At 41.8% G+C, this 288,358-nt stretch overlaps 3 protein-coding genes across 5 annotated transcripts; 2 read left to right on the forward strand and 1 right to left on the reverse strand.

Moving 5' to 3' along the window:
• The first annotated feature begins 7,404 nt into the window (after positions 1-7,404).
• On the forward strand, positions 7,405-17,656 carry NIPSNAP3A (nipsnap homolog 3A). 2 transcript variants are annotated; one of them, XM_065879388.1, is made up of 6 exons: positions 7,405-7,565; positions 10,142-10,352; positions 12,447-12,605; positions 14,123-14,272; positions 16,635-16,721; positions 16,811-17,656. In XM_065879388.1, the coding sequence occupies exons 1-6, from the start codon at positions 7,506-7,508 to the stop codon at positions 16,885-16,887; spliced, it is 744 nt and encodes a 247-aa protein (XP_065735460.1). In that variant the 5' UTR covers positions 7,405-7,505; the 3' UTR covers positions 16,888-17,656. The 2 variants fall into 2 exon arrangements, with proteins under 2 accessions (XP_065735460.1, XP_065735461.1); XM_065879389.1 differs by lacking the exon at positions 14,123-14,272 and having other exon boundaries at positions 7,506-7,565; positions 16,811-16,887.
• Positions 17,657-25,605: 7,949 nt separating this feature from the next.
• On the forward strand, positions 25,606-35,910 carry LOC136124732 (protein NipSnap homolog 3A-like). 2 transcript variants are annotated; one of them, XM_065879521.1, is made up of 6 exons: positions 25,606-25,665; positions 28,415-28,625; positions 30,460-30,618; positions 32,071-32,220; positions 35,657-35,743; positions 35,834-35,910. In XM_065879521.1, exons 1-6 carry the CDS (start codon positions 25,606-25,608, stop codon positions 35,908-35,910), a joined length of 744 nt encoding a protein of 247 aa, XP_065735593.1. The 2 variants fall into 2 exon arrangements, with proteins under 2 accessions (XP_065735593.1, XP_065735594.1); XM_065879522.1 differs by lacking the exon at positions 32,071-32,220.
• A 20,147-nt stretch (positions 35,911-56,057) lies between these two features.
• On the reverse strand, positions 56,058-172,045 carry ABCA1 (ATP binding cassette subfamily A member 1). The gene is made up of 50 exons (XM_065878535.1): positions 171,488-172,045; positions 168,703-168,865; positions 158,292-158,385; positions 154,250-154,391; positions 152,798-152,916; positions 136,408-136,529; positions 127,445-127,621; positions 112,942-113,034; positions 107,366-107,606; positions 105,453-105,592; positions 104,979-105,095; positions 101,132-101,329; positions 100,184-100,389; positions 99,416-99,592; positions 97,646-97,868; positions 95,760-95,981; positions 94,549-94,753; positions 93,320-93,433; positions 92,166-92,337; positions 90,988-91,119; positions 89,969-90,111; positions 89,595-89,732; positions 88,536-88,756; positions 87,235-87,307; positions 86,084-86,286; positions 84,936-84,984; positions 84,630-84,743; positions 83,413-83,561; positions 81,613-81,737; positions 80,232-80,330; positions 77,550-77,739; positions 76,438-76,532; positions 75,179-75,211; positions 73,694-73,799; positions 72,699-72,773; positions 71,677-71,846; positions 70,281-70,458; positions 68,098-68,213; positions 67,863-68,007; positions 66,107-66,230; positions 64,589-64,718; positions 64,200-64,320; positions 63,347-63,409; positions 62,622-62,728; positions 60,246-60,387; positions 59,712-59,846; positions 58,592-58,695; positions 57,889-57,981; positions 56,987-57,230; positions 56,058-56,361 (listed from the first exon to the last, which is right to left on the reverse strand). The coding sequence occupies exons 2-50, from the start codon at positions 168,766-168,768 to the stop codon at positions 56,221-56,223; spliced, it is 6,786 nt and encodes a 2,261-aa protein (XP_065734607.1). The 5' UTR covers positions 168,769-168,865; positions 171,488-172,045; the 3' UTR covers positions 56,058-56,220.
• Positions 172,046-288,358: the final 116,313 nt, after the last annotated feature.

Here is a 288,358-nt window from a genome sequence, read left to right on the forward strand (position 1 = left end):
AAGTATAAAGTGCTCACAAATAAATCTATAAAATCTGTGTAAGGAATTTTTGAAGAAAAGTATAACTCTTCTTTAAAACACATAGAAGAAAACCCCCCACAAATTGTGGAGCTTTATTTTGTTCATGTTAAGAAATTCAAGAATAACTATATCAATTCATCCCAAATTTCTCTATAAAGTTAGTGTAATTTCAATCAAAATGAAATTAGGATTTTTTTTAAAATTTCTTAAGTTTACCCCAAAATTCAACTTGAATAGTAAAGACCAAGAATAGCCAAGAAAATGTAAGAATAAGAGCTACAAATTTACTGTACTAAATGTCAAGATGGATGATAAAACTACAATAATTCAGATAGCATAGCATTGGTACGAGTAAACATAAACTATGTCAAAGAAATAGAGTATTCAGAAATAGCCTGGGCATATGTGGAAGTTTATATCCTAAATAAATGATACTTAATATGGCATCGCAAATCAGTAGGGAATGGATGAAATATTTAATAAATTGTGCTTTGGTAATGGACTACTAATATTAAAGGGAAAAATAAAGATCAAATTAAACCTCCACCTCACACTGTGACCAAAATAAATTTGAGACAAATCAAATGCCAAAAGCAAAACTGTAAAATATCTACAGGAAAATGTCTTCATACACAGGGATAGGAAAAGCGTTATCTCAAATGAGCCCATAAAACATACAAAACTACTAATTCAAATTTAGAAACATCTATATGGCAAAAGTGCATCATTAGGAAGGTTTAAATATTAACACAAATGAAAGATTACATCAGTAACAAATACAACAAAAGAGGATTAGTATCTAGATTTTTTTTTTTAAGCTATCAGATTACTAAGATAAACAACATAACAGAAAATTGGGCAAAGGATATAAACAGGACCTCAAAGAAAAGGAAAACAGCATGGACTATAAAATTATGAAAAGAGGCTCAATTTACATGAAATCAGAGAAATGTATATTAAATCAATGAGATATTTCTCAGCCAAGAGATACGAAAATACTAAACCGTTACAAGAACTGTCAAGAATATGGAGAAAGAGGAAATCTCATTCACTGACAGTAGGAATATAAATCAATTTAAAAATCTACCAAAAAGTATGAAGTTGACTCATTAATTCCACTTACAGGTATATGACCAAGGAGATCCACACAGAGTTATTCACTGAAGCATTATTTATAAAATAAACATATGGGAACACTTAAATATCAATAACTAAGTTATGGTATCCTGTAACACTGGATTATAGGAGAGTAATTAAAATGAGTGAACCAGCTCTAAACTACTCATTTTGTTACCCTTTGTCAGTCACTTAGCTTCTTTGAGCTTCTTATTTGCTGTTTTTGTTTTAATTTATGAAATGGAAAATCAACCTCACAAGGTGAAATGAAAGACAATAAGAAAGAGATAAGTAAATGACATAATATATATAACAGCTCCTATGAAATATCAGGTACATTAGAATCTGATGTTCTCTTGTCTGTGAAATAGGTATCACCAACATTCTCTGAAAGAGAGGTGGACAGGAATAGGATATATGATTTGAGAATAATCAATATTTATTAAAACCCATTTAAAAATGAGAAAGGCAGCTAGATAGGAAAGAGGAAAGAATTAACCAACCAAATGAGGGCCTAGCTCTCATTGAGGTAATCACAAATGAGACTCTAGTCACATAAATCTACCAACAGGCTCCATTCCAAAACACTTACAGGCTCAGGACCATTATTCAATGAAAAACACTATGAAACAGGAATTATACTGAAGTAGCCTGTAAAGTTATGACTTTTCACTAAATAGTTTTAGTTTTATTTTGTGCTGAGTGAGAACTTCTGATGACACCAAGGTAGTAGGAAAACTGGGAACCATATTTCTTAATATTCAGTGTCTATATAAGAAGAAAATCACCTTGAATATGAAGCCCACTTCTAGTAATGGAACTAGTAACCCCACTTCTAGTAAACCCACTTCTACCTTACACTATTAAGCTATCTTGAGCAGTCAACTTACATTTTTCAGAAGAAATTTTAATCTGAATAATGCTGATTTCCCATAAGCTATGTGTCTGTCAACCTTCATAAGAGATAGAGGGACATCTGAGCTTCAATCATAAAGTATATTTGGGGAAATCCTAAACTATATCCTGAAGGACCTAACAAGGGACAGAAGAGCCAATAGGCCCCCTGGGTTTGGATACATCCTACAAGCCCCTTACATTAATGCTCTGGCCCGCAATACAATATGGAGAATAAATTTTAAAATAACAAATTATAAAGATGCTGCAAAAGCAACTAAAGATGGTCAGGTAAAGCTAACACAGATTAAAAAGTGAGTTGATTACTCAGCTAGTAGGTGTCTATGACAACTTGCAGAGAGGAAGAGAATTCCATTGGAGAGCATCAGATAATGTGTGTTCATTTGAAAGAGGAACTTCATGGAAAAACATGTCACAGACTAAGCGCACTAGTGCCTAAAGGTAAAAGGTGTTTAAACTTACACCTAGGAAAGAAATCAGCCATATTTCATAATAAAAATCCAAAACAATTAGCAAAAGGTCCAGAAATACCTCCCCCAAACGTTTTCCCCCAACTCCAATTGTGAGGCACAAGGATTATTCAAAGGAATAGACTTGCCAAGTCTATTTCAGGAAATAATTGCTTTTATTATTGACAGGTTTTTAAATGTCATTGGCACTAGAATTCACTTTCAAATGCAAAACATAAAGCCAATTAACAGAGGATATCTAAAAAGGTATATAATGGATATATATTAAACTCATATGTTTATGTGTTTTAGTAATAAAAAACAATTTATTTTATTAATAGAAACAGCGTTAAATAAATTCATATTATATGTAATACCGGGCTGCTCACAAGTCTTTCCTACTAATTCTAAGAAGGCTAGCAGCAAAGAGGCTGATACAGAAATATCAAGACATTGACAATCTCAAGAAGAGGTATCCAGTCTTTTTCCTTCCCCACAGCATTTAATTCAATACTCAACACACAACAGGTGCTTAATACATATTCACTGATACGAGTAGGATACTTGCTAAGAAACACTGAATGAAAATTTGTTACTTTATTACCATTTATTTATATTAATAATAAAGCAACTCATAAAAGTTTTGAAAGTAATTCATCTTTACTGAAATTTTTCTCTTTAATACATAATACCATGTAACAAAAAAAGAAGAACTGTAAGACAGCTCCACTCTAAATACCTACAGGTTAACTTACAGGAACTTAAAAATAACAAAAATAGCACACACTACTGGAGGCCTAATGAAGGAAACTAGTTTATACCACCACCTAGTGGCCATACAATGATGCAGCACAAAGAAAGTACTTACCAGGGCTGTCACCAAAGTACAAGTATCTGGAGTTTACACGTAGAGCTACTGCCCTCCTATGCAGCTGGGCCAGCGTTGGATCCATCTCTCCCACTTCCTTCTGCAGATTTGATGAGGCTGACCTTTGGACAAAACCAAGCAGAGACATCATCAAGTGGATCGTTGCCTTTCCCCACCTCATATAATTTCCTCCACCCTTTAACTGATACCTATTTGTTACGTACAGTGTAAAATGCACTTTCACACTCATTGGACCAGATGGCAATAATTAAAAAGTAGTCCTGGCTGGGCCACATAGCAGCAGTGAACCTGAGGAAATTAATCTCTCAAAATCTCACCTTTTTCACTTATAAAATGGAGATAAAATGTAACTTACAGCATTTTGAGGATAATTAAAACCTGTGAGAAAATAAATAGGAGATTGCCTTAGGCACCTAACAATACTTAACAATGGTTACCTAATTCTAAGTTGTAGCCATAAATTTTACTCCTATCTTGTAAGCATTCTCCTTTTGGAAACATTCTTGGAAGTTTCCTCTGTCTTTCTCTTGGTTGGATGCAGGCTCTAGGGGGTGGCCAAGCCACAGTGTGGAAGAAGTCTGCTCCTTATCATGTATAGAAGAGCTGCCTGCCAAGTAGGTAAATGCACTCTGGTTTCTCATAAAAAATAAAATTCATTAGTGTTTGAGTCATAATACGCTTTTGGTGTCAATCTGTAACAGCAAATTAGCCTAAACGATATATATATATATACATATATATATATATATGTATGTATATATGTATATATATATATATGTATGTGTATATATATATATATGTATGTATGTATATATATATTATATATATTCTTGAAAGATACTACCAAATATTGAGATCTCTGGCATCCTTCTCTCTTTGGCCTCAAGAACCTGGCAACAAAGATTAGACCTCACAGGCAGGACACCAATAGTTTACTTGCCGAGAAAACTGACTAGACAAGAGAAATAACTTATAGATAATAACAGTGGGGTGATGGGCATCTACTGAAGGAAACTGCCCAGTCAGATCACCCTACACTAAAGCCCATTACTTGGCAAGACCCACCCATACTCACAGAGCTTTTTTATAGTCCAACTTCAAAATATGAGCTGAGAGACAAATACAAAAACATTTCAGGAAAAACTCCAGTACCAGAGACAGAAAAAATAAATAGATAGAAAACAAAATAAAACTCAAATGAAGACTTAAAACAATAATATTTAAAAAGAAAACACCTATAATCAATGTCCCCAGAGAGACAGAAATATTGAATCCACCTAACAAAAAGAGGATAATATTTCTGAAGAGAGTGGGGAAAAAAAACATTCTGGAAAAAGGGGTAAAAAGGAGCTCTTGGACAGAAACAATGGAAATTAGAACATTAAAATTTTACTACATGAGTTAGAAAATAAAATTGGAACATTTCATGACCCCCTCCAAAAAAAAGCAAAAAAGAAAGATTAAAAAATTAGGAGGAAAAAGAAAATTAGAGGATCAAATGGAGGCATAACATTTGAACAAAAGAAGTTCCAGAGAGTGAGGAGGAAGGAAAAAAATCCAAGAAACATAACAAATTTTTCATAATTTAAGAGTTTCCAGATTGAGGGGGGTCAACTGAGTGAGACACAATGTATAAAAAAAAATCTATCCCAAGGAACATTATTGTGAAATTTCAGAAAATTAGGGAAAGCAAGAAAACCATAAAAGCTTCCAGAGAGAAATAAGTCACATACAAAGGATCAGGAATCAGAACGGGATGAATGTCTCATTAGAAACTATAATGCAATGGAGCAGTGCCTTTAAAAATATGAGGAAAAATTATTTCCAATGTAGAATTTTACATCCACCCAAACTATAAATTAAGGAGGTTGATAAAGACATTTTTAGAGATGCAAGTCTCAAAAGTTTAAGTCCCATGTGCTGTCTCCTAAAATTAGGAGGAAAAAACAAGATGCAAGATCCTGGAAAAATGAGGTCCAACACAAGGCAAACGAGATTCCCCAGGAGATCAGTGAAAGGAGATCCAAGAATTACTACAGGGCCACCTTAGAGAACGCTTAGTCCACACTGGACCAAGAGAAAAGACTCCTGAAAGATATCTCTAGAAGATGAAACTGATAAACTGATTAACAGGTTTAATCATTTTGAGTTTTGGCAAAGAATTTGGTGATTAATAAGTGTAAGGAAAAGAAGAGAAACAAATGAAAAAGAGAAATAAAAAAATAGTCACCTTCCTATGATTAAGATCATAGACGTAAGCCACATAGCAGTGGCTTAAACTAGAAGATGAATTCTCTTGTAGAAGAAGTCCAGAGACAGGCAGTCCAAGGCTCCTAGTATGGTGTTCCTTGGTGTCAGAACCTAGGCTGCTTCTCTCTTGTTGTTCTGCCATCCCCAGCATGTGGCTTCTACCTCAAAGACCAAGAACTCAAACCATTACATCCACATTCTAGCAGGCAGAAATAAGAAAAAGGCAAAGAGGAAAACAACCCCTCCTACACAACTTTAAGATCACTTACAGTAGGTCATAAATGCGCTAAAACATCCCACTGGCCAGGACTTAAGTCACGTGGATGCACCAAGCTGCCTGGGTTCTATTAGTATTTTTTTAAGAGGGGTTGGGACAAGAATGTCATTGGGAAAGAGCTAGCAGTCTCTGCTACCTCCCTCCAGCACTTTCTATTCTCCATATCCTACTTTGTCTTTCCTCGACGTATTTATTAAGCCCTGATATATTTTTCCTTCATTTGTCTATCTGTTTCCCCTAACCTGGAACTTCCAAGGGGACACAGACTTTGTCTTTTGTTCACCTCTGCACCCCAGTTTCTGGAAAAGTGACTGAAGCATAGAAGAAATTTAATATGGGTTGAATGAGGGAATAAATTGTTAATTCCGGGGTTGAGGGGGGGGAGTCTAAGAAAATAAATTTAAACATAAAGATCCAGTCTGGGCACAGATGATGCTTTGTTTTGTCTTCATTAGTTAGAAATGGATGCCCATCATATGGAAAAAATGACTCGCCCTTCTGGAATTACTAATTTTAAAAAGCCTCCTTTCCTCTGAACAGATGATTCAAGTCATTGTACAAGGTACAACTAACCCCCTAGTCCTAATAATATAAGCAATATTGCATTAATGTTTGCAATAATGTAACTATTAGCAAGAATAACATAAACATTAACATGATGTAAATAATGTAAATTAATGATGTAATCAATTAACTGATTATTTTTCATGTAAATATTATTAGCCGCAGGAAGGGAAATTATTTGGGGGGAGTGTTATACTAGACATATAAATCCTCTTCTTCCATAGAAGGAGTCAATAGATACTATCTAGACCGAAAAACAAACAAAAAAAAAAACACAAGAAATAGCAAAATATGCCTATTATTTAAAAATACAGAAAGAGGCGTCAGAAGAAATAGCTCGAAATGTTGAAAGGTGATTATTCTGGTGAGCAATAATCAGGGATAGGGGAGACTAGACCAGAGGTTTTGCTTTTAAGGATCACAGAATTTTAACAACGTATGTTTATATTTGAATTTTTCATATCTAGCTCGGTGCCCCCATTCCTCTGAGCTCCCGGAAAATAAGTTATTAGGAGTGTAAGTTATTAGGAGCCTTGCAACTTCGCGCTGTGGGCAGTGATGGGGACGGAGAATGCACTTAGAACAGAAAAGTGAAGGCTCCTTGGTCGTACATGCTCGCATCCTACACACGAACTTTTAGGAACTGTACGCACGTGCGCAAGGAGATGAGGCGACGGGCCCAGACAGGTGGTACAGGAGCGACATCAGCACTCAGCTAATTCTAATGTCATTTCTGACGCTGGGGGTAAGAACGTTCGAGGGAACCAACGTGGAAGGAAGGGTCAGAGCTAACACCAAACGCGTCTGGGGCTCAGGCTGCGGAGGACGCCTGGCAGACTGGGCGGTCCGGCCGCCCCCCAACCCGCCCCCGCCCCGGCCCCAACGCAGGAGGAGGAGCCGACCCGCCCCGAGCCTGCGTCCGGGAGTTGTGCAGGCGCCGCTCTCTGCTAGTCGGGAAGCCACAGGAGGAGGAATTTAAGGAAGAATACCGGCCGCTGCCCTTCTCAGCGATCGAAGCCGTGCCATGCTTGCCCTCCGAAGGAGCCTGACTAAGGCTCTGGCCGCTCGGACGCAGGCGCCTCAGGTACTGGCCGTCCGAAACGCGCCCAAATCGTTCCCTGGAGGAGGGGCGGGGAGGGGCGTCTGCGGGGAGAGCGCGGGCCGCGCATGCGCCTACGGGCCCAGACCTGCCAACGTGGTTCTGCTGCCGCAGAGCTGACTTCTAGTACAAGTCTCGGAATCCCGTGGCGGCGGACCCCGCGCTGCGCGGCAAGAGGAAGGGTTCCATTAGAGGAAGACCCAATGCCAGGGTCGCCTCCGGCCGGCTCGCAAACAGTCGTGGACAGGGGCCGTTTCTAGCCTAGGTACCCGGAAGCCCTGAGGTCACCCCTGAAGCGCCAGCTGCTGCGTTTTTGCGGCTCTGCGAGGTTGCTGTCGCCGCATTGGGGCCTGTGCTAGACACTGGTCCGGCCTCTCTTACTGATTTGTGTTTTGACAAGCCCCTCCAGACTGAAGGGGCAATAGGACAGGCCTCCCCCTATTAAGCGAAATACACAACCGTCCAGCATTTTGCAGGCAGAGAACCTTTAAGAGGGGGCCCAGGGTGCAGGTGGTGAAGCATCCTGCCCAGATGCCACTGTCTCCTGAGGTTGGTGCCCTAGTCAGGCAGTGTCAGGAACCTCGTTGCAAATATGATGATGACAACTTATTTAATCTGGATAAAAAATGTACAAAATAGATTATTGTGATTCAGCCTTAACTGTCAGGAATTGGCCTATTCTGTGAATCTAACCTAGAGGTTTTTTCGTTTTGGTGTTTAGGCTTTTACTTCTCTCTCAAAGAGCAGTAAGAAGGGGATTATAATCCACTCTAGAGACTGACTTTCTGGTGAAGACTAAATGGCCCCTTCACCCAAGATTAGCAATACAGTCTTTATTCTGAGTCTCTCTATTGGGGCAGGACCAAGAATTATTCCTTAGAATTTTACTCTGAACTTTGATGTTATTAAATGTCAACCAAAAAAATGAAAACAAAAATGGTTCTGACAAACCTAGGGGAAGGACAGGAATAAAGACGCAGACGTAGAGAATGGACTTGAGGATACAGGGAGGACACGTTCTTCTGCCAACGATAATAAAATGTATGCCTTTGATCACATATTTTGATCTCCAAATACAAATTCCCTGAAAAGCAACTTAAAAAGCAGTTGTTACAAGTACTCTATTGGCCCATTTTCTGATATCTGATATATTTTATTTATAATATTTTTAAACTATAAATACTAGGCAGTTTTTATTTGCTTAACATTCTGTTAGTAAAGTTTAGTAAGATGGCACAAAAAGAATATCTGTCAAATACAGGGGCAGCTGCAATTGTTTTTGATGGCAAGCTTAAGTCAGTTGGGCAATAAGAGTATAACTCATCATAGACATGGAATGACCTCAAGAGAGATTATTATAATTAAGCTTTATACACAATTAAGTAAAATATATGCATTACTGTGTTTTTTAAACAAAATATATGTCAGAGGAAGAAGCCTACTGCTTTCCTTTGACATATCAGGTAGTCAGTATAAGCCCAAAATTCATCAATAGCCTTATAAGTACCAAAACTACTTTAATAGATAATTCTGGTATAATCAGCTTCAGGAAATGTAAACATGCTAACCTAACTTATGTACGATGGATATGTAAACTAGAATGCTATATGAATGTATATGCATGTGTGTATATACATATATTTGTATATACATATATATATATATATACACAAACACATATACATACACAAAGCATCTACTGAAAGTTAAGTTTACTCAGAGAACCCAATTAGAAATTTACATTGTGAGCATATGACTATTACAAAAGTAATGAATGGTTCTTAAGGGATATTTCCATCAACCTGCTATAATTGGGTGGATTAAATGCCCTTCTTCAGGTTGCATATGTAATTAAACCCTAATAATTATTCAGACAATTCTGACTTACTGATGTTTCCTTTTTCTAGCATTTACACAGGCTATCACCATAGTACAATGCAACTGGCTAAGTCATAGTTTCCTATTACACTAGTTACACTCCTGTTCTATTTTTGACTAGTGGTCCACTTCACTGGATTTAGAAAATACTTCTATCTGACCAGCAATTTCCATTGTTTTAAGAACCTAAAAAAAAAATTAGTTTTCTGCCAGTAAACACACTGTCATTGTGCCAGCCAAAATACCTGTATATGTTAAAAAATTGTTTTAAATGCTTAACTCTAATACATATGCTATTCAATATAGATGGAATATTAGCTAAATAAGGGATAATAAACTATTTGTAAAATTTATTAGGATCCTAACTATTTGTAAAATTTATCAGGATCCTAATTGTCCTTTGGTAAAGAGGCTGACCCAGTGCCTTCTTAGGAGTGTCTCATGGAAAAGTGACTAACGGTGGAGCCCCTGCTAGGAAACAGTAGCTATATATTTAGAATGTTTAAAGCAGGCATCTTTATTGACATATCTCTAAACAAATTCAGTGGAGAGAGGACAACAGAAGTCAAAACAGATTATGAGTTTAATGAGTGTCCCTTGTTTCCAGACTCAGATTTGTTTGTAACATAATATTATAAACCCTACCTTCCCCAAATATTTCAAGTTGCCTTATCTTTCTTCAGGTGTGCTCATCTTTTGCTACAGGCCCCAGACAATACGATGGAACATTCTATGAATTTCGTACCTGTTATGTTAAGCCCTCAAAGATGAATGAGTTCCTGGAAAATATTAAGAAAAACATTCATCTTCGGACAGCTCACTCTGAATTGGTTGGATTCTGGACTGTAGAATTTGGAGGCAGAATGAATAAAGTGTTTCATGTTTGGAAGTATGGTATGAGTCATCAGCTTAAGTATTCAGTACAGATTTTCATTCAGTTAGATATTACATGAGACTTAGTTCTTGGATCTATGTTACTATAAATACATACAGGTTAAGTAAAACTAAAACAGCAATACCAAAAAAATTAATTCAGTGATTATTCTTCCCAACAGTATACCTCTTAACAGCCCATTGCTGGAAACCTTTATATTATCATATGGGAAGCAATATTGGGAAAATGTGGCATCTCCAATTTCAAGTCATAAAATTCTAAGCTAGACTTTAATTCTAGAAAAAAAAGTTTAGAATGGCTTATTGTACAGATTTTTTATGAAAAATTTAAAGCAGTTAATGCAAGAACCAGAGTGAGTTAGGATCATAAAAGAAAGTAGAATTATTTTTTCTTTATATTGAAGCTATAGCTGGATATCAGTGTTTTAGCAGAAATCATTCGAACATCTAGGGACTTCAGGGAAATAGAAGTTGATAGAGGATGATAGTTAACCTTGAAGCCCTCACCCATCCTTAAGATTTAATAATTTTGTTATATTTCAGGACCACTTTGGGTTTTTTCCTGCCCCCAGAGTTTCAAGGAATTCACTGTCATTATACTAGGCTAGGGAGGTAAAGGAAAGGAAGTAAGTGAGTTCTTTCAGTATTGAAGTTGACCAACCCCTGGTTTACAAGAAGAACGGTTACAGGAATCCCTAGAATGTTTAATTCCAATATTAAATTTTTGTGAAGTCACATCAGGAATTGATGATATCTAAAGAACTTTTAATAATTTCATTTAGTGTTTGGTCATCAGTGTCCAAAGTTAATAGTCATAATAGTACTTTAATATGAAAAGTACTCATTCTGTATTTAACGTGGCCATAGTTTAGGGGTTCTCCCTGTTGTAATAAAACAAACCCCATTAAAACACAATTTACGGGACTTCCCTGGTGGTGCAGTGGTTAAGAATCTGCCTGCCAATGCAGGGGACACAGGTTCAAGCCCTGGTCTGGGAAGATCCCACATGCAGCGGAGCACATAAGCCCATGTACCACAACTACTGAGCCTGCGCTGTAGAGCCCGCGAACCACAACTACTGAAGCCCACACGTCTAGAGCCCATGCACCGCAACAAGAGAAGCCACCGCAATGAGAGGCCCAAGCTCCACAACGAAGAGTAGCCCCCGCTCGCCACAACTAGAGAAAGCCCTCACGCAGCAACGAAGACCCAACGCAACCAAAAATAAATAAATTTATTTAAAAAAACACAATTTATGCTTTAATGCACCACCAGCTGAATCATGTCCCATTAAGAAATTACTCGTAAGGTCCTGATATAACTTACTAATGCTCTAAGAAGGCTGTTATTCCTTATCTGCGACGTAAACCATAGAAAACTCTTTGACCATTAGTCTCATAAGGCCCTATTAGTAAATATTAGTACTAGGCCCATATGTTAGTAACATATGGGTAACAAACAGAAGAGAAATAGTACTGGGTAAAAAGAATGGATGACAGTAAGTAAGAGAATGAGCACTATTTCTTTGGAAGCTGTTAGTTCAAAGAAGAGGCTGAAAAAGCAAATCTTAATTTCATTGATGTTCAATTTAATTCAGTTATACCTTGACCTGACCACTCATCACCATCACCACTGACAAAGAAAAATAGTCTTTTTCTAAACTGGCGCCATAATTTAAATGCCTCAATAAAATTAATAAGCATAGTTAACAGATATTGAGTACTCACTAGGTGCCAAACACTGTTCTGAGCTCCTTTCATGTGCTAATTTATTTAATCCTCACTTCAGCACTGGAGTTAAACAGACACAAAGATTCAATAACTTACCTAAGCCTCACAACTACCTACTAAGTGGTAGAGCATATAAAGCCCATTACTATATGATATTATCAGTTGTTTACGTTCCTACTCCCCTTTTAGACCATGAACAACTTGGGGACAGGTGTCACATTTACTTATGTTGGTATCTCCAGTGATATAACACAGTCCTTATGTGGCCTCGATGAACATTTACTAAACTGAATGAAACCCAGAAAAAGTACAGGTGGTTTTAAATCAAACATTTTTATTTTTCTTACTCCTTTTCATCCCATAGACAATTTTGCTCATCGAACTGAAGTTCAGAAAGCCTTGACCAAAGATAAGGAATGGCAAGAACAATTTCTCATTCCAAATTTGGCTCTTATTGATAAACAAGAGAGTGAAATTACTTATCTGGTGCCATGGTGCAAATTAGAAAAACCTCCAAAAGAAGGTAAGTCCTTCCATCTTAGTCAATGAATTTTGATGGAGAAAATATTAAAGATTTTAAGCTATAAAAACTAAAGTTCTACTGGAAAAAAAATGAAGTTAATCTTTTGCATAATATAGGAACATATGTTGATTGTTGAGATAAAAATAATTTGGAGCTCTTAGCTTATTCTTAAAAATTGAGCATTAAATAATGGAGTTGTTTTCCAAACTGGCATCATACTGATACTTAAAGTTTAGCTATATTATAGAAAAAGTTGACATGGTCACTAAAGGTTGAGAAGTTGGGCCTTGGGAGCAGGGAGCACATGTGGGTAGATGAGGGATAGTGTATGATATTTTGTCATAATTTTTAAATATTACAAACTTTTAGATATAAAAGTATTTTTCCATAAATTACTAATAATCTCAAATCATGAAATACAAATTTACTTATAAAATTTGACTGTTTGGGGGGAATGAATTAACTGGAACTGCCAAGCTGTATTACTGTAGTCTAACTTTTATGTCTTCCTCTTTCTTATTTCTCAGTTTGAAAATAATTCCTAAAGATTTGTCTTCTTCCTGATTTCACTTCTTGCTGACTTAAAGAAATTATTACCTCAATCCAGTTTTAAACAAAGGTCAGGTTAGAAAAAGCATAAACTAATTTAAATTTTATTTTATTTCCCCCATTATTCCCAACTCTGTAGTGCATTTTGGATTACAAGAGATTTGAAAAGTCTTATTTAGATCCTTATCCACCTAGATCCCCTCAGTTTTAGGCACCACCTAAATGAACTAGTGGGCTTCAAAGAGAATGTCAAATCTTGGTTCTCTTCCTCTATGTTATTCATGATTCTTCAGTAACTTTTGCCTGTTTTTCCTTTACTTCTCAAATCTACTGGTCCCCTAGTTTCTTTCTGTCCACCCACCCTATACTTCCACCCAGAAGGTAAAATACTTTTCAAGTATTTACCTGGATATTATATACCTGGAATAATAAAACCACCTCCTTTAGGGTTTGTTTTGCCTCAAAAACTCTGAGACAGTCCCTTCAGGTCCATTGTTTGCTTGCTGTTCCTGGTAGAAATGGAAACCTATAGGGGGAAATTATATAAAGCAAAAAAGTAGTAGAAGTTGGAAAGAAGAACAGAACTGTAAGAGATTGGAAAATACTTTATTCATTTCTATTATAAAAGTGTAAATGCAGGCAGCTAAAAAGTCCTATTCCATTATTTTCTATTTTATTGATAAATTTTATAAATTAAAAATATTTTAGATAATAACTTACCTATATCTTCCAGTCCCTTTTTTCTTTGTTCTCTATAAGCTTAACAACTCATCCTTAAAGTAGGTCAAGGACTTTCTACACATAAAAGCACAGTGCAAATTATTAATAAATATGTCTACATAAACATGTATATGTATATCATCCTCCAAATCTATATATAGATTAGCTTTCCACTGGAACCAAACTAGACAGGATTACAAATTGCTTGAATGTGTTCAGTAAAATACTTATTTTTCTCCCTATTCCAGGAGTCTATGAACTGGCTACTTTTCAGATGAAACCTGGTGGGCCAGCTCTGTGGGGTGACCCATTTAAAAGGGCAGTTCATACTCATGTCAATCAAGGCTACACAAAATTAGTTGGAGTGTTCCATGCAGAATATGGAATACTCAACAGAGGTACAGTTGTCCATCTCTTCTATGACATTGCAAAGTATATTGGTGATTTACTGTTAAGTTCCTTGGGTCAGTTTGTCTCTCTTCTCATTATTGAGTGTATTTTACCTTTTATTGCCAAATTTTTAGTTTTTTGTGATTTTAAGGGTTGAGTAAACCTGTTTTAAATCTTATTTATTTAGAATATTAATACCTTATGAAGACTTTTGCAAATATTGAACTGCTTTTTTCTCTGATACATCAAAATGATAAAATTTTTAAAACTGGAAAGGACCTCAAGAAATCACCTATTCCTTTCATAATCTTTTTTTCATAATCTACATAATCTCTCAATGGAGTTTTATTGATTTTTTTTCCACTTTTATTGTAATATAATTGACATATAACATTGTGTAAGTTTAAAGTGTACAACATAATGATCTATGTATATATTGTGTGAAATGATTACCACAGTAACTTTAGTTAACATGCATTACCTCACATAGTTACAATTTTTTTTTCCTTGTGATGGGAACTTTTAAGCTTCTCAGCAACTTATTTATTTTATATGTGAAAGTTTGTACTGTTGTACCATTTGTGATTTTTTTAATAATATTACTTGGGTTGTTTGGGGGTGAAAATATATAGTTATTGTAAATATTAAATGGACATGGACAAGCCCAAAGAAAAAAATTACCCATTTCTCACTACTTATATACACATAGTATGTATACCACATTGATTTATTTAATAAAACACCTATTTGGGATATTAAAGTTTATCTGAGAGGATAGCTAAGACTTTTAATATTTGAAAACTCGTAATACCCAGTTGCCTCCTCATATTTCCACTTCATGTCTAATGGACATCTCAAACCTAACATATCCAGAGTTGAGCTGATCGTTGCCCAGAAATTCAACTTTTAATAATATATTGTAAAAAAAAAAGTTGGACTGTGCAAAAATAGATGTTTGTTTAAGTTGGAAAGTACATGAAGAGGAGAAAAATTATGACAATTATTAGATGCCTTTCTCACACCATACACTAAAATAAAATCAAGATGGATTATAAATATCAATTAAAAAACTGAATTCATAGAATTACTGAAACAAAATATAGATAAAATTATTTAATAATATGTGAGAACAACATTTCTAAGCCAAAAGCAAATAAAGAAACTATGAAGGAGAGAAAAGAACTGATGATTTTATTGTACAAAGGCTCAAATTTCTGTGCATACCAAAAACAAATGAAATCCAAAAGCAAAAAGAAAAATAAAAGCTTATGCAAAGACGACACAGATGACTAATATATATTAAAGAAGTTGCAAATTAAAACAATAATTGGATGTCATTTTTTACCTAATAAAAACATATTATATAGATATAGTATTGGAGGGGTTGGGGACAAACAAGTACTGTTGTACTATGTAGGGTTGTATTGGCTTAATCTTGCCCCCCTTAATAATTTGGCAATAAAATAAAAAGCTTAATTTTTTCAACAGTTTTTGCCAACATTCTAGGAAATATGAATGTTTTTAGTTATACAAGAAGGAAATTTGAAAGGATATAAAATATATAATCACATTTGAATGATGACATTAAAGGTTTTTTAAATCTCTAATTTACTATAATAGACGTGTAGAATTTTTATTTAAAAAAACTACTGAAATGTGTGTACACACACTTTTTAATCTTAAATTCATTCTCAGTGTACTAGGAATATGATAATATGCTGAGTATAAATCAGTACTTCACTTCTGGAGGATAGTGTATAATATATACACTGTACATTTGTAAGTGTATATATGTAAGATACTCTTTGGTTCTCTCAATTTAAATTTTAGGAGTTTATGTTAAGAAAATAATCAGATCCAGACTGCCTGGGTTTGAATCCCAGCTCCACCACTTAAAACTCTGTCACCTTGGGTGAGTTACTTAACCTTACTGTGCCTTAGTTTCCTCATCCATAAAATGATGATAATAATAAGCTACCACTGAAGGTTATTATGAAAACTAAATGAGTTAATACACACAAAATGTAAAACCAGTCTCAGCACATAGTAGGCACCCAATAAATGTTAGTAGAAGTTGTCATCAACATTGCTCTTATTATGTACATGTACTGCTGCTCTAATGAAATTTATGTCAGCATTATTTATAGTAAGGAAACTTTGGGAACAATGTTTATAAATTTCTCTCCCAAATCGCTCACCCCTCTGAAATCTTATCACTAATATACTTAGTGTATCAATACTTACCCTGTTGATAATCACTATTTTTATTTAAAGAATAGGAGTTACAGTTTCTGATTAATGTTTCTGTCTTTCTTATTTGAGTAATGCCACAGTCTTTAGAATCTATTTCTGGTTTATTTATTTCTGCAGTTCATGTTCTTTGGTGGAACGAGAGTGCGGATAGCCGAGCAGCTGGAAGACACCAGTCTCATGAGGATCCCAGAGTTGTGGCAGCTGGTAAGCTATTTCACTAAGCACAGGTTATTCTTAGAACAAATCTGATTTAGTCAATAACTTTATATACCTTCTTATGAATTTTTTTCCAGTTCGGGAAAGTGTTAACTTCCTTGGGTCTCAGCAGAATATGCTTCTGATTCCTATGTCATTTTCACCATTGAAATAGTCTTCCACTGATAAATGAAGCATTTCATTAACTGCCATAAGATGTGTCTACTAAAGGTGCTTAAATTCTCCCAAGAGATTCTCACTTTTATTTGATGGAGGTGGTAAGTTAATTTGCTATGTCCTTTGCATATTTAAAAGCTACCTCTGTCCACTATCACCACCACGTCAGTAAACAGTCTGTTCCTTTTTGCCTAGGCATTTCAGTATCTGTCATACATTAAAAATAGTTGCTATTACTATAGGATCTTGACTTTTCATGTTTCCAAATATCTCTTTTTCTCTATTTTGACAACCCTCTGCTTTTATAGCATTTTCTTACATTCCAATGATTCTTTCATTTCCATACCTGTGATAATATCTTTAAAACATTTGTATACATTATTAACCTTTTCATCATGTCTTTTTCTGAGATTTTAAAAGTTTTTGTCCATTAAAGTTTATTTTATACTACCAGATAGGATTCATAAAAATATTAAACATATTTCTTTACTATGGAAGAGTTCAATGTTACCTGTGTCATCTGTATTAATTATGGTTTTCACATTAATAATTACTTACATGGAAAATAATGTTATTAGGTCCTGGTATTAAAAGTTATTGATGACTCATTGGTTTATATGCTACAGTATCTTCATTTACAGTTAACTTTACTAATTTTTACTTCATTTTAAATCACTGTTTAACAAAGGTACTTGGTCATCTGTTTGTTTTAATGAGATATTTATGGTTATGGAAATGTTTGCCCTAATAAAAGCCTACATATACAATCTGATCCTTTTTATTGTGTTTTATATTTTTAATCCTCAGCTCTGGAGCTACTGTTGTGTTGCCATAAGGTAATGAGACAGTAATAATGTACTGTCTTTATTGTAAATATTGTCACCTCAAGTAAATAGCCTGCTAGTAACCTTACAAGGATTTCTTCAGTACCATCACAGACATACTAGGATTTTCTTACTAACAAATTTAGTTTTTATTTCAGTTGAGTGCCTCAGCCTTCTTAAACTAGATTTGGCACTTCTAAGCTCTCCTGGTAGCTTGTACTTACAGCTATGTTATTTTATGTTTCTAACATACTGCAAAAACAATAAATTACGAATCAGCTATCTATGGGAAAACTGAAAAACAGGAAGCACGGTCACCTCTCACTTACCTGGTCGTCAGGAATCTGAAGGACAGATGAGTTCCTAGTAAGGCAAAGAACACCCTGACTCTGAAGGCTAAAATCTATCAGACATGTTAGAGGCATTTGCTTTAAGTTTTGACTAAGAGTCTTCCACCTCAGTTTTTTGAAAAGCTGTCACTTAGGGAATGAGGTGGTGGTGGTATGAATTGCAGTCTGTGTGGACGGATTTCCTCTGGCGTGAGATCAGCCGTGTGCTTAAGGCCATGTTTGGTCACATGAAAGTGTACAACTGGGTCTGCCTTTTCCTCTTTCATTCATCTTTGGACTAGCTAGAACATTTCCTGGTGATGGCCAGGGGCCCTTTCATCCATCCAATCCAGAGCCCTATTGGAGGTTTATAAAGCAGCGGCAGACCAGCATTCTTACCATGTCCTAGACAGAATTGGAGAGCCAGTAGAATGATGGGCTTCACTCCAGTGATGAATTACAGGTGCTTCTATTTGCTGACACACCCCTGGATCAGGAACATGACAAAGCTGGCCGGGACAGAGGACATCACAGATATGACACAGACGGACGTAATTATGTCCACTAACATGTTCTTCTTGCAAAGAGAAAGTCAGTGAGAATCTGAGAGTTCATTGATGCAACTGAGGACTCAATCAAGGCGGACACACACATGAACACACGCAATATCTGAAGTATAGCCCAGGGAAAAACACCGGCTCAATAAATAAAATAAAATGATTTTATTCAGAGTTAAACCATCATTTTCAGGTCAATAACCTGACACTTCAAATGCGGAACTGATTTCTCTGAGTTCATGAAAGAGTCCAGTACCAAAATGAAACTATTAAAAGAGGTCGGAGAGGGAATTTCCTGGTAGTCCAGTGGTTAGGACTCTATGCTTCCACTTCTGGGGGCCTGGGTTCAATCCCTGGTCAGGGAAGGTCTGGCCCAAAATTAAATAAATAAATGGAATTTAATTCAATTTAATTTAATTTTAAAAAGGTCTGAGAGTAGCCTAACAGGGTTCACTTTGGTTCAGTTTTTGACATTATTAGAGCAGCAGCTTGTAAATTCTCACACACACAAAGGACTGCTTTGGTTTGAAAACTTAATAAATGCAGAAATATTAGTGTGAAATTACTCAAATAAGTTAAATTCTTCTGGCTCTAAATAAATTGGAAAAAAACAATGTATAGCATATTAATCTAACAGAAACAAAAATTCTAACAGAGTCTTGTTGTAAGAACGGTCTTATACACCCTTTATACAGGGGTCATATAAAATTTCCATTGACCTATATAATTATTCTGTAGGAGATAAGCAGAAACAATAATTGCCATGCTCCACGTATAGGATCTACACTTTCAAGTCTTAACTGGAGCTCGGTCTTGAGTGGCATAAGATCACTAGATGCCAGTGATGGCTTTGTATTTTAAAAAGTCTTAAACAATAAACTGTTAGGTGACCATGTTTACCTGCCGTCTACTCCCATGTACCAACTACTCTGGGCCCCTTTTTCTGACATGTTTTGGGATGAATACTGTTACTTGCCAAGCTTCAAGTGTTCCTTCGCTTGCTTGATGGCATCCTTAACTTTGACTTGGAGGACATGATTGAGAAGTACTGGCACCCAGAGAAACCTACCATACCTAAAAGTACAGCCTGACATTAGAACACTGAGAATATGAACACAGTATCGCTTTGTAGCAGATAACAGCATGAGTCTGTACATGCTTCATTTAGATGAATTCCCTCTTTAAAGGAAATCTAAAGTTAGATTTGGTGAAAGTTACAGCTCAGTCTCCTCTGTTGGATTCTGGCAACCTCTTAACTCCTATTATTTCTGCCCAGGGCGCTAACAGAAGCTAAATGGGGAAGGGGAGGAGGCTGGGCTTGATTATAGACAAAGTTAGACATCTGAGATGTTGAAGAAAGAATACTCATTCATCTCACAGATGCTCCTCCAACTATGGTGGCTCAGGCCTGAACCTGGATCGTAGGGTAAACGAATGGGGAATCAGTACGAGCAGTGAGGGACACTGACCAGAAAGACCTGAAGGACTTACACACAGGCCTTGGCTCTCTCCCAGCATGAGAGCCACTGTAGATGTCCCAGACTATGCTGCTCAGAGAGCTATGTTGTGAGGCAGCCATGTAAGTTATCTCATTTTCCTGAAGGTATGAAGATTTCAACGATTCTTCCTTCTTTTCTTCTGAGTACCACCTATTCCTTCAAAACTCAGAGGGACAAATGAGTTGAAAAGCAGTGAAAGTAAATGCTTTTAATACCACTTCTTCCATCCAACTCCTTCGTGGGTCCATGTAAAAAGCCTGAGAAACTGTCCTTAAATCCGTAGCACCCTTTATGAATCTGATTTGGGAGAAAAGTGTAACTAAGATATGAGACTCACACTTTGGATTAAACTAATTAAAAAACAACCTTATTTACTGAGATATGACTGAGCTAGAAGCTTTTTAAATTCAAAGTAAACTGAGCACATGTGTCTTTATGGGGCAGAATTGGAATAGAAAACAAATCAAGGACAACAATGACACATGTCCCTCAAACATGTACCACAGTGTGACCAGACTCTGCCCACAGGGCCCAGGCTCTGCCATCAGCCAGCCACCAAGGTCTGGTCCACTCTGCTCTCAGCAGGGCCATTATGGCAAGCCAAGGAGAGCCCCAGCAAATTATTCTGAACAACTATGAAGTATCAGAATAAACCGTGAAGTATCATTCTTTATGGTTACAAAAGGTTTTCAGGGAGCAGCACCGTTGACTATGCCTAGCGAATTCTTTTGTTCATTGGAGTTATACTGATGAAGAGAAGAGCTCTTATGTTAAAGAAACGCAATCAGGAAGGACTGCTGTAAGTTTTCAACACCATTTGAAATTCTTTCTCCTCACCCTGCAACCTGGATGCTGATAAGCCAGCAGAGAGACATCAAAAGCAAGCCTCTTCCTGAACTCATTCTCAGAAAAAATGGCTCAGAACTGTTTCCCACACTCAGAGTTTCAGAGGATGTCAGAGTTGTAAGACCCACAGAAGTTTTATGGGCGAGCCTCCCTAATTCAGCGGTGAGGAAACAGGCCCAGGGACTCAGCGTGACCTGTCCAAGGTCACCAGCTCATCTGTGGCAGAGGCAGAGATGAAGCTGGGCTTGTCACAGCCTGTCCCGTGACACCACCACTGGGGGAGAGTCCACAGTGTGCCTTCCACAGCTCACTGATCCAGAGTGTTGTATTCTGGTTGGACCTCGAACCAGTAAGGAAACTGGCTGACTTCAAAAGAGAGAAGCAGGCTAAGTTCCCTCAGATACAGGAACAATGTGCTCCAAGGCCCCTCCTCTCAAAACTCACATGCTTTTCCCTATGACAAGAATCAAGACTGAAAGAGACCCTCCTGACACGGCAGATCACCGATTCCTTCTCCCCAAGCCCACCCTGCACCCCACCTGAACGGTCACACCCTGAAAGTGACTCACTTGTGGAGGAGGCAGCCCCCCAGCCCCCAGGGGACACACAGGCAGCATCTTCTTGATTTTGTCGCTGCTACACAGGCAGGCGGGGGAGGGGTTCTCCATCGTCTGGTTCCTGTTTCGGAAGAGCTCCGCGATGGTCTGGGGGACGGGGGTGGTGGTCCACTCCTCCTCCCCCACTGAGCAGGGCACGTCTCTGCAAAGGGACGTCAAAGGTAGGATCACCCAAGAGGGCCTGGCCTCTCCTATTGCCTCAGAGCACAGGACCAACCAATAACAACTGCAAACGTGCATCTATACCCTCACCTTTTGGTTATTTTATGCCCCCCTCCCCGCTGCCATCGGTTTGTAAGCTGCAGACTCATTTTACGGTTGGGGTGATGGAACACAAAGAGGGCTTAAATACTCGTACACTGAACTCAAGTCAATCCAATCTACCGCCCATGTCTTCACTCAGCAAACATTCACTGAGCAGCTACTACATGCCAGACACTGTTCTGCATGTTTGAGAGTCTGGGTGAATAAGAAAAAGTCCCTACCTTCAAGGAGTTTGCAATCCTATAGAGAAATTGGACAGTAAACAAATAATTACATCACTTAGCCAAAAATAAAGCAGTGCATGAGGAGAAGAGTGACTACGCTCCCTGAGAAGGTGATAACTTCTTCCAAGGCATAAACGATTAGGAAAAACAAGCCAGGAAAAGATTTGGGGAGAAAGAACACTATGAGCAAAGGCAATAGAAAGTGTAGGTACAAAGTCCCACAAAAGAAATGAGCTTTTACGTTTAAGGAACAACAGGAAGGCAGTGGGGCTGGAATGTGATGACCTGCGAGGGAGAGTGATGGGAGCTGAGGAGTAGAGGGAGGCGGAGCCACAGGACACAGGCCTGCGAAGAGTCTGCATTTTATACTCAACGTGCTGAAACCTGGTGGAGAGTGTCAGGATGCACCTTATGTTTCAAAACGAGTAGAGAATTGGGAGGGGCACAGTTCGTAGGGGTCAGAGTTGTTGGTACATGAAGAGCTAGGTTGTTTGCAAGCACCCCAGGTGACCAACGACAAGGCCTTTATGTCTGACTTGAGTTCTAAATTACTGTGTAACCATCAACAAGTCACTTGCCTTCTTGGAGCTTATTTTCACCACTAGCAAAATAAAAGTGTAAAATTACTTCTTTCAACAAAGTATTTCTAGTGTCCCTTTCAGTTTCAAAATTATACAATTTAATGCATTTATTTCTGAGAAATTTATCCTTAAAAAAGTGAAAGATTCCAATGATGCCCCTGGTTCTAATATTCTGGGGGTTCAGTGCAGAAATTAATCTGAGTGATTAATTCTATGGGAGAGTACTATAATGAGATTCTCTCATTTAATTATTCTTACAACCCTAGGTAGTAGTTTAATTATCCCCAATAACAAACAAGGTAACAGAGGCTCAGAGAAACTGAGTAACTTACCCAAGGTTACACAGCCAATAACTACCAGAACCGGAATTCAAATCCAGGTGTGTATGCTCCAAACTCATATTCTTTATATCACTCACACAGTCTGTTGAGAAGAATCTATGCAGACTCCTTCCCTTGATTTTATAGAGAGACAAGTCACATACAAAGAAGCAGGAATCAGCATGCCATGAATTTCTTACTAAAAGCTATACTACAATGGAGAATTGCCTTTGAAATTATAAGGAAACATTATTTCCAATGTAGAATTTTATGCCCAACCAACATATGAATCAAGAGATTTGGTAGAATAAAACATTTTTAGAAATTCAAGTCTCGAATAAAAAAGCTACCAAATCCTGGCAACAGGAGGTCCAACACAAGGCAAACGAGATCCCCCAGGATATCAGTGAGAGGAGATCCCAGAATCACTACCATTCTATCTTAAAAAACAATTAGCCCACACTGGAGCAAGAGAACAAAGGACCCCCGGAAGATAATGCCAGAAGATGAAACTAACAAGCTGATTAATGGGTTTAAGCATATTGAGAGGAAATTTATTTAGGCAAAGAATTTGGTGATTAATAAGTGATGGGTATAATGAAAATAATAGAACAAATGAAAAAGAAATAGTCACTCTCCTATTGATTAAGATCATAGGTTTAAGCCACAAAGCAGTGGCTTACACTAGAAAAATGTTCTCTTGTAAAAAAGAAGTCCAGAGATAGGCAGTTCAGGGCTCCTAGTATGGTGCTCCATGGTGTCAGAACCTAGACTGCTTCTCTCTTGCTCTGCCATCTTCAGCACGTGGTTTCTACCTCATAGTCCAAGAACTCAAGCCATTACTCCAAATTCCAGCAAGCAGAAATAAGAAAGAAACAAAGAGGGCAAGAACCGCTCCTGCACTGCTTTAAGACCACTTACAGTAGGTCATAAATGCATTAACACATCTCACTGGCCAGGACTTAGTCACAAGGCTGCACCAAGCTGCAAGGGTTCTATTGCTAATTTTCAAAAAAGGTGGGGTGGGAGAAGAATGGTTATTGGGAAATAGCTAGCAGTCTCTGCTACCTCCCTCCAGCACTTTCTATTCTCCATATCCTACTTGTTTTTACTCATCATATTTATTAAGCCTTGACATATTTTTCCTTCATTTGTTTTTGTTTCCACTAACCTAGAAGCTCCAAGAGAACCCGAACTTTGACTTTTGTTCACCTCTGCACCCCAGTTTTTGGAAAAGTGCCTGAAGCATAAAAGAGTTTAATTAATATGGGTTGAATGACGGAATGAATTGTTAATTCTAGGGGGGAAAAGCCTCAGAAAATAAATTTAAACATAAGGATCCAGTCCAGGCACAGATGATGCTTTTTTGTCTTGCTTCGTTAGAAATGGACGCTCATCCACTAGAAAAACTGACTCATCACCCTCTGGAATTACTAACTTGAAAAAGCCTCCCTTCCTGTCAACAGATGATTCAAAAGTCTTTGCAAAGGCACAACCAATACAACCACAGACAATAGCCTTGTAATAATTCCCTAGTCTTAACAGTATAAGCAATATTACTTCAATGTGTGCATGAATGTAACGATTGTGTAATTGGATTTAGTGTATTTATGTTTAGAAGGTAATGTAATTAGTAATTATGTAAACATCAATATAATCAAATTAATAACGTTACAATTATCTATTCTTAATGTAAGCATTATCAGATGCAGGAAAGAAAGTGTATTTTGGGGTAGTGGTATGTAACAGACCTAAATCCTCATTTTCCAAGCAACAGACACTATCTACAACTGAAAATATCAAGAAACACCAGAAAAGGCATATAATGACGTTTACATAATAATAAACAAGCTCTACAAGAAACAGCTGAAAATGTTGAAAGTTAACTACTCTGGGGACCAATTTCAGGAATAAGGACAAGATCAGAGGTCTGCTGTTTTGCTTTTAAGGTTTAAAAACTATTTGATTCAAACTATATATATTTAAATTTGAATTTTCGAATCTAGTTCGGGCCCCCATTCCTCTGAGCTCCTGAGAAATACAATCTATATCATTATTAGGAGACTTACAAGGTCATACTGGGGGTGGCAATAGGGAGAAGATGCACTTAATGAACAAAAGGGAAGAATCACTAGTCTTTAGCTACACGTGAATCACCCGACTAAAACTGACCGCTGCAAACACGTCCGCGATTTAAAATGCAAAGCATGACGCACACACGCATCCATACTGCCTTCCCAATGATCATACACACTCTCATTCTACACACGAACTTTTACTGATTGTATGCAAGAGCTCTTGGAGATGAGGCGATGTGTCCAGACAGGTGGTACAGGAACGACCTCAGCATTCAGCTAATTCTAATATCACTCTTGACGATGGGGGCGAGAACTTTTGGGGAAACAAAGGAGCCAGGAAGGGCGAAAGGTGACACCAAAAGGCGTCGGAGCCGGCCCCAGGCGGACGCCTTACGCACTGGGTTCTCCGGCCGCGCCCCAACCCCGGGCGTGAGGCGGAGCTGACCCGCGGATCCCCGCCCCGAGCCTGCGTCCGGCCGTTGTGCAGGTGTCGCTCCCTGCTAGTCGGGAAGCCAGAGGAGGAGGAGTTTAAGGAAGAATCCCGGCCGCGGCCCTTCTCGGCGTTCGAAGCCGCGCCATGCTTGCCCTCGGAAAGAGCCTGACTAAGGCTCTGGCCGCTCGGACCCTGGCGCCTCAGGTACCCGCCCCGGGGACGCGCCCAAAATGATCCCGGGAGAGGGGAGGGGAGGGGAGGGGAGCGCCCGGGAGGCGCACCACCCGGCTCGCGCTCCCTGACCTGGGAGACTTGTGCTGCTGCCTACTTGTAGAGCAAGTCCCAGCACCTGGAAGCGAGGACCCCGGAGCGCGCAGGAGAAAGGGTGCCCTTAGGGGAAGACCGGCTGCCTGTGTCGCCTACGGCCGGCTCGGGAACAACCATGGATGGGGTTGTTTTCTAGCCTGGGTGCCCGGCGGCCCTGAGCCCACCCCTGAAGCGCCAGCTGCTGCGTTCTTGCCGCCCCGCGCCTTTGGGCTCGCCGCGCTGGTCCCTGTGCCAGGCACTGGTCCAGCCTCTTCTACTGACTTTTGGCAAGCCACAAGCCCCTCTAGACTGAAGGGTGAAGGAGAAAAAGGTCAGCCTGACGCTAGCAGGAGAACGGGCCTCCCCACTATACATGAAATAAAACTTCTGAGCATTTTGCAGAGAACCTCAGAGAGGGGCCTAGGGTACGTACGGGTGGTGCAGCATCTGCCCAGCTGCCACTGTCTCCTGCAGTCTGTGCCCAAGTCACGCAGGGTCGGGAACTTCCTAGAAAATATGATGATGACAACCTCATTAAAGTTAAGTGAGAAATGATGAATTGGGAGATTGGCATTGACATATAAAAAATAATAAGAAATAAATTTTAAAAGTTAAATGAGAAATGTACAAAATAGATTTTTGTGATTCGGCCTTAACTTTCGTGGATTGTCCTGTTTTGTGAGTCTAAGCTAGAGATGTTTTGTTGTTGTCTTTTGATGTTTAGGTTTGTACTCCTTTCTCAAGCAATAGGACAAGAAGGGGATTTACATAGAGACTGACTTTCTGTAAAGACTAAAGAGGAGCCATAATGGCCCCATCACTCAAGATTAGCAATACAGCCTTTATACTGAGTCTCTCTACCGGGGCAGGGCCAAAATTATTCCTTACAACTTTATCCTGAACTTTGACTTTACTAAATGTCGATCAAATGCTCTCTTATAGGTGACTTGGAAGTTATTGCTGCTGAAAATGAGCCCTGACATGAATATAAGGGAGCTTGAAGCACTCATGATTCTTCTCCCAGCACAGTTCTAGTTTCTGCCCTGCAACAAAAATCACCTCCCCCGAGCACACACATTCTTATCTGAACTGCTGTTTAAGCTTTCCCTGGGCTTCCTTTGTTACTTCTTTCTCTTGTGAAAGATAACAAAATTATGTGCCTTGACCACATACTTGTTTCCAAGTATCAATACAAATTCCTGAAAAATCAACTAAAAAAGCAACTGTTACAAATACCCACTGGCTCATTTTCTGATATATATTATTTACAATACTTATTAAACTATTATACCAGGCAGTTGTTTATTTGTGTAATATTGTCTTATTAGAATTTGGTTAAAATGACACAAAAAAACATGTCCACCAAAAGTAGGCGTAGCTACAGTTGTTTTTGGTGGGAATACCTGCTTTCATTGTAAGCTTAGACACTTGGGCAATCGGAATATAACTCATAGGGGACATGAGTGGAATGAACTCAAGTAGCTAATTATAAATATGACATGCACAATTAAATCACATACATAGGCAATTTTGTGTTATAACCAAAAATATGTCAGAGAAAGGAGCCTACTGGTTTCATTTGACATACCAGCTGGTCAACATAAGCCCGAGCCCAAAATTTGTCCATAGCTTTGTTTGTACCAACATTTGTATTAGATAATTCTGATTAACCAGCTTCAGGAATTGGCACATGATATCCAAAACTACAATAACATGAAATCGTAAACACAAATGCCATATGAGTGTGTGTATACACGTGTGCATGTACATATTTACATACACACACATTTACATTCACGGGATAATTTCTGGCAGGTAATTTCCTACCTAAAGTTAAGTTCACTAAGACTCAGAAGATTAAACACAGCAAAAATTTATATAGTGACCATACCTCTAATACAAAAAGAACTAATGGTTCTTAAAGGATATTTCCATCAACCTAGTGTAACTGGATGGATTAAATGCCCTTCACACTGCATCTATAATTAAACCCAATAATGATTCACAGTTCTGACCTGTTGATTTTTCCTTTATAGAATTAATACAGTCTACCAGCATGTGTAATTTAATAGATTATGGATTCCCTTTAACATTAGTTACATTCCAGTTCTTTTACCAGTGATGTACGTCACTGAATTTGGAAAATACTTTGACCTGAATTGAAACTTACATTTTAAAAAAAAAAACCTAAAGATCTTTCTGCAAGTAAACGTATTTCCATCATTACTGCCAGAACACCTGTATATTTTATAAAGTTCATTTAAATATATAACTGTAACACATATAGTATTGACTAAAGATAGAATATTGGATAAATAAGGTAAACCATTTGTAATTAATTAGAACTAGTTGTAGTTCTTGGATAAAGGACTCTCATTAAGACCCTAGTGCCTTCTTATGATTAACTTCATGAAAAGGTGGCTAAGGGACCCCAGCTAGGAAGCATTAGCTGTATATTCAGCACACTTAAGAGTACTTATCTTTATTAACATCTCTCAGCAAATTCTAAGGAGAGATGACAACAGAGGTACAAACATGGAGTATGAGTCTAATGAGTGTCCCTTCTTTGCAGATTGAAATTTGGTTGTAACATGATATTATAAGCCTTAAGGTCCCCAAATACTTAAATTTGCCTTTGTTTCTTCAGGTGTGTTCATCTTTTGCTACAGGCCCCAGACAATACGATGGAACATTCTATGAGTTTCGTACTTATTGCGTTAAACCTTCAAAGATGAATGAGTTTCTGGAAAATGTTAAGAAAAACATACATCTTCAGACAGCTCACTCTGAATTGGTTGGATTCTGGACTGTAGAACTTGGAGGCAGGATCGATAAAGTGTTTCATATTTGGAAGTATGGTATGATTTTTCCAGCTTAAGTATTCAGTATAGATTTTCACTCTTTTAAAATGTTACAGGACACTTACCTCTTGGGTCTATGTTACTATAAATACACGCAGGTTAAATTCAACTTTTAAAGAAAGGAACAACAAATACAACAACAACAAAAAATGAATTCAGTGATTACTCCTCCCACTGGTACCTCTAACAACTTTTGCCCAAATTCCTATGTATCATCATTGGGAAAGTGTGACATCTCATATTTCAAATCATGAAATTGTGAACTAGCCTTTAATGCTCAGAAAGAACGTAGAATGGTTTACTGTATAGAGCATTTATGAAAATTTTAAGCATTGACTGCAAGAGCCCAAGTGGGTAGAGATCATAAAAGGGAGAGTTATTTTTTCTTATTGTTGAATCTGCAACTGGATATCAGGATTTTAGTAGAAACAATTCAATGTTTCTAATTTAGGTTAGTTGAGGTTCATGGGGATAATAGTTAACTTCCAGGCCTCACCCAACTCAGAATGAATAATTTGTTAAATTTAGGGAACCACTTTTGTTTGTATACCCCAAGGTTTCAGGGAATTCACTATCATTATGCTGCTCTAGGGAAGTAAAGGCAAAGGAATTAGAATTCTCCCCATATTGAAGTTGACTTACTGCTGGTTTAGTAGACAACGAAGAACAGGTTACAGGAATCCCCAGATTGTTACACCAGTGTCTAATCTTTCCGAAGTCCACACAGGACTTGATGATATCCAGAGAACTTTTAATAATTTCATTTGGTGTCTGGTCATCAAGTTAAGAGTCATAATAGTGTCCAGAGTTAATATTCATCACATACTTTATTGTGAAAAGTGCTCATTCTATATTTAACATGGCCATAGTTTAGAGGATTTCCCTGTTGTAATAGGACAAACCCCATTAAAACACAATTTACGCTTTAATGTGCAACAAGAATTATGTCCCATTAAGAAAATTACTAGTAAGATCGTGATATAACTTACTTAAGCTCTAAGATAGATGTTATTCCTTATCTCTAGCATAAACCATAGAAAACTCTTTTACCATTAACCTTAGGCCCTAATAATAAATATAGTACTAGGCTTATATGTTATTAAATGTATGTACCTGTTTGGGTAACAAACAGGAGAAACAGTACTGGGTAAAAAGAATGGGTGTCAATAAGTAAGAATTAGCACTGTTTCTTTGGAAGCTGTTTGTTCAAAGAGGCTGAAAAAGCAAATCTTAATTTCATTTATGTTAAATTTAATTCAGTTGTACCTTGACCTGACTACCCACCACCAGCACTACTGAAGAAACAAGTCTTTCTCTAACACTATAACTTAAATGCCTCAAGTAATAAGAATAAATAATATATATGGAGTACTCATTTGGTGTCAAACATTGTTCTAAGCTCCTTTCATGTACCAATTCTTTTAATCCTCACAACAGCCCTGGAGGTAGATCCTGTATCATTATCCCTATTTCACAGAATAAGAGACAGGCAAAGAATGATTCAATAACTTACCTAAGTCTCACAACTACCTACTAAATGGTAGCACCTATGAAGCCCATTACTATATGACATCATTGGTTGTTTACATTGCCACTCCCCTTTTAGACCATGAGCAACTAACTACTTATGTTGGTATCTCTAGTGATATAACATATTGTCCTTATGTGGCCTCAATAAACATTTGCTAAATTGAATGAAACCCAGAAATAGTACAGGTGATTTTATTTTTTTATTGATGTATAGTTGATATACAATATTATATATATTAAAGGTGTACAGGTGATTTTAAATCAAAAAGTTTTATTTTTCTTACTCCTGTTATTCCCATAGACAATTTTGCTCATCAAACTGAAGTTCGGAAAGCCTTGGCCAATGATAAGGAATGGCGAGAACAATTACTCATTCCAATTATGGGTCTTACTGATAAACAAGAGAGTGAAATTACTTATCTGGTGCCATGGTGCAAATTAGAAAAACCACCCAAAGAAGGTAAGTTCGCCTCTCCAAATTACACTGAATTTAATGAAGAACATACTGAAGATTTTAAGCTATAAAAACTAAAGTTCCGTAGGAAAAAGTAATCCTTTGTTTTTATATCGGAATATATTGTGATTATAGAGACAAAAATGAATTTGAGCTCTTTGCTTACAATTAAAACAATGAGCATTAAATAATGAATTTTTTTCCAATTTGGAAAAACTGTTAAAGTTTAGGTATGAATATGAAAAGTTTACGTGGGAAGAAAGGTTGAGAAGTTGGGGATCTAGAACACAGAACACATGTATAGGTAGGTAAAGGGAAATGTAAGATATTTTCTCATAACTTAGTATTTTTTTTACACAAATTACAGTTAATCTAAAAACAAGTGTATCTTTGCTTGTAAAACTGGGGGGGATGGATTAATTTAAACTGTTAAGCTGAATTACTGTGGTTTAACTTGTTTTCCTCTTATTCCTCAGTTTGAAAATAATTATTAAAGATTTATCTTCTTGCTGATTTCACTTTCTTACTGACTTAAGGGAAATATTTACCTCAACCTAATTTTAAACAAAAGGCAAACTTTTTAAAAGCATAAACTAATTTTTCTTTCCCCCATAATCCCAACTTCATAGTGTATCTTAGCTGACAAGAGATTTGAAATGTCTTATTTGGATCCTATCTACCTGGACCTCCCCTCAGCCTTCAGCACTGGCTACATGAACTTAGTGGCTCCTAGAACAGTGTCACATCTTGGTTATCTGCCTCTATGTTGTTTATAATTCTTTAGTTCCTTTGTACTTTTTTACCTTTTACTTCTGAAATCTACTTGTTCCCTAGTTTCTTTTTTTCTACCTGCTCCATACTTCTGACCAGAAGGTAAACTGATTTTCAAGTGTTTACCTGGATATTTAGGAACAATAAAACCACCTTCTTCATCTTTTTTCCCGTCAAAATCTCACATATCACTTTGGGTCCTTTGTTTGCTGGCTGTTCCTGTTAGAAATGGAAACCTGTGTGGGGAAATTATACAAACAAAAAAGTGTTTCCTCTCAGAATTGGAAAGAAGGAAATATATGAGATCAGAAAATACTTTCCTTATTCATTTCTTACCTAGAATTGGACTCAGGCAGCTCAAAAATCCTAATCCTATCATAAATTGTCAATATTTGTTTAAATGACTAATTTTATAGATTAAAAATCGTTCTGATAATAGCTTAATATAGCTTTTTCTTTGTTCTCTATGATAAGCTTAATAACTCACCCTTAAACATGGAGACTTTCTAAATATGAAAGCTAGGAAAAATGCAAGAAATGCAAAGAAATCATAAGTATGTGTACATAAACATTTTTATGTTTGACCCTCCAAATCTGTATATGTAGACTAGCCTTCCACTGGAACCATGCTAACCTGATGAGAAATTTCTTGAATATCTTTTTTAATTTATTTTCTCCCTATTCCAGGAGTCTACGAGCTGGTAACTTTTCAGATGAAACCTGGTGGGCCAGCTCTGTGGGGTGACGCATTTAAAAGAGCAGTTAATGCCCATGTCGATCTAGGCTACTCAAAACTAATTGGAGTTTTCCATACAGAATATGGAGCACTCAACAGAGGTACAGTGGTCCATTTCTTCTATGAAATTTAAAGTGTACTGGTGACCTACTAATTTCCTCCAGTATTTTGTCACTGTTTTTGATTATGCCATGTATTTCATTTTTATTGCCAAATATTTAGGGCTTTTTGTCATTTTAAGGGTTGAAAATACCTGTTTTACGTAATATTTATTTAGGATGTTAACCACTTATGAAGGCTTTTCCAAATGTTGAACTGCTGTTTTCCATGATACATCAAAATGATAAAATTTAAAAACTGCAAGGAGCCTAAGAAAAATCTGTTCATCTTTTTTTTCCTCTAAATATATTTTTATTGATTTTTAAAAATAACATTACTTGGGATAGAGTGTTTGTCTCTGAATGAAAAAGTAATACATATTTTTACAGAGACTAAATATCATGGCCATGACCAAAGGTGGAAAAAAACCATTTTCCACTACTTAGAGATAATACTGTTAACATTTTGGTCTTTCTATTCCTGTGTCATTCATATATATGTAGGTGAATGTATATATGTGTATACATATATATTCATATTCATACATATGCTAGAAATAATGCATACGCATGATTAATGACTTCCTAACACTCCACTGAGACTAACATATGGCAGACAGATAGATAGTGCATATCTTTACTTAATAAACACCTATTTGAGGCTTTTAACGTTAAATTTTAAAGTTACTGCAATCTGAATTTCACAGAGTTTTTTGTGGCAAACTCTAGAAAATGCATGTATAGTTCATCTGGAAGGATGAATGACCAAGAATAGCTAATTCATTATTTCCATCTGCCTCCTCAACTTCCTTACTTGAATGTCCAGTGGACATCTCAAACCTAACATATTCAAAACTGAGCGTCTGATCTTTACCCAGAAATTTAACTTCTAGTAATACATCCTAAGAAAAGAATCCAAATATACAGAAAAAAATATTTTCAAGCCAGAAAATATACGAAGAGGAGAAAAATTATGAAAATTATTAGATGTCTGTCTCATACCACATGCTAAAATAAAATTCAAATGGATTATAGATTTTAATGTAGAAGAAAAGAAGTCATAAAATTACTAAAATAAAATATAGATGCTTTTTTTTTTTTTGGCTGTATCAGGTCTTAGTTGCGACACACGGGCTCTTCATTGCAGTGCGCGGGCTTAGTTGCCCCAAGGCATGTGGGATCTTAATTCCCCGACTAGGGATCGAATCTGCGTCCCCTGCATTGGAAGGTGAATTCTTTATCACTGGACCACAAGGGAGGTCCCCCTAGATGCTTTTTTAAAATAATATGGATGAGAACTATATTTCTAAACCAAAAAACAAATGAAAACAATGAAGGCAAAAACATCAAGTGATGAATTTTTTATAAAAAGGCTCAGGGCTTCCCTGGTGGCGCAGTGGTTGAGAGTCCGCCTGCCGATGCAGGAGACACGGGTTCGTGCCCCGGTCCGGGAAGATCCCACATGCCGCGGAGCGGCTGGGCCCGTGAGCCATGGCTGCTCAGCCTGCGCGTCTGGAGCCTGTGCTCCGCAACGGGAGAGGCCACAACAGTGACAGGCCCGCGTACCGCAATCTTTCTGCATGCCGCAAGACACCAGAAATGAAATTCAAAAGCAAAAAGAAATGTAAAAACATATGCAAAGGTAGATGTACAGATGACTACTAAATATATATTTAGGAAGATGTAGATTAAGACTATGAGGAGATGCCATTTTCACCAAATAAAGACATACTTATATGGATATAGTACCAGAGAAGCTGGGAAAAAATAAGTACCCCTACTGTGTAGCATATACTGGCTTAATAATTCCCCACCACAAAATTCAGCAATATAAATGAAAAGCCTTAATTTTAAAATTATTTTTGCCAGTATTCTAGGAAATATGCATAGCTGTATAGGCGTGTTCAGTTACACAGGAAGGAAATTTGAAAGAATATAAAATATATAGTGGTCACTTGAATGATGAAAATAATTTTTAAGTGGTATTTTAATTTTTATAATGAACATAACTTCTATAAGAAAAAACTGAAAATGAGTAGGCACACTTTTTAATCTTAAATTCATTCTCGGTGGAGAAAAGGGAATAGTAATATGCCGAGTATAAATCAGTGCATCGTTTCTGGACAACATATAGTATGTACACTGTACCTATGTAAGAGATTCCCTTTGGTTCTCTCAATTTTCATTTTAGGAGTTTACACTGAGGAAATAATGAGATCCAGACTGCCTGGGTTTGAATCCCAGCTCCACCGCTTACTAACTTTGTGACTTGGAGTGAGTTACTTAACCTTTCTGTGCCTTACATTGCTCATAGATAAAATAATGATAATCATAACCTACCGCCTAGGATTCTTGTGAAGACTAAATGAGTTAATACATGCAAAACGCTTAGAGCCAGGCCTAGCACATAGGACGCACCCAATAAATGTAAGTAGTGATTTGTCTTTGACATTGTTATCTTTATAAATATACATGATAGGTGCTGCTCTAAGGAGGTTTTTGTCAGCATTGTTTATGATAAGGAAACTTTAGAAACAATGTAGTATGACCCTATGTATATAATATACTTGTAATACACAGACACACATATACATCATATACATCATGTGTCTCATATAAGCATAAACATATATGCTGTGTCTTTAAATACATGAAAATGTAAAAATACATACATATATACATAAATATGGAAAAGATAAACCAAAATAGCAAAGTGGTGAATTCTGGGTGGTAGGATTAGAAACTATTCCTGCTTTCTCTTTTTATTTATTTGCATTTTCCAAAATCTATACAGCCAACACGTATTACATTGTCATTATTTTTAAATTTTTAAATAATTTAAGAACATTTATTTCAGTATTTTGTAGAATACCACACTATTTTGAATGATATAAATAATCAACAATAAGGGGCTGGTATAAAAAGTTGTTACATCTATGGGGCAGAATTCACATGTTAAAGATTAACAGCATTGTCATAGAAACTTCTCATTGTTGACTTTTTAAAATCATTTACAAAGTATAATATACAGTAAGACCCTAATTTTATATTTCTCACCTTTTAAAAGAAATACAACAAATATTAATAAAGGTTTTCTCTGGGTGGTTAAGTTTCAGCTACTTTCAATGTTCTTCTTTGCATCAGCCAAATATTCAGTAGTGAGCATAACTTTTTTATAATCTTGCTTTTTCAAAATAAAGTAAAATCCTTCTGTTTCTTCTTCTATTAAACCAGTTTGACTAATTAATTTATGAGTTTCTCTCCCAAATCTTTGACTCCTCTGAAATCTTATCACTAACATACTTAGTGCTACCTTTTTGATAATCACTATTTTGATTTAAAGTATAGGACTTTTAGCTTCTGATTAATGTTTCTGTCTTTCTTATTTGAGCAATGCCACAGTCTTTACAATCTATTTCTGGTTTATTTATTTCTGCAGTTCACGTTCTTTGGTGGAACGAGAGTGCGGATAGCCGAGCAGCTGGGAGACACCAGTCTCATGAGGATCCCAGAGTTGTGGCAGCTGGTAAGCTATTTCACTAGGTACGAGTTATTCTTAGAACAAATTTCATTTAGTCAACAACTTTATATACCTTCTTATGAATTTTTTTTTCAGTTCGGGAAAGTGTCAATTACCTAGTGTCTCAGCAAAATATGCTTCTGATTCCTACGTCATATTCACCATTGAAATAGTTTTCCATGGAAATACAAAGCATTGCATGAACTGCCATAAGATGTGTCTGTTAATGGTGCTTAAATTCTTCCAAGAGATTCTCACTTTGATTTGAAGGAGGTGGTAAGCTAATTTGCTATATCCCTTGCATTTTTTAAAAGCTACTCTGTATCCACTGTCACCACCACTTCAGGAAACAGTCTGTTCATTTTCCCCTTGGTATTTCAGTATCTGTCACACATTAAACATAGTTGCCATTACTACAGTATCTTGATTTTTCGTTTGTTTCAGAATATCTCTTGTTCTCTATTTTGACAACCCTCTGCTTTTATACCATTTTCTGACATACAAATGATTGTTACATTTCCATACCTGTGATAGTATAGTTAAATTATATGCATAAATTATCAACCTTTTCATCATGTCTTTTTCTGAGATTATAAAAGTTTTTGTTCAGTAAGGTTTTCTATATAATACCAATTGGGATCCATAAAAAAATACATTAAATATTTCTTTACTACAGAAAAGTACAGTATCATCTGTGTCATCTATGTTAATAATGGTTTTTACAACAATAATTACTTGGAAAATAATGTTATTAGATCCTGGTATTAAAGCACATTGATAACTCGTTGGTTTATGTGCTTGCAGTGTCTTCATTTACAGTTAATTTTACTAATTTTTACTTCATTTTGGATCACTTTAATAAAGATACTTGGTCATCTAATTGGTTTTATTTTAATTGAAGTATAGTTGATTTTCAGTGTTGTGTTAGGTCATCTGTTTGTTTTAATGAGATTTATAATTATGGAAATGTCTGCCCTAATAAAAGCCTATATATACAATCTGATTCTTTCTATTGTGTTTTATATTTTTAATCCTCATCTCTGGAGCTACTGTTGTGTTGCCATAAGGTAATGAGACAGTAATAATGTACTGTCTTTATTGTAAATATTGTCACCTCAAGTAAAGAGCCTGCTAGTAACCTTACAAGGATTTCTTCAGTACCATCACAGACATACTAGGATTTTCTTACTAACAAATTTAGTTTTTATTTCAGTTGAGTGCCTCAGCCTTCTTAAACTAGATTTGGCACTTCTAAGCTCTCCTGGTAGCTTGTACTTACAGCTATGTTATTTTATGTTTCTAACATACTGCAAAAACAATAAATTACGAATCAGCTATCTATGGGAAAACTGAAAAACAGGAAGCACGGTCACCTCTCACTTACCTGGTCGTCAGGAATCTGAAGGACAGATGAGTTCCTAGTAAGGCAAAGAACACCCTGACTCTGAAGGCTAAAATCTATCAGACATGTTAGAGGCATTTGCTTTAAGTTTTGACTAAGAGTCTTCCACCTCAGTTTTTTGAAAAGCTGTCACTTAGGGAATGAGGTGGTGGTGGTATGAATTGCAGTCTGTGTGGACGGATTTCCTCTGGCGTGAGATCAGCCGTGTGCTTAAGGCCATGTTTGGTCACATGAAAGTGTACAACTGGGTCTGCCTTTTCCTCTTTCATTCATCTTTGGACTAGCTAGAACATTTCCTGGTGATGGCCAGGGGCCCTTTCATCCATCCAATCCAGAGCCCTATTGGAGGTTTATAAAGCAGCGGCAGACCAGCATTCTTACCATGTCCTAGACAGAATTGGAGAGCCAGTAGAATGATGGGCTTCACTCCACTGATGAACTACAGGTGCTTCTATTTGCTGACACACCCCTGGATCAGGAACACGACAAAGCTGGCCGGGACAGAGGACATCGCAGAGATGACACAGGTGGACATAATTACGTACACTAACGTGTTCTTCTTGCAAAGAGAAAGTCAGTGAGAATCTGAGAGTTCACTGATGCAACTGAGGACTCAATCAAGGCGGACACACACATGCACACACGCAATATCTGAAGAATTGCCCAGGGGAAAAAACCTGTTCAATAAATAAAATTATTTTATTCAGAGTTAAAACATTATTGAGGTAAAAAAAAATGACAGTGCAAATGAAAAACTGATTTCTCTGAGTTCATGAAAAAGTCTGGTACCACAATGAAACTATTGAAAGAGGTCTGAGAAGGAATCTCCTGGCAGTTCAGTAGTTAGGACTCTGCACTTCCACTGCAGGGGGCCTCGGTTCAAACCCTGGTCGGGGAAGGCCCAGCCCAGAAATAAATAAATAAATAAATAAATGGAATTTAATTTAATTTAATTCAATTTAATTTAATTTAAAAAAGGTCTGAGAGTAGCCTAACAGGGTTCACTTTGGTTCAGTTTTTGACATTATAAGAGCAGCAGCTTGTAAATTCTCACGTACACAAAGGACTGCTTTGGTTTGAAAACTTAAATAAATGCAGAAATATTAGTGTGAAATTACTCAAATACGTTAAATTCTTCTCGCTGTAAGTAAACTGGAAAACAACAATGTACAGCATATTAATCTAACAGAAACAAAAATTCTAACAGTCTTGTTATAAGAACGGTCTTATACACCCATTATACCCATATAGAATTCCTAGTGACCTACACTGATACGCTGTAGGAGATAAGAGAAACAATAATTGACATGCTCCACATATAGGATCTACATTTTCAAGTATTAACTGGAGCTCGGTCTTGACTAATGTAAGCTCACCAAGTGCCAGTGATGGCTTTGTATTTAAAAGTCTTAAACAATAAACTGTTAGGTGACCATGTTTACCTGCCAGCTACTCCCATGTACCACTCACTGAAACATTATTTATAAAATAAACATATGGAAACACTTAAAAATCAATAGGGAAGAAATAACAAAGTTATAGTACAAATGTCCCTTGGTATTTCAGGGGATTGGTTCCAAGACCCCAGCAGATACCAAAATCTGCCATGATCAAGCCCCTTACAGAGAACAGTGTAGTATTTGCATATAATCTATGCACATCCTCCTTATACTTCATCATCTCTAGAATACTTATAATACCTACCACAATGCAAATGCTATGGAAATAGCTGTACATAGAATGTAAATGCCATGTAAATAGTAGCCTGTGGGCAGCAAATTCAAGTTTTTTCTTCTTTGAACTGTCTGGCATTTTTTTTTAATGTTTTTGATCCGCAGGTGCAGAACCCGCTAAAGCAGAACCCGCAGATACAGGCCAACAGTATACTCAAACACTGGATTATTGGGGAGTATTAAAATGAATGAACCATATCTGAACAACTTACTTTGTTACCTTTGTCTCTTAGTCTCTCCGAGCTTCTAGGTTGCTGTTTTTGTTTTAATCTGTAAAATGGAAATATGACCCTCACAAAGTGAAATGAAAGAGAATAGAAAGAAAATATTAAGTAAAAGACATTAATATACACGACAGCTCCTACATGATATCAGGCACATTAGAATCTGATATTCTCTTGTCTGCAAAATAGGTATCACTGATGTTCTCTGAAAGAGACAGGAATAGGATATATGATTTGAGAATAATCAATGTTTATTAGAACCTCTTAAGAAGGAGAAGGTCAGCGAAACAGGAAAGAGGAAAGAATTAACCAACCAAATGAGGGCCTAGCTCTCATTGAAGAGGTAATCACAAACGAGACTCTAGTCACATGAATCTACCAAGAGGTCTCATTCCAGAACACTCACAGGCTCAGGACCCTTATTCAATGAAATATACTTTGAAATAGAATTTATACTAAGGCAGCCTGTAAAATTATGACTTTTCTCTAACTATTTTCAATGTTTATTTTGTGCTGAGTGCGAACTTCCAATGACTCCAAGAGAGTGGGAAAATTGGGAACTGTATTTTTTAATATCCAGTGTCTATATAAGAAGAAAATCATCTTGAATATGAAGACTACTTCAACTAATGTTAAGCTATCTTGCAAAGACAACACAGAATGATTTTCTGAAGGAATTTTAATCTGTGTAGTGTTGATTTGCTATAAACCATGTGTCTGTCAACCTTCATAGATAGAGGGACATGTGAGGTTCAATCATAAAGTGTGTATGGGAAAATCCTAGGCAATATCCTGAAGGACCTAACAAGGGGCAAAAGAGACAACAGGCCCCATGGGTTTGGACACAGCCTATCAGCCCCTTGCATTAATGCTCTGGCCCTCAATACAATGTTGAGAATAAATAAAGCATTAAAAAGTTATAAAGACGCTGTAAAAGCAATCCATGATGGTCAAGTAAAGCTAAAAGAGATTAAAAAGTGAATTGATTTCTCAATTGATTTAAAATAAATGGTAAACTGAACTGGTTTTAAAATCTGGCTTTAAACCCTGGATGTGCCACTGAGCAGCAGTGAACCTGAGAAAATTACTTCTCTCTCAGAAATTCACCTTTCTCACTTGGAGATAAAGCTTAACTCACAGCATTTGGCAGATAATTAAAACCTGTGAGAAAGTGAGTAGGAAGTTGTCTCAGCACTTAGCAACGTGTTCTCTCTCTAAGTTACAGTCATGCATTTTACTCTTCACTATCTGATAAGTACTTTCCCCTTGTAAATTCTCTCTCCCTTTCTGCTGACTAGATGCAGTTGATGATGGGGCTCTAAGGATGGCAGAGCCACAGGGTCGAGAAGCCTGGGTCCTTAATTCACCACATACAGAAGAGCTGCTTGCCAATTAGGAAAACCCATTTTAGATCTTAAAGAACAAGAAATAAAATCCTATTGTGTTTGAGACATACATTTTGGTGTCTATTTGTTACAGCACTTTAGCCTTTCCTATTTAATACATTCTTGAAAGGCTGAACCACATTCAGGAATACCAGATACAGAGGAAAGTGTCAAAACTAGTCTTAAACAAATTATGTGAATGACTACAACCAAACACTGAGATATTCAGTATTCTACCCTCCTCAGTCATAGGAAACTGGCAGTAAGGCTTATAACTCACAGATGGAACCCTGGAAGTTTCCTCAGAGGGGTAACTAAGAGAAATGACTTACACATGGTAGCAAATGGGGCAATTTCCCCAGTGATGAAACAGCCCAGTCAGAAAACCCTACAGTGAAGCCCACTGTTTGACAGCCGCCCCTCCAGGTACTCAAAGAGCTCTCAATTTTTTTTTTTTTGTCTCTCTCCAAAATATGAACTGATAGTCAAGGATCACAAACATCAAAATATTATAGGGAAAACCCTAGTAACAAGAGAGAAAAGGAATCAAACGAGAGAAAATATAATAAAACTTGAAAGAAAAAGAAATAATGCAGGAAAAAGACCTAAAGCAATGCCTAAAATAAATACCTGTAATTAATGTCCACAGATATAGAAATACTTAACCCATGAAAAAGAAGAGAATATTATTTTTAAAAATAAAAATATTCTGGGGAAGGGATAAAAAAAGAGCTCTTGTAAATAAATACTGTGAAAGTAGGAGTTTAAAATTCAGTAGATAAGTTAGAAGATAAAACTGTGGTACTTAACCCCAAAAAAACCTATACCAAAAAAGTAGAGATGTAAAATAGTAGAAAAAAAGTGAGAAGATCAAGTGGAGGCAGAATGTTTGAACAACAGAAGTTCCAGAGATTGACAAGAGAAGGAAAAAACTCCAAGAAACACAAACATTTTTCAGGATTGAAGAGTGTCCAGATTAAGAGGGGTCACTGAGTGAGGAACAATGGATGAAAAAAATGTCTACTCCAAGGCATGTAATTGTGAAATTCCAGAGCCCCAGGGAAAATGAAAAAAACATAAAAGATTCCAAAAAGAGAAAAACAAGTCACATACAAAGAATCAGGTATCAGAATGCTATGAATTTCTTACTAGAAGCTATAATACACTGGAGAATTGCCTTTGAAAATATAAGGAAAAATTATTTCCAATGTAGAATTTGGGTTATATACCCAACCAACATATGAATCAAGAGGGTTGACAAAACATTTTTAGAGATGCAAGTCTCAAAAGTTTAACTCCCATGCACCCTCTCCAAAATGTAGGAGTAAAAAAAACAAAACAAAAAGCTATAAAATCCTGGCAACAGGAGGTCCAACACAAGGTAAATAAGACCCCCAGGATATCAGTGAGAGGAGATCCCAGAATTACTACCATGCTATCTTAGAGAACAATTAGTCCACACTGGAGCAAGAAAACAAAAGACACCCAAAAGACAATGCCAGAAGATGAAACTGACAAGCTGATTAATGGGTTTAATCATACTGAGAGGAAATTTATTCTTTTGGCAAAGAATTTGGTGATGAATAAGTGATAGGTATAATGAAAATAATAGAAACAAATGAAAAAGAGAAATAAAATAGTTACTCTCCTTTTCATTAAGATCATAGGTTTAAGCCACTAGAAAATGATTTCTCAAGTAAAAAAGGAGTCATACAGGGCTCTTAGTATGGTGCTCCATGGTGTCAGAACCCTGGCTGCTTCTCTCTTGCTCTGCCATCTTCAGCACGTGGTTTCTACCTCACAGTCCAAGAACTCAAGCCATTACATCCACAACCCAGCAGGCAGAAATAAGAAAGAAACAAAGAGGGCAACAACCTGAACTGCTTTAAGACCACTCAGAGTAGGTCATAAATGCATTAACACATCCCACTGGCCAGGACTTAGTCACAAGGCTGCACTAAGCTGCAAGGGTTCTATTGCTAATTTTCAAAAAAGGTGGGGTGGGAGAAGAATGGCTATTGGGAAATAGCTAGCAGTCTCTGCTACCTCCCTCCAGCACTTTCTATTCTCCATGTCCTACTTGTTTTTCCTCATTGTATTTATTAATCCCTAACATATTTTTCCTTCATTTGTTTACCTGTTTCCCCTAACCTGGAAGTTCCAAGAGGACACATACTTTGTCTTTTGTTCACCTCTGCACCCCAGTTTTTGTAAAACTGCCTGAAGCATAAAGGAGTTTAATTAATACGGGTTGAATGAGGGTATGAATTGTGAATTCTAGGGAGAAAAAGTCTAAGAAAATAAACATAAAGATCCAGTCCGGGCACAGATGATGTTTTTTGTCTTGCTTGGTTAGATATGGATGCCCATCAACTTGAAAAACTGACTCACTACCTCTGGAATTACTAACTTTAAAAAGCCTCCCTTCCTCTGAACAGATGATTCAAAAGTCTTTGCAAGGCACAACCAATACAACCACAGATGAGAGCCCTCTACTAATTCCCTAGCCTTAATAGTATAAGCAATATCACTTCAGTGTGTGCATGAATGTAACTACTGTGTAACTGGGTTTAGTTATGTGTTGTGTGTGTAGTTATGTGTGTAAGAAGGTAATGTAATTAGTGATACAGGCATAAAGATCAATACAGTGTAAATTTTAACTATTTTAATGTGATTTATCAGATGAGGGAAAGGAAGTGTATTTTGGGTGAATGGTATGTTAACAGACCTATATCCTCAATTTCCAAGCAATAGATACTATCTGTAACTGAAAATATCAAGAAGCACCAGAAAGTGTATATAATTCAGAAAAAGGGAAACAAGCATTAGAAGAAACAGCTGAAAATGTTGAAAGCGGTTACTCTGAGACCAATATCAAGAAGCCAAGATCAGAAGTCTGCTGATTTGTTCGTTTAAATTTGAATTTCCATTATCTAGTTCAGTGCCCCCATTCCTCTGAGCAACTAAGAAATACTCTAACAAGGCCATGCTAGAGGTGAGAGAATGCACTTAATAAAGAAGAGTGACAGGGAAGAGAGAATGCACTTAATAAAGAAGAGTGAAGGCTCACTGGTCTTTAGCTACATGTAAATCACCCGAGTAAAAATTAACCCCGGTAAAAATTAATAAAGAAGAGAGACAGGGAGAGAGAATGCACTTAATAAAGAAGAGTGAAGGCTCACTGGTCTTTAGCTACATGTAAATCACCCGAGTAAAAATTAACCCCGGCAAACACGTCCACGAGTTAAATGCAAAGCATGACAGGCACGCATCCATACTGCCTTCCCGATGGTCACACAAACTCGCATTCTACACACGAACTTTTACGAAGTGTACGCAGGTGTGCATGGAGATAAGGTGAAATTAACTAATGTCACAGCTGACACTGGGGGTAACATCTCTTGAGAGAACAAAAGTGCACCGAAGGGTCAGGGCCATGGCATGGGCTGGTGGCGGACGCCTCGCTGACTGGGCTGTCCGCCCCCTCTCCCCCCCTCCCCCCCGCCCCGCCGCAGTAGGAGGAGCTGAGCCGCCCCGAGCCTGCATCCACCCTTGCGCAGGAGCTGCTCCCTACCAGTAGAGAAGCCACAGAAGGAATTTAAGGAAGAATACCGGCCGCTGCCCTTCGCAGCGCTCGAAGCCGCGCCACGCTTGCCATCCGAAGGAGCCTGACTAGGCTCTGGCCGCTCGTACACTGGCTCTTCGGGTACCTGCTGCCGGGACGTGCCCAAAATGTCTCCTGGGAGAGGGGAGGGAAGGGGAGGGGAGGGGACTGCTGGGAGCGCGCTGGCCGCGCATGCGCCTACAGGCCGAAGAGCCCAGGTCTGAGAGCTCGCTGCAGCCGCCTGAGTTCTAGTGCAAGTCCTAGAACCCGCAGGGCAAGGACGCAGGGACAAGCTGGGGGAGGAAGGGTGCCGTTAGGGGAAGACCCACTGCCAGGGTTGCCTCCGGCCGGCTCGCGAACAGCCATGGACGGGAGGGCTTTTGCAGCCTAGGTGCCAGGTAGCCGTGAGGACACCCCCGAAGCGCCAGCTGCTGCGTTCTTGCCGCCCCGCGCTATCGCTGTCTCAGCATTGGGGCCTATGGCATGCGGTGGTCCAGTTTCTCTTTGATTTGTCCTTTGACAGACCCTTTCAGGCTGAAGGGGGAGGGAGTAAAAGGTCAACCAGCAGCTAGCAACAGAACTGGCCTCCCCCTTTTTAACGAAATACGCAACCTCCCAGCATTTTGCAGACAGAGAACCTTAAAGAGGGGCCAAGGGTGCCGGTGGTGAAGCATCCTCCCAGCTGCCACTGTCTCCTGAGGTCAGTGCCCAAGTCAGGCAGGTAGGGTAAGGAACCTCACAGTACATAGGATGACAACCTCATTTAAACTTAATGAGGGATGTACAAAATAGCTTTAACTGACGGGAATTGGTCTAATACGCGCATCTAACCAAAGATTTTTCTCCTTTTGTTGTTTAGGTTTGTACTCCTTTCTCAAGCAATAGGACAAGAAGGGGATTTACATAGAGACTGACTTTCTGTAAAGACTAAAGAGGAGCCATAATGGCCCCATCACTCAAGATTAGCAATACAGCCTTTATACTGAGTCTCTCTACCGGGGCAGGGCCAAAATTGTTCCTTACAACTTTATCCTGAACTTTGACTTTACTAAATGTCGATCAAATGCTCTCTTATAGGTGACTTGGAAGTTATTGCTGCTGAAAATGAGCCCTGACATGAATATAAGGGAGCTTGAAGCACTCATGATTCTTCTCCCAGCACAGTTCTAGTTTCTGCCCAGCAACAAAAATCACTTCCCCCAGCACACACATTCTTATCTGAACTGCTGTTTAAGCTTTCCCTGGGCTTCCTTTGTTACTTGTTTCTTTCTCTTGTGAAAGATAACAAAATTATGTGCCTTGACCACATACTTGTTTCCAAGTATCAATACAAATTCCTGAAAAATCAACTAAGAAAGCAACTGTTACAAATACCCACTGGCTCATTTTCTGATATATATTATTTACAATACTTATTAAACTATTATACCAGGCAGTTGTTTATTTGTGTAATATTGTCTTATTAGAATTTGGTTTAAATGACACAAAAAAACATGTCCACCAAAAGTAGGCGTAGCTACAGTTGTTTTTGGTGGGAATACCTGCTTTCATTGTAAGCTTAGACACTTGGGCAATCGGAATATAACTCATAGGGGACATGAGTGGAATGAACTCAAGTAGCTAATTATAAATATGACATGCACAATTAAATCACATATATAGGCAATTGTGTGTTATAACCAAAAATATGTCAGAGAAAGGAGCCTACTGGTTTCATTTGACATACCAGCTGGTCAACATGAGCCCAAAATTTGTCCATAGTTTTGTTTGTACCAACATTTGTATTAGATAATTCTGATTAATCAGCTTCAGGAATTAGCACATGATATCCAAAACTACAATAACATGAAATCGTAAACACAAATGCCATGAGTGTGTGTATACACGTGTGCATGTACATATTTACATACACACACATTTGCATTCACAGGGCATAATTTCTGGCAGGTAATTTCCTACCTAAAGTTAAGTTCACTAAGACTCAGAAGATTAAACACAGCAAAAATTTATATAGTGACCATACCTCTAATACAAAAAGAACTAATGGTTCTTAAAGGATATTTCCGTCAACCTTGCATTTGTGTGTGTGTGTGTGTGTGTGTGTGTATGAATGACATGAGAAAAAGACCAAAATGTCATATATTTATGTATATGTATGTACATGTACATATATGTGTGTATATGTATATTAGAAATAATGCATGTGCATGATTAACAATTACTTCCTAACACTCTAGTCAAGTATACACAGCAAACAGATAATTATACATACCTTAACTTATTTAATAAACACTTATTTGGGCCATTTAACTTTTAAAGTTGAAAATGATTGCAGTCAGAATTTCAGAGCATTTTTTGTGGCAAACTAAAAAAATGTATGTAAAGTTTACCTGGAAGGATAAGTGACTAAGAATAGCTAATAAAATAGTTAAAAGACACATTATATCCATCTGCCTCCTCAACTTCCTTACTTGAATGTCCAGTGGACATCTCACACCTAACATATTCAAAGCTTAGCTTCTGATCTTTACCAAGAAATTTAACTTCGAATAATACATCCTAAGAAAATTATCAGAATATACAGAAAAATTTATTTTCAAATTGGAAAATACATGAATAGGAGAAAAATTATGAAAATTATTAGATGTCCATCTCATACTGTATGCTAAAAAATAAAATTCAAATGGGTTATAGATTTCAATGTAGAAAAAAGTTATAGAATTACTAAAATAAAATATAGATAAATTTATTTAATAATATGAATGACAAGTATATGTCTTAAGCCAAAATAACAAATGAAGAAACAATGAAGGAAAAACAATGAGTTGATGATTTTATTATAAAAATGCTCAATCTTTCTGCCTGCCCCAAAACACCATAAATGAAATTCAAAAGCAAAGATAAACATAAAAACTTATGCAAAGGTAGATGTACAGATGACTACTGAATATATATTAAAGAAGATGCAGATTAAGACAATAATGAGAGCCATTTTCACCTAATAAAGACACACTTTTATAAATATAGTACTAAATAGGCTGGGAAAAAATAAGTACCCCTACTGTGTAGGGTACACTGGCTTAACCTTTCCCCTCCACAAAATTTGGCGATATAAATTAAAAGACTTAATTTTTAAATTATTTTTGCCAGTATTCTAGGAAATATGCATAGTTGTATAGATGTGTTCAGTTACACAGGAAGGAAATTTGAAAGGATGTAAAACATACAGTGGTCATTTGAATGATGAAATTAATATTAAGTAGTATTTTAATTTTTATAATTGACATATAACTTTTATAAGAAAAAACTGAAAATGAGTAGGCACATTTTTTAATTTTAAGAGAAAAGGAAGAGTAATATGTGGAGTATAAATCAGTGCATCGTTTCTGGATGACAATTTATAATATGTATACTGTACATATGTAAGTATATATAAGATATTCCCTTTGGTTCTCTCAATTTTAATTTTAGGAGTTTACACTGAGGAAATAATGAGATCCAGACTGCCTGGGTTTGAATCCCAGCTCCACCGCTTACTAACTTTGTGACTTGGAGTGAGTTATTTAACCTTTCTGTGCCTTACATTGCTCATTGATAAAATAATGATAATCATAACCTACCGCCTAGGATTCTTGTGAAGACTAAATGAGTTAATACATGCAAAACGCTTAGAGCCAGGCCTAGCACATAGGACGCACCCAATAAATGTAAGTAGTGATTTGTCTTTGACATTGTTATCTTTATAAATATACATGATAGGTGCTGCTCTAAGGAGGTTTTTGTCAGCATTGTTTACGATAAGGAAACTTTAGAGACAATGTGATATGACCCTATGTATATAATATACTTGTAATACACAAATAGACACACATAAATCATATACATCATGTATGTTATATAAGCATAAACATATATTCTGTGTGTATATAAATATTTAAACATATAAAAATAAATACATATATACATAAATATGGAAAAGATACACCAAAATTGAAAAGTAGTTATTTCAGGTTGGTAGGATTAGAAATGATTATTGTTTTCTGTTTTTGTTTATCTGCATTTTCCAAAATCTATACAGCTAACACATATTACTTATAATTATTTTTTAAAAATTTAAATAAGTACAAGTACACTTATTTGAGTATTTTGTAGAATACCACACTATTTTGAATATAACAACAATATGTATTTTGAATATAACAACAATAAGGTGTTGGGACAAAAAGTTGCTATATCTATAAGGAGGAATTCACAGAGCCATTAAAAATTAATATCACTGCCAAAGAAAATACTCATTGTTGATTTTTAAAAATCTATTTCTAAGCATAATATACAGCAAGACCCTAATTTTATTTTACTCATAGTTTTTGAAGGAAATATACTAAATATTAATATTAAAAGAGGTTTTCTCTAGGTGGTTAAGATTATGGCACTTTTTATATTCTTTGTATCAGCCAAATTTTCAGTAGTAAACACAATTTTTTTATAGTTTTGCTTTTTAAAATAAAAGCCTTCTGTTTCTTCATCTATAAAACCAGTTTGGCTAATTATCTTATAACTTTCTCTCCCAAATCTCTGATCCCTCTGAAATCTTATCACTAACATACTTAGTGTTACCTTGTACTCACTATTTTGAGTTAAAGAATAGGACTTTCAGTTTCTGATTAATGTTTCTGTCTTTCTTATTTGTAGTAATGCCACAGTTTTTAGAATCTATTTCTGGTTTATTTCTGTAGTTCATGTTCTTTGGTGGAACGAGAGTGCACATGGCCGAGCAGCTGGGAGACATCAGTCTCATGAGCATCCCAGAGTTGTGGCAGCTGGTAAGCTATTTCACTAAGCACAAGTTATTCTTAGAACAAATCTGATTTAGTCAATAACTTTATATACCTTCTTATGAATTTTTTCAGTTCGAGAAAGTGTAAATTACCTAGTGTCTCAGAAGAATATGCTTCTGATTCCTATGTCATTTTCACCATTGAAATAGTTTTCCACTGAAATATGAAGCATTTCATGAACTGCCATAAGATGTGTCTGCTAATGGTTAGCAGTTTAAAAGCCAGCTCTGTCCATTGTCACTACCGTCTCAGGAGAGTTCTGTTCATTTTCCCCTTGGCATTTCAGTATCTATTATACTTTAGAAATATGTAGTCGCCACTACTTCTTAATCTTGACTTTTCATTTGTTTCAGAATATCTCTTCTTCTCTATTTTAACAATATTTTGCTCTATAGCATTTCTTATATTCATATAATGATTTTACATTTCTGTGACTGACAATATCTTTAAATTATTTATACACAGTGTATATCTTTTAATCATGTCTGTGTTATCTGAGATTTTTAAAGCATTTTTGCCCAGTAAAGTTTATTTTGTTATATCAAATGGAATTCAGGAGAATATTATATCAAATATATTTCTTTACCTTGGGAAAGTACAGTATAACCTGTGTCACCTGTTTTAATTATGGTTTTCACATTAATTACTTGTAACTTTCACTTGGAAAATAATTTTAAAAAAACTTCAGAAGACTTGTTTTATATGCTGAAACGTGTTTACAGTTTTATTAATTTTTGTTCATTTTGGATCACTATTTAACGAAGATCCTTGGGACATCTATTTGTTTTAAGGAGATCTTTATATTTATGGAAATGCTTGCCCTAATAAAGGCCTACATAGCCATTTTGGTTTTTTCTTAATTTGCATTTTATATTTATATTATCGTATCTGGAGCTTTTACTGTGTTACTATAGGATGGTGACACAGTAATAATTTACCAACTTTATTGTAAACGTTATGTTATATCAAGAAAATAGGATGATAGTAATCCCAGAAGGAAGGTTTCTTCAGTACCACCACAGATACGCTAGGGTTTTCCTTGAAACACCTTTAATTTCCATTTTAGTTGTATACCTCTGCTTTCTAAAACTAGGTTTGGTATTTCCAAGCTCTTTTGATAGTCTATATTTTACGTTTCTAAGACATATTATAAATTTATAGCTGTATTATTTTACGTTTCTAAAACATACTGTAGTCTATATTTATAGTTATATTATTTCACATTTCTAGAACATATAGTAAATTATGAATTAGTTGTCTAAAGGGAATTTGGAAAACAAGGTACAGTGTGTTAGGCTCCTAATAGAAGAAGTGTCTAAAGGATTAAAAAACAAACAAGCAAAAAGTCAGAAGGGAAAGGTGAGATGGTGCTCAGGTGCAGCCTATACTATCAACAGGCAAGAAAAGAATCCAAATAGAAGTTTTGTAATCCAGCTATTGTGGTGTTTTCTGTTTCCCTTCAAAGCAAAACTCTCTGTAGAGTTGTGTATACTCACCATCTTCCCTTCCTTACCTCTTATTCTTCCCTGAAATCAATCCAGAAAGGCCTGCAGCTTTGCCAGTCTGCTGAAATGATTCTTCTGAAGGTCACCAAGGATCTTTGTTACCAAAATCAATGGTCTTCTGCCGCCTCTACCTTGCTCATCTTTTCAGCCATGTTGGACACAATCGACCACTTCTTACCTTCCCAAATACACTTGATTCTGAGCTTTAATATATGGCATCTTACTCTTAGACTTCCCTCCTCCCAACTGGCCAGTCTCTTTTTTTTCTTTGCTGGTGTGTCTTCTAAATGTGGGTAGCGTCTCAAGCCTCAAGAATATTCTCTCTCTTCCCTCTCTCTAGGTAAGCTCATTCAGTCCAAAGGCTTAAGTACCATATATATGCCGATGATTCACCCATTTTTATCTTTTTTCCCATCCTTGCCTCTGAGCTGCAGACTGAAATACTAACTGCCTTTTGAACACAACCATCTACCTAGTTTGGGTCAGAAATTAGAAGTCACCTTGGTATCTCCTTTCCCTCATCCCCTTTGCAGCCCATCAGCAAGTCCTGTTGGCTGTATCTCTAAAATAGATCCTCAGCGTTACAATTCCTTCCTATGTCTGTTGCTACCATCCTGGCCCAATCTACCGTCCTCTCCTACTTAGCCTCCCTACTGTCCTTTCTCCCCGTATAACCAGCAAAGTTCTTTCTGAAACATACATCAAGCCACTTCCTTGTTTAAAACTCTCCAGCAGCTCCTTATTGCACTAACAATAAAATCCAGGTACCTTACGCTGGACTACAAGGCTCCACAAGTTCTGGTTCCTGCCATCTCTGATTCCATTGCCTACAACTCCAGAGGCACTGGAATTCTCTCCTTGCTCCCCAACTTGCCAAGATTTTCCCACTTGGGGCTTTTGCACCGAGTGTTCTTTCTTCCAGGAACATTCTTCCTACCCACCTTCAAATGTTGGCTCCTGTTCATTTTATTCACATCTGAGCTCATATGTCACTCCGCAGAGGCCTGACACCTCTCCGTGGTTATTGGTACTGTGTTGTATTTTCTTCTTAGCACTTAGTGCTGTCTGAATTTATTGTATTTCTTTACCCACACATCTGTTGTGACTATGAATATAACTTCTCCATTGAAATTCAAGTTCATTAGAGCAGGAATTCGGCCTTCTTCAACACTGTATCCCCAGAACCTAGAAGAGTATCTGGTGCATGAGAGAGTTCAAGAAGTATTTGTTACATTATTGCATAATGATGCCAAATTGATTTTATAAGGACAACTTTAACTGATACCCAACTTCACCGAAAGAACCCTCTGCCAGTTACTAGCTGTGTCTCTTTGAACAGTTCCTTATTCTCTGAGTCAGTTTACTCATATGTCAAATGGTACTACTTACCTCATATGGCAGGTTCTGAGGATTAAATAAAATACCTGACAACACAGTTAAACCCTTGAAAAAGGTAGCTAATCTTCTCAAGCTTTTTCTTATTCAATGTATGCATTAGCATTCCAAAGTTTCCAGAGTTTTTTTGAACCTGTAAATGTTTATACAGGCTTTTTTCCTAGAGAGAAGAATGTTTTGGTCAAGACTCATGAGTAACATATTATCTTAACTAACTGCCTTTTATTTTTCAGTATTTTTTTTTCTCTCCCTCAATTGTCGTTTTTCACAAACACAATTTTCTGTCATTTCCTTAAAGTGGCTCTAATGTGAACTTCAAGGGGGAGAGACGTAATTGTGATGCTGATGCTGGGCAGTCAACCAGGCTCAGTCGCAAAGCCACAATCCTCCCGCCCCGCAAAGTTCAGATCCACACCTTAGCAAAGGACTGCTCTCTACACGTCACGGCCATCAAGTGGTCACAAGCAGAGCCACGACTCCACTGTGCTGCCTAAGAGGGCCTGTTTGACAGGGGTTCTTCAAGGACCGAGATTAGCAGTCAGTCTCAGAAACGATGCTTGTGAGCTACGACAAATGCACCCACATATCATAGCACTACATAATCTTGGGCGCAGACTGCACAGCACTTCTTACAGAAGAAAGGGAAGGCCCCTCCAACATTAGTATCGTCTCTCCTCCCACGTTTGCCTATTTTTCCTGCATGCTCACCCTTGCCAGCACCTTGCGGGTACACCTGCCACACTGTGTCCTTGTATTTTGGTTGAATAAAAAAAAGAGCACCGAAGGCTGCCTTTGAGCTTCCTCAGTGCCAGATGAAGTAATGAGGTTTTTATTAAATGGCTCCAGCAGTAGGTGGTGCTATGAATGCACGAAAATAAATAAGTACAGACACAACAGAACCGTCACAGGTTTATTTCGTGACTTATTACAACATAGAAATATGCCTTTTTAATACTTCATATAAAGTTATTGACAATACAAAATTTTTTTCTTTTTTTTCTTTTAATGAAAATGATTTAACTTAGAAATCTATTGTGAAACTTTTGTCTAGTTTTGCAATTCTCAGATATTCCAGTGCAAAAATAGATCCCATTACAGACAGCATAAAGTGCTTGGAATGAAGGGCCAATGATAAAGAAAAAGCACAGAAACATAGCTTCATCGTAGGGTATAAGACGGGAGAACAGAATACTTAAACCTCATGGAAGGTTAAACATTCTATAAAAAGGGATGCAACAATTCTGAAGAGAATAAGAACAATATGACTATAGCACTATATTATTACTAGTAAATAGTAACAAGGGTAGAAATTAAGATCTCAGCGTCAAAGTGGTTCAAGATAATATGACACATGGCTCTTTGGAAAAAATGTTTACCTGATATATACAACCACGAGAAGAAAACAGACACATCCCTTTAGTCAATGATTAGTATACAGTGAATGCTGTGCAACATTTAATAGTCACAATGCGTATGCCTTCAGTACAGATATTGAAATACAGTAGTTTGAGGTTTGGTTATTTGTTTTTTAACAATGACCTATGCTGGGCGTTTACCTATAGAGGGCTTTGTTATTGTTTTCTTTTGTATTTTTCATATTCACAGTTAATAAGGTTTAAGGTGTCCAAAAGAAGCAAAAGCCGAAATCTTTAAACACTTGTGAAAATTTCTGAAACTCACATGGTTACATTTCCACAGGGATTATATAGAAATTTTACCTGACTGAGCAGAGAGTTGTAAAAATTTCTACTATAATTAGGCTTACACAGAAAAATTTAAAAGACTGCTGTTTGGATAGTCTAAAAGGTAACAATACTAATGGAAGTAGATGGGTAGCTGTAGACTTTTTCTAGCTTAAGAGAACCTTTAAATCTATATTGAAATGTTGCATTTTTTAAAAAGTAGTTCACAGTGTCTTTTGATATTTTAAAACATGGCCTTGAAGTAATCAAATAAAGGAGCTACTCATGGTTTTAATATAATACAGAATTAGAACATGATTCTAGTGAAATGGGAAAACAGAAGCTTGCTTTTGAAAAGTATTGAACAAGGAGAAACAATTATTCTATACATTTTATATCATTAAAGATAGCATAAAATATGAGCTCGTGCCAATAGTTACTGGAAAAATGCCTCCATTGCTTGCTTAGCATTTTAGAAAATATCGGCATTCATTTCTTTTTTTTTTTTTTTTAAACTTTTTGATGTGGGCCATTTTTAAAGTCTTTATTGAATTTGTTACAATATTGCTTCTGTTTTATGTTTTGGTTTTTTGGCCGTGAGGCATGTGGGATCTTGGCTCCCCAACCAGGGATCGAACCTGCACCCCCTGCATTAGAAGGTAAAGTCTTAACCACTGGACCACCAGGGAAGTCCCCTGAAGGTCATTTTCTTTTTCCAAGCAACAAGTTGCATGATAACATAGAGTAAATTTTAAAAGAGAAAATACAGATTTGGATAGATCTGAAATCTTGCACCTTTAGAGTTAATATCTAAATTTTTTTTTAAAGAAGACATTAGTAATGATATTGAAAGATGACTTTACCAAACAGTATTTCTCTCATAATTTTGTTGCCTCAAGACAGATGACATTAAACATTAGTGCAATATTATTTTTAACAAGTATTTACTGACTAAAAAAATTAAACTGGGTTAGAAAAGTCTGAGATAATCTTCACGTGGGGGCATTTGCTGTTTTTTGTGTTTTTGGTTTTTTCATGATAGGTTAGTGATTGAAGAGATGACACATTTGAGATTGTCAGAATGGGGTATCTGAGATTTTCAAAGTCAATTATTCGAAGGTACTAAATGCCATAAGCACAGTTTTATGTTATTCAAGAAGCTTTGAAGCCAGCCGTCTTCTCTGTGAAAGTATTCGTTATATAGTCTTGTGATCCTTATGACATTTAAACTTTCTTGGCTTTTGCATTGTTGCTATTTTCAAAAAGTGGGCTGCCCAATATTCTTTCAGTGGGTTCCCACAACCACAACAAAACCTGTATTTGTAAACCAGTTAGCTGACAAACATGGCACAGGAAATCTACTGAGACTTAATATCTCCTCACCGCGTCCATCCATACTCAGTTATAACATACACTCAAAAAATACTTGATTAATGCACTGATACTAAAAGTATTCTAAACGATCTTAAAGAAACTTAAATACAATGTTGTCATGAGATCTTGGCCATCACACTGTTTTCTAGTCACTAGGCATTAGATGATCCATTCGCAAACTTACATGAAAAAATAAAGCTAGTGCGGCAGTGTGGCCATACTCCTCTGTGCCACAGGGTTCTACAAAGAGGCCATTCTAAGGTTTCAGAAGTCACTGACAGAACTTACAATTCCAAGTAACATTAAAAGTACAAAGATTTTTCTCAAAATACAACTCCATCTTTTCATATTCTAGATTAATCCAAAAAGCCAGAAATAATACTATGCTTGTATCAAGCAACAAGATCTTGAGATGCACTGTACCGTGTTAGCAGACGATCAGGACAAATGGACACAGGCCTCCCTTGGTTTGAACGCATCATCCTCCTCATCCCGTGCCCTGGCTTCCACAGCCTGAGGCCCCAACAATGCGGTTGCTGATTCTTTGCTTCTTAACCAGGATCTAAGTATACTTAAAGAGTCCCAGAAAGATAGCCTCGGAGACTCATGGTTCCAGGCAAGGACGACAACGAAACCAAGTCTCACTCTTGCATGTTACCATGCAATTTGCATGTTGCAATTTGCACGTCACCACCATCAGAGCAGCTCATCAAAGAGGGAATCAAAGCAGGACTTTCCCCACACATGGAACCATTTTGTCACCCGATATTTGATGATGTCAACAGACTCTGAGCAGAGCAGCTTTCACAAAAGTGTGCGTGACACACCATGGTGCTTCGGGCTTTCTGAGCAACTTGGCATTAGTAATTCCGGCGCACTCACTGCCGACACTGGCTGTGTCACCGGGAAACCAGTCTCCTGGCTTGGCACGGCTTAATGAATGAGGATGCCTTTTGATTTTGATAAACAACCACTGGCCATGATTACTTGATGAATTATTGTTGCAACCCCAGTTAGAATACAAAGGAACAAAAAAGTATGTCAAACCCATATGTCCACTGGGTTCCATACTAGAGTTTCACATAAGTATAAGGTAATAAACTAAATTCAAGTCTTTCTCACTCGAGAGCCATACAAGACATAGGCTACAAAGGCACTGCCCTTGTAATGGAATTTTGTTTTCATTGCATTGAATTGCATTGCATTGAATAGTATCAGTACAGTATCCAGTTTACCTCTTCCCACAAAATCTTCCAGCTCTTCCCTCTGGAACACTTCACATAGTGCAAAGGAAGGTCTAGTTCCTCCTTTCTTCTAGCCACCCTGTATGAACAGGATTCTTCATACATAACTTTCTTTCACTTTCTCGTCCTGCAGAAAAGATGTGAGAAGTGCAACATCCACTACTGTCTGGTTTTTGTGTAATGACAGGTCCTTTAAGTGGTCATCATCACTTTGGTCCTTGGCAAAGTTTACAAATACCTGTCAAAATAAAGGTGGACTTTATAAATAGCTCTAACTTGCTCTCTTGATTCTAGTTGCATTTTTCCCCACGTGAAAATTAGAGAATACGAGATTGAATAAATAGATTAACTAGAAAATTTTGTGTGAGAGGGAGAGGGGAATACTTGACAAAGCATTAACCTAAAAAACTCACCTTCTATTATTGCCCCCCAAATCACCAACTGCTCAATCATCTATTTACTTTGACTCATACAGGCCTGATTAAAGGGAAGAGGGTTGAAAACTAACATTTACTGAACACCTACTAAGTGCCAGGATCTATTTGGTACCTGATGTTACCTAATTTAAATGGGATAAGGCACCTGGCATAATACCTGCCCATGGCAGATACTCAATAAAAAACTGCAGTTTTTATGATTATTATGACAATTTATTCTCACATGAGCCCTATGAAGTTGGTAGTATCATCTCCCTTTGCAGATTCAGGGAGGTTAGGTAAAAAGCATAACTAGTAGTAGTAGATCAGGAGTTCATGCTCAGCTCATCTATACTGTGCTATAGGGCCCACAATGGGCAGTGGGTGGAGAAGCGGCAGGAAGCCTCACTCTGAAAAGGAAACCTGTTTTTGACACTCTAAGCTTACTTGGTCAAGTGTTGTCTGAGAGACAGAGTAGTCTTCTATGTGGAGTCGCTTTTTGCTCTGGGAAAGGATGCTGAAAATCCTGGCCAGGGAAGACAGTGAAGAGGGGAGCTGGTACTGCAGCATGTTCCGGTGCTTCTCCTTCAGCACGCTTCCCGGGAAGGCGAGTTCAAAGAACTCCTGGACAGGCTTCAGGTCAGGGTTGGACCCTGCTATTCGTACGACTATTGTATAACCATCTCCAAACCTGAAAGCAGGAAAAAGAAAGTCCAAATGGAAGACCCTCGGGAAACTTCTCCAAAGAATATTTAACTCTGAGAACCCCACTTGGGCCATGAAAGAGAGAGGTCCCTGCCAGACCCAGAAATAAGTTTCAGAGAGCAGGAACCAGTGGTCACGTACTGAATACCTATTCTATGTGAGCTGCCTCGCCGAGGGCTTTAGACGTGACTTCATTTAATCCTCACCTAGACCTGTGAGGTCTGTCAGATATTACAGAGAAATCGAAACTGAGAGTGTTAGTCACTTGCTCATGGTACGCAGCTCAGAAATGGTAGGGCCAGGGTGTGGACCCAACTTGTGCTTGACTCTGAAGCCTATGCGCTAACCTTACTGGCACATATAAATCTTCCCATTACATCTCTATAACAAAGCTAGAAAGTAGGTATTCCTAGAACACTGCCTCTCAGAGAGGTTAAATAACTTGCTGAAGTGCATACAACCCATAAAAGGTAAAGACAGAATTTGCATGCAGCTCTGTTTGACTTCAAAGCCCTCATTCTTTCCACTATACCATCTCGTTCAGTTTATTTCCCTTTATTTTAGAGCTACCATGTGTACACTCACAAAAGCATAAATACACGATTTCTCAGTATGTGGGATCCCAAAGAAACTATCTTTGTTACCTATTTTTCAGATGTTGGACACTGCCAAGACACCTGAACCGCCCATTGACCATAATTGCCATCCTAGTGCAAAGAGCTTCGCATTCTTCCATGCTGTGGGAAAACAGAATGAGGCTTAGTTTTAGAGAGATGCTCCTATAACCATCAGAACATCACCATGTCATTTGGCATTTCAAAGAAACAGATCCCCAGCTTCCTAGGGCGTAATTGCATCCTGTTACAAATACATGAAGATGGAGGGAAAACGCTGTTCACTGCCATGCCGTTTGTAATCGTGAAGAAAGTTGGAAATGATCCAAATGTCTACACAAAAGAGGAATGGTTAAATAAATTAGGGTATATCCTAATGGAATACTATTCACTAATAGCTATAAGAAATGATGACACATCTAAATTAACTGACTTGGAAAAATGTTCTCAGTATTGTTAAGGGAAAAAGAACTTAGTATATATGCTAAAGCTTGCATTTTTGTTTGTAAAAAACATATACACTGTGTATAGATTTGCATAGGGAAACTCTGCAAAGATATATGGCCTGATGACAGTAATAGCTGTCTCCTAGTGATGCAATGTCAGGTGATCATAATTTCTTTTTCTATTTGCCTTTCTGTGTTTTCTATTTTTTATACAATGATCATATACAGTACTTGGAAAACTTAAAAGTTACGCAACAAAAAAGCCAAGCTAAGTCTTCACTACAGACCTATGAGATGTAAGCACTACTGATCTCCCTTCCTTGATGATACTTAAGGCACAATTCCACAAGAATCGCCGGGCTTTGGGGTCCATGCCTGTGGTCGGTTCATCCTGTAATTAGAATAAAATAAACCCTATTATGTGCTGGGAAAAAAAAAAATCAAAGATAGGTTTGGTTTTAAATTCAGAAGCATCTCTGAAATAGCCTAAGTTTTAACTTACCATTCTATTTATTTCCTGATGGACTAAAGAACCAGACCTTACATACAAGAATATTTCATACTGTTTGCAACCAGTTCACTTTTACATGCATCACTGAAGTAGAAAACTCTAATTTTTTTTTTCTAATTTTTTATGAAATGAAATTTCTCCAAATAAACAGAAAGGGAAGGGGAAAAGTCTTTTAGTTTCAACCATCTTTTCATGACTGACAAGTATATACTAAAAATTATTTTTGTCTGATACTGAAGTCAGTTTAAGGTTTGGGTAAAATTCCTTTTCTTGTTTTTAAATTCTAGTTCACTCTGGCTTAGCCTGTTATACTGTACTTGCTAGTTTTAGAGAAACAAATTCCAAATCCAAATAGTCTGGATAACTTTAAAGCCTCAGCCCAAGGCTTCTTCCTGTAATAACTTCAGTGCTCTTCTCCTCTACAGAAGAAAAAGGGTCAAGGGCCACTGTCAGTCTGACCTTCTGTTTTCCATTTATCTGTATGTAAGGAACTATGACCCAGGTGCTACCTTGGGGATCCTCAAGCTGTATCCACACTCTCAGTCTTCAGGGGATGAACACATAGATGGCATATAGTATGGTCCAGAGAAAGGTCAAATCACACACCAGCCTCAGCTGTACCTGTTGGGGTTCTCCATGCTAGAGAAACAAGGTCCCTGGAGTATCTCCTCCTTTGGAGCATCTGAGGGCATGTCAGAGCCACCCCAATGTGTGTCAAGGAGAGGGGAGAGGGAGCTTCCCTCTGGTTCTCTGAGGCTGCCCTGCTGTTCCTCATCGGGGGAGGGGGGCTTGCCATTGCCAAGCCAGCCATGCACGGCCTGGACATCGAGGACTTTAGAAAAGAGGTGTCTTCCATTCAGGCCAGGACAAAGTTTCCCATTCACAGTCACACTCACCAGAAACACCACAGGAGGCCCGCCAATCAATGCCATGGCCGTCGAGAGCTTGCGCTTGTTGCCTCCGCTATAGTCCCCAGCATACTTTTCTCCATACTTCACGAGGCCGAGTTTCCGAATTGCCCACTCACCAACCTAAGGGTGATAAAAAGCGTCTTGACCTTTGTTGGGTTTGGGAATTTTATCATGCTTTCTTACACTTGCGTATGAAAACTCTTTCACTGAGTAGGACCAGGTTCTATACAATCACGACCTGGCAAGTGTGGAGGAACCAGCAGCAGGGGGGCAGGGACTCGCGTGGGTGGGAGCAGCACTCCCTCTCTGTCCGCCGGTGTGAGGCAGTTCACCTATCCCTGTCCCACCGCCACCACGGCTTCCCACCCTGAAAGGAGCTGCGAAGAGCCAACACTTCACATTGCTGCATCCACAAGGAAGAACAGCCTGAAGCCGATGGTCATGTGTGAAGGTCACAGCCGTAAGGTACACTGTTAGGACGCCAAGGGAGACAGGCTGGCTTTCCGGTGCCCACGGTACCTTGCCGACTTCTCTCTCTGGGACGCCTCTCAAGAGCGCAAAGAACTCCACGTGCTCTCTTCCAGTCAGCAGCTCTGTGATGGCATCGAACTGAGGGCAATAGCCCATGTTCTGATGTACTTCGTGGATGTTTGATAAGATACTGCAAAGGAAAACAAAACTGGTCAGGTTTTTAAGCATTTAGATACTCTGATCAGATCAGCTTGCCTAATATTCCTAAGAAGAGCGCTTGCGCATGACCAACACACCAGCGAGCACACCTGCTATAGCTTGAAGGAAAAGCCTTTCTGCCCCCAGGATGCCAGCCCCTCCTGGAAGTCAGGGTTCTGGCCTACACCCTGCCCAGTCCTTACACCTGGCTCCCCCAGCACCTCAGTCTGCAGGCTCAGTCCCATTTCAGAATTCCCAAGTCCATCCCAGCTGTGGCACCATCTTTATCAACAGCCTGAGTCACACTATCCCGGGACTTTAACACTAAGTGTCCATCCCTGACTCGATTCTGTGGCCCAGTCATATGCACCACGGGCTCTGTTGCTCCATTCACATCAGAGGAGGCTCAGCAACTCGCTGTGACTTCCTCTGCTTTTTGCTGCCCATACATTGACTCGCACATAACATGATCCAGACCCCTTGGTCCCACTAAATACTCAACCCAGGAATCCTCCTGGTTTTGAAGGTTTTTTTGATCGCAGACCCTCTGAGAATCTGATGACAACAAAAAATATACCTACAGACACAATTTGACATATATTGGTGGGGGCAGTTTTTAGGCCCTATGAAGCCATTCTCGGGTTAGGGATCCCTAATGTAGGAGAAAGCTCAGTGTCACATCCAGGCTGATAGCTGCACTTTAGCCACCTCTGGACAACCACGAGTTTGGCCCATCAGCAGTATTCATTCCTCTCTGCATATAAATTGGTACTCCCAGATCCAGCCTTTTCCAGAACTATGATTGAGGCGCTCACAGACCCTGTGCCTGGACCTCACAGCTACACTGCCCACACCACCTCTCAGAACCAGGCACTGTGACGAACCTTAGTTTGGGCCAGTTATTGCTGCCATTGCTGTGTGCCCCAGGAGCCTGGTACTAGGAACAAGATGGGGAAAGCAGGTGTGTAGCCTTAGGCCAACTATTCTAGAAATTCTGTTCTCTTAAACCTCCTTTACACTGCTACTGAAAAAACGTGTAAGATGCAGACAGCCATGAGTACATTAAGTTCCTTGCTCTTTTCAATTTTATTGGCTAGCAGCCCCTTGTCCAAATTGTGAATCACCACCCATTAGTACGTTGTGAAATAAATTTAGCGGGTCACAGCCAGTATTTTTTAAATGGTGTGGTAGATAGTAGAATAAGAAATATCAGAGTGCGCTGCAAGCAGGAAGAGTAGGTAATGTTTTACAAAACTTTTATTTAAGCTATATGCCTGTTTATGTGTTTTTGTGTATTCACTCGGTTGAGAGGTAAAATGTATTGATTTTGGTATTGTGGGTCATGATCAAAGAGTTTGAAAGCCACTGCCTTGTACCGTCTCTCCAATATAAAAAGCCCAGAGAAGTCCCACATATTTCGAGTGCTCGAGTGTAACATTGCCTAACAGGACTCTAAAGTGTACTGTACCCCTTATGATCAGACTGCTTAGTGATCTGTGCACTCTCGGATAATAGCCCACGGTGACACCAACAGTTGGCACACCCTTTAGCGAGGGCAACTTGGCAAGTATATAGATAACCTTTTATCTTGTAGGAATTTTCCCTGAGGAAACAATCAAGATGAATACAAGGACACATTTAATGAAAAACAGAAACAAGTGTCTAACAATAAGGAATTGGTGAAATAAACTATAGGTACGTGTACATAGATGCATTTTATACAGCAAAATTTTTACATCTTAGAATACGTAACCAGTATATATTGTATCGTATACAATAATACAGTCATTAACAACAAAAGAACTAATTTAAAAATCTAGATGTAGTATGATGTCAATTTTATAATATATTTATATGTGTATATAAAGTAGAGAGATTTGGGGTGATGGGAATGTTCTAAAATTGTATTGTGATAATGGTTGCACAATTCTGTAAATTGCCTAAAAGTCATTTGTTGTACTCTTAAAACAAGTAAATTGTACGGCATGTAAATCATCCCTGAATAAAGCTGCTAAAAAAAAAGAGTGAGACTAAAATGAAATGTAAATAGTAGTTATCTCTAGGTACTGGGATTATGGATGACTTGTATTTTCTTCTTTACAGTTTTACTATATTTCAACATTTTTAGAAACTACAGAGTACTGCTATAATCAGAAAAATAACAACATATTCATTTAAATAAAGTTTTAAAAAAGTCCGTGGCAAAACACAGACTTCTTTTCTCACCTGTTTTTGTTAAGAAAAGCATCTCCTCTGGTAACACTGGTATCTCCCGTTAACATCTTGAAAGTTGATGATTTCCCAGCCCCATTGACACCTAGAAGTCCAAAGCACTGAAAAAGATTGGGTAAGTTGTATAAGTAAACTACTAAAAATCTGAATATAAATGACCCTTATAAAATAGTCACCTCAGCTTCATTTTCATGTAACATGATCCTAAAACATCATTCTTAATGAAGAGTCAACTATTTTCTTGGTTTTAAGAAGTCATATAGATATTTAAACATATGTTTTATAATGAAAGTGTGGGTGTATTTGTAAATATCATTTGAGTCGTCAGGTTAAGACCAAAGTTAATGTGTGAAAAACAGTAATGAAAGCCAACAAGTCAAATTTCACCATCTAATCTGGCTAAAGGGCATACAAGAATACACACATAAACGAGAAAGGAGAAAATCTATCTTTTAAAATCTATTTGAATTTCATTATCACCTGGAATGGATCACAAAATCACATTTTGGATGTGCATACTTTTCTTACATTGTCTGAGATTATCCAAAATTGCTGATATATGGGGCCTCCATCCTTTCAATGACTGATTGCTCCACACAGATATAAATGGAGAAGCCTTTTAAAACCACTTTTAACCCCTTACAGACATTATTGTTTGATTGCAGTAGAGACAGTCTGAATTAATAGGGGCAAACACAAAGTAGACAAAGTGTCTTTACCTCACCAGGAGGAATGCCAATGCAAATCCTGTCAACGGCAGGTTTCCTCTTCCTTCTATATACCTGCAACAAACAAAATGCAAAAATTCATGAGCTGCAGTGACTCACAGCTGTCCCAGGCAACTGTGGAAGAGAGAATTATGACCTAAACACACCACAAAATAAGACTCGTCGATAAGACTAAGTCGCACATGTGATGTGCTAAAGCCTTGGTCTGTCTCTGTGGCAACTGGCTTCTGAATGACCCTGAAGCTCAAAATACAAGTGAATTTCTTTTTATTTTTTAATCTAACGTCAGACTTTTAAAAAATATATTGGTCATTAATATTTATATAATTTTCATTTAATATGTAAAGACATTGTAGATATTTTAAAAACTAAATTTTACAGGGTAATAATTCGTTATCAAAACATTGCAAATATTGAACAGATTACAGAAAAGTGAATTTGTTGGGATTCTGGCACCTAGAAAGGGCTGAAACAGACCCTCTTCTTAAGCAATGGAAATTTACCAGCTTTTTGGACCGTGAAACTCAAAATCAATCATTATTCTATCAACTTCAGCTTTGCCTCGATACACAACATTAGATGTTTTAATAACTAATGCATAAATGTGTGAAAAACAAATATACTCAAGAATGAGAATTCAAAGTATAATTATTTTCAGTAGGATTTCTTTAATTAAGAAGTCCCCATGGTGTATTTTAAATAAAATTAAATTGACAGAAACTTGGTACAGATGCACATTTTAGGAAGCATGCTCTTTTTATGGAGTCAGCAAAATGCTAGTTTCCAACATATAAAGCTGAAAAAATTGAAGACAAGTTGTTATAGCCTGTCCTCATTGCCTCACCTTAGTCAGCTCCTTGACTTCCAAGATGTCATTCTGTCCTCCACCATCAAGAATTCTCTGTCTCTCCCTCCTCACATCTTCATCCTCATCATTCAGAGGAAGAAGCTTTGCCTTTACAGGTCTTAGGGGGAAAAAATTAAGAAAAAAACCAAATCAACTTTTCAAGTTATTTTCTAAGTCAAAGACCCAGTTTCTAAAGCAGTCCTGTAAAATCCATACTCCAGAGTTGTCGGCAGTGTTGGGGGCCGGGAGATGCCCACATTAGGAAAATCAGTTTGATTATCTGTTTTGAGTTCAAGTCAATCCAACCACCACTGGCGAGTGTTTCCCTGTGTTCCTCCTCCGTGACCATCAACCAGGTGCTCTGTGAGTTCTGAGAGAAAGCTCACCTGGGCCTGATGAAGAATCGGTACTGGATCAACACAGTGATGAGGAAGAACACCACCCCTTCCACAGCCATGGCGAAGAGGTTTCGTCCCACCAAGTCCCAAGACAGCGGCGAGACAAAGCGATTCTCCCCTGGTAGACACAATGCAGAGATCCAGTCAGAATGGAGGCACCAGAGACCATGGCCCTTCCTCAAATTCAGGCCTACATTCCTAGAAATACCAATGTTTATGGCCTGTGGCCAGGAGGAAAAAATAAGGGAGTCACCACTTTCCAAATCTGATTTAGGGTAAGGTTTTGGGGAAACATACTGTGAAACAGTATCAATCAGAATTTCAGAGATAACATGTATTTGAACTGTAACTTCATCTAAGAAATCTAATGTTTCCATTTTTTTTTTAAGATTTATTTATTATTATTATTTTTGGCTGCGTTGGGTCTTCATTGCTGTGCACAGGCTATCTCTAGTTGCGGCGAGCGGGGGCTACTCTTTGTTGCAGTGCACGGGCTTCTCATTGCGGTGGCTTCTCGTTGCGGAGCATGTGCTCTAGGCGCGTGGACTTCAGTAGTTGCAGCACGCAGGCTCAGTAGTTGTGGCTCATGGGCTCTGGAGCGCAGGCTCAGTAGTTGTGGTGCCCAGGCTTAGTTGCCCCACAGCATGTGGGATCTTCCTGGACCAGGGATCGAACCTGTGTCCCCTGCACTGGCAGGCAGATTCTTAACCACTGCACCACCAGGGAAGTCCCTAATGTTTCCATTTTAATGAGACATGCCAAAAATCCTTTGTAAAAAGGCAAACAATCCAGGGTAATTTTTAGGGTCAGTATTTTAACAAATTATAAGCTTCACTAAGAAAGATTAGAAAGCACGTTTAAAAGATGCCCCTTTCAATAGCATATAATGTAACCTGGTGACTCAACTCATCTGGTTTTATGTAAATATCCCTTAAAATCCTTATATATCTCCTTGTACCTCCAAGTTTAAAACAAGTCCCTCTTCTATGCCCATTAAATAACATGGCCCATCTAACTATATGAGCCAGTCAATAAAGAATAGGCCACAGGAGAAATAAATTTAAAGACTCTAAATGTAGAAAGAGCTGCAGTAAATTACCTTTTTATAGACTGTGTAAAAGGTAATATATGACCCCATCTGCAGGTCCATGATTTTCCCAACAGAGCCAAAGTTTGCATCTTTCCTTCTCATTCTCTGGCCTGTATCTAATTCTCAAAGCTGTGGTCTGACTTTTCCAATGACTCTGGCAAACCCCACCAGTGGTATCAGGCACTGGGTCCAAGCTTAAGCCAATATTTTCCTCACCTCCAAAATTACTGTCTCATCTTTCAGACAAATGGTTGTGTCACATGACCCATGCCACAACCAGCTGTACTGACATGAGCCCTATCAGTGAAGTCCTGTGCCCAGTCACCACCCTCTTTCCAAAACAAAGGCCAAAGTACCAAGGCCCATGCAGACTGCCATCTCTATTAAAACATCCTACAGCCACTACTGTCACTCACCAAACCTTTCCAAGGCATCAGCCATTGCCTGGTTTTTCACCATGTCAATGAGCCCCCGTCCCAGGCAAAAATGTGGGAAGATCAAGAACACCGACTTCAGGATATCATTGATGTTATTCAGCTTCTAAAAAAATAAGACAGAGAGAGACTGTCTTTCGTGATTCAGGCTAAAAATTTACCAAAGTCTAAAATATGGAAGTGAAAAAGAAATTTGATTCCCTGAGGTCAAACTGAATCTTTGAATTCAGATACCAATAAATAGCAGTAGCCATAGAGGATGATATATAATGTAATAAAATTTTGCTCTTTAGAAAATCTGAAATAATGCTATGAGTATGGGAGAAATATAAGCAAAGTTTAGAAACATGATTATATTTAATCAGAAGCTAATCCATCATAAAATATTTGCTTAGCATTTTGAAAGCAAATTGCTCATGTCTGGGTCAATACTTCAGTTTCAGGGTTTTGTTGGAGTTTAAAAAATTCTTCTCGAATACATCAATCCAGCAGTGGCCAAATACCCAACAACTGAGTAAGTTGCTATGTGCTGGATGCACTGTGGCAGGGCACAGGAGACGCAGAGATTAATAAGAAACAGTCTAGTCTCTACTCCAAGGAAAAGAAACATGGAAACAGGAAATTACTACATACTTGGATGTGTTGTACTAGAGGCATGAACTGTGTGGGCTTTGGGAGCACAAGGAAGAGAGAGCACCTCCCATAAGGTAGGTAAGGAAAGCTTCACATTCAAACTCAGTCATGAAGGGTTAGTGAGATACTACCCGATTCTGTGACAGAGGAGTCACAGAATCGGGTAGTATCTCACATTGTTGGTGAAGAGCTCCAGCGCCAAAGTGCCACACTGCCATGGACGCCCATGAAGAGGTTCACGCGAATAAAGACCATGTCGGCTGTGCTGGGGATCTTGAACCAGGCCTACAGGAGTATGGAGGATTGAAGGGACCACTCAGCCAAAGCTTACCATGTCTTGGGAGAGAGTGTGGTGGGAACTGTCAAGGAAGTGTACACCTCTGAAAGGCTTTGTGGGCTAAGTTAAGATGTCTGGATGAAGGCAATGACAACAAGAATGGACAAGGAACCTTGTTTAAGAGATCTGTAATGGGAGGAACTGGCAAGGTAACCAACTGAATGTGGGAAATAAGCAAAAGCAAAGCATATAAAATGGCTCTAATATTGCCCCAGCTGGGGTGACTGGGTGGATGGTAATGCCATCCAGCATGACAGGAATGGCAAGAGTAATACTGGGTTCTGAGGGGAAGATGATTTAGGACATGGCCAGTCTGGGGTGTCCTTCAGTTAATCTAAATGGAGCCATCCACTGGGCAAGAGAGAACATGAGAATAGAGTTCAAAAGGAGAGTTGGGGCTAAAGGTACGCATGGATGTGAGAGAGAACAACACGAGGCACTGAGAGGTGGTGGTGAAATCTTCCAGCATGAATGCCATCACCCAGAGAGGGCATCTGAAGTGGGAAACAAGATGCCAGAGAACTGAATACTGGGGAAAGCAACATTTAAACAGAAAGGAGTATACAAGAACTTGTCAAAGGAAACAGAAAAATGTGATCAGAGGCATATAAGGAAAAGGGTAAGCAAGAGATGGTATGCAAACCCTGGAAAGACAGACAGACTCTGCAAAAGGACAGAGTGGTCCATGGTGCCAACACCGCAGGCAGGCAGAATAAGATCATGACTAAACACTATGCTCATCCCAGCATCTCTTTCTGCAGAACTCACATTGTTGGTGAAGAGCTCCAGCACAAAAGTGGCCACGCTGCCATTGATGCCGATGAAGAGGTTCACGCTGGTGAGGACCACGTAGGCTGTGCTGGGGATCTTGAACACGAAGGAGGCTGGGTACATGAGAGGTGTGATGGACCACCTGGTGAGGCACAAAAACACATGTCCACTGGGTGTCCCCTGCCTTCTCCCTGACATCTGATACCATATGCCCCATCCAGAGGTGCCTTACCCATACAGCAACAGTAGAAGGGCTAGCACAGGCAGGTTGGTGGAGGACACATAGGACTTCTGCTGGAAGCAGATGAAGATGATGATGACCAGCGTGGCAGGGACCACATAGTTGCACTAAAAGTGAAACGAGGAAATCAAGGTCACCCCTAAGTCAAAGATACAACACGTCTCAAGTCTTCATCATCATCAGACAAGAAAGGGCAGATAAACGTATTGAAGAAGAACTTTGAATTAATGAAGCCACAAGAACTATTAATCAAAATACTGGACGATACGTGTTGACAAACATTTTACCCCCGGCTGATTTTATAAACTACACGTCCTTTCCGTCTTTCCAACAGATAAGCCAAGGTGCCACGCTCAGTAAACTTACTGAACGATGGGTTCCCAGTCAGAGTAATTTCAATTTCACAGGTAGCAAGTAAGCTGCCGTTATTCTTCCCAAAGACGACTGTGTCTGTTTCATCATTAATGCTGTATTATAGTCTGCCCAAGTTCAAGCTCACTTGTGATCTATTTATGAGGTAAGCACTCATAACATGAATGTCAGAACTGTTTCATCACACTGAGACTAATTTTAAAGTCTGTCCTGACAGTGTCTCAAGCATTAAAATGCAGAAATAAAGACTTGACCACAGGAGAGTTACGGGAATTCATAGCTGGCAGAGCAGAGCAGAGGCAGGGAGGTGGTAGTGGGCTTGTCAGCTGTTAGAAGTATTTGTAGCTTCAGACCACAGGGCTCTCCATCTCAGTCCCATCCTACACAAATGTGCTTTTCAAACAACCTAGATGAAGACATGCTTATAGCAAATTTCAGAGGTTCTAAAGCAGTGAGGAACAGATAATACACAGGAAGATAAGGGGTATTCCTGAGTCAGGGACTTGATCTTTTCATCTCTGAATCTGCAATGCCTGGCAGAGTCAGACACGTAGTGAGCAGTCAGTATGTATGTGCTCACTCAATAAAGCAATTACTGGATCAAGATAAAACGAAGACAAATGGACACTACATAAAATTCAGTTTAACAGGGATTAATATAAAATTTTATATATGTTTTTAACAACCTTTATATTTATATACAAAGCTATATATAAAGTTTGATATATATATATATCAAGTTTTAGATTCATATATAAATATAAAGGTTCAAAAAAGTCAATTGCATTAGTATACAGTGAAAGAGGCCCCATAAAAAATACCTGTGAAACAGTTCACTGCCAAGTTGCCAACAAGACAGTGTTGCTTCCAAGATGAAATACCCTTGGGCTGAGTAATAGGAATATGGGATAAAGATCAGCTCCCTCTAGACTCATAAACATTCAGACCACAGCCTGAATATAATGTTAATTCTGGGCTTTGCTTTTCAAATGGCTCATTAACAATATGGAGCGTGGCCACAAAGAGGCAATCAGGTCAGAACAATGACAAGTCTGAGAGGCTTGCTATAATCAACACAGACATCATCATCATTACTTACATCTGTACAGGGATTTAGAGATTACAAAGTATGTTCTCATATATCATCTTATCTGGAGAAGACTTAGGATAAATGACAGGTGTCTTCAAATATCTGAGGGGCTGTCCAGTGGGAGAAGAATTAAGTTTCATCTGTGTGGCCTACAAATTAATGGACCTCACCGGGAGATACATTTCAACTCTACTTTATAAAAATTAGAACTTCAGAGTTCTTTGAAGTCCTCCATATTGGTCCAAATAGAAGCAATATATTACAGCTGGCATGAAAACAGATTTGCAATGGATGGATAAGCTTCCAGTAAAACATGTAAAGTTTTCAAATGACAGACTGAGTTCCTAGTAAGACAAAGCACACCCTGACTCTGGAGGTTAAAGCTCTATCAGACAAGTTAGAGGCACTGGCTTTGAGTTTTGACTAAGCCTTCCACCTCAGTTTCTTTGAAAAGTTGTCACTTAGGGAATGAGGTGGTGGTGGTGGTATGAATTGCAGTCCATGTGGACAGATTTCCTCTGGTGTGAGATCAGCCCTGGGCTTAAGGCTGTGTTTGGTCACATGAAAGTGTACAACTGTGCCTGCCTTTTCCTCTTTTGTTCATCTTTGGACTAGCTAGAACATCTCCTGCTGATGGCCAGGAGCTCTTTCATCCATCCAATCCAGAGCCCTCATGGAGGTTTATATAGCAGCAGCAGACCGGCATTCTTACCATGTCCCAGACAAAATTGGAGAGCCAGTAGATGACAGGCTTCACTCCACTGATGAACTGCAGGTGCTTCGCTTTGCTGACCCGCTCCTGGATCAGGAACACGACAAAGCTGGCTGGGACGAAGGACATCGCAAAGATGACACAGATGGACACAAGGACGTCCACTGATGTGGTCATCCTGAAAAAACAGACAGTGCAGCTGAGGACTCAATCAGGGACACATACACACACAAATATTTGAGGCATAGCCCGGGGAAAAATCTCTTCACCACATATATTTTATTCAGGGTTAAAGATGATTATTTTCAAGAAAAAAAAAACAAAACTCGATAATTCAGATGCAAAACTGATTCTACTGAGGTCAAAAGGGTCTACTGCCAAAATGAAAGTATTAAAGGAAGTCTAAGAGTGGCCTAACGGCATTCACTTTGTTCCACTATTCTTGACCTTCTATGAGCAACAAGTTGTAAATTTTCACACATGAGGGAGTAGTGTAGCTTGAAAACTTAATAAAGGAGAAATATTAGTGTGCAACTATTCAAACAACAATTTCTGGCTGTAAATAAGTTTGACAAAAAAAGCTTGTGGCATATCAACCTAACACGTACAAAAATTCCATCAGATCCTTATTATAAGAATAGTCGTATAAGTCCATTAAATGGGGTATAATACCAACTATTTCTCTGCATAAATGTTATATAAGCTTGGTATAAAGATCGTAGTGACATATATTGATATTCTATATGAGTGAAGCAGAAGTCATAACTGTGCCACGCTCCACATACAGAAAAGGAACCTAACGTGTGTTGAATATCAACCATGTGTTGAAGGCCGGACTTGGCAATTTACATGAATTGCCTCACTTAATACCATACCTCTGGAAAGTTTAGAAACCAGATTCAAACCCAGATCTCTATGATTTCAAAGGCTATACACTCTGAACTAGATTATACTGGTTTTAACTTCACACTCACACACACACACACACACACACACACTTAAGGAATTAAACACAAGCCGACAAAAGCATGTTTCGCCAAGTTTAAAAATAGTGATTTCAAAACAAACGAAACTGATTTTTTTATTAAACACTGTGTTAAGGGTGAGTTAAAATATTTTAGGATTATATTAACAATTTAACTTACTTTATGTGAATTCACTAAATGTAACAATGGCTTTAATATCTCAGAGTCGTGTGTCTTCGGCAATTTAATCCCTGCCCAGCCAATTCACAAACTGATTGTTTTCTGTTCAGATCCTGGACCAACCCAAACACACCATAATGAACCTGTTTCCCCAGCTGTTACTCTACAACCAGTTTCGTACTTCCTTCCCCTGCTCCATGATTCCCCCAAACACCCTCTCCCTCTCCCGATTCAGACACAGTGATACTTACAGAGCCACTTCCGAGAGCTGCTGCTTGGTGAGGTTCAGGGGGTGATTGAAGGCAGTAATCCCATACTTGCTAGGGTTCTCTCCCTTCTGCAGGTTGGCCCGGAGAATAGCATTGTTGATGACATTCAAGAAAGAGCTGATGGCGTGCCAGCCCTTGTTGTTGAACCACACCTGAAATAAAACACACCAGGTGCAGGGGCTTCCCTGGTGGCGCAGCGGTTGGGAGTCCGCCTGCCGATGCAGGGGACACGGGTTCGTGCCCCGGTCTGGGAGGATCCCACGTGCCGCGGAGCGGCTGGGCCCGTGAGCCGTGGCCGCTGGGCCTGCGCGTCCGGAGCCTGTCCTCCGCAACGGGGGGGGCCGCAGCGGTGAGAGGCCCGCGTAACGCATAAAAAAAAAAAAAAAAAAAAAAAAAAAAAAAAAACACACCAGGTGCAAGGTACTGCTCCCAAACCCTGCTCCCGGAGGTAGGTGCACACACACAAAACATGCATGTGCACTCCAGAAATTCCAGTCATACCACGAGACAAAACATGATCAAGAACACGGCGAAGAGGTAACAGCAGCCAGGGTGTGCTCAGCACTGACCGTGTGGCCAGGCACTGTGCTATCTTTAACTCATTTAACCCTCACCATAGCTTTGAGGTAGCCACGATTACTGCCTGCATTTTATAGATTAGGAAACTGAGGCTTAAATAGGTTAAGTAACTCGGTCAGGTTCATAATGGTTCCCCTGGTGTGAATGGTGGCAAAGCAAGTTCTCTTCATCATCATATTGTAAAATTAAGAGATATTTCTGTCATGAATCGATGTTATCATGAACTGAAAGTACTTCGGGGGAACATAGGGATTATTGTTGATCAAAAAGCTATTGGAGGGAATTCCCTGGTCCGGTGGTTAGGACTCGGTGCTATCACTGCCCTGGGACCGGGGTCAATCCCTGGCTGGGTAACTAAGATCCCTCAAGCACCAATGAGCGGCCAAAAAAATACAAAAAAAAAGCTATTGGAACAAAGGCTTTACCTTGACGTTATTTTTCGTGTCCAGTCCTGTCATGAACCTTCCCAAGCTGCTGAGAAATCGATCTGCAGAACTGTCCTGTGAATGACAGAAAGCTGCCTCAGTGGGATGGTTCACAGGGGAGGGCAACAGGAAGTATGGGGTCTGTGCACAACGGGACAACCTTGGGAAGGGCAACACTGCCACTGCGTTGTTCATTGAAATGAACCTTGAAGCCACTGAGTAACTGGCTCCTGAGAAACAAGGGACCAGATTTCTAAAGCAGCGCTGTTGCCATGAGCCACAGGTCTTAAAGGAACCAGAGGGAAACCCTGTGACTCAAAGTCCCAAGATGTAGATGCCTGGCTGAGGATTCTTCACCACGCTCCCCTGACATCCTCCTAAGACCCAGAACTACACTCAATATGCAGATGTATCAGACATGGGGTCTGTGCCTCAAGGGCAGAGATTCAGACTCTAAGACAATCCCTGCCGTCTGTGACCCTAGAGGCCATATCACCTGACCCCCCCACCCCACCCCCGCCAATTCAAACTTAGAAATGGGGAACTTGAGATACAGATAAATGAAGTGAATGCTTATTAGGTGCTAAAGAAAATGATTCATTTCCTGTCTAACCAGAGATTGTTTCAGAAAAGTATGTTTGATGCCCAGTTTATTTATCCACTGGCTATGCTTAAGTTATTGAGCGATTTAAAATCTCTGCATTTGTTTTTGCTCTGCACTTTCAGGTAGTAAATAACATACTGAGTAGCTCAGTCTTGGCTGGCCCAAGATCACTAAATGGAAAGTTTAGAAACCAGATTCAAACCCAGATCTCTATAATTTCAAAGGCTATACACTCTGAACTAGATTATACTGGTTTTAACTTCACACTCACACACACACACACACACACACACACACACAATAAGCTGCAAGGTGATCATCTACCTGCCAACTACTCCCATGTACTAGCAACTCATTTTCTCTCTGACATGTCTTGGGATGGATACTGTACCTTGGCCACCTTCAAGTGTTTCTTCATTTGCTTGATGGCATCATTAACTGCTTCACTCGGAGGAAGTGTGTGAGAATTACTGGCACCCAGGGAAAATCCACCGTACCTAAAAGAACAGCCTGATATTAAAACACAGGCGGTGTGGGGTCCAATAACATTCAGCAGCAGACGCCACCGAAGTATGTGATGCTTCGTTTAGATGAACTGCCTGTTCAAAGTAGGACCCAAGTAAGACTCAGAGAAAGTTCCACCTTGGCCTCCTCTAATGGACTCTGGTAATCTCTTAACTCTTCTGTCTCCTGCCCAAGCGGGAGGGACCTGGGTCTGATTATACATAGCGTGAGACATCTGAGATGCTGAGGAAAGAATGCTCATTCATCTCACAGATGCTCCTCCTACCCTGGTGGCTCAGGCCTGAACTTGGGTCTCCAGGCAAGCAGATGGGAAGTCAGGATGAGCAGTGAAGACACTGACCAGAGAGGCCTGAAAGGGTTTAGAGACAGGCCATGGCTCTTCCATAGCAGGACCACAAAAGGTCCTGATACCGCCTTGCTCAGTTACTCAGTAAGTCCTGGCTCTTGGAGAAAAGGCAAAGAAGGAAGATGAGAGGCAGGGACAAAGCCAAGTTTTGAGGCAGCCATGTAAGGTGTCTCATTTCTCATGAGAACTGATGGACTTCAAGGATCCTTCCTTCTTTTCTTCCCCAGTCCCATCTGCTCCTCCAAAACTTAGAGGGATATGGGCAGGGGTGGAGGTGGAGGTGGAGGGTGGGTCGGAGACAGCCTGACTGCAGCAGAGGAGAGAATGATTCTTGCTATCCTGATGGGACTCTGGTTTTATTTTCTAATAGAAACATTGTTATTTAAAAAAAAACTCAGAAGGGGCTTCCCTGGTGGCGCAGCGGTTGAGAGTCCGCCTGCCGATGCAGGGGACGCGGGTTCGTGCCCCCGTCCGGGAAGATCCCACATGCCGTGGAGCGGCTAAGCCCGTGAGCCTGCGCGTCTGGAGCCCGTGCTCCGCAACGGGAGTGGCCACAACAGTGAGAGGCCCGCGTACCGCAAAAAAAAAACTCAGAGGGATAAATGAGTTGAAATACAATGAATATAGACGGTTTTGATGCCTCTTATTTCATCTAAGACCTCCCTGGTTATTCCAGTGACCTGAAAAATTGTCCTTGAGTCACTAGGACGCCTAGGAATTTGATTTGGTAAGTTTAACTAGCATAGGTTTTCCCTCAAAACACTGTGCTTCCTGTCCAGTCCCTAGAGACCCACAAGGAACTTCTAAAATCTCCTCAAGGACATCAGTGTGCCAAATATTCCAAAGGCCTCTGAAGTGGCAGCTGGGCACTGAGCAGAAATGCTAACGGAAAAACAATCCCTAAACTAACATCTTCCCGGGATCCAAGAAAACTGCATCAAATTCATCCTCCTGAACTTTAGGAGTCAAGGAAAATGAAAAGAAGGCACAGCGAGGTCAACTTACCTAAACTCATTCACCCAAATCTTGTTCTTTAAGCTGCAGAAGGCCAAAGACAAAGAAACCAGAAATCAGTCCAAAGAAACATATTCCTGATGATGCGAAAGGAGTAAATATCTACTTGAGGATACAACAAAGGGACAGAAATAACCCTGCGGTCGGGCTGCTGCTGTAGGGTCTTGCCAATGGAAAGAAGTCCTAATCAGCATCTTTTCTTCTCCCCATATTAAAACCTTATGATTTATATGAAGGTCATGCCTTATATTTAAAACAACTTAAAAACCAACAGAGGTGATCAAACTAGAAACTTTTTAAAATTCAAAATAATAGGTCAATTATGGATGACAGATGGAGAGGTTAGGCCTCTTTCTTGAAAACTCACAGTAACTGTCATTCAAGAATACCCTTGTCATTAAAAGTCACTAGAACTCCTAACTTAGGGGCCCAACTAACCAAGCTGATAGGAAGGAAGCTAGAACAAACATTTTCTGAGCATCCGCTAAATACAGCAGTCCCCCTTTATCTGGAGGGGGTACAGTCCAAGACCCCCAGCGGATGCCTGAAACCATGGATAATACCAACCCCTACACATACTATGTTTTTTCCTATGTCTCCTGTTAATTTCTCGGAAGGTCAATAGGGCCACTATTATGTAAAATAAGGGTTACATGAACACAAGTACTGTAATACAGTGACAGTCAATCTGATAACCAAGAGGGCGTGTGCAGGTAGCATTTGTGGCACGGATATGTTGGACAAAGGGACGATTCCCATCCCAGGCCCCAGGAAGCTATATGGCTCTTGCAAGGCTCCACAGCCAAGACAGGCCGTTAAGTTGGGCCAGGGCTCTCCTTATAATGCCGTGTATTATCCTTCATTCCATCCATGAGAGGTACTTCACATGTATCGTTTCATTGAATCCTCATGACAAACTAATAAGAGCAACATTATTATCACATTTTATACAACCTAAGGCTTTAATAGGATAACTGGCTGCCCGTGGTCAAAAGTGCTAATAAGCAGCAGTTAGAATTTGAATCCAGATTTATTTTCATCCTGGAACCATGCAACCTCAGTCTTGAAGCTGAATGTTCATAATACTTCCCATCATCTTTTCTAGTTTGAAAGAATATCCTAAACTTCCAAAAGACAACATCAGGTCAAAACGGGATGTTCCCCCCACTACTCAATCTACTATTTTTTTTGGCTTTTACTTCCTCTGATCAGTAATGATTAAGCAGGCGCCAAGTTTAGTAAATAATGACCTTTTGGCTATGATCTGCACATATGTCTTCACCAGATAATCCGAAATGTTTCTTCCCGTCAGGTTCTGAAGGATGTCCGCAGTGTTCTGTTTTCTCTGTTATCACAGAAAAACCAAGTGCATGTGTCTTTATGGACCAGAATTGGAATAGAAAACAAATCAAGGACAACAATGACACATGTCCCTCAAACATGTACCACAGTGTGACCAGACTCTGCCCACAGGGCCCAGGCTCTGCCATCAGCCAGCCACCAAGGTCTGGTCCACTCTGCTCTCAGCAGGGCCATTATGGCAAGCCAAGGAGAGTCCCAGCAAATTATTCTGAACAACTATGAAGTATCAGAATAAACCGTGAAGTATCATTCTTTATGGTTACAAAAGGTTTTCAGGGAGCAGTACCGTTGACTATGCCTAGCGAATTCTTTTGTTCATTGGAGTTTATACTGATGAAGAGAAGAGCTCTTATTTTAAAGAAACGCAATCAGGAAGGACTGCTTTAAGTTTTCAACACCATCTGAAATTCCTTCTCCTCACCCTGCAACCTGGATGCTGATAAGCCAGCAGAGAGACATCAAAAGCAAGCCTCTTCCTGAACTCATTCTCAGAAAAAATGGCTCAGAACTGTTTCCCACACTCAGAGTTTCAGAGGATGTCAGAGTTGTAAGACCCACAGAAGTTTTATGGGCGAGCCTCCCTAATTCAGCGGTGAGGAAACAGGCCCAGGGACTCAGCGTGACCTGTCCAAGGTCACCAGCTCATCTGTGGCAGAGGCAGAGATGAAGCTGGGCTTGTCACAGTCTGTCCCGTGACACCACCACTGGGGGAGAGTCCACAGTGTGCCTTCCACAGCTCACTGATCCAGAGTGTTGTATTCTGGTTGGACCTCGAACCAGTAAGGAAACTAGGCTGACTTCAAAAGAGAGAAGCAGGCTAAGCTCCCTCAGATACAGGAACAATGTGCTCCAAGGCCCCTCCTCTCAAAACTCACATGCTTTTCCCTATGACAAGAATCAAGACTGAAAGAGACCCTCCTGACACGGCAGGTCACCCATTCCTTCTCCCCAAGCCCACCCTGCACCCCACCTGAACGGTCACACCCTGAAAGTGACTCACTTGTGGAGGAGGCAGCCCCCCAGCCCCCAGGGGACACACGGGCAGCATCTTCTTGATTCTGTCGCTGCTACACTGGCAGGCAGGGGAGGGGTTCTCCATCGTCCAGTTCCCGTTTCGGAAGAGCTCCGTGATGGTCTGGGGGACGGGGGTGGTGGTCCATTCCTCCTCCCCCACCGAGCAGGGCATGTCTCTGCAAAGGGACGTCAAAGGTAGGATCACCCAAGAGGGCCTGGCCTCTCCTGTTGCCTCAGAGCACAGGACCAATCAATGACAACTGCAAACATGCATGTATCCCCTCACCTTTTGGTTATTTGATGCCCCCCTCCCTGCTGCCATAGGACTGTAAGCTGCAGACTCATTTACAGTGTAGGATGATGGAACACAAAGAGGGCCTAAATGCTCATATACTGAACTCAAGTCAATCCAATCACCAGCATTCAATCACTCACCCATGTGTTCACTCAACAGACATTCACTGAGCATCTCTTATGTGCCAGACACTGTCCTGCCTATTTGAGAATTTGGGGTGAGAAGACAAAGACAAATACAACCTTCATGGAGGTTGTATTCCCAGGAAAGAGTTCGAGAACAAACAATTAAACCATATGATCTTAGATAGCCAGAAGTGAAGCAAAATAGAGGCAGAGTAACTGGTGAGAAAGGACCATGTGAAGAGGTCATATACTTCAGCCAAAACCTAAATGTTGGGAGCGAACAAGCTAGGCAGGGAGTCAGGGGAAAAATATTACAAGCAGAAGCAACAGAGCACAGGCGAAAAGGTCCTGAGTGTTCTACGTTTAAGGAACAACAGGAAGGCAGTGGGGCTGGAATGTGATGACCTGCGAGGGAGAGTGATGGGAGCTGAGGAGGAGAGGGAGGCGGAGCCACAGGACACAGACCTGCAAGGAGTCTGCATTTTATGCTCAACGTGCTGAAACCTGGTGGAGAGTGTCAGGACGCACTTTATGTTTCAAAACGAGTAGAGAACTGGGAGGGGCACAGTTCGTAGGGGTCAGAGTTGTTGGTACATGAAGAGCTAGGCTGTTTGCAAGCATCCCAGGTAACTAAAGACAGGCCTTTACGTCTGACTTGAGCTCTGAATTACTGTGATACCATCAGTAAGTCACTTGCCTATTTTCTCCACTAGTGAAACAAAAGTATGAAATGACTTGTCTCAATAAGTCACATTTCAACAAGGCATTTCTAACATCCCTTCCATTTCAACAAGGCATTTCTAACATCCCTTCCGTTTCAAAACTCTACAGTTTGAAGCAGAGCCACAGTCTTTAGATGATTCTTCTATCAAATGAACAGTTTTGTGGATTGCCCTCTAGTTCTCTCTTTAAAGCACCTGGACTAAATGGAAAAGTCAGACTAAGATGGTGCCGTCCTGAAGCTCACGCTCTAAAACCTTCACAAGATCACTGGCTGAGATCAGTTCCACTACTTTCTGAAAAACCTAGAAGTCTCCCCTTACATCAGACGGACCCCAGTACACGTCAGTGGGTGCTCTGCCCCCAGGCTGCGAGCCTGTGAGGTCAGGCCTGCACCTCTCAATGCAGGCCTGGCTCCTACAGATCCTTCCTTGGCTGGCGTCCATCTATGAGTCCACACTGTTGAGCTGGCATATGATGAGTCCACCTACCTGTGTTATTACCGCATCTCACTCTCCTCTCTCGCCTACAGAGAACTTCCAAGTGGAATCTCATCAAGAGTCCTGTGAAATCTCTGACCGTCTCCACCTTGGTCACCTTGTTTTTTAGGAACTGATACTGTTAGGATTGATCACTTAGCAAGTATTAAGTACTAACAAATGTTCAGTAAGTACTCAATTGATAAGAGCTGACAAGTACATAATGGCTATCCATTTAGCAATCTGTTCTGAAACCTTGCACACACAGGTGGTGTGCTCACTGGTCTGTCTCCTACAGGCTCACTATCTTCCCTTCAAAACCTGGAATTCAAGTTAGGCCTTCTCCAATCTTTCCACACCTTCCCACACTCTCCATAATTCCTCAGTCTGTGGTTAACAACCTACCTGAGCCTGGAAACTTGAACCTGCCTCTACCATCCCTGGGTTCTCTCAGAAGCACCTCACCTCTCTTCACTGTCTTTACTCACAAAGATCTCTGGCCATGCCTTCCTCCCATATACACTTAGAGTCGTATGGGTATTTCACTGAATTTATTTATACACTGCCTACTTTTTTTAAAGGACTTTGAAGGAGAATATGATAAAAATACACAACTCTGAAAGAAGAAAATGTCCATTTTTATAAAAACGATGCCATCTTTTCAGGCTTTTAGAGTGAAGAAGCTGATAAACAAAACTGCAAATTATACATAATGGGAGCCTGTCTCTGCACTTAGGTATAGGAGCTGGAGAAAAGGGATCAGTATAAAGTACTATTTAAATTAAATACTCATTTCTAAAGCAGTAAACAAATGTCTATAGTCATTTGCCTGGCAAGATGCTAGAAGACTCTCCTAGCTTGTTATGTTTGTTCCTAGGTGGTCTCATTAAATCTCTATATTAACTTTTTTAAAATAAAAAATGTTTCAAAGGGCAGATGATGGTAGTCACCATGTGGCATACAAATGATAAAAGCAGTGTAGAGATCAAAGCAGGTGACAATCACAAGAAGCCAGCCGTGGTGGGGCTCGCAGCTCAAGTGGCACTCACGGGATTGGGTTTCCTTCCATACATCGGGTCCCGAAGCCAGGCTCTCCGGTGAGAGCGCTCAGGAGTTCCTGCGTGCTCACATCCTCAGGGGCATCATTACTGTAGGTACATGAGAGGCGGCCAGCTCAGCATTCATTAAAACCGTGAATCGGGAGGAGGAATGCAATTGTTTTTTAATTAAACACTGTATTAAGTACTTCCTGTGTGCCAAACTCTTGAAACAGAAATGAATAAAACACAGAACCCACCCACAAGGAACTCAGCCTCTGGCCATATATTTGGTATCAAGGTAACATACAGCACACCAAAGTGGAGCTTGTGTAAGTAAGTTATATGTATAGAGATGTGCACACGCATGTGTACACACCCACCCACATATATACACACATTTACGTATATATTTTAATGTGAAGTACATGAATTCATTAAAGATCAGTATTTCAAAAGTATTTTCACAATTATCCATTAGGCATAGACCACAGGGATTTTCTAGGAAAGGGCAGGCTGATTTTATGGGCTGAATGTTAGCACGGACAACTGGAAAACACAAACAATGATGAGTACAGGTTACAAACACAAAACAAGCCCATGTGTTCCACAGCCCCGGGCAATACAAGGTCAGCAGCTTGGAAAGGAAAGAAGAAAGTAAACCTTCACTAAATAGGAAGGAAGCATGGGATTAGACAAAAAGAGACTGAGTCACATGTTATATTATATATATATATATATATATATATTTTTTTTTCTTCTTTAAAGCTTCCCTTTGACATCACTGACACACTTCCCCAATCAAAAGATCTACAAATACTATGGGACTGAGGAAAACTCCTGTATAACGTGATGCAGAAATTCCTTTGTCCTTTTGTTTGAAGCGTTGGATTGTTACAGAGTAGCTGGCATTTTGGTCTAAAAAACAAACACTAGCTAGCTATTATCTATAAGCTAAAAGACTAAATAATAAATACACGAATTGCATCATGCAGAAAACAAGAACCTGGAGGTGCGATGCTCTGAGTGTATGGAAGCCATGTGTTCAACTACAGAATAAAGACATAGCTATGAAAATCCAAATATATTATAGCTCAATCATAGATTTTTTTGCAAGGGGAGATTACTTACATAAAACACATATGTTCCTCACAACAGCATATAAAGAGGAATGGAGTTTAAATGCGGTAACAGGACTGGCCTGTTAGTTCAGGTTTTGTTTACCTCTGTCTGTTGCATCTAACATGAGTTTGTGTGAGGGCTCTAGCCACAGCTGATAAATCCATGCCCCTGTGTAACTCTTGAGTCCCCCTCCCCTTGGCCCTCAGCACAGTAAACACCCTGGTCGGCCTGAGGTCTCCTCCCACCTTGGGCGCAGAAGGCAAACGCATACCTGACAAATGTGTACTGTTCGTTGTACATCCAGGGCTGAAGTTCCAGGCTGGGGTACTTGCCAAAGGGTGGCACGATCAAGCTGAACACCAGGGCGATGCAGACAAACACAGCCGGCAGGACAATCTACAACCAGGGGGTAGGAGGGAAGAGAAATCGCAGGAGAAGGACAAGGGTTAGAAAGAAGGCCACAGGGCAAGGCCCCGTGAGTCCAGCCAGCCTCTCCGACCAGCCATCACTTGAGTGTGCACAGGGCGCAGCTCCACCAAGGCATTCTTGGCAGGTTGGAAGAAATGGAGACTGAAATATAAACCTCTTCCCTCCGGGGCATTTCTGGAAGCTGGCAACACAAGGCCAGAGGCTGTGGCCCCCTGACAGGGGCACCAAGCTGAGAACTTCACAGAGTAAACAGTGGTCACATGTCAGAGTGACTTAGAACACCAGGTCCCTCTCCTCCCTGAAAACCTGAGAAAGACCACACTGGCCATGAGCTCAGCTCAGACAAAAGCTGAGAGCTGAAGCCTGGACCAGAAGCCAGAAGACCTGCAGTTTTGTTCTCTCTCTACTATAAGCGTATCCATGTAAAGTCACATCCTCTATGGCCTCAGTCTTCTCATTCGTAATCTGCAGACAGACTAGGTGATCCATTCAGATCCCATACTTTGATAAAACCACTCTACAGCACTGTCTCCATGGAAAGGGAACAGCAGCTATTTCTTCCCCCGATGTCCTCAAAAAGCATGATTAATCTAAATCCTTACTAAACCACTTTAAACTTTACACCTGTACCTTCTCTGAAAACAATGACTTGTACATACTTTATAAGCAAACTCTAAGCTCCTTCCATTTATTCCTGAGAAATTTATCCGTTAAAAAAAAAAAAAGATCCAAATGATGCCCCTGGTTCTAATGTTCTCGTATTTCAATGCAGAAAATTAATCACTAGGTGATTAATTCCATGGGAAAAAACTGTATGAGCATTATCTCATTTAATTATCATTACAACCCTAAGTAGTAATATCATTATCACCAATCAACAAACAAGGTAACTGGGGCTCAGGGAGACTAAGTAACTTGCCCAAGGCCAAAGAGACAATAAGTAGCAGAACCAGAATTCAAACCTAAGTCTATGCGCTCCAAACTCATATTCTGTGCGTTACTCACATAGTCTGTAGAGAAGAATCTCTGTAACTTCTTTATACTTCTTGATTTTATAGAGTAGAATAATTTCATCCCTCCTAACCCAGCAAGTTAGCGTGCAAACACTGACATGCAGGCAAGAGTGTAATGAGTCTTCTCTGTTTATCTTTTTTTTTTTGTCTGACCTCTGGTTATCTTTTCTATCAGTTTTCAGATAAACATCAACTTAGAGAAAAATAAAGTTTCCAATAAGTTCATATGTTGAGTGCATCTGGGCATATCATCTCTGAAGTTATGAAAGTTTAATTTGCCCAGCCAGTTTTTCCAAACTTTGTCCTTGTTATACTCTCCTTTACGATAAAACTAACACACGGTAATTACTAATGTGAGGTCCATTCTAATCACTTACTCATTTTAATCTTCATAACAATTATGTCATAGATACTATTATTATCCCCATTTTACAGATAAGGACACTGAGGCTCAGAAAAGTAACCTGCAACAGATACATGAGTGCAAGAAGCAGAACTGGGATTGAAATACAGATCATCTGGCTCCAGTGTCCATCTTATAACAATGATGCTACCCTGTCTTCACTGGTCAGGGAGCCTGCAGCCCATCAAGGAAGGCTGAATCCTTGGCCTGGAACAGCACTTCTCACCTGAGCAAAGAATCCCTTCCGACTCCGTTTGGCAATCAGCAGCCTCTTCCACAAAAGGGCCCCAAACTGCTGCTGTGTGAGTTTCCAGCCCTTCACCTGGTAGGAGCCTTTGCCGTCCATCCCGCTGAGCAGGTCTGTTTCTCTGGATTCTGCAGAAAGCCAACACTAAAGGTCACCTATTATATCAGGCATTTTTGACATCCCCACGCTCCTCCCTCCAGCATCTTCAGCAACCACCTTGGAGGCTTGCATTTGAAGGTAAAAGTAAAGGAGTAAAGGGTCTTGGTGACAAATTCACATCCAAGGAAAAGGGATGACCCCAAACGTATGACAGCAGCAGTCCCTGGGTTCTTATCTGATGAGCACAGAAAAATGAAGGTGCTTTGAGACACCTGAAGAGAGATGTTCACACATAATGGTGCTACATCAAGCCATTCAGATGAATCAAGTCATCCTCAATTTCTTACAGAATATTCTACAAAACAGGCCATGTAAGTAGGCTGACATACTTGAGGACACACAATAGCAATCTGTCTCCCGTTTATTATATTTTTGGTAAAAGGTGGACACATTCCAGTGATCTAAGCGCTAACGATGTATGAAGTTAGGGAGAACATGAGAGTCACACACTCACGTGGCACAGGCATGGGAGAGTCAGGAAGGTTTCTGTTCCGAAAAATTTTTATAGAAATCCTTGTCTTAAACAAACCATTTCTAACTGCGATGGCTTGACCTCTTACAAATAGTTGCTTCATTTCCTGCCTCCCGCTTCTCCATCCCAGTCAAATATGCAGGGACACACTCATCCAAAACAGCTAAGTCTAAGGGTCCACTTAACTCTAAAAGCAAATGCACCTCGCTCTTTCAAAATCTTCCGTCCTTTCAGAGAACATTTATTCAACAATTAAACACCTAATGAACGCGAGAAAAGATAAGAAATGGATTCAGAGGATTGAGGGGCCATCTTTTGATGTGTGTGTATCTCGAAAGAGCGGTCTCAGTGCAGTGAAGGAAGTAGTGAGGACAGGCTCTTTCAGGTTTGACTGTATACACAACCCTGAAAAGGGGAAAGTGGCTTTTCTCATTCTCTCTCTTCCCTTTGGACCCTGCAGGCATCTGTCATCCTGGTTCAAGGACCTCGAAAGATAACACCGGAGAAGAACATAAGAGAGAAATTCACTTTCTAGCAACGGAATGAAGATCTTGCCCAAACGGACCTGGATCTATGTCGGAATCATTTGGATCAACAGCATCATCCTCAGTAAATGGGCGAAGACAGCTCTGCTTGTCCCCGAAGACCCGTCTGTTCCGTCTTGCCGGTAGGGTGCCATCTGAAGGCAGAAGGAAGGAACCCCATGTTTCACTTTATTTGTAGCAAAACAAACTCTGAATCTGTAACAAATCTATACACTCAAAGTAAGAATGTCATAAAACAATTTGAAGGGAAAGGCACAAGCCTAGTGAGCTAAGACAGCCTACAGGGGGCACAGCCCAGAGAATGTGCAGCCCCCCTGGAGCGTTACCTGAGGTCTCAGCATCCACCCCACTCTCTTCAGCCACTTTGAGAAATATCTGAAAAATAAGAGTGAGTGAGAGTGTCATAAGCACCACATTGTGAGAGCAACTGCCATGATTATTACATGACTGAATGGTATGCTAGCCCCTAAAGACAAAACGTAGAAGACTCATTTATTGATAACACTTTGTCAGAGTCACTTGGGAGAGAAGCCGTTTTTACCAGAGAACGTTTCCCCAATGGTGAGAGCTATCAATCCAGACAATCATTTTCAAATTAAAGCTATGACATGAGGACACTGCGGAAGGAGGAATTTGTTCTGAACCTACAGGGAATGAGCCAAGTGGCTTCTTCCAAGTCTATGGCCCCAAATCTTTGAGTAGGCTAGCACCGTGATAGGTTATCCGAGACAGGATATCAAGAGGGGAGGGGTTCCCATCACTAGAAATGTTATGGCAGGGATTCCAACATCAGAAAACAATCTGAACTAGATCAATGATTCCCAAACTCCGATCTGCCCAGACGCTGCCCAGGAAGCATGCAATAAAAGCACAGACATTAAGGCCTTACCTCCAGAAATTCTGATTCAAAGACCCTGGAGCTGAGCCTTGGAATTTTTATTGTCAATAATATTCTCATATGATTCTGCTGCCCAGTCAAACCTGGAGACTACTGGGCCAGACAATCTTATACCCCTTCCAGCCCTTGAGGTCTCTCTAAAGAGAGGCACTGCTTACACAGTAATAGAGTATGAGCTTTGAAGCCCAAAACCCCTGATTCTGAATCCTTGCTTGGCGTCCCTGAATGTCAACTTTCTCATCTTGTTATGAGGATTAAATGAAGTTACAATGATTGAAAAAAACAAAACACATCAAGGTTAGCACATGGCACAAGTAGATTTTCCATAAATGTTGGCCATTTCCGATGCATGGTCATGACACAGTCATACCAGGGAGCAATCCTAATACTTCTTTCCTGTATCTCCCACTACAACCTTAAAGGGTTAACTGGAACCAACACAACCCAGATGCCAACGACCTAAGCACTCAATGCCTAGGTCCATGGTGATCCTATTCCCAGTGGGCACGCAGGCTGCCTGTCTGGCGCCAGGATCGTTGGCCCTGCTTTATTCTGACAGCCAGCCACTGAACTTACTTCTTCCAGGGTAGTCTCTGAGATTCCATAACTGGAGATGCCCAGGTCTGAGAGCCGGTCATCAATCTCATGGAAGAGTTCCACAAAGGCTCCCTCTTTGGCGGCTTCATAGGGCAGCACGTAGGTCAGCTCATGGCCAATGTCTTCCACCAGCCGGGCCTCGGCCACATGCTTCCTGATGAGGTTGGAGATCGCGGAGACATCTGTAGGGACCAAAGAACAGACGTGGCTCAGCCAACTCCGAGGCCCCCCATTAGGGGCCGGCCGCTCTCCACCTTCTCCCTTGCTTACTCCTTAGGAGCCCGCTTGCCCACACAGCACACATGGTCCAGACACTGAAGTCATTCCACGTGTTCATCTCTGGCCTGAGAGTTCCTGGGGGTGGGGGCTGGGTCTTATTCACCTTTGTATCACCAAAGCCAGGCACAGTGTAGGTCCTCAGTGCATGGTGGGTGGCTGGCTGGCTGGCCGGCCTTCTGAGGTGGAAAGCCTGGTGGCTATTGCCTAAGTGCTAGGATTCTTCAATGGAAACCTTGACTAAAGGAACTGTAAAAGAGTCTTCACCTTTCTCTAACCTTTTAAAGGAGGCTCCTTCTATGTCCCTCAATAGAGGGTTAATCAAACAGGGCATGGAAGGAGAGCCAGAGCGTTCCTGAGAGCAGCCAGCTGTTAGGATGGGGAAGACATGGCCAGGGTAAAGGCTTCTGTTCCATATGTGTTATTGGTGACACTGGCCTCCTATACACACCTCCTGAGGGAAATCCAGCGGGCTGCTCCTCTCCTGGGCACTCACCCTCCCTAGGCACTGAACCCCAATCCCTCCACTATCAGCTTGGCTACTCAGCTCCACATCCCTGGTCTCCAGTGTCCAGTGTGCAGCCAGACCCACTCCCCTAAGGGATCCCCCACGCCCAATCATCTCAGCGCTCTGGGACACTGCCCTGCCAGCTCCCAGACCAAGCCCCAGGCTCCCCGGCAAGCGTTAGGCCGATCGGCACCAAGCTGCACCCTCCCGCAGCCGCCCAGCCCCAGCCCAGCAGCAAACCTTGAGTCAGCGCCACCAGCCTCTGCACCTCTCCTCCTCTGCCTCCACTCTGCCCAGCTGGGGGAAGCTCAGGCACCACCTGAATAAGAAACCCCAGAGTCCTTACCGATGGTCAGCGTGTCACTTTCATGGTCACTGCCCAGGCCAGCATCAGAACTGCTCTGAGAAACACTGTCCTCCTGATGGCAAAGAAGGAGGTAAGAATGGGTCAGGGACCGAGCAAGGTGCAGCCCCACCACCTTCACCTGGGGGCTTCCGAGAAGCTCTATCGTGTGAGAAACGGAGCAAAGGGCTTCTCCTGGGAGGCATGCAACTGGGCTGCCTTGGCTTCTGAGGCCACTGTCTGATCTGACACATGGGCTGTGTGCACAGGAAGCAGCGCTCTCAAAAGAACTGTGGCCTGCCAGTGAGTGCCCTAACCAGGCCCTCATCGACCGTCTTGGGCGTGGGATTTACCTGCCTGGTTATCTAGCTCAGTGCTTCTCAAGCTTTAATTTGTGTTTCCTCACCAGAGGACCTTGTTAAAATGCAGATTCTAATTTAGTAAGCCTGAGTTGGGCCCAAGTTTCCGCATTTCTAATGAGCTCCCAAGTGATCCTGATGCTGCTTGTCTCAGACTGCACTTTGACTCACAAGACATTAGTTAAAAGATAAATAAGTGGACGGGAGGTCAAGGTTGGGATGTAAGTGTTTTGGGTGCCAGTGTTTGCACACACAAATAAATCTCAGGCAGGTACTGCAGTACAGGGGAAAATATACCTGGTTATTGGGCTCTGGTCCCACCTCTGTTATTCACTTGCTGGGCGACCTTGAATAAACTAAATCCCTACAAGCCTCACTTCTCTCATCTGGGATAATAATTGCAATACCTTCTTCCCAGGGTTGCTCTGTACTTTGAGATGACAGATTAAAAAAAAAAAAAGTTTGCAAATGATAACAATGCTGCAACTATTATCATCATTTTCCTTTATGGCCAGAGTCTGCCAGACTGAGCGTCTGGCGTGAAATCGGTGCTCAATATATATTTGCCGTTTTGTAGTTTAAAAGTTAAGGTCAGTAAGATTTAAAGGTAATGAGCAGGCACAGCAGGGCATTCTTCAGCTAAGGCTCTTAACTCTTGGTAAGTCTTTCTTCTTCAACAAAATTAAGTCCTCTAAGGGCCTTCTCCATCACTCATTGTGTCTCCATAGGAAAAAGGAAATGGGATTCAACAGAGCTAGCATGACGGGAACAGAAGTCTCCAGAGATTTCCATGCAGGAGGTACGACATGACTCCAAAGGGACACAGAGCAGGGAGATGGTGGTGTCAAGGTGGCAGAATGGGGCAGATGTGGACAAGCCACTCACAGCCAATGAGTCCCGACTCCCCGGACCCGGCACCAGCCCAGCACTGAGGCTGCAACTCACCTTTTTCAGGTACGACACAGTGCTACTGCTATTTCTGCACGAGCTGAGGGAGGACTCCACATCCTTCTTGACCAGGGTCAGGTAGTAACCTGTCCCCAGCTGGTTCTTCAGGAACAGGGAGGAGCCCACGCAGCACAGCTTCCCATGGGAAATGATGGCAATCCTGTCCCCCAGGATGTCCGCTTCATCCATGTGGTGTGTGGAGAGAATAATGGTGCGGCCTGCCGGGAACAAACACAAGGACGAGGCACAGGTGAGGCCTGCTGTCCTCACTCATCGCAGTGGCCAGAACTACAGAAATACGAGCAGGGGAAAGCCTGGGAGAAAGACCCCGAGGCCTGTGTGCTCATGACTGCCAGGATGGCAGTGCTCTGAGGACGGCTGCTGCACCCTCACAGAATGAAGGACGGGAATGTTTATTTGGGAACTTGCTACATGCCAGCAGTGTGCTACGTGGTCTAGGTGCATTCTCATTTAACTTAATCCTCTGTAAGGTGGGCACTCCCACCATTATAGATAAAGAAGCTTAGGCAAGTTAAATGACTTTTCCAAGGTCTCGGGCCAGCTTAAGCTGACTCCAAAGCCGTGCCCCTCATACTGTACCACCTTGTGTACCTTCTACCCCTCTAAGCTGACTGCACCTCTCCCATCCATTCATCCACTCTGTCAGCACACAAGTTTAGTGCCCCACGTGGGGACAGAGATGAAGGACAACACAGCCTCGGCTCTTGGGAATCTCAGTCTATAGGAGACCATAATTATACTGTACATGTGAAAGTTCTAGGCTGGAGGGAGCCCTGGGGGCCCACAGAGGATGCCCTTTATCCCCATTTCTCTTCTCCTTGCAGGCCCCTAGGGAATGAAGTGTAAACTTGAAGGGTCTTGGAAACCAGGCCTCCCACTTGCACACCAGGGCTGAGCTCAGAGCTCAGCTCCACATTTTCCTTGAAAGCAATTCTGTTGCTCTAGCAGGAACAGCCATGAGTTACTCTTCCAGAGGCCCGCCCCCCCTCCCTCCGCCTCCCAGCCCAGAAGGCAGAGTAAATACACATCAGTTACCGTGTCGATATTTCAGCAGCAGTTCCCATATTCCCCTGCGGGAGTAAGGGTCCACGCCGGCTGTGGGCTCATCCAGAATGACAACCTTGGATCCCCCAACAAAGGCCAAGGCCACAGACAGCTTTCGCTGCATTCCACCTATGGGACAGAGGAGACAGGATCCAGGGCCAGCCCCAGTGAGTGACAGCAGAGGTGGCGAAAGAGGGATGGAGGTGCCCACCTGGGGACAAGCCCGGAACACGTTTCTGACCGACCCACCCTCCCACTCCCCGGGGAAGCCGGGGACACGACGGCAGCTGTATTTCCTGCGTGTGTGTAGTCGGGGGCGGGGGGGGGGGGGTGTGCTGGATGAGGAAGGCAGCTCTGGGCCTCACCTGACAGCTGACTTGTTTTGCTTTTCAGTTTGCTTGGCGGCAAACCAACATCCAGGGCCATCTGCTCCATCTCTGCTTTCACGTGCTTCTCCGAGAGCCCTTTCAGGCGGGCGTAAAACCAGATGTGCTCTTCAACAGTCAGCCTGGGGACAGAGGGGCAGGTCGGCTCCGGGCCCCCAGGACGCACAGAACACAGTGCCTCCTCCCCCAGAACACGACAGGCACATTTTTCTTTCCCCACTTTTTTTTTTTTAACTTTATCAATTTCTGAAAAATAATCTCCAGGAAGGATTCAAGGTAGAACAGCAGTGAGCAGTCACATGAGCTACTTGAGAAGCCAAAGCAGCAGGGTGACAGGTCACGTCCACCCGATTCCCCGCTGGCCTGGCCCCCGCGCATCCGGCAGTGGCAGGTCCTCAAAGGGCCCTCCCCAAGGCCCCACCAACCAAGCAGCTGCCTCAGCCTTAGCCTGGAGCAGCCCTCCTGAACCTCGAAGGACTTCAGCCCTGAGAGAAGGGGGGCCCCTGCGGAGGACACAAGCCCGGGCTGCTCACTGTAGATGTGAGGAAACCAGGGCCCAGAAGGGGGAATGCCCTCGCCCAAGGTCACAGAGCTCAGGTCTCTCTCTGCTCACCATGGCGGCTCCCTGCTTGGTGATGGGCAGGCTGAACGGGGGCAAAAGTTCTGAGCAGGAAACACGGGACCCACGTATCAAGGGCCCTGAGCTACTGTCAGGTGAGAGCGGTGGTGGTCTCAGGGAGGGTGTGCGGGGAGAGAGGATGTCCTTACTCCAGAAGGACAGGAACGGAGAGCACCGTTTCCTAGGCCTACATCCACCAGCTGGACTGATATAACATACCCCATCCCACAATTCTGTTACTTTCCAACGTCAAAGGACGACCTGCCCTCAACACATCCAGGGAGGTGAGGCCTGCTACCCCCAAAGGTGGTAAAATACTTAAGTCTCACTCTACCCGTGACTCACGACACACCTCCAAAGAGGCTGTGCTGGTACTCACATGTCAAACAGCACGTTATGCTGGGGACAGACCCCCAGGTTCTGACGGATGGTGCTCATCTCGGAGCGAATGTCTTTCCCCAGGATGTAGGCAGTGCCCGAGGTGGGAGGGAACAACCCGGTCAGGATTGACCTAAGGACAAAAACGTTAAAGTACAGGAGTCAGCATTGGCCCTCCTGCCCTGAAGCTCCACTCCAGGCGGCAGCGTCCGGGCAGACGGCAGAGGCAGCAACCCTCCAGCCCCGTTCCTTCCTAATGGACTCCAACAGACCCCGACACAGCGAAGGAGTCTCTGCTTCAGTGAACAGCTAGGAGTGGGCCTATGTGTTGGAAATGGCAGTTTCAGCACAAGCATTTTTTAAATGAAGATTCCAATTTACAGTGGGAAGTACACTTTAAAGCATATATTCTTTTTATGCTTAAAATCATGTCCAAGTAAAAGGGACAAAGCAGAACAAATGATTCAAAGATAAAAGTAATTTTTGTGTTTGGCAGTTAGGATTTTTGCACACCTTTTAAAGAGTTTCTGCAATGTTCATAATATATTGATTTTGCGTGCTAAAAATATATAAAAGAAAAACAGGAGGAAGAGATTACCTCTTCCCCCACCAAAATGCCCTCTGCAATGGCTGATGGACTACATTGAAAGCCACTGAGGTAACTCTGGTGTGTTTATAGCCTGTGCTCCCTTCTGAAGCTGTCCATTTTAAGGTCCTTATAGGTTCCAGAGAAGGCACTCATACAGCCAGCCAGCTGCCCAGCTGTTTTTCACATCTGCTTAGAGACAGAGTTCCTGGAAATTACTTCCCCCCACCAGTACAGCCAATCTCTCTTTCCACATTCTTGCCTCACAGTTCTGACCAAACCAACTCCAAAGGAGACCCTTTCTCAGACTTGTCACAGTCTCAGGTTCCAAAAATACTGCAGAATTCTGAGAACCGAAGGGGAAAGGTCATCTAAAGGCCTCCAGCCTATTTTAACCTAAAAAAATAATATCTAGAGAAAAACCAGCATTTGGAAAGCACTCTTGTGATTAGATAATATTTTTACATTCATCAATTCCTCATATGCTCTGCCCTCAGCCCGGTAACCAAGGCAATGTTCTTAGGTATGAATTTCTAACTGTAGGACAGAAGGTTCCTGTGGCTGATTCTGAGAAAGCCACACCCTCTTCTTACATGGTGGTGGTCTTCCCAGCTCCATTGTGGCCCAGGAAGGAGGTGATCTGGCCCTCATAGAAATTCAAGGCCAGGCCGTCAACCGCCACCTTCATGCCATCTCGGTAAACCTTCATCAGGTTCTGAATGGACACGCCCAGCTTCAGGTGGGTGGGTTCCTCCTCCATGCAGACTGTGAGAAGACAGGATGGAAATGAGCCCACAGAAGACACTGACAAGTGGAGCGTCAAGACGCAGGGGGCTGTGCTTGCACTTTTACAAGTGTCCTGTCTCCACAGCTAGTTCTGGTTTCTCAGGCAGACGGTCAACAAATATTTATCTAGGGCCTATCTGGGCACTAGTGTTGGTGATGGGAATACAGTGATAAAGGCGCAGAGAGGAGGCTGGGGAAGAAGAGAAGGAAGAGCAGGTGAAGCAGCTGGCATGGCGGGCAATGGCGGGTGGTAAGGAAACTCGTGAGCCATGCTAAGGAACACCATACTTCACCACTGGCGACTGGGGGAAGGGCACGGAAGAGATCAGCAGGGGAGCGACTTATGAACGACTGAGGAAGCTATACCGAACCCAAAGAGCTCCCCTCCAAGAACCTGAGCAAAAAAGCCCAGAAGGCAGCGCCTTTGCTGAACTGTGGGCATCACCACCTACAGTCAGAAGCCAGGAGGGGACGTGCGCTCTGGGTGATGCAGGCTGAGAACATTACGAAGCACAGAACGAACTCTGTGGCAGCCACCTGGCCTCAGCCTGCACAGGCTCATGCGTCTGTCATCAGGACAAGGCAGGCAGAGAGGTTGTGGCTCCATAACCACGGCTGTCTTTACCTCTTCTTTCTAGTTGTCAGGATAGTATGAAAAGTATGTGTATATGTGTTTGGGGGGATGGGGTGGGCGGAGGTGAAGGCAGAGATCAAGAGTCACTTTATTTAGAAGCCAAGAGAACAAAGGAAATGTCCCTTAGAAGCCCAGATAGTGACTCCCCGATAAGTCAACAGCACTGGACACAAATGCATGGGAGGATGTGGAAAGGGTCACTTCAGGGGATTTCTCCGCCCCTAAGGTGGTTTTAGGCTCTTCAGGCCGAGAGCCACCCCTTGCCCCCCACAGCCAGTAGGGGCAGCTGCACTGCAGTTAAGGGGAGGGCGGGTCAGCAGAACTTACTTTCTGATGTTCCCTTCTGGCTGAAACCAGGCTGGCTCTTCTCATTGCCTTCCTCACCAAACCAGTAGGACTTAGTACAAGGGAAATACCAGGGCCTGGGGATTCCATATTGGCCTGAAAGCAAAGCACAGGTGTGAGCAAAGCTCAGCAACGCCCCGGCATCCCCGAGGTGTCCCAGCCAGACACAGCCTCCTTGACTCTCTCCTTGACACAGCCTTTGGAGACAGGACAAAATGGACTGGAGGTGGGGGAGGAGAGGCAATAACATTTGCTGAGATCTCCTGTGTATGACAAACATCTTGCACTTCTCTGAATCTTTCCAGCAACCCCATGAGGCAGGTATCATCCCCACTTTAGAGATGAGGAAACTGAGGGTTAAGTAACCTACTCAAGATCACTCAGCCAGTAAAGTGGAGGACTCAGAATTTGAATCCAGATCTGTAAGATACAAAGTTGCATATCCAGTGTGGGAAGTTCAGGTAGGGTACGTAAAAAACACTTCACATACACTCCCTTAGAGAAAAATCAGTAGGTGAAACCAGAAAGAGTTAAACCTCCCTCTCTCAGAATTTGATCTTCTATGAAAATGTATCCAAGGCAGGTCTTGGTCAAGGAGATTTATTAAGGGAAGTATAAAAATGAATTTTTATGAATACTAATTTGATTAAAGCACAGGCAAGGGCTGAGAGACAATGTATCTTATTATTCACAAGCTGTACTCAGGAAACAGAACATTTGCTGGTGGTAATTCAGGGGATACAGAATTAGAGACCTGGGTCAGCATTGGGAGGACTCTCCTGGGCCAGCCGACCCAGTGTGACCCACCTGGGTTCACCTCCAAGCACCCGCTCTTACCAGCTTTGTGGCCACAGGCAAGTTATTTAACTTCTTCGGGCCATAGTTCTCTCATTTGCAAAAACTGGCTAGAACGGTAACTCCCTCAGAGTAGTCTTATGAGGATTAAATGAACCAAAGTATGTAAAACACTTTGCACAGTGCCTGGCACACAGTGCTCAAGAAACAAGAGCTATGTCAGTACTAAGAGCTGTACTTTTAGCATCAGCTGCTTCTCCTTGGAGACTATTTGTTTGCCATAGGTCCAAAGCCCTAACCACTTTCCAAGGAGACCCAGGCCCTGCAGAAATTCCAGCACAAAGGAAGGAAAGCATTACAGCTAGAAATTTCATTTCCCTGGCTGATGTCTAAAGCAGTGTGGAAGCTCAGTGTACCTGGAAACACAGCCTCGGTGTACCACGTCATCACCCCGTAGAGGAAGGCGTCAAACAGCATCATGGAGACCGAGGTGGTGAGGTTGAAGCCATCTTCCTCCACGGGGCTCTCAAAAAGGTTGTCCCATTGCACCCCAATGCCCTGCTCCTCAAAAAGGGCAAAGTACTCACAGCCAAACCCAAAAGCCACAGGAGACAGCAGGCTCTGTGAGAAAGATGCAGAAGTCACTCATCCATCTCCTTGTTTCTCATTCTCCTAACACTGCTAATGCAAATGTTACCTGGAGAAAGGTGAATTTGCCAAATGGATCAATTGCAAGATATGGAAATATTTATCTACAGAGTCCCTTTAGGGGAGTGGGCTCCCTGGCAGCATACAAAATGATTCTATTTATAAGCACTCATTATGCTCACACATTTCAGAAATGCATGTATGATGGAATGTAAAACTTTTAGAATTCTATGCTTCCGAAGGTGCCTCAAGGGCTCAGCAATCCTGTCCCTTACACACACACACGGTCCTCTCAAGCTCCCTGCTCGGCCAGTGATGGCTCAGTGCCATAGGAGCCTGTCTGGGGCTGCTGATGTCTAACGGGTCCAGACAGAGGCATCTGGAGCGTCCTGCAAAAAACTCAGGACAACTCAGTCTTATAGGGACTTGCACCCCCTCGGAGGCCTCTCCTCCTCTGTACAAGGGAGGGGAGTGAAGTCCGGGATTTGCAGGGAGATGGAGTACCTGCTCCTCAGTCTTGAAGTTCAGAAAATATTACTCAAATGAAACCCCATACTGGACACAAGGGAGACAAGAGTCCAGAAGGAGCCATTTCTGATCTCAAGAGCTTTCGGTTCTATCTGTGGCTACGACTGTGGTGAGCTTAACACAGCCAACAGAGCTGGGAGACAAAAGGTAGAGCTGGCCCCTATTGTCTAAAGGCATTCCCCAGTGTCATTTACCGCATGCAGTGCAGTCTGGCTCCCTAAAAAATACCATTGGATTCAATTCAACCCGTGTTCACTCAGAGGACTAAAAATAAGCAATTGAATAAGACACAGTTCCTGCCTTCAAGGAGCACAGAATCTAGAACTGAGGTTCAAGTCCCGTTGGAAAGAGAATCTCTTTTCTTCTGTTCTCAGCTTGGACTATAAAGCAGAAGTGAAATACCAGGTGCGGCTGTGACTGCAGCTACTGCAGAAGGGCCAGAGTTACTCACCGCAAAGATCTTGAGTGTGAAGCCCACGTAGTCTTGCCACGCCACGCACAGGACGTAGGGCAGGTACAGCATGAAGTAAATGATGCCTCCACAGGCTGCCGCCAGGTTGGCTCTGGAGAAGAGCGTGCTGATCAGAAAGCACTGCAGTATGGTCACCACGGCGAACATGGACAGAAAGACAAACACCACGCTGGGGTCGCTGTAGGGCAGCAGGTTTCCTAACTGGGAAGGAAGAGACCCAATAAGACTGTCAATAAGCAATGATCTATGGGAAGCAGCCAGGGCTTATTCCTGCTCATCTTAAAGACAATACAGAGGAACAGTGCTGTTCATTTTTCTGATGAGTGAACTGAAATCTACTGAAGGGAAATGACTAGCCCAAGACCACACATCAAAGTCACGGTACAGCCAGAAACAAAACAAAGTCCAGGCTTGATATTCACCAAGGTTCATCTCAACAGACAATTTTGTTCTTTGTTTTTCCAAGAAATAGTATCACTTGGATTCTCCCTCTTCTATAAGGACTACGACTCTTGGCACCAAGACAGAATTGTGGGAGACAGTATCCCACATGGCTTCTTCCTCTGAAAGCCAAGGAAAATGGTCAGGCCATCTTAACATCCCCCATGAGAACGTGCTATGGATTCTGGATCCCCGCAATTATCCAAACTCTGTGGACTCTTCAAGTGTCTCTCTAGCAGTTGGTTCTATTTTAGCAGGACCTACCAGCACTCAGCTGTCACAGAGTGGCTCTCACCCACCAGCCACAGGACCTCCACCCTGGCCACATAGCTCAGCCCTGGCAGTCAGACATCAGAGCATGAGGGGGGCTTGACTTTAGCAAGAACTGCTCTGCCACAGTGTCGGGTGACCCCAGTGAAGTCCTTAACCTTCCTTGGCCTCATTTCCTTGTATGTTAAATGGGTTATTTAGTGAGGATATCACAAGACAGCACACGTATGTGCTTTAAACAGTGCTTGGCGATCAGTAAGCGCTCATTTGTAATGAATAGTAGCTGGTATTAAATGTTACTTCCTTTCCCTTTGCACCCCTCCACTTTTAAAAACATTTATTTTTTTAAACAATGCATCCTTAAATGAAATGATTGTGAAAAAAATGGCATATAAACCTATTAATGTAAGGGGTGGACACAGAACTGCACTGTACAGAGTCCCCTTCAAGGAAGGACTTCTTGTCTGGCTGTCAGCAGACAGCCTCAGGTGTCAACCCCTCTAAGTTTGTCCCAGCTGCAGACAGCTGCCTGGCCCTGGGGCACACCCTTCCAATGACTAATGGAAGGGCCTGGGTCTATGGGGTGTCAGGGAGGGAGGCCTTGGGGTAACCTAAAGGGCTGGACATTTCAGCTCCGCGGCAAGAGTGCCCGGGGGGTTGGCCGTGCGTCACAGTTCAACTCCTCCCTCTGCTCAATCCTGTATCCTCCCCATCCCCTCTAGAGGTGTGGATCCCTAAGAAATACCCATACCCAAACTCTGCCTCAGCCTCTGCTTCCAGAAAATCCTAACGTGCAACACCATCTATGCTTCTGAGTATGGTTTTTAGAAATTCTGGCAGAATTACCACCCAATACATCTAGGAAAATGAGTAACTCCGATGCTGCCGTGAACCATTGCCAAACAGCATGGCGTAGTTACGCTTGTGCTCACTTGTGACACAAGACCCCTGGGTTCAGTCCTGCTTAGCTGCTAACCAGCTGGGTTGACTCTGGACAAGTTGCTGCCCTTCTCTCGGTCTCCCCTTCCCCAACCATAAAATGAGGGAATTGCAGGGAACAGCACATATGACCCCTTCCCTTCCGAAGAATCCGTGCCTTTCTTCTGCTCACGTGGCCCACGGGGGGCAGGGAGGGGCCGGTGAGGCAGCCTTACTTTCAGGATGACCACCAGCAGGCCGGCGCTCACGAGCAGGGGGATGAGGCTGCTGAGGAACCAGCTGAACCACAGGATGCTGTTGTCCAGGCCCATGATGCGCATGGTCTCCTTCAGCCGCGCCTCCTTCTCGTACACGATGCCCTTGATGATCACAGCCACAGAGTAAATCCAGGCCAACGTCATGAAGAGGGGCATTGACCGGCTCATGACCCGCAGGAAGCTGGAAGGGCGGGGGGAGGAGTAAAGGTGAGCGTAAGCCAGGCTCCTGGGCCAACGCCTCTGGATCTGCATGCAAGAGAAAGCACCAGTACTGAGCCCGAGATGGGCAGACCTGTGCACCGACAGTTGCGCTTCGTGAGTGGGGTAACGCAGTGACGACACTACTAACAAAGTGATGACAAAGAAAACTTCTTTGAGGGCTTGCTTTAGTAACCAGATGGCTCTCAGATGTCATTAAGCTAAATGGGGGTGACTTTAAAGTACGAGAACAAAACCAACAAAACAACACCGACTCATTCTGTCATGAGAGTTCAACATCTTCAAGGTCATCTCACTATCAGCTTGCCTTGCATAACTGTTAACGACAGGTGGTGCAGAAATACACTTCAGGCAGCTCTTGTCAGTAATACTTCAGATTTCCAAAGTAGAACAGGAGATGCAGTGAAGTAAAAGGAACACAGAATCTGGGCTCTGAAACTCAAGGTTCAAGTCCCAGCTTTACCACTTACGCACTTAACTGGCTACGTGACAACAGGCAAAGGCTCTGAATGCCTCTGACCTCTCGTCGTGTTCCCATCTTAATACATCCTTTCTAGAGTAAATCTTGGCTTAGGGGGTCTTTGGAAAAGTCTTCCTTTGGAAAATACTGGCTAATCTTTCTGAAGGTGAAAAACAAGATAAATCCAGGTGACCTAGAAAAGCTAGAGTGAGCCCTGCAAGGAAATGGGTTGTTCAATGCAAAGCAGGGAGAAATACAAGGAGAGGAACCCTGCTCCTTCTGCACTCTGGATCTCTACACACACACTCTCCCTTACACAACAGAGAATAAGGGAGTTTCCAGAATTCAGAAGAGACATGACATATTTCAGATGCTTGCAATAACTACACCTCTGCCTATTCTCTCTCTCTCTCACAAGAAATCACTGGCTCCAAAGGCACAGTCCCCACAGTGAGAACCTGGCAGCAGTGACCAAGCACTAAAAGATTATCTAAAATGTCTAAGATAAAAAGGCCTTGTTCAGTTTTATTTGCATTGTTTGAAAATGTGGTTTACCACTTATAGGGAGGAAGAAGAAAAACTGACACAAAGTCTGCTTTTATAGGTCTAGAACACTGTGCCTCTGTGTTTGGGGGACGTGAGGATGTGTGGATGTGTTTGGCATGTGCTCGTCATGACACATCTTAAACTTGCAGATTAGGCTGATTTTGACTGAAAGGATAGAGTATAAAAAAATAAAAGTTCTGGTAACCATGGACTAGAAAGGAGTGAGGATTACTGGTGACATGGCTCAAACTGTCAGCTACTTACATCTGGCATCTTATTTCCTGAAATTCCCACAGAATCCCAAAAACAATTTTTTTTTTTTGGCAGTAGCTGCAATCTTGTTTCAACCAATTTTTTGACCCGTGTCAATACACATATAAAATAAATATAATCATTCTGTTTCCTCCCTTGACGTGTGTGTGTGTGTGTGCGTGTGTGTGTACACACCACCTGGGGACAGTGTTAACCAGTTAAGCAAAGGTGGTGGCTCGCTGGTAACTTACATGTCATCAACGTAACAGGGGTAAGGCATCTGCTGCATGTAGATGCCAGTTTTCTTCTCTGTGCCCGTCAGCACCCGGATGATTGCCTGCTCCACCACATCCTGCAAGTACGCGAAGCCCCCCCAGACGTACCGCATATCCTCAAAGGGGTCAGCCCGAGGACCGGGGTCCCAGTACCTTAAATCAAACCACAGGCGACCAAACATTCCTTAGAACCATACGATAAAAAAAATTCAGTCACCCACAATCCTACCACCATTACAGAGCCACTTTTCTTATTTCTGTATCTTACTTTCTGGTCTCAGCTGACACATACACACGTTTTTAAATAAATATAATCAGAAGGAACAAACCACTTGTTGGTCTGGGTTCCACCCCCCCCTCCATTAGTTCCCTAACATTGCAACAAGTACACGGGCCAAAATTTACTTAACCATTCCCTTTTATCTTGCTTATTTGCTCCCTTTTATAGAAAGGGATAGTGCTAGCACAGAGAATCTAATGTCTTTTTTTCCTGTTGATTTAATTCCTCAGGACTAATTCCCTTGAATGGAAATGCTGAACCAAAAGATAATGATATTTTAAGACCTTTGAAATAGCTGTCTCCACAATGAATGAGCCAGTTACACCAAAACCATGCCACCAATTTGAGTTATACTTTGTTGGAAATTTTTACCAAATTATTACTTAAAATACAGTACCTCCACTCACATTAGCTGCTCTTGACTTTCCCAAGACTGGCTGGTATGATGGGGGGATTCAGCTTACCCATCCTTGATCTTATTCGTCCTCTCCACATTGTCAATATCCATCCGGATCTTGTACTTGACGTGATGGGGCAGCTCAACACTGCCAGGAGCAATTCCAGTGAACACGATCCCAGCCCAGAACTTCCGCTCATCCAGTAGCTCCATGGACTTGTTGATGAGCAGAACCTCTGTTGCCACTGGTTCCAGCTTGTTCAGGTTCACACACTGAAGGAAGAACAGCCGACATGAGAACGCCGATGGCCAGGAAAACAAGCAGTGGCCAAGGCAGAATCCGTGCTAAGAGAGAAGCACTAAGTGCATGACTTTTTTTATCCTCCCTCTCTACTCCTCTCTCAAGTCATTCTCCAACATTCAACTGAAAATGGCTTGTTTTGGTTTTTGACTGCACTTTAAGGGAAATGTTGGAAGCATTTAGAGGTAAGTTACCTATACTGATTTTTGTGGAGGGAAAGAGGTTTAAACCTCATTTTCGCTTCTGTTTTCTTAGTTAATTTTGAGTCATAACAACTAACCAAACAGAACAAAAAAACCTTTCATTTGTCCCTATTAAGTCACATCATTTTTAGGACTCAATTTTTAAAGTGTAATCGGTCCTATTAGATTTTAGATAAGTTTCATAAGTAATGCTTTTTTAAGGGAATGCTTTGCTGCCATTAGGTATTGGGATATCAAAACACAGGAAAACCTAGAAAACGATGGATAGAGACATTCTTGAGTCAGATAGAAAAAAGCTAGAAGTTAGGTCTGTTGATTTACTCATTCAGTCATTTAACTAACATTCATTGAGTACCTTTTTGTACATTACACCCTGTGTTGGGTGGAGGGATACTACTGTAAATAAGATGACACATTATTTCTAAACTTTACTCCAATGCAAACCTTATTGCACCATCTCAGAGAAAGAAGCCAAAGCCTTTTCTAAGTGGTCCGCAGAATAGATTCTCACCTCCATGAAGCGAGAGATGGTCCGGATTGCCTGGTTGGTCTCATTGAAGGCTTCTCTCCAGGTGTACACAGAGCCATTAGTGGACTGCACTTCTTCTGGGTGCTTGGCCAGAAATGCCACGATATCTTTGGCTGTCCAATCTAAGCCTTCCAATCGCTGTTCCCAAAAGTGGTCATTGCCTCTGCTGTCCAAAAGCGTCTGCCATTCCCATAACAAAGTACAAGTAGTAAACACCACTAAGTCTTGATGAGCACTGTATGGTTTACAAAACCCTTTCACATACATTGTCTTTCTTTAAAATCTTCATAGAAAACTGTGAGATAGGTAACCCAATGTTTCCATTTTACAGGAGAGAATACTGGGCTCTCGGATTCTACTGCACCGTCCCACTACATTATATCTTCTTCCTCTTTTGAGACCCAGGCTGATGATTCCTCATAAAGACCCTAATCTCTAGACTGAATTAAGCCACACCTACTTCTGCTGTTTAGTTTGGGAAAAGAACTCTGCTGTTAAACCAATATGATCTTTTCCAGTTGCGGGATGCACGGGTCATGATGCAAAGGAGGCCTGTCTTCCGTTTCTTATTCCCTAGCTGGCTGGCTCTCCATGTGGGTCAACATGGAAGAGAAGGAAAACCAATCTGGTGCTCAACCAGCAGGTGCAGAGGACCTGCACAGATGTGCTGCCAGAAAAATGGGTCTGTCTCAACCTCAGCTCATGGAAAGGAGAATCAGCTGCAACTCCTTTCACACCTTTGAGAACATACATGAAGCTCTGGCTCTACTGAAATGGAATCCCTAAGGGGCCAAACTCTGCTATTTTTTAAATCAGTCTTATTTCTACTAACATATAAGTTTTTTCCCCGTGTGGCTTCATATTTTTTATTATAAAGGGAGCATAATAGTTTTTATAGCGTATATAAACTATAATTTCATTAACTATTCCCATACCGCAGCATTTAGTCTAATTTTCTCACAATAACAATTATTATAGCAATAACATTCTCTCTCATATGGTGACTTTTTTCTTTAAAATTATTTCTGTATGGGATATATCCCTGAGGGTGTGTGAAATGCAGATACACAGGATAGCACATTTTTTATGGCTCTTACAATTTTCATTCCAAATTGTTTTCCTATAGGGAATAACAATTTATACTGTCATCAGTTAAGATATGTGTTTTTGTTAACAAAATAGGTACAAAATTGTACCTCACAAAGGTTCACAGGGGTATGGGTTAGTGATTCTGAAATGACTTGTTTGGGACTTGAACTGAGCAAATAAGACCTGAGTGAAGACACGTGGCATTTGGGGTGAGGCCCTCCCTGGCCAGTGTGGCTTCTCAGCAATATGGCCAAGGAGGGCAGCAAGGCTGGAGAGACATGCCCAGTGAGATCACTGATCACATGGCCGTTCTAGAGCACGAGAGGGGCCAGGAGACCAAAGATCCCCCTCAGGAGCAGTGGCCAGGGAGAAAGCGTCGGCTGGAGATGAAGGAGACAAACAGCAGCTCAGAAAGAACAGTTTAGTATCCGTGGGTTACGTGACTCAACGGAGAAGCGCCTCCAGATATGTGGGGTGACGCGACGGGTGTAGACAGAGCCAGAGACAGCAGAAGATAAGAGCTACCACAGAGTAGAACGGTAGCTGTCGTGGGCTGGGGGAAACAGGGAGGTCAAAGGGTATGAAGTTTCAGTTTTGCAGTACAAAGAGTTCTGAGGCCCTAATGTACAGTGTGGTAACTATAGTTAATGATACTGTCCTGTATACTTGACACTTGCTGAGAGGTAACTATGTGAAGTGAGGGACATGTTACTTAGCTCCATTGTGGAGATCATTTCACAACGCATACATATATCAAAACACCAAGTTGTACACCTTAAATACATACACTTTTAATTTGTCAATTACACCTCAATAAAGCTAAAAAAAAAAAAAAAGAAAGAGCTACTCCAACAGACACAGAAGTCTCAAGCATTGCCTTGTGTACCAGACGCAAGGCCGCAGGGGGTACAGAGGACTGAGTGGCCCAAGCTTGTGGAGTGAACAGTAGAGAAGAGAAAGCAGCTGGAGGAGGCTCCTTCGACCTCCGCCCGCAGGCTGATGAGTCAGCATTTGGTGTCTCAGCCTAACCAGCCCCCTACACGCCAGGCCCCAGTACCCGCTGGCCTGTTGGACATCCCCACCGTCCACCAGCTAGAAATCAAGAATCACCCTGAAGCTGTCCTCTCTTTCACCCCTTCACAATCAAGCAGTCACCAGGCTTTGCCTCCAGCCAATGCCTTGGCCACCTACTTGGATAGCCTCCGCCCTGGACTCTGCCTTCCACCTTTCCCCTCTTCAATCCACCTGTCAAACCAGAGTAATAGCTCCCCTTGCCTAGTACCCTTTCATGGTGCTCCAGAGCTTAAAGTAAAGGTCCTCGGCTTGACGCCCAAGGCTCTCCAAACCACATGCCATGCTTTTCTCCCCAGCCACAGCTCCTCCATTTCCCATCACACATCCTGTGTTCTCCAGCAGGAGTGCTAATGAATGCCATGGCCATGTTGGCAAGCGTCTTGTCCCAGAAGAACTGAGAGCCTATGAGCTGCTGGAGCATCCAAGCCAAACCGTCTATTTAAGAGAAGGGGAAGCATCGTTCTGCCTACAGACTAAAACTCATGGAGTTCCTTCAACAGGGACCCTCACCATCCTCTGAGACGCAGAAGGAGAGAAGTCCAACAAGTAGAAATGTACATTCTAAGGAGAGGACCAGGAGGAAGACACCTGAGACCACACCTAAGTCTATGGCACTGTCTGTGGCTGGACCACTTGAGTCCCTTTTGGAGGAGAGACTGGAGTCCAACAGAGATCCATCCTTGAAGGGCATAAGTTGTTGTTGTTATCATTATTAGTCAGAAGTATTCAGTCAATCCATACAAATTATTGTTCATGTTTTTCTGACTGAAGTCCCTTGGTTTTTAAAGGCTCCCAATTTAAGAATTAAATAGCAAGACTAGTGCAATAAAGATGACTCCAGCTTTCCCCTCATTGGAAGACCACCTGCATATCATCCCTCCCAGGGACATCAAGGGACAGTCCTCAGCCTGGGAGAGCACCTCCCACGGTAGATACCTCCTCTAACACCCAGCTGCCCCTCCGATCAATGAGGTGTCAAGAAAAGAAACCTGGCAAAATCCATTCGTGCTTCTTAAGAGCAGCAGGAAAAAAGGAAGAGGCCTCTCTCACCATGGAGAGAGGAAATAGTCTAATGATTCTCTGACTCAGCCCAAGGCAGGATGATGCGATTAAATGGCACTCAGGCTCAAGCAAAGGAGACATTCCATGCTCAGACTCCTCCGCTTTTGAATCCAATTGTCTCTAGAGCATTTATCCCTTTTCAAGTGGTTCTGAAGCACTCAGTGCAATTCCCCTCCATGCAGTAACAGCAGCTCTACACTCACACGGTGCCTCGGGGAATGGGTATCTCAGGTCAGACCAGACCTTTGCTCACACACACCTCTGTCCAAGACCCACTAGGACATAGTAGGGCTAAGTAAGATGCTGTGGCTCTAGAGCCAGAAAGGAAAATAATCAAGGTCCTGTAATCACCAAACTCTTGCTCCAAATACCAGCCCTAGGTTTCTTGGAAATCTGATTTTGACTATCAGACGCATTGATGCTGATGTGCATGAAATGGTGTGATTTGTGCACCGTCACCTGTAGCTCTGCCAAGTGATGGGCCTGTGGCTTGAGCGAGGCTCAGTACGTCTGCACTGGTTCAACGTAAAGAATCCTCATCTCAGTCACTTCTGGGAAAGTAAGGAGCATCAATCAGGTACCCGGTAATCAGAGGGACACTCACCCGGACAAGGTCCATTTCTGGGCTGCTCTCCATGAAGGTCCAGATCTTGGGGCTCAGCTCTTGCCACATGCCTTCCATATCATGAAACACAGCCAGTTCCTGGAAGGTCTTATTCACCTGGAGTCAAATGGGGAGCCAGGGGCAGCAAAAAAAAAAAAGAGAGAGAGAGAGAGAGGGAGGCAGAGACATGAGAACTCAGCTGCTCCCTGAAAAGATGTTCCATCACAGAAGCCCTTTTCCAGTCCTTCCCATTCCCAAGAAGTGTCTGCCTGCAGCAGTGATTCAAATACCCAAGGCTGGAGAGCTGGCCCTCAACAGTCAGCTTGGGCCTGAGTCAAACTGGAGGTTCTCACTCTGGAAATCCCAGAAGAGCCATGAGTATACTCAACACACGCCATCCGAAGCCACCTTTATATTTTTGTCCATAATTCTAGGAGGATACTGTAGAGGGCCTCTTGGGCCCAGGCAGCTTACCTCAGCCATAACCTGCTTTGTGACTGGAGTGTCAGGTGTATACAGGATCTTCCCAACAAGCAGGGGCTTGAGAGCTTTCCATATGATGCGGGAAAGAGGACTGGACTCCAGATTCTTCATCAAATCATTGCAATAAGGAGCTATGAAGAGGATGAAAGGCAGATATTTGTATGCATGCTCATGTACTTGTAGGAACTAACAAGAGCTTTGGAGCCAGCTGGTCAGTCATGGGTTCAAATCTCAGCTCTGCCACTTAATGGCTATGTAACAACATCACTTGTCTGAGCCTCAGTTGGCTCCTCTGTAAAAATAAAGTTAATGACATCTACTTGGCGGAGATGCGGAGAGGATTAACTGAGATGCTACCTCTGCAGCCCCTAGAACGATGCTTGATAAATCATCAGAGCTTATTGTAACACTGACGATGGATAACTCACAACTGAGACAATATGGAAAAATCTTTTTTATTATGCACAATCCTTTATAACTCTAAATAGCTTGCACCAGTCCTCACCACTCTGTTTTTATTGGAAACAAAGAGCTGAATTCAGACTTTAGTTTTCAAGCAGAAATTTTAAATTTCCCTTTAATTAATAGGTCTCATCACAAGTATATGTAATAAATGTAATAAACATCCCAAACTGAAAAATCCAAATTTATAACAGACAGTAGGGTTTGATTATCCAGAAGGATTCCTGATTTTTAAAAAAATTTCATTCTGGGTTCTTTTAGATACTAAGTATCCTCTACATGCTAAAAAGATAATTTTTTTTTTCAAGAGGATTTTCTCACAGTTATATCTGTTGTGAAAATGAAGGTTCCCTTGGGTTGACTTACAAAGTGAGGGAGCGTAGGGGACGGCATTTCAGAAAACCGCCTACAGTGCCCTTCCCTTCAGGCTCGCAAAGCAACCTGCCATGTCTGGAGTGCTTCACTCCAGACAAGAATAAAAGGTTCTTGCGTCACAATAACGCACAAAAAGCCACCTCACTCAGTGTCTGAAAGGCACACCTGCAGTTAGAAATGGAGAAAGGCTCACTTGCATCATATTTTCAATGAAAACGATGCCATTGTCTAAAACTATAACACTGGCTCCTGGCTGCCACCAGGCACAGGACACACATCCCCACACAAAACTGCCCAAGTGTGGGGAACAGATATGGAGTTACAAGGTTCTTCAATGTCACCTTGCAGCTGAGAACCACAAACAGCAGATCACATGTCCCAGTCTGATGACACACACACACCACCATGAACAGGTATTTTGGAGGCCACGTGGTTTACCAAAAAAAAGCATGGAGCCAGGCAGATCTGGCTTAATCCTGGCTCTTGCCAATTAGCTATGGTGTGGCTTTGACCAAGTCGCTGAACCTCTCTGAGCCTATAAAATGTGGGGTTATAAAACCTTCCTCGCAGGGTTATTGTAAGCGTTAAATGAGATAAGTTAAATAAAATGCATAGTACATAGGAAATGTTCCCTAAATGTTATCTTTTATTATTGCTGTTGTTATTGTTAAGTCTTTATTGTAAAGCATACCTCAAGGAGAGGGAGGGGAGAGGGGAGGGGCAAGGGAGAGGGGGAGAAGAAGAAGATACTCGATCACTTTGGGAACCACCCTCCGACATCCCCCAGAAAACTGAGGGATTGGCTTTCAGTCATCCATTCACTTGATAAACACACTGTACGCCTGGGATGTGCCAGGCCCCGTTCACACAAGTGGGGACAGTTCACTGATTAAGATTCCCTCCTCTAGGAGCTCAGTCTGGGGGGCAAACAGACAGGTAAACAAACACCCACCACTGCTACGTAGGGTGAGGATAAGCACGAAGAAGCAGGTGCCACAGGGGCCGCGGGGCTGAGCCTGGGACCGAGGTGGGCTGGGCCCAGGGCTTGGGTCTGCACGGACACTCACTGGTAGAATTGTCATAGAAGGTGCCAGCGTCGTCCTCAGTGCCGTTGCCTCCAAAGAGGGCTTTGTAGTTGTTGTCCTCATACCAGTTAAGGGACTTTATCTTCAGGCCCCCACCCTCGGGATGGCCGCAGACGATGCGGGACACGGCCTGGTAGATCTGGGTGGGGGAGCTGGAGCTGTTCGCGTTGGTCAGAAACATCACCTCCTGCCGCATGTCAGTCCAGCTCCTCATGCTGAAGAGCTGGTGGACAGATCAGGAGGAAAAGCAGAGGGAAGCGCGGGGCAGGTTGAAGACACAGAATAGGAATGAACAGGTTAATGTCTTGACCTCGCCAAAGCCACAGCCCAGAACATATCTTGTCTGATATCACCTCTCAGAGGGGCATCGCTCTGTGATGGGACTGTCAGAGCCTTGCTACTCCTCTGTGGTCCAGGCACCAGGGGCATCGGCGTCATCGGAGAGGCCGTTTGAGGTGCAGATTCTGGTCTATCTATCTACAGTTCAAATCTGCATTTTCACGTGGTGCCCAGGTGACTCCTAGACACATTAGAGACTGAGAAGCACCACTTAGCAGTTAGGGGAGCCCCTGGTGATGGGCTTTATCTCATTCGGATGATCACTGAGTTTACAGAAGAGGATGCTTTCTTTGAATGACTATGTGTTCACAGGCATACGTCAGGAACCGCTCACACCCTAGGTCACTGCCTCATTTCTAAAACACCTCAAACTTCAGTGTGGAAACTGAGGGGCCCTCTGCCCCCGGGCAGAAGAGGTGCTGTGTGTGAAGTCCCCATCCTCGTCTCGGCTGAGTGTCGGGCAATGGAAAGAGTGCATGGTGGGGGACCGAGTTTGAATCCCACTTATGTCTCTCATGAGCTCACAGCTTTCAGAAAGTCACTTCTCTGAGGGCCCAACTTCCCATCAAGATGATGAAGCTAAAACAGTGTGGCGAGGAGAAAATCACACGATATCTGACGTCCCAGAGAGGGCCCAACACAGAACAGTCCCTGCCGGAAGACCCAGATGCCCCAGGCAGTGGGGGGTCTGAGTCTGGGACTCACACGTGACCAGCTCTTTGTCTCACACACCAACGTACTCCAGCACTGTGCGGACTTCTTGGCCCAGTGGCTCTTATAATTCAATATTTATAGAGCACTTTGTATTTCCACACATTTCACAATAAATCATTAAAAAATCCCTACATTCCTTGACATGTCACTGCTTGTCCTCACCGCCTGGAGGCCTGAGGCGTGGTGAGCAGAGGGGAGTGGCTGTGGAACCCTGCACTTGCCCCCGGGCCCAGTTTTCCATCTCACAGAGCCTGCTGGCTCCGGTGAGTGATAAGGTCCTGGGCGCCACAGAGCCCACATTTGCCTTCTGCCTGCAAGGGGAACCAGGAGCCCCAGAGGCGGTCAGAGGTCACAAAGATTCCTTCCTCCAGAGGGAGCATCTAACACCGGGAGAACACAGTTAGGCGGCCCGCTTTTCCTGACTTTATCTTCTCATCACCTGTATGAGGTATACAGACGGGGAGAGGAGAAGTAGTCAGACCACCTCTCCTTTCCTTGGTGGGTGCAACAGCCCTAGGGATTTTTTTGTTTGTTTGTTTTTTCTGTTTTTTGCGGTGGTACGCGGGCCTCTCACTGTTGTGGCCTCTCCCGTTGCAGAGTACAGGCTCCGGACACGCAGGCTCAGTGGCCATGGCTCACGGGCCCAACCGCTCCGCGGCATGTGGGATCTTCCCGGACCGGGGCACGAACCCATGTCCCCTGCATCGGCAGGCGGACTCCCAACCACCGCGCCACCAGGGAAGCCCCCTAGAGATTTTTAAACGACAGCAAAAGCCACTCACTTCTCTTTCTCACCACCACCATCCCCCAATCAAAAGGACAAATTGCTCCCCACCTAAAGCCAGCACATCTTTGGACAGAAGCACCATAAATGACTGAGTTATTCCAAGCTCTGGGCTCTTCCCGGAACCTGTCTCAGGGGCAAACTCCTACTCGTTCTTCTGCACCTCAAATCCCGCTCCACACCTCCTCCGTGAAGCCCTCCCCCTCACAGGGAAGGGGGCCGCTCATCCTCCAGCCCACGGAAGGTGGCGTTTGATCGACATCCTTGGAGTGAAGAACCGCTGACTCGCTTTCTCAATCCACTGCGATGGCCTCCTCCTGCCCTCGGCCCCATCACAGTCTCCTAGCATAACAGCCGAACCATAAACGACCCTCATCCTCTAGGTCACACCAGGCGCCCCTGCTCCAGACCCTCCACTGGCCTCCCATCTTACTCAGTGTAAACCCAGCCTTGGCAGCCCTGCACCACACTCACCTCCTGCTGTGACCTTACCTCCGACTCCCCTCTCACTTGCTCTCTTTGCTCTGGCCACGGCTGGGCTCCTCCCTGATCTTTATTTTATTTTTTTAACATCTTTATTGGAGGATAATTGCTTTACAATGGTGTGTTAGTTTCTGCTTTATAACAAAGTGAATCGGCTATACATAGACATATATCCCCTTGCATCTCTTCCCTCTTGCATCTCCCTCCCCCCCTCCCTATCCCACCCCTCTAGGTGGTCACAAATCACCGAGCTGATCTCCCTGTGCTATGCAGCTGCTTCCCACTAGCTATCTATTTTACGTTTGGTAGTGTATATATGTCCATGCCACTCTCTCACTTCGTCCCAGCTTCTCCCTGGTCTTTACATACATCTCTTCATCATGCCTTACATCAGTGTCTTTGGATTTACGGTTCCTCCTGCTTGGAGTGGAGGCCCTAGTGTCATTCCCCTCAGGCTCAGATGTCACCTGACCAGAGAGGACTTCACCAATCAGCCCCCTTTAAGACACCACCTCATCACCCTCCAGCCTCTTACCCGGCTTTATTTTTCTTCATGGCAGGCATCCCTGCTGTCACATGATATACAGACCTGTTTATTCCTGTCTCTCGCCCCATGTCAGTCCCACGAGAACAGGGAAGTTAGTGCACTCGCTGCTGAGTCCCCAGCACCCGGCTGTGGCAGGCACCTGGTGGGTGCTGGGCAGATAACGGACACACTGTTTCCTGCCCTGCCTCCCCAGGCTCACCTTCCCGTCACTGAGATGTGATGCTCATGTCCGCTCTCACTCATCTGGCTCCAAAAGTCCCCGTTCTCAGCCAACTGCCGGCCCTGTTAATCCACATTTTCTTTCTTTGAAGAGTCTCCTTTTTATTCTATTTATTTATTTATTTATTATCTATTTATTTATCTATTATTTTATTTATTCCAGTTACCATCAGGGTTCAGACAAAAAGTGGGCTTAAGTAGCAAGAACATGGGCTTTCGAGGCCAACGGTCCTGGGTTCGAATCCCAGTTTTGCCAATTAACTTACTAGGTGACTGTGGGCAAGTTGTCTAGCTCTTCTGAGCCTCAGTGTCACCTGTAAAATGGGCACAGTAGGACCCACTCACATCTGTCATGTGGATTACACAGGGAAATTGGGTGAAACTGCATGAACCAGGGCAGCTTAGCTCCCTTTTCCCTTAGCTTCCCTTTTTTAAGGGTTGTGCTTTGGTCAAACAACCAACTTTCTTTCCAAACATGGAGCAGATCAACAAGTGCACTTATTTATTTATCTCCTCCCATTTGTCCCAGGGAAACGGCAAGTTAGATAATGAGTCACTTGTGGCAAAAGTGACTTGACTTAGTGTTCCATTGAGAGGAGCGGGTGGCCCTTGCCGTCCAGGACCAGGGAACAAGCAGGGCACAAGGAAGCAGCTGCCAGGAAAAATGTATATTGTTCAGTTGGAGAGGTTCTACCACATGAGCATCACATGCTTTCCATTTTTCTTTTTACCCCAGACAAAAGGCAGGCCAGTGACGTAAGAGGAAACAGCTGCAACCAGACCGTGAGCTTAGAGGCAGCCTCCCACGTTAGAGTCCCTGCTTTGCTTTCCCTAAGGCTGGCAGGGACCTGCAGAGCAGTACGGGGCATATCAGTGTCAGCTAACGGGGCCCAGGAGAAATGACTTGCAGGGCAGGTTCTGTTTCTCATTCTGCCTCCTGGAAGAACCCTGGGAGACCCAGCTTCTCCACCTACAGAGCGGTCACCAGCGTTCATAACCGGAAGAACAGATGGCAGCCTGGAACAGGGCTTCTCCTCCTGAAAGTGACCCAAAAGCCACGCCTCTCCAGTCAGACGCACATGAGCAGAATTGAAAAACAGAACAGACCCCAAAGCAAAACACTAATAAATCAACAGCATTGAATCTCGGTGTTTTCTCTATTCTCCAAACGTTCTGCATTTCCCATAGTGACCATGCAAGCCTTTATTCTTAGGAGACATAAAGTGAGCTTTGATATTTGAGAAAAATGATACAAACCCCAAAAAATGACTTAGAGAAGCAACTCATAATAAGACTGGACCAAGTCTGAGAGAATTTCACCATGAATTATTCCTACCCAGTGTCTTAAATACTAAGGCCTGCATGGCTTCTGACCACCATCCCTCAAGCTTAGCTCTTTACACACCTGGCTCCAAATGGTTCCCCCTTTCCAAGTCTAATGTGAAACAAGGCTGGGTGTCAGAAAGGTGAGCACATGCTGACTGGGAGGCAGAGGAATGGCTAATTGCTTTTTGTAAGTTAGGCCCCCTGATCCTGTGACAAAGGTTATTCTAATACGCTTGTAAACACGTGGACCTGAAAGGTAAGCTCAACTTTTATCAGGAGACTATATTCCTTCCCATAGTTGAACTCAGGGCCCAGATATTGACAAGGGAAAGATCTGAATTAGGGGTACCATGTTCTTCCCTTCAGACAGCAAACAAATGTTTTGGTAAAAAGACTGTCTTGCTTTGCTACTGAAAAAGAAATAAGGATGGGCTTTCCTGATGGTGCAGTGGTTGAGAGTCCGCCTGCCAATGCAGGGGTCACAGGTTTGAGCCCTGGTCCGGGAAGATCCCACATGCCACAGAGCAACTGAGCCCGTGAGCCACAAGTACTGAGCCTGCACTCTAGAGCCCGCAAACCACAATTGCTGAGGCCCGCATGCCGAGTCTGTGCTCCGCAACAAGAGAAGCCACCGCAATGGGGAGCCCGTGCTCCGCAACAAGAGAAGCCAGTGCAATGAGAAGCCCACGCGCTGCAATGGAGAGTAGCCCCCGCTCGCCGCAACTAGAGAAAGCCTACACACAGCAACGAAGACCCAACTCAGCCACAAATAAATACATAAATTTATTTTAAAAAATACGGAGAAGTTGCTGGTAAGACATATACAGTACACGGAAGATGAGGAGGAATCATCCTCTTTACAAATGGGTCATTAACTAGGGGCCAAGAGTAATTATGAGAGAAAGTTCTAGGCTAGATATCAGGCCTTCAGCCCCTAGCTAATTAACCTTGAGACATCTATGAGTCTTGGTTTCTTCATCTCTAAAGTAAGGAGATCAAATCAGGTAATTTTAAGATCACGGATATAAAGCTGATTTTACATTTCCTATGATTTTCAAATCAGAAAGACCCTCTGAGCCAAACTCAGGGTGGAAAAAAGTGATAGTGGATGATCTGCCTTCTGGGGCTGAAAAAGAAATGACTTACCTCTTGAGCCACAATCCCAAGACTATCCAGCAAAGCTTTTGTGGCTTCAGCCAGCTCCTTGATGGGGAAGGGAGATGTGGAGTTTAGTTCTGTCTGCAATGAGAAAAAAAAATCATTTGTTTCTAAACTCAATGTAAACCTGAAATCTAGTTAATTAAAACTATTCACAATCTTGAGTTTAAAACACAAGAAACCCACTCCTAATCAAAATAAGACACTAAAATTATTCTAACTGTATGTTTGCAGGTTGTTCATCTCAGATAAGAATTACTAATTCTTTGATGGATGCTTTTAAAGGGTATTTTAAACTAGTTGATATGCAAGAGATAAAAATATCTCGTGTGTGTGTGTGTGTGTGTGTGTGTGTGTGTGTGTGTGACCAAGGCAAAGTTGACCATAAATTCCCGACTCTGTCTATGATTCTGCAAGAAAGACAACATGGGAATGGCCTTGAGAAACAACTGTGTGATGGCTCACAAAAAACGAAGACAGTATAAAGTTGCCAAAAGCATGGAAAGAACGAATTCTCTTTCATTCCACTCAAGTCAGCACTGTTTCTAACACTGGAAATTTACTTATTTTTAATATATTAAAATTAATTTAAAATACTTGTTTTTATGTCTAGTTTGAGTCAAATCATAATATGCCGCCTAGCTGCATGGCAAATCTAAGCAAATAATTGAAGCCCAGGGAAAAGCTAGGTTAGGGCAGAAAGCCTAAGCTAGAGAAGAAATAGAGCAATGATGCACAGGCTCTGAGGCCAGAACTGCTTCTGAGTTTTCATGCTTCCAAAGAAAAAAAGACACAGGGTCAGTTTCATCACTCCTATTTGTGAAATAGTGGGAAAAAAATCTCCAGGGGAAAACCCATCTTTCCTTATTGCTTCTACGGGCATCATTTTATTCAATATCAGACCCTCAGAAATCTAGAGAAGGCTGAACCATTTTGATATTGTCATATATCAGAGATTGCTGTGAAATCATAAGGCAGCCTGCATGGAAGATGGCTGAAAGTAGACGGAGCTCATCATTATCTCTGGGAAACAGCAGCCTGGGATGTTTCCCTTTAAAAAGAACTCCAAATGCAGAAGGCTAAGTTAGTATCATGATCTCATCATAATATCCTAGCATAATCCCAAATGTACATTTCTGATAAAATCTGTCTAAAGGTTCTCTGGAAGATTTCATCCAGCCTGGTTCATGAGCTCTTCTAGAATGGCTCACTCCCCAGAGACCAGCCTTCCCAGACTCCCAGTCCTCTGATGGGCCCATGTTTTCCTTGAAATTCTACACTCAGGTAGGTCTCTGTGACACAACTCGCAGGCTGTGTTAATGACCATTCCTTCCATGAAGTAATTATGAGCGAAAACAGGTGGGGGGCTTTTTGTTTGCTTTTTCTTTCTCTCTTCAGGTTCACATTACCACCTGAAGGCTACCACACTAAAAGTTGAACTTACAGAGACCTTGATAAGGAAAAGTTTCTACATAACGAGAGGTCATAATTGGAAGACATAGGGGGTAAAAACTGTTTCTGTGCTTACCATGAGGCTCACAAGAGGATACGTGTTCAGGATTGCACAGCAAAACAAAAAACGCTAAATTACAGTAATGTAAACATTTAAAACTTAAAATGTGGTAGTTAATGCATTTCTTTTTCAAGTCTGCATTGAAATAAGATTCGTATCACTCTAGGGTGACCTGGAGTGACTACAGAACCCTGGGCAAGTGGCTTCAACTCCCCATGCCTCCACTTCCTCAACTCCACAGCAGAATAAACGGTAATGTGCACGTGTCACAGCGCCTTCAAAACATTAAACCAGAGGCCATGTGCAAGCCCCTGCACAGTGCCTGGCACACCAACAGTTCCATCCTTGCCTTTCTCTTCCCTTCCTCCAAAGTTCACTACCAAAACAGAAGGGCTAGTCCTCTGCACACAGGGTCTTCCAGTTCTTGAAGGGACGTGCACCCACCCTTCTGTCTGTCTCTGGGTGAACTTTTCCTCTTGTCGAGGTGCCCTTCTCCACGGGGCAGACAGCTAGAGTTGTCAGCTCAAGGCAAGAATACCAGCCACACTCCAGTGTGCTATTTCTAAAATTATAAATGGTCCTCAGCACAAAACCAAGACATCCTCATCCTTAATTCCTGACGGCCTGGGGCAAATGCTTCTCTCTCCCCTATAACCCTTTTTCTTAGTGTCTGCCAAACTGAGAAACAAAAGATAATATTAAGTGGATGACAGATATACTTATATTGGTATATATTTATACCATATACACAGAAACTTTCCCCAAACTTGACGTTTAAATGGAAAAACCTAAAGCAAAATCATTACCTATGATTATGTATATATATACACATACACACACATTTATCTTAATGTATATTCATGTGTACCCTCTATGTACAGTAAGTGATACCGATTTTACTTTTATAGGAGTAATTCAGTTTCCTTTTCTTTATACAAAACAAATGAGTTGATTAAAAGAAAATATTAAATTAAAAACCAATTGCACTTGAATACAACCTAAATCATGACAGAGGATTGAGAATAACCAGGTTTCACCAACACAGTGTTGTTTCAGGAACTCTCAGGTGCTTGTCAGGTGTGCTGATGCCCAGCCCCCGAGACCTGAGTGAAAAGCTAGACGTAAGACCCACAAATCCTTAGGAAATTTTTTGCACGCTGAAGTTTGAGAACCACTGAGGCACAGCACCTGGACAATTTTTTTTTCACACCTCTTTTTCACAGTACTCTTTGCACGAGTGTGGCTGTTTGTGCATTCTATATCTGGTCCACACGATGCTGTCTACTTCAGATTGTGAAGCAGTGACAAGAAGCCAATCAGTTTACCTGGCCTTGCGTGGGATCCAAGATAGTGCCAAACGCATCTGCGGCCAGGTACGTCACACCAATTGTTTACACAAGTCACCAAGTGCAAAAGGCTAGCTCTCTAAACCCCCAGACCCAACACTGGCCGGTTGTCCCCACTAGCAAGCATTCCCCTGAAGGAGACAAATCAATGAGCAGTTCATGTTGTTTTGAGAATATGTCTTCCCCATCTGAATGAATTTAAATCTTCATTGGGTAATGATTTTTCCTTCGGGTTTTTCCATTTAAGTGTCTTAACTTTGGAGCAAGCTTATTCTTCTTGTTTTAGAAGCTACACAATTCAGCAAAACTCCACACACACAGCAGGCCTTACTGCAATGGCTGTCTCACCCATGAATATAGTTAACCATGGACATAAACATAAAGACCTCATTACATTTACTGTGGATTTCAGACCTTTAGATATTCAAACTCCACACAATACCGTATCTTACTACACGAACTTGTTGTCAATAGACTGAACTTTGGTTTGTTGTTTAATTGACTGATTCAGGTTTTGGTCTCAAAGAGAAAAACACTGGCCAAACCCATCCATAAGTCATAACTAGAATAGTCAATTCCATTTTTTTTGGATCCTTTTTATACTAATCATTGTTTGAGATTAAACGCTCAGAATTCATTAACATAAGTATTGGCAACCTGTAATCAGTACAAACTAATTTCCATTTTCAAAGGAGTGCTGATTGGAGTTACACATATAGGTGTGGGTTGACATCACAGGGTTAAAAACACACACAATTCAAATTCAACATCAAGTTTAAATCTTACATTATCCAGGTATTTTGCTCAAGACTTCATTTCACTTTTTTGTGCTTGGACACTATAAAATACAGAGAGGAGACTGACATAAATCAGATTTAATATTACAAATTAATGGGAAAAGGATGGGCTATTCAACCAGTGCTGCTGAGACAAGTAGTTAGTCATATAAGATAGTAATTTTTTGGTTTGCTCACCCCCTGGGGCGGGTAGGGGCTGGGAGCTGAGGCTCAGGCTTTGGAGGTCAGACCCCAGGGAGAGGACTGAGGTTGGCTGTGTGAAGACAGCCTGAAGGGGGCTAGTGTGCCACAGATAGCCAGGAGGGAGTCTGGGGAAAAGTCTGGACCTGCTGGAGAGGCAACACAGCATTGTTTCCAGGTGTGTGAGGAGAGGGGATTCCTGCTCCGTGTGCCCACAGAAGGCAGGGCACCACCTAAGCGAGCTCCAGAGACAGGCACAAGCCACGGCTATCAGCTCAGACCCCAGAGATGGGCATGAACCGCTAAGGCTGCCGCCACTGCCAGTCAGAATCCTGTGTGCAAGCGCAGGTCACTACCCACACCCCCCCAGGAGCCTGTGTAGCACACCACTGCCAGGATCCCGTGACCCAGGGACAACCTCCCCGGGAGAACACATGGCGCACCTCAGGCTGCTGCAACGTCACGCCGGCCTCTGCTGCCACAGGCTTGCCCTCCATTCCAATTATGACTACCGCACCCCTCCCTTTCCCTGGCCTGAGTGAGCAAGAGAACCCTAATCAGCTGCTGCTTTAATCCCCTCCTGTCTGGGCAGAGAACAGACGCCTGAGGGTGGCCTATACGCAAAGGCAGGGCCAAAACCAAAGCTGAACCCCAGGAGCTGCGCCAACAAAAAAGAGAAAGGGGAATTTCTCCGTGCAGCCTCAGGAGCAGCGGATTAAATCCCCCCAATCAACTTGATAAACCTGCATCTCTGTAATACCTGAAAAGACAATGAAGGCTCCCAAAATAGAGGCAGCGGAGTTTGGGAGCAACTGTAGACTTGGGGTTTGCTTTCTCTGTCTGATTGGTTTTTGCTTTTATGTTTATCTTAGTTTACTTTTTAGTGCTTGTTATCATTAGTGGATTTGTTTATTGGTTTGATTGCTCTCTTCATTTTTTTTTACTTTTAAAAATTTTTTATCTTTTTTATTATTTTTTCTATTTTTATTATTTTTTTATTTTGTTTTATCCTTTTTTCTCTTTTTGTGAGTATGTATGTTTCTTTGTGTGATTTTCTCTGTTTAGTTTTGCTTTTACCATTTGGCTTGGGGTTCTAGCTGTTCTTTTTTTTTTTTTTTCTTCCTTTTCTTCCTAGCCGTGCGGCTGGCAGGGTCTTGGTGCTCCAGCCGGGTGTCGGGCCTGAGCCTCCGAGGTGGGAGGGCTGAGTCCAGGACACTGGAACAGAGACCTCCCAGCTCCATGTAATATCAATCAATGAGCGCTCTCCCAGAGATCTCCATCTTAACACTAAGACCCAGCTCCACCCAATGGCCAGCAAACTCCAGTGCTAGACGCCCCATGCCAAACAACTAGAAAGACAGGAACACAACTCCACCCATTAGCAGAGAAGCTGCCTAAAGTCATACTAAGTTCACGGACACCCCAAAACACACCACCAAATGCGGCCCTGCCCACCATAAAGACAAGATCCAGCACCACCCACCAGAGCACAGGCACCAGTCCCCTCCACAAGCCACTGAACCAACCTCACCCACTGGAGGCAGACACCAAAAATAACAGGAACTATGAACCTGCAGCCTGCAAAAAAGAGACCCCAAACACAGTAAGTTAAACAAAATGAGAGGACAGAGAAATACACAACAGATGAAGGAGCAAGGTAAAAACCCACCAGACCAAACAAATGAAGAGGAAATAGGCAGTCTACCTGAAAAAGAATTCAGAGTAATGATAGTAAAGATGATCCAAAATCTTGGAAATAGAATGGAGAAAATACAAGAAACATTTAACAAGGACCTAGAAGAACTGAAGAGCAAACAAACAATGATAAAAAACACAATAAATGAAATTTTAAAATTCTCTAGAAGGAATCAATAGTAGAATAACTGAGACAGAAGAACAGATAAGTGACCTGGAAGATAAAATAGTGGAAATAACTGCCACAGAACAGAATAAAGAATGAAAGGAATTGAGGACAGTCTCAGAGACCTCTGAGACAACATTAAACACACCAACATTCGAATTATAGGGGTCCCAGAAGAAGAAGAGAAAAAAAGGACTGAGAAAATATTTGAAGAGATTATAGTTGAAAACTTCCCTAACATGGGAAAGGAAACAGTCAATCAAGCCCAGGAAGCACAAAGAGTCCCATACAGGATAAATCCAAGAGGAAACATGCCAAGACACATATTAATCAAACTATCAAAAATTAAATACAAAGAAAAAATATTAAAAGCAGCAAGGGAAAAGCAACAAATAACATATAAGGGAATCCCCATAAGGTTAACAGCTGATCTTTCAGCAGAAACTCTGCAAGCCAGAAGGGAGTGGCAGGACATATTTAAAGTGATGAAAGGGGAAAACCTACAACCAAGATTACTCTACACAGCAAGGATCTCATTCAGATTTGATGGAGAAATCAAAAGCTTTACAGACAAGCAAAAGCTAAGAATTCAGCACCACCAAACAAGCTTTACAACAAATGCTAAAGGAACTTCTCTAGGCAGGAAACACAAGGGAAGGAAAAGACCTACAAAAACAAATGCAAAACAATTAAGAAAACGGTAGTAGGAACATACATATCGATAATCACCTACCTTAAATGTAAATGGATTAAATGTTCCAAGCAAAAGACAAAGTCTGGCTGATTGGATACAAAAACAAGACCCATATATATGCTGTCTACAAGAGACCCACTTCAGACCTAGGGACACATACAGACTGAAAGTGAGGGGATGGAAAAAGATATTCCATGCAAATGGAAATCAAAAGAAAGCTGCAGTAGCAATTCTCAAATCAGACAAAATAGATTTTTAAAAGAAAGACTATTACAAAAGACAAAGAAGGACACTACATAATGATCAAGGGATCAATCCAAGAAGAAGATACAACAATTGTAAACATTTATGCACCCAACATAGGAGCACCTCAATACATAAGGCAAATGCTAACAGCCATAAAAGGGGAAATCAACACTAACACAATCATAGTAGGGGACTTTAACACCCCACTTTCACCAATGGACAGATCACCCAAAATGAAAATAAATAAGGAAACACAAGCTTTAAATGACACATGAGACCAGATAGACTTAACTGATATTTTTAGGACATTCCATCCAAAAACAACAGAATACACTTTCTTCTCAAGTGCACATGGAGCATTCTCCAGGATAGATCGTATCTTGGATTACAAAGCAAGCCTCGGTAAATTTAAGAAAATTGAAATCGTATCAAGTATCTTTTCTGACAACAACGCTATGAGACTAGATATCAATTACAGGAAAAAAACCGTAAAAAACACAAACACATGGAGGCTAAACAATATGCTACTAAATAACCAAGAGATTACTGAAGAAATCAAAAGGAAATCAAAAAATACCTAGAAATGAATGACAATGAAAACATGATGACCCAAAACCTATAGGATGCAGCAAAAGCGGTTCTAAGAGGGAATTTTATAGCAATACAATCCTACCTCAAGAAACAAGAAAAATCTCAAATAAACAACCTAACCTTACACCTAAAGCAATTAGAGAAAGAAGAACAAAAAAACCCAAAGTTAGCAGAAGGAAAGAAATCATAAAGATCAGATCAGCCACTATGGAGAACAGTATGCTGTTTCCTTCAAAAACTAAAAATAGAACTACCATATGACCCAGCAATCCCACTACAGGGCATATACCCTGAGAAAACCATAATTCAAAAAGAAATATGAACCACAACGTTCACTGTAGCACTATTTACAATAGCCAGGAAATGGAAGCAACCTAAGTGTCCATCAACAGAAGAATGGATAAAGAAGATGTGGCACATATATACAATGGAATATTAGCCATAAAAAGAAACAAAATTGAGTTATTTGTAGTGAGTCGGATGGACCTAGAGTCTGTCATACAGAGTGAAGTAAGTCAGAAAGAGAAAAACAAATACCGTATACTAACACATATATATGGAATCTGAAAAAAAAAATGGTTCTGATGAACCTAGGGGCAGTACAGGAATAAAGATGCAGACATAGAGAATGGACTTGAGGACAGGGGGAGGGGGAAGGGTAAGCTGGGATGAAGTGAGAGAGTAGCACTGACATATATATACTACCAAATGTAAAACAGATAGCTAGTGGGAAGCAGCCACATAGCACAGGGAGATCAGCTTGGGATAGCAAGGGGGGAGGGAGATGCAAGAGGGAGGGGATATGGGGATATATATATATACATATAGTTAATTCACTTTGTTATAGAGCAGAAACTAACAACACTGTAAAGTAATTATACTCCAATAAAGATGTTAAAAAAAAAAGACAGTAATTTTTTCATCTCATACCACTATACAAAATTAAATTCTTGGTATATTGAAAAGCTAAAACTAAAAATGAAAGTTTAAAAGATATAGAGGAGAAAATGTACTTATGAACCTAAGGTAGGGAAGGCCTTCTTAAAATACAGAAGTCCAAACCAAAAATGGGAACTAACGACTTCAACTTCTGAAAGTAAAAACTATGCGCAAAAAGATACCATCAGCAATGGGAAAAAACAAGCCAAAGACTGGAAGAAGAAATTTAAAAAAATTTTTTTAGAATAAAAATGGAATACCATGCAGCAGTTAAAACGAACCAGATGCCACATTTATCAACATTGATAAATCTCAAGAACATAACGTTGAGTGAAAAAGACAAGTTGCAAATCAACATGCACACCTATACAATATGAACACATGCAAACCAATACCCTACACTGTTATTAACAGAATGCAAATATATATATGGTTGCATAAAAATATGCCACTCCAGGATAACGGTTATCTTTGAGGAAAGAGGGGGATACACAGGTGACATAAACTGTATCTGTAGTGTTTTCTTTCTTGAAAAGAATCTAAAGCAGGCATAATAAAATGATGGATGTTGGTACATGAGTGTTCTTTATGTTATTTCTGTACCTTTTTATATATTTGAACTATTTCATAATTTTCTTTTTAATTCGATGAAAGATAAGAGAGAGAGGGAGGAGGAAAGGAGATTGGCAGGAATGAAGGAAGGGTAAGAATATAAGTTGGCTTGAGTACTTATCAGATCTGAAAGATGTCTAACTTCCTTGAACAAAATTAACCCCAGCCAATATGCCTTAAAATGAGGCCACACGATGAAGTCTGAGAACCATGGGCCTGCACCTACTGTTAACTGAGGTCTCCGGCTCATACTTACTTGACAAAGGCAGAAAAAACTTGCCAATAGTATTTCCAAAGAGTTCTGGTAAGCCATTCACAGTTTGGAATTCCTCCTACTATTTTTCTTAACCAAAAACATTCCCTTGGCTATGAATTCATACAGGTCCCCATTGACCACAGGGGGCAAGATTTTCTTGTATGAAGGCAAATGGAGAAAAAGAGGGAAAATAAAACCTTTGGTGAAGACTGTATGTTCTGTGTTAAGCTAACAGGAATTCATGTATTATTCAATATTTTTAGATCACAACTAGATACTGTGCTATCATCAAGGGAAGAATAGACAAATGAGTATTACTCAAAAGCTCCTACCCATTTCTGCAAAATGTGTTAATCACAACATTGAAACATTTCCTAAAAGCATGACAGTCTGGGGCACTGGCCTGAGAATGATCAAGTCTACTGTGCCATCTTTTCTGGGCCTAATAAATGACTTCATTATATTCTTTCTATCCTCACTAGGTTTTTCCTTCCACATGAATTTTATTTTTTTCTTTTTTAAATTGAGGTAACAATGGTTTATAATATTATATAAATTTCATATGTACAACATTATATTCCTACATTCTATAATACACATTATATTTCTATATATGCTGCAGCATTTGCCGCACCAAAAACTTAGTTTAACTAAGTTGTCATAGACTGAAACTTAAAATAAAAAATGCAATAACCTAGCAAAGTCAATTTGACTTTAATTTCTGAGCTGGTGTTTTATTTCAACTCAGTGTCCAGCACAGTTCCTGGCACATAATAACTAGGTGTCCAATAAATATGGAAGAAAAATGAAAAGCAAAGAGAAGAGCACATTAGGAGGGTGGGGGATGGACTGGTGTGAGTGCTGCTTCAAAGGTCATTCAAATTCAGATATACTCTGTTACATATTCACCTCATCAAGTCAAAGACCCTTCAAGACAAGGATAACTCTTCACTCCTCCTCCACCTGCTCCTTCGATCTTTGTGCAGTCCAGCTGTGAGCCCACTAGTCCTCTGGGCACCTCAGAGCACCACTCACCTTAACTCCTTTGCCCTATGAACTGAGTTCCGCCTCTGCAAGAATGTGTTACACACATCGGAAGACACAGGAACAGAACACTTTGCTCCATGGAGATAGAACTTCTCCTTTTTGAATGAAAGTATAAGTCAAGGCAGTCTAGCCACACGGTCGTGCAGTGTCTAAGATGTTAGCAAGATGGAGGTCAATCTGCATGCCTGTCCTTGCTAACTCGAATCAGACACCATTTTCCTCACCTCAAAAACCAGACACCGGGTTTCCCTGGTGGCGCAGTGGTTGAGAGTCCACCTGCCGATGCAGGGGACATGGATTCATGCCCCAGTCCAGGAAGATCCCACATGCCACGGAGCGGCTGGGCCCGTGATCCATGGCCACCGAGCCTGCGCTTCCGGAGCCTGTGCTCCACAACGGGAGAGGCCACAACGGTGAGAGGCCCGCGTACCGCAAAAAAACAAAACAAACAAAAAAAACCAGACACCATCTTCACATCACAGACAGGACTAGAGCCCAAGCCTACTTAACCACACAGACTTTCACTAGGGCTCACAGTGTCCCATAGGAGACAAGACTGTTGTCAGGCAGCTGCTGGAAGGGCAGCCCTCACTTTACAGAACCCAGAACTTAGGAAGAATTCCTCAAGTTTCCAGTCTCAGCCTTAAAGCTGGTTCTCAGTGCCCAATGGAATGAAAGCTCCACATGGACCTTGTCTGCGTTGTTCATGGCTGAACCTTCAGCGCCTTAGAACAGTACCTGGTACAAAGTAGACAGACAGTACATATGCATTGGTTCTGTTGATGAATGTCTCATGCCTTGTTCAGAGATGTTCTGCTTCCCAAAGTCATTGCTCTTTGGTTTGTGCAGTACAAACGTTAATGAGTAGTGTCTACTGTACTTTAGAATCACTCTCAGAATATGAGCAAAAAAGTACACAGGGCTGAAACGGGACTAATAAAAAAAAGCCAAGGGCACTGGAGAAACACTTCAAAGACAGAGTGAAATATTGTTCCAATATATGTTCCAATCCAAAGGCAGTTATGGCAGAGCGAATGCCCTCCCCAAAGCAGTCCACACCCTAATCTCTGGAACCTGTCAATCAGTTACTTCACCTGGTAAAAAGTACTTTACAGATGTAAAAAGTAATGAATGTTAAAATAGAGAGATTATCCTAGATTATCTGGATGGGTTCAGTCTAATCACATGAGCCCTTGAAAGCAAAAAAACTTTCAGGCTGGAAGCAGAGAGATGTAGCAGAAGGAAAAATCAGATTTAAAGCATGAGAGGGGCTCAAACCACTGTGGCTGGGGAGGGACAATATGAAAAGCACGAGAAGGAATGCTGGCAGCCTCTATGAGTAAAGACCAGCCCCCAGCTGACATCCAGGAAGAAAACAGGGACCTCAGTCCTACAACTTCAAGGAACTGAAATCAGCTACCAATCCGAATGAGCTCAGAAACAGATTCATGTTCAGAGCCTCCAAAAAGGAATACAGCCCTGTGAACACCTTGATATGCAAAATTCATACCTTCATTTTATGCAAGGTATAACCAAGGCATAAACAAATAATCTACAGGATAAGAAGCCTTGGCAATACCTAAGCAAAGAATGCAATTTTTCATTGAAATATTCTTCAGGATTACTTTGCTTGGTATGACTGATTTCTAACACTGAGTTATAAAAGAAAATTTCTACCTTACCAGCCACTGCTTTCAGCATATAATTTATATTACTCATATCAATTAAATTATTAACTTCTATTTATTGAGCATCTAATGTGTGCCAGGCCTTATGCCAGGCTCTTCATATACCTGAGCAATAGTCACAACCAAGGGTAAACTATGTTATCTGTAGGTAAAAGCCTCATTATCTGAGGCTTACAGAATCTAATGTATCCAAGGTCCCACAGCTGGTAAAATGCTGAGGCAGAATTTAAACCCAGATGCAGATGACCCCAGGCCTACACCCTTTCTACTCTGCCACACTTCCCCACTTCTGTCAAAATACTGAGGTCCAAGTGGTCATCAGGGAACTGAAGGAGACCCAGGAGAAAGTGTCAGAATACTTTGGCTGAAAAAGGGAGAAATAGCCACATCAAAAAAAAAAAAAAAGAAAGAAAGAAAGAGAGGAGAAATGTTTCAAAACATGTCTCTCCTCAACACCCACTTTTAGTACAGAAACACGTGCGGATAGAACAGTTTCTCTCCCCTCCCCCGCAATGCTGGTTGCTGCTCCTGTTGTATATCTTGGCACAATTAACTGCCCATGTGCAACGAGGTGTCACGGAACATCCATCTACCATCACCCATGTCAAAATTCCACCCAAGTGGCAGAAGCAAAAGGCTGCTTAATGTCAATCAAGTATCAACCCTAGTGCTCCAATTAAGGCACCGCTGTAAGAGTCACATTTCAAAATGTTTGGAAGTCACTTCATCCCAGAGGTATCCCCTAAAACATCTTTACACAGAGCCATCCTGGCCACTCATTATGCTCTAATTCGAGAGCCCCATTTTCTGATTTTAGGAAGATCTCACAGCAACAGCTGACAGGCAGGAGCAGAACCTGAGATGCTCCTATGCCCGAGAGATGGGCAGGAAGCATATGGCAGCTACCCTAATCAACACCCGCCGCGAACCAACTGGTCTACAAGGCACAAACACAGCACGACAGGATGGGCTGTGATGTAGCTGACAGTTTTGACAGTGCATTTCCATGTCCTCGATCACGCTAATTTTCCCAACTAGGGAGAGATTTTCAAGTTGAACCCTAAGCTGCTGATTGTCAGATTATGAAGGCTGTACTATCATTCTACTTAGAGCATAATTCAGACATTATATAATTAGAGGGATTTTACTGGGTTGTGCACACAATAGGTGTTTAATGAGTAAACAGAAGTGAAACAATGAATGGGCACCAGAATAAATTACTATGTCTTCTAAAAGCACCCATCTTTCCAAAGTCTTGAATCATCCCAGCTGAAAGGATGAACATTTCGATCTTGTTGTGAAATAAAGTAAAACAGCCAAAACAGTCCAAGGAAATGGTCTACCATTTGTAACAACCTTTGACCCTCTGTCTCGCGATGAAAAAAGTGCCAACAGGCTGCAAGTGTCTTCACAGATGAGCTTATCTGGTTATTTAAACCAGTTATCTGGGGCTGCAGACATCTCCATACAGAAACATATCTTACTAAAATTATACTCTAGAAATATTACCAGTGGAATCACAGAGCAATGAAAATAACTCAGTACATTTTCAACCACTGAAACAGAAAATACTATTTCTGGAATAAAACAAAAACAGATCTTAAGCATTAGGCCTAAGCCCTTCACACTGACGGGATTACCATCAACCCTGCCACAGAAGCATCCAAAAGTCACAGTCTGACTACGACCTTCACCTCAGGCAGAAGCTACAGCATCAGAGCGTCAAGCTGGACACAAGGACTCCCTGATGGTCAGTCAAGAGTGTAAAACCCTGGCATGTGTTTCTAAGGAATATTCTAGGGTATCATCCAGGTACAGGGTCCAGAAACAGAACCTTCTTAGTTCCCCAGGAGGGCTCATCTTTCTCTAGAGAAATCATGGTGTGCAAAGTCTCAGAGGATTCCAATTTCTTTCTATTATAATGAGGAACATCTCTTTCCAGGCACATCCTTCTTCCAGGGCTTTTTCCCTGGTTTTAAAAGAAACTACTGACATATCAGAGAGTTCTGTGGTGAGTAGGAAACCTGAACACTGAATGCTAAAGGATGTTGTTCAAGGGGCATTTCACCAGAGCTCCAGGGAAACCCAAAGAAAGACACCTGTTCTGGAACAAGACATAACACATAGACGACCAGAATGCTCAGACTCATCCCTATAGTTGGATGTATTCTCATGGACTGCTTCTCTGAACTAGTGATTCCCAGCTGATGGACTGGGCTTTCTTGGGATTATTTTTTTCTGTGAATGCAATTTTGTCATTGATTAAGCTAATTATTGAGTGTGCTCCCATCCAATTCCAGGGTTTTCCCACTGAGACATCTCAATGTCTCCTTTCTGATAGGCTTTTAAAAATGAATAGATATCCATCTTCCCATCAATGGTTTTGAGAATTTTTTTTAAAAATCTGTGGAGTTCCTTCTTCACATGAACCCTTTCAATGTTAAAAACCATAAAAAAGGAGGTTTTCTCTGATTGAAACAGGCACAAGGGACCTTAGACTTGGACTCAGAGCCACGCCCTACTTACTCTTCCCCCATTTACTCTTGGAGAAGTGGCCCAAAAGTTTGAAAGGACAGTTAGAATACCACTGAGCCAAATTATGTCTCCAACTCCCAGCCAGCACTATATTTCTACAAAAACAAAGTCACGTTGCCCAAGGAAAAATGTCACATTCCAAAAGTATTAGTGCTTGAAGCTTCTCCACACAGCAATCCTACTCACCAAGATCGGCTTCAGAATGTCCAGGTTGGAATGAAGTATTTGCTCTGCTGCATCCAGTTTCTCCTTTGGCAGGCTGCAAAGCATGGAGACTTCTTGGTCACCAAGTTGAATCAGCTCTCCTAATTTTGATCCATTGCACAGATTGGTCAAATGTAACTGGTAGCCTTGCAAAAATACCTGGAAGCATTTATGCAAAGAGAGAGAAGCAAAACTGGATTACAAAGATGGGAAGCAGAGTCCTTGAAGCCTTTTGGGGGACTTCACATCAATACAGCTTTGAAGAATGGACACTGCTGGACTCTATCCAGTGCACAGGGTCTCTACTGAACTTTAGGATGCGTCAAGGCATGATCCTACAGGACACTAAAACCGGAATGTGGCATTTGACTTATCACCTCCACACTCTTGTCCTTGTGAGGGGAAATCCTGAGTCCAACTCTTTTTCTCAAAAGTGGGACACGTGATTCACCCAGTAGGAATCTAGAGTCTGAACTCCTAAAACCACTTTTATTAAAGAAAATAGAAAATTCTCATTATTTTGGAATGCATGATATCTTAACCTGGGGTTGGGCTGAATTATGAAAAAAGGCATTTATACTATTTATTTGTAGATACAGATATTTAGCTGATGCAAAGAACTATGTTCAAACAATTTCAGAATGTGGAACTCTTCCTTTTACTTGTATCAGAGCACAGTACTAGAAAGTCAAGCCCCTTACCTCACTGATAGGCCAGTTCTAACTCTTTTTGGTTTTTTTAAAATCTTTATTTATTTATTTTCTTATTAGTCATCCATTTTATACACATCAGTGTATACATGTCAATCCCACTCTGCCAGTTCATCACACCACAACCACCACCCCATGCCGCTTTCCCCCCTTGGGGTCCATACGTTTGTTCTCTACTCTGTGTCTCAATCTCTGCTCTGCAAACCAATTCATCTGTACCATTTTCTAGGTTCCACATATACGCATTAATATATGATATTTGTTATTCTCTTTCTGACTTACTTCACTCTATATGACAGTCTCTAGATGCATCCACATCTCTACAAATGACCCAATTTCATTCCTTTTTATGGCTGAGTAATATTCCATTATATATATGTACCACATCTTCTTTATCCATTCGTCTGTCGATGGGCATTTAGGTTGCTTCCATGTCTTGGCTATTGTAAATAGTGCTGCAATGAACATTGTGGTACATACTCTTGTTGAATTATGGTTTTCTCAGGGTATATGCCCAGTAGTGGGATTGCTGGGTCATATGATAGTTCTATCCTTAGTTTTTTAAGGAACCTCCATACTGTTCTCCATAGTGGCTGTATCAATTGACATTCCCACCAACAGTGCAAGAGGGTTCCCTTTTCTCCACACCCTCCCAGCATTTGTTGTTTATAGATTTTCTGATGATGCCCATTCTAATTGGTGTGAGGTGATACATCACTGTATCTTTGATTTGCATTTCTCTAATAATTAGTGATGTTGAGCAGCTTTTCATATGCTTCTTATGTCTTCTTTGAAGAAATGTCTATTTAGGTCTCCTGCCCATTTTTGGATTGGGTTGTTTTTTTCATATTGAGCTGCATGAGCTGTTTATATATTTTGGAGATTAATCGTTTGTCCGATGATTCATTTGCAAAAATCTTCTCCCATTCTGAGGGCTGTCTTTTCCTCTTCTTTATGGTTTCCCTTACTATGCAAAAGCTTTTAAGTTTCATTAGATCCCATTTGTTTATTTTTCTTTTTATTTCCATTACTCTAGGAGGTGGATCGAAAAAGATCTTGCTGTGATTTATGACAAAGAGTGTTCTTCCTATGTTTTCCTCTAAGAGTTTTATAGTGTCTGGCCTTACATTTGGTCTCTAATCCATTTTGAGTTTATTTTTGTGTATGGTGTTAGGGAATGTTCTAATTTCATTCTTTTACATGTAGCTGTCCAGTTTTCCCAGCACCACTTTTTGAAGAGACTGTCTTTTCTGCATTGTATATCCTTGCCTCCTTTGTCATAGATTAGTTGACCATATGTGCATGGGTTTATCTCTGGGCTTTCTATCTTGTTCCATTGATCGATGTTTCTGTTTTTGTGCCAGTACCATATTGTCTTGATGACTGTAGCTTTATAGTATAGTCTGAAGTCAGGGAGTCTGATTCCTCCAGCTCCGTTTTTTCCCTTCAAGACTGCTTTGGTTATTCGGGGTCTTTTGTGTCTCCATACAAATTTTAAGATTTTCTGTTCTAGTTCCGTAAAAAATGCCATTGGTAATTTGATAGGGATTGCACTGAACCTGTAGATTGCTTTCGGTAGTATAATCATTTTCACAATATTGATTCTTCCGATCCAAGAACATGGTATATCTCTCCATCTGTTGGTATCATCTTTAATTTCTTTCATCAGTGTCTTATAGTTTTCTGCATACAGGTCTTTTGTCTCCCTAGGTAGATTTATTCCTAGGTATTTAATTCTTTTGGTTGCAATGGTAAATGGGAGTGTTTCCTTAGTTTCTCTTTCAGATTTTTCATCATTAGTGTATAAGAATGCAGATTTCTGTGCTTCTTTTTTTTTTTTTTTTTTTTTGGCAGTACGCGGGCCCCTCACTGTTGTGTCCTCTCCCGTTGTGGAGCACAGGCTCCAGACGCGCAGGCTCAGCGGCCATGGCTCATGGGCCTAGCCGCTCCGTAGCATGTGGGATCTTCCCAGACCGGGGCACGAACCCGTGTCCCCTGCATCGGCAGGCGGACTCTCAATCACTGCGCCACCAGGGAAGCCCCTCTGTGCATTCATTTTGTATCCTGCAACTTTACCAAATTCATTGATTAGCTCCAGCAGTTTTCTAGTGGCATTCTATGTATAGTATCATGTCATCTGCAAACAGGGACAGTTTTACTTCTTTTCCAGTTTGTATTCCTTTTATCTCTTTTTCTTCTCTGATTGCCATGGCTAGGACTTCCAAAAATAGGTTGAATAAAAGTAGTGAGAGTGGACATACTTGTCTCATTCCTGATCTTAGAGGAAAAGCTTTCTGTTTTTCACCATTGAGAATGATGTTTGCTGTGGGTTTGTCATATACGGCCTTTATTATGTTGAAGTAGGTTCCCTCTATGCCCACTTTCTGGAGAGTTTTTATCATAAATGGTGTTGAATTTTGTCAAAAGCTTTTTCTGCATCTATTGAGATGATCATATGGTTTTTATTCTTCAATTTGTTAATATGGTGTATCTCACTGATTGAGTATATTGAAGAATCCTTTCATCTCTGGGATAAATCCCACTTGATCATGGTGTATGATCCTTTTAATGTGTTGTTGGATTCTGTTTGCTAGAATTTTGTTGAGGATTTTTGCATCTATATTCATCAGTGGTATTGGTCTGTAATTTTCTTTTTTTGTAGTATCTTTGTCTGGTTTTGGTATCAGGGTGATGGCAGCCTCATAGAATGAGCTTCAGAGTTTTTCTTCCTCTGCAATTTTTTGGAAGAGCTTGAGAAGGATGGGTGTTAGCTCTTCTCTAAATGTTTGATAGAATTCACCTGTGAAGCCATCTGGTCCTGGACTTTTGTTCGCTGGAAGTTTTTTGGGGTTTTTGGGGGTTTTTTTTGTGAAACACGGGCCTCTCACTGTTCTGGCCTCTCCCGTTGTGGAGCACAGGCTCCGGACACAGAGGCTCAGCGGCCATGGCTCACGGGCCTAGCTGCTCCGCGGCATGTGGGATCTTCCCGGACCATCAGCAGGCGGACTCTCAACCACTGCGCAACCAGGGAAGCCCTCACTGGAAGATTTTTAATCACAGTTTCAATTTCATTACTTGTGATTGGTCTGTTCATATATTCTATTTCTTCTTGTTTCAGTCTTGGAAGATTATACCTTTCTAAGAATTTGTCCATTTTATTGGCATAGAGTTGCTTGTAGTAGTCTCTTAGGATGCTTTGTATTTCTGTGATGTCTGTTGTAACTTCTCCTTTTTCATTTCTAATTCTATTGATTTGAGTCCTCTCCCTCTTTTTCTTGAAGAGTCTGGCTAATGGTTCATCAATTTTGTTTATCTTCTCAAAGAACCAGCTTTTAGTTGTATTGATCTTTGTTATTGTTTTCTTTGTTTCTATTTCATTTATTTCTGCTCTGATCTTTACGATTTCATTGCTTCTACTAACTTTGGGTTTTGTTTGTTCTTCTTTCTCTAGTTCCTTTAGGTGTAAGGTTAGATTGTTTTGAAATTTTTCTTGTTTCTTTTTTTTTTTTTTTTTTTTTTTTGCTGTGCGCGGGCCTCTCACTGCTGTGGCCTCTCCCGCTGCGGAGCACAGGCTCCGGACGCACAAGCCCAGCGGGCATGGCTCACGGGCCCAGCCGCTCCGCGGCACGTGGGATCCTCCCGGACCGGGGCACGAACCCGTGTCCCCTGCATCGGCAGGCGGACTCTCAACCACTGCGCCACCAGGGAAGCCCTTCTTGTTTCTTGAGGTAGGTTTGTATAGCTATAAACTTCCCTCTTAGAACTGCTTTTGCTGCATCCCATAGGTTTTGGATCGTCGTGTTTTCATTGTCATTTGTCTCTAGGTATTTTTTGATTTCCTCTTTGATTTCTTTAGTGATCTCTTTGTTATTTAGTAACGTGTTTATCCTCCATGTGTTTGTGTCTTTTACGCTTTTTTTCCCTGTAATTCATTTCTAATCTCACAGCATTGTGGTCAGAAAAGATTCTTGATATGATTTCAATTTTCTTAAATTTACTGAGGCTTGATTTGTGACCGAAGATGTGATCTATCCTGGAGAATGTTCTGTGCACACTTGAGAAGAAAGTGTAATCTGCTGTTTTTGGATGGAATGTCCTATAAATATCAGTTAAATCTATCTGGTCTATTGTGTCATTTAAAGCTCGTGTTTCCTTATTAATTTTCTGTCTGGATGATCTGTCCATTGGTGTGAGGTGTTATTATTATCATATAACAATAACACTAGTATTGTGTTACTGTCAATTTCCTCTTTTATGGCTGTTAGCAGTTGCCTTATGTATTAAGGTGCTCCTGTGTTGGGTGCACATATATTTATAATTGTTCTATCTTCTTCTTGGATTGATCCCTTGATCATTTTTCAGTGTCCTTCCTTATCTCTTGTAACATTCTTTATTTTAAAGTGCATTTTATCTGATATCAGTATTGCTACTCCAGCTTTCTTCTGATTTCCATTTGCATGGAATATCTTTTTCCTTCCCCTCACTTTCAGTCTGTATGTGTCCCTAGGTCTAAAGTGGGTCTCTTGTAGACAGCATATATATGGGTCTTGTTTTTGTACCCATTCAGCAAGCCTGTGTCTTTTGGTTGGAGCATTTAATCCATTCATATTTAAGGGAATTATCGATATGTATGTTCCTATTACCATTTTCTTAATTTTGGGGGGTTTGTTTTTGTAGGTCCTTTTCTTCTCTTGTGTTTCCCACTTAGAGAAGTTCCTTTAGCATTTGCTGTAGAGCTGGTTTGGTGGTGCTGAATTCTCTTAGCTTTTGCTTGTCTGTAAAGCTTTTGATTTCTCCATCAAATCTGAATGAGATCCTTGCTGGGTAGAGTAATCTTGATTGTAGGTTCTTCCCTTTCATCAGTTTAAATATATCATGCCACTCCCTTCTGGCTTGTCGAGTTTCTGCTGAGAAATCAGCTGTTAACCTTATGGGAGTTCCCTTGTATGTTATTTGTCATTTTTCCCTTGCTGCTTTCAATAATTTTTCTTTGTCTTTAATTTTTGCCAATTTCATTACTATGTGTCTCTGTGTGTTTCTCCTTGGGTTTATCCTGTATGGGACTCTCTGCACTTCCTGTACTTGAGTGGCTATTTCCTTTCCCATGTTAGGGAAGTTTTCGACTATCATCTCTTAAAATATTTTCCGGGGTCCTTTCTCTCTCTTCTCCTTCTGGGACCCCTATAATGTGAATGTTGTTGCATTTAATGTTGTCCCAGAGGTCTCTTAGGCTGTCTTCATTTCTTTTCATTCTTTTTTCTTTATTCTGTTCCATAGCAGTGAATTCCACCCTTCTGTCTTCCAGGTCACTTATCCATTCTTCTGCCTCAGTTATTCTGCTATTGATTCCTTGTAGTGTAGTTTTCATTTCAGTTATTGTATTGTTCATCTCTGTTTGTTCTTTAATTCTTCTAGATCTTTGTTAAACATTTCTTGCATCTTCTCAATCTTTGCCTCCATTCTTTTTCCAAGGTCCTGGATCATCTTCACTATCATTATTCTGAATTCTTTTTCTGTAAGGTTGCCTATCTCCATTTCATTTAGTTGTTTTTCTGGGGTTTTATCTTGTTCCTTCATCTGGTACATAGCCCTCTGCCTTTTCACCTTGTCTATATTTCTGTGAATGTGGTTTTTGTTCCACAGGCTGCAGGACTGTAGTTCTTCTTGCTTCTGCTGTCTGCCCTCTGGTGGATGAGTCTATCTAAGAGGCTTGTGGAAGTTTCCTGATGGGAGGGACTGGTGGAGGGTAGAGCTGGCTGTTGCCCTGGTGGGCAGAGGTCAGTAAAACTTTAACCCACTTGTCTGCTGATGGGTGGGGCTGGGTTCCCTCCCTGTTGGTTGTTTGGCCTGAGGCAACCCAATACTGGAGCCTACCTGGGCTCTTTGGTGGGGCTAATGGCAGACTCTGGGCGGGCTCACACCAAGGAGTACTTCCCAGAACTTCTGCTGCCAGTGCCCTTGTCCCTTGGTGAGCCACAGCTGCCTCCCGCCTCTGCCGGGACCCTCCAACACAAGCAGGTAGGTCTGGTTCAGTCTATGTCGTCACTGCTCCTTCCCCTGGGTCCCAATGCACACACTACTTTGTGTGTGCCCTCCAAGAGTGGAGTCTCTGTTTCCCCCAGTCCTGTTGAAGTCCTGCAATCAAATCCAAATCCTGCTGACCTTCAATGTCTGATTGTGTAGGAATTCCTCCTCCCATTGCCAGACCCCCAGGTTGGGAAGCCTGATATGGGGCTCAGAACCTTCACTCCAGTGGGTGGACTTCTGTGGTATAAGTGTTCTCCAGTCTGTGAGTCACCCACCCAGCAGTTATGGGGTTTGATTTTATCATGATAGCGCCCCTCCTACCACCTCATTGCGGCTTCTCCTTGTCTTTGGATGTGGGGTATCTTTTCTGAGGAGTTCCAGTGTTTTCCTGTAGATGATTGTTCAGCAGTTAGTTGTGATTCCGGTATTCTCGAAAGAGGGAGTGAGAGCATGTCCGTCTACTCCGCCATCTTGAACCAATTTTCCCTAAGTCATTCATATCTATTCATTTCAGCAAAGAACCTTTCCTTGGCCATATCTTATTTAATTAGTTTTACTGGACCTAAATAAACTGCACTTCTTCATATATGGTCCTTACTGTCCATTAGACAATAAGTTCAGTAAGACGAGCATCTTTGTTTTTCTTGCTCTCTTTGTGTCCACAGTGCTGGAACATATGGACAGTAAATATTTGCTGAATGAATGAATGGATGATTCAGACTCTTTATTACTCCGTTACTATTTCCTCTGTTTCAATTAGTGCAACCTGACCTGCTTGTAGTACAACCTAGTGGGAGTGATGGACCAAAAGCCTTTCAAGACCCATGCAGCTTTCTAACCCTGCAGAGCACTTGCTTGGCCATGGCTTCCATTAAGTAAGTTTCCACCTACTGCCAGATACTCAAGTACACTTCACTTTTCCTCCTTTCTCTAACTAGCCCTTGCTGCCAGCCTACCTTTAGTATTTGGTTTAAGAACACTGACTACACAGAGACTAATTACCATGCAAGGACCACCTCCATACTTAGGATGTCCCTTACTTTAAACCGATCGGATGTGACAGATAAGAAATTGGTAGAGGGCAATGGAAATCATGCTAACGATTTTCATAAGCCTGCTGCCTTTGGCCCATCTCCCAACCACACAATTGGTAAACTCAAGGCATATTTTCCCAGTTTCATAAGGGCAAGCAGCAAGCACATTTTTCGAATTTTTAAAATTCTAGATCATGTGAAGCAAAGATCTTTTCAGTCATAAACATTTCCACTACTTCTGCTTACTGCAAAGACAAGCTGGTATGTAGACATGAGACACAGTAAGGAAGCAGTTCCCCTTTCTGCCAGAGAAGAAATTTGAGACACTTCTCTGAAAAACAGTAACTGTGCAATCTGGGCCTGCTGTCCACCGCACAAGAGCAGTGTGATTATCTAATGATGCCCATGGAAGTTTCTGAAAATCTAAGGTTAAAATTCTACATAAACACTAACATTACTTCCTGGTTTTATAATTTTAAGGGAAAAAATTAAGCATTTTCTCCTTATATATCTTTCTCGTCTATCTTTAAAGGAAGCATTACATTTTGAAAATCTCCTGTCTTGGATTTTCTTTTTTTTTTTTTTTTTTTTTGCGGTTCGCGGGCCTCTCACTGTTGTGGCCTCTCCCGTTGCGGAGCACAGGCTCCAGACGCGCAGGCTCAGCAGCCATGGCTCACGGGCCCAGTCGCTCCGCGGCACGTGGGATCTTCCTAGACCGGGGCGCGAACCCGTGTCCCCTGCATCGACAGGCGGACTCCCAACCACTGCGCCACCAGGGAAGCCCCTGTCTTGGATTTTATAGACAGAGATACTCTAGGTAATAATCCTCAACCCTGGTTATTGTTTCAGAACTGTGAAATTTTAAAGAAAATGTTTAATTCATCTTAAATTCATCTCCCCTTTAGGGAGTCATTATCAACAAATGCCAACTGATGGGCAGGAAATCAGTTTTATTTCAACCTGCAGGTCCGTGACGCCAGGTTGTACATTCCACTCTCTGGATGGTTTGGCAACGCCAGCCTGAGCAGGGAGGTAAAGACAGGTGAAGCTGCATTGGAGCCAACAACCTCCTTCAGCGCCATTACAGACAGGATTTTATTCACTTCCCTCCAGGCGCTCTCCAACAACGTCACTGCCATCAGCCCCACCAGGGAAAGTGACGGTCGCAGCTTACCTTGCGGAGACTGACACCAGCCCCCAGTATCTTGTCCACAGTTGGCCTTGGCAGAGAAAGGTTGTGATGCAGGAATCCAGAGAAGGTTTCATTGTCTACCAGGAAGTCCTGAAACTTCAAGCCTGCTGGAGAAATAGCGTTTTATTTTCACTTCATACGTAAGTCAAAAAATAAATAAATAAAAAGCACGACGGAGCAAACTACCATAATATTGACTGCCTTGTTGTAAACCAATTGACAACCACAGGCCTCTGGCTTAAGCACACAGAGAAACAAAAGTTCAGGGAGCTTCGCCTTAACAGCAGAGACAAGAAAAGACTGCTTTCTGAAGCCGTGGAATGCGGCACTGCTGTACACACACACACACACACACACACACACACACACACACAGCTTTTCCTTGCTTTTCAAAGAAAAAAATCAACCCACCTGAGATTTGTGACCCTGACCCCACAGCTCCTGTCTCCCCAGTGCCATCTCAGACAGCTAAACTCAGAGATATTTAAAGCCTTTATTCCCACAAGCCTCGGGGGCTGGTTTCCTCTTGATGCAGAGCAGTGGTTCTCAAACTTGAGCAGGCATTAGAATCACCTGCAGGACTTGTGAAAACAGACTGGTCCCCTACCCCCAGAGTTTCTGATTCATCGGCCTGGGATGAGGCTGGAGAATCTGCATTTCTAACAAGCTGCCAGGCGGTGCTGATGTGGCTGGTCTGGGGCCCACCCTTTGAGAACCAAGGAGGTAGAGCATTATGCATATCAAAGCGCTTTCACAGACTTGGTTTCATTTCAGTTCTAAACGTGGAACACGTGATACAGACCTCCAACACCCAGGTCTGCCGTCCTTTAAGAAAACACATATGCAGATATTTTTAAAAATCAACGCTACCAAATGATTGGATTGCTGCAGGGTGTCATACAGACTCTCTTTAAATAATTAGCCCTTCAGGTACATTTAGAAAAGGTTCCAATCCAGTGCAGTGAAGCAGAAAAAGCACTAGCCAGAAATCCAATTTTAGTCCCCAGAGTTGGAGGCTGTGCCTAGTGGCATCGCTTGGGTATTTCACATCTTTCTGAATTTCAGCTTCTTCATCCCAAAACATGAGGTTTCTGGCCAGATGCTCGGCAGGCCCTCCCCCTTACTGAAATGCTCTCATTTTCCCTGCCATATTTTATTTGAGTGTCCACTTCTCCTTCTGCCCCTCCCTCTTAATAACCCAACTTCTTTCAATAAAGAGAAAACCAGCTCATCATGACCTCATGACCAGGCAGACATCACTGAGAGACTAGCCCACAGGTCCAGGAACGAACCCACCTCTCGGGGGGCAAACCTAGCAAACCTAAATCACTTAACTGATGAGAAACAGATGTTTGACCTGAAAATGGGGCTGTGAGGTGAGGCTTAAAGAGGACAGGAATTAATCCTGGGAGCTATGGGGGTGATGTGCAGAGATAAAGTAGAAGGAGGGCTCAGAATCCAACCAGACTCGCATCAGTGCTTCCTGATCCAGCCATGTTCTGCTAAAGCAAACTTTAATAATACAGAGTTATAGAAGGGATACACTAAGCATGATTCGCATCTCTAGAGAAATGATTCTCTGGCTACACCTTATTTGACTAACTCCTAGTTATTCCTCAGGACACATTCAAGAAGCTGGTCCTGGCCCAGTCAGCACCCCTTGTGAGAACAGGTGCTCCTGCAGGCTGCCACCTGCCTGGTTCTCCCTAACACATATGATACTGCGTTCTCACCATCGTGTTCACTGCTATAGCTGCCAAACCTCAGAGCATCTAAGATTCACTTAGGGACATGCTAAAATGCAGTTTCTTGGGCCCAATTCCCAGAGATTCTGAAACAGTGGCTCTAGAGTGGGGCCTAAGAATCTACATTTTAATAATCATCTCGTATTTCTAATGCAGGGAGTCTGGGGACCATCCTTTTAGGAATGTTGTTTTGTTTGCATATTCTGTCCACCAGACTATGCCTCTGGGACACAGACTGTGTCTTTTATCCTTGTATCAGGGTGATTCAGATCAAGCAAAGAATTACTGATCAGTGAATGATGGCTGGATAATATAATAAATACTAGGAGATGGGATCAGGGCTGGGAAGATTCCGGAAGTAACTGAGCAACATCACAGGAGATTTCCTTTCAGCTCTACAGGTCCGAGAAGGGCCCAGAGGTATTAGGATGATCCCCAGGCTGCACCCCAACAGTAAGCAGGACTCCTAGTCACTAGAACTATATTCCCAGAGACGCAAAGTGACATCCTGAGTGTCCCGGTATCCCTAATGTAAGTGGGAAGAAGGTAGGAAAGCTGGTGGCTTCAACTGAGGTCTGGCATGGAAAGCCTGACACTAACCACTGTGGAACAATGGGGGTCAGAAAACCTGGGCTCTGTATCCATTTATTTGCCAGATTATTTCACCTAGCTGCGTCTCCACTGCCTCACCTGTCAAGTGAGGGACGAAGAAAGCTCTCCGAGCTCCAGACAGAACAGAATATACACACAAGCTGAGCCTCTGTGACCAGGCGGGTCACACACCCCTCCTGAGAGTGAAAAGCCGGAACAGCACTCGACACTGGGCTGAGCCAAGTCCAGAAGAGCCTCCCCCTCCGGAGCAGGGCTGCTGAAGCGTGGGAGGCCGACCCCGCTGCACTTGCGATGGGTCTAGGTCACGAGCAACACTCTTGAGACCAGGGAGCATGCGCAGTGCATTTACAAGACGTTTCTGGTAAGTCAACTGGCTCTGCGGATGAGAACAGCTGGATGTGGTCAAACTCCTACTGCCTCTCAGTGAATCCTCCAAATGAGAAAGAAGAACCGAGAGGCTGATTAAAACAGTCGACAGTGCACACGCACGTGGTGGCGAGGCCGCCATGCGGCAAGGCAGCAGGGCGGGCCAAAGATCCCTGGCTACAGAGAACTTGAATTCTGGTCACATGGATACCACACACGTGGACGCAGATCCACACACCACCACCAGCAAGCTGCAGCCAGTGTGCGCACAGGAAAGCAGCGCCGTGGGGCGCACTGGTTCTCAACCTTGGCTCCTGGGAGACGCAATCAGAACTTCTGCGGCTGAGACCCAGGCATCAGAATTTTCTAACACTCCCCAGGGTGATTCCAGCCAAGTTTGGGAAACAATAGTGCAGTGAAAAGATCAGGGGTGTGGGACCAGAATAACCTAGCTTGGATGCTGGACTCTGCTGTTTATGAACTGTGAGGCTTTGAGAAGTTCATTTTGCCTTCCTGAGCCCAAGATTTCTTACCTAAGAGGTAAGGGTAACAGTACCCACTTTTTGAAGGTATGAGGATTAGAGATATTTACGTGTAATGCAAGAATAGTAAGCAACAGGCTCATTGTAGGTGCTCAAAAAATGATGATAATTTTGTGATTATTGAGAAGGGTTTATTTCACTCACCTTTACTAGTGTACCACCATGAAGTGTAGAGAAAAGGTAAGGACACAGGCACTGCCCTCAAGGAACTTCCAAGGATGATAAGGGAGATGAAGAGGCAAATCAACAGAGAAAGCAGAAGGGATGAGAGAGCCAGAGGAAGGCAGCTCATGGAAGCATTTGACCCAGGTGAGGCTTATTATCTGCAAGTGTTCCAAGGGGGTAGTCAGGCTGAACAGGCTGAAGCTGAATTGTGGAAAAGGACAGAGAGCCAGAAGTCTCCAGAGGCTGTGGCTGGTGAGGAGAGGGTAAGGAAGGCCTCCCGTGATAGCAGGGACCAGGATACCCTGTAGTCATAGTGCTGTGTACACCAGGTTCTCAATGTTTCTGAAAGAATAAATAAATGTACAAGCAGATAAAGGAGATTAGAGGAGATTCCTCAAAACCTAAGATTTGGGGAGTAGAATGGGAGAAGGAAGAGGACGAGGTATAGTATGAGGCCAGAGTTGGGTGGCTTCGTACCTCTGGTCTCAGTTTTCTCCATTTTGTTGTTGGCAGGAAAATGAGTGGAGAGGCCAAGAATATCGAGAAAGCCTGATGTCTGAAATGGCCCTTCTCCTCTTGGCCTAGCTAACTCCTACCCTTCTTTATGACTTGGGCCATAAGTCATCTCCTCCAGGAAGCCTGCCCTGACGTTCCGCCCTCAAGCTGGGTCAGGTGGCCATCCTCTGTGCCCTAACAGCCTCCTAAGTGTGCTTCCCCCAATCTGCAGTTGTCTGAGACCACATCTTTTTCCCCAGAAGAACAGAAGTGCCTGAGGGCCAGGACTTTGGAACTCGAAAGCACAGCAGTGTCTGGCACAGAGAAGGCACCCTGGCAATGGTGGATGATGGAGGAACGGATGAACACAAATGAGTGAATCAAGTAATGAACTGAGGTGATTGCTGCAGATAGGGAAGGGTGAAACAGGACCTGAGTGCGAAACAAACCAGGTCAAGATAGCGTTAGAGTTTCTCTAAGCCCCCTCAGCTGCGTCAGCCCAGGTCAGGAAGACAGTCAGGTGAGTGGGAGCTGGAAGCAGAGTGTTGGAAGTGTCAATAACAGGATAAATGGGGATGACAGCAGCATCTACGTCACTGCACTGAGCTGGGGGTTAAATGAGAAAATGCACCTGAAGTCCCAGCATAATGCCTGAAACCAAGAAAAGCTCTCAACAAGGACGGCTAATACCATCATCACTTTCAGGAAAGACACCTCATTAGCTTCAGTACTAGTTTGATTCTAAAGCATATGCTTTCAGAATAGATAAGAACACACTATCTATTCAGAATAGATAAGACTTGCCAACTAAGTCAATACTGAATTTATGATCTAAGGTATATGCACGTGTGTGTGTGTATGTGTGTGTTATGTATTTGCCTGGCTGAGCTCCTGAGTCAGACAGAACTATTGAATTCTTCCTGCTGACACTGTCTATAAGGTGAAGAAAAGGTTGAAGCTAACCAATTTGCCTATTCAAAGCTTTAGAAAAGAATAAACAAATCTAGCATTTTGCAGAGAATCAATGGAGATGATCGCCTCTACAGGATCACTGCCAGGATGGGCACAGATGGAAGATGACCAGTAAGAAAAACCAGTCATTGGAAACAAGACAGAGAACACAATGGAAGAGACAGTCACTTACTTGGCCATATAACTTTGCCCACGTGAGCTGACATGGCCTTGATTTTCTTATCTGTAATGTGTAAGTTGTAGAAGATGATCTCAGAGGTCTTCTTAAAGTTGGTACTGAAAGGTACACTTGGGGTAAAACTAAATCAGCACTGGACATGGCATCAGAAAATGTGAATTCAGGTCCCAGTTCAGCTGTTTCCTAACTGTGTAATCGTGAACCTCACTTTTCTGAATCTCTCTGGGCCTCAGTTTCCTTAGACGTAAGAAGGGTTAATAATATTCACAGCTTACTGTGAACACCAAGATCAAGAAAGTGAAAGTACTCTTCTGGAGGGAAAGGGCCTCAAGAGTTTACAAGGGTAACTGAGAGGATATAAATGCTGTCACAGAATATGGTCATCAGGGAGCTGGACGGGTCACTAAACTAAACATGAGTGCTTGCTGCCTGCAGAGAAGACCAAAAGTCCCCATCCAGCAAAAGGCGCCTAGAGCTTTCCTGCTGCCTTCCTGCTGCCGTGTCTCTGATACGGACCAAAATACTTGAGGAGCCAGCGGAGGGAGGCCTGTCCTTTTCCAGAGAGCTTTGCTTTGGGTGCAGGGAGGTAGGGCAAAGAAAAGGAGAAAAACAAAACAAAACAATTCAGGAGCTTGGAGTCCAAAGAACAAAACAAGTGAAGTGTGTGTTTGTGGGCTGAGGACAAACAGGACAGAATCCTCAGTTCCTTGCCAGTCCTCTGGGCCAGGCAGGCTAAGGAAACGCTTCCACGGCAGGAGAGAGAGGGGTGTGGAGGGGAGGGGCACTGCACCGTGGGGCGTGGGGGGGATGCCTTCATGGCCACGTAGTGTTCCTTCTGCTTCTTCCCAGCCTGCCTGCGTGCCGTGGAGAAGGAGGGGAGCAGGGAAGAGGGAGGGCAGCGGCCCGGAAGGCGGAGGAGGGAAGCCCTCAGCAGAGCTGGCGGCGGGGTTACTCCCGGTCAGTGCCCTCCAGTCCCCAGCTCCGGTTTCAAGATCGCTGTAGTCTCTTTTGTTCAACATGAAAAGAAACCACAGGATCAGCTGCTTGAGAAGTGGGTGGAGGAGGCAAATGAAAAAAAAAAAGAAGTCGAGAAAGAGATCACATCAGCTTCCCAGGCCCAAATACTCTTCTTAAAAGGACCCCAGGAGGGTCTCCCAGCCCTGACCCTGTCAATGGCCTGGAGGGGCCACGGCCAGATTCTCGCTCCTGGCTTGACTCAGCCTAAGCCAGGCCTTCTAAACAGAACTGCGAAACATTTCTCTGCCAGAAAAGGGCTGGGAACAAACATACTCAGGTGTCTTCTGGGGTATTTTTTGTTGTTTTGGTTTGTTTTCCTGATGCTAGGGCTCTACTTTCTTCTTCAGGGATAGCTCCCGCCTGCTTCACTGAGACGGCTGGACCCTCCCCAGGAAAACCAGGGCTTCTCTGGGAAGTTCAGGGCTCTGGAGAGGGGGGTAAGGCAGGATAACCTGGCTGCTTCCTGGGGTGACTCCTTAGGGCTCGTGAGAGGAGGCCGAGAGCCGGGGGTACACACAGCCTCAGGACCTCCCTGCTGGTCATCTGGGCCCAGGGTTCCCTACCCAGGAGAAGTTTCCTTCTCTACAGTGAGGGCTTGCTGACGGACACCAAGACACCCCTGAAAGATCCCAGGTTTTGGAGTCTGGCTAACCTGGTTCATATCTCAGTTCCAGAATTTTCCAGTTATGTGGCCTTGGAGAAGTCACTTAGACTCTCTGAACCTGCATTTTTCTATAAATGGAGATCGGCCATACTAGGGGGTGGGTTAAGTAAACACTAACGACACTGAGTGAATACTGACTCACACACACTGCAAGAGAAAATACAAGCTGAAAAATTAAACAAGTTCAAAACAAATGTTGATAAAGTCTTGGATGACACTTATGTGAAGGGTTCCACAGAGAAACCAGAATATTTAGGGTCACGCTTCCTGAACCCTTTGTGGCAAGTCCCGGGAAAGCCAGAGTCTTCCCCTGAGACCAATGGGAGTATCACAACTTCAGCAACCACATATTCCTTATTCTACATAGAATGGAACTTGCATAAGTTCAACAAACTTCTAAATGGCTACTGAACCCAAAACACTAGAGCTATGGTTCCAAGTAGCAATATTTCTTGGCGCTCCTTGAAGGCAGGAGCCTGTAATAAAAGAGATGCTGTATAAAGACAGGATCCCTGCCCTTGCCTTCCAAGAGAAGGTGGACAGAGGGTCAGGTGAGCAGAGCCGTGAGCCTCCAGCCCACTCTGCCACTCCAGAATCAGTCAACCTTGAAATCGGGGGATGGGAAGAGACACGACACATCTTTCCCAGATCCATCTGCTAAGGCAACAGCATACCTGTGTCTTACTGAGAAGTGGGCAAGGTGGGAGAGGTGGTCAGGAGCCCCTGGAATGAGGACTGACATCAGCTGATAAGAAGCTGAATGGTAACCAGGCCCCCAAAGAGCCAGTGGAGTCCGTGGCCCCAGAGGGTGAGGTGACCTGTTCACACTGGCCAGGAGCTCTGCTAATACAATGCAGGTGGTGGACACAGTCGGGCTGGCTTGGGAAGCCCAGATGGAAAAGAAAGATAACACTGGGGAGGTAGCATTGGCAGAGGCTCCTAACACAACAAGTTCGGGATTAGAATCAGCATGCAGGGCCCTGAGAAGCCCAGGAACATGGGAAAGGAAGGGAAGATGAATTTATCAATTAGGGGCTGAGGAGGGGTTCTTTCCAGGGTTGGAAAGGAAGAATTGTTCATATATATAAGGTATAAATTACTTCAGTTTTTCTTACTTTTAAAATTAATAAAATGTATATTAAGGGACATGGTAGTGCTTTGTCAGCAGAGGAAGGGGATTAACATGTACCGAGCACCAGATACATTATATGTATTATTTTCTTTCTTTCTTTCTTTTTTAATACACAGCCATTGTATTTTATTTGGCCGTGCCGTGCGGCATGTGGGATCTTAGTTGCGTGACCAGGGATCAAACCCATGACCCCTGCATTGGTTGCCCGGAGTCTTAACCACTGGACTACCAGGGAAGTCCCTGTATTATTGTCTACAATCCTTAAAACAAGCTTATGAGAAAGGTATTCTTTTTCCCATTTTTCAAATGAGGAAACAGACCCAGAGATGTTAAGATCCTGCTCAAGGTCACAGAGCAAGCAAGTGGTAAATCTGAACCCAATGAGCTCTGGCTTACAAAGTTTTGGCTCTTTTCCCTCTATAGGAATTAAATGAATCATTTTATTCTTTTAAAATGCTTCATAATGATTTTGGCATCAAAAGCTGCTGACTCCACACATGCGTCCTGGTACTGGAATAAGGCAAAGTGGCAGCATGGGATGGTGCAAAGATGCTGAGCCTTGAGGTCAGACAGACCCTGATTAAATTCACAGCCTTACTCTGTGACCGTGGGCAAAAGATGTAACCCTGTGAGCCTCAGTTTCCTCATCAATAAAATGGGGATGATAACAGCACGCTGGTGCTGTTTTAAGATTGAATGTCACAACATATTTAAATGTAAAACGGCGTCATAACCTGGTACAGCTTAGTCTGTTGGACAAAGTGTCACTCTAAGATTGCCTTTCTGTGCCTCAATGCAACAGCGATGTGAGGGCTAGAGATGCGAAGATTTTAAGGAGAAACAAACTGGACTTCCAAACTGCTCTTTGCCACCCACAAGGTAAATAAATCTCATACTGGAAAAGCAAGAGACATGAAACACTGCTGTTGAGGTTAACAACCCAAACTCTTTAAAGGCAGTCTGATATTATGTGGCACATGCCTTCCTGGAATCAAGTACAACTGTGTTTTCTATTCTTGTCTGGGTAAAGCTGACCTTTGATTTTGCTTTAGTTCAAGCAATACTTCAACACAGCAGTGCAGCACTGAATCCCCCTGATGGCAGACCAAGCTGTGGCCAAGCCCTACCCTGGATGGAAACCAACAGCCTAGGCTCTGAGACGCTGCCTGGTTTTGACAGGTCTGGGAAACTTTCAAACTATGAAACTCTAAGGCTTCAAATTAGAACTTTTGATAAGTGCATACGGACGTGAATTGCAATCATCCAAAGATTTCAAGGAATTTCCAGTTTGATGACATAATGTTGACACATAGGTCAACTGATCGCCCAAGATGACCTCCGGGGGCCCCACAAGGACAGAAAACAAAGTTCGAGGCTGCAGCCTCAACTTCAGCAGCTGCGCAAATGGAAGGAAGGGGTTTAGGCAGGGAAGAAGTGGCTGTGAGTCACAGGATGTTCTTTGTACATGGGCTTTGGGGAATGTTCCGCCCATGTCTGTTACCACAAAGCCGGGACGTGGAGGAAGCCTGGCATTTCCCTCAGAAGCCCTCTTGTCTCTGCTCTGATGCCAGTCCAACCATGCCCAGTATCTTGTGACCTGGGAACTTTTCTGGCTAGCCTGGGCTGCTCTCTTGAGGCTATAATAACATACTAGCAGAGTATGGAAGTCTGAAGTTCTAGTCCTATTCCTCCCCTTTGCCAGCTGTGCTTCCTTAGGCAAGTTACTTAACCTCTCTGAACTTCAGCTCCTTCGCGTGCACAAAAAGGAACAAAATTCCCTACCTCACATGATGGTCCTGCAATGAAGTAAAGTCTAAGCCTGGTGTTCCTGATGTGCCAGATACTGTACTAAATGCTTTATGCTTATCTCATGATTCCCCACAACAGCCCTAAGAGAGGACTGTTATCCCCATTTTGAGGAAACTGACACACAAAGATGCTCCAGAATTATCTAAGGTCACACAGCCGGTAAGAAGCAGAGCCAAGATCTGAACCAAGGCAGTCTGGCTGCCAGGTATGCCGAGTCTCTTAATACTAAACTGTACTGCCCCAGTGGATGTTTACAAGATGCTAACTTTACAACCCTTTCCCTCAACGCCCTGCCACAGCCAGTCTCCAAAGCCTGCCCTGCCCTGAGGGGATCAGGTCTTTCTGACTTTGAAAGATCAAAGCAGAATCAAAGGTCCATGCAGTGAGTTCTCAGTATTACCAGTAAACCCAACAGCCAGAAAGTTATGATCCATTTCCCTAAGTAAAGTCCAGCATAACCCTTGGGACTTATTTCATAAAAGTCTTGGTCAGAGCCACATCAAAGAGGTCAAACGAGCCAGATTTGTACCACGAATATATAGAAAATGACAGCCATTCCACTGACACTCAAAAATGTCACAGGGATGGAAAAACTCAAGACCCAAGTCAGGGTGTCAGGATGCAGGCACCGCTGCCCCAGATCTCTCCTCCAGTCCTTCCCCTTCCAACCTGTGACCTCAGTGATGTGGGATGTCTTCAACCACTACACATGATACAAACTCAAGAGGGGCCTGGGCCCATGACGCCACCTAGAGATGAAGGAGAGCTGTAGTCTGGATTCCAGGATTTGGGGAAGGAGCAAGGCACTGGGGCAGAGAGGATGTTTGAGCTGAAATGTCCAGCAGGAAGCAGGCTAATGAGCCCATTAGGTATCACTAAACAACACGTTTAAGTAGCTCTACAGGAAATAAACAGTAAGAAAGCAAAGGGATACCTCCTTCCCTAGCCCCGTCCTGATCTGAGCAGCACCGGCCCTCCTGGGAAGGCCTTAGCTCTGGCCAGCCTGCTGGTCACCCCACTGGAAAATGCCAGATTCCCCAGAGAGGATGCAGTGGGCTGGAGTGGTGAGCAAACCTGGAGGCCCGGGTGGAAGAGGAGGCCAAGCAAGTAGGCAGTCCTTCCTGTCCCCCCAAGCCTCTGGCAGGGGCAGATGCAGCTGTGTGAGGCCTGAGGCTGACACAGTTTGGAGGACTCTCTTTAAGAAAAAGAATATTTTTTTTAACATCCTACTTTGGCAATTTTTTGATGGCTGAGATCCCTACCAGCGTCTTGGAAGGGGGCTATGAAAGTGAAACTTCTTTAGCTTCTCAGTAAATCCACTTCAAGCCTCTGGGTTCATGGCAGCCCTTCCAGTAAAGTTCTGGAAGGTAAACCTTGTAGACGAAAGAAAGCCAAGGCTGTGCTTAAGAACTTTTGTCATTATTAGTAATTGAGACCCCCTGGTGACTTGGGTTCACACAGTGGATCAACTTGAAAATGACATGTGCTGGGATTTTATACTTTTCAAGGTGCTTTCATTTGGCCCTCAGAATACACTGTGAAGGAGAAAGGGCAGGTTATTATCTCTAACCTTCATTCCACAAAGATTCACTGGTTGCTTACCATGTGCCTGATTGTACTGCTATCATGCTGATGCTTGTGACAGAGCCACAAGCAAGGCCCAGCCCTGCCCTCCAGGAGCTACAGGCAGGGGACGGCCCACATCACCAGTCAGTCCCAAATGATCCCTCCGCCCAAGTACCGACCAAGTTTCCAAGACGAAACTGTTCAGGCTGTTTTGCCAAAGTCCCAATTTCGAGGCAAGGAAAGCTGAGGCCCAGAGAAGCTGAACAAATTGGCAAAGCCAAAAGGCAGCCAGGAGCAGACGGGGAGGTAAACTAACTCAGATTAACTGCGTGTCAACTATGTGCTGTGACCTCGCTATCAGTCATCTACAATGTCATCTGATTTAATGCTCAACAACCCACAGAGCAGCTAATCTCCACTTTTCAGGTAAACTGAGGGTCAGAAAGAATCAAAACATGCCCAAGGTTCACACTTAACGAGGGATAGAGCCTGAACTTGTTCTCCAAAGGAATCTTCTTGTGAGGGGGGAGCAAAGTCAGCAAAGACCTATTTCACCATCTTGGTGACATCACTCCCCCAAAACAAATCTTAATACAAAGCCCCAAACACTTTCTCTTACAGCAGCATTTTCCAATCTTCCAGCACTTTTCGGTATGCGGGCCTCTCACTGTTGTGGCCTCTCCCGTTGCGGAGCACAGGCTCCGGCCGCGCAGGCTCAGCGGACATGGCTCATGGGCCCAGCTGCTCCGCAGCATGTGGGATCTTCCTGGACCCGGGGCAGGAACCCATGTCCCCTGCCTCGGCAGGCGGACTCTCAACCACTGCGCCACCAGGGAAGCCCTCTTCCAGCATTTACAAACTACTCGCACAAGTTTTACCACATCCACATAAAACGATGCCTTCTTTAAATTAACTCCAAGTAATTTTTTCCTATTTAACAGCCTCCTAAGCAATAATACCCATGAAACTGCAATTTGAGATGGGTTAAAATGAAAAGTTTTCATCTGTGTACTGATCAAAATCATCTCAGATACCACACAAGACTCACTCAGAGAAACACTCCTTCTTCCCAGACTGCATCTCACAGAGACAGAATCTAGACCTGTCACTTTTTCTGGAGTTTTTGAGAATTTGTGCAACTTTTTGTACACTTCCATTGGACTGTAGTCATGACAGGGACTTAAGAAGAAGCAACGCTCCTCTCACCTGGACTCCCAAACATTAATTTAACCCCTACTCAACTGGGTGGTTGTCGGTTTAGGAAGAAGATAATAAAGTGTCCAAAAAGTTCCAGTGATGAGAAAACTGAGTGAGGGGCCCCTCTGTAAAGCTTCCTACATGCATTTCTTATGAGGGTGGTTTCAAGGATAATTAGACTTGTCTATGACTTAACTCTTAAAACTGGTGGTCTTCCCAGTTGGGAGATTAATAGAACAGCACAAGAGACCTCTGTAGAAAGAGCACTGCACGGGGCAGCAGAGGTTTAGCTGTGTTCCGTTCCCAGAATATCCCTCTGGTGGCTGTGCAAACTTGGGAAAGTCCCTCCCCGCTGCTGGATCAGAGTCTTTTCTAGAACAGAAGTTCCGTATGGACAGAGGCCATATTTGTTTTGTACACCTCTGTGTCCCAGCACCTAGAACAGTGGTTGGGACATATTACATGTTCAATAAATACTGGCTGAACGTTTGAATCAATGAACCCATTTGTCTATAAATGAACTAACTGGCCTCTAAGGTCTCATCCAAAAAGTGGAAATAAAACAATGCCCTAGCCCAGAAAACCATGGGACTAGAAAAGAGTATTTGAGCAGACACTCCACTATCCAGAGATTATCAGTGGATAGGCCAATGGATTTAGCAGGTGAAGTGGAAGGAAAAAACAAGGTGAGTCCTCTAACCAGATCACAGGAGCCCGGTAGCCCAGCACAGATGACAACATGGGTTGGTAGGTCTATAAAAGCCTGAATGGCACTGTCCAAAGGGGCTGTCAGTCTCCAGCCTTGGACTGATCCAAGCCTCCAGCCCTGGTCCCACAGTCACCAATGACTTGGATGAGAACAAAGAGAGCTATTTATCAAATTCCTACATGACAGGCAACAAGCAGCAGCAGCAAATAGAACATATGGCAAAACCAAAATCTAAAACGGTTTGGGTAGGAGGAGATGACACAGGGAATCTAAAAATGTAAACTAGAAGAGATAGATATTCTCCCTTTAGGTTCAAGAAGCCAACAGCACAATTCAGAAACGGAGAACAAGTGACTTTCAATACTGAATGTTTAAAAGGCTCTGTGGTTTGGGTCGACTGCGCATGGAATATGAGTCAGCAGTGTGACGTGGATGCCAAGAAGCTCACTGCATTAACAGAAATATGGTGCTCAGAGCAAAGGAGACAAAGCTCTTTCTACTCTGTGTTGGAAGACTGCTGTAATTTCTGATAAACTTCAACAAAGACGCAGACACACTGAAACACAACCTACCAGAGAAGAGGCAGAAATTGGGGGTGGGGGGGTGACATTCCAGAAGAGGAATGGAGGCCATTTAGCCTAGAAAAAACAAAAGATTTCAGGAAGAGAGGGGGGGGAAAAAAGCTGTCTTTTAACACTTCAAGAGAAATAGATTAGCCTCTTTCTCTGGGAGATAAGCAGACCAGTGAATAGATTCTGATAATTAGAATACCAGTATTCTAATATTGGGTATCCTGCCAATACCTGAAATGAGCTGCCGTGGGAGAGGCAGGCTCCCTCCTCAGCTAGGTAGAGAAGGTTGATGAGGGCAGGACTCTGAACCAAGGAGCCCTCCCATCCACAGAGTGACAGTGCAAGAGAGCTGAGCCCATCATGCTGTAAGTGGGGGTGTCAGGGCAGAGAAACAGAGGTCTCCAAGTCAGGATCTACACCAACATACCCCAGCCTCAGATGCTCTCTGAAATCTAGAGTGCTATTCAAATTCAGCAAAAAGTTACTGATTTCACCTGGGAAGAAGCACCATTTCTGCTGCACTTCCCTCTGGACTGAGGCCCGGCTCAGTGCTGCAAGACAGGCAAAGAAAGGTGGAAGCACTTAAGAAGTAGCTGCAGGGCAGATAAGAGACCATACTGGGTGAATGGAGAGATAAGCCTTGATGGGAGACAATCATACTCAGAGATCTCTCTTCAGAGCTGTGCAGAGAAAGTTGTTTGAATGCAGGTTTGTTTTCTCTTCTCTACCCTGACTCATGTCTCTAGTTGCTCTGCGTCTAAGGAAGCATCCACTGAGATCTGAAACAACACCCGCCCCCATCCATAGTCTGTTTCTCTGGCCATGCAGTGCAGAGGCAGAAGAGCAAGCCCAGGTTCTCAGAAATGCATCACTGACACACAGGAGTAATATTGGCTCCCATTTACTGACCACCTACTATGTGCCAGAAACTGTGTTAGGGTTTACATTTCACATTGCAGGTTACTTATTATTTACAGCTGAAGAAATTAAGGCTCAGAGAGGTTAAATGGCTTGGCCAAGATGGCACCACTCCGAAACAGTCATAGCTCATGTTCACTAAGTGCTTCCTATGTGCCAGATGTGGTCTTTCAGCAATTAAATGGTTCATCTCCTTTACTCCTCAGAACAATCCTATGAGCTAGGTTCTCCTATTGTCTCCATTTTACAGATGAGAAGAGTGGCCCCAGAGGGGTCTAAAGGACTTATTCACAAAGTCACCAAGCTACAAAGTAATACATCGTAGCACTCTTTCCTCTTGGTCACACTGTCTCTGCAGTGGAAGAAATAACCGTGACTCTGTCTCTGGTCCACCAGGCAGGGGGCCCCCAGCCGATAAGGAAGGACTAATGCCTTGATTGGTGATTGCTACCCCTCTGTGTCCTGTGCTGAGACAGACAGGTGTGCAGGATGGGGGCCTATAGGTCAAGAAAACAGCATCCGGCCTGACTGTGCATCCAGGAGTGGTCCAGCTGGGAGCTCCTCGAAGCTGACCCAGGAGCCCAAGCACAGTCACACCTGTCTCTGATGTGAAATGACACCTCCCCCGCACCACCCCACACTGCTTGGCCTCCCTTTGTTGGCAGATCCCACCCTGCTCACTGCCTCTTTTCCTGCCCAGGGAAAGCACAGTCTGGCTTCCCAAGAGAAAGCTCCAATCCAAGCCTGGTTTAAACTCCAGGACTTTACACCATTTCTTCTTTCGCCAAGAGGATGGCGAGTCCTCTTGGGAGTCCTCTCAGCAAACGCTGGCCCACCCCATTCCTCCCAAACACCAAACTGAGAAAAAAAAGTACTTTCCTGGAGCAGTGGCAGCAGCTAACTCCTGATGGCTACAATTTATCACTCATGCTGTTTAGAACCGCCAGTGCATGGAGATGATAAAAAGCAGACTGACTCTCAGTCAGCTTCGTTATTGCTTTTAAAGTCTCTACAGACCACGCAGGTCATCACGGCCTGCACCCAGGGGTCTGCTCCCACCGCCCCCTGCCCCCCGTGGTAGGCCACGGCCCAGGAGGCTGCTCCGTGGTGACTTCTGCAACCAGTGCCTCAGCCAGCAAGCTGCCTGCTCTCAGCTGCTTCCTAGATGACATGCAGTAAACTGCCCGGGGCACACCCCGGATCAGAGATAAAGGTGTCACTTTTTAAAGCTCAGAGTTCAAGTACCCACCAGACTAAATCAAATGACCTGGGGGAAGATGAATTGCATTTTCCTTTTAGAAATGAATGCTTAACTTTCACTTCTCCAAATCAAGTTGCAACTTTAACTGCTCTTACATGCACGGAAGTATCCCGTCTGTAAATCTTCTTATTCATGGCAACCATATGGCCAACTCCAAAAAAATGAGGTTGGCAGCAACCTGCCGCCCCCCTAACGGTCCTAACGCCAGGCTGGTGCCATTCCTCTCTGGGAGGTTTTCTTCTGTGTCCCCAGAAGAGGCCAGCACACTCACTGAGTCCCTAGTTTCTTCTCAAATACATCCTGCAGAGAGGCCTTACAGCCCAGCCACTGAGGAGGAAAAGCCCGTAGGGAAGAGCTAAAAGGAACAAGCGCCAGGCCGCCTGGGCTGCTGTCTCTCCCTGGTGCAGGTTAACTTCCAATTACGAACCAATTCACAGAAGGCTTTTGCTTACCTGAGCTGGAACGCTCGATCTGGTATAATGTCCTTAGAACTTGGCGTATGTTCTTCATGCTGGTGTCTCTGTGGCTGTACAAAAGAAGTCGCCGAGCATCTGAGAACAGGCGAGACACACTGCAGGGGGTGCAAGAAAAGTAGAAAAGCCCTGGTTAGGCCAGCTGTCTCTCCAGCTTGAACAAAGTACCTGCCAGGAAGACCCAGCCTGGCTGCAGGGTCCTCCGTGGGCCGACCCTGACCCACTCCTGCTGCCCCCTCCTCCAACTTCACTGAGACCCTATGCTCACAGCCACCCAGCCAGCAACCCTGCCCCAAATGCTCGTCCTCATGTGTCCATACAACCAAATCTTACCAGCCATCAAGGGCCAGCCCATGTTGCCGCCTCTCCAGGAAGCTCTCTCTCTCTCTCTCTCACACACACACATGCACACAGGTCCCCAGGACCAATTTATCCAAAAGACACAGCAGACACAGTGCCTAGGGCCCAGGATACTCTTATGGGTCCACAAAATGTTTAAATTTCTTTTAAAATCAGAAAAAAAAAATTCAGAAATTCAGAATGAATGCATATAATAATGAATCCAGCCTGGATTATACTCATCTTTATACCAACACAGTTATAAAATAAAAATTTTAATATTGTTGCAAGGAAGAAGGGGTTCATGAAAGCCACAAAGCCTAAGGTCCATGAACATTATAACGTGGCCCTGACTGCCTGGCGGCAGCTTCCTCTAAACTGTCCTGCTCCATCTCCTGCAGTTCTTAGTCCTTTCTAACGCATGCCATGGTTCTGTGCCTTCCAAGAATCTTCAACGGCTCATTTGGGAAACACTTACTCAGCCCTAATGTCTGTTGTTGAAGCCAGGAGCCAGGAATACAAAAGTGAAGAAAGCAGTATCCTGGCCCTCAGGGAGCTCACACCCGGGGCTGAGAAAGACTTGCAGATGAAAGACCGATGCAGTGTGATAGGGCAGCACTGGAGGCAGAGAGGTGATCTGAGAGCAGAGAGGACCAAACTCTCCCAGCCTTGGCTGTGAGCTCCTTGAGGACAGGTCCCTCCCTCTGCACAGCTCTGTATCCCCAGCTCCTGGACCAGCCGTTTCCCACGCACAATAAGTGTTTGCTAACTGAATGTTTGCTCATTAACGGATGAAGCTGATGTGCTATATCTCCCTTCTCTACTTACCAACTAGTTTTTGGAGGAAAAGCCCCCCAACCACAGGACTTTCATCCACATAACGTTACTCCTAAAATGCACCAAAGTGAGGTCACACAGTCTTAAATCCTGACGGCAGCTCTCTCTGGTCTCATTCTTTGGACTTTATCACCCAAACCGTCACAAAAGAAGCTTCACTCAAACCCAACCATTCAAAATTCCCCGGAGGTTGAGAAGGGAAAGGAAAAGTATTAACTGACAAGTTTGGGAATGAAAACCTGATCCGGTACTTACATGGACTTGTTAAAGTTTCCAACAACCCCGGGTGCCTCACCAGGAGTCGGATAACGGAAACAGGGGTTATTGGCATTACAGATAATCCCCTGAACCCAAGGAAGTGTTCCTGCAGAGGGCATGGCTTTGTTTGGAAAGTGGCCTGTTGAAATAGAGGAGGAGAAAAACAGAAGGAGAAACATTAATTCTTTGAAGGATTTGGGACTTGATAGGAACCTTTATCTCTTTTGGTTCCACCAAACATTGCTCCATCCCAAATCTGTCTGTCCCATTCCCCACATCCCTGAGACCTGCCACCCTGGACTAATCTGACCCTGAGCTGGAAATGTGGCATCGGATAGCGGTTCTTAATCTACTTACTATAGTCTGTTGAGTGGGATTCATGACAGCAGCCTTGGGGAAGTGACCAGAGGGGTTAATTAGGCCATATACAGAAGGTGCCTGGAGGGCAGCAAGTACTGGCTCCTCATTCCTTCATCTTCTACCATTCACCTCGCCTTTCAGAGACACAGAGGGGCCCTGGCGAGGACCTAATCCAATTCCTTCACACTTGAAGGAGGAAACCACAGCAAGATAAAGTGGATGATGAACACTCAGGGAGTCAGTGGGCAGGACCGGGGATAGAACCCACATTCCTGTGATCCCAGTCATGCTCCTTCCCTTCCACCTGTGGCCTCCTTTATCTGCTGGCTTTCCTCAGTCCCCCTGGTACTGTCCTCTGTGACCTCTGTTCACCTTCTCCACTAGCTCCCAAGCTCCTCAAAGGCACCTAATGAACGTGCTGACTTGGGGTCAGATGCCATCTCTGAAGCTATGCTAGTTGCTGTTGCTGCTTCTCCTCCCATCAGAGCACCGAGCCCCATCCAACAGGCCATCCCCTCTCTGTCCCCTTCCCTTCATTACAGAGGACCGTCTTGCAGACAGCAGGACTGTGTGTACAGGGGCTGGCGTGCTGCGTCAAAGGCCATGGGGCTGCTTACGGGGATCAAGATAAATGTGCCCTGGAACCAGGGGCTCTTAACCTGAGACCAAGCACGTGTGGATTCCTGTGACAGAAAGGCTGAGGCTCCACGCTCATCCTATTCTCAGGGTTATCTGTGACCCCAAAAGAGTTAACAACCATTAAGAACCATGGCTCTGAGTAGTCGAGAGCCATATAGTTTCACAGGCTTTAGGGTCAAAACCAACTGGGATTTACATCCAGTCTCTGCAACTTGCTAAGCAGTGACTTTGGCCAAGTCACGGACCCCTTAACCCTCAGTTCCCTCATCTATAAAATGGTGGTAACAGTACAATCGATTTCGCAGAGCTGTAGTGAGATTTTACAAGCAAAGCATGCCGCAAAGTGCCTGGCAGAGATTAAGGCTCAGTAGATGGGCCCATTAGGGTTACTGAGGCGCTGTGGTGGCCAGCCTACAACAGTACTTCCTTGGCTCTCTCTCAGCCAGCAACACTCCTTCCATCACACAGTCCCCCCCTCCCCCAGGCAGAAACCCAGTTTTATTCAGCTTACTATTTTCATGCAAATGGGCTAACAGAGTCTCCCCAGAAGTTCACCCACAGCCAGGACTTGCTACACTTTGCATTTCAATATTGGGGTCCTTCTATCTTTCTTTTTCTTCTATCCACATTCCAACCAGAGAGGCAACATCCAAAGCAAGGATGAACCAAGATCTGGACCCTGTGGCCACCCTCTGCAGGGACTCTGGCCTGTTGAACGTTTACTCAGTTAATCCCCTTATCTCCCTGTTAATAGTTCAAGGAAAACCAAACAAGGTCCCTTGCCTAAGTCAGCTGCTCCTCATTCAGGGGAGATTTATGTAAACCAACCAAATACTCAAAGGACCAAGGGATTCTCCCCTTTAACCTCCAGGAAATACTGGCACCAAAGGCAGGGTGATGTTGGTCCGGCACACCAACAACGTGCTTCAGTCTAAACCTTGGTGAGTGAAGCAAAGACCCTCTCTCGTGTGTCGTGTCCCACCTGATTTGCAAATAAAAGCAGGGTAAGGACTTGGCATTGGTGCACAGGATGACAATCCAGTAGCTTAAGGGAGTCTCATGACCCAGGGAAGTGATTAGGACCTTGATGGGTCTGGGTCAAACTGGGAAAGATTTATGCGGAAGAATTATATACCAATCCTTTGTTCCTAGAGACAAGACACCTCTGTAGGCCTCACCTTAACTCTCTGCCCTTCTAGCTAGGTCCCTAGAAGGCGGTGAGAACAGGAAGTAAGGTTGCAGTAAGTACATAGATAGTCTTATCTATCTTCCATAGGTATAGGAATTTCACAACATTTCTGAGAATTGATGGTCTGGATTCAGAGAGATTTGGGTCAAAATTCAACAACTTGCACAAGATCACAACCTCAGCAAGTGGCAGAGCCAGGATCCAAACAAACCCGTCTGTCTGATACCAAGGCCTGCACTACTTCCCTTACACTGTCTCGTCAGCTTGTGATAATTCCTGAGAAAGAATAGCTTATCAGATGAAAAAGCTGAGTTTTCCCTAAAATGTGTACTTCAGTGGGGCTTAGGGTAATGCTTATACAAAATCCAACACACACTTGTTCATCGATCTTTGAGGTTCCAAACAAGAAAGCAGTGTTACCTTCCAGGCCCACAAACTGAGTGTGTATTATTTCATTGTAAGCTCTTTTTCTTTTTGGTGAAATCAGAAAATCACATCTGGTAGAATGTTTTGAGGTTTCGTGGGGTTTTTAAAAACTTGAATATGCATAATGTGTACTAGCAAATTAGCAGGTAAACAACTGCCACTACGTGCCCTGAGAGACACGGAACCAGACCGAGAACACCTTTCAAAGGTGACCCCAGCCCTACCTCTTCCCTGAAGAACTGTATCCTGTGCACCTATAGGGCTGGTGGGATGTGGGTGGAGCTGGTTAATGACAGGAAAAGTCACTGGAGCCGTGGAAAAGAGGTCCCAGCCAAACTTCCCCCACAAATGCTGATCTTTTAGACCGGGACATTTTTGCAGTATTAATCCATCCAGCAAGCCCAGCCAGGAGAGAAAGACCGTGACTGTGGGATAACACAACAACCATATGGGGTAGGTCTTATCATTCCCTTTTTATAGAGATGAGGAAACCCAGGTACAGAGAAGCCAAGCCATTTGCCCCAAGGTGACATACCTGTGTTGAAGCCGGGATTCAAACCTAGGTAACCTGACACCTAGAGCTTGTGTTCTCAGCCACTACTGTATTCTCTATGCTCACTGAAAAGGCCGTCATCCAAACACATGATTGGGAGTCAGATGACCTGAGCTTTATTTCATCACTGTCACTTGATACATATGTGACCTCGGGCAATTCCCTGCACTTCTCTGAGCCCCAATTTACTTATCAAGAAATTAAAGCAAATGATAGCAATTATAAAGTCCATTATACAAGGTTGTTATAAGAATCAAATGAAATAATATTAGTCAATCTGAGATGTTCTACACAAATGCTACTTAAAATTGTATGTTCCATGATTTGCAACTGTGTGATAAAGACATAATGCATATGAAAAAGCCTGGCAGGTACCAGATGATAGTGGTATTAAGGTATTGCCTTAGGGGGTTTTTTTTTTTATTATTTATTTTTGGCTGTGTTGGGTCTTCGTTTCTGTGCGAGGGCTTTCTCTAGTTGCGGCGAGCGGGGGCCACTCTTCATCGTGGTGCGTGGGCCTCTCACTATCGTGGCCTCTCTTGTTGCAGAGCACAGGCTCCAGACGCGCAGGCGGGCTCTTTTAATTACCCCTTTCTGAGCTATCAGTAAGGTTATTTTACTTTCATGATTGAAAATGCATGAAACAGATGTTGGCTATTATTATAATTACTATTATCACCATCTACTAGGACTGAAAATGGTTTCCTGAGCTCATGCCTTATCAAACAATTGGAAGCCTAGCTTTTCTGTTCCAAGCCATTTGCACTGTTTCCTAAAGATAGCATCTTGGGAGAGGTCACATTTAGCCCATGCCCATTGCCTGGATTCCACTTGCCAGCAGTAAGTCTCAGGCGGGATGCTCATATACTCACATTCATGTTGTTCATAGGGTGGGTAGCTCAGCCTCACGGAGATCAGGATCAGGAAGATAAACAGAGGCCAGGCCACTTCCAGCAACAGCTGACACTGAGTGGGAAATAAGACAGAGCACTGTGAATTAAACAAACAAAACAACATGGAAGCCTAATGCTATTGAGCTTTGGGAAATCCACAAAAAAAGTTAATTAAACAATTGATCAGAGCTTCCCTGGTGGCACAGTGGTTAAGAATCCACCTGCCAATGCAGGGGGCATGGGTTCGAGCCCTGGTCCGGGGAGATCCCACATGCCGCAGAGCAACTAAGCCCATGCACCACAACTACTGAGCCTGTGCTCTAGAGCCCATGAGCCACAACTACTGAAGCCCACAACTACTGAAGCCCGTGCACCTAGAGCCCGTGCTCCACAACAAGAGAAGCCACCGCAATGAGAAGCCCGTGCACCGCAACGAACAGCAGCCCCCGCTCGCCACAACTGGAGAAAGCCCGCGCCCAGCAACAAAGACCCAACGCAGCCATAAAAATAAATAAACAAATAAATAAATAAACAATTGATCAACTTCTCCAGCCTCTCTTACCACTCTCTAAGCTTTGATAATACTGAATTGTTTGCAGTTCTTACCTTCTAACTTACTATTCCATACCTCTGTGTTTTCCCTACAAAAGGGAAGATGCTTCCCACCCTGCTTCATCTGGCTCACTTCCACTCATCCTTCAAGATTCAACCAGGCACAATTTCCTTTACTAAAATCTCAGTCTGAGCTGGAAGCCCTTCTGCTGTGCTCCCAGAGTAACCCATGCATCCTCCTCCCATAACAGTTTCCCTGAGCCCCTGAAATCATGTTTTTATCACTGGCTTCCTCACTACAATATGAGTACCCTGAAGGCAAGCACTGGATCAAGTCATCTTTGCATCTCCAGCCTTAGCATAGTGTCAGGTATGTTATGACCATTTGTTAAAAGAAGAGGGCCAGGGCAACCTGCTGTGCTAAATACACACCACCTTGGCTCTAAAGGAACACACAAAGTTGCCCTCTGCAGGGCTGAGAATAGGGCTCCAAAGGACAATGGAAATTCACATGCAGTTCCATAGTGACCTGTGTGCCCCCAGGACTGGAAAGATCTGGGAAGAGTGCAAAGTCCTTCCCCATCCATCAAGATCTGGTCACCATCTTCTCCAGTGGGTTAGAAGATCATTAAACATATGTAACTGTGATCCACCAGTTAAAGCAATGGGGTTTCTCTAAAGGAAAAACCTGTCTCAGTGAGTTACCAGGGGATAAATAAGCACAGGGACAGGATGGAAATCATGAGACATAATCTAACTGAACCTATGGTGTTTGGACAACTAGTTCCATGGCCTGAAGCCTCACCTCTTTCATTCCTTTCAGTTCTGGACTCAGATGTTCTAATTAGGATGAACACCAAAGAGCTCTGAATAGTCACGGGCCCTTGTGGTTGAGAGTAACTACAACTGTGGCTTCAGAGCCAAGAGAACACTGATATGAAATGCCTCCTTTTATTTAAACAGAATTTTTTTTGATCCCCAAGTCCATATATTTTTATTGTAGAAATTTTGAAATTAAAAAATATATACAGAAAAGTAGAAAAAAATAAACATAAATCACCATTAATCCTACTTCCTGGAGATAATCCCTAGTAAATTAAGCTAACAATGGTTCTCCATTAATATTTTTTGTCTTTTTTTCCTATTCATACATAAATAATAAATTTTTCTCTACAAAATTGAGATTATACAGCATATATAATTTTGTATTTTGCTTTTTCATTGAACATCATACTGGGAGTGTTTTCCATGACAAAATACTCTCTTAAAATATGGATTGTAATGGCCACTTGATACTCCATGCTGTGAATAGATCATAATTAATTTAACCTTCCTGCTTCAGATTGGTTTTAGCTTTTGTTTATTATTTGTCATTGGATTTCTGGTATTTTACATTCCAAAGACCTTTGATATGGTTCCACATTAAACTCTTTTTTAAATCTTCTTTTTAGAAGGAAATACATGGATGAGGACAGTGGATGTCCTTGGATGATAAGAACATGGGTGATTTTTTTTAAACACCTTCCTGTGTTTTCTAAATTTTCCATAATGAGCACGTATTACTTCTCTAGTAGAACAAACAAACAAAAAACCACTGTTACCATATAACTATGAAGAACAGTTTGCTCTAGATAGCACACCAGGAAAAAAAAAAGACAAATGGGTCCTTTGGAAGAAAGCATGCTGTCAATGGGGTCTCCGAGACCAAAGATGGGGCTGGTCTTGCTAAATATTTCTGTAAATAATCCCAAAGAGGCAACACACAGTGAAATCTCCAAGCTTTCAAATGACATTCAGCCTCCTCTACCAGCTGAGCTGCAAGTCCCTCCTTGGGCTCCCCAAGTACCCTGAGCCTCTACCAGCACTGGGCATAGCAGGGGCTCCTCCTCCAGTGTCCCTTTCTTCTCACTGAGCCTGCCGCATGATAAGGGCTTTAAGAATGTGTGTTGAGTGAGAGAATGAACTGAAGTTTACAAAATAATAAAGATGGAAACGTAAGTCAGTTGAGCCCTTTGGGAAAGCAACTTGGCCATATGTATTCAAAAGATATGTTTATTCCCCTTGACCAAACAATATTCCTAGAAATTCATCCCACAGAACTAAGTTTAAAATGTCAAAAAGCGCTATACACTGTTACTCATTCATTCAAACACTGTAATTGCAAAATATTGCAAACAACTTAATTGTACAGCAATAGAGAAATAATGAAATATGGCACATCTACTCAACAATACATTATGCAGTCACTACAACAGGGTTTATGAAACACAGACACTGTTAACCATATAATATTAAGTGGAAAAAGTGGAACACAAAATTGTATGCATTCCAAGCTTACAGCTAAATAAAATCACTCACAAATATTAACAGACGGGAGTAAAACTTCCAAAAAACGGTTTAACTGTGAATAAATTCAGAAAAGAATAATGAAGTAAAAAAAAAAAAACCAACAAAACCAAAATTAATGAAGAGTATGAGTAAGATAGCCATCAACCTTGAAGCTCTGAAGCTACTATGTGTACTTTTGCGATAAATAGTAGCTACCATTTACTTTTTTAGAGTCAAGTGTGTAGCAGGCACATTATATATGGATTATTTCATTTAAGCCTGCAAACAACCCTAAGATGTAGGAACCATTATTGTCTGTATTTTATATGTGGCAAGGCTAAAGCTCAAGGAAGGGTAAGTCACAGAGAAAGTCAGTGGCAGGGTTGAGATTAGCAGCTAGTTTTGCCCAACTCATGTGGCCCAGGGAGGAAATGACCCCACTAGGTGGCACAGTCAAAAAATACCAACAGGTTCCACAGAGGTAAAATGAGCTCATGGTCTATAGGTTTATGATAGTTACAGCCAATCCTGAGCACCTACTGTGTACCAGGGATTTATATAACTCATCTCTAATATTTTCACAAGAACTTTGTGAGGTAGCTGGTATCATTAGATAGTGAAGAAAGTAAGATTGGGGCAGGTTATGAGCCATACATAGCCTGGTAAAAGAGTGCGCGAGCGTTTGAACCCAGATCTACTGACCCTGACGTGCTTTTGCAACAATCATCCTGCCTCTCACAGAGCCATGTTTGAGATATATACCTTACAAGATGGCCACTTAAGAGGAGTCTGGCACTCACCAGCCCTCCAGGGCACTGATCTGACCCAATGAATCAAAGTTTACGTCCCTGGACATCTCTGTAGCCCCACATCTAGGATCCAATAGGGGAGCAGATGCTCGAAATATGTTGATTGATTGAAAAAAAAAAAAGAATGGATCTTTCCCATGGCATTGATAGCAAAGAGCATGAAGAAAATCTTACAACTCATTTTTAGCAGCTGAAGCCAGTGCGTGTAAGCAGATTAGGGAAAGAGGTAAGGAAAAGATTGACAACCATAATGACAGCTAACACTTAAATAGGTCTTACCATGTATCAGTGTTCTAAGTACTTAACATAGATGAACTCATTTAACCTTCAAATAACCCCATTAGCACTATTATAATACCCAGTTCACAGATGAGGGAACTGAGGCTGAAAGAGTAAATAAATTGCCCAAAGATACAAGCCTGGTAAACGGCAGAGCCAGAATTCAAAGCCAGTCCAACTCAAGGGTGTGTTCTTAGCCACTATGCACCCCAGTCTCCTTACCCCCTGCCCCATTACCGGAGTATCTAGATCCTGATCTTTATAAGCCATGCTGAGCTGGGATACTAACATGTATGACTGAATGAAGAGACCATCTCCAAGAGCCAGCACTCAAACCAGAGAACTCGTGACACACAATTCTCTCCGTGCACTTTTACTCTGAACCTCTAAATTATTTCTGTCATTGAACATAGAATTTGCCTTCCAAACTCAGGGGGCTGTTCTAGGTACTTCTTTTCCTAATAGCCTCCCTCTAGAAACCCAATTTGACTTCTGCCAGGAATGCCATTCTGGCTCCACCCATTGCCAAAATCAGATTTCTCCCCCATCTCTTAGCACTTTTCGTTCAGAATAGGCCCTCATAAATATTTGGGTTGGCCAAAAAGTTCGTTTGGGTCTTCCATACCAGATGGAAAAGCCAAACGAACTTTTTGGCCAACCTAATAGCTTGGAAATAAGACTGATGCTTTACTGCTACACACTCCTATAGAAAACTAGAAAACTCTTCTAAATCTTAGTCTGAGGATACCTACCCACCTCCCTCCACACCTGCCCCCACCACGAGGCAGAGGAGATGGAGAGGAACACCGTGTTCAAAAGATGCTTCTTACCAAAGTTAGAAACTCAGAAGCCTTCTTTTAGGTTGGGTATTAAAACAAAAATTCTGATGTTTCAGTAAATTGCTACACTGAGCTGCTCTGGGGACTTTCCACCTCGTTATTCCTCAGCAACAACATGGGGATCATATGAGCGAGTGTTTCTAGAGCAGGGTTTCTCTCAACAGCACTATTGACATTTGGGGCCAGATAAGCGTTGTAAGGAGCCCTCCTGTGAATGGAAGAATGTTTCCCCCATCCCTGGCCTCCGCCCGCCAGAACCAACAGTACCAACCACCCCTGGCCAGGACTGTACCTGCCAAACAATATCTCTAGACATTACCCAGTGTCCTTGGGACATTAAAATAGTGCTAGGCTACTTTTAGAACTTGATAAGGTAATACGATTCAATGGGGAAAAGAAATAGACGAAAATATGAGAGACTAGTCTGAGAGGTTAAAAAAGTAAAATGGGAGACAATGAATTTTCCCAGTTAACAGGATGTTCATCAAAGCAATAGCACACTCTAGGCTATATCAGCATCACGATGAAAAATACTTATCGATATATACCTCAATTAAATCTGGAAAAATTAAAGTGAAATCTTAAAGATCAAATCAGAGAAATGCTGGAGGGAAAAAGAAATCTGAAAACCACGCCTGCCCTCCCAGAACTGTAAAGCCTCATGTGGTGATGGTGGATTTTTAAATTGGTTTGATCCTTCGGAAGGACATCTGATCATATATGTCAAGGGCCATTTCCTTGGACCTAGGAATCGTACTTCTGAGATTTTGGCCTAAGGAAATAATATAAAAATAAGAAAAGGCTGTATGTATAAAGTCTTTATAGTAGTTTATGTATAACAGCAAACACGGGAAACATCTGAATGTTGGCAATAGGGTGTGAAGTTACAAAATAAAAACTGCATTGATGGATTACTGTAACGCTACCAGGAATGTCAGCGGCATTATCCCATGGCAGATTTGGGCCCAAAAGATCCAGCCCCTCCTCTTACTAATTTACTAACTTATAACACTTTCTTCACCTGTGCAACAGAAATTGTAATGCATACCTCTCAGAATTGCTGTGAAAATCAAGAAGATAACGGATACAAAAGAACTTTCAAAAGTACAAAACACAGCCTACACATCAAGAATCATTATTATAAATACGTAAATTATTTGGAAACATATATGCCAAATGATGTTAAATGAAAGAGGAAAACAGAGCACAAAATGGTATGTATGTATGTAATGATTATAATTGTCTCCTTGGGCTATCGTCCTTCAAGTCCCCTCAGTGCCAAGGACCACACCATCTGACCCTCGTCATCATGAGCTATCTACCTCAGGGACTCCTTCTGCACATAAAATAAAATTCAGCTGCCCTTGCTCAGCTCCATGGCTGCATGATCTGCCCCTGCTGACTCCCAACTCACCCCCAGCCAGTCTTCCTTCAGTGCCACTGGCTTTCCTGTTCTTTGACTCCAGGACGTGCGTTAGGCCCGTGGCCTTCACACCCTCTGTCTCTCTGCCTGGAATCCAGTGGCCTGACGGCTGAGCTCCCGATTTTCCCCTGGCTAACTGCTGCTCGAACTTCAAGGCTCTCAGCTTAAATGTCATGACCTTCTATTCTAAGTTAACTCCCTATCCTCAGCCTGGTAGTACCTAACACAGTAGGACAGTTTGGTTTTTTTCCTTCATAGCACTTATCAGAGTTTGTTATGAGATTTCTACTTATGTGATAATGTGCTTCATATCTGCTTCCCTCACTGAACTGTAAGCTCTATGAGGGCAGGGATCCTGCCTGTATACCCAGCACACTATCTTACGTGCAGTAGATGTTCAATAAATATCTATCCAAAGGAAACAATAAATGGCTATTTGTTCTAACTTTCCTCATTCCAAAGAAGTGGAAACTAAAACTCAGGAAAAATGAGTTTCCCTGAGCCATTGAGACATATAGTGGCCAAGCTGGAATTAGAATTGAATTAGAATTAGATAATAATTAGAATTCTTATCTGGATTTGAACCAGCAACGCCAGGCCAGGACTAAGGACAGGAAAGAAATGTATCAGGTGAAATTGGAAGCCGGGAGGAGGTGCAGAAAGTTTGCGTCTATGCTATAAAATTCTCTAGCGGCTCTTAAATGAGGAGTCTTAATTTTTATTTATTTGATAGCTTATTCCTTGTCATTAAACAATCCCCAAATATTGATACTCTTAATATTGATATATGCAGAAATTAGAATTATCTATTTTCCCAGACACACAGCTAAACAGATCTAAATGAGAAAATTAATGGCAAAGGCAAAAAGGAGAGGCCATACGGCCGTAATCTGTCCCATCTGTTCCATGGGGACCTTGGCCTCTGGCTCGGCCTAAAACCAGATGAGGACCCAGAGAACTCTGAAGCCCCTCGCCCTTCCTGTCCCAAGCCCTGTTTGTGCTCAGTGACTGCCACCCACACAAGTTAACCGTTACTTTGGACCCAAACTGAGCTTTGCACCCAACTTATGCAACTCAATTTCAATGTATTCTTTGCCCAACAGGAACAGCGGAAATCTACCCCTGGCTGATGGTCCCCATAAGTCTGCATAATGGGAGCACAAGAGAGAGGTCCCCAGGATTCGTTAGCAAACAAGGACACAGAGTGAAAGGGCAAACGGCCGTCTTTCAGGAAGGTTGCTCGGGGTTTACTGTTCAGCACCCAGCTTTTACATCTTTCTTCCCATCTCCCTGCACACAAGGCCCCTATAGCAGGGGAGCCTCTTTGAGACCTGTAAACTAATGGCCCATTTAATGCATTTACCCACTGTTCAGCAAATACTTATTAAGCATATCCCCGGTGCCAGGCTCTGGGGCCAAGTGTATACATCCAGGATCTCAGAAGGAGGAAATCAAGCAATGGTTTTCCATACACTGTGGGCAAGAACAATTTGGAGCTGCTAACTTCTTCCCCTGCCTACTGGGCAGAGCTTGTTCTAACTATGTGAGCTAACAAAGTGGTACCAAAACCCCAAACAGGTTCCACTGTCTATAGAACAATATATCTAGAGATCCAAGCCAGGTGGATTGGGAAGTGGCTACAGCCAGCACTTGAGATCCATGGGCATTAAATCTTTCATGCAGATAAGTCAAAGCCTGCTAAAAAAAAGGGCCTGTGCCTGTAGGGCCACCAGGAAATTGGTTCTGGTGCTACTTCCGTGACCCACCCACTCTGGACCCCTGTCCCCTACCCCAAACCCCAATCCCATCAGCTGTACAAGAAGCAGGTCAGATCTTTCCAGCTGTGACAACCTAAGCATGTGCAACCTGAAATAAACCACCCTTTGTTTCTGGTTTGGCAAAATAGATTTCCTGTCGAAATCAGGAAGGGAGGACAAGCTAACAGGCAGTAGGTGTAACACCCAGAAAAGCCCTTTTGTGTCAGGATACTGTCTCCTTCTTACTCTTTCAACAAGAACTCCACCGCAAGGCCAAAAATTGCCTTTGACTAAGCCCGCCTATCTCTCTACTCGTAATGCTTTTTAAACTGATAAGCAACATTGAGCAAGAAGCAGCAAGACTAGTAGAGACTGGCCCCGCCTGGATGGCCCAATCCCAAATCCTGTTCCAGGACACTGTGCTCCGGATTCTTGGTTGACCTTGAGGAAATCCCTTCCCTGCTTTGTGCCTCAGTGTTCTTATCTGTAAAATGACAGGTTTGGGTTGGACTGCCCTCGAGACCTTGCATCAGTAAGATGATATAGTTCTTTCCCCTACTCACCGGCTAATGGACACAGCACAGCAGAGACAGTTGCCCATCACGTGGGCTGCTGCCACCATGATGAGAAGAGGCAGGGGACCTGGACCACCCAGTAGCTAAGAAATGAGATTAGGAGGTGAACATATAGGTCTTTGGAACACCAGGACCTGGGCAGAGCCATGGGAGGCAGGGGCAAAGGAAGAAAGAGGTTAGAAACTTCAAGACTGAAGATAGAAAAACTAATAATACCACTGAAGAGCAATCTGACATAGTGGTTTAGAGAACCGACTCTAGAGTCACACATATACACACATATCCATGAGGGATTATATATGAGTTCTATGTCAGGATTTAAAATTTTTGTGTTTTCATTTCAATGTTCATCTAAGCAAATGTGAATAAACATATCTGGATTTTTCTGAATGCCTACTTTATAACCAAGTTCTGGCACAAGATTTCAAGCCTAAGTTTATATTTGTGTTTGTGACTGTGTTAGCACCTATATTTGTAGCAGACCAATAAGAAAGGCACAGATGCAAACGCAACTTGTGAATGATGAGATTGGACCAAATGAAAGCCAAATGATATCAAATGAAGGTCACTGGAAAAAATGACTGGAAAATTGAATCATTAGCACATAGTAATATAGACTGTCCAAACTCAAACAAATAAGCATTCACTACCATAGTCACATTGTTACCTATAATACGGCTTCAGCTAAACAGTGTCAGCTGCCTTACTACATTAACAGTACTGGTTTTGCAATTTTGTTTGCATTTAATTTTTAAGTTTGTATGGGTCTTATGGCCTGTAAGAATAAGGGGTTTATATCTAGTTTCACATTCATATTTAAGTTCATATTTAAGTAACATCATACGTTCATATTTAAGTAACATTATAATAAAAAAATAAATTTAGTGAACAGAGGAGGACCTTGACATTTTTGTTCTTTTAAAGAAGGGCCGGCCAAGCATTAGTCTAGTTTCAGAAACACTGAATTAAGTTATATCCAAGATCCCTCATAGCTCTTTGAGTCTAAGAAAGATGAGCATTTCAGCTGCAGATGTGTTAAGCTTCATGAGGACAGCCAAATGGGGATGTAGGTTTAGAATTCAGGAAAAAAGGCAGGGAAGGAAACAGACATTTAGAAGCCTACTACAGAGAGCTGCAGCTAAACCCAGGAGACTGGACGGGATCTCTAGGAGTGTTCAGAGAGGGAGAAGCCAAGAGCTGATGTCGGAACTTCAGAGACATCACTGGGCCTTATAGCCTTTATCTTCTCACGGAAAAACACCATTCACCTGAGAGTTAAAGATGGCCTTCTCGGGATTACTGAAAGGATCACCGTCCCATCCAGAAGTGAATGGCTTAGAACCCTCCACAGACATAAAACAAATCTCAGTTTTATATTCCTCCAGGCTTGCAGTCAAAGCTGACAGGAAAGAGTCCACACTGACACTAACAGATCCAGCCTTTGATCTCTAAGAGCTGGGCCACGAACTCACTTCATTTCCACTGCCCAGAAACCATTAGATGCTCTTGGAGAGCCAGGTGGCCCCCAGGGCTGCAGCAAAAGTTAAGAGGAAGATGGCAAAGGGGCAATTCTGTGCCAGATTCCGGAGGTCAGAACTCAGGCCTGGGTACTAGCACAAAGCAAAGCTATCATTTCTGCCTGGTTGCCAATCTGCCCCCTATAATAAGCGACGGGGCTCGATCAGGACCCTACACACAGTCCCGTGTCCACCGGGGCCATTCAATCACTTTGAGAAAATGAAGAAGACTCCCTTTCCCCCCTCTTCCCCTCCCAACTCAAAATCAGGAAGAAAAGCATGGGAGGACCCCCAGAGAAACCCAGGCTTACTGTTTGTCTTCTTCTGAAAGTGAGATTCTTCCACAGCAGCAACCTCAGCTGAGGCCAACAAGCCATGTTACCTCAGCCGACACCACAGAGCCTGCGTGAGGCTCGGGAGCCCGTGGAGGAAGTGGCCGGAGCTCACAGTGGGGACGCTGTGGCTGGTCATTAACTGAAAGATAAAGCAAGAGGGGAGAGCGCCGTCAGTTTTTGCTGCAAAGCTATACGCCAGTGAGGGCTGTTGCACCAGCCCTCTCACCTGAGCCCTCAAACCCAGCTCTGCCTCATGACTGCTTCTGCATAAGGCATGAGTCCCCAACTTCTAGCCTTGGGGTCTCTGGTAAACAGGGATTCTGCAGGCTTTCGGGCAGTAGCCTGGCAGTGAGCCATTATTATCCCAATCAATTGAGCTCCACGGGTGTGATCATTTGGGAATGAAAAATGCACTTATGAAGGCAGACCTACGTGAGCAACCTTAGGTGGCCAAAACCCTGAGATTGCAAAGGGCATACTGGAATCCCAGAGACCTGCCTCCCTTCTCTAAGAAAATGCCTCCCCTCTCAGAAAATGTCAGCAGCATTTATAAATTTTGCCTTGAACCTGGAGTGACTTATGCTATTCCCTGAAATTTGCTGCAAACTACATTTTCATCTAGTTCCAAAGTTGAGTCCTTCTGGTGATAAATGGCACCATCGATAAAGCAGTTTCCTAATCTGGAAAAAGTCACAGCGTGTCTTAGATGTGACGATGTCTTAGATGGTGTGAGTAAACACCAAGGAAATGCCACGGACACCTGGCTCCCAGGTGATGAGGACCACGCCAGTGCTGTGTGTGTGTGGAAAGAAAACAATATCTCATTGAGAAAAACAAGGCAGCCAAGGCAGATGGAGAGCATCACCTGTGAAACTGACAAGCTCCCATTGTCCGGACATATGCACACTTCTGGCCTTGCTACACCTGCACCTGTACACAGGGCCCGCCTACTCCTTGTCAGTTGTCACAAGTGCCTCCTTGGAGGACTGTTTTGCCATCCTGGGGTGGGGGGGTTCTCATAAACAGGGGATACAACCTTCTGTGTGTCCCTGCTGCCCCCTCAACAATGGTATTCATTTAATACTGGAATAATCCCAGGTAGTCACACTAAAATTAAAGTTGGGGAAAGGGTGAAAAATGAAAACTGGAAGAAGGGAGGGATGCACAGGTCAAAGTTAGGCCCTGATGCCACTTCACAGTCATGAACCCTTAGCAGAAATCAGAAACCGGCTTTACCTCTAAAATGGCTCATTTAATCATTGTGGTCTCTGATGGAGCAGAGGTGGGATATTAGGCCTGAGGAACAAACAGCAAAAACAGCTAAGAATGTGGTGCACTTGTGCATACAAAACCAAGTATTGCACTAAACGTCTGTGGGTCCAAACAGACCTCAATGCAAAGGGTGACCTATAGCAGGATTTTACTGTCTTGGTCCCCACCCCACAAGGACCTGGATTAAAAACTTCTACAAAAGAAGAGGGAATGGAAGGAGTCTGCAGTGTCTGAGAAGAAGGACTGACTCTACTATTATGTATTTTAATTCATTCATTGACAAGCCAACGAATCAGGGATTCCTCTGAAATCGTCAAGTCTTAGGACCTACTTCTTTTTTCTTTTTATTTATTGATGTATTTATTTATTCGGTTGCACTGGGTCTTAGTTGCAGCAGGTGGGCTCCTTAGTTGTGGCTCTTGGGCTCCTTAGTTTTGGCACGTGGGCTCCTTAGTTGCAGCAGGCGGGCCCCTTCATTGCGGCTTGGAGGCTCCTTACTCGCAACTCACCGGCTCCCTAGTTGTGGCATGTGAACTCTTAGTTGTGACACGCCTGTGGGATCTAGTTCCCTGACCAGGGATTAAACCTGGGCCCCCTGCATTGGGAGCGCGGAGTCTTAACCACTGCGCCACCAGAGAAGTCCCCCTATTTCTTTTCTTTATTGTTTGCTCAGCAAAACTCTAAATGGACACAGATGCCACCCCCCCCGAAAAAAATTCTCACTCCAAAAAGAAGAGTTAAATCAGCACTGTGTCCATCCACAATTTGTTGTTTAAAGATGGCAACTGGCCTCCAAGCGCTGAGAACCAGAATTCGATTGTGAGCTGCGTGCTTGCAATCCCAAATTATTTTGAAAGTGGCCTAGGACAAGGCTTGCATTCCAGAAACACAGAAATAAATAATTAGCTAGATTTTTCTCATGCAAAAGCTGCTCTCCAGGAATCACTTAGTTAATTTAGAAGCTACAAGAATCTTTTCAGATCCCCAAGGTGACAATGAGGAGGTTGAAACACAAGTTTGTAATTTAAAAAGGAAAATTAACTTAGCAGAAAGAGAGCCTAGACAGGAATTAGGTCCGGCTTCCCAACTATGTGCCCTTGGCCAAATCTTTACGCTCTCTGAGCATCAATTTCCTCATTATAGAATGGGGATGACAACACCTACCTTGCATGCTATTCAGTGGATTCAATGAGACAATATAAGTATGTCCCCAACAAAGTACATGGCACACTGTAAGTGCCAAAGAAATGAGTTCCCTTCTCCCCACTTTTCTTTCTCTGGTCTATCAGTACCCTCTAACAGAGAAATGGTTATATCCTGTCTAAACAACCTTTTCTACTCCATTATTTCTAGCAAGTCCAATGTGGGTTTCCGGCAAAGTAGGAAGGATGAAATCAGAATGGCCTAGTGTTAGAGACCCCCAGGCCCAAACCAGGACACAGAATCCCCTCAATCTGAGTGGAGAATCTCAGAGGAAAAGAAGACACGCCTCTATAGAATGTTCACGAGAAGAGAACGGCCAGGAGGAGGTTTTTTGGAGAATATTTTCCTAAAGCAGAGTTTCTGGGTCTCCAGACATGGATTCCGGCCTCAGAGACCCTCCAGGAGACACGCAGAGAAGTCAGCGAGAAGTAGCCTGGAGCAGCAGTAGAAGGTCCTGCTCTGGCTTCGCTGGGTACCAACAGGCAGGCTTCTTGCCCCACTTCCCCTGCCCACCTTGACACAGCCCTCGGCCTCCTGCATAATCCCCTCCTCCCACCTCAGGACATGGTGACCACTGCTGGGAGCGATTTTGCCCAGAGAGGAGGGTTTGGCAATGCCTGAATTCCTCTGCTCAGGTAACTGAAGCCCAAGGGACATTTCTACATCAGTTTTCCAAGGAAGCAAACAAACAAACCAAAACCAAAAAGAAGGCCGTACTATGTACTAGATTTCTCAATGTTTCAAAGCTAGTAGCACACTCGCTTCTGCCCTTATGCACATTTCCAGTTACTGGCTGGAAAGGGTCCTACTTCACAATCACGGCCAGTCAATAGGGCACCCTCTTCTGGCTCCCGCGTGACCAAAACAGCCACTTCCCTGGGTTCCCTGCCTCCGGTCTTGCCCCCTCCATCCATTTATCACAGAGCAACCAAAGTTATTCCACTAAACCCAAGTTCCAGGTATGCCACTCGACCACTTAAAACCTCTGCCAGCACCCCACCGCCCTGAGGATAAAGTCCAGTCCTCACCTTGGTTTAGCTGGTCTCCCCGATGACTCCAGCCTCCTCTCTCACCACTCCCCACCTCCTAAACCAGGTCCCGCAAAACTACCCACGGCACCAAATGGACGGCCCTCTCTCCTACCACGGGGACTCCTGTGCGCTCCCGGTCCTGAAGCTGCTGCTCCCAGCACTGTCAGCCTGGCCAGCTCCTCAACTTTAGGATCCTGTCCTGACCACACTCGGTTAGGAGCCCCTCCTAGGTGCACCCAGGGCAGCCTCTGTTTTCGCTTGCATCGTTTCTGCCACTTTCTGAGTCCACAGGACCTCTTTCTTCATAGCAGTTTTCCCCAGCATGCAAGACAGTATCAGGCATAGAGTAAGCCCTCAGGGAATATTTGCTCAATTAATTAGCTACAAGATGGGCATGAGAAATAGGGATTCAGGATGGAAGGGTGGTGGCATTCCTGGGCCCGTGATAACCGGTTTCTCAAGCTTGATAAACTGATTCAGGCAAATTGTCCCCAGGGAGGGGGCTCTATGTTCACCACACACTTGTGACGGCCACAAGGACTGCTGAGCTTCCCAGGTGACTCCTGGGACATCTGGGAAAGTGTAACTCAATCTAGCTAGGCTTCCCACTAACAGGTTTAGCTAAGGCCCTCCCAAGGCCAGAGGAACCATGAATCTGCTTTCTCCCCACCTTCATGCCAAGTCCTAGGTGCTCCCTCTCTAGGTCTTTGCATCAGTCACCCAGGTGGATCACGCTTTGCCAAAATTCAACATAGTTCCATACTCTAACCTTTTTTGTACAGCACGACCTTGAGGAAGCCACTGTTCAAATCTTTGGCCAATTTTTAAAAAAAAAATTTCACTTCAAGTGCCACTAATCTTCTAAAATTATTAATACCTAGAGAATACCACAGCCTGCTGAACCATGACCTTCTCAAATAAGCGAAGATCATTAGTTGCAGAGAAATGCAAACTAAAACCACAATGAGATACCACTGCATACCCACTAGAACTACTGCAATTTTTAAAATTGCAAAGTGTTAGTATGTGGAGCAACTGGCGCTCGCCTACATGGCTTGTGGAAAAGAAAAACGGAACAGGCACTTCATAAAATACTCTGGTAGTTTCTTGTAAAGTCATGCACAGACTTATAACCCGGCCATCCCATCCCAGGTATTTACCCAAAAGAAATGAGAGCATATGTTCACACAAAGACCTGTATGTGAACATCCACAGAAGTCTTATATAGAATAGCCAGAACTGGAAACAATGCAAATGTCCATCAATTAGTGAATAAATTAAAATGGAGTACTACTCAGCAATAAAAAAGGGCTACATTACGAATACATGCGACAGCATGGGTGAATCTCAAAAGCCTTATGCTGAGAGAAAAAAGCCAGACATAACAGACTACATACCGTATGAGTCTATCTGTATGACTTTCTGGAAAGGTGAAACAATGGGGACAGAAATCCTATCAGTGGTTGCCAGGGGGTGGGGGAGAGGACAGACCTCAAAGAATATTGAGTGATGGAAATATTCTATACCATGACTGTGGTAGTGGTTATACATATACTATATACATTTATCAAAACTCATCTAACTGTACGTGCAAAAAGGCGAAATGTAACTGTATGTAAATTATATGTCAATAATTTGATCTCCCTCCCCCCAAAACACTTGTGTTCTATGACAATAATTAACATAGTCCACAAGTCAAATCATGCCTTGGAAGACCTAAGTACTGCATAGTGTAAAGCCTGACTATTGTGTGATTCCCTAGGAAGGTAAATAGTGAATAAAATCTTCACCCCCTGTTCATTCCACAAACAACTGCAGCCTTAACTCTGCAAGGCTGCCATTAGCCACAGCAAACATTTACTGAATGTCTATATGTGCAGGTGCTGTTCCAGACACTGGAGATTCAGCAGTGAACAAAAGTGGCAAAGTTCCTGCTCTCATGGACCTTCTATTCTAGCAAGGACGTATAAAACAGACAAATAACAGTGTGTTGTTAAGGCAGTGGGTGATAGGAGTAATGAAGAAAAATAAAGCAGAGTAAGCAGGCAGAAAGTAACGAGGGGTGGGTAACTCCTTTCTTTAGTGAAATGAGAGTATGCCATATGCTACTGGCAAAAGGGTCACCAAGTGACAGCTGGGATCGTGAATCTTTTAACTTTTCCCTAAACCAAAACCTGAAATGTCAGACAGACTCAGTGATGCTGGCGAAAGAAAAAATATAGGTTCACAGGAAGCCTGCCTGGTGCCATGGGGGAAATGATGACCCCAGTCAGCACCTACTGTACTGCTCCCCCAACCCCCTTCCTCACCAAAACATTTGGCCCTTTTGAACTTCACATGTAAGTTTCAAAGAGCATGAGAAATATAAAGAGGAAAGGAGGAAAGAGGAAGAGGCAGACATGCTAGAAAGACAAGGTGGGAGGGTTTTTTCCCACTTAGTGAAATCAAATGGAAAACAGGAACTGCATCCCGTGACTGCCTTCTACCCTCCTGGAGCATTAAATCTGTCTACAGACACGTAGTAAGGAAAAAAAACTGCATGTGCGTACGCTGCTACCTGAAACTCTTAGTTTGTGCAGTTACCAAGGGTTGGTTGGTCTTTTTCCTCCCTGCAAGAACGCTGTGAGCACGTGAGACTGAGTTTCTGTCAAAGGGTGGGAACCACCCTCTAGCCTGCTTGCTCCAGGACAGGACGGTCTCCAGTGGGGACCACACAGCCACCGTTTCTCACTGGAGCAGAAAAGTCGGCTCCACAAGGCAGAAGAGGACAACCTTGTGCAAGGCCAACCCCCAGCTGATAGAAAGAGCTCACTGTGGCTTTGGAGACCAGCTTCCACCACACCCCAATCTTATAGAGAAGCCAAGGCCCCCAAAAGCAAGTGGCCTGCCCAGGTTCACCCCCTAGAGTTAGAGCTGGCCCCCAGGTTTCTCAAGAAATAACTTGTCAACAACTGTTCCCACTTTCCCACTACTATATTCCTCCTACAATTCTGCTTCTTCTTCTGAACACATTTTTCCTATCAGTTCTACCCAAAGAGTTCATACACCGCAAATATGCAGTCAGCAACTAATTTTCGTCTTCTAAAACCAGTGGTTTTATGACAGCTATTTCTCTAAATTTTAAGCAAATAAATAAATAGATAGATAAATAAATAAATAAATGTGTGTGTGTGTTCTTCTTTGTTAGACAAATTTCCCCACAGTCACCAGAAGTGAGATAGAAGTTGAAATCTGTGACAACAGCGATCAGCATCTCTCCTGACAAAACTGTTTCTAGATGTCTTATCTCAATAAATAACTAGCCGTTAACAAAAGCAGGAGGTGGATTTACGGCAGGATTTAACTATATCACATATGAATTGTAGTAAACGTGTTGGCGGTAAAGCTCAACGAATGGCCTCTTCATGAGATGCTGATGCAAATGCAAGGATCACAGGTGTTGCTGCATCTCGTCTCCAGAGAGATGTAGAGGGTCCTGAAGAATGAAGATATGAAATCTGTAAGCCCACCAGAGCATGCTTGCTTGGAAAAGGTCTGTTCTTTAATTGCCTCTCTGAGTATATGTCTCTGGAACAGTAGCCACATTCAGGGAAAAGGCTAGTGAGGTTACTGACAGTCAGAAAACCAGGCTGGAACAGGCTCATTGCACCCATGACTGAAGACAGGACATGGCTGCCGTGGTGGAAGGAGGGGAGTCGCCCCATGGAGTCCCCCCGTGATCTCTCCCAGGCTGAGCCATCAGTTTTATTAAGGCTGAAGTTAATTTGACTGCCTCAGTTTCTTTCCTGGTCTCCAGTTGCCAGTGAGCTCTCTACCTGTAAGGTCGTTCATGCTAATCCTGAAATTCTACCCCCTCGCATTCCCCAACCATATTGCAGACCCACAAACTCAGTGAAACTGTCCTTAGTTGCCACTAGACCCTTAAAGGCCTGCAGAAAGGCCGTGGGCTGGTACTCAGTGACCCCTGAAACTGTGTTCCTACTTAAACCATAACATTTTAATACTCAAATTTAAGGAGAAAGAAAGATGTAAGAAATCCTCCAAGATAAAAGTCAAGGATAAAAGGAAGCCATTCTATCATTCTCGAAGATTCCTGTCATTCTAGAAGAGGCTCTGCTATCACAATACCTGTTTAAAAAATACAGATCCAATGAATTTTATCAATTCTAACAATCTGTAACTCAAGGGGATATTTTCTTAAGTACCAAATGTATCATACTTACTTGATTATTAGTAACAATAAGTTTATAGATAACTGTACATTCTTGTTTCACCCTGAAATATATATTCAATTTCCTGGACAAAAGTATTTGCTAATAGCTAATTTTCAAAATGAGAGTTATGACATGAATACATAAAAACGTACAGCTAGAAGAGATACATGAATACTGTACAAATCTGTAACGAGCCTTTGAGAAGCATAATTCCTCATGCTGTCAACAATTCTATTTTAAAGGAGATTCTTTTTGAATTTCAATTCAAAAAGAAAATAAGGGTAAATCTATTTCTATCATGTCACTGATATTTGGACAACCAAAGATCCTATTTATCACTCTCAACAGTCCAGTTGTTACCAGCTAAACCATCTCAGGACTTCTAAAACTGACAAGATCCAGGGTTTCTGAAAGCAAATCTATCCTGTCCCCAAGTTCTTGTTTCATTGTTGTAGAATTATGGAGGAATTCTGACCAAATGTTAGAGATAACCCTTCTTCCCCTGCTGATTTCCACTAAACAAACACAGAGCAACCTTCAAAGGAAGACTTCAGCAAACAATACAACTATTTGCTTTTTCCCTGGTTGGGGATGTGTAGCATATAGGAAAAATGAAACTTTCTCCTAGAAATGAAATACCTGTCTACATTACATGTCATAGAAAGAAAAATTTTCTCAACTATAATCATAATGCCAAAGCAAGAGGGCCCTGCAGGGAAGGAACTGTCAAAGTCACAAACACCCTGAGTGATACAGAAACACAAGCAAGCCCACCTCCATGAGCAATCCTTTATTTGCGGAAAAACTTGACGGGATAATATTCCCTGTTGTTGGAGGAGGATTTTCCAAGAGAATTTTATGATAAAAGGCTTGGTGACTGTATCAACAAAACAACCACTTTGTTTGGTTTACATCTCGGAAGGGTCAACATCTTCAGATGTTCAACCTTCTCCCAGGCTAAAAAGTTTTTTTTTTTTGAATTTTTGAATTTTATTTTATTTATTTTTTTATACAGCAGGTTCTTATTAGTTATATCTATTTTATACATATTGGTATATATATGTCAGTCCCAATCTCCCGTAACAGTGCTCAAAGGACTTGGGGACAGACAAACCCAAATCCCTTCACCGCCTTCTACTTCCTGCAGTGCAGCAAACTTCCCCACACGTCCTTAACTCTTATTTTCTTGAATTAACTGGCCCGGTAGACAGAAGGGAGGTTTTGGAGTCAGAGAAAGCAGGTTTTGAATCCTGACTCTGCTCCTCACCTGCTCTGGGACCCTAGGGATTCTGAGTCCCTGTATCCTCTCCATTAAATAGAACAAATAATGTATATAAAATATTTAGCCAGTTCCTGGAACAAAGCAAGTATCCAGCCAACAGCAGCTATTTACAATGATTAGTGCTGCTGACTTCACAGCGTAAAGCATTCATCAAGGATGGGGCACAAAACGGGCAGTTTATTAAAGGAATCTCTTCTCCCTTCTTTGTCCACAGATGGCACGATTTCCCCCAAGGGCTTTTCCAGAACACACTGGAACTCTCTGCAGTGCCCAGCTCAGTGGGAGATGTGAAAGGGTTACGCTGGTATCCTCATGCCACTTCTGCCATTGTTGTACCATAAACCCCTGTTTGGGGACCCCACCACCCAGTTACACTATTCTCCCACTCTGGGGGCAGTCAGCTCCTCTGTTCCATGAAGGCCGCCGTCCTCCACATCTTTAGCACCCAGCACAGTTTTCTTCTCCAGCCCACTTCCTCCAGCCTCCAGGTCAATTACCTATTTGCAATCTGGGCCTTCTAATTCCTCCATCTCTTCAGCTCTCCCTACCACGTCCTCCAGTGTACCAACTTCTCAGGTGGTCCCTGCTAAACTGCAAGCCATGTGCAGCAAGCTACGGTGTCTCAACATCTTACCATCCTCTGCCACACTGAGCCCAGAGCCCAGGACCACTTGGTGCTCGGAAACACTTGGGGAATTTGAAAGCCTCTGAAGTCAGACCTCAGGGATGAGAAAAATTAGTTAAAGCAGGTTCACCACACTAACATGTCAGAAATGTCATTGAAATACAGGTTCAGGTAGCCCGAAACCATGACAAAATTTCCAGCTGTGTTCAAAGAAACACAGGTTAAATAGGAGTACATTTAGTTTGGTTTTCCCCAAAGCCACTCTAATTTGTTGAGAAGGACATTCATTTTCATGGACTTCATGTGAGCAAAGGAGAATCTGTAATTTGCCAGACTGAGGCGCTAGAACCCCTGTAAACGTGGCAGCAAACAAGTAAACATGCCAGCTAACAAGAGTACCTCCCCTAGGGGCTCAGCCACTAATACAGGACTGTCAGCATTGTTCAGGTGCCTTGAACTCTAAACCCAGAGGCTCAAGTCAAGAACTCACTCAGTGAAGCATATCAACACCTGGATATAATTTTTCCACCTCAACACTTTATTCCTTTTACTCTTGCCAAAACAAGTTATCTTATCTCCAGGCTCTTTTCCAGTTCTAGCTCGTAGAGTATGTGACCAAACCCAGCAACCTTCTCCAGAACCTCCTCTTTCACCAGCCAGCTCTGGAGACAGTGCAGGCACAGGTCATGTGTCCGAGATGCCTCTGTCCCTGCAGCCCAGTGGGGACCAGCTGACCAGGTAGGTGAGGATGTAGTCAGGACTCCACGGCAGGCACAGAGGTACAGGGTCTAAGCCCTGCCCTTCCAGCTTCATAAATGAACTTCTTCTCTATAACAACCAAAACAAACCACTTTGCTGGCTGCCTCGCTGAATTAAAGAGGAATAAGATCACAAGTTTAAACTCACCTACCTGTGATTCTGACAAACAAAAAATGAGGGATGTTATCCTTTTAAAAACAAATAATGGCAACATGAACTCCATTATTTGAGGTCCGGGAGGATGATCCCAGAGGAAAATGATCTCTATTATTCCAATATTATCATAATTTTGAGTATTCCTTCTAGAAAGTGCTACTGTCATTAAGATCTTCACAAATCAAATATTTTACGTGCCAGATAAAAAAGTGCTTAAGGAAAGATGAAACTAAACTATTGAGTGGAACTCCTGCTAGCCTCTTTTTTCAACTGCGGTTGACACTGGCATTTAAAAATGCACACATTCTCATCTCCCAAGCGACCGTGTGCTAAGTGTCTACATCAGGTGAGCACGGAGTCCCCAGTGGAGCTCCACCTGAGGACAGAGTGCCTTGCTGGTCTCTGCAGCCTCCAGGGGCATATCCACTCCCCTCAACGGAGGCCACTGGAACCTAGCATCAGACAGCCAAGGAGAAAGCCACACTGTGATCATGTGAAATGTGATTGGAGTTGGAAACTGGAAAATGGCACTAATTCCACTAAATTTGCAAATCCGGCAACAGGACTGACAACTGAATAAACACCACTTGACCAAAGGCTTTCTTTACCGTGAACTCAAGGTCCTTACTATAATTAACACAATCATTAAAGTTAAAAATAAAGAAAAAAGACCTGATAAACTGCCTTTAATCACAATTAATCCTAAATGGCCAAAATTAGCATAGGGTTTTTGTACTTTTGCATAAAGGAAACGGTCCCCAGGAAAGACTCAACCTTTAGGACTTCTGTGGAGTTTCCTTCTGATTTGAAAGAAAATCAGAAGGAAATTACAAGCAAAGAGCAATGTTTATTTAAGAGAGTGAGAAAAAAAAATCCAGTTGAAAAACCTATTAAGATTCAAATTGGACCAACAGACAGAATAAATGAGGTCAGTTCAATATTCAAAGATTCAGTGCCCATTGTAAGCTGAAAGGACAGACTTATAGACCCAATTTCTTTTTTCTCTCCTAAAAGGACACCGTAAATACTACCCTAAATTCTGGTACAGTAGCGAGAAGCCTGGATTAAAGAGGCAAGAAGCTAAGATTTTAAGTTCCAGTTACTGACTGCTGGGGAGTCAATTTAGGTAAGACATTCTACCACTCTGAGCCACAGAACAGAAAACAAGCTTTTATGATAAATAGAGTGGAGTAGAAGATCTTCTGAGTCTAAGAAAACTGCCTGGAGCTTGGGTTTCAGACACGAGTTTGAACCCCCGGCTCTGCCATGATCGAAGCATGTGAACCAGGAACCAATTATTTAACTAGTCTCTGTATCAGGTGCACCATCTGAAAAGTGGGGCAACCTCAATATTTCCCCAAATGCAGGAAAGCTACACAAGATGAATTTAAGCAGTACTTAAATTCCACGTAGAGGATTTTAGGGGATGGACAGGCACAGTATTAAACACTCACACAATGAGAAAACATTCTTTTCAGCACTTCTTTAGCCTTTGTAAAAACTGTATTACATTAAGGAGAAAGTTTCTGTTTGATCTTCTCTTCAATGTCTCTTTAACACGTGCTTAATTTCCCTTTTTTAACAAAGTGAGAGCAAGTCTCAGAGTCAGTGCCTTTAGAAAGCAAGTTTATTTTATAGACAGACTGTTTAAGAAATAATTTGCTTTCATTCTAATTATTTTAAAAATTACCTTTTATTTGAGACAACTGATATCAGTTTTCAATTTAGAGAACCAATATAAAGTTAACTTTAAAAAATATATGTATTGATGATTACAAAAGTGTGAGTCCACTGAAATAATTTGAGGGCTTACACGCTGCCTACCGCAGGATCCAGTGAGGAGAAAATATGGTAATGCGGGGCAAGGCCTAGCCCACGCCGAGCTCATCTACCCACGGTCGAGGGGCAAAATTTCTGTCAGTGAGGAATCAGAGTAGAGGGTACAGTGCAAACAAAAGCCGACCACGAAACATGGCTGTGAGATTCCAGAACGATGAGAAGCCAAAAAATAGCAGGAAGGGGTTCTTAAAGTAGAAATCAGAGAAAAGAGGAAAACCCATAGAGGGAGAGTCAGTTAACAGATAGTTACTGAGTCAGACTACATGCTCATCACTGGTGAGAAAATCCAGAGCAGTGGATGCCTCTTAAAGTCCAGGACAAAGCCGTCAAAATGGTCAGTCTTATGTCGAAGAACCTTGAACGCCAAGCTAAAGATTGTCATGGTGGCAGATCCTTAAAGTCTTTTGACATTTGTTCGGCACCTAGTATTTACATGGTGTTTGAAAAATATTTGCTGAAGAAATGAATTTCAGTTTAATGGTATTTTTTGTACATTAGCCATAGACAGATACACACACACACACACATTTTTAAAATATTATGTCGTCCTCTTCCTTCCTTCGTCCAGTACCAGAGATCACACCTCACCCCAGCTAAGGTAAACTGCCACTTCCATCCCAAGACCCTGCATCTGGGAGTGGAGAAGAGTCTACAGATCAATCTAAAGCCATCAGTCTGTGGGACTTCCTTGGTGGTCCAGTTGGTAAGACTCTGCAGATCCTGCGTGCATGCTGCAACTGAATCCACATGCTGCAACTAAAAGATCCCACATGCCACAACTAAGACCTGGCACAGCCAAAATAAATAAATAGAGATAGATAAAGAGATTTTTTTTTTTTTTTTTAAATAAAGCCATCAGTCTGGGCCTTTACATTCTCTCTGCCTTTCCCAGGGAAGCTGCTACTTCCATCAATGCTACCTTTTATGTCAAACTTGGATCATCTAAACACCAGATCCAACTGAATTCAAGCTGTCATCCCCTTGGGGACTTGCTTCTTCAAGAAAACAAGCTTGGCTTGACTCTTGGCAAAAACTATTCCCAACCTGGCATCCCACAGAAATTTTGCAAAGCAAATGTAAATAGGGATATGAAACCCAAACAACTTCTTAGCAGTTCCTTCCCTCCTCCCATGCCTGCCCCAATCCTGAAAACTCTTGCTTCTTTTGTTTCCCCTTCTTCTTCCTTCTAGTCCTAATCTACTATGATCTATGAAACAACTAATTCAGAGCAATGCTTTAGAAAACTTTGTGTCTTGCCCATCTACCCCCAGAAAGTCTTCTGAGATATTTAGAAATATTTTCATAAGGTTAGTCCAATTCTCATCCTTTCTTGGAGGATGAATGAGTCTTAAAAGTCAGCTTTTTTTTTTCCTATCATGTATTGGCTTAACAAGACTGCAATGTAAGAAGCAAAACCTACACTCAAAATGGAGATGTCCAGAATGGAGAGTCCAAATGAACATTTTCTTTCAGAGAGATTCTCCAGATGCTGAGTCAGAAATGAGACAAATGTCTCACTGTGTCTCACTACATCATGTTTGTTCCACTGAAATTTATTGAGATCAACCAACCCCTCCTTCCCTTGCATTTTGGATGAAACTCCCCTTTTGGTTCCATGATTCAAGTCTTCATCCACCTAATGCAGAGTAAATAGACAATTCCAACATCCTCAGGCTTCTACCTTCCTCTCCTCCTACCATCTTCTTTTCTTCCATCATCACTCTCATCAAAACACTCATAAAAAAAAAAACAGAAACAGAACAAAACAAACAAAAACGCTCTTTAGGCATTCCCCTGGGTATTTCCACTCCACCTCTCAAAACCCACACGATCTGTTACACTAATGCTAAGCCTGTCCCTCAGGACATTTCTCTGGGCAGCTCCAATCAAAGAATCATCCTTTTTCCTGACTACAGACATAGAGTTAGAGGACGTAAAAGCTTGAATAGCTCTTTAAAAGTCATGTACTCAGCCTCTTTCATCTCATCAACCAAGAAACTATATCTCAGAAAAGTAAAATGACTTGCCCAGGGTCACATGACTCCTTAGTCTGTTTCTCAAATTACATGTGGAATATAATTACGTCAAATTGTATGTAATTATATGTAAAATTTGGAGTGTACATGCCTGTGTATATTTTTTCTTTGGAGAGAATCACAGCTTTCATCATATTCTCTATGTAGTCAAAAATCCTCTCCCAATAATTGATAGCCACTGATTAGTTTTTTTTTTTTTGCAGTAGGCGGGCCTCTCACCGTTGTGGCCTCTCCCGTTGCGGAGCACAGGCTCCGGACACACAGGCTCAGCGGCCATGGCTCACAGGCCCAGCCGCTCTGCGGTATGTGGGATCTTCCCGGACCGGGGCACGAACCCGTGTCCCCTGCATCAGCAGGCGGACTCTCAACCACTGTGCCACCAGGGAAGCCCCTGATTAGTTTTTTATATACAAAATTCTTCCTAGGAAGTGTCCCGGACTAAACACCAGTTATCATAAAACATCTTGACTTCAAGACTAGCCAAATAAAATGTTCTGACTTCCAAATGCTTCTTAGAAGTTGGATTTGGCATAGAAAATGTTGCAGTTCTAAACAAATACACACACACACACAAAAAGAATAAAAGAAAAGATCCTATACATAAAAGGTTATTTTGGGTTTTTTTTTTAAACTAAATGCTATTTTTAAGTAATTAAATTCTAAACTACTTAGTGAATTATCTCATTCTTATTTTTAAAAAATAATGTGCAAATAGAAGTAGTTTAATGTGAAATGTCACAAACTACAGCACTTTCTCAAATCACAGCTGCCTCAAGAAGAGAAATGAAGCTGAATGGAGTCAGAATTGTTTGCTCTACAACAAGTAAACTGGCCTAGGTACATACTAATATTTCTCAGTCTGTCATAAACCTAAACTTAACTAGAGTTTTTCCTCATATAATTCTATTTCTAGACTACATGAATTTAAAACATTTTATAAAATGTTTTTTGTTTTTTCAGAAAAAGAATCTTTATTTCCAAATGAGCAACTAAACACACAATGGACTCAAATGGCATGTTCCTAAAATTTTCAAACCAAATCCATTTACAAGGCACAGCTTGTCTTGGCATATTTCTGATTTCCTTAGTAAGCACCTTGGTATTACATAAAGGCACTATTTCATACCTACTATGATCTACTAAAAAAACAAGCACTTTCTCATCAACACACTTTTTTCTACTTTGGATCAATACCACTTCAAAGTTTTTTAGATTTTACCAAGCATTCTAAGCCTTTTTCAATATTTTCCATTGACAAAAAAGAGGTTTTTTTTACTTCTTTAGTAATTAATACTGTTAAATCTGATAAAATCTTTTTAGTTTTAGATAACTTCACATAAAATGTCCCACATTTTGAAACATAAAGTATTTCAGCCTTTTCAAGTTGTCCAGGTTTTAACTCTTCAAAAGGAATATTTATTAACCAGCTGTTGGTAGGATGGTTGAAGGAGCATAGAACTTTCATACCATTTGGTCGTCCTTTCTTCATTTCTTTATCAATAGGGCTCACCTTTTGAGAGACCTTAGGCATTTGCAGTACTGTTTTCTGTAGTTTCGAACATGCTCTCCATATAAATAGTTCATTAATGACACATTTTTCATCACAAATTATATTTACTTCCAATTTCTGTTCATGCTTTTTCAAAAACTCACAAGAAACTGTTTTATTACTTACTCTTGAAGCAAAATAATCCACAGTTTTGCTGTCCCATGTTTCATCAGGTTCATTCCACTTTACTCCACTAAGGAAAGAATGAACTCCTAGCTTTTCTGTGATTATCCCAACATTTCAATTCATCTTTAGAATATAGAAAACCAACATTAGTTCCCCATTCTCTCTGACTTGTTTAAGTCAGCATTTATTGAATCCCCTTCCATATCAAGGAGGGTGAATTAAGGACTAGGAGAATGAATCAAAGCCCTCCTGGAGAAGCATACGCTCAAGAAGACGACAAATAAATGTGAACTATAACAACAACAACGAAAACAACAACAAAAACACAATTAAACCCATGACATGAATAGTGCTGTGATCCAATCCTATGGGAGCAAAAAAGAAGGGGATAATTAATTTTAACTCTGTGTTGGCAGGAAGGTGTGAATTCAGGAGAGCTTATGAGAAGGATGGCATTTAAATCAGGTCTTAGAGTAGATTTTCAAAATGGAAAAAGACAGGATTTCAAATTTTCCTTTGTTTTAGGAACCAAGTCTGATGCTCCTCAGAGTAAATGATCTTTGCTTTAATACAGCTTATCATCTCAACAGAATGCAGAACAACCAAAGGCACTACCTGAAAGCAATTTTACATGTGAGATTTTCTTCCTCTGGCTTCAGATATTTCAAAAATGTGCGTCTTTAACAGCACCTATGCTGGTTACCTACCCAGGGAACTATTTGCAGCTGGAAATATCCATACGAAAAGTGAGACTCATTATTTGCCTTTTGCTAGTATTTCATTTGTCAAAACTCTGATATTTTAATGAAGTCCTTACCCTGCTATTAGTAAATTCATGGAAACCAGACTGCCTGGGATGCAGCCTCAGCTCCACTACTTACTTACAAACTCCATGATCAGGCTACTTACCCTGTCTATACTTCAGTTTCCCCATCTGTAAAATGAAGATAGTAACAGAACCCACCTCATGTGGTTCTCATGAGAATGAACTAAATTATTACATGTGAAATGCTTGAAACAACACCCAGCATAAGGTAAATCAACAATAATGTAACTTTTTATCAAGAAGAAATCTTTCCTAAGAGTTTATTTCTAAGGTGCTACACCAACTTAATAAGAAAAAAGAGTTTCCCAACCTATTTCACTTTTATTAAGCTGACTTTGAAACTGTATGTACTTTCAGAGAAAGATGCCTTAAGAAAAGGCTAAATTTGATTCCTAGACTGTAATGGCAGTAACAGAAAAACGGTTTATTTCAGAAGGTCCAAGACATAATTAGGGGTAAAACAAGCAGAAGTCATATTGTACAATAACCAATTTTAAAAATTCACCAAAATTAAGATTGACAGCTAACTAATAGTTCTCTTCCCTTTTTCTCCCCTTTTATTTATTTATTTATTTTATTTATTTATTTGGCTGTGCCGGGTCTTAGTTGCAGCATGTGGGATCTTTAATTGTGGCATATGGGATCTAGTTCCCTGACAGGGGATCAAACCCGGGCCGCCTGCATTGGGAGCTCGGAGTTTTAGCCAGTGGGCCACAGGGAAATCCCTTCCCTTTTTCTTTTGTTCCTTATCCTTTTACAGCCAAATCCTCTGTCTATCCATTTTCTATGCATCACACAGGAAAAGATTTCGAGATCATCGTAGACCTACTCACAAATACTTGACTAAAACGAGAGTAAATTTTTCATTTTAAACCAAGTAAAGAATTAGAGTTGAGCAAATTTTATTGTCTATCCTTTCCATGGTGTTGCAATCCCTACACAACCAATGTCCCAACAAGCTGAAAAGAACTTGTCTGGCCCACTCATAGCAACAAGGGAAATATAACACAGGCTGCAGATTCTGATAAAGGCTAGAGCAGATGAATATACCGGAACTCAGCAAGCATCCTCACAAAGTGCTCTGCCCATGGCAACTGAAATTGTACCACCTCACTGCTTAGTGTGGGAGTCAAAGAAATCTGGGGCTCATTGGCTGGGTTCAAAACTTAGCTTTGCCACTTGCAAGCTGTGTGGCTGGGGACATGTTAGTTACCCTCTCTGTTTCTCAGTCTGCAAAAGAGGGATAATAAGTGGATTTGTTGTAAAAATTAAAATAGTATTTGAAAAACATTTGTATCAGTACTTGGCACCTGGTGCTATTTAACAGTGTCTATTAAATAAATATTGCAATAACTTTGGCACTTATGATTAGTTCCACATGCAAATATGAAGGGCAGTGAAGCCCCTCTCCCAGAATAGTTAAATTAAAACAAATTTTCAGCAAGATCTTTAAAATTTGATACTGAGGTAATTGACCGTAAGGAGCATTATACTTTCATTATTCCTTTAACATCCAGATAGTAAATAAAAATGTATTTGGATTCGAGAGTATTTTAGAAATGTAAAAATCACATATATTGGTGTTTTCTAGATTCTAAAAAAAGTTCATAATTAAGGAGTCTAAGATAATGTCCATTTATCTTAGGGGCTAAAAATTAAAATAGCAAAGATATTTACAATCACTCTGAATACAGCATAAGCAACTTGGTTTATGGGAAGGAAGATCCCCTAAAAAAATTTTTGATGGAAAAATATTCCAACTGCTCTCCATATAAGGTAAATACTACAGAAGATAATAAAAAGCTGTGTTGCTGAGTTTCATTCGGTTTCATTCATTTTTAATAACGTAAGCATTAAGGTTTCCTAGAGCAGAGGTTGAAAACAACCAATCCTTAATCACCCTTTTCCAATCCTAAGCTACTGTCTTACACTGTCTCACATGAACTGTAAATATTCTCTAAGTCAAAAGGTGTCCAGGGTCCCTTACAGGCCTCTATTTAGATGTAAACTGAGGGATGAGATTTCAAATGCTCATCTGGAGGGGAGACACATATCACAGGTATTCCCTTCACAATCAGATATGTCATTCTGAACACTAGGCTGGTCCCTGCAAGGCGGCTAATGAATTACTCTGAGTACAGTAGAAATTCTTACCCCTTAAAGGAACTGTGGTCATCGAAGCCTGGTCACTCTGATTCTACTGCTTTTTCTCAAGTAAATACTAATGTGTTCTGTGTATCCAGTGTTTTCCCAAAACTCTATCATAAATTACTGCATAAAGCATTAAAGCTCCTATAAAAGGAGCACTTGGGGAACAAGCTGACAATGAAAACTTTGTACTTGAAAATTATTATACCATCAGAAGAGGTTCTACTCCAGAAACTTCTCCATGCTTTCACACTTTCTTGCATATGGGAGAAATGCCTCAAGAGAAGGATATGAACAAAAGAAAGCCTCCGTTAATTTGTGGTAGGTATGAGGAAGATGGGCAGAAATATTAATAAAAGGGGAAATGAGAAACTAAGTACTTTTTTAGTTGGGATTTAAATTTTGTCTGAAAAGCAGATCAAAACTTGGGTTTGAGTCCCAAACTATTGTTAAAAGAACCAGAAAAACTCTGCTTTTGAACTTGCAAAATTTTGTGAGGTGTTCTCTGTGGGGAGGTGGGGACCGGGCCTTAGAAAGTGACTTGCTGATTTTCATCACCAAAGAATTTTTTTAAATATCAAATTTGTCCTCTATTATATTAATGTATATACTACTCGCTCAGTTTGTTGTGTCACTGAAAAGTGTTGGTTTCAAAAGCTGATGGTATCGCTTTTGTAGTGCTGCATTTCTTTCTCTCTCCCTTTTTCTTTCTCTCTCCTTATTTTCTTTTATCTTGTGTATTCCCTTCTTTTTGATAAGTGTTGAAAAAGAGGCACCTACACACAACCCTGGCACTGGCCCACACCCCAAGAACCTTCCATTTAGCAACGCTCTGGGAGTTGGGAACCATTGTAACAAAACAGAACCAGACGCGCTTTCGCCTGTTCCCCAGGTTTCCTCCCAGTATGCAAACACCCGTCTTCACTGCATCTCGGTCAGGAACCCTCGATCGACAACGCCTCGTACAGCCCGGCCTCACTCCGGCCAAGGAGCCGATTCCCAGGCCACCCGGCCAGGAGGCGCTGTGGATCAGTCCCCCCGTGGCCACCCGTAGCCGGCGCCCAGCCATCCCTCCCCCCACCGCGCAGCGCAGCCCGCCTGCGGAGCTGCGAGCTCTGCACCGCCCGCCGGGGTTACTCTCGGTCATTCCGCTACACCATCTCGCCCCAGCTTCCCCATCCGTGCCCGGCCTGAGGCTGCCCCAAGAGACAAGCAGCAAAGGGCAGGAAGATGGGAGACAGGGGAATGGGCACCTCAGCTCCAGGTTTCCTCAGGCCCTCCTTCTAAGTCTAACGTTTTTTAAAGAAACAGAACTCTCGTCGCCCCAGTTGCGTCAGGAAACAGCTCCGGGGAGCGTACGGAGACCGTAGAAAGGACCCAAACAAAGCCCCCGAGGCCTCAAATGAGCACTAGCGCTAGGGACCCGGTTTGGTGCACCTCCCAGTCGCGTTCTTGGAGAACAAGAACGCGCCGCTCCAGTCCGGGGGCGCAGGGGACCGATCCTCAGACCAGAGTCCAACTAGCAAGAACGGAGTGGAGACTGAGGACTAGCATTTGTCCGGGTGGGCGCCGGCCGACCCGCAGCCAGAGAGGATTCCAGCCGGCTCAGGCGCTTCCAAACAAAGGGAAGAGCTCAGTGCCAGACCTGCCACTCTCCCCACTCCGGCTGCAGCGCCCCCAGCACCACCAGGAACCCCCGATTCCACTGCGCCCCAGGTACTGCGCTCGGGTCTCCGCGCTCAAAGATGCTCCCCGGGCTCCACCGCCGGGCGAACCCTGAGCACAGCGGCGCCGCGTCTTTAGGTTGCCAGAGCTCGTCCTAGGACGTCCCCCCCCATTTACGCCCCCCCCCCCCATTTGCGCTGCAGGAGGTGGGGACGTGGGGGGGTTCGGACTAAAGTCCCCGAAACCCAGCGCTTCCCAAAGTCTCCTCGGCCCTGAAACAAAACAATAACCCCAGCCCAAGTTTCTGGAGAGCCTCTTACCTGTTTTCCACTTTTTGTTTCCGGCTCTTTCCCCCACCCCTTGAAAAACCCTTCTGGGAAAGAAGTAGGGGAAAGGGAGCAAAGCGCCGCCAGAAATGGGCTGTGGCGGCGCTGGTCACGCGGCGCCCCCTGTTATGCCCACCTGCGCCCGCGGAGAGAGGTGTCGGCGCCGCTCCTCCGGCCCCGGCCGCACTCACTCTTCCTCAGAATTACCGTGGTTTTGCCGCGACTAGTTCCTTTTATAGATTCCGCTGCGCTGAGCGCAGGGGTTACTATCGGTCAAAGCCTGTTCTCTCCCTCCTTCCCCGCCCCCTTTCCCGGCCTCTGTTTATGTAGTTCAGTCACTCAGCAGAAAGCACGTGGAGCCGCGCCCCGCCCCTTAAACGGGCGACGTCCTGCAGCGCGCGGGGTTGGGGGCGGAGGGTGCTGGTGGGGGTCCGCGCCCCTCGCCCCTTCCGGGACGGCCAGCCCAGGACCAGCGGCAAACGCAGGGCTTGGGCCTGCGCCTAACAGAGACTCTTATCAAGGTTCAGGGCAGCCAACAGCACAAGTGGACATCGCTTCCTCTAAACTCTTGCTTTCAGCAATTTTTGTTTCCTTTGTTCATTTACTCAGTCAGAGGGACTTAGGGGGCGGAGGGAGGAGGAGGAAGGGGAAGAGACCGCGAGGCTGCAACCCCTCGGGATGCCAACCCTTTAGTCTTTTTTTGCCTTTCAAGTGCGCAGGGTGTGGGAGAGGGTGGATAGTCCTCTGGACAATTGGCTGGTGTTGTTTTCCACGACAAACCCTGACTTTGGAATTCAAGAGGCGACTTACTGCCTTTGGGGTTCCCAGCCTGGGCCTCCCAGATCCCCGGGAGGACCCCTGAAAAGTGTCTTGCTCCTTCTCTTAGCAAACTGGGTGGAGGAGAAAGGCCACAAAAAACCGAGCAATGTGGACCAGCCCCCTTTTTATTTTCATCATATTAGTCAGCGTCCCAGTGATAGATACACATGGCTTGTATTTAGGTTTCTACAGATTCGCAAAGTGCAGCTAGAGAATCACAGTCTTGTAAAATTACATAACCATTCCAGTTCTCCACCTTCTTCCTCTGGCTTTGGCTTTGACAATCAGGAGCAAGATGGCCCATAACATTTGAGGAACAGAAGCAAGAGTACAAATGGAGGCCCACATACTTTAAGTGCAAATATTTAACTCATAAATCAAGCCAACCAACGTAAAACAAGTTTCTCCTACCTGACAAAGATAACTTTGGCGCAAACTGGAAGGGAGGATTCACATTCAGACTCCTCACCCTTTGACTTAAGTTTTGTCAAGAAAGTGGTGGAGTGGGAGAGCTGGCCCCCAGCCAACTTCTCTTCCCACCCCCAGCTCCATCATATTCCAGAAGAACCTCCAGGTGTGCATGTGGGCCCCTAGCTGCACAAGCCCCTCCATGCTACAGTCCAGGCTATGATTTGAACCCAGGTCCACATGTCAGTGGTTCTGTCAACACTCAGGACGGATCCAGGGAGGGGGCCCATGCAAGCCCTGGAAGTGCACTTAGGGGCCTTACTGCAAGGAATTCTGGGGTCCAGGCAACTCATAACTGTGGTGGCCTGGCCCCTAGGTCCTGTGGACTCTTCACACTTAGGAAGGGATGAGGTTTGAGGCGGGCCACAGCCAAGCCTTCTGCAGCCCAGGGCTCACGAGAGGAGTCCCTCTTGCCTGGGTCAAAGGACAACCCTGATCAAGAGAATGGGTTCTGGGGTCAAATTTGACTGAACCACATGATCCACAACTTTCTGCCTCCATTTCTTTGTCCATAAAACAGAACATATATGCTCTCCCTGCCTCACAGGGGTTTTCCGAAAGTGCATTTTGTTCATTTGAGCTCCTGGGAAGAATGGCAATATAAACAAAGAGGGTGTTGGTAGCTGACTATTGATGTCATTTTCTGGTACCAGAAAATGGCCTATAAAGATTGTCCCATGCCAAAATTTTAAAACTCCAGATCTAGCCAAGAGCTCAAAGTAATCGTTCTGACCCTCTGGATATAGAGGAAAGCTCCTGGAGGAGGTGTTACCATTCCAAGTGTGACTTATGGAAGTGCTTATGTCTATCTGACTCTCCACTCCCTGCCCACCCACCCCACCATCCACCTATCACAGTGCTTGAAATCCCACCACCAAAAGCATTCTTTCTGGAACTGAAGGCTATAGTTCCCAAGATCACCCCCTACTAAAGTAATCCCTCAGATTGTTCTCTTGGGGAATGGGTGACAGTAACTTCTGTGCAAATGAGACAAAGATAGACTGTTGGAGAAAGGAGATGAGGCCAAGAAGGAGATGAAAGCCCCAGAGAGGACAGCCATTGATTCTGAATACACAGGTCTATGGCCCCAACGCCAAATGTGATCATTTTTAACTAAGAACAACCTATGGTATCAAGAATCTGCTCACCTCTGCAATGAATACATGAACACACCATAATGTTTGAAATATGCTTATTAGTCGTGTTGATTTCTACCAGTAAAAGAGCCCAAATCCCCAAAAAGTCTAAGTGATTTGGCCAAGGGACACAAGGACCTGAGTCTGCTGACACCAAGCCCACAACTTTGCAAGTACGACAGGTTCACATGACAAAAATACTGAATTCCAAAAGTTAGAGGTTAAGAGAATGTGTCCCTTGAGAAAGCGTAAAAGCATGAATTCTCTCCCTTGAATGTCACAGGTCGATTTGTTCCAGAGTATGCTTCAGCGAGCTTTCCTCCAAGTCCTTCAATTCCTGCTAACACCAACACCAACACCAACACTCTAGGTCCCCACCCTAGGTGACCCTTTCCAAACAAGTGGAATGGCCCTTCTTTGTTGCTGTGGCTCCGGAGAAGCTGATTCTGTCAATGTAGCCTGGGTGTCTTGAAGTTCTATTCTGAGATGACCCTGGAATCTTTTAACTACAGAATTCAGGCAGCTGTGGCCTCGGAGACCCTGCTAGAGGTCATGAAGCTACAGATTTTCATTCTGTTGAGACTTTTAAATTAGGGATTACCTAAAAGGTTTTGCTTGGAAATTGCTTTGATATATAATATCTGTTAACTTGTCTACATAAATGTACATGCACACATTATTTAAATATAAATGATTTTCATCACACATGTGCATAGCATACTGTTTGATTCCTGGAAACTCTGAAAAAAATAGAGTATTACAGGAAGTCAATGAAGAATAAAACAGAAAATATTCTAAAAATAACTTCTCAAGTAGAATTTGTTACAATTAAGACCTAATAGCTGGACTTTTTGAGAATTCCTGGAGAATGACAGGCACCTCAAAATTAAAGAAAAAAAATAGGTAATCCTTCTTTCATGTAAAATGGAATAAAAGGACCTACAGTTCATATCTGAGTCAGTTTAATTCCAATTCATGGTTAGAAACAAATTCTCAAGCTATAGATATTCAAACAAACAAACAAAACATACAAGGAATCACCATTATTTGTGGAGTAAACCATGTATTGCATAGGCTTTCAGAACCTACAAATTCAATATAATTGGACCAATGCAACCCCCTTCTTTATTAATGTGACTCCTATTGACATGTAGCAACATTCAAAAACATTACTGCTTCTGGACTTGAGTAGGATGTTTGTTCTGCTTCTCATTGGGATCAGCAAGTTAGTCTGGATTATAGACAGACATATTCCCCTGAATTACTAGTTGATCAATGAGCTATAATTCTTTTTAAAAGCCAGCCATCCAACCTGCCTCCCTTCAAGCTCTCCTGCCTTTAACTGCCAAACTGCTGAAAAGATTTCATCTGTTATCCCTCCCTTTTATTTGCTCTCCAGCCCATTTCAGGCAAACTCTGGCCCCCACCACTCTCCAGATTCATTAATGACCTCCTTAAAAAGAGAGAGAGAGGGGTATATGTGCTTTCTTTCTTATCAGTATAAAACATTTTCATGTAGAAAAACAGAAAAATACCTCAAGTGCAGAAAGACTGCTGAATGGGTAACGCTGATGACCTCCTTTAAGTCCCTGGGCTACCTGATCTCTGATATTTGACACTACCCACCACACCTTCCTTCCTGAAACAAGTTCATCTCTTTTATTTCCTGAATCTGGTTCTCTTCTGACCCTCCTGCCTCTTTAACGACTTTTCCTGACTCCTCTGTCCTTGTATAATGTCTCCTAATACTGGTTTTCTCTTTTTATTTTTACATGATCCACTCCCCTTGGCTTCACATAAACCCTGTGTCGCCAGCTCTCATCTCCTTGCTGGGCTCCGGGATGGTACGCCCCCCCATACATGGTGGGGCATTCAGTGGGACCAGTGGTGTGCTCGCTCCAGCTCAGAACTGCTGACTGTGTAGGTATATCTCTCCCCGATTCTGCACCAAGTGACTTCCACAGGGTGAGCTTAAAATCAGCCCATGGTTTGGAATATTAACACCATTGAAATCTGATACAGTCAGGGCTTTCTTTTCTTCCTTTTATTTTATACTTTCTTTCTTTCTTTCTTCCTTTCTTCCTTCCTTCCTTCCTTTCTTCCTTCCTTTCTTTCTTCCTTTCTTTTCTTTCTCTCTCTTTCTTTTCTCTTCTTTCTCTCTCTCTCTCTCTCTCTCTCTCTCTTTCTTTCTCTTCTTTTGGAAAGCCAGTTTTAACATTTACCACCACAACACTGAATAGGACATTCTGCAACTAAACCCCATACTTATTTTTTTTATCTTCCCTTTAAATCTCCATCCTCCATATGCATCTTATGATTCAATTTCATTTAATGACATCCTCATCCACACATTGTGGGAAATCAGAGTCATACTTGTTTGACTTTTCATCTCTCTGACCTCATCTTTCTCTTCTCATCCTAAAAAGCACCCAAGTCAGGCCAATTGAATCTCCTAAATATCTCTTAAATCTGTCCCTTACTCTCCATCCCCACTTGTCTAAATCCAAGCCAAAGGACTGGGAAACCTCCAAATTGCTATTCCTGCCTTTAGTTTCTTCCTCTTCCTATTTATCTTTCCTACCACAATGGAGTGATTTTTGCTTGAAGGGAAAAAAGCTAAGCAAGCCAACACAAAAACAAAAAGTATCTAATCATATCTTTCTCCCCTTCAAAACTTCCTATGGTTCTCCATTGCTTGCAAAGAAACAATCCCTCAAAGTCCGTTAAGAAAACCTACAAAGACCTTTGCAAACGTGACACAAAAGGCCTTTGAAGCCTCTTCCATCCCCCCATCCCTATCTACCCACTCCCCCTTCCACAAACTTTCTGCATCTCTGCTCATGTAGTTTCCCTACTTGGAAATCCTTCTCATCTCCACCCCTGTCCTCCTGTGTAAGATTATTGAAGGAGAGGGATGGGATTAAATGACTAACTCTGCTGTGCTATTATTCAAGAAGCAGGAGGGACAGAGAAGAGAGAGGATTAGAATTCATTAGATAAAAAGAAATGGGGTAGAGGGTAGATGAGAGAGAGAGAAATATTATAGGCAGATATTTTTTAAGTACTCAAATTAATAGGCAAATACCCTTAATTAATAGGGCAGACAGTACCCTTAAGTTTGAAAAGAAAATAATTGGACTCGGGATTAAAAGAAATCAAGCATTTATTATAACAGAAGTGATGTATCTGCATTTTTCTCTCCTTACTCAGAGTGCTTTTTCGACACTTGTTAAGAATCCATATTCCTGGCTGTGATTTCTGGGATGAGGGACTGTTATTTCTTAGCCAGGAGCTTTCCTTCTCTCTGACATATTAATAAGAGGATAAGTCATTAAAAAACAAAGAAAGCCTAGGAAATGTTCCAGATTTCCCTTTTCTTTTGGGCCGCTAGAGAGGCAAGCCTTTCTTTTTCCTCTTCAGAATTTTGGAGATGATTCCTTCTCTAGTGCATGGTCTTCCCTTTGTTGTTGTCCCCTTGGTGTTCTGATGTTGGTTTGACTCGTCCCTGCACCAGTGCCCTTCATAGCTTCTAGAACGAATGTTTGTGCCCCCTCAAAGACAACACTGTCTAGCTGTTGTGCTGTGACCAGGCCATGGAAGCAGACCTTCATTTCCCTTCTTCATTGCCATGCTTCCAGTGACTGATGCTGTCCAGTGAAATCTGAGCAATTTCTTAGCTTGGTTACTTGTCCTGGAAACCTACCCGTGAAGAATCATCCACGGTATGTAAATTAGTGGGGATGGGCACCATTCCCAGAGGCCTGGGGCTTCCCACAGGTCAGTTTAGCTGACCCTAAAGCTGGTTCCTCTGGATTAGCTCCGTTACCCAACAAAGCTCAGCAGGAAGTCCCCACATCTGGCTGCTTACTGCTGGGGATGGGAGGCCCTCAACACACTACTAGAATGAGAAAAGACAGCTCAATGGAGGGCCCAGTCCTGACATATAAGGAAATAAACTGAGAGGTTAAGGAAAACGGAGAGTGATGTAAAAGTGAAGATCATAAATACTGAGGGTGGGGCTTCCCTGGTGGCGCAGTGGTTGAGAGTCCGCCTGCCGATGCAGGGGAGACGGGTTCGTGCCCCGGTCCGGGAGGATCCCGCGTGCCGTGGAGCGGCTGGGCCCGTGAGCCATGGCCGCTGAGCCTGCACGTCCGGAGCCTGTGCTCTGCAACAGGAGAGGCCACAACAGTGAGAGGCCCGCGTACCGCAAAAAAAAAAAAACAAAAAACTGAGGGTGTTAGTGGCGTGTGAATGGCCCCAACATTCTGACAGGCAACGTAGCAACATGTGTTAAGAACTATTGACCCACTAATTTTACTTGGAGGAATTTACCCTAGGGAAATATCCAAAAATATGGTCAAAGACTTATATTCAAAATGTTTGTACTATGTTATCTCCAGGAGTGAACATTTTTAAAATAGTAAATCATCTAATGGTTAATGGTTATTAATCATCTAAGATTCTAAAATAAATTCTGGTAAACTCATATGATTGAATTCTATGTATAGTCATTAAAAATAATGTTGTCAAAGGTGGTGATATGGGAAACAACTCATGATAAATGTTAACTGAAAAAAGCAAAGCTATAGCTATGTGTATATATGATTTATATTCCGTAAAAATAGTTAGCAGTGTATTTGTAGTCTTTTTCATTGACTATATGTGTATAGAAAAGAATGGAAAGAATGCCACCTAAAAGTTAACAGCTTCTGTGGATGGTGGGATTAGGATTAATTTTTTCATACATGTCTGTATTTTACAAAATTTCTAGGATAAGCATATGGTACTTTTTACCTAAGAAAAATGGCATTAAGAAGAGAGTTTGTAGATTAGTAGTGAGAGGGGATAGTTCACAACTGCAGAAAGGCAAACCATAAATCACCACATGGAAACAGTAAAACCTGACATATTTTAGAAGAATGCATACACAGTAACAAAGAACAGAAGAGAATATGGAGAGATGAAATTGTTAAGACAGCTAGAACTTTTTGGTGAGTAGGTTTATAAATTTTTTTAAAAAGTGAGAGGATTTAACACCAATCCTAGGAGGCCATTGCTAAGTGAAAACTTCTTATTTGTACAACATGTCTGTGGGTCCTTGGGCATGTTACTTCACCTCTCTGTGCCTCAGTTTACTCATCTATCAAATGGAAGTAATAGTAGAAACTACCTTGTAGGGTATCTATGGGTATTAAATGAGCTAGTACATGTGAAGTGCTTGTACTGTGCCTGGCATGTGGTAAGTGCTCAATAAAAGACAGCTGTTGGGGCTTCCCTGGTGGCGCAGTGGTTGAGAGTCCGCCTGCTGATGCAGGGGACATGGGTTCGTGCCCCGGTCCGGGAGGATCCCAAATGCCGCGGAGCGGCTGGGCCCGTGAGCCATGGCCGCTGAGCCTGTGCGTCCGGAGCCTGTGCTCCGCAACGGGAGAAGCCACAACAGTGAGAGGTCCGCGTGTACCGCAAAAAAAAAAAAAAAGACAGCTGTTGTTGGGAATTCCCTGGCGGTCCAGTGGTTAGGACTCCGTGCTTCCACTGTAGGGGACACGGGTCCAATCCCGCATGCCCTGAGGCGTGGCCAAAATAAATTAATAAATAAAAGACTGCTGTTGTTATTATTAATGCCGTTTATTATGTTACTATACTATTATCCCAAACAACAATATAACCTTTCCTCAATGTCCAATAACTTAATTAATATGACTTTTTTCCAAAATTCCAATCTGTGGATTTTTAAATTGATATTTTCAATTAGATTAACCAGTATAAACTACTTTGCCAGCCTAGAGTTCAAATACGGTCATATCTCTTTTTCATCTTTTATTTAATTACTCAAATCCCCACTTGCCTACCTATTAGCAGGAAATCCCATATCTCTTTCTTGAGATTTCCTTCCTCCCCTCCCTCTCCCTGAACTGCCTAAGAGCCCTGGGGGCTTCCACAGAGATCTAGAGAAGCTAGTCAGCCTCTAATTTTCAGCAGCCAATTGCCCTGTCACTAGCACACAGCAGTACCACTGATTGGTGCCTCAAAGTCCCACATACCCTTGTTTACTGCTGGGATTGTGTCCATGCTGGTCCTGACCCCGGAACAGCCTCCATCAGCACCCTGCTTTTGGACTCCCAAAATTTATGCACTTCAGTTTTTTGTTTTTGTTTTTGTTTTCTTGCGGTACGCGGGCCTCTCACTGTTGTGGCCTCTTCCGTTGCAGAGCACAGGCTCGGGATGCGCAGGCTCAGCTGCCATGGCTCACGGGCCCAGCCGCTCCGCGGCATGTGGGATCCTCCCGGACCGGGGCACAAACCCATGTCCCCTGCATCGGCAGGCGGACTCTCAACCACTGCGCCACCAGGGAAGCCCCTGCACTTTAGTTTTTAATCAGAAGTTGCACACTGGCGGCCCATAGCCACATCCAGCTCTCTGACACGTGGTTTGGGCTAAAGTGTGTTGGTATTTCATTGGAAATAGTTGATGAGATTGGAAATGTCACAACAAAAATCTTTATTTCTTGCTTCTATTGGAAGGGTGGAAGCTCTGACCACCCGAGGCCCATTCCCACAGAGCAACAATTGGCCGATGCTGGAAAGAGGCTCTCTCTAGGTGGAACATGCTGTCTCTACCTTGGCCAAGTCCTCACTAATCCGTTTTTCTTAAACAGCCTGATTTACTCTTCTGTTCCACTTGCCTGTAAAGACTTCTGAGTTTGTGGGCCCTTGGCCTGGAAGTTCTTGGAGGAGTGTGGGGGAGTGGACACACTAGTCCATTATACATCCTGAGAATGTGCTGGGAGAAGTGGCTGAGAGTGTGAGTGTAGTAGGCAATGAATTACCTAAATCTTGCGAAATCGAACCTAGATAAGGGTTCTTATTTGCTATTTTTGCATCAATAATAAGAGTCACATTGTTCCTCCAAGATCAAAACCCTGGGTTTCTACTTCTGCTAGTTTGAATTTGATTTTTTTAAGGCACATCTTTGTGATTGTAACTGAATGCAACTTGATTCACAAAGCAACAAAAGGCATTACCACCTCTAACAAAAGCAAGACCACTTCCTCAAAAATCTCACCCTTTACTAGTATCAAAGGCCTAGTAAAATCAGCAGGGAAGAGTCAAAGAGGTCAGAAGCAACACTCCCTTCTGGTAACTAAAACTGAGACCAAAGAACACATCCAAACCCATAAGAGCCCAAAGTTTGATCCAAGCCACTTTGTTTATTGAATTAAATCCTAGAGATAAACAAAGGAAGCAAGATGAAAAACAGTCAGCATTCCACTGGGGGTGGTCAATAAGGCAAAGTTGGAGAAGAGGTGGATCAGAAAGACATGTGGGCAGCTGGGGAGACAAAAGCATTCTCAAATGAATCTTCAGTGTGTGGGAGATGGTTTTGAATGACTTGGGATTCAGTGAGATAATGACAATGATTTCTTCTGCAGACAATTTGTTTGCCACCTTATATTTCTATGAAATGACCAGTGTGTCATATAAAATATGATACAATGAAAACTAAATTTGCAGTTTCACACTCTTCATTTTCTTAAAACCATACAAAGGCAAACAGAAATTTGAGACTCTGAGACTTCAAGGAAACTGTAGAGTCATAGTAATTTGATTCTAAAAACAGATGGTTGACAAGAAGTTATATTTAAATCAACCATCAATCAGGACATAATTTCTAAATTTAGTAATAGATAACCTTTCCATTTTATCCTCCCAATCACCATATGCATAGGATCATACTTTATACTAAACAAGGTGCATTATTTGATTTTTAACCATATAAATACCTTGAGGTTATGTTCCTTGAGTCCAAGAATTACATTTTAAATATCAAAGACAAATCCCCAAAAATGAGGAAGTGTGTTAGTAGCCCACACATATTGGCGGGTGAAAAGTTCAACAGTGGAAATAATATTGCTGGTGTCTTCAGTCCTAGCAATAAACAGCTAAATGCTCTCTTTTATAGTAGATTTGGGCAGGATATTTTTGTGGAGTACATAATGTTTGAATACATCTGTTTTGACTTGGGAAATTTTTAGCATGGTCTAAAACGCAAACCTTCAAACTTTACATGGGTTTTTGTAAAAATCAAAATAAATGTTAAAAATGCATAGGTAATACATGCTCCTAGTCAAACGTTCAGACTATAACAAAAGTATAAAGGTAAAAAGACTATGAAAAAGGTACAAAGAGGAAAGTGAGAATCACTATAAGCCCACTACCCAGAGATGACTTCTGTCAATGTGTCTGGTGCACATTCTTCCAGATTTTTTTTCAGTGAATAAATTTGGACATATACTTCTCATTTTAAAAAACAAGTTCAGGGCTCCCCCAGTGGCACAGTGGTTGGGAGTCCACCTGCCGATGCAGGGGACGCGGGTTCCTGCCCCGGTCCGCGAAGATCCCGAGTGGCTGGGCCCGTGAGCCATAACCGCTGGGCCTGCGCGTCCGGAGCCTGTGCTCCCCAACGGGAGAGGCCACAACAGTGAGAAGCCCGCGTACCGCAAAAAAATAAAATAATAAAAGAAAACAAACAAGTTCATGCCATACACATTATTTGTAAACTATTTTTACGTTTTTACATATTTGCATAAACATACTTTATATAAACACACATATTTGCATATCACTAATAATTTGTAAATTATTTTCACTACATGATATGTTATAGACGTTTTCCCATGTAAACAAGTATAGATTATACCATTTTAAATGTGTGATAGTCCACCGTATGTATTATTATAACTTGAAATCAAATCCCCAGAGATAGACTTATAGTTTGTATCTCTTTTTTGCAGTCATAAAAAATGCCTGTGTGCAAAGACAAGAATGTTCATGGCTGCACTTTTCCTTAGAATATTTCAGCAAAAGTGGGATTGCTAAGTAATAGAATAGACATATTTTATATTTTGATATATATATAGCTAAATTATCCTCCATAAAGTTGGTACAATGCACTCTCATGAACAGGGTGTGAGAATGCCTACATTTTTTTTTTCCAATTATCATAGAGTAACATTTACATTTCTTTCTTTTGGTACACAGTTCTACAAATCTTAACACATATACAGATTTGTGTTACCACCACCATAATCAGGACACAAAAATGTTTCATCTCCCCAAAAACTCCCTTGTCCTGTTTCTTTATAGGCACACTCCCCTCCCCTACATCTAAACCCTTGGCACCACTGATCTAGTCTCTGTCCCTACAATTTTTTGTCTTTTCAAGAATGTCATACAGATGGAATCATCTAAAACATCTTGAGACTGGCTTCTTTCACTCAGTGTAATGCTTTGGAGATTCATCCAAAGATGATTCCATTCATTGTTCTGGGGGTGGTGGTGGTTTATTGCTAAGTAGTATTTCATTACATGGATATACCACAGTTTGCTCATTCATTCAGCCACTGAAGGACATTGCTTCCCAGGTTTTGGCAGTTGTGGATAAAACTGCTATACAGTTTTTTTGTTTGAATATAAGTTTTCATTTCTCTAGCATAAATAACCAGGAGTGAGAGTACTAGGTCATAAGGTAGGTGTATGTTTAACTTTACAGGAAACTTCCAAATTGTTTTCCATGGTGGCTGTTCTATTCTGCATTCTCACCATCAGTGTATGAGGATTCCAACTGCTGCATATCTTTGTCAGCACTAGGTATTGTCAGCATTACTTTAGCCTTTCTAATAGGTGTATATTGGTATGAATATGTCTAGTTTTTCATCTTTCTATCAATATTCTTATCAGTGTTAAAATTATGTCCAATCTAACTTACTATTGTTTTGATTTATATTTTCTTTGATTACTAGTAGGATTGAACATCTTTTCATACGTCTATTGACCTTTTTAATCCAAGTGTTCAGCTTTTTCTTCATTAAACTCTTGTAAACCAAGTGTTTTAACTCCTCAAATGTTACATATGTTGCAAATATTTTCCCCAGATTGCCATCATTTTTTTTTTTTTTACTTTGTTAAATCTATAAGTCTTTTCCTTTAGGGTTTCTGGCTTTGATGTTTACAGATTCCTTCTCCATTTCAAGATTATAGAAATGTGCAAAAAAATTTCTTCAAACACTTGCATACATTAGTAAACATTCAATTTTATTTTTACCAGTCGCCTTCACCCCAGCCCATGGGGAGAGTCTCAGAAGTGGGGTACGGGTAAGAGCAGCCAGCTTACACTCATTGTTTGAAAATTAAAACATTTTTTCAAAGTGTTTCTCTATCAGCAGGAATCAGTTTTCTACAACCACATCAAAACATTATGTAAAATGTTCTGCTGAGAGTTAAAATAAAACGGCCAAGATATTTCATGGCTAAAGAGATTGTTCTGATTGGGGAAGGATAGACGTGAGTGTGGAGAGAGGCTCTCCCTCGTGAAACTTTGCTAAAAATTCCATCTCTTCCCCTTCTCACCCAAGCCCAGAGAGCAAGAAAATGACCTTTCTAAAAATCAAGAGTTAATTACTAGAAGTCCTGATTTAGATGCCGCACACCCCAAAGAACAGTTTTAGTGAGTAAATAGGATTACACTGAGCTAAGCAGAGATGGCCTTAAAGATGATCTGAAGGATAACCATAGAGGAAGAGGGCTCCAATGCTGGGGGTCCAGTGTTGGGGAGAATCAAGGAAACAAGCAACAGAAGGGAAAAAAATTAATATGCAAGAGAGTAAACTGAACAAGGGAAAAGAACATAGTAAAGAAAAACTACGAGTGGAAAAGGAAGGAGTCTGGAAGGATCTGCAGCAAAACAAATGACCGAATATGAAAGCGTTGCAGCAGGAGATGGTAAGCTCTATGATGAAGGAGGAGGAAAGATAAAAGAAGTTGAGGGACCTGAGCCACAAGGATCCAGGCGTCCTTGACCAGGTCAGCGACCGTTTAGGGAAGAAGCAGAGCTATACTTTCAGCAAAGGCAGAAATTATAATCAGTTGTGATTTTCACTCTTTAGTAAAATCAAGTAGTGATTTCTCTATATTTTATAAATTATTCTCAAACAAATCCCACTTTGAAAGACTCTGTTTTAGAACCTCCAGTTCTCATTAGTTGTGCCAAAAATTCCAAACTCCTGTCATGTCCAGGATAGGAACAACATATCTTCCAACAGTTTCTACCTGAATACATGCCTACCTGGTAGAATGAAAAGGGAGGGTGTCACGGTTGGCCCTGAAAATAAGGGTGTTACTTATGTGTATATATATACATATAAACACATGTATATATATATATATACTTTATCATCATCACCATCAGCAGAGTGTTTGCTTAATTCATATGTTAGTATACTCTCATTATCAAAGAGTCAAGTGTTTATAAAGTCAACAATTTATGCAAACAAGGCAAAATAAGTGAAAGGATTGAAAAATTATCAGGATAATTAGAGCCCAAAATAAAGTTCTTTACATAAGCCTGAAGACAGAATCTCTGAGTGCCCATTATTACCTAATGATGGGAATGTTACCCAAAAAGTGGGTTCACCTCTTGGTGGGTGTCAAGCCAAAGATAGGGAGAAGGATGGATTTATTACTTGCAGCAAGTAAGAACACCAGGGATCTTTCCCAAAGCAGTATGTCTCTGAATAGCAAAATTGGCTAAGTTTTAAACTAAGGGTACATGCACATTCATGAAGGGGCTGGAGCAGAGGAGAATTCAGCATAGAATTGGGGCAAAGGTTGACAGAGTCCAAGCTTTAGTTGACTGAAGTCAGGAGGGTCAGAAAAGGTCAACATCATTATTCCTTAGGTTCTGACCAGTCTCGGATCTCAGCATGTAGTTACCATTCTCCATCTCCTTGGGCGCCTTAGTTCCTGCAGAACTCAAAGATCTGTATCAGATTATGATGTGTATACCTTGAGGAGGAACTAGGACTCTGTCTTACTGCTGAACTCTGGTTTCTTTACTGTTTTTCCTTTGTCCCTGCTTTCCCTCACTTCCTTTACTATCATTCATTACTGAGACCTGTTCAAGGGCAAGCACTGTGGCCAGGCTTAGATCACAAAATATCTTAGGCCAAAAATGGCTTCTCTTATGTAAAGAAAGCCATGCCTGATTCTCTTTCTCCAGGGATCCCCTACTCTATCTGTTTACAGGAATACTTGCTTTACGCAGTTTTTTCAAGAAGCATTTATGAAGCACACACTCTGCTAGATGCTACCATGCTTTGAAGGAGCTCACAGCTTAGTGAGGAGAGAGAAAACAGTTTCAATATTACCTGAAGCAAGCTGTTAATGAAAAAATTAAAACAAAAAACTCAGGCCCAAAATGGCATCCCTTGTGCTAAAGCCCATGATACCAAAACTAGATTTCACACCTAACGTAATTGCAGTCTCAAGTTACACCAGAAATGTAATCAACTGGTCTGGAATTTTCTATTCAGCACCAATGAAGTAATCTACCACTTCGGCCCTCTCCACACCCAAGAGGAAGGAGAATCAGTCTGCATGATAAAACACTTGCTGTTCCCTCCCACCCCCAAAAAGATGTCCTGGCCTAAAAACAATTCTTTCTTTTCTTTTGCTAATAGCTCCCTCATCCCACCCTTCTTCTTATAAAAACCTTCCGTTTTGTACAACCCCTCAGGGCATCCATCTACTTGCTAGATAGGATGTTGCCCCGCTCATGAATTGCCCAATAAAGCCAATTAGATTTTCACATTTACTTGGTTGAATTTTTGTTTTTTAACAAGCTATGGCAAAGGGATAAGCCAGGTGTTGAGAAAGCACAAACAAGCAAAAACCCAGCATGAAAAGTCTGAGAAAGTTTCACGGAGGAGTTAACATTTGAGTCGAGTCTAAAAAGCTGAAGATTTCTCCAGACTTGGAAGAAGAGCTTTCCAGGAAGGTTGCGTAAAAGCATAAAAGCACAAGGAGTTGAACAAATCAAGATAGGTGCAAAGTGTCCTATTGTGGCTGGGGCCCAGGAAAGTCACCCAGTTGGGGTGGCAGCATACAAGGTGCAGAGGCTGGCCAAGGCTAGCTCATGAGGGCTGAGAAGCCATATCAGAGGGCTTCGATTCACTGTGGCCTCTCTTTCTCTTATTTTTTTTGCTTTTTTCTTTCAGTCTTACTGAAATATAATTGACATATAGCATTAAGTTTAAGGTGTACAACATAAAGACTTGACTTACATGTATTGTGAAATGATTATCACAATAAGTTTAGTTTACTGCCATCATCTCATATAAATACAAAAAAAGAAAAAACATGTTTTGTTCCTTATGTCTCCTCCACTTCTAATTTGGCCTGAAATATAATTAACAACATTCCTTTCTATATTTGCCACATAGATGAAAACATCCTTACTCTTAAAAAAGTAGAGCAATTAAGTGTGAACACTGAAACTAAATGGTCTGGTTTCAGATTCAGGTCTTGACTCTTCAGTAGCTGTGTGGTCATTTAACATCTCTGTGCCTTGGTTTTGTCATTTATAGAGTGAGGATAACAATAGGACCTGCCCCGGTTTGTGGTAAGGATCAGTGAGTTAATATATGTAGAAATACTCAGAACATAGCTGATACGCAGCATTCAATAAATATTAGAGAGTATTGTTATTAGATTGTATTGGCATATTCAGAAATTAGTAGTATACTTTTAAAAGTATACTTTCCCACTCACTGACCCTCTGATTAGACCACGTGTGATTTCTGTTTGCTTTCAACGGCCCCGCAGGGCACCCCCAGGCCAACGTCCTTCCTTAAAAATACTTCTGAAACAGAGCAGCATGTTGTATTGTCAGAATGGTCCTGTTTGATCACTGTCCAGCCCGGCTGCCAATCAGAAATAAATGGACAGTTCACAGTCAGTCCAGCCGTGCCACCAGATCACAACCTGGGCCAGGCGAGGCAGCTCACCTGGAGAAGTCTCAGCCTAGGGCCCCCAGATTATGGCACTGTGGAGGTGGACTCTCCGCTCTCGGAAGCAGGGACACCATGACGTCACACCTCCCCTGGAGGCACGCCATTTAACTTTCTGAAACAACAACCGGCCAACTCTGTGCGGAGTAAACATAATAAAAAGGTGTCACATAAGCATGGGGCAGAAATCCATTAGAGGCTGGACAGGGAATAAGCAGACAGCTGCAAGAGGCATTTTCTATTTATTTACCTATCTATCTATCTATCTATCTATTTATTTATTTTTGTTGGAGTATATTGCTTTACAATATTATGTTAGTTTCTACTGTACAGCAAAGTGAATCAGCAATATGTATACATATATACCCTTTTTTGGATTTCCTTCCCATTTAGGTTACCACAGAGCATTGAGTAGAGTTCCCTGTGCTACACAGTAGGTTCTCATTAGTTATCTATTTTATACATTATTGATACATAGTATCAATTGATACATAGTATCAATAATGGCATTTTCAAGTTTTCCAAACTAAACACAAATGGGTACAGTTAGTTGCCAGTTTGGTAACCTATGTTTCATGCTCAAATTTATGATTTACAATGAACTCAACAAAGGTATGGTGTCTCAAGGACAATAAAACATCGATTTAAGAGTTGTCTCTCCACAGACGTAGAGAACAAACGTATGGACACCAAGGGGGGAAAGCGGTGGTGGGGTGGGTATGGTGGTGTGATGAATTGGGTGATTGGGATTGACATGTATACACTGATGTGTATAAAACTGATGACTAATAAGAACCTGCTGTATAAAACAATAAATAAAATTAAATTAAAAAAAAAAAAAGAGTTGTCTCTCAAACATTTAAGATAAAGTTCCAAAGTAGACATTCACAGAAGCTGCAGCTGACACTCCTTTTCAATTCCACTGTGTCTGGCCATAACCTGACATTTTACCCAAGAGCACTGTAAGAGAAAGAGGATCCCAAGCCCACGGGCCACTTCTGAACTCCAAGGCAGGAGCCACATGGTGGGACATTCTCTAGGACTCCGTGTGTCCAACAGCAATTTCTGGAGAAAGAACTCTGGTTATCTTAATATTCAAAAAGAACCTAAGCATTCATCTTGCCCAATGAGGTCATTATAAGATGAAGGAAACTGAAGCACAGAGAAGTCAAGTGACATGCCCAAGATTATTATTAGTGACAGAGCTAGAGCCCAGGATAATTGACTCCCAGGCGTTTTACTGGACAGTTTGATTAAATCACATGGATGCCAGCAAGTTTAGAGCAAACATCACTTAGCTAAATAGCCCAGGTTTCACCTACCTGTGAGTACAAACTAGGTCACATGGCTGAAGTCTCCTAAACTTTGTCTGTCTTGTGCCTCTACCTGCTCGTTCAGGAACTTATCCCCCTCCCAAAGGCTTCCCTACCCAGGGTCCTGTGCTTTGTCCTGCTCAGAGACAGGCTGCAGCCCACCAGCCCCTTATGGGAGATGCGGACTCTCTGTTAGTCCAGCTGCCATGTCCTGCCCTGGGTCTTCCCTGATGCTCCACCAAGTTCTGTGCATTTCTGCAGGCTGGTCTCTGAGCCAGAACAAGTACTGTGGTCTGGGGACCAGGGCTGGGGCTGAGATGGGAAAGGAGGGCACAGGGCATGTGTTGCTCATTGTGTGCTGCCTTTGGCCACCTTTGTCCTGAAGCAGGACTGTGTGTACTCCAACCTTCCCAGTCTGTCTGAACACAGACTCTGTTACTTGCCCTGGCACCATTCCCACAGGGGCTCGCAGCCAGGCCCTTAGCCATAGGCCCAAGTGAAGGGAAAGTCTGAGAAAATTATCCAACCAATTCTTGCCTTTCTATCCTTCCATGGTTTGTATCTTCCCTCACACCTCCCCAAATGCCTCTCCACCAAAAACAAAACAAAACAAAACACAACAAAACAGGAGCAACAACATCCAGCACCTCTTTCCTCAAATCACCCCAAACAAAAAGTGCCCACGTGTATGTGTTTGAACGTGTACAAAGAAGTCTTTGGAAGGATGTAACTGTCTAACCCTGAGCACCAGGACATCTGAGTCCCAGATCTGACTCAGAGAAGACAAACCTTTACAGCTAATGGAATCATATCATAAGCTGATCATAAGCTTAAATAAATCGTATGTGGGGTGGGGGTGGGGAGAGGAAACACCATTTCTAAGCAATGCCTGCCTTACTTTAAGTTCCTTCAGGAGTGGGAGCTGAAAAGGAAATGGGTGGAGGTACTGGTTTGAAAGGCAATCCCAGGATGCACCAGTGAGACAGTAGGGAAACTGTGACAAGGAAAAGAGAAAAATCAGTAAAAGGTATGTTAATAAGTAGGTTATTAACTGTGAGCTACTGGGGCTCAGTCCTGCTGGAAATCCTCTCAGAAACTGTGAGGAACTTGCCTCAGAATCAGAGCCAGGACCAGGGAGGAGTGAAAAAGGCAGCCAGGGTGCAAAATTTAAGGGGGGCACTCACTATTGTTGAAGAGGAGTATTTTCCCTCCACCCTTCTAGGTTCCTCTGGCTGACCTAATAATTAAATTGACACAAGACAAATTAACAGGAGAAAACCCGAATTTATGTATGCACAGGGACTCCTTAAGAATATAAGGCCCAAGGACAAGTTAGGCAATTGGGACTTACATGTCATCTGAGAGAAGGAGAAGGGGTTCGGGGTTTAGGGCTTCTAAGGGAAGGAAAACGATTTACAGGAAGATGGGAAAAACAAATGTTTGGTGAACAAATGTTTGCTATGCCATGCAGAGACAATAGGACACAGAGAGGACTTTGATCTCCAGGCCCTGCCAAGGTCCCCCTGCCACACTGAGCCCATATTCTCTGTAGATATCTCTATTGATAATGCCCTTCCTGGACCAGGCCCTTTATCTAAATTCTTTTAGGCAGTTAAGGGGGAGGTAAAAAGAAAGACTTTTCGGGCTTCCCTGGTGGCACAGTGGTTGGGAGTCCGCCTGCCGATGCAGGGGACACGGGTTCGTGCCCCGGTCCGGGAAGATTCCACATGCCGCGGAGGGGCTGGGCCCGTGAGCCATGGCTGCAGAGCCTGCGCGTCCAGAGCCTGGGCTCCTCAACGGGAGAGGCCACAACAGTGAGAGGCCTGCCTACCACAAAAAAAAAAAAGAGAAAGACTTTTCAAGTCTTCTGTTTCTTAAAACAACCAGCCTAAAATAATCCTCCTGCCAAGGAGACACATCTTGGGGGCGGGGGGGATATTTTGTTCCCCTACAGTCCCACCACTGAAAGTTCCCCAAGAAGTTTCACAGTCCAAAAGTTGAATTGGTAGATTGTTTCATCTTACTGAATCAGTCTCTTAGTTCTGACAATAGATTAGTTCAGTTAAACTCATTTCAGGAGACATTGATGTAGTGAGGCTCCCCAAGTTAGGTCTATGGTAGAAGCAATCAGGTTAATTAGAGGCATTTCCATGGAAACAAAAGAAAAACAATGGTTAGTGATTGGAGCAGACCATAATCCCATTTTCAGACTTCTGAAGGAAGCCAGTTGAGAAGATTTCTAAATGTCCAGCTTGAAGCATTTTAGATGGAATGAGGGCAGGCAGTGGCAATCAGATTTTCCTGGTTTATAGATTGAGTGTCTCTGATGATGTCATCAAGTGTACTGGTAAACTTTCTGACTGGCCCACACAGCGACAGGCATGAAGAAGATTGTCTAAACATGAAGTGTTGGGATGATTTCTCCAAAGTTTTTATCATCATCTAGCTTCAGTTTGCAGGACTTCAGAAAAAAGGGCAGTTTTAGTTCTCAATGATTTCAAGTTAAAAGGACAGGAGAAATTGGAAATGTTAGCTGAGAGGGCTGTAGCCAGATATGAGGCAACTAGAAGAATTCAGGATCTAGAACAGCTTATGTGTAGAAAACGAACCTCAAAGACGATAGACAATATTAGAATCTAATATCTACAAGCGTACCACTGAAACTTAATTTTTCTCTGTAAAATCACCCTTATTTTTAACCAAAGACAGCCAAATTAAGACTAATTTGTTGGCAAAAATAGGCCTAGTTTCAGTAAACTTGACCTGGTCATTTACAAAAGTGCAGCAAGAATAGTAATTGATCATATAGACTCTTTTATATCTGCTTTGCTGGAACTTTTCATAAGGAATTTCACTTTGCACTTTTAAATGCCTCTTGAGGCCAGGAAGCCAAACCAAGAATTCACCACTAGACTTGCCTGCAATACCTATAGATTTGGCTGAATTACTCTCTTCTTGAGGTCCCCAAAATAGCTTGAGGTTCCTTCACCTGCCAGGGAGTAACCTTCCTTACTCACCTGGTAAGACTGCTGGGAACCCTAAGCAAGGTACTAGGCTATTTTTTCAAGGGGCTTTATTAGCTCCATAAAGTCAACCTTAGTTCCTTAAAGCTGTGTGGTCATATCTGAGTCTATGAATGCTCTCTCAAATATGACATTCCAGTCAACGTCCTGGTAATATAACCAATGTTTCCAACTGTGTCCTGTTTCAAGAAGAACAGATTCTTACTGAACTTATGCAAATAACTACATTGCCATGAAAATAAGAATACTCATGGAGAATTTCTGAATTCTGGAGGAATCAGGTAGGGAGAAAAAGATAAATGTCTCAATTCTACTTATAAAGATATAATTTACCAAACTGATCTAAGTCATAGTTAGCTTAAGAGGGAAGGCTTCCTTATATCTGGAAAACAAAATATTTTAAAAAATCAGCAATATTTCAAACAAAAAGAAATCACAAAAAAAATTATAATCATCCTCATCAGTTCCTTCAGTCCCATGTAATTAATTCTTGTTGATCTTGATCTTTTGTTAGCAGTTTTATGAAGCTGTCAGTTTTTCCATTAGGGTTCTGTAAATTCTTACCCAGTTCAGTGATACAATCTGAAAGTTCATCAGAAACTTGTATTCTGGAATATGTGTTAAGAGTCCCTTCCATGAATCTCTTTGAAGATGAAACATATTTGAATCTCTTTGAAGATGAAACATATTTGCAAGACAGAGTAAAATAATAACTGCCTATAAATAATAAAAGACTTAAAATGCCTATTGTTAGAGTTCATTTGATAAGGAAGTGTCATTATTTTTGTGATGTACAACGTTATAAGATACCTGAAATTATGATGACAACATTATACCAGGACATATCAGATTTTTAGGAATTTCACATAATTTCTGGAACACATAACGTATACTCATAGAGACAAAACATACAGAAGGCTTAGTACTGCTTCTTATTTGACAATGGTTTAACATACCAAATAAGACTAATTAGTTTAACATGTCCCTTTTTATAAGGAGAGAGAACACATCTTTTGAAATATTCCAGGGACCCTCTGGAAAATTTCAAAGTTAGTTTGAGGTCAAAAAGACTTCATTTAGAATTTGGTTTTGGAAAGTTTGTCAAGAATATCAAAAGGAAAAAAAAAAAAAAAAAAGAATATCAAAAGGTTTTAAAACAGTTGGTCAAATAGGATCACAGATCACTGTGAAAAATGTTAGTTATCCACTTAACCATAGTGACAAAGATTTAATAGGCAAATATAGAAAGTTACATAGTTCTGAGCAAAATTTCACTCTTTTAATATTAGGAAGATTTGGTTTACTTAAGTAATCAAAGACCTGATGAAGACAAAAAACACAGGAAATTATTTTGACAAAACATAGAATCCTTGTTTTCTAGGCAGGTTATTTTAAAAAATAAAGAAAAGCCTTTTACAATTTCTTATCAAGAGTAGACCAATAGTCCAATAAAACTGTTCTTTTAACAGAAAAAACCAAATTCTAATTTTGTAACAGATTACTTTTGATATTAAATCTCATTTACTTAAGTAAATTCATTCCAATCTTAGCCAGACCTGATCACACATACAATTTCTTTCCAGATATTCCTTTTTCCACAAACCTTCTACAACTTTCTACATGGCCATTTTAGTTTGTCCCTTGTTTTCTTTCCAATTTGGAAATAATCCGTTTTAGGACAAAATCGCTTGCATTTCCCTCAACAAAGAAAGTATCTCCATACCTCACACCTTTTCTTATCCCAAAATATATTCTACTTTCCTTGCATGCAAAATTGTTTCCCTTATTATTTCTAGTAGCTTTAATCATGTATATTAATTAGAATACTTAACCCTTAGAAACTTTAGTTTCTAGTGAAAACTAAGAAGTAAGCAACTGTGAACTGTTATACCAGCATTCTTTTGATTGACAAATGTATGAATACATTTAATAGTTTCTAGAAACATATGCTTCCTCATAACACAATTTTTTCAATTTGGCACAAAACAGGTTTACAAACATCTTTAGTTCCTCTTTAATAAGAGGTCAAAAGTAGGTAAAGTTAGACTTGTTTAGCAATTAATGTTTCATTATTTTATCTTATTTGGAAGTGATTTAGATATTCAAGGAATTTAACTTAACTCATCATTTAACTCAACTTAGCAGAACACTAAGGTTTCTAGTAACCAAAAAGATTTTGGAAGCTGTTTCTTTTTTGCGTGTGTGTGGTACATGGGCCTCTCACTGTTGTGGCCTCTCCCATTGTGGAGCACAGGCTCCAGACGCGCAGGCTCAGCGGCCATGGCTCACGGGCCTAGCCGCTCCGCAGCATGTGGGATCTTCCCGGACTGGGGCACGAACCCGGGTCCCCTGCCTTGGCAGGTGGACTCTCAACCACTGCGCCACCAGGGAAGCCCCTGGAAGCTGTTTTTAAGTATATATACCATAACACATGATTATTGTTTAAAATTTACCTAAAAACATTGATCCTACTTACATCTATTTAATTTTATTTATTCTAAACAATTATGTTTAGATTACCTATGGAAAAATAAAACTTCATGAGACATTAAAACAAAGTCAACCATCAACTCAAGCTTCTTTTTTTTTTTTTTCCTGGCTGACAAATTTTGTGATAGAGATAACATAGCTTATTTGCCTTTTAGCAAAACTAGGTAGAATAAAAATAACATACTTAATGCTGATAATGCTAAAGACATGCTTGTTTTAATGAAACCAATAAATTTAAACTTACTTTTATCTTCTAAAGATTAATCCTAGATCACATGAACTTGAAAAACATTTGGGTTAGTTTTCATTACATTTTTCAGAGTTTTTTATGAGCACTTGTTTGTTTAAACAAATTAAAAGAGCTCTTTTACAAATTAATTTTAGTAATACCATCCAGAGTTAGAAAACTATCACACCTCTAAAACATACATATATAGACACATACATAAACATATAGATAGACACAAACATAGATCTTATAGCTTTTGTTTAAAAAGAATTTTAATCATGAGACAGGCACAACAGTACAAAACTTACTGGTTTACAAAAGAACAGTTGGATGCAAATTTTGTTTTGGCAACTGGAAAAAGCTAAGTTTACCTGCTCAGATGGCTAAAACTTTTTACTACTAATATTGGTGAAGAAGACATATGAATTTTCATTCATTTAATTTTTCAAATGACAATTTCCCCCCTTTTGTTTTTCTTCTCATAAGAATTACCTCCCTGAAGTTTGTAGAATGTTTACATCTCAGAGGCACAGGGAAGGAATGCAAGTTCCTCCAAGAAAGAATTTGGTTTCCTAAAACCAGAATACTTATAAGTCTTTTGAGACAAATCTGTGAGGTGAGTTGCTTATCAAAGGACTGACATATCTAGCAACTTATGTTGGAATATTCTTCTTTCTCTCTGGGTGCATTTAACTCAGGGGATGAGGCCTAAATTTTTTTTATTAGCTCTGAATATCAGCTATTGTCATGAGTTCAGTCAGACCAGTGGACTTCTAGCTTATTTTCTGCCTGTTATAACAAATCTTTCAACAAAGCTATTTTGGAAGTTAGAAGCCTTTTGAAGTTTCCTGCATACCAATTAAAATATGTATCCCATTCTCTTTGTCTGATTTGGGAGCCCTTGCTTTTAAGTGAACCCTTTAAATAATCTTATCTAATTGGAATGTTCCTCATAATGGCCATTATAATTCTAGGTTGTAATTTCCTTGAGGGCTGGCTGCAGTTTGGTAGGGCCCTAGTTACAACTGGGGTTTAACCCACATTTTATCTTCATCTATATCTAGCTGCAAATGGGGTGGAACACACATTTTTGTCTGGTCATCTTTTTTTTTTTTCTTTTGGTAGATATTTATAGCTTCTAAAACCATAATTCTTAGACGTTTAAAATTATTTTTATTTGCCCAAATTTCCAAATAGTTCCTCTTGTTCTTTTTACTCCTTTTTCTTAAGTACAGGACAATTGTAATTCCAATGTTCTGATTTTTCACAGTATCTGCAAATATCTGAAGGCAAATCTGAAGGGGTTTAAGTAAACATTTATTTTTGTTCTAATTTCTGTCCTTCTACCTTATTAAGGATGTCCCTAAGGCTAGCTGTTATATCAATAAGAAAATTGTTTAGGATGGGAGGTCTCTAAAACATTATTTTCTTCTTTAAAATATAGCCAATTCAAAGGATCCATTACCTGGCCATTGATGAGTAGGATCTTATATTAATCTGAAATAGCGACTCAAACCAATAAACCTTTTTATGGTTTAACCAAAGATGCAAGAGGCATCCCACAAGAGAGTGCAAAAGATGCAGCCCTTATAAGATCTAGGAAGTTTACTCCCAGAATTAGTCTAAGAAAGCAAAGACCTTGTTGTCACATGAGCTAAGAACGGTGCAGTGCAAATGGTATCTTTGGTTTCCCACAAGAATATGAGTCATAGACCCACTACTCTGTGACAGCAGGCAGGCACTATTGGAATAAGACTTTTCCAGCATTAACAAGACAACAAAGGTTGAGAAGACAGGTCCCCTTTTGGACTTATGACAAATTCCCCCTGAGAGCTAGCACTGTCGAACAAGAGAGACACCAGTTGCAAGCCCAGGTTGCTACCTGTTCTGACAAACTGGCTACAGCTGTTTGGAATCCCAGTCTACTAGACTGACCACCAAACACATGCTGGTACCTGCGCCTTCCAGCTGGTAGAGATCAGAGAGAGTTCTCACTGATCATAAAGCTAAGATCTCAATATATAGAACAAGACAAACAACACAACAGACAGAGACAAAGAAAATCAGTGACCTTCTTTGGGAGGAAAAGGATCAATAAAAATCAAGAGTAGCCATTAACCAAACTTTTACCAGAGTCACTGTGACCTAAGGAACTAGTTCGACAAGTATTTTCTCCTGCTAATCTAAATTTAGAAAAAGGAAATAAAGCACTCTTACCATTCTGACTTCCAACAGACCCTGTAGGCAGAGATTTGGGAGACTGACATGGTAAAAACTCTTACATTCTGCTGGCTGGATCTTTTAGCAGTAGTAGCCTCAGAGCAAGTAGTGTCAGCCAGTGAAGTTAATCCTGCCAGCTATGCCAACTCTTGTGGGGGAAAATTTTTCCTCTACCCTTCTAGGTCCTTCTGGCTGGCCTAATAACTAAATTGACACAGACAGATTACAGGAGAAAAACCAAATTTATGTACAAATGGGAACTCCATAAGAATATGAGGCCCAAGGACAAGTTAGGCAATTGGATTTACATGCCATCTGAGAGAAGGAGAAGGGGGTAGGATGTTGGGACCTCAAAGGAGATAAAAACAATTTTAAAGGAAGATGGGAAAAACAAATGTTTGGTAAATACATGCTTGTTATGCCTCACAGAAACAATGGGACATGGAGAGGACTTTGGTCCCCAAGCTCTGCCATATTTAGCCCATATTCTTTGTAAATATCTCTGGTGCTAGTGCTCTTTCTGGACCAGGCCCTTTATCTAAATTCTTTTAGTCAGTAAAGGGGGAGGTAAACCAAACAGCAGCAACTACAAAAATTTCCTGAGTCTTCTGTTTCTTAAAACAACCAGCCTACAGTAATCAAGACAGTATGGTGCTGGCATAAAAACAGAAATATAGATCAATGGAACAGGTTAGAAAGCCCAGAGATAAACCCACACACATATGGTCACCTTATCTTTGATAAAGGAGGCAAGAATATACAATGGAGAAAGGACAGTCTCTTCAACAAGCGGTGCTGGGAAAACTGGACAGCTACATGTAAAAGAATGAAATTAGAACACTTCCTAATACCATACACAAAAATAAACTCAAAAGGGATTAAAGACCTAAATGTAAGGCCAGACTCTATTAAACTCTTAGAGGAAAACATAGGAAGAACACTCTATGACATAAATCACAGCAAGATCCTTTTTGACCCACCTCCTAGAGAAATGGAAGTAAAAACAAAAATAAACAAATGGGACCTAATGAAACTTAAAAGCTTTTTCACAGCAAAGGAAACCATAAACAAGATGAAAATACAACCCTCAGAATGGGAAAAAATATTTGCAAATGAAGCAACTGACAAAGGATTAATCTCCAAAATATACAGCACCTCATGCAGCTCAATATCAAAAAAACAAACAACCCAATCCAAAAATGGGCAGAAGACCTAAATAGACATTTCTCCAAAGAAGATTTACGGATTGCCAACAAACACATGAAAGAACGCTCAACATCACTAATCATTAGAAAAATGCAAATCAAAACCACAATGAGGTATCACCTCACACTGGTCAGAATGGCCATCATCAAAAAATCTACAAACAATAAATGCTGGAGAGGGTGTGGAGAAAAGGGAACCCTCTTGCACTGTTGGTGGGAATGTAAATTGGTGCAGCCACTATGGAGAATAGTATGGAGGTTCCTTAAAAAACTAAAAATAGAACTACCATATGATCCAGCAATCCCAGTACTGGGCATATACCCTGAGAAAACCATAATTCAAAAAGAGACATGTACCACAATGTTCACTGCAGCACTATTTACAATAGCCAGGACATGGAAGCAACCTAAGTGTCCATTGACAAATGAATGGGTAAAGAAGATGTGGCACATATATACAATGGAATATTACTCAGCCATAAAAAGAAACGAAATTGAGTTATTTGTAGTGAGGTGGATGGACCTAGAGTCTGTTATACAGAGTAGAGTAAGTCAGGAGGAGAAAAACAAATACCATAACACATATATATGGAATCTAAAAAAAACAAAATGGTTCTGATTAACCTAGGGGCAGGACAGGAATAAAGACGCAGATGTAGAGAATGGACTTGAGGACACAGGGAGGGGGAAGGGTAAGCTGGGACGAAGTGAGAGAGTAGCATTGACATATATACGCTACCAAATGTAAAATAGACAGCTAGTGGGAAGCATGTGCATAGCACAGGGAGATCAGCTCTGTGCTTTGTGACTACCTAGAGAGGTGAGATAGGGAGGGTGGGAGGGAGATGCAAGAGGGAGGGTCTATGGGGATATATGTATACATATAGCTGATTCACTTTGTTATACAGCAGAAACTAACACAATATTGTAAAGCAATTATGCTTCAATAAAGATGTTAAAAAGAAAAACAATAGCCTAAAATAATCCTCATGCCAAGGAGACATGTTTTGGAGTGGCAAATTTTGCTCCCCTACACCCAAGGTCAGCCAACTTCAAGTCATGCAAAAGCAGAGTCAGCCCTGCCCAGAATCATTCCACTGGTGGAGGGGAAGACTGGAGAGTATATCCACTGACTTCCATCTCCCATTGGTTGAGAACTGCGCTCTGCCCCAGGGGTGCTGATGCCCCTGCACTTCTGGGCTGAGCCAGTTTGAGGCTCTGCAAGCTCTTCATGGTGCCAAGAAAGCCCCTATGCAGAGAAAAGGGAAGCAGGTGCTTGGGGTGGGAATCTGTCTATGCCCTGGAAACTCTCTATAGCAGGTGCCAGTGAGCATAGGTAGACAGAGGGGTTAGAAACATGGCATCAACTGCATCTGCAACATGCCTTACAAGTACCAGCAGTTTCTTGAATACACATCAAAACTATGAAACTCATGTGCAGACCCCAATATTGCTAAATATTTGGGCCTCCTATAACTCAGACAATCTCTCAAACCCAAAGCAGGTTGAAGGCAAAAAAAATTCTGCACTTAGAGGTATAGGACTTAAATGTTAAATCTAAGATTTCAAATATATGAACTTTAGAAAATTAATACAATTTGCAGCATCACTTGGATCTTAATAGTTTCCTTGGAAGAAAGAGGCCTTTTTTGTTTTTTTTTTTTTGGTATAGGGGCCTCTCACTGTTGTGGCCTCTCCCGTTGCGGAGCACAGGCTCCGGACGCGCAGGCTCAGTGGCCATGGCTCACGGGCCCAGCCGCTCCGCGGCATGTGGGATCTTCCCGGACCGGGGCATGAACCTGTGTCCCCTGCATCGGCAGGCGGACTCTCAACCACTGCACTACCAGGGAAGCCCCATTTTTTTTTTTTTTTTACATCTTTATTGGAGTATAATCGCTTTACAATGGTGTGTTAGTTTCTGCTTTATAACAAAGTGAATCAGTTATACATATACATATGTTCCCATATCTCTTCCCTCTTGCATCTCCCGAAAGAGGCCATTTTAAAAGTCCTACTGTCCAGGACTTTGGCACATGCAATGGGTTCCATATGCATCTCAAATGATATGTATGCATATACCTATCTTATACAAAATTCAAAGTGGGAGAAATTCCTTTATCTACATTCCTTCTGTTCCTCTTTCAAATCAGACCTTGACATCGGGGAAAGGAAGGCTTAACAAAAATACAAAGAGAAAGAAAAAAAAAATCGTTCATGCCTATTTTTTCCCCATATTTTCTCTTCAAATTCAGCTATACTACAGTGGGCACTCAGTAAGTGAGTGAGTTAATAAATTAACTAAGGAAATTATTGGACCAGGTCATTATAATAGTGGATTGACAGTAAGAAGGGATTCAGACATTAATAAAAGAATTGTGTAAGGATTAGGGTCTCAAATTTGCAATGCTGGAACTGGACACAGGGGAGTCTAAACTGATGGTGTGAGTTGATTGGAGGCCTCTAAATACAAAGACTCACATCTCTCCTGTACTGAGTCACTCCACTCAGCTCTTTCTTGGTTTACTCTCTTTTTGGTGGAGTATATCCTTCAGTAGCTTCTTGAGAAAGGTTGCTTTGGAAGTAAATTTTTAAAGATCTTGTATATCTTTATTCCAGCCTCATATTTTATTGGTAGTTTGATTGACTATAGCATTTAAGGTTGGAAAACATTTTTCCTAAGAATGTTGAAAACATTGCTGCATGGTTTTCTAAAGTCTAGGGCTGCTGCTGAGATGTTAGTTGGCATTCTGGTTCCTAATGCTTTGTATGTGATCAGTTTCTTATTCTTTCTCCTCTCCCTCTCTCACTGGAAGATTTTAGGAGCTTCTCTTTGAGCCAATGTTCTGAAATTTCACCAAAATGTGCCATGGTATAGGTCTTTTTTCATTCATTATGTTGGACATTCAGTGGGCCCTTTTATCCTGGAGACATAGACTTCAATTCTGGGATATTTTCTTCTATTTGATAATGCCCTTCTTCTCCTCCTCCTCCTCCTTCTTTTTTTTTTCTTTCTTCTTTTTGGTTCTTTTTCTGGAAGTTGCTTTTACTCAAATTTTGACTTTCTGGATTGATCTTCCCTTTTTTGTTTTTTGCTTATTTTTTCCTCCGATTTTTATCTCACTGACATTTTACTTTAATAGATATTTCCACAATTTTATTCATCAAACAGTCCACTTAATTTTTTATTTCTGCCTTCATATTTTTAATTTCTGAATATTTTTATTTTCTGACTTCCTTTTTTAAAGAATTTTAGTTTTGTTTCATGGTTACAAAACTACTCTTATTTCTCTGAAGCTAGTAACTAAAAGGTTTATACGTAAATGTTTCTCTTGCTGCTGTGTTGTTTCTCTTTTCCTTTGAGTTGCTTTTACCTTTTTCTGTTTGTTTGTCTATGCCTTTTGGAGATTCAGCATATGGAATGGTGGATTTAGCTATATGATGATTGTACCTGGCCACAGGGAGTGTGTTTGGGGGACTCCAAAAGACAGTATCACTAGTTATTTTCTTTGGGGTAGACCAGTGTCTCCAGAGAAGAATTCTTGAATCTCCTATCTGGGAGATATAACCCTGGCTATCAACATTCAGAGAGTCTTTCTTAAGGAGAGAGCTGCTAGTTGCTAGGGATTGGGGGAGTTCTCACCAGCTTGTAGATCTGCAATTAATCACCCTTCCACTGTGTCTGGTATTCCCAAGATTGGCATCTCCAGTCTCCTTACAGGGGTAATAAGAGAGGTAGTTCACTTGGATTCTTGTCATGAAAGAAAGAATCTGATGATCTATTACTCTTCATGAAGACTTTTCAGCCAATTTCTTCATATATTCAGCCTCACCCCAGTGCTTTCTGCCTCTAATTCTTGAGCCTTTTGAAGACTCTGCAACTCAAGTCAGCTTCCTTCTTGTTGGCTAGCCCCTCTGTTGGCACCTAGGTTTCATCTTTCTCCTCTGTAAGTTACCTTTCATCTACCAACTTTCTATCTTTCAGAATTTTGTTGACATTTCTCTCCTACTGTCACCTTATCTCTTTTTCCTTGTGAATTTCTGCCTTTTTAATTTTACAATCGTGTTAGTTTGGGTCCTTTGAGGAGCAGATGTCAAGATTGGATTATATATACAAGAGATTTATTTGGGGGAAAGGGGAGCAGCAGAGGCTTCCAACTGCCATTGGATGCCTGCAGGGGGAACAAGGGAAGGAATTGAGGATTGAGTAGGAAGAGTCCAGAACTACATTGTGGTTCCAAGAAAGATTTGATCAGGCCAGGGAGAGCCTTCAAGCCCATGTCTGCCACTGGAGGAGTCTCATGGTAATGAGCTTGCATTAGTATCCCTACCATGTACCATCAGGAACAGCTCACAGGAAGTGTGGCCTTGGCATCAAGGCAGTGGTGGATCTAGAGGGGTAGCAGCTAAGGCCACTGGTGAGTTATGCTCCTAAGAGCAGGGAATCTGAAGTGTACATTTTCATGGAAGCCACAGCTGTCATTTTAGTGAGGTTTGAAAAGGGAATGGAGTTAAATGTATACGGTTAGTCTAACATGTTTAACAAGAAGTCTAACTTATTTTTAATATCTGTAATGTGCCCTCCATCCCATTACACTAAAATTGTTCTTGGCTTAATTTGTTTTGAAACTCCAGGTTGCTAAATATAACCATTATAATTTAAAAATTGTTTATTACTAATGGCCCTACAAAACAAAGTGCAAAGGGGAGAGGGGACAAGATAAGAAAAGAGATAAAATATTGGAGGATGGTGGTACTGAAGAAACTGGAGAGGCTTGTGCATAGAGAAGAGAGAAGAGGTAAAGGAAGAGAAATTTTGGAGAAAGAACAGAGCTGGATAAAGAAGATTTTCATCAAGTTTTGCTAGGTAGTATGTAACTACACCTCCGCATCCCCACAAAATCTTCAGTTAAATTCCATATTACTTATTGATGATATTGGAGTTGATTTTGACAGTTACATGGGATATCCCATTGCCCTGAGATTAACCTCACAAAATGTGTAGGAGAAAACAGAGAACATCAGTGGCCCAGTTGTCTTAGTTACCCAGGAGCTGTTTCAATTCTCAAGTTATTTGACTTCTCTATAGCCTCTATTACTGAAACAATCTTCCCATGGCTTCCATGATGCCACACTTCCTGGCTATGTGGCTACTTTCTTGACTTATTTTACCATCCATTTTGTGGGGTTCTTTTCCTCTTCCCCATTCTTTAAATATTGGTGAACCTCAAGGTTTCTTCTTTTCTTTCTTTTTATTCTGTTCATCCAAGTCTGAAATTGCCATTTATAAATTCTATACGCTGATGACTCTCAAATCTTTTTCTCAAAGCCCAGTCTTCCTATATAAGTTCTATTCACATATCCAACAGCCTATTGAATAGTTCCACTTGAATGTCCTACAATCACTCCAGATTCAAAATAGCATCCCATAATTCCAAATACATGAGTATCCCATAATCCCAAATTCATGAGCATCCCATATTCCCATCCCCCCAAAACTGTTCCTCTTTTTGTGTCCCATATAAGAATGAATGATATCACCTGCTTACTCAAGGCAAAAATCTTGTTCTTACCCTTGACTCCTTTCCCTCCCTCCCAACAACCATTAATCACCAAGTCCCATCAGTTCTAACTCTTCAGATCTCCTGACTTTGTCACTTTTTTCCCACCCCCATCAAGATGACCTTAACCCACTCCATCATCATCTCTTATTTGGATACTCCAACAGCCTTTGAACTGGTTGTCTACTGCCAGTCTTACCCCCATCCCTCCTCTATGATAAGTTTTCTACACTACGGCTGAGGTTTTTTTTTATAAAATACCAATCTGATCATGTTATTTCTGCTTGAAAAACTTCAATGACTCCTCCATGGCCTGCAGGATAAAGTGGAGACCCATAAAATGATTTACAAGGCCTTTCATAGCCACCTCTCCAGCTTCATACCTTGTCAATCTTTCTCAAACTTTACATCTGGCTCTCCAAAATTACTTGTAATTATGTAAACTTGCTCAGTTTTTTATTACTCTTCTCTACATGTACCACTCTTCCCACCATGCTACCCCATTCTCCTGACTAATCTCAACTGACTTCTCAGGAATTAGATTAAATATAATTTATTTTAGGAAGTCCTTCCTGCCCCCCCACCATTGAATTAGGTGTTAATTCTAGGTTCTGCCCAAGCCCAGTGCTTACTCTTTCCACTTTTCCATCTCATGGTAATTGTCTATTTTCTTGTGGCAGTTTCAAAACATGTCTATATATTGACACTTGTCCAATGAAGAGGTGGAGTCTAATTCCCCTCCCCCTTGAACATGAGTGAGCTTTTGTCACTGCCTGGAGGAACAGAATGCATGCTGTTGTGATGCTGTATGACTTCTGAAGCAAGGTCAGAAAAGGCCATGCAATTTCTGCTGGTTTCTGCTGGGCTCATTCTTGGAGCCTGATCACCAGGCAGTGAAGAAGTGGAAGGACTATACAGATGGGCCATATTGTGGTGCTATAGCTACTGCCCCAGCTAGGATGTCAGCATACAGCCAGCATCAACCTCCATACAGGTTAATGAAGAAGTCTTCAGGTGATTCCAGGCCCTGGCCTTTGAACTTCCCCAGAAGATGTGGAACAGAGATGAGCTCCTGCTCCGATCCTTGCCAAAATTAGAGATTTGTGAGCAAAATAAATTACTGGTTTTGTTTTCAGCGTTAATTTTGGGTGGCTTCTTAGGCAGCAATACATACTAGAAACACTTGTTCATTTTCCCAGTACCCTCTTGAAGATAAGGACAGTGGTCAGTTAAGTAATGTATCTGCAGAACCTGGCATATGATAGCTGCTCCGTATGTAATGAATGTGGTTGAAAGAATAAAATATGGTTCCAGCTTCTGAAAAGCAGTTTCAGAGGATGAACTTCACTGAAGAGATGGAGGCTATCTCTGAGTCTTGGGATTTATTTTGAAGAAAACAAGTACCATTGACATGTCTCATGGCAAAAAGTGGGTTTCTGCTTCCAGCACCATTTCACATTCATGGGAGAAGAAGCAATATGCCCAAGCTACGCTTGACTAAAGGTTTGTCTCAGTGTCTTTAGCTATAGAACTCAGTTGCCCAGAATGAGGAAAGTTACATTCTCCTATAAAGTCATGGTCTCAGAATGTATGAATGTGAGTCTGAGGAACAATTTGTAAAATAATCCATTTACTCTAGATAAGAGGGGCAGCCTTAAAAGACTGTATAAAATTTAAGAGTTATGAATTGCTAAGCAAAAGCAGGGCCCTTAATAGCTCCCATAGCTTTGGGGGCCTTTTCTTGCTTTCTCGGGATAACTCATAGCTACTGCTTGTCAACTTCCTTCCAAGAACATCACCCCTCCCCTTCTTGGTCTATAAAATCTTGGCTTCTGTTCTTTACTAAAGATTCTTTTCATGAATATGTCAGTGGTTGTGTGTGTGTGTGTGTGTGTGTGTGCACATATGCATGCAAGCACTGGTCACAGCTTTACAGGTTAACACTTTTGGTAAAACTAGGAAAAGCACCCTCTCCGTGCACTATCTAGTCATGCTGTCTTTATGGCACACCCAACAGGCACCTTCTCGGAGGAGAACCGCAATGTCAAGGCTTCAGTCTGGCAAAGCCCAAGCCAGACCTTCATGGATCAGTTGGTTACTGAGTGCCTCTGGGCGTGTCTGAATGCCTCCGGCCTACGCTTAGAAATGGCTAAAGGAATCCTGAAGATTTTATATTTGCCAAAAAGTCTGACCAGAAAGAACAAAAGCTGTTGCTAATTGGAATTCACAAGGGTAGCTGTTTAGTGAGTCAGTGCATCACAGGAAAGGAAGTTACATATCCCTCCTGTGAGAAGTATCCTTGGCAGAATTCTATTACTATTTATGACTTAGATTCCAGGATTCACTAAGAAGGGACGGGAGACTGGGTACACACAGATGAAAGAAACGACACTGCTTCAGAGCCAAATGTTTAGTCGTCCCAACACCAATCAATATGTAGTTTGATTGCTATAGTTACTGCTAATGCAGTGTAATGTATCTATATATATTTTTTCAGCTTATTAGGTTCATGAAAATTGAATCAAGTTTTCAGAATTTTATTTTATTTTTCCATAATCAGTTAGAAGATCTGTTCTGGGTCCAATTAATACATTATTTTAATTCCTTCCCCATAAATTCAGCAAACATTTGGAATGCCCATATGTATCAGGCACAGTGTTCTCCATCTGAGAAACAAAAATGAGTAGGGCAAAATTCTTGCCCTTAGGGAGTGTGGTGTTTTACGAAAAAGCTAAACTTCTGAGGAAAAATCTTAGGATAATTTTAGAAGCACACAGGATCTTGGCTTATTAGGTATTTCAATAAACCACTGAATGAATAGCCTTTATAAGCACATAGTAGGTATACAACAAAAACATTTCTGTAATCACATCAAGCAAATCACAATCTCTTTTGGCCGCTGTTCACTCTCCTCCTGTGTGGCCTTAGGGTGTGGTTCAATTCTTAGCAGTAGCAGTACCCTTTCTGCAAGTTAATTCATCTATGGATAATGAACAAATAAAACAGGAGTAGAGCTTCTCCACTTGAAGTGTGAGTAAGGGAGGACGCCAGACATCTTCTGATTCGATCTCCCTCTCACACACAGCAACCCCTAAGAAACCTTTGCAAAAGGCCAAGGATTCCACCAGGCACTGTCTGAAAACCATGCACTAAATAAGCAAGTGTCCAAAATCCTCTCCAGCTCTGAACGTCCGTGCAGATGACTCTTAGTCACTGCCCTGAGGACTGAGTGACCCTAGACTCCTAACTTGGCTTCTCAGCTCAGTGGGCCGACTTGCGGGCACCATGCCCATTTGCCCCTCCAGACTGTGAGCTCATTTTATGTAGAAAATGGATTTATTCAACCTTGTATCTCTAATTCCTACCATGAGGCTTGGCACTAAATTAGTGACAAGAGTGAACACGGAATGATGAGGACAACTTGGAGTGTCCTGAGGGAAGCCATTATTGGAGTAGGGGACGAGGAGCACATGCTGCTATGGATTGGATGTCTGTGTCCAACCCCACCCTAATTCACAGGTTGAAATCCTAAGCCTCAAGGTCATGGTATTAGGAGGTGGGGCCTCTGGGAGGTAATTAGGTCATGAGGGTGGAGTTCTCCTGAATGGGAATACTGCCCTTATACAAAGGACCCCAGAGAGCTCTGTCACCCTCTTTCTGCCATGGGAGGGTACACCAAAAGGACAGCAGTCTGCAACCTGGCAGAGGCCCTCACCAAAACTTAATCACGCTGGCACCCAGACTGCAAACTTCTAGCCTCCAAAACTGTGAGAAATACATTTCTGTTGTTTATAAGCCACCCAGTCTGTGTTATTTTGTTACAGCAGCACAAATTGCCTAAGACATACACTCTCATCACCACCTAGCTACCTACTTATCTGCACACACACACACACACACACACACACACACTCCTCACCCTTATTCAGGGCAAGAGAGGAGCAGAATGTCCTACTTGACTCTTTCCCTGTCCTAGATAGCTCACCTTTTCTTATTCCATCCTCCTTTTGACCTCCAGCCTTTTTGCCTTCTCTCTTATGCTCTAAGTAGACATTCAGTACATGTTGCTTCTTTCCCCCTATTTGTCCCATGATGGGATCTTCAGACTCAAATCAGCAAAGTCAGATCCTCAGAATCTGCTCCAGTTTATTAATGTCTTTCCTGAAATCAGACACATGGTTCTAGAAACAATTCTACTGATGCGTGTGACTATGAGAAAGTACAGCGGGAGACTTCCCTGGTGGCGTAGTGGTTAAGAATCTGCCTGCCAATGCAGGAGACATGGGTTTGAGCCCTAGTCCGGGAAGATCCCACATGCTGTGGAGCAATCAAGCCCTTGCGCCACAACTACTGAGCCCACGCGCCACAACTACTGAGCCCATGTGCCACAACTACTGAAGCAGGCACACCTAGAGTCCATGCTTTGCAACAAGAGAAGCCACCACAATGAGAAGCCCGTGCGCCACAACGAAGAGTAGCCCCTGCTCGCTGCAACTAGAGAAAACACGCGCGCAGCAAGGAAGCCCCAATGCAGCCAAAAATAAACAAATTAATTAATTAATTAAAAGAAATCCAATCCTTTAAAAAAAAAAGATAGTACAGCGGGATGGCCATTTCCATCTGATACCAACACTATTCGATTATTCAGCAACCATTTTATACAGTTGACTCACATTACTTTTGAAACTGACTTAAATATCCATGTCTTCTTTTCATGAACTAACAAGAAGTAAATTACCCCCATTCTATACTTGTGCATTTTTTAAAGCACAGGTTTAGGACTTTACATTTGTCTTTATTAAAAACCTTTTATTAGTTTGGGGAGTTGTTCCAGTCTGCTTTTTTCTTCTTATAAAATCTTGATTTTGATATTCATTGTACTAAATATCTCTGAAAACGTTGAGTAAAGGTATGTACAGATTTCATTCAAGTTATTGATAAAATCAGGGAACAATTAGAGTCCTATGACATACCACTATATACCTCCCTCGAGGGTGCCCTGGTTCATTAACCACTTGTTTAACCAGCAACAGCTCTACCGCATTACCATCTAGGTGCCTTTTCTCCATCTTGTCCTCAAGGAAACTTTTTAACCTTACTGAAATCAAGATACACTGATTTTAAGGAATTTCTCCTTTCTATCAGTGTCAACCCTATCATAATCAGAAACAAGGTTGGTTTAGCATGGCTTGCTCTTAGTAAACCCATGCTGTTTCCTTTGCTATGTGCTTACAAACCATCTGTTTCACCGCCTGATGCCAGAGATTGTACATCAAACCCATCCTTTTCATGAATTTACTTTTTTCTATATTAAAAGTTAGATTTATTGCATGCAGAACTGAATTTTATTTTACTTTTATTAATAAATCATAAGATATTTGGGTAAGACTTTGTATATAATACATTCACAAATAAAAATATATATTAATGTCTTGTCGGGACCTCGATTTTGTCACAAATTGAGAGTTGAGAAAATACAGGGATCTTATGCATATGTTGTCCCCATGGGTCACCAGGCCACTATCTCCATCACTGTGTTTATATAGTGTTTCCCTTGGTGCCCTTCACTGCTCCTCTGTCTGATACTGGTGATAAGCACAATGGCAGAGCCCCAGTCAGCAGGCATACATAGCAGTTTGATGCAAATGATTTAACAATAGGCTGGGAAAGCAAGGTGACATAATGGAAAGAAGTTAACTATACTAAGACAGCACCAGCCAAACAGCAACTATCCTAGTCCAGAGAGGATGCACAATAAATACTACCAGTGAAGATGGAGGAGACAGGAAGCAGCCTATGTTTCATTCCATCCTTATCCCCAGTAGGTAGTGTTATCATTTCCATACTTCATGGAATGGAACAAAACAAATCCATATCCCTGAACCCATTTTTAATAAATAATAATAATATTTATTATTACCAGTAATAGCCAATAATAGCCAAAGGAAATTTAAGGTAAAATCCAGCTCTCGTACCATTTGTTTTTATAGTTAATGTGTTCTGGATCATGAAGAACCAGAGTAGAGAGGGTGATGGAGAGTTAGGCGATGAACTCATGCTGTGCCTAGAGCTGGCCTGTCTGCCTCATGGCGTTTGTGTGCACCCCAACAAACCCACAGGTGTTGGCTTTCCTTTGCATGCCTCACAGTTTTATGTTTCAGGAATTTTATGTACCTTTATGTATGAAGTTGGCCTTCATAAAAGAGGACCCTTAGAGTTTTAATAATTTTTACGTGCTTCGCTGTGCTTCCCACACCCTTCTTGTCTGCGCTCTTTCAAGAAAATCCTAACGGAACTCCATGAAATGAGCTCTCTTCTTTAGTTCACACTTAATTTATAACATTTCTAGAAAAACGCAACACTGCCTCTTTTCCAGACAGAATATTGCAAAGCCGGTCTCCTCTGTAGAGTCAAACACACAATCATTGCCACACAGGAAACAACTGCAAAGCTGCCCCCAAATTCTTAAGCAAACTGAGGGTTGGGACCGGGAGAAAGAGAAACAAAAGTTGCTTCAATCAGGAAAAATATTTTGAGAAGCATTAGGAAGATGTGAGGAGTCTGGCACAGTAAATTTTGCTTGACTAGAATATTCAGGGAATAGGCTCTGGCTTTGTTCTTGTTGGCTCGCTTTGTTTTAAATCCCCTAATTAAAAAGCTGCTATGCTACTATATAATGCCACTTGCATGTCTTTCTGGAAAAGACTAAAGAGCAGAGAGGAGAGCACTGGTTTCCAGGGTTAAAGGTGGGAGGAAGGGTTGACTGCAGAGGGGCAGCACAGGGTACCCTGGGGGGTGATGGATCGGTTCTGCATCGTAATTTTGGAGATGGTTGCATGACTGTGTGTTTTTCAGAATCTATAGAACTGAACACTAAAAAGAGTGAATTTTGAGGTATATAAAAATAAATGAAGCAAGAGTTTAAGTTGCTGTGTGAGGTAGAAGGAAGACTGCTGGATTGGGATTCCGGTGATTTACCTTCCACTTCGGCTAGCTGCATTCCCCTCTCTTGTTATTTTTAATTTCACTCTCATTACTAGAAATTGTTCTGAAATTACTAGATGTGCCTGCCCTAGGAAGTAGAACACGCAGGGGGAGAATGTCAGCCTTCCTTGGCCCGTGTAAATATCTGTGCCACATCCCAGGACACGGAGGGTAACAACCAGTGTGGTACCACAGCCCTTCCCAGCTGAATACTCTCCCTTCCATGTCCTCCTCTGGTGCTTTGCACCTCCACCAGCCATCATACTTTAATAGATTTTACTAGAGTATTAATGCATTTATTTATTCATGCATTTCATTATAAGCAAAATTAGCAGTTATGTTCTTAGATGCACTGAATGAGTTCAATAATCAGGCTCTTGAGAGAGCAACCCATGGTTGTTTGTGATTAGATTCAGCCACATAGAGTTGTCTGTACTGAGCTGTCTTCCTGTGCATATTCTCTGCAGCTCTGAGCTCTGTCTGTGTCTCCTGTAAAAGCACTTATGATAGAGTAGGTGCCTCAAACAGATAGATGGTCCAGAGAAATCCTCCTACTGTGACAATCTTTAGTGTACACTTTTAACCCCTGCATTGAGGTGCTCTTTGTAATAACAAATATTTATTGCAATGCTTTTCCAGGTTTGCTAATGATTTGCCCTCAGCATTTCTATATGATTGGTCCCAGGGCATTTTTATGTGTCTCATTTCCAATACCTTCTCTCTTTCATCAATGTTCTCTGTCTTTAGAGTTGGTCTCCTGGACCATCTGATTGTTCTGTGTTTTGCTAGTTTTTCTTATATGATTTTGGGAGTTCAAAAATTTAGTTAAAATTTATACTTTTCAGCCATTTAAGCTTCTTATAGCTTTTAATTATGTAAACTGATACACAATCATTGTGTGGTAGCATATTGGTTGACTATAGATATCAAGTGAAACTTTGCCCAGCAGAACCTTGGGGTAGCATGTCCATGCATTATAAATTACATGTAGAAAGATTGCAGTACTTACCACATTTTGTTTGTTTCAGGTGGTACCCAAGTTCCAGAGTTACTGGCAGAGACTGTAGAACTCTGCAAAATGGGGGGAGAAGGCTTCCAGTCAGAAGTTATCTTTGACTCCATCACCACCATTCACCTACTACTGGGTGTCATGTCTTGTCAGCTCCCTCATTTCTCTGCCATACCCTCTATCCCCACTGCTCCTGCCCTTGAATAGGCCTCCACCCTCTCTATTCCTGGACCATAACTACTGGTCTAAGGAGCTTGGTGCATAGAAAGTACTCAGTCAATATTGGGTGGACGGTTGGGTGGATGGATGGATGATTAGGTGAATGTGAAGGAAGCAGGGGAGAGAAGTAGGGGAGAGAAAAAATGGGAAGAAGAAAAGAAAGAAGGAAATTGTTCTTTTTTATATCACATGAATAGGGTGTTTGCAAATCAGAAGTGACCATGCTGTGAAGCCCATTTAATTTCCTAGCTCTCTAAATGGGAGAATGAAACCAAAGACATAAATTCTCCCCTCCCCCATTCACCATGGAGTCCACTATGCATGTGGAGAGTTGGCATCTGATGACTAATATTACTTTACATTCCACCAGCAAAAAATAGAGAAACAAAACCGAATTCTCACAACTTCCTGGGAAGATGACGAGGCATCCAGTGCCTTTTGCTGACAGGCCCCCTCTAACCCCACACATGGCTGCACACGTCACCATGACCATCAGTAACAGTTACCTGACTGCCTGTTCTTTCAAACTAGGAAGGCCCACCACATCAACTCCTCGAGAGAGCTAAGTCCTTCTCACTTGCCTGGGAGTCTGAAACCATGGAAGTCAGGCTCACAAAGAGAGAGGCAGCCTGGGCTCTACATTGATTAACTAAAGTAACAAGCTGGAAGATAGAAACCCCCTCTTAAGACCATCATTCTCCTTTTTTGGTGGAAATCGAATCTTCATATTAAACTGTGTTTATCATATCTCTGTTAACCAAGAACTTTTTTTCTCTAAACTGCTGGTATTTATTTCAGTTGTATGATACTAGAGCTTAATCATGTTTACACAGGTGAATGCTTTGTGGTTTTATTACTTACAGGAAAAAGCCCCATAAAATGAATTCAAGTGTGTATGTGGTGGTGGGGGGGGGGCGGTTTATTAGCTCCGGGTCCTGCCTTTGTGACTTTTGCTTGGTGGAGCTCTATACTGTGATCTAAAATGGACTACTTCCCCTTCCCTGGGTGCAACTCTATGGAAACAAGCTATAGCTGGCTTTTTGCCCATAGAAAACCATGTGATTAAAACCAGCTGAGAAGGTGGGAGGGGTGTTGAGCAAACTAAGTGAAGTGGATTAGGAGGTACAAACTTCCAGCTATGAAATAAATAAATCATGGGGATGTAATACACAGCATAGGGAATGTAGTCAATAATATTGTACTAACTTTGTATGATGACAGATGGCTACTAGACTTTTGGTGATCTATTTGTAATATATGTAAATGTTAAATCACTACGTTGTACACCTGAAACTAATATATTGTCTGTCACCTATACTTTAAAAATTAAAAGGAAAAAGTAAAAAAAATTAAAAAGAAAAGCAAACAAAAAAACAGCTGAGAAGGTAAAAAGCCAATTGTCCATGGCAAAGGCTTAGTAGACTCTTCCTAAAGACAGAGAAGCTCTTTCCTACCACCTTCAGCCAAAGTATGTAGTGAATGCCTGCTTCATGGCTCATGGAGGTGGTGGAGACCCTACAGTCCTGGGCTCAAACATCTCCAGCGATCTGGAGATTAGGAAGGGGTGAGCAGTGACAGTGTGGTCAAAGATGAAGAGCCAACAGCCTGTACAACTGGCACTACTTAATGCTGTACATTGCATCCCCAGGACTTATTTATTTTATAACTGAAAGTTTGTACCTTTTGATCACCTTCACCCATTTTGCCTACCCCCAAAAGCACCTTTGCTAAAACTGAAAACCAATTAAAGAAGGGGGAAGAGACCCTCATTCAAGAATTTGGCTCAGCTGCCATCCCACTAGCATCTGGGATTCAATAGATTAATTTGCCCATTTTGACTGGAAAACGCCTACAGAAAGATGAGGTGTTTAAGTGCTTAAAATGGCAGCTTTTATCGGCATCCACCAGAGATCAGCGGTAGAGAGCCATGCTCTCAGGCTGCACCCATCCTGCTCCTAGAATAAGGATTCTCAGCCAGATTTAAACTCCTCAGTGCCAGCTAAGCATGTTATCTCCACTAGTCCCACTGCGTTGTAGAAATGTGGAGATAGAAAGCTGGGCAGATGGCTGTCAGCAAGACCCCACCATCCCTTAGTCCTCTATGCCAAGGGATCCTACAGAGAGAGAGTGATGGTTCATTGGACTGAATTATAAAGGAAACTCAAAAAGTTATTTGAAAATATAAGTGTAACTTCAGTTCACCAGACAGGTCAGTCCATCTTTTACTTTCGTTTTTTTAATGGACAATTTCAAGAAATAAGGGAATAATATGTTATAGACACATTTGAAGCTCCTTCCAATTTTACTTCCTTCCCCTTGCATTTGGTGTTTATTAATCTTATGTATTTTTTAATACTTTCTCTACATATGAAAGTGTCCATAATCAATGACTAGTATTGTTTCATATGTTACAAACTTTTTGTAAATGGTAACATGCTGACATTGTATACATCACTCTGTAATTGTTCTTGCACAAATTATGTTTTCTGAGATTTATACATGTTGATAATGCAGTTCTAATTCATTCATTTTCACTGCTTTATAGTATTCCATTGAATGACTTGGCTTACTCATCCATTCTTCTCTTGAGGGACACTTTCATTGTTTTCTATTTTGGATTATCATCATTGCTGTTGCTATGAATATTTTCCAACATATCATTTTATGCATACATACAAGAGTTTCTCTAGAATGTATGTCCAAAGTGGAATTGCTTTGTAATCTTGACTTTTCATGATACTGTCAAACTCAACCAGTTTGCACTAACATCAGCAGTAAATGAGAGTTCCTGTTTCTTGACATTTTTGACAACATTGGATATTATTGGTTTTACTAATTTTTCCAATCAGATAAATGTGAAACGATGTCTTCTTGTTTTAATTAGTATTTCCCTGATTACCAGGGAGGTTGAATATCTTCTCACTATCTATCAGCCATTCGGTTTTCCTCTGCTGGGAATTGCCAAGTCATATCTTAGTTCACTATTATATGGTATCATCATTACACTGTAACATTTGTCTTTGTTTTAAGTGATTTTTAGAAGTTAAATGTTCTGAATACTAATCTTTTGTCTCTCTTTGAGTTGTAAATGTCTTCCCAGTGTGTGCCTTGCCATTTCACTTGTGTTTTCTAATGTACAAAAGTTTTGTTTGCTTACTTGCTTTTATTTTTTATTTTATTTTATTTTTTTTGGCCACACCATGCGACTTGTGGGATCTTAGTTCCCCGACCAGGGATCAAAACCAGGTCCACAGCAGTGAAAGCCCAAGTCTTAACCACTGCACCACCAGGGAATTCCTACTTGTTTTTAATATACTCAGATTTACCTATCTTCTCCTTCATGGTTTAAACTTTATGTAGCTTGTTTAAGAAATCCCTTCTTAGACCAAGTTCATAAAGATATATAGGAGAACATCTAAAATTTTTGCTTTTCAAATTTGTCTCTAATCCATCAGAATGTATTTATTTGTTTATTTAGTTAGTATGTTGAGAGAGAGAGTTTTTCTTTTTTCATGTGGTTAACTAAATGTTCTAAGCACCATTTACTGAATAGTCCATCTTCTCCCAGTGACATATCACATAAGCCCTCCTATATGCACAGGCCCTGACCTGTTCTCTATTTGCCTATTCCAGCAACAATACCACATTGTCTTATTACTACAGTTTTATAAGAAGTCTTGATATGTAGTAGGGCCCCCACCTTATTCTTTAAAAACGTGTTATTCATGAACCATTGATCTTCCAAATAAATTTTAGAATAAGCTTGTCAAGTCACACACAGAATTCTCAATACACTAAATATTTACTTAGTGTATATAAACATACATACACTAAAAATGCAATAAGAATTTGATTTGGGTTATATTAAATGTATAGATTTGTAGAGAATTGACAGCTTTAAGGATATAGAGTCCTTTCATCCATGAACACAATGTATCCATCCATTTATAAATGTTTTCTTAATGTTTTTCAACAAAGTATTATACTTCCCTTCATTAAAATCCTGCACGTCTTTTTTTTAGATTTATTCTAGGTTCCTAATGCTTTTGTTGCTACTGTAAGTGGCATCTTTTGTCAAATTGATGTTTATCCTTTGTTGGTGGCAATGGGAATAAATTTGATTACTATATATTGCCCTTATTTCCAGCTGCCTTCTCTTAAAAGTGTTAATACTCTGTCTGTATGTTCTCTTGAAATTTTCTTGTACACAATAACATTGTCTTATATCTTATGCTTTCTTTTCTTACTCTGCTGGCTAAGGCTTGCTAAACTGAATGTTTAATAGAAGAGCTGATAGCCAGAAAACATGTTCTGTTCGTGACTATAAACAGAACATTTGAGATCTGAGGAAATTTTAAATATTACCAAATATCACGAGTATTGCTTTATCCCCTATTTAATGTTTCAGAATGTATGGAGGGTTTGTTTAGAGCACAATAGCTACACTCTAGTCTTCTCAAAAATCGCTACACCAACTATTATTACCAGTTTTCAGTATGCCTATTGCTGAGCTCCCCCAACACAAAGAACAAATAAAAATTACACAGATTGTTAATTTTTGGCAAAGTTGGCCAATTTCATATTATCCTCAAATGCCACATGACACAGACTGAAAGGATACATAATCATAAATCTCAGCAGGCTGAAGTTGAGACATGCCCCTACCCCCCAGAAACTCTAAAACTATTCTGCATTCAAGTTCTGAATTGATTCCCTTTGAGGCCTTTAAAATGTATTTGTTTGCAAAAAACAAAAGTTCATTGTTGGCATTTCGAGGTGGCTTATTAGTGGCTGTGAGAAATCAGGGTTAGAACTTGAGGTAGGAAGAGAAAAGGCAAGTTCTTAAATTTTAGTGCCTTAACCCAGTAAAACTGTCAGTTCTTAATACAAGAAACTACTTTGTTCAAGAAACCCAGTATAGTCGTGAGGACCTAGGACCCCAATAGCACTATTCTGGTAGCTATTCCTCATGCTAAGGGTCATCACTTTTCTCTTCCCTACAGCAAGAAGCAAAGAGTAGCAGTTTTAAACCTCACCCCTCTACATCCTATTCAAAGATTAGGTTACAATTAAAAGTACATTTTAAAATCTACACCTTAAAACATAATTTCAAGTATGCTGCATTTTAAAGACACTTCATTACAAAAGTTAAAACTTGGAAAATTAAAGTAGAACATTTATCAAATCAACAAATAAGCTTTTACTTTTTCAGGATGATTTACTGCAAGATTTAAGACGCCCCTCTTATTTATTGAGTCTTTACAAAAAAAAAAAAGTGAGACTAAACATCAGCCACTGCCACCTGCAAACTAGAGAATAAAGTTGCTCCTACATGGTTGGGAAAATAATTCATCTTACAGGAATTTAACAAACGAGCTATTTTTTAGGTTCTCATTTGCTAAATCGGCAATTCAGAATTTGTGAAGCAGGAGCAACAAGCTGCCGAACCTGATAGAAGCTTCTAAACGCGCTTGGCTGTAGTTTATTTGTTTTGTGGTGTTTGCTAGTTCGGGTACAAAGTGGCAAAAACGGAAAGACACCACCGCTTCCCCACTCTGCCCAGCTCAGGACAGAAAGCGCGCGCTCAGCGCCCAGCAGTTTCGGCGAGGAGATCTCGCCGCTTTAAGCCGCGGGGGACCCTCGGGCCCGCCCACAAGAAGGCGTGGCCGACCCGGTGTCTGCTGGGAGTTGTAGTTCTAGGCCCAAGCGTTTCTTGACACTTTTCTTCTTACCTCCACCGCGTCCCGCCGCCTACGGACTTCTGAAGCGGCTGTGGATTTAGCCCGAGGCCCAACAGGAGATAAAAGGAGAAGCGATGGGCTCTGTTCAGTGTTTGGCCGCAGCGGCGCGCATGCGCTAGCCGGCCTGCTCCACCCGCACTTCTCCCGGCGCGTTGTGGGGCGGCGGACAGAGGTAGGGCCCTAGGCCAGTTTGAGGTGGTACGTCTTGCGGGAGCGCGGTTGTCAGCAGGGAGATAAGGGGAGGTGTCCGACTGTCTTCTCGCCCTACCTCATCCTGCCTTTCGGGACTCTCCCATCTCCTGCCCTTGTCCAATGTGCAGAATTGCAGCCACACGCACACCCTCCCTCTCCCATCTCTCCTTGGGAAGCCTTTCCCTGCTGTGTTGTGAAATCTGTTAGAGCCTCTCAGCCAAGGCCTTTTAGCCCGCCTGGAATTCAAACTGCCCCCTCCCTGCCAAATCCATGTCATGTGAGGCAGCAAAAGGCTTGCAGCACAGGCCCCACAAAGCAATGCCCTCAGCAGGTCTCTGAAATTTACAGTCACCCCGTCCTCCTCCTGCAAAACTGGAACCAGCTAGGTGATAGATTAGATAGATGGATAGATAGATTACGCTTTTAAGTCTGAACAGGGCTTTCATAGCTTCCTTTGCTCTGGAAGGTGACATCAATATACGAAAAGACACCGAGTGACCCAAGAACTCACGAATGTAGTTGGTGACAAAGCCTCAGGACCACAGCCTCCAGTTCTAAATCCACTGCTTTTTCCACCACTTCACAAATGTCTCACAAACAGCTAAAGGAGGTAACCAGCTGAACCTGATGCAAGTTGCCTTTCTGTATGGTCAGGCTCGGGTTCGCCACAGCCTCTCTTAAATTAGCGAGCAGTTGCCCTCCGCGAGTGAGCCCTCCAGCAAACATAGGATTTTGCTGAGGGAAATGTTTAAGATTAAACACATACTTTGTGCTGGGCTCTGGAAAGATATACATCACGTTTTAGCTTAAAAGGTGCCCTTCCCCAAAGACAGGTTGAACCATAAAGCACCCTGTATTTCCCAGAGGATAGCATTAGGCATGCTACGTCTTGTTTGTCTGCCTTTCTTGAGAGTCTGCAGCACTGTTTTGTTCACCATGGTGTCTGCGGTGCTAACACATGGTGGTCTCCTGGTAAATGTCCAGTGATTACATGCATGAATCCAGTGTCTGCCATTTAGGTCTGTGCTCAAAGTCTGTTGGCAGAGGTAGAGATGAGAGTAGAGACGCAGATTTACACAAAGCTTTGGGGACAGGAAGGAAGAAGCATGTAACTGCCTGGAGAGGCCCCTGAGGCTGCATGGAGGAAGTATCCTCTAAGCTTTGGAATTGCCCCTTATTGACTTAGCAGATGGGAAGTTATCACACCAAAGCCTCTCTGTGAGCTTTGCCTGACAGGGAAAGGGACTGATTGTTTAAGAGTCAACCAGGACAGGAACACAGATGCTACCCTCTTCCAGGTGGTCATCTGGAGAAGCTGTGCTTTCCAGGGACCCTGGCTTTCTTCAGACATCTTTGGAATGCTCTTTGTGGAAATGCCTTTTGAGTTTTACAGCACATTCTTTTGGACCTCCTCAGCACTGGAAGGAACATCTCGTTCCTTCAGGGATTTGATATTTGGGAACAGCCAGAAGTTATTTGGGATGAAAGTCTAGAGGATGAGGAAGACAATCCTGCTGCATAATAGTTGCTGAAATTTGGGGGAAGGTGTTTGTTTGTCTGTTTGTTTATAGGAGTTCTCATCCTGGTGTGTGTGGAAGTTTTGAGTGTATGTGTATTTTCCTGAGGGATCATGTCTTTGGCTTTTATCAGATTCCCCAAGGACTCCATGATTTAAAAAAGATGAACAACTACTGCTATAGAGTTATAAGATCACTTCTGTGGCCCGTAAGCTCCTCAGAAGGAGAATCACATGGAAGGAGAGCAGAGGGGGAGGTTTCAGCTGCTCCTGTCATTCGATGTGTGGTCTCAGTGGGTTGCAAAGCTCCCGGAGCCTTAGTGTCCCCACATACAAAGTGGAACAATAGCAGCATCCCTGGACTAGACATGTCATGCAAACTTCCCAGGTGACTCCTTCAAATGACAGCCCTGATCTGGATGTGTGTTACTGCTGTTACTGTTGTGCTTGTTCAAGGGAATCATCCTCCTGATGTCAGAACCAGGGATCTAGCGACAACAAATAGGCCAAATCAGAGAGGGAAGCTGGGGGCTCAAAACCCAGCAAGACTTGCTGAGGATAGTACAAACGGTCAGGGAAGGGCTCATCAAGAAGGGGGAGCCTGGGCTTCCCTGGTGGCGCAGTGGTTAAGAATCTGCCTGCCTAATGCAGGGAACACGGGTTCGAGCCCTGGTCTGGGAAGATCCCACATGCCACGGAGCAACTAAGCCCGTGAGCCACAACTACCGAGCCTGCGCGTCTGGAGCCTGTGCTCCGGAACGGGAGAGGCCGCGACAGTAAGAGGCCTGTGCACCGCCATGAAGAGTGGCCCCTGCTCGCCGCAACTGGAGAAAGCCCTCGCACAGAAACGAAGACCCAACACAGCCAAAAATAAATAAATAAATAAATAAAAGTGGAAGTGTAGCAGTTACATAATAAGAATACAATATATTAAAAAAAAAAAAGAAGAAGAAGAAGAAGAAGGGGGAGCCTGAGAAGAGGGAAGAAGGTGCTGGAGCATCACCCTATCAGGGGCACAATCAGCCCAGATAGGCAGCACAGGAGGCCAGAAACAAGGATTCTGCCTTAAGAGTGAAGGTTCTGGTAGAGAACTCAACCTCCAGAAGGGCCACTTGGAATAAGCAGAATGTAAGCAAGACATTTATTTGGCAGGGACTGAGCTGCAGGCAGCAGGACCCCCATTCTATGAACAGGGTGACCTGAGACTAGGTTAGGAGTCATGGCCCTCAGGATTGGTCCCAAAGCCTGTGCTAAAGACTCTGACACGGGCTTCCCTGGTCGCGCCGTGGTTGAGAGTCCGCCTGCCGATGCAGGGGACATGGGTTCGTGCCCCGGTCTGGGAAGATCCCACATGCCGCGGAGCGGCTGCGCCTGTGAGCCATGGCCGCTGAGCCTGCGCGTCCGGAGCCTATTGCTCCGCAACGGGAGAGGCCACAGCAGTGAGAGGCCCGCGTACCAAAAAAAAAAAAACAAAAGACTGACTCCAGCTGTGGGAGCAGAGAGACTGGGGAGAAGCTGGAGCTGGGAAAGCTGAGGAGCGAGTCAGAGTCAGCACAGCCTAGGGCTACTCTTCCCTCCTGCCTTCACTCCCTCTCTCCCTCCCTCCCTCCCTTCCTCCCTCCTTCCTTCCCTTCTGTCTTTCTTCCTAGTCTCTATGAGAGGGAAGAGATTTTTTTAAAAAACACCAGATGATGCTTTGTGACTTTAAGGAGCTTGTCGACTTGAGAGAAAGATTTCCCACTTCGGAGTAAATAGCTAAGTGCTTAGTCGGGCAGTAGAAAATAAAAATCCTACAAGGCAAAAAAGGTGAAGTTAGTGTGAGTGTGTCTGGTGGGATGTGGGGGGCGGGGGGGGCATCCATAGTTATTCCCTGCTTCTCACATTCCACAGAAAGAAGAGAATTTCCAAGTCACTTCCCCGAAATGGAAAAGTATGAAGGAACTCTCTGGCTTCTCCCTGCCCCAAGAGAAGGGGTGACTTACCCGACGTGTGAATCTGCCCCTGCCTTTTCTCTCTCTGTGAATCCTTTTAGAGCCAGTCTGTCCACAGGACACCTGCATTCTGTTCTGCCATGTGAGCGTGGCTAAGCCAACTTTGAAGGGTTAGCGAAGATGAGCTGAGGGGCATTTCAGGAACCCAGCTGGCTGCAGGTCAGCTTTATCAATAAATAAAGCTGATATTTTGATCTCCAGTGGTCTGCCTCCTAGTCTTATTTCTCAGTCACTTCCAAACTCAGAAGGAGAAAACAGGCATGTTCTTTTTGGCCTCCCCAGCCGCCAACGCAGGGCAGAGGCTTTGGTATAGGTCAGTCTGCACTGGAGCCTCAGGACCCTTTCTGTCACAGGGCTCTAAAGCCGTGTGATCTGGCGGCCTTAAAAACAAGTTTGGTCTCCTAACTTCAAAAAAGTCTGAATCCCCAAGACTGAACCTTGAAGAAGAGAGAGGAGTGAATGGGGGCTATCCCTGCTGTGTTCATTTGTACAGTGGTCAGAGTCAGGGCCAGACACATGGCATGTCTGGAATTAGACACACAGGAAAAGCTGCTCCCATAGGCTTTCACTACTCTCTCCAGTCGTATGTATGTGTGAGCTTTCTGCTTTTGGCTCAAGCTATTTTCTCTTCTTGGAATTCCTTCTCTCCATTATTTGTACCTATCAAAATCCAGGAAGAGGAAACTTCCTCCTGAGGAATGCTGTTTCTTCCTAATTGAATGCTTTTATCTTTCTGGTCTCCTAACAAGTTCCTTGACATTCCATTCTTCTAGCTGCAGGGCTTCAAAGCCCACCACAATCTAGCCTCCATCTCCAGTACATCTGGACTCTTGCTTCTTATTCCAGCCGGGTCATACAGCCTGCCTCAAATACCCTTCTTCCTCTTTACAACTACCTGGCAAAGGCCTTCATCCTCTAATATCCCCTCCACTGTGTTCCCCTCAGACTTCCCTAACCCCAGAAAGAATTAACTGTCCCTTCACCCTCCACCTTCTAATTTCACAATTAGCATTGGCACCTAACACACTGGATTGAATTTTTTTGTTTATCCGCCTATCACCTGAACTATATTATGGGTTCTTTTTACCAGAAGGACCATGTTTATTTCATCTCTGAGCCTGGAACTTAACAGATAATAAATGTTAAATAAATGAACGAATGGAGGAATGTTATCGTTTGTTTACATATATGTCCCTCCCACTTTATTATTAAGTCTTTGAGGTTAGGAATACTGGGTCATTTATCTCTTATTCTTAATAGCTACCTTAGTGCCTGGCTTATAATAGGCACCTAATAAATATCTTTCATTGAATGGATGAATGGATGAGCAAGTAAAGTCTTTTGTAATATCTCCAACCTGATACACCCTTTCCCTCCTTTGAAACCTCAAGCACTTTCTTGTGTTTCTCCTGTGACATTTTCTTTAGCTTGTTCTTATCTCCGTGTCTAATTCCCCCTACTCTGTAGTCAGCTCCTTGCGGGCAGGAGTGGAGTCTTACTTCCCTTGTTGTCCCCTGCCATGTCTACAGCAGTGCCAGGCATATAGCAGGAGCTCAAAGTTGAGCTTTTCTGAGAAAGATAAAAGTATCTGTTATTCAGAGCCCCTGTTCCAGAAACAAGATGCCCAAGTACATGAGCTACACACATTGGGTCATCTAACCCACCACTTCACCTCACACACACTTAGTGTTGCCAACTCCTGGGTGATAAGAAAGCAAAATTGAAAAGACCATGTTGTTTCAATATTGTGTTAGCTATAATTCTCTGTACTAGTAGGTGCCCAGTAAATATAATTTTCAGATTAAAAAAGGCTATGAAGCCCATCAAAAATGAGTGAGCCCAAGGATAGAAACGAGCAGTTGAAAGATGGAAATCACATCAGCCGATAGAAAGGCAAATCCGTGCATTCCCCCTCAGAGTAATGGCTTAAAAAGAATTAAAAAGCATGTTTTTCTTCATAAAAGGAAGAGTGCACTGGAAGAATTTCAGCTTCAAAATGTAAAAGTCCCTCTAATTTCGCCGTAACTAAATAGAGGAGAGCAATCCTCAAGATTAAAAATGGTTAACAAGGGCTTCCCTGGTGGCGCAGTGGTTCAGAGTCCGCCTGCCGATGCAGGGGACACGGGTTCGTGCCCCGGTCCGGGAGGATCCCACGTGCCGCGGAGCGGCTGGGCCCGTGAGCCACGGCCGCTGAGCCTGTGCGTCCGGAGCCTGTGCTCTGCAACGGGAGAGGCCGCACCGGTGAGAGGCCCTCGTACCGCAAAAAAAATGGTTAACAAATGTGGGGATTTTTCATCCATTTGTTTTTTGCGTGGGCCTTCACTCCTCTTCCTTCCTCTTTCCTTTTCTTTTTCCTTTCCTTCTTTTTCTTTCTTTCAACATATTTTTATTGAGAAGTAACTATGTCCTTGATACTCATTCTTCTAAATGCTTTATGTTCATAATCTCTTATAACCCTATGACAACTCTGCGATGTAGGTATTAGTATCGTCACTTAAAATGTGACAAAAGCTCACATAGGCTCACAAAGGCTCAGCTTAGTTGCCTAAGCCTTCACAGACAGTTGCATAAGGCTTCCCAGGTGCTGAGATTATAATCTGAAGCCAGGTTTCATAAACTCTGAAGCTTATATGTTGTTGCTTAACTCCTACATTATAATGCTTCTCTATACAGTTCAATGGTTCTGTTCTCACATAGCTTACAGACAACTGGAAGACAGAAAATGTAAATCAAGTATAGGGTCAGAGGTTAGCAAAGGATAATACTCGAACACTAAGAAGGCCATCTATGTCAGGGGGAGAGTAGGAAGATCAGCGATGGCTCCTCAGGGGAGGGGTCATGAATTGAGAGCTGAAGGATGAGTGGGAATCCACTGGATCAAGCCGGGGGCATCAGAGATACAGCAAGTGAAAAGACCTAAGGGGTGGGATCAGCCCAGCACATTCAAGAAACTGTATGTATTTCTTTGGGTAAACATCTTAGTCATTCTGTTTTCAAAGCGCTGTGTGTGTGTGTGTGTGTGTGTGTGTGTGTGTGTGTGTAACTCACAGTGGCTAATTGTCTTTGCTTTTGTCTAAAAGTGCTGAAGTGTGAGGGTGAGTGGTCATTGGAATGAATTAGGGTTTTCATGTTGATTTCAAATGCTCTTGAGAGGACCAGTGCATTCTGATGTCCAAATGACAGTGAAGTGGCCGATGCTTATGTGCACTATGAAATCAGATAGCTGTGAGAGTGCACTAGGACCCTTTAGGGACTAAAAATTCCCAAATGTGAAGACATATTTATTATGCTTTTTAAAAAATTATCATTTATAATTTCCACAGAATATATAAATGTCAATCATTTTATTTTTATGTCAGTTGTAAAATCTGAAGTCAATTTAAAAAGAAATTATTTCACTGGTCACCCTGAACATTCAAATGATACTAAGATCTAAGGTGGTGGGTCCATGGGGATCCATTCATTATACTATTCTCTCTAATTTTGTATACAGTTGAAATTTTGCATAATAGCTTACAATTTTTTAATAGATTATTTTTTAGAGCAGTTTTATGTTCACAGCAAAACTGAGTTCAGGGTAGGGAGTTCTTTTTTTCTTTTTCTTTTTTTTTTTTTTTTTGTGGTACACGGGCCTCTCACTGTTGTGGCTTCTCCCATTGCGGAGCACAGGCTCCGGACGCGCAGGCTCAGCCGCTCCGTGGCATGTGGGATCCTCCCGGACTGGGGCACGAACCCATGTCCCCTGCATCGGCAGGCGGACTCTAAACCACTGCGCCACAAGGGAAGCCCAGGGAGTTCTTATATACTCCTTATTTACCGGCCCCCAAACACACAGCCTCTCCCACTATCAACATCCTGTACCATAGTTTTTAATCTAATATTTAAATCTGATGTATATCATAGATGCTTTGTTTATTTATCAAATACATAGTATTTCACCATTTGCTTGGCATTTTGCTAGGTCTTAGGGTTATAACAGTGAGAAAAACAGACATAGCCTCTGCCCTTATGTTGTTCATAGTCTAGTGGGAGAAAGAGCCATTAAAGAAATAATTTTATAAAAACTAGTTACAAACTGTGGTGAGGAAAAGCAGAGGATGCTACAAGTATGTGCTCTAGGAGAGCCCCCTTACCCGGTGGTCAGGGAAGGCTTTCTCAGAGAAAATCAACAGGTAAACTGATATCTGAAGCATAAGTAGGAGTGGACTGGGCAAAGATGACGGAGGAAAGCGTCTTATGCAAACAAAGTAATGTCTTCAAAGATCTTAAGGAAAGAAGGAACCTGGCACATTTTAGGAGCTGAAAGTTGGTGGACAAGGACAGAGAGATGGGGCTGGAGAGGCAGGTAGAGGCTAGAACACATGGGCACTGCTGGCTCTGTTAAAGTGTGGTCTTTGTCTTTACCCTGAATAATGGGGAACAGGGGATGGGTTTTACATAGGAGAAGACATGAATGGATTTTGTTTTAAATCGAAGGCCTTGACTGCATGGTAAAGAATAGATGGGAGTGGAGTAAGAGTGGAACTGGGGAGACTCGCTGGGAAACTATTGGAATAGACCCAGAGATGATGGTGATGTACTAAAGTGGAGAGACAGAGAAATGCACTGATGCCATATTTATGCGTTAAAGTCAACAAGATTTGGTGTGTGCTTCAAAAAGTTAGGAGGGTGCTGGGTTTCTAGGCTTGCAAAACTGGATAGATTATGGTGCATTTATAGAGATGGGAGTAGGGGTGAAGAGAAGATCAGGAATTTACAAGGGTTTTATAGCTATTTTTTTCTATTCCAAATAATAACTACCCTGTGTTAGGCACCGTGCTAAATGATTCACATTCAGTATCACAGAAGTCCTTTTATCTGTCAGTAGGGACTGGCAGCAAGTGGGTTGATTCCCATACTACCACAGCTCAATGCACCTTAAGAGACTATATTTACTGTCCTCTGTTATCATATCATTGCATGCTGTTTATTACCTATGCACATCCTAATGGCATATGGATATCTGAAGCTCTAAGAATTGTATTGTTTCCAACTCCCTCCCCAATTATTTTCTCATGTGACTCATTGGGAAACTCCTACACCTTTTTCCTTCTCTCAATACTGTGTCTCCTCCTTGGTAACTTGCTTAATAGGCTGATCTAGGCCTTTCCCCCTCCCCGACCAGGGTCAGTGTAAAGTGCTCTTGATCAGGGCAGGTGGTCACCGGGCAATCATGTGTGCAAACCGAACATGGTGGAAGTTCACCTTTGATTCATTATTCCAAATCCTCTATCTCGTTGAGCGTTACACTTCTAGTCCTCCCTGGCCTCACTTCTGTTCCTCCAGCACTGCAGTGACTTGACCACTGTTACAGGGAGCAATCCCCAGGTTCTCACCTTCCATTCCAAAGCCCTTATCAGAACAGACTATGGCATTATCTCCATCTTCTCCTCAGTCTAGACCACCTCCTCTATTCTCTGAGGCCCCTCTGTTATTGGTTCTCTTGAGTAGCAACCAAGAGTGTACCAGATGTTTTCATATACGTTGTGCCATTTAATTCCCAGCACAGTTCTCCTTAGTTCCTGTCCCTATGTCTGGCTGATGGTAGTCATCTAACTATTTGTCGAATTAATGAATGAACTATGTTACTGGAGAAGCAAAGAATGCCTTATTTGGAGGGAGATCAGGCCCTAATTTCTGTTTTTTAAGATGAATTTTAATGTTTTTAAAATTTTCATGAATAACAGCTCATCCGTAATCTATTACTAATTTTAAACTATTAATTCATTTATAATAGTATAATTCATTCTGTATAAATGACTTACTATAAGTATGAACCTGATATTCTCAAGCGAATTATTCTTTAAATCAGAGGTAAGATGATACCAAACACCACTAAAAAGTAACAATTAAAAATTAAAGTTTTCCAAAGCACAATGCAGATTTTTGGCTTTGGGTGTCCATTGAACATAGCTAGATGACTATTTTACAAGACTTCAGTGCCTCTTCTAGAGTCGCATCGAACGGCATATTTCAGACACGTGGTGCCACCTCATTGTTTTGTGCATTGTGGTAGCTCTTTATATTTGTAAAGTGCATGACAGTCATATTCATTAGTATTTCTGCGCAGCCCTCCTATGAGGTAGCTCGGCATTACTGAAGCCAAGCAGAAAAATAAGTGTGCACTTATCGGGAAGATAGGATCCAAATGAAAGGTCAGTGGACACTAATGCACGCTATTCGAAATGGCACAGTTTGCCTGGATACATTTCAGCAGAACTATCAAAAGCTCTTTCCAAATTACTTGAATTTCCAACCCTAGAAGTGAATCCTAATTTTGAAGGAAATAATCTATATAAGATTATTATATTAGATCTTTACTCTAAGTGTTAGGGTTTATGTTACTATTTAAAACTTAAATGCACAGAAGTCTAAGTTTATGAAGACAATGTTTAAATCAGTATTTCAGGTGTAAGAAATCATTTGCATTCTTTACCAGAGCTATTTTCTAAGAGTCAGATTAAAGTAAAAATTAGAATCTCTTGTGACAGAGAATCTGAATTATTCAATTAAATGGTTTGGGGATAGCCTCAAATGGCCTGGAATTTACCATCTTAAAGATCAAATTTTAGTTAATTAGCCAAAACCATTCACCTATCATCACCTATATTCAGACCAGCACACTCCAAGAATCTGTTCTAATGGAAGGGAGATCTCCAGTCCACAATAGACTGAAAGAAAGATAGGGCAAACGTGAGTAAGTGAAGTGAAATTCTAAGTAGCAGTTAGGGATTGTATTTGCCTGCATGGAACAGAAAGCTGACTGTGAAGGCTTAATCAAATACAGGTCTCTTTCTCTTGTGGGCGCTCGGGATTGTATGGAGGCTCCACAATGCCATCAAGTACTCAGGCTCCCCGTCTCTTTGCTTCACCAGACTCCACACATAGACTCGGTTTCATGGGTCAGTGCAGGGGCCCTACCTCCAGCCTCTCACCCTTGTTTCAGATAAAAAGAAGGAGGAGGAAGAGGAGGAGAAAGAAGAGAAAAGGCACAGCACAGGTATCAAGAAAGCAAGACTTTCCAGTGGCTGCCCAGAAGACTCCCCTGCAGATTCCCAAGTAGCCTCACTGGCCAGAGTCCCCCTGCCCCGCAACCCCAACCCTGCCCCCAGCGCAGCTGCATGGGAGATAGAGAGTAATGTGTTTGTTTTTTAAAAAAAAAAACTGGGCATGCTGCCATCCCAAACAAAACCGATGTTCTGGTAATAATGAAAGAAGGACAAATGGATATGAGACAGGAACTAGCAATATCCACCATGCCAGTTGTTTTCAGTGTGAATTACAGAGACACTTGAGTGTATGATGCAGAGAAGGAACATGCCCAGTGGTGATAAGAACAATTGGAGGAAGATGCTAGAAGGGTTTCGTGGAGGTTACTACCCCTTCAGGCAGCCTCTTGGGGTTGTTATAAGATTTCAAGGTAGAACCATGTATGTAAAGTCCCCTTTATAATTGTGATGAAGGTGGTAAACTTTATGTACAGTGTATTTTAAATTCCCCCAAGTGTGCACAAGGAGCTATATTCAAGAAGGTTCATTCCAGAATTATTTGTAACAGCCAAAAACTTGGAAAAAACCTAAATGTCCATCAACAGAAGAATAAATTTTGGTTTATAAAAGTGTGAAATACTTTACAACAGTTAAAATAAATAAAATTTGACAAAGCTCCGTTGTATTTGTTATATTATTCATTTTGTTTTTCTGTATGGGATTGAAATATTTCATAGTTTTATCAATTAGCAAAGTAAAACGAAACTTGGGCAGTGTTTCTCAATATGTGGTCCACAAATGCCCTGCACCAAAATCCCTGAAGGTGTATGTTAAAATGCAGATTCCTGGGGGCCCCCCTCCCAGGCCTAGTACCAGAAACTCCAAGCGTGGGCCCAGCAGTCTGTATTTCAAAGAAGGACACCACATGGTTCTTAGAGGACCAGTGACACAGGGTTCGGGAGGGGAAACGAGTTTAGTGGAAAACAGAAATGGAGAAGACCTCCGGAGACGTGACCCATGTAGAGCCTGGAGTGGGGCTGAAACCACCATACTTCTCAGAGGTTGAGGTGGAACACACCAGCTGCCGCCCCTCGACACAAGCAAGGAGGGGAGTTTAGCGGTGAGCAAGACCAAATAATTTGGGTTAAACTGTGAGAAATGAAGAAGCCAATTATCAGTGGCTTAAACAAGCACGCCTTGCATCTCCCGCTCATGTGGAAGAAGTCCGGGGGCAGTCAGCGCAGAGCGGGTGTAGCTCTCCATGGCACCAGGAACTCAGGCTGGTTCTCTGCTGTTGCTCTGCCATGCTCAGCATGTCACACCTGCCTCGTGGCCTGAGGTGACTGTTGAGCTTTAGCCACCATGACTACACTGCAACCAACGAGAAGGAGGAAAGGGAGAAAAAGGGTATATCCCCTCCCTTTAAGGAATCTTCCTGAAAGTAACACAAACCACTCTGCTCACCTCCAGAATGTAGTCTCATGGCCATACACGGCTGGAAGGGGGACTAGGACATGTCTTCATTCCACAGGGCCAGATACCCACTAAAGGCGGGGAGGGGAGGCTCTGTCACAGGGAGAAAGGGGTAGAATGGACATAGGAGAGCCTCCATCAGTGAGGGCCAGGGCTGGGGGCCTAAAGCCCAGCTGAAAAGACTCAGGAAGCTGCTGCGAAGGCTGCAGGATCAGAGCCGTGCTGGTCAGGTGGTTTCTGGGGTAGCTCACAAGCTAGATTCTCGCTTTTCAAAGCTTGGTCCTTGGGCTAGCAGCATCAACATCACCTGGGAGCCTGTCAGAAATACACATTCAGGCACCGCTCCAGCCCTACTGAATCAGAACCTGCATTTTAACATGCTCCCCAGCACTAGAAGATCTCAGAGAAGAGACAGGTCAGAAACTGGGGAGACCTGTAGCACAAGACAGGAACTAGAGGGGAGAGTGTTCTCGGTAGAGTGGTGGCTGAGCTCCTATGTGTGGCAAGCCTGTTATGGAAGTGAACGCAGAGTCAGGCCAGAGAACTGAGGGCTCAGACTTGACTCGGGGATGTGAGTGGAAGAGACTGCCAGCAAAGGGGAATGTGGCCTTGAAAACACACTTTAAAAGAGTCTCAGTGAAATACAGATTCAACTACCCTGTATTGTGCACTAGGCAGCTCTTAATCCTCATAACACCCCTGAGTGGTAGGAACTTCGATTCCCGTTGGAGGTGATGAAATGGAGGTTTAGAGCTGCTGACTTGCCAAGGTCATACAGCTAGACATTTACATGGCTTACAAGAATACTTTGTAGAGATCTGGCCAGTTTCCAAAGCACTGTTATATGCATTATCTAATTTAATCCTCACAATGACTCTGTGAAGAACACAGAAAGTGGTTTTTATTTTAATTTTGCAGCTCAGGGACTCCAGGACTTTCTCGGTCCATTTTTTTTTTTCATTTTTGTTTCCTGATTTTCTTACACATAACGCTAATGAAGAAGGGATGGGAGTGAGGGGGTTCACCAGACCTGATTTTAACTGTGTGAGAGTTTGGCCCCATAATAGGCATATAGTAGACCTTTTAATGTAACTAATATTGTTATTATTATAACGATTGGGTTTGTTCAAGAGGAAAGCAGTATTACAAAAGTAGTTTATTGGAATGAGGAGTACAGACCCAGATATGGAGGGGGAAATTGAAGATCTTGTGTCAGCAACAAGGGAAGGAATTCTAAATAGTGCTACAGAGCAAGGACTCTGGAGCCAGACAAGCCAAGTCCACTTGCCATCCCTGCTACTCATAAGAATGGTGTCGTTGTGCAAATTACTAAACATCCCCTTGCTTCCACTTCCTCATTTTCAAGATTGAGAGAAATAATACTTTATGTGCATAATGGTATGAGGACTAAATGAGATACAGTAAGTAAATAAGCCCAATACTCAAGAAGAACACAAATATTCAATAACTAGAGCTATTATTAGGTCTGGTTATGGATGGAAGATTCGAATGAGGTGGAAGTTAAAGCAATAGCAGGTTCGAGTGGTACTAAAGCGAGGAATAAAATAAACTACCTTAACTGTTTTGACTGTTTATCAGTTTATAGGCTTCATATCAACTTTAATTTTTAAAAAAGGATACTCTCTCTTCCTCAGGCCCACAGTCTTTACACACTGAGTACAATTAATTTGCCTTCTGATGATGCTGCATTCATGACTGATGATTCCAAGTTGCGTATTGTTAAATTCCCGTATGTCCCACAAATGTATTTGGTAATTCTGAATCTAGCAAATGAATATAAAACAAGTCATCACAGCTCTTTACCTTAAATGTTCGTGAAGCGAAAGAAGTCAAGGGAAAATGCCAACGAACTTTGATTGTCTCATTATGAGAAGCTTTGGCACAGCTTATGAAGGTGACGGATGTTCTGCTTCCTAGAACCTTTTTGTTCCACCCCAGAAATCTATATTTTCCTTTAGTATATTGATTTCTTGTTATAGAGCAGGAATGGCTATTAAATATCTCTATTTGCGAGCTGGGGGTGCCAGAATGTGAGAAGGAAAAAAATGCATCACTGCTAAAAGAAGAGTTGATGGGGTGGGTGGAGAAGAACTCAAGACATGGTAGTCTGTACCTGGGAAATTATTTACAATTTGAGTGAAGGACAGAGAGACTTGTCAGAGGAAGAAAAGGGGGAGCAAATGAAAAAAGCATCCAATCGCAGGTAAGCCTTTTGATGGATGAGGAAGATACTTTAATAGATGAGAAAGCACTTTCCCCAGTGGCCAGCTGACTCATCTCATCTCTCTTTTTGGCTTGTAGCACAGTGGAAAGATTCAGTGTAACAAATTATGGAATATATATAAGATAGTGAACCAGCTGATGCTACTGATTTCTCTTTTGGGGTGACGTTAGATATTCACTACCAAAATATAGCTGGAAATTGGGATGACTGATTATAAACAATGCCCCCCAAACAGTTTCTCAGCAATAGAAATAACATTTCTGTAGTGTATTTATTTCAAAACGTGCTCACCTGCAATGTCTCATTTTATCTTACAAATAACCCTGTGAGTTAAGTGTCATTATCTTCATTTTATACTTGAAAAAACTGAGGTTTAGAGAAAGTAATTAATAGCAGTATCCACACCCGGATCTGTCTTACCATACTACCTTTCTTTGACCTCTCCAATAAGTGTCAGTCTACGGCTACAGTTGCCACCAGAGCTTTGTGTGGGGCGGGGTGGGGGTGGGGGGAGGCATTCCCTAGGTCTCAATAATGTTTTTCCCTCCAAGTCCATTCCATGGCCCTCGACAATTCTCAAAGGCCTTAAGAGCCCACTTGAGGTTGCTTTGGGGGACCTGCAATGAGGGCGGGTGCTAGGAGTGGGACAGAGTAGTGCAGTCCTACCAGCAGCTAAGCTACCGCTTTCCTGGACTTTGGAGGACCCTGTGTCCTTGGTGCCCCCCCGTTCCTCTGCAGCTCACACCTCCTACAGCACCTTCTCACATGTTCCCCTAGAGCCCCTGCACTGCCCTCCACCCATCCTAAGCATCCCATCCCTCAAAAGGCTCTCTTACTTCTACCGCCTTTGGGACATTTCAGCAGTGTTTGGAGACCACTCACTTATTGCAAATTACCATCTCCTTGAGAGAATTTCCAACACGGGGAACAAACAGTCTGGGGATAGGGGGGTCTTCCTTAACCATACCAATACATGCTCCTTCATCCGTGGGCAGAAAGCCTCCAAACTTGAAGCTACTTCTCCACTTTCTTTTCTGATAACTTCCTGGTCTGAGGGAATCTCTTCTATCACCAGCGGTCAATGAGCTTAGAATTGTGCTTACATGCAGAGGAGAGGGAGCAGCCTTGCCTCCGTTTGGCAGCGCAAAGTAAAGCCAATTACAGCTAGACAGACTTTGATAGTTCCTTGAATTCCCAAGGCTACCTTATATTTCTTCATTAGCTCAGGCTCTAAATACCAGCTTCTTCAGAATTATTCTGTTTGAGGACTCTTTTGTTCTATACATTGTGTCCCCAAATGTTTAACTCAAATTAATATCCACACAAAGTTTATCAAGGTGTTCCTCTATGTAGCAAACTTTGCTGAACCTTTGGGAAAAGGGAGGGTTATGTTACAACACCCAATCAATTTTAAATTCAGTATCAGTCATCCCTATTCTTTATAATGTCTTTGACCACATCCACATTTTAGGATTCAGCCTTCTTCCAGGATCCTAAATCCTCCTCTCTCTTCCCTTTCCATACTATCTCTCCCCCTCAATCCTTGCCTCAGATTGCCTGAGACTCCAAATTCTTCTTGTTTCATTATACAGACAAATCCATTAAGTTCTTTCCAGTCCACTACTTAAAAAAAAACCAAAAAAACTGGCTAAACCCTTAAAGACCACCACTTCAGCCTCATAAATACCTTGCTGAAGATGTGAAATTATCCTTTTTAAGGACTTGATTAAACTATTTGGCCAAAGATTAAAATCATCCTTGCTCGGTGTTTGCATGGGGGTGGGAAACGGGAGAGGATGGTTACTAAACATACATTATCTCAATAAATTCTCAAGCAATGCTGCAAGGTAGGTCTGATTCTCCTCACTTTATAAATGGGAAAACTGAGGTTCAGAGAAGTTAAGGAATATACTGAAGATGATCTATCTGGGAAGGGATGAGCAGAGTCAAAACTCTGCGGATCTGGCTCAGAATCCCTTGCTGTTATCACTACAGCACATTGCCTCATATATTGTGCTTGGCCTTGGGAATGTAAAGTGTCCCAATGTGGTGGCAGAGGTCAGAGGAGACAAATAGAGCTCCTCCATGGGCCCTTCTTCTTGGATAACCCTCAGCTCCTGGCTGTCATCTTATGGTAAGTGTCCATGTCTTCATAGATGATGCCCAGATCTAAGCTCAGCCTCCCAGGTGGCCTCTGACCATCATATAGGAGAGCAGGACACTTCACTTCATCCTTTACCCTGTATTTCTAGTCACACAACCTGAGGTCCCTTTGAGTTCACATTCATTGCTAATTCATCCTGAGTTTTCAGCCAAGGGAAACCCCTAGAAGAAAGGTCCTCCTTGAGCTCTGGAATCAGTTCCAGGGTGAATCCTTGCTTTACTGCTTCCTGTGAGAACTTGGACAACTCACCTCTCTTTTCTAGGCCCCAGTTATCTTGGCTGCTCAAAAAGAGCCAATAATACTGTTTAAGTCCTATTTCTGAAGAGGAGAGAGTGGAAGGTACACAGCAGAGTCCAGAAGAAATTTTATCCTGGCGAAAGAGAGACTCCCTCTTGTGAGTCCACCGGAATCACAACTAACTGCTGAACAATCATCAACAGGAAGACAATGGAACTCACCAAAAAAGACACCCCACATCCAAAGACAAAGGAGAAGCCACAGTGAGATGGCAGGAGGGGTGCAATCACAATAAGATCAAATCCCATAACCGCTGGGTGGACGACTCACAAACTGGAGAACACTTATACCACAGAAGTCCACCCACTGGAGTGAAGGTTCTGAGCCCCAGGTCAGGCTTCGCAACCTGGAGGTCAGCAAGAGGAGAAGGAATTCCCAGAGAATCAGACTTTGAAGGCTAGCAGGATTTGGATTTGACTGCAGGACTTTGACAGGACCAGGGGAAACAGAGACTCCACTCTTGGAGGGCACACACAAAGTAGTGTGTGCATCGGGACCCAGGGGAAGGAGTAGTGACCTGAGGGGAGACTGAACCAGATCTACCTGCTAGTGTTGGAGGGTCTTCTGCAGAGGTAGGGTGGCTGTGGCTCACCATGAGGACAGGGACACTGGCAGCAGAAGTTCTGGGAAGTACTCCTTGGCGTGAGCCCTCCCAGAGTCCGCCATCAACCCCACCAAAGAGCTGGGTAGACTCCAATGCTCAGTCACCTCAGGCCAAACAACCAAAAGAGTGGGAACCCAACCCCATCCATCAGCAGACAAGCAGATAAAAGTTTTACTGAGCTCTGCCCACCAGAGGAACACCCAGCTCTACCCACCACCAGTCCCTCCCAACAGGAAGCTTATACAAGCCTCTTAGATAGCCTCATCCAACAGAGGGCAGACAGCAGAAGCAAGAAGAACAACAATTCTGCAGCCTGTGGAACAAAAACCACATTCACAGAAAGATAGACAAAATGAAAAGGCAGAGGACTATGTACCAAATGAAGGAACAAGATAAAACCCAAGACAAACAACTAAATGAAGTGGAGATAGACAACCTTCCAGAAAAAGAATTCAGAGGGCTTCCCTGGTGGCACAGTGGTTGAGAGTCTGCCTGACGATGCAGGGGACGCGGGTTCATGCCCCGGTCCGGGAGGATCACACATGCCACAGAGCGGCTGGGCCTGTGGGCCATGGCCGCTGGGCCTGTGCGTCCAGAGCCTGTGCTCCGCGGCGGGAGAGACCACAGCTGTGAGAGGCCCACGTACCGCAAAAAAAAAAAAAAAAGAATTCAGAATACTGATAGTGAAGATGATCCAGGACCTTGGGAAAAGAATGTAGGCAAAGATCAAGAAGATACAAGAAATGTTTACCAAAGACCTAGAAGAATTAAAGAAACAGAGATGAACAATACAATAATTGAAATGAAAAATACACTAGAAGGAAACAATAGCAGAATAACTGAGGCAGAAGAACGGATAAGTGACCTGGAAGACATAATGGTGGAATACACTGCCACAGAACAGAATAAAGAAAAAAGAATGAAAAGAAATGAAGACAGCCTGAGAGACCTCTGGGACAACATTAAACGCAGCAACGTTCGCATTATAGAGGTCCCAGAAGGAGAAGGAAGAGAGAAAGGACCAGAGAAAATATTTGAAGAGATTATAGTCAAAAACTTCCCTAACATGGGAAAGGAAATAGCCACCCAACTCCAGGAAGCGCAGAGAGTCCCAGGCAGGATAAACCCAAGGAGAAACGCTGAGACACACAGTAATCAACTTGACAAAAATTAAAGACAAAGAAAGATTATTGAAAGCAACAAGGGAAAAATGACAAATAACATACAAGGGAACTCCCATAAGGTTAACAGCTGATTTCTCAGCAGAAACTCGACAAGCCAGAAGGGAGTGGCATGATATACTTAAACTGATGAAAGGGAAGAACCTACAACCAAGATTACTCTATCCAGCAAGGATCTCATTCAGATTCAATGGAGAAATCAAAAGCTTTACAGACAAGCAAAAGCTAAGAGAATTCAGCACCACCAAACCAGCTCTACAACAAATGCTACAGGAACTTCTCTAAGTGGGAAACACAAGAGAAGAAAAGGACCTACAAAAACAAACTCCCCAAAATTAAGAAAATGGTAATAGGAACATACATATTGATAACTACCTTAAACATGAATGGATTAAATGCTCCAATCAAAAGACACAGGCTTGCTGAATGGATACAAAAACAAGACCCATATATATGGGATCTACAAGAGACCCACTTCAGGCCTAGGGACACATACAGACTGAAAGTGAGGAGAGGGAAAAAGATATTCAATCAAATGGAAATAAGAAGAAAGCTGGAGTAGCAATACTGATATCAGATAAAATAGACTTTAAAATAAAGAATGTTACAAGAGATAAGGAAGGACACTAAAAAATGATCAAGGGATCAATCCAAGAAGAATATAGAACAATTATAAATATATATGCACTAACATAGGAGCACCTCAATACATAAGGCAACTGCTAACAGCCATAAAAGAGAAAATCAACAGTAACACAATACTAGTGTTATTATTATATAATAATAATAATACCTCACACCAATAGACAGATTATCCAGACAGAAAATTAATAAGGAAACACGAGCTTTAAATGACACAATAGACCACATAGATTTAATTGATATTTATAGGACATTCCATCCAAAAACAGCAGATTACACTTTCTTCTCAAGTGCACACGGAACATTCTCCAGGATAGATCACACCTTCAGTCACAAATCAAGCCTCAGTAAATTTAATAAAATTGAAATCATATCAAACGCCTTTTCCGATCACAACGCTATGAGATTAGAAATCAATTACATGGAAAAAAACATAAAAAACACAAACACATGGAGGCTAAACAATACATTACTAAATAACCAAGAGATCACTGAAGAAACCAAAGAGGAAATAAAAAAATACCTAGAGACAAAAGACAATGAAAACACGACGATCCAAAACTTATGGGATGCAGCAAAAGCAGTTCTAAGAGGGAAGCTTATAGCAATACAATCCTACCAAAGAAACAAGAAAAATCTCTCATAAACAATCTAATCTTAAACCTAAAGGAAATAGAGAAAGAACAAACAAAACCCAAAGTTAGTAGAAGGAATGAACTCATAAAGATCAGAGCAGAAATAAATGAAATAGAAACAAAGAAAACAATAGCAAAGATCAATAAAACTAGAAGCTGGTTCTTTAAACAAAACTGATAAACCTCATCAAGAAAAAGAGGGAGAGGACTCAAATCAGTAAAATTAGATATGAAAAAGGAGAAGTTACAACGGACACCGCAGAAATAAAAAGCATCATAAGAGACTACTACAAACAGCTCTATGCCAATAAAGTGGACAACCTGGAAGAAATGGACAAATTCTTAGAAAGGTATAATCTTCCAAGACTGAACCAGGAAGAAATAGAAAATATGAACAGACCAATCACAAGTAATGAAATTGAAACTGTGATTAAAAATCTTCCAACAAACAAAAGTCCAGGACCAGATGGCTTCACAGGTGAATTCTACCAAACAATTAGAGAAGAGCTAACACCCATCCTTCTCAAACTTTGCCAAAAAATGGCAGAGGAAGGAACACTCCCAAACTCATTCTATGAGGCCACTATCACCCTGATACCAAAACCAGGCAGATATACTACAAAAAAAGAAAATTACAGACCAATATCACTGATGAATATAGATGCAGAAATCCTCAACAAAATACTAGCAAACAGAATCCAACAACACATTAAAAGGATCACCACGTTCAAGTGGCATCCCAGGAATGCAAGGATTCTTCAATATATGCAAATCAATCAAGGTGATACACCATATTAACAAACTGAAGGATAAAAACCATATGATCATCTCAATAGATGCAGAAAAAGCTTTTGACAAAATTCAACACCCATTTATGATAAAAACTCTCTAGAAAGTGGGCACAGAGGGAACCTACCTCAACATAATAAAGGCCATATATGACAAACCCACAGCAAACATCATTCTCAATGGTGAAAAACTGAAAGCATTTCCTCTATGATCAGGAACAAGACAAAGATGTCCACTCTCGCCACAATTATTCAACAGAGTTTTGGAAGTCCTAGCCACGGCAATCAGAGAAGAAAAAGAGATAAAAGGAATATAAACTGGAAAAGAAGAAGTAAAACGGTTCCTGTTTGCAGATGACATGATACTATACATAGAGAATCCTAATGATGCCAACAGAAAACTACTAGAGCTAATCAATGAATTTGGTAAAGTTGCAGGATACAAAATTAATGTACAGAAATCTGTTGCATTCCTAAACACTAACAATGAAAGATCAGAAAAAGAAATTAAGGAAACAATCCCATTCACCATTGTAGCAAAAGAATAAAATACCTAGGAATAAACCTACCTAAGGAGGTAAAAGACCTGTACTCAGAAAACTATCAGACACTGATGAAAGAAATCAAAGATGACACAAACAGATGGAGAGATACACCATGTTCTTGGATTGGAAGAATCAATATTGTGAAAATGACTATTCTAACCAAAGCAATCTACAGATTCAATGCAATCCCTATCAAATTAACAATGGCATTTTTTTACAGTACTAGAACAAGAAATCTTAAAATTTGTATGGAGACACAAAAGACCCCGAATAGCCAAAGCAGTCTTGAAGGAAAAAAATGGAGCTGGAGGAATCAGACTCCCTGACTTCAGATTATACTACAAAGCTACAGAAATCAAGACAATATGATACTGGCACAGAAACAGAAATATAGATCAATGTAACAGAATAGAAAGCCCAGAGATAAACCCACACACCTATGGTCTACTAATCTATGACAAAGGAGGCAAGGATATACAATGGAGAAAAGACAGTCTCTTCAATAAGTGGTACTGGGAAAACTGGACAGCTATGTGTAAAAGAATGAAATTAGAACAGTCCCTAACACCATACACAAAAATAAACGCAAAGTGGATTAAAGACCTAAATGTAAGACTGGGCAGTATAAAACTCTTAGAGTAAAACATAGGAAGAGCACTCGTTGACATAAATCACAGCAAGATCTTTTTTGATCCACCTCCTAGAGTAATGGAAATAAAAACAAAAATAAACAAATGGGACCTAATGAAACTTGCAAGCTTTTGCACAGCAAAGGAAACTATAAACAAAATGAAAAGACATCCCTCAGAATGGGAGAAAATATTTGCAAATGAATCAAAGGACAAAGGATTAATCTCCAAAATATATAAACAGCTCATGCAGCTCAATATTAAAAAAACAAACAAGCCTATCAAAAAATGGGCAGAAGACCTAAATAGACATTCCTCCAAAGAAGACGTACAGATGGTCAAGAGGCACATGAAAAGCTGCTCAACATCACTAATTATTGGAGAAATGTAAATCAAAACTACAATGAGGTATCACCTCACACCAGTCAGAATGGGCATCAACAGAAAATCTACAAACAACAAATGCTGGAGAGGGTGTGGTGAAAAGGGAACCTCTTGCACTGTTGGTGGGAATGTAAATTGACACAGCCACTATGGAGAACAGTATGGAGGTTCCTTAAAAAACTGAAAACAGAACTACCATATGACCCAGCAATCCCACTACCGGGCATATATCCAGAGAAAACCATAATTCAAAAAGACACATGCACCCCAATGTTCATTGTAGCACTATTTACAATAGCCAGGTCATGGAAGCAACATAAATGCCCATGGACAGACAAATGGATAAAGAAGATGTGGTACATATATACAATGGAATATTACTCAGCCATAACAGGAACGAAATTGGGTCATTTGTAGAGATGTGGATGGACCTAGAGACTGTCATATAGAGTGAAGTAAGTCAGAAAGAGAAAGACAAATATCGTATATTAATTAATATATGTGGAATCTAGAAAAATCGTACAGATGAACTGGTTTGCAAGGCAGAAATAGAGACACAGATGTAGAGAACAAATGTTATGGACACCAAGGGGGGAAAGTTGGGTGGGGGTGTGGGATGAATTGCGAGATTGAGATTCACATATATACACTGATATGTATAAAATAGATAACTAATAAGAACCTGCTGTATAAAAAAAAATCTAATACAAGGACACATGAATATTACCATTATATGGAACCTTATTTTATATTTTGTCTTCAGAATAAAATCTTATCAATTTGAAAAAAATAATATTATTTACCTTATAAGGATGTTAAAAGAATTAAATGAATTCATGCATGCAAGGTGCTAATGCAGTACCTGGAACATTGTAAAGTTCAATAAATATCAGCTATAATAATAATAATTATAATTATAAATGCCCATCCTCTGCCCACCTCCAGACAAATCTGTTCTCTCCACTTCTGCACGCTCCCACCTCCTTGATCGCCTGAGTACACACACTCACACACACACACCAACCCATTAATGGAAGGCACTCCTCAAACAGAAGGCCTGGTCTTAGAAACCCTAGATTTCGTTTTATCACATGCTAGTTGTGTGGCCTTGGGCCAGATGTTCAACCTCTCTTAGCCCCCGTTTCTTCCTTTGCAAAATGGAAACCATTATTTTGTATTCAACTCACAGCATTTTCATAGGGATTACATATGGTAGAAATGTAAAGAAGCTCTGTATTTATTGCTACTTTATTTCCATCCTCCACATAAAGTATGTCAGTAAATTTTTTAACTAAGTGCTGGACTTTATACTCTCTGTTAAAATGTATAGACTCATTTAGGATTTATCAGATTAACATTGTTCTAAATGGTTTCTCCATGTTCAGCCTTCACATTTTTTCCTCACGTGATACATTTATCTGCTCATGAGTTTTATTTAAAAATCTATTCATATTAAAATGAAAGCATAAGACCCCTATCCCTGCAAGTCACGAATTTTCTTTTACTCATTAAGAGAATAAACTGGCTGCATTATACACCATGCTGGAGGCAATGGCAGAGTCAAAGAAATATAATTTGGGGTAGGTGCCCTCATGTCTATTAGTACATTGGGAAAATGATCTAATATACTTAACCTTAAATGTAATGTGTTGAGACAGTTACACAACCTTTCAAGGAAACCTAGAAAACCTCGAAATGTCCAGTCACGGAACAACGTTGTAACTCTGATGGTAATTCTCTTTAACAGCATTGCCTGCTAGCCCTGTCTGAAATGGAGAAGACATAACATTATGAAATTGAAAATCTTAGGATTCGTCACCTAAACTTTAATGTTGAAGGGCCTGGGGGATCATCCGTACTGACTCCTACATCTTACACGTGAAGATACCCATCCTGGAGAGGGAACCGGGCTTATCCTAAATCACTCTGGTCGATGGTTGGGTTTGTGGCTGTACTGCAGGAACCAGAGGAAGGAAGATGGGAACAGGCCACAGGAAGAAGAGGGATGTTTTTTGCACGCATCTGGTTCTTATTCCGTATCTTAGATCGTGTTCCCTGCCCCTAAATCGGTGGCATGTCAGGAGAGGGAAGGACCCTAAAGCAGAAGAGATAATAAGGACTCCTGAAAACCGTCTCTGGGATTGTGTGATTGGGAACTGAAAACCTCGCCAGATGATTGAAAGCGTTTCTGCGACTGCTGCGTCTGAAGGCGAGGAAGTCTTTCCCTCCCCCAGCGCTGCTCACGCCCCGCCCGGTGCCCGGCAGTAACCCCGAGGCGCGCGGCAGCCTCGGCTATCTTCAACGTAGCCATTTGAAAAGCGCAGAAAAAACCCCGAGAATGTGCTCCTTTTCACTTCAAACCTGTCGTTAGGTCCGTGCCCCTCCCTGGCAGAAATGGGAACTTTAACTTTGTGCCCACTTGGCTTTTCCGCGGGCGTGTGCTCCATTCAAAGCCCGGGGCTCCTTTCCTAACCGCGTTTTGTGGAAAACGATGTGCCTAGATGCCAGAGCTGAATCGCCGCCAGCTGTGGAAGAAGGCGGAACGTGAAGACAACAGATAGAAGGGATGAGAAGTTATGCGGTGTCCGAGGCAAAGGGATGCCTGGGGGTGACGGCTCAGGGGGCCTCGGTCGCACCGCCGGCCTGAGATTGTGCCCAGCCCCCCACAGACCTCGAAATTAGGGCACATCCACAAAGCCCACACCCTTCATTTCAGAGGGGAACGGAAACCACCAAAAAATAGACATTCTGGCCGCCCAGCGGCGGCTGGGAGCGAGATGCGCGCAGGCGCACTGGGCTCCGCGTCTGCCCTCGAGTTACCCCGCGCAGCTCGCCGGCCGAACTAGGTGAAAGGTAACTAGCAGGCACTGATCCTGGCGGCGGCCCAGGCGCGCGTGCGCGGGTTCGGCGGCTGGTTGCCTTCTTCGCAAGTTTCTCCAAGTCTGCATTTCTTCGAGCTACGGATGTGGCAGGGGGCAGGGCAGGAGTCGATGGGGCGGCGGGGGCGTCGAGCAGACTTGGAAAATGCTTGTCACTCAGTCCTCCATGGGGAAATGAGGTCAAGGAATGGTGCGGGGGAGAGAACCACCGCCTGAGCGCCATTTATGTACCCGACACGGTGCTGGGCATGCCACAGCGTTATTTTCAATCTTGCATTCGAACAGACAAGGTGGCCTCCCATTTACAAAAGAGGAAACCGAGCCACAGCGAGTTCATGTATTATAATTTGCTCAAGGTCATCCAATCAATAGAGGGCAGTTTCTACAAATGGTCCCTGGTTTGAGGTGGGGGTTTTTTGGCCGTAGTGCTAATAACCCACATGTGTAGAGCATTTTACAAGGCACCCTCCTGGTTCCATCCTTACCTGAAACCTGTGAAACTAGCATTACTATTTCCCTTTTGCAGATGGGGAAACTGAGACTCAGGAAAGTTGTACTGTGATCACAGAGAGACCAGCAGATTTGAGATCTTGTGCCCCATTTTTGAGGGATAAAAAGCTCAAAGCTCAAGGTCAGGTTCCCGCATCCCCTGTCCCACAGACCTATGTGAGAGCTTCAAGCTCTATGGGATGAGTGACCCAGGCATGAGGAAGAGAAAGATGTTCTCATCTTTGGAAGTTTCCACTGATTGCAGGTTTCCATTACAGAAGTACAAAGTGACAACCCCTTCTAGGAGATAGTTGTCTTGTTAGCTCACTGAGGGCAAGGACAGAGTGCACTGCTCATGGTTTTTTAAATATGGTGTTTACTGGGTGAGTTTATAACTGAATGAACACATTTTCAATCCCAGACTAGCCCAGAAGGAAGCTGCAATTGTGTCTGCCAGTAGGTGAAGTGACTTCTTTCTTGTGACTTTTCCCAGATGAGGACACTTCCATTCATAAGGCACACATACTGAGCACCCACACTGCGGTGCACACAGATGGAAAACAGGATGGGAGCTTCAAAGGGCAGGAATGCCTTGCTTTCCTGAAAATCCCATTCTGAGTCCTAGACATCGGGGAGCTGGCCCACCTCCATGCATGTGGAAGGCATAGGGTTTCCTGTGAGGCAAAAAGTGCATCTCCCAGGGAGGGGCAGGGGACCAAATACACTCCTCCTGTCCCTACCTGCCCCTCAGTGCCCCAACTGTTCCTCAGAATCACAAAAACAAAAGCAGCTCAGCTCTTCTCCTGAAGAGGTCGGGAAACAGGCAACTACCGAAAGGGAAATGCAAGGGGAGCAGAAAAGGCTGTAGATCTGCCAGTCAGCCCCCTCCCACCCTCATCTCTTTCCAAGAACCCCCTTCCTTGAGTGCTCAGTCAGGGAATTGGAATGTCACTGCCTTGTGCTCCAAGACTGTGTTGCTGCTCAGGCTGATAAAGACAAAGGCTGTGACTGGACTGTCTTTTGCCCTAACATAACCCTGCCTCACAGCCTCTGTGAGGTGACTAGGGGAGATCATGTGCTGCCCGATGTTGTCAAGACGCCTCCGGGCCGCCTGCTTGGGGGTGTTGGCAGGAAGAAAGCTGCTTGGGGACTGACATCATCATCTCATGTGCTGAGAACTTTGGCCACAGTGAGCCCTTTGCTAGAATAGACACTTTTGCTGTAATTCCCATATGATCCTCCACAGCCCTATGCAGTAAATGGTGTAATCTTCATTTTGCAGAGGATAAAACCAAGACTATTGAGACGGTAAGTGGTTTCCCCACATCATACAGTCAGTAAAAGGCATGGCTGAAACTCAACTCCTTTCACTGCTGTGTGCATTTGGACCTAACCACCCCCCTCTCCCCACTGCCATCTCCATGGGGCAGGTACTTGGAGCTGGTTGGGAAAACTGCCGCTAAATTTCTCACTTTCTTCCCTAATTAACCCAGAGATAGTTCAATAAAAATGTAGAACAAATGAAAATCCATGCCTTATACACAGTTAATAATAAGTGACTTCAAGGAATGAATGAATGGATGAAGGAAGGTGGAGGATGAGATGGGATGAAGTGCCTAGAATTGTACCTGGCACATGGTAGACAATAAATATTTACAAAATGAATTAATAAAGGAGGAAAAATAAAGTATAAGGAATGGAAGAATTTCAATGTGAGGTGCAAATATTTTAGGAAAAAGATTTCCCAGCCTTAAGCACACAGATGAGGTTTATAGTCCCGTTGGAATTGGAAATTCTTCATTTTGAATCATTGGTGAAAGGTTTACTGGCCCCAGAAGGTTAGCAGTAGGCATACAGAAAATGGATACAGTCAAGCCCTGGTCCACAACCCCCTTCCTATTGAATCGCCTCTCATGGTGCTTCTTGGGTGTGATTTGTGCAGCTGGCTTCTATCAATAGGAAAGCCCTTTCACTCCATTCAGTAAGGGATAGGACTCTATGAAGCACTACATAGGTTACAAAGTGCATGAGATATGGTCCTTGTTCCCAAGTGGGGAAAACATGAGATTTGGAGTCAAACGTCCCAGGTTTGAGTCCTCACTCTTACTGGGGTGTGTATTTCAGAACATTATTTAACCTCAGCAATCCTTGGTTTTCCCATATGTAAAATGGGTGCAAAATTAGCTCACAGGGTAATTTTAAAGATAGCAAAAAAATGTAATAATATATATTTTAAAAGGAGGGATGGATAAATGGCAAATGCTATTGGGCAAAGGGTATTAATTTTATTTTATTCAGAGAGAATACGGGGCATGTTGTCCCAGGCACCAAGCCTAACCCTCTCAAGGGAAGGGGAATAGAGAGCTATACACTTGAAACCTAAGAATGATTACTGGCTGGAGGGTTTCCAGGCAGCACAGAGCATGGAGGAGCAGAGTTGTCCTGCCCAGAAATAGTAGAGGAGCTAGGCAAGTGCCTCCTGTGTATTGTGCCTGAGACTTGGGCCTATCTCTTCCCTACTGAGCTATGGATATGTCACTTGGATCCAGGGGCTGTAGAAGGAAGAAGCCCCCCAGAGCAGCTGAACCCATGAGAACACTGCTGTCTCACGGTGCTCACTGTGCCACTGCCCTGCTCAGGTCAGCCTGAATTCATTACAGCCAGCATTTATTGAGCCTTTACTAGATGCCTGACCCTGAAAATTCAGAGCAGGCCTGACACAAATATGGAGTTTATAAACATAGAAATGACCTGAATGTTTAAAAGGGGAGAATCCTAGCATACAATGGAATGAGAAATTCCCAAGGAGGTGGCCTTTGGCAAAGATGTGAGGGATGGAGCCTATTTTGCCTGGATAGGAAAAAACAAAATGGGTTTATACCTTTTGGCAAAAAAAACCCAATGAAACAAACTAAAGAAATCAAGGTAGACTCCTACTTTGCTCATACCAAATGCTTTCTTTGATTTATATAGTTTATTATTATCTAGAGGATTAGAAAGGAAGAAAACACTAGGAAATGCATCTTGGTCATCTTGGAAGTAGAGTAGCAGCTAAGGTTTTATGGCTCAAGTTTGACTTGTTTACCAGCTCTGTGGCCTTGGTTAGTCACCTCCCCTCTATGCCTGTTTCCTTGTCTATAAAATGAGCTTCTTTCTCCTTCCTGGAAGGTCAGAGCTCAAGAGGGCTGAGCTCATATATTTGCATTTAACCACACAGCCCTCTTAAAATTATAGGCCCAAGCAAGACTTCCAAACATCCTCTTAGACTTAGAAATGTCTGCTTTCTTCCTTCTTATCCACCGAAAATGTTGTGCAAGTGTTGACCCCTTGGGAACCAAGCAACTCTGTTAATTATGTATAACCCTATTCTGTCTAAAGACTGTAATTACCCTTCTGTGTCGATGTCTCGCCTTGAGACTTCCACTGCTCCCTTGAGACAGAGTAACCTGTCAGAGCCCAGCCACCTTAGGATGAAGATGCAGAAGGGCTGGGACCTTAAAATCTGTTCACCGAGAACAAACTCTGATCCTCTTGGAAAGCTGTTGTAAATAATGAGTGTGAGCCCCATTTCTTTCCCTGGCCTCATGGCAATTCCAAGAGCAACAATACAGAGGAAAGCCAAGTCTCTAAGTCATTTCCTGAATAATCCAAAATGCTCAGGTGTCAAGGAATTTCCCCACACAGCATCCAAGTCTAACCTGTTCTGGTCTTTGTCCCATTTCACACTTGAATACACTGTAGTGGGTACACAGAAAATTTTCATTCCCAAAGTTGTTGGTTTTTTTCCAGAGTTGATTGTCACTGGGAAAAAACAGTCAAGGCTATAAAAAAGAAACAAGAAGTTTTAATCCAAGCTAAACCCATCTCTGTGGCTTAATGTACCTTTGTGGGAACCAGTAGTCAGTCATTTTGAGAGCTTAGAAGGGAAACTAGATGACTGGGGTCCAACCCTGTTTCTACCTCTAACACAACATGCAGCCTTAGCTAAGTCATTTCCTTTCTCTGAGCCTCAGTTTCTATACCTGTAAACTTAGAGTTTTGGATTAATCAATCTTTAGGTTTCTTTCTAATTATCAGTCACCTCTGGTATGTGTTTGGAGTTACGCTAACTGCTGCCAAAACAGGGAGCGTTTTGAAACTAGAAGCCAATATTTCAGAAACCTCAGAAAGAGAAAACCTGTAAAACAATGACATTGGGGGCAGAGGAGATGAAGAGGCATTTTTCCAAAGACAACACACAGATTGCCAAGAGATGCATGTAAAGGTACTCAATGTCACTAATTATTAGGGAAATTCAAATCAAAACCACAATGAAATATCTCCTCACACCTGTTGGAATGGCTGAAAGAGAAAACCTGTAAAACAATGACATTGGGGGCAGAGGAGATGAAGAGGCATTTTTCCAAAGACAACACACAGATTGCCAAGAGATGCATGTAAAGGTACTCAATGTCACTAATTATTAGGGAAATTCAAATCAAAACCACAATGAAATATCTCCTCACACCTGTTGGAATGGCTGTTTTCAAAAAGGCAAAAAATAACAAGTGTTGGTGAGTTTGTGGAGAAAGAGGAACCCTCATACACTGTTAGTAGAAATGTAAATTGGTGCAGCCATTATGGAAAACAGTATGGAGATGCCTCAAAAAATTAAGAATAGAACTACCTATTTCTGGGTATTTATCCAAAGAGTAAAAAAAACACTAATTTGAAAAGATATATTCACCCCTATGTTCATCACAGCATTATTTACAAAAGCAAAGAAATGGAAACAACCTAAGTGCCCATCAACAGTTGAACGGGTAAAGAAGATGTGATACATATCTACAAAAGAATACTACTAAGTCATAAACAGAGATGAAATCTTGCCATTTGCAATATGGATGAAACTAGAGGGTATTATGCTTAGTGAAATAAGTCAGATGGAGAAAGACAAATACCATATGATTTCACCCATGTGGAATATAAAAAACAAACATATCCAAAATAAATGAACAAACCAAACCAAACAAAAACACAGATACAAAGAACAGAGTAGTGGTTACCAGAGGGGAAGGTGTGCAGGGACAGGGAATGGGTAAAGGGAATCAACTGAATGGTGACAGATGGAAACTAAATTTTTGGTGGCGAGCACATTATAGTGTACACAGAAGTAGAAATAGAAGGTTGTACACATGAAACATAATGTTATAAACCAACGTTACCTCGATATAAAATATTTTTTTTAAAAAAACACTGACATTTGTCAAAATTCAAGCACAATCACCAACCGCAATCCATTAACAAAGTCCAAATCAGGAAAATATGTACTTGAGCACAATGAAAGTGTTACTTAGTTCTTTGCCAAAAGTTGAACTAAATTTAACTCGTTTTTTCTTTTGCTAAATTTATTTTGCTGTGTGTTGAGTATATTTTTTAAAGGAAGCAAGCACATTTTATTAGAAGATAATACTGTGCCAACCTTTATTATTTAGGGGAAACGATGAATTTATTTGCTTACCTTCCTGCACATATATGTATATTAGATAAGGAGTAAGGAATTTTAGAATCAATAGCTAGGAAGAACAATGAGTATATTTACAAATTAATTCTTTTATGTGAATAAAACTAGGAAGTGGTTGAGTTGGTGTATTGGACACTGTTGGTGCCCTGATGGTGCCTGGCTATCCCCCAACTGTGGTACGTGTTCACTGCTGATGACTCACTATGGTTCCTGTCTCCAGAAATTGCCCTCTGCAGCACAGGAGCTGACTCTCCTAGGAGGTTATGTTCCCCTCACCCTCAGCCTGCAGCCCCAAAACTGATTGATGAGGGGTTAAAATATCCAGCACCTCACCTCAGGATGGGACCAACTCTGTGGTGCGATTTATGCTCCAGAGCTCCCCTTGGGTCAGGCCAAGGCTAGACTTTACCTGAAGTGACATCTTTACCTGACTGCTTGCTTGTCCCATCCTGCTTCCTCATTCCCTTACAGACAGGGTGGTGAGCATGCCCTCAATAAGTCCCTCACACCCAAAACCCTGTCTCAGGCTCTGCTTCTAGAACACTTGACTTAAGATAAGGATGTGATATTATTATGAGTGACCAGTAATGAAAACTGCATTTAAATTTTTTCATTCATTCATTTATCCCATCAGTATTTGTTGAATTACTTAGGATGGGTCAGATACCATTTCAGATACTGGAGATACTTATAACGGGCAAGATAGACATAGCCTCTGCAGTAAACAGCAACAAATTGCTGTTTATTTTATAGTGGAAAGACACATCATGATAAATGAAACAAAATAATCATATTTTTAAATAAACAAGATATTTAGGATTATTATATTTTTATTATAATATTTTTTTAATAAACTGTTTCTGGATCATGTGCTATGATCATTAAATAAATGTTTAAAATTTGAGTATGTATTTTTTCTGTATAAGCCTTTGACTCAATGATTCTATATCAAGGAATTCACTGTACAGATATGCCTGTACCTGTGCTTAAAGACACATAGACAAGGCTGTTTATGGTAGCATTGTTTGTAATAACAAAAGATAGTAAACAACTTAAATCCTCCATCAATAGAGGATTGATTAAACCAACTATGTTTCCATTCATTCTAGGGAATATTAGGCAGCCAACTGAGTAGCTGTATATTTACTAGTGTGGAATGATCTCCAAACTGTACTGCTAAGTGAAAAAAGTGAAATATAAAACAGTATTTGCAGTATTCTTCCATTTGTTAAGGAATGAATGTAATACACACACATATTTATACCCACACATGACACCCCACTCCTACAGCATAGAATCTCTGGAATGATACACAAGAAGCTGTTAATAGTGTTGTTTATGTGAAGAGGAACTAAGTGTCTGGATTTCTTTTCATTCCATATTTAATTTTGTAAGTATGTACATGTATTATTTAATAAAGGTAGTTGATTTAAAAGGTACTACAGGGCTTCCCTGATGGCGCAGTGGTTAAGAATATGCCTGCCAATGCAGGGGACACGGGTTCGAGCCCTGGTCCAGGAAGATCCCACGTGCTGCGGAGCAACTAACTAAGCCCGTGCACCACAACTACTGAGCCTGCACTCTAGAGCCCGTGAGCCACAGCTACTGAGCCTGTGCTCTAGGGACCATGCTCTGCAACAAGAGAAGCCACCGCAATGAGAAGCCCGCACACGGCAACCAAGAGTAGCCTCCACTCGCCATAACTAGAGAAAGCCCACACACAGCAACAAAGCTCCAAATGCAGCCAAAAATAAATAAATAAATAAAATTTAAAAATAATAAATAAATAAAAGGTACTACATACTTAGTGTAGAAACGATATAATTAATATACAGAAAAATAAAAATCACTTATAATCCCACCTCTAAATATACCACTGTTTATACTTTGGTGTATTCCCTTTCAATCTTCTATTTGAAGACATAAAGTTTTTCATATAAATGGGATCATAATGTGCATGTATAGATTTGTATTCTGATTTTTTGACTCGGTGTTATAAGTATTTTCCCACATCAATAAATTTTACCCAAAAATATCATTTGTAATGGCTGTGCCGTTTTCCACTGTATAAACATACAATAATTTTAAAAATCAGTTCCCTGTTGATGGGCATTGAGATTGTTTCCTATATTTTGCTATAGTATACTGCTGCTAGACAGCTCTGAATATCTCTTTGTCCATGTGTCTCTAATTATTCCCATAGAGTAGATTTCTAGATGTGGATTTACTGATTAAAGGAAATGGATATTTTTTGAAACTTATAATAATGAAATATTGGTGGCACAGTGGTTGAGAGTCCGCCTGCCGATGCAGGGGACACGGGTTCGTGCCCCGGTCCGGGAAGATCCCACATGCCGTGGAGTGGCTAGGCCTGTGAGCCATGGTCGCTGAGTCTGCGCGTCCGGAGCCTGTGCTCCGCAACGGGAGAGGCCACAACAGTGAGAGGCCCGCGTACCGCAAAAAAAAAAATAATGATAATAATAATGAAATATTAAATTGTCCTCCCAAAGAGTGTATCCATTTATAGCCCCTTCGGCATTATATAAGAATATTAAGCAGCACTGAGTACAACAGTCCACTGGCATTCTTGTGTTTATCATTCTCAAATCTCCACTCCTCAGGAGCTTCCCAGATGGCTCATGACAGGTAGTTATGGGTAGTAGGTTGAGACAGGACTGGGAAACCGTCGGGACCAGCTGAGAAGGCCACTCAGCACCCAGTGAGTAAGTCTAGTTGAGGGCCCAGAGTCTGCAGTTAGTGGGGCAGCTCTGTACAGGGCCTTGCTGACTTCATCCTGCCGTGTGGCCACTCCTGATCACTGGTCCATCCGTCAGCCCTTCACTGGGCAGCAGCAGTCATTGGCACCCATCGTCCTCCCTGAAGTTTTGTACATTCAGGTAAGCTTATGGTTTGCTTTGCTTCAGTAATAATATTAGCATATAGTGTCAACTTTATTTCTGTGGCAGTATCTATTTTAAAAGTCTAATATTTATAGACTTTAATAAGGGTTTTTATGGGGTTACTTCAACTCCTCGGTTATCCTTTAATGCATTTTCTGGAGGAAGTTATATTCTGCAGTGATATTTGATAATTTGGAATCTCCAAATTCTGGAGATATTCCTTATAGATGTCAAGGGGCTTCTGTTATTCCAAATGAAATGGAATTTCAATGCTTGGTTGCTTTCGGTGGGCACAGAACCCATGACAGTAAGTGCTTCTAATGTTCCCATCCTATGTCTGTTTCACACCACATGATCTGGGTGTATTTGTGACCTTTATGAACAGGCTTCTAATTAGCCTGATAGATGCACAGTCCTCCAATCTGAAGTTCCAGGTTCCAGTGCCAGTCTGGCCCTAATAAGCTGGGAGTCCTCAAGCAGCTCACTTCTCTGAGTTTCAAGTTCCTCATCTTTAAAGAGAAGTTTATCCTCAAATAGCAATTCCCTAGAAACTCATTGGAGTCTAGTAATGAATATTCACAAGCTAAAGTATTTCTAATATTTTATTAGAAACCTAATATTATATAGAAGGCTCTTTAGGTTTGACAAGATAACAAAGGGGCCCTTTTCTTTTTGGGGGCTGCAATAATGTAGGAATCCTCACAACTCTATGAGATACGTACTATTGTTATCATTCATGTACAGATGAGGAAACTGAGGCACAGAGAGTTAAGAAATTTGGTCAACGTTGCTCAGCTAGTGAATGGTGGAGGGAAGATTCAAACCCAAATAATTTGGGTTCGAGAATCAATAGCCACACTGCCATAATTCTAATTGCCTCATAATAATTGGAAGCCATGACTAGCAGTAACGTCTTTAATGAAAATGAGAAAAATGAAATATTAGTAATTAATAATGAAATACAGTTTGGTATGCAAAAATTTTCCAGAACCTTGGGTCTTCAGAAAAGAGGCACTTGTTGTTTTTAATTGGGAAAATTGTTTTTTTTTTTTGGCTGCTCCGGGTCTTAGTTGTGGCACACGAGATACTCGTTGTGGCGTGTGGGATATTTAGTTGCGGCATGCGTTACCTTTAGTTGCGGCATGTGAGGTCTAGTTCCCTGACCAGGGATTGAACCCAGACCCCTTGCATTGGGAGCGCAGAGTCTTAGCCCCTGGACCACCAGGGAAGTCCCTAGGCACATTCAAATGTTATGCAAAGAATGGAAATGTTTGACTAGCATTAGGTTCTTAGATGATACCCAAGTACCCTTCTAGTTCTAATGTTCTGTGAGATTGAGGAGGAAATATGGATATTAAAGAAAAACAGCTCTATGAAATATCACTCGGAGTGGAGCATTTATATTCTAAGAGGAATCAAAACACTATTTCTCTGTTAAATGGTGAAAACAAGTTTAATTTTTAAAACTGATAATCAAATGAGAGTTGGTGGACTTGTCTATTAAGAAATATTGAAGTCAAAAGCAAAAGGGCCTTAGAAATGCAATTTCACGGTTGATTTTAACACATTAATATTGTGCTGGAGACTAATCATACAGAGTTCTTACATAGTGCCTATCAAAACATCTGAATGCTATATAAATATTCTCTTCATTCCCCACAGCAAATCTGCAAGTTTAGTGACCAGGATAAATACAATCAACTTGGATTACTTAATAGCAAGAAAGAAAAAAAATGAAAGCAAGGGCAGGGTCTGTCATATTTACCTCTTATCAGCCATTTCTACCATAGAGCTGGCACATGATAGAAGCTCAGTAAACATTTGTTCAATGGATAAAAAAATTCACCAAGGTGCTACTGGACTTTGGCAAATCTCTATTCAGCTGTCCTATATCCACAGTGTCAATTTAATATAACGTAATGCCAACCAATGCAATTAATCTTAAATAGCCATAAGTAGTAGTGTAACGTAATTGGCGCTAAGGTCAGACAATTTTCTAAAAACTTTTGTGACCTTGGGAACTATAATCCTATCATTTATTCCAGATTTTATCTTCCCATCAGTTCCAATAACCCTTGTCCTGCTCAGTGTTTGCATTTTATTTTGCACATGTATAATGATTCAGATTCTTATCCTGACATTCTTGGTAAAACAGAGAGGGCTGGGTTTGAGGTAAGTTGTGAATTAATATTTTTTATTCAGAGGTAGGTGAATGACTTCTGGTAACCCTGACTGATTTTAACATTGAAAGCAACCCCACCCTCGGATTCATTGTGCAATGGGGAAGTGGTTTGCTGAACAGGCCTACGTAAAAAAGGCAAGAACTGTATTGTATATTAAATGCTTGAGTCAGATCCCTTGCTCCTTGCTCAAGAATTGTATCTTAAACAAATGATAGAATGCATGGGCCAGACACTGTTGGGGTTTCAGAGATGAATAAGATGCAGTTCCCGCAATCATATGACTGGGGCGCTGCAGGAGGGGGTACAAGGGTAAATTAAAAAGAAAAAACACTCACAAATAACTACAGTTCAAGGCAGAATGTGATCAGAGCACTCAGTTCTCACCAAAGGGAAAAATTATTCCTAGTTAGAGTATCAAAAGATTTCATGGGAGAAATGTCGTTAGAACTGGAATTCCCCACTTTCTATAGGCTTTTATTGAGCTCTGCTGTTCGCCAGACTCTGCGCTAGGCACTGGGGATACAGAGATAAAAGTGGCACATTTGTGCTCATGGAAAAGCTCTCAGCCCAGCTAGGGAAGAGAAACTTATAAAAAGAAAAATCTCAATCCACCCTGGCAAATGCTCTCATAGGAAAAAGAAGAAAAAGCCACTGGAGCACCGAGGATTAAGCAGCTAGTTGTGCCTGGGGACCATGTGGATGTCACAAAAAGGGGTAAATAAGAGTTCTCAAGAGAACCGACCTTTGACCCTCACAGTGAAGTGGGTGCTTTGCTTAAGGCCGTAAGTGCTTCATCCCCTTGATCCTGCAATAACTCCTCGAGGCACTACTAATTTTCCCACTTTATAGATGGAAAAACTACAGTTCAGAGTTTCAATTACTTGAAAGTTGACTAAAGTTGTACAGCTAGTAAGCAAAGAAGCAATGGAAATTGAACTCTGGGTTCTGTTGGCTATCTCCAGTTGCCCAAAAGGAAAGGGAAGAAAGCTAAAGAAAGGAATTTATTCTAACAGCTTGACGGCAAGCCAGGAAACAGGAGAGCCAAGCTCTTTTTGGGAAATAACACATAATACAGATTTTCCAGAGTGTAGACTGCCTGATAGTTCAGAATATAACTGTATCATAATATATATAATCCTTCCTTGAGATTGGATGTTTGTTTGTTTCCAACATTCTGCCATTAAAAGGAGCTGACACCGCAAACCCAGAAAAAGGGGACAGGATGTGATGGGGAAGAGGAGAGTGGCTATTTAGATGTAGTGATAAACAATACCTCCCTCTGAAGAGGTCAATGGACATTTAAAGCCGTTGGACGTTATTCCAAGTGTAGTAGGAAAACAGAACATTTTAAAAATATAAATAAGAAACTTTATAATAACCCCTAAAACTTAAACAGGGACATAATCATTGAAAGTATTTTATTGTATTTCCTTCCAGTTTTTTCCTATGTATATAAATAAGGTAAATAAATATATTTTAACGTTTTAAACTTTCAAACTTATGATCATACTACAAGAGGTTTGTACCTTATTTTTATAACATTTTAACATAATTTCAAATGTTTCCTACAGAAAAGTTGCAAGAATAGTACAAAGAACCCTCATATGCCCTTTCCCCAGATTCATCAATCAGTTGATTCATCTGTTTTATCATCCTATGTATGTATGTGAATTTAAATTTATGCATGTTATTTGGTATGAACCATTTGAGAGTAAGTTGGAATAATCAGTGTGTGTACTCCCTAAGAATAAGGACATTGATTCTCTTATATAACCACAGTACAACTATCAAAATCCAGAAATTTAACATTGCTGCAATTCACAGTCCACAATCTTTATTCAAATTTCATCAGTTGTCCCATAAATGTCCTCTATAGATAGTTTTTTCTTGGTCTAAAATCAAATCTTAGGTGCATTTAATTCTCACAATTTTCAATCTCCTTTAACTTGGAACAGTTCCTCACTGTTTTTGTGTGTGTTTCTTGACCTTGATATTTTTGAAGAGTACAAGCCAGTTATGTTGTACAATGTCCTTTAATTTGGATTTGTCTGATCAGATTCAGGTTTTGCCATTTTGGCAGGAATTCTACCAAAGTAATGCTATATCCTTCTCAGTGCACCTCACCAGGAGACAAATAATATTGGTTTGTTAACTTTGATCACTTAGTAGACTCGGCTAGTTCTCTCCACCCTAACATGACTATTTTCCTTTAAAATTAATACGTGATTTATGAGGAGATGATTTGAGACTATATAAACATTCCATTCCTCATTAAACCCGCTAGTGAACCTCATTCATCCACTAGTTTTAGCATCCATTAATGGTTTTCTATCTCCATCATTCCTTCTGTATTTGGCAGTTGGTATCCTACTGAAAGAACTCTCCTCCCTTCTCATTTTTTATTTACTCATTTATTCATTTATTGATATAAGTATGGCCTCATAGATTTTAATTTTATTTAATGGGTTATAATCCATTACTATCATTATCTATTCTGATGCACAAATTGTCCCATATTTAGCCAGTGGGAACTCTTCAAGTTGGCTTCTGTGCCCTTTTGATATGTTCTTGCTGTTCTTTAAGAAATTCCTTTCTTTCTTGTACAAGATGATCCAGATTTATCTTGTGCTTTCCCCAACCCTGTCCTGAAATCAGCTATTTCTCCAAGGAGTCTTAGTTCCTTTTACTGGAAAGTGGTATTTAGAAGCCAAGTTCTGAGTGCTAGGTGTGCTCATTTTTACTACTTGGTCATTTCTTCTAGGCCTTCTCAGCAGACAGAGCTAGAAATTATCTATCTATCTACATATAATTATTTCTATACCTATATAATTATAAATTTTCTATATCCATCTATCTATACATAATATATTTTAAATATATATACTAAAAAATCATGAATCCAAACTAACAGCTCCAGTTCCAGTCCAACACTTCAGAGAATACTCTCAGATTCCAGCTATTCACACTTGTAACTCCCTTCCTCAACAGTGAAAAAACTGGCTTCCATTATCCTCAATATATCTACTTACTTGCTTAAGCCTAAGATACACTAAAAGTAGTTTCATGCCACTCATGAAACTCATGCCACTACAAAAAACAAATCTATTGACTAGAATTCAATATCTGTTTATAGTTCTTTTTTTTTGAGATACATTCAGCATGTGACATAGACACTGAAATGCATAAATATAGCATGTACAATGGGATGAGTTCTGACAACTCCCGTATCCTATTTTCAACCCAACACAAGCAATTTCTCATGCCATTAAAGGCTTTTCAAAGGCATGAATTTTTTTAGCTGGTTATTATTCTATAGTATGGATGTATTGTAATTGATTTTGCTATTCGTTATAATTATATAATTAGTTCTCAATGTTTTCTATTAAAAGCAGTGTTGCAGTGAATATCCTATTAAAATTGTTAAAAAGAGTGTAATATCACTGTGTAAGTTATACTTATGCTACTATTCTTTTACTGAATGAGATATTCTGTTGAATAAATTCAAAATTCTAACTCCAATTGTTATTCCTACAACTAAATTTGTTCTAGCCCAGTGTATTAATATTCTAGGACCACTATATCAAATTACCACAAACTAGGTGGCTAAAAAAATTTGAAATTTATTTTCTCACAGTTGAGGAAGTCAGAAGTCCAAAATTAAGGTGTTAGCAGGGTTGGTTCCCCCAGAAGCTGAGGGAGAAACCACCCATCCTTCTCTCCTAGCATCTGATAGTTGCTGGCAATCCTTGGCATTCCTTGGCTTGTAGCTGCATCACTCCAGTCTCTAATTCCATTGTCCCATGGCCTTTTTCTCTGTGTTTCTTCACTTACAAGGACACAAAGTCATTGGATTTAGGGCCAACCCAAATCCAGTATGACCTTATCTTAATTTAACTAATTACATCTGCAAAGACCCTATTTCTCAATAAAGTCACACTGTGAGGTTCTAGGTGGACATGAATTCTGGGGGGACACCATCCAGTCCAGTATGCCCAGTAAATGGCTGGTCCCATTTGCAACTCCATAATCCCTTATCTGAACTCTTAAGATTAAATGCTTTTAGATGTAGACTTAAGGAGATAGCAGGTATTTACTATATACTACATAACACTCCGCCCTTAAGTCTGGAGCAGCACCTCATAATCAAACACATTACTATTTCTGCAGTGAAGTGTATGCATTTCTTACCAAGTGAGAGAAGTAAAGACAATAGTTTCATGTCATTTCATGTCTATACTTGCCATCAAATAAAAATAACTTCTTTAGTTTTCAGAACGTTGGACCTAAATTTGAGCCCATTTTCAGGTGCCAGTGTTAAAAGTCCAAGTCAAAAAGCCACCCACTGTAGTAGTATAGAGCAAATGGTCCAACTGCATCAACTTATGAGAACAAATGTGGTTACATTATCATTCATACCTAATATTCACCAGTTTCAAAGACATTTCTACTCAAGTAGGATTTCTAATACATTAGAAATACTAATACTCCTCAGGTACTTAATACTAATTAATTAGTATTAATTCTAGTACTCCTCAGGTACTTCTGGAAGCTCCCAGAGTGGACAGGGAGTACTTACAATATCATTCTAGACCCTCGTTAGTATAGCAACTGAGACAGGAATCTTCAGCTGAGAATCTGCATGTAGAGGCCCTTCTCTGAGATGACCTCCTGCTGTCCCAATATGCAGCTGTTCTATGTCCCTGGAACCAGAGCCCAATCCCATCACCATCATCCCCCCTGTTTCCTTGGTGCCTATCCCTGGCAATGTATTCCAACCAACAATGCTTCTGTGAAATAAGAAGGAATATGTGACCCCTTCCTGTGATAAGTTCAGTTAGAGGTTTTCCCACATGTGGCTTCTAAAGTACTACAGAATTTATCGAAAGAACTTTTCCATTTTGTCCTCACAATTCTTTTTCTCTACAAGCTGTACTCATGGTTCAGGATTGTTCAGTGTATTCTTTTCCTATAGTTGCTGTAATAACCACAAATCACAACCACAAACATCATGGCTTAAAACAACACAAACATTATCTAACACTTGTAAAGGTCAGAGTTTGAAATGGGTCTTAGGAACTAAAATCAAGGTGTCCACAGGGCTGTGTTCCTTTCTAGAGGCTCTAGGGGAGAATATTTCTCTCCTTTTCCACCTTCTAGAGGTTGCCCTGATTCCTTGGCTCATGACTCCTTCCTCCATTTTCAAAGCACATCACTCCAATCTCTGCTTCTGTTGTCATATCTTCTCTCTCTGACTTGGACCTTCGTGCCTCTCTCTTATAGGGACTCTTGTGATTTCACTGCCCCATCCTCCTCCACCCCAATAGCCTTCCCATGTCAATATCCTTAACGTAGTCACATCTGCAAAGTCTCGTTTTTCCATGTAATGTAACACATTTGCAGGTGCTGAGAACTGATATGTGGATATACTTGGAGGGCCATTATTCTGTCTATGACATGCTGAACTTAGAACCACCCTTCATACCCATTCTAGGCCACATTGCCGCTGCTGAGTGAATTCCCCCTCAGTAGCCCACCATGCATCGTGCAATCTCACCTTCAGTTAATCCACCTCTCCACCCATCACCAACTCCAATTTATCAGAAATATGTAGTTGAACATAGAAAGGAAAGCAGCATAATTTCCCAAATCTTCCAAATTTTATGCAGATTCTTTTCAAGTTTCTTTTGATTCAGATAATGTTCTCAGATTTGATGGAATGGAGGAGGACCCCTGGCTCTCTCAAATGACAACACAGAAAAACCACTTTTATTTGTCAAACAGTTTCTACTTTATAAATGACCCTCACAAAACCTAATTAAATATGTGGGACGAGATTTTTGTTCCCATTTTACAGTTAAGGAAAATGAGGCTCTGGAACATTGTCTTTTGATGAAGTTTATATTATTAGCAAGACAGTACCCTTCTATCTCATCATAAAGAATTCAAAGGAAAAAAAGAGAGAAATCACCCAAAAAAGCCAAATTAGGGAATTAATTATAAAATATAATAAAATACACATATGACTGTGCTTATGTTTGTAATGTGCATGTAATACAGTTAGGACAGCTTTTAGACAATGGAGAAATTGGAAAAGTCTGACATCAGGACCCTCTTGCTTCTCCCAATTTGTCCTTCTTCCTCTTCCTAGTCCCTCAACTTTTTCTAGCCCTAGCACCTTGCCCTCACCTTGCACTTTGATTACAGAGAATCCTTCTATAACAGCTCTGTCCAATTATGTGAGCCACATATATAATTTTCATTCTCCCTGTCCCACATTTTAAAAAGTGAAAAGAAACAGGTAAAATTAATTTTAATAATATATTTTACTTAACCCAATGTATTCATAATATTGTCAATTCAACATGCAATCAACATTAACAATTGTTAATGAAATATTTCCATTCTTTTCTCATTCTGTCTTCATTCAAAATCCAATCTACATTTTATATTTACAGTACGTGTCAATTTGACCTAGCTGCATTTCAAATACTCAATAGCCACATATGGCTAACGGCTACCACAATGGATACTGCAGTGCTAGGACCCAACATATTCCAATTGTACCTCCTTTCTCTGTTTCAGTCTGACTTTTTCTCTCATCTTCCCAGTTAAAACTCTAGTTTTAAGTCTTCTGTCTAAGACATCTATTAGTGGCTCTAACAAAATTCAATAAGCGTGTGAGCTTTATAATTTTCTCTTTGTATAAAAGAATGCGTGTTCTTTTCCATTTAGTTTCTCCCTCTCTTTTGGCTGGGCCAGTTTCTGTGTTTTGAGATGCAGAATCTGTAGAACGGGTAGATATATATGACTAAGAAGCAGAGAAAGAACCTAACAAGATATCAAGTTGAATTACATAAGAGTTGGGATATAGTGGAAAGAGGGGACATAGAAGAAAATAGACCTCGAGGGCATCATGTTAAGTGAAATAAGCCAGTCATAGAAGGACAAATACTGCATGATTCCACTTATATGAAGTATCTAAAGTAGTCAGATTCATAGAAGAGAGTAGAACAGTGATTGACGGGGACTGGGGTAGAGGGAAGTGGGGAGTTGCTATTCAATGTGTGTAAAGTTTGGGTTACACAAGGTGAAAAAGCTCTAGAGGTCTGCTGTACAACATTATGCTTAATGTTAATAATTAATGTTATCAATTAGTTAATAATGAACTATACACTTAAAAGTTGTTAAGAGGGTAGATCTCATGTTGTGTGTATGAGTGGTCTTTTTTTTTTTTTTTTTGCGGTACGTGGACCTCTCACTGTTGTGGCCTCTCCCGTTGCGGAGCACAGGCTTCGGACGCGTAGGCTCAGTGGCCATGGCTCACGGGCCCAGCCACTCCGCGGCATGTGGGATCTTGCCGGACCGGGGCACGAACCCGTGTCTCCTGCATCGGCAGGTGGACTCTCAACCACTGCGCCACCAGGGAAGCCCTGAGTGATCTTTTTTAAATCACAACTAGAAGGAGAAGGAGGAAGAGAAGAAGATGGAGCTGGGGATAGAGGAGGAATATGGGAGGTTGGGATGTGAGACACTCCAGAGCAGATTCAGGGTGGAAAAGAATATGGATTGAGGAAGTTTTTGAGAAGAGCAGTTCAGGGCTAGAAATTGGAGCCCCTTCAATATTCCTTAACAGACTTGAATAAAGAATAGAATTCATTTTTAATAACTCTCTTTAGAAGGACTCTTGTTTCTGCTTTAAATGTAACTGGATAGAATGAGCTGCATGGACTTAAGGGACTTATTAAGGTTATACATGTTTTGTCCTTTTCTTAGAATTAACATAGTATAATGGGGAAAAAGTGCAGGCTCTAAATCAGGTGGTAAAGGCTGTAAGTACCTCTTCTTCTTGCTAGCCTTGGGTAAGTATTTGGAGCTATCTTTCTTCAGCTGAAACCTGGGGGTCATAATATCTACCACAAAAGGTTGTTAGGTGTTCTTAATGTGAATGAGATTACATACATGAAAGCACCTATAGAGGAACTGACGCATAATAGCTATTCAATAATTATAACTCCCTTTAGAATAAACCCACGCCAGGGAACTGTTAAGGTTGCAAAATTCCAAATTTCAGAGATCATTCTAAAGCTTAAGGAGAAAGACTATATCAACTGCTTCCTCAAAATGGAAGTAAACCATAGCTCAAGTACTCTGGAATTTTGCAATCTCACTCTGTAGTTCAATCCCCTAAAACTTTTTAAATTTAAAAGTACCTTTGTGCAAATTAAAATTCCAATGAGTTACTATTTTTTCACCCATCAGATTGGCAAAGATTGAAAGACTAATAACTCGTTGTAGCCAAGAGTGTGGAAAAATACACACTTTCATATATTGCTGTAGGCAGTACAAAACAGCACAACCTCTGGGTAGGGTAATTTGACAAGATCTGTCAAAATTTTAAATATACATATATCCTTTTACTGGCAAACTTATTTCTAGTAATTAAGCTCACAGATGTACTCCCACATGTTGAAATGATATGTATAAGGATATTTATTGCAGAATTGTTTGTGATACTAAAAGCTTACAAACACGGGGCTTCCCTGGTGGCGCAGTGGTTGAGAGTCCGCCTGCTGATGCAGGGGACATGGGTTCGTGCCCCGGTCCGGGAAGATCCCACATGCCGCGGAGCGGCTGGGCCCGTGAGCCATGGCCGCTGAGCCTGTGCGTCTGGAGCCTGTGCTCTGCAATGGGAGAGGCACAGCAGTGAGAGGCCCACGTACCACAAAAAAAAAAAAAAAAAAAAAAAGCTTACAAACAACATATATGTTATTCAAACTGAAACTGGTCAAATAACATATGACACACAGACAGTGGATTCTATGCAACATTTAACAATGAGGCAGCTCTGTGTATACCAAGGTGAAATATATTGTTAAAAAACAATCAAGGTGCTGTGCATGCATTTTAAGCTACTGTTTATGAGAGTGAGGCTGGACAAATACATATGTGTGCATTTCAAAATGCATAGATAATCTCTGAAAGCACACATCAGAAACATGTAACAGCGGTGTCTTCAGAGAGAAAAACTGGACAGATAGCAGACTAAGGCAGGGTAGGGTGGGAGTCTTACTTTGCTTTTCACTCACTGTACCTCTTGGATTTTTACCTTGTGCATGATGTACCTATTAAAAAAAATAAGTAATATTTTAAAAAAAGGAAGTGTGGAACAATGTATAATTTGAAGTGAAAGAGCTAGGTTCAAACTGCTATTTACTGCCTGGATGATCTCAAACAAGTGATTTTCCCTCTCTGAGTGTTCGTTTCTTTGGGGAAATACAGGGATAATATAATATTGTTGGGAGGACACTTGAGATATTGGACATGCGATTGCTTATAAGTAATAAAATGTTTCCATGGTCTGTTTGTCTAAGTATTCATCTAAAGCATGGGAAAAACGAGCTGTCCCTAAATCAGGGCATTACTCAGACTGCAACTGAGTCTCACACTTTGGGTTGATGTCACAAAGGGTCTTAGAAGTTTAAGAGCAAAACACAGGATCCTGCAGTGGTTCCAAAACTTGCTATATATTGAAATCAAACGGAGAGCTTTATGTCCCCCAGAATTTCATATTAATGAGTCTGCAGTACAGCTGCTCCTGCAGGTCATGTGAGTGTGCATCCAGATCTCGAAACCACTAGTAGTATGGAAAGAGTCTTACACAGTTAGTCATGTAATGTAGGTTCACAGCCAGTTCTCGCCCAGACTGTGTAACCTTGGGCAAGTTAATCCACCTTTCTCGGCCTTCATACACTCATTAGTATATGTCCGTATCTTTTTATTAGCTGTGATCTCTGAAGAGCTTTATGGTTTGAATGTCCTGGGACTCTCATTTCTGTCAGGTGGTGTCACCTATGAAGAAACTCCTGTCTAGGACAGTTGGGAAACCAAAAAAGGGACAGAGACTGTGTGCTGGTGGTATAAATAAGAATGCTCCTAAGATTCAGTCCTGACAATGAGGGCAGTGCCAGGTTTCTGGAAATGCTACTTCGATGCATGGTAGAAGCAGCTCTGAGCCATTCTGGCACTAGCTGGAACTTTTTATTTCAATTCACCTGAATTTATCTAGAACTCTTAACAAGCAATCTTACTAAATGCCATGGATCAACCTATCCTGCCCATTTTTGGTTAATGATTTAATCTTTAAAACTCTGGCTCTTGGGCTTCCCTGGTGGCGCAGTGGTTGAGAGTCCGCCTGCCGATGCAGGGGACACGGGTTCGTACCCCGGTCCGGGAATATCCCACATGCCACGGAGTGGCTGGGCCCGTGAGCCATGGCCGCTGAGCCTGCGCGTCCAGAGCCTGTGCTCCGCAACAGGAGAGGCCACAGCAGTAAGAGGCCCGCATACCACAAAAAAAAAAAAAACTCTGGCTCTGAAACCAAATTGGTTAAGGATACCATGCCATTGACTCATTCACTCATTTATTTAATACTTAATACTCAAATATTTCTTGAGCACTTACAATTTTTGTGCTACCTGTGTCCATGCCTGCAAGGAATTATAAGTGTGAATAATATTATCTACTCATCAAGATGTAAAATAACGTAGACATACAGATGGCCAACAGGTACATGAAAAGATGCTCAACATGACGAATCAGCAGGGAAATACAAATCAAAACCACAATGAGCTATTACCTCACACCTGTTAGAATGCAATTACCAAAAAGACAAGAAACAGCAAGTGTTGTCAAGTATGTGGAGAAAAGGAAACCATTGTGCAATGTTGGTGGGAATGCAAATTGATATAACCACTATAAAATATAGTATAGACGCTCCTCAAAAAATTTAAAATAGAAGTACCATACAATTCAGCAGTTCCACTTCTAGGTATTTATCCAGAGAAAATGAAATCACTAACTGGAAAAGATATATGCACCCATGTCCATTGCAGCATTATTTATAATAGCTAAGGTATGGAAACAACCTAAGTGTCCATCAGTGAATGAATGGATAAAGAAAATGTGGTATGTAATATACACAATGGAATACCATTCAGCCATAAAAAAAGAATTAAATCTTGCCATTTGAGACAACACGTATGGACCTTGAGGGCATTATGGTAAATGAAATAAGTCAGACAGAGAAAGACAAATACTGTATGATCTCACCTATATGTAAAATCAAAACAAAACAAAATCTCAAGCTCATAGATACAGAGAACAGATTGGTGGTTGCCAGAGGTGGGGGGTGGGGAGTGGATGAAATGCAAAAAAGGGGTCAAAAGGTATTAAAAGAGACTAGTTTCTACAACTAAAACCAGGAGTTCAAGCAGTGTCCCTGAGCTCCCGATTTCTCCTTCCACCTCTCTCTCTGCTCTCTTTGCATATGGCCTCATCCTCTCCTAAGGCAGAAAGTTTCACAGTGGCTTCCAGCAGCTGGCACTTACATCATCCATATAGCCTGCACCTCAGAGGAAGACTTTTCTGTTTTTCCTCATAGCTCCAAGAAAAAACCTCCAGTTTGGGTCATGTGCCCACCTCTGAACCAATCATTGTGGCCAAGGAGATGAAAGAGTCTGGCCAGACTTGGGGCTGGGGTGAGCTAAGCCCCAACTGAACAGTGTGGCAAGGGGAAACCAAAAATCTGTGTGCCATCAATAGTCAGGCTGGCTGAGTAACAGCAGCTTTGATAAGGAGTCCACCACAGTGGAGGTGTAGGAATTAAAAGGGAACAGCCCAGGGCCTGAAAGTTGATCTCAGAGCTGAACAAAAAGATAACTGTGGTTCCATAGCAGCCTTAAGCACCACACACTTTAAATTCAGCAGATAGTCTCCTAGTGGGGCCCAGAACAAAGCTGTGGACCACTACAGGCAGCGACAGGCATGCACCAGCCATCTTTCTCCAAGTTGACAGATACAATCTTCTCTTTTGCTTCAGACCAAGTCCTAACCACTACTTGCCATCACCTAAACCACTGATTGCTTCTCAAAATTCTCCCGTCTAACACAGGTAAAGGAAATGATACACTTCTATCTGTAAAGTGCTTATTTTATCAGTGATGTGGAAGAGAGAAGATGGTGAGATTTTTTTCAGAAGGAAAAGGCATGTCCCATGCTGCCATAGCAGGTGCATAAGGATGCTGAAAAGAGGGAAGAGGGAAAAAATTTTTAAAAAGCTCCCTAGGTGATTCTGCTACACCCAGTTAGGAAGGCATGCCTCCCTCTCCTCTATATTGCAACTGAGAATCAATATTATTCTAAATCCAGAATATTAACCCTGTAGGTCATCTCCTGTGATACCACCCACCTACACACAGCAATTGCCAACAAGGCAGCCCCTTGTAACAAAATCCAAATCTCAATATGTCCAACGTATCCTGGTGGGGACGCTTGCAAACACAGTGTTAAATTTCTTAACATTATGCCCACCCTCTGACCCAGTAAGTTCACTTCTGGGGATTAACTCTAAAAGAAATGGAAATAATCCATACAGAAAGAGCTTTGTAGACAAGATTTTCACTAAGGATTTACATAAAACAATGAAAAATGAAGTAGACTAAATTCGTAGGAAGAAACTGATGATAGCTGCTAACACTGATTAAACGCTAACAATGCATCAGGCTCTGTGCTCATCAACTCACTTAACCCATTTAATTCTCACAACAATCCAGTCAGGTTGGTATTATTTTTATTTTACGTATTTATTGTTTTACAGTTAGGAATTCAAGGCACATTGTAGCAAACACAGATTGCAGTTTTATGTAGTGGTTAAATGCAATAATTATGAAGAGCTTGTAATAGCACAGAAAAATTATTTGGTTGCAATATTGAGTGGAAAAATAAATAGATGGTATATCAATTATACAAAATATGCACACTAAAAAGACTTGACAGCATATTAAAATGTTACCAATGTCTGCATTTGGATGACAAATTACCTTACTTGTAATTTTCTATATTCTTTAGACTGTATATAATGAGCATGACTGATTTTTAATATTAGTAAAAATAAAGCAAATTCCTGTCTTACCCCTAGGTTCTTCATGACATTTTTTTTTTCTTAAATTCCATATATATGTGTTAGCATACGGTATTTGTCTTTCTCTTTCTGACTTACTTCACTCTGTATGACAGACTCTAGGTCTATCCACCTCATTACAAATAGCTCAATTTCATTTCTTTTTATGGCTGAGTACTGGAGAACGGACTTGAGGATATGGGGAGGGGGAAGGGTGAGCTGTGACAGGGCGAGAGAGAGGCATGGACATATATACACTAACAAACGTAAGGTAGATAGCTAGTGGGAAGCAGCTGCATGGCACAGGGATATCGGCTCGGTGCTTTGTGACCGCCTGGAGGGGTGGGATAGGGAGGGTGGGAGGGAGGGAGACACAAGAGGGAAGAGATATGGGAACATATGTATATGTATAACTGATTCACTTTGTTATAAAGCAGAAACTAACACACCATTGTAAAACAATTATACCCCAATAAAGATGTTAAAAAATAAAATAAAGCAAATTGATTGTTTAAAAGTTAACTTCATGTACACTAAAGCATTACAGGGGATATCTCTGGATAAGTGGAATTGTGGGTCTTCTTTTTTGTAGTTTCCTATTTTCTGGTAATAAACATTCATTGTTTTTGAGAAAAGGGAAAATAATTTTTAAAACATATTTAAAAATTAAAAAGAAGAAAAAAGAAATGTCACTTTAGATGCTAATTCAAAGCATTTAGGGTTTCCTTCCTCTGCTCCTTTTACCACCCAATTATTTGTAACTTAAAATAAGAGACCATTATCAGTTTTTGCCTCATAGAAAGTCATCCCTTGCAGCATTGTAAACCACAAACAGCAGGAAGTCACATTCACTGAGCTGTGCATTTGCAAAATGCATGAAGTCAGGAGTCAGTGTGAGCACTAGCCCTGGTTTGCAGAAATGTTTTACTAGCGCATCACAAATGTGGGTGGTAGAACTGAGTACAAAGACATTTTCAAGTCTTTTGAAAGAAAAGAGTATTCAACTTTCAGAAGCCAACAGAGAGAGTTTAAAAGATTCCAGAAAAAGGAATCTTCTGTAAGACCTCTCCCTTCTCAGACAGCGAGTTGCAATTACTGTGGCACTGGAAGAGGCAGATACTAAGGTCACACAGCCCTGCCATCTACACCACCGAGAAACAGACAGGTCTACCACCTTCCCTCCCTCCTTAATACAACCACCCAAGCCCAAGCTCTGGTCATCTCCTACCTGGATTCCATGTCCTCCTTACTTGTCTCAGGACTTCCACTCTTTCCTATCTCTAAACTTTTATTCACAGAAAAGTCTGTACAGACCAGGCTCTCTTAAAATTATAGCTCTCATGATGAAGTTTATTATGGGCTGGAAGGTTAATCAAGAAATCCCATTTTCATCTTGTGAACTGACAGGCAGAGCTTGTTCTTCTAACTGGTGATGTTAAAAGAAAAAAAGGTACAGTGTCAGGCACAGAATGGAAGCTTGATAAATGTCTGATCAATGAATCAACTATAAACTAAAAATTTAACATTCTAAAATTTAAGGGCTTCCCTGGTGGTTCAGTGGTTAAGAATCCGCCTGCCAGGGCTTCCCTGGTGGCACAGTGGTTGAGTCCGCCTGCCGATGCAGGGGACACGGGTTCGTGCCCGGGTCGGGGAAGATCCCACATGCCGCAGAGCAACTAAGCCCGTGCGCCACAACTACTAGCCTGCACTCTAGAGCCCGTGAGCTACAACTATTGAAGCCCGTGTGCCTAGAGTCCGTGCTCTGCAACAAGAGAAGCCACCACAATGAGAAGCCCGCACACCACAACAAAGAGTAGCCCCTGCTCACCGCAAGCGCAGCAACAAAGACCCAACGCAGCCAAAAATAAAAAAAATTATAAAATTTTAAAATTTGTGCACCATGTGCATTGTTTACAATTTTAAAAATTGAACACAACTTAAATGTCAATCAATAGGAGAATAGGTAAATAAGTCTAGTACATCCATACAATGGAATTGTGTTCCTACATAGATTGGGGTATAAAAACTATTAGTTTTTGACATCTATAGATGAAATCACCAAGGCATAGGAAAAGAGGAACCTGAACAATTTTTAAAAAGTGAATTTACTTTAAGAAAACAAGTACACTTTTGTACTGATATGTCCAGATTGGCTGTGAACTACCTTCAGATCTACAAAGGGAGCTTGAGTAATATAAGCATTATTCTAACAATCAAGGCCTGGTTTCTCTCACCCTGGGTCTGGCATTAGGTGGCTACTTTACCTTAGGTGTGTCCCTGCCTCTCTCTCTCAGCCTCATTTTGTAAAATGAAAGGATTGGACTAGATGATCCATAAGGTTCTGCTGAGTCTAGCATCCTGAGACTGAAATAGGAGTAAGATATATGCCTTTAATGAGGGTACAGGCCAGTGAGAAAACACTAAAAAAACAAAAACAAAGTAAAAGATAATAATAACAACATGAATCCAAAAATATGCAGCATAATTGATGGTATAAATGGAGGTATAAAGAGTCCTCTGGGAGCATTAAGTCCCGTCTAAGTACTTGAGAAAAGACTCATGGAGGAAGGGATATAAACTGGAGAAATAAAAATCCACTATATAGAGAAGGGAATTCTAGGCAGAGAAATAGTATGCTCAAGGCCACAAAAGCTCTCATGACTTAAAATTAGGTGAGGGGTCGTATAGAGAGTGACATGTGGATGCTGGGAGGCAAAACTGGAAAGGTGTTTGGTTGAGGCAGAGTGTGCCTTTAAAACAATTACTCTGGGAGTAGGGTATTTCCAGAATAGGAACGGAAAGAAGGAACTATGCCAGATAATTACAGTAATCTGGGCCAAATAAAAGCTCTGAACTTAAGTATTGGCAGTGGGAATGGAGAGGGGAAATGGATTCAAGAATCATTTAAGAGACAGAAAAAAAAGGATTTGTATCTGACCATATTGTGTTTGCCTGTTGGCTTCTTTTGCTGAACTGAGCTGCTTATATTCAGGGTCGTGTCTTAATCATCTTTGTCTCTCCTGTTACAGCACAATATCTAGCAATGGTACATAGTAAATGGTAAGTAAATGTCTACTGAATGAGTGGTGCAG

This window comes from Phocoena phocoena, chromosome 6 (genome assembly GCF_963924675.1).
Source record: "Phocoena phocoena chromosome 6, mPhoPho1.1, whole genome shotgun sequence".
NCBI lineage: Eukaryota > Metazoa > Chordata > Mammalia > Artiodactyla > Phocoenidae > Phocoena > Phocoena phocoena.

Bases quoted from the DNA above. Each gene is read 5' to 3' on its own strand.
- NIPSNAP3A (XM_065879388.1), top strand. From the start codon at position 7,506: ATGCTTGCCCTCCGAAGGAGCCTGACTAAGGCTCTGGCCGCTCGGACG. The intron at 10,353-12,446 runs GTATGAGTCATC...TTCATCCCATAG, and splicing joins GTTTCATGTTTGGAAGTATG to ACAATTTTGCTCATCGAACT. The intron at 12,606-14,122 runs GTAAGTCCTTCC...TCCCTATTCCAG, and splicing joins AGAAAAACCTCCAAAAGAAG to GAGTCTATGAACTGGCTACT.
- LOC136124732 (XM_065879521.1), top strand. From the start codon at position 25,606: ATGCTTGCCCTCGGAAAGAGCCTGACTAAGGCTCTGGCCGCTCGGACC. The intron at 28,626-30,459 runs GTATGATTTTTC...TTATTCCCATAG, and splicing joins GTTTCATATTTGGAAGTATG to ACAATTTTGCTCATCAAACT. The intron at 35,744-35,833 runs GTAAGCTATTTC...TTTTTTTTTCAG, and splicing joins TCCCAGAGTTGTGGCAGCTG to TTCGGGAAAGTGTCAATTAC.
- ABCA1 (XM_065878535.1), bottom strand. From the start codon at position 168,768: ATGGCTTGTTGGCCTCAGCTGAGGTTGCTGCTGTGGAAGAATCTCACT. The intron at 127,622-136,407 runs GTAAGCTGCGAC...AAATGCTTCCAG, and splicing joins CTGGTGTCAGTCTCCGCAAG to GTATTTTTGCAAGGCTACCA. The intron at 105,096-105,452 runs GTAAGCTGCCTG...ATTTGACTCCAG, and splicing joins CAAAGCAGGTTATGGCTGAG to GTGAATAAGACCTTCCAGGA.